Source organism: Poecilia reticulata, chromosome 4, assembly GCF_904066995.2.
Source record: "Poecilia reticulata chromosome 4, P_reticulata-male-v2, whole genome shotgun sequence".
Classification (NCBI taxonomy): Eukaryota; Metazoa; Chordata; class Actinopteri; order Cyprinodontiformes; family Poeciliidae; genus Poecilia; species Poecilia reticulata.
In genome coordinates, this window is record NC_088833.1 from 11912835 (window position 1) to 12201192 (window position 288358).

General features: G+C 38.1%; 11 protein-coding genes and 3 long non-coding RNA genes across 23 annotated transcripts; 12 read left to right on the forward strand and 2 right to left on the reverse strand.

Annotated features, from left to right (window-relative positions):
* Positions 1-2217: 2217 nt before the first annotated feature.
* LOC103463504 (low-density lipoprotein receptor-like) lies at positions 2218-30207 on the forward strand. The gene is made up of 13 exons (XM_081606217.1): positions 2218-2423; positions 4009-4143; positions 6148-6525; positions 11036-11164; positions 11381-11506; positions 14728-14899; positions 19544-19759; positions 20803-20921; positions 21482-21621; positions 23044-23185; positions 23283-23477; positions 25031-25191; positions 28075-30207. The coding sequence occupies exons 1-13, from the start codon at positions 2363-2365 to the stop codon at positions 28108-28110; spliced, it is 2010 nt and encodes a 669-aa protein (XP_081462343.1). The 5' UTR covers positions 2218-2362; the 3' UTR covers positions 28111-30207.
* A 5146-nt stretch (positions 30208-35353) lies between these two features.
* LOC103463427 (N-acetyllactosaminide beta-1,3-N-acetylglucosaminyltransferase 3-like) lies at positions 35354-52307 on the forward strand. Its single transcript, XM_008406759.3, has 2 exons — positions 35354-35504; positions 48840-52307. Exon 2 carries the CDS (start codon positions 48850-48852, stop codon positions 49969-49971), a length of 1122 nt encoding a protein of 373 aa, XP_008404981.1. The 5' UTR covers positions 35354-35504; positions 48840-48849; the 3' UTR covers positions 49972-52307.
* A 3599-nt stretch (positions 52308-55906) lies between these two features.
* Positions 55907-70698, forward strand: LOC103463431 (N-acetyllactosaminide beta-1,3-N-acetylglucosaminyltransferase 3-like). Its single transcript, XM_008406762.3, has 2 exons — positions 55907-56122; positions 68312-70698. Exons 1-2 carry the CDS (start codon positions 56118-56120, stop codon positions 69447-69449), a joined length of 1143 nt encoding a protein of 380 aa, XP_008404984.1. The 5' UTR covers positions 55907-56117; the 3' UTR covers positions 69450-70698.
* On the forward strand, positions 57945-59264 carry LOC103463429 (uncharacterized). Its single transcript, XR_014087258.1, has 5 exons — positions 57945-58187; positions 58277-58396; positions 58578-58645; positions 58718-58843; positions 58942-59264. It is a non-coding gene; the product is annotated as an uncharacterized LOC103463429 (long non-coding RNA).
* Positions 70699-72090: 1392 nt separating the features above from the next.
* jak3 (Janus kinase 3 (a protein tyrosine kinase, leukocyte)) lies at positions 72091-86418 on the reverse strand. Of its 2 annotated transcripts, XM_081606219.1 has the most exons (24): positions 86294-86418; positions 83602-83808; positions 83375-83492; positions 82525-82642; positions 81862-82007; positions 81332-81626; positions 80289-80411; positions 80031-80188; positions 79832-79943; positions 79369-79549; positions 78947-79071; positions 78685-78816; positions 78491-78578; positions 78049-78173; positions 77755-77893; positions 77526-77677; positions 76402-76552; positions 75545-75672; positions 75261-75450; positions 74892-75016; positions 74150-74322; positions 73694-73811; positions 73495-73608; positions 72091-73394 (listed from the first exon to the last, which is right to left on the reverse strand). In XM_081606219.1, the coding sequence occupies exons 2-24, from the start codon at positions 83804-83806 to the stop codon at positions 73290-73292; spliced, it is 3321 nt and encodes a 1106-aa protein (XP_081462345.1). In that variant the 5' UTR covers positions 83807-83808; positions 86294-86418; the 3' UTR covers positions 72091-73289. The 2 variants fall into 2 exon arrangements, with proteins under 2 accessions (XP_081462345.1, XP_081462344.1); XM_081606218.1 differs by lacking the exon at positions 86294-86418 and having other exon boundaries at positions 83602-85555.
* LOC145551427 (uncharacterized) lies at positions 74256-79081 on the forward strand. The gene is made up of 3 exons (XR_014087259.1): positions 74256-74340; positions 75349-75500; positions 79009-79081. It is a non-coding gene; the product is annotated as an uncharacterized LOC145551427 (long non-coding RNA).
* A 14-nt stretch (positions 86419-86432) lies between the features above and the next one.
* slc5a5 (solute carrier family 5 member 5) lies at positions 86433-100191 on the forward strand. Of its 2 annotated transcripts, XM_008406761.3 has the most exons (18): positions 86433-89663; positions 90473-90558; positions 90949-91363; positions 91747-91812; positions 91932-91983; positions 92477-92544; positions 92811-92965; positions 93181-93321; positions 93921-94050; positions 94400-94488; positions 95061-95173; positions 95735-95805; positions 96167-96253; positions 98138-98340; positions 98544-98641; positions 99034-99119; positions 99348-99440; positions 99564-100191. In XM_008406761.3, exons 3-18 carry the CDS (start codon positions 91007-91009, stop codon positions 99630-99632), a joined length of 1878 nt encoding a protein of 625 aa, XP_008404983.2. In that variant the 5' UTR covers positions 86433-89663; positions 90473-90558; positions 90949-91006; the 3' UTR covers positions 99633-100191. The 2 variants fall into 2 exon arrangements, with proteins under 2 accessions (XP_008404983.2, XP_081462350.1); XM_081606224.1 differs by lacking the exon at positions 90473-90558.
* A 1616-nt stretch (positions 100192-101807) lies between these two features.
* On the forward strand, positions 101808-108373 carry cluap1 (clusterin associated protein 1). 4 transcript variants are annotated; one of them, XM_081606226.1, is made up of 14 exons: positions 101808-101927; positions 103661-103688; positions 103784-103895; positions 104095-104179; positions 104268-104447; positions 105111-105206; positions 105506-105589; positions 105692-105825; positions 105953-106094; positions 106391-106463; positions 106553-106663; positions 107047-107096; positions 107366-107425; positions 107890-108373. In XM_081606226.1, exons 2-14 carry the CDS (start codon positions 103667-103669, stop codon positions 108073-108075), a joined length of 1335 nt encoding a protein of 444 aa, XP_081462352.1. In that variant the 5' UTR covers positions 101808-101927; positions 103661-103666; the 3' UTR covers positions 108076-108373. The 4 variants fall into 4 exon arrangements, with proteins under 4 accessions (XP_081462352.1, XP_008404985.1, XP_008404987.1 ...); XM_008406763.3 differs by lacking the exon at positions 101808-101927 and adding an exon at positions 103216-103349; XM_081606225.1 differs by lacking the exon at positions 101808-101927 and adding an exon at positions 103219-103298.
* A 907-nt stretch (positions 108374-109280) lies between these two features.
* Positions 109281-113845, forward strand: ccdc124 (coiled-coil domain containing 124). The gene is made up of 5 exons (XM_008406767.3): positions 109281-109418; positions 111920-112097; positions 112815-113007; positions 113082-113187; positions 113280-113845. The coding sequence occupies exons 2-5, from the start codon at positions 111939-111941 to the stop codon at positions 113482-113484; spliced, it is 663 nt and encodes a 220-aa protein (XP_008404989.1). The 5' UTR covers positions 109281-109418; positions 111920-111938; the 3' UTR covers positions 113485-113845.
* A 1627-nt stretch (positions 113846-115472) lies between these two features.
* Positions 115473-123834, forward strand: kcnn1b (potassium intermediate/small conductance calcium-activated channel, subfamily N, member 1b). 3 transcript variants are annotated; one of them, XM_081606223.1, is made up of 11 exons: positions 115473-116025; positions 117328-118378; positions 118545-118973; positions 119224-119319; positions 120022-120134; positions 120270-120440; positions 121025-121169; positions 121279-121389; positions 121621-121748; positions 121894-121963; positions 122481-123834. In XM_081606223.1, exons 2-11 carry the CDS (start codon positions 117335-117337, stop codon positions 122763-122765), a joined length of 2592 nt encoding a protein of 863 aa, XP_081462349.1. In that variant the 5' UTR covers positions 115473-116025; positions 117328-117334; the 3' UTR covers positions 122766-123834. The 3 variants fall into 3 exon arrangements, with proteins under 3 accessions (XP_081462349.1, XP_081462347.1, XP_081462348.1); XM_081606221.1 differs by having other exon boundaries at positions 120022-120440; XM_081606222.1 differs by having other exon boundaries at positions 120022-120440; positions 121028-121169.
* A 674-nt stretch (positions 123835-124508) lies between these two features.
* On the forward strand, positions 124509-135714 carry uhrf1 (ubiquitin-like with PHD and ring finger domains 1). Of its 2 annotated transcripts, none has more exons than XM_017304560.2 (17): positions 124509-124766; positions 127012-127169; positions 127260-127538; positions 127795-127952; positions 128362-128577; positions 128813-128928; positions 129093-129279; positions 129459-129582; positions 129725-129832; positions 130044-130148; positions 130562-130668; positions 130766-130928; positions 131038-131175; positions 131275-131374; positions 131570-131718; positions 133756-133854; positions 134229-135714. In XM_017304560.2, exons 2-17 carry the CDS (start codon positions 127017-127019, stop codon positions 134373-134375), a joined length of 2349 nt encoding a protein of 782 aa, XP_017160049.2. In that variant the 5' UTR covers positions 124509-124766; positions 127012-127016; the 3' UTR covers positions 134376-135714. The 2 variants fall into 2 exon arrangements, with proteins under 2 accessions (XP_017160049.2, XP_008404993.2); XM_008406771.3 differs by having other exon boundaries at positions 124512-124766; positions 127007-127169.
* Positions 135715-136113: 399 nt separating this feature from the next.
* kdm4b (lysine (K)-specific demethylase 4B) lies at positions 136114-188679 on the forward strand. 2 transcript variants are annotated; one of them, XM_008406772.3, is made up of 22 exons: positions 136114-136267; positions 139648-140095; positions 140261-140436; positions 141733-141847; positions 144870-145063; positions 158631-158680; positions 165064-165167; positions 166743-166880; positions 172924-173120; positions 173219-173469; positions 173607-173812; positions 174901-175024; positions 177386-177546; positions 177635-177833; positions 178755-178831; positions 179012-179067; positions 179226-179334; positions 182194-182391; positions 183076-183234; positions 183935-184054; positions 184755-184847; positions 186602-188679. In XM_008406772.3, the coding sequence occupies exons 2-22, from the start codon at positions 139676-139678 to the stop codon at positions 187091-187093; spliced, it is 3639 nt and encodes a 1212-aa protein (XP_008404994.2). In that variant the 5' UTR covers positions 136114-136267; positions 139648-139675; the 3' UTR covers positions 187094-188679. The 2 variants fall into 2 exon arrangements, with proteins under 2 accessions (XP_008404994.2, XP_008404995.2); XM_008406773.3 differs by having other exon boundaries at positions 174904-175024.
* Positions 188680-232983: 44304 nt separating this feature from the next.
* Positions 232984-247753, reverse strand: LOC145551339 (protein CFDP2-like). Its single transcript, XM_081605831.1, has 3 exons — positions 243166-247753; positions 239995-243129; positions 232984-233043 (listed from the first exon to the last, which is right to left on the reverse strand). The coding sequence occupies exons 2-3, from the start codon at positions 241396-241398 to the stop codon at positions 232984-232986; spliced, it is 1464 nt and encodes a 487-aa protein (XP_081461957.1). The 5' UTR covers positions 241399-243129; positions 243166-247753.
* Positions 247754-263217: 15464 nt separating this feature from the next.
* LOC103463437 (uncharacterized) lies at positions 263218-269576 on the forward strand. The gene is made up of 3 exons (XR_533510.2): positions 263218-263346; positions 264083-264122; positions 269480-269576. It is a non-coding gene; the product is annotated as an uncharacterized LOC103463437 (long non-coding RNA).
* Positions 269577-288358: the final 18782 nt, after the last annotated feature.

Sequence of the window (288358 nt, forward strand, 5' to 3'; positions counted from 1 at the left end):
TGGAATCCTAAAGACCTTTATTGGAAATAAATGCCCCTCTTAGAGGATTAAGAGGCAGAGCGACCACAAAGTTGATTTGTTGGATTCTGTGAAGACGTCTGCAGTCTAAAGAGGATATGCCACCCAATTCAAGAAGAATGGGTCTAAGTGGTTCCAGCACACAATCTCCTCCTCAGGGTGAATTGTTTGGAATTAAATGCTGAACATAAATCTTTTGTTGATAAATTAAAGGCCTTAATATGTTTAATTTTTCTTTTGTGTGTTTGAATAAATAAATTTAAACAATTTTTCTTAAAAGGATCAATCAATTTAATTAATTTTATTTATTAGGGACTCTTTCATACTAAAAGCAGCTCTAAGTATCATGAAGATGAGGTGAGGAGGTGAGAGAAAACAAACCCTAATTGATTTCTATTTGCTTTTTCTCTTTCTCTCTGTCTGAGCCTCGCACGGTGCATCTGACCTCTGACCTCAACTCCTCCCATCTGTCCACCCATGGACCAGATAATGTCCCTCCTACAAAACCAGCCGATGAAAATGATCGAGAAGAGCTGGAGGATCAAGAAGACAGAAAAGACCTCCATCACCTCCAGGGGACAACTGTTAATCTTCTGTTGGGCATTTGGACTGAAAACTGTGTGAGACTGAGCTTTAACAACCTCCGCTGGTCTGCCGTCCAGTATCAGCGTAGAGGAAGAAAAGCTAAACATGCATACAAACCAAATTTAAGTAATAATAGGTATTGCCTTTTAGAGTGTTCTAGGCAAGGGCGTAGGAACGAGTCTGTCATTGGGGGCGACGCATATATCGGAAACATATCAGAAACCTGACAGATCAGTAAATATTTTGAGCAGAAATGTCAAACAATTATGCCATCATCACATCAGTAATGCGTTACTCTAATCTGACCCTTGTTTCAGTACCAAGTATTCTAACACATTACTATTTACAATCCAAAAATCAGGATTCCAGGATGAACACTCACTTTAGCATGTGCCTCACAACTAGCAAGCTACATACTCTGGTAGCACAGACAGGCTAACAGATTCTGATATATCTTGTTGGTCAAAAGACATTTGATTATTGGTCAAAATGCACTGATATAAATTGACTTGCAGTTGAACTGGTTCTACTTCTTTCTAAAACCAAAGTAAAAAACACAAATAATAAAATAGGACTCGGCAGTTTTAAACTCAATACAGCAGTTTGACCAACAAAAATAAAATCTAATAAACAAGTTTTGTTCTTCTTGAACAACTCTCTACATGAGTGCAACAATTTGATCTACAAAATAAATAAAAATGATACTTTTCACATCTAAAAGACACGTTAGCTCCTCACTGATAGCTCAGTCTCACTTTCCAGCCCTGCATCCAGAAACTTACCAAACATGAGTCATAAAAAACATTGAAGCAAAAAGCCTAAATGTTTTTACTCTCCTGTCATTTTTAGCCTCAAACATTTAACTAAAAATATCTACGGATATGTGTTTCTGTCTCTGCCTCCCTCTGACTCTCTGCAGCCTGATGTTCCTGCATGGATTCATGGATTTACAACAGACACTACAGTAATTTACAGGATCAGAATGTGAACTAAATATAAAAAGTATGTTTTTATCATACAGAATGAGAATTTAAACGACTTCATTTTCAGATGTATACATTATTATACATCTCAACTCTATTTACTTTGTAGCAAAAAAATTTCACTCATTTATTTTCAAACCTCTCCTCAAGCACTTTTCTTATTGTCTCCTGTAATTAATATTATTTTTTATATAATTAATATAATTTTTATATCTTCACACTCTGAAACTCCACCTGGCTCTCCTATGCCTGATCTGCTCCTCTCATAATAAAATAATTTAGCTTATTTAAGTTAGCAGTAAAATTTTGGACATGTGACTATTCCAAAATTAAAACAGCTTAACCAAAAAGATTTAGTTCTATATATGAAAATAAACTGACAACAAGATGTTATAAATGAGCGATATTCATGGCAAAATTCCTGACAGATCGTTTACCTCATTCAAACTGAGTTTCTCTGACTCCTTCTGCTGCTGCCTTTACTCTGAGCCGTTCAGAGGGGAGAGGGGAGGAAGCGCTCTGCTGAATGCGCTGTTGTGCGCCTTCAAAATAACAGCGTGCGAGTGAAAGATTTTAAAATTTTTCGCAACTGAGGTGAAATTATTGGGGGGGGGGTTGGAGGACGAATGTGACTCCAATATTGGGGGGGACATGTCCCCCCCGTTCCCCCCGCTTCCTACCCTTATGAAAGCAATTATTTGTCAGGTCACAACGTTTAAGGCTCTGCGTCATATTTCCGCGCCGGTCGCCTCTTCGCTGCTGAGGACGCATCCAGCATGGGGCACCTTGGCGGCTCATTTCTGCTGATCGCATTGCTTATTTTGCTTCATATTCGAGGTAAGAGGCATCAGTTATAGATGCACGACAATTACAATGCATGTCTCTTTATACTTGTGTTGTTGCTCTGTGTGTGGCGGACTAAAATGTGTCTGCAGGCGGTCGTATTGTCACTTCCCAGCCGGCTTTGCTTCAAACTTGCAGTAGTCCCCTGCAGTTCTCACGCCACTGTGTTATTTGCGTCTCCAGATACCTGCTGCAAGAAATCAGACTTTCATTTTCATAACTTAGCACATGCGTATTAGGACTGAAATATGTATGAAATAAGTTAGAAATTAACTTTCGTTTATTTTGATGGTAAAAAAATATAAATGTTAGCAGCGACTCTGCATGCTGCGTTCATCACAGTAACCTCCGAGTAACTTATGTCAACATCTGATAGTACAATTCAAAAATAATTTATGTATTCCAAATGTAATATTGTCCTAATTCAAAATCATATGAGTATCTTCAAAAACTCCTTGTGTGTTGTGAAGCTGTGGGCATGAAGTATGTCCTGTATCAGTCAGTCTTGCAGCAAATATAAGGAGAACTCTGATTGAAGACTGTTATACAGCTAAATGTCTGGACAGCAGAAATAATATTTCAGAATAACATCTGGAAGTTGGCCATCAGTTGTTGCTGAACACTGCTAATCCGCATCATTTGCTTCCACTACTCCTCTGTAAATCTCTGGCCATGTGAAAAGAAAGCTGAGCAGAGAGATGTTGAAGTCGGGGATCTGATTCTTACCCATTGTGATAGAAGGAAGAGTTGATTTGAACATCTTCCTCTATCTCTCTTTGATTTTTTTCGTGCTACTGCATCCTTTTCAACTCCTCTGGGATTTTGTTTAGAGTTGAAGTTTTAAAATGCCAAATCCTCTGAATCCAGCTGGGGAAAAAATGCTTTTTAGTCTTGAATCATTTATGGGTAATTTGCTAGTGACTCTTAAATATAGTAGTTGTCCAGATGGTGCATTTCTGTTAATACTCTGGAAGTTAATGAAAAAGTTCAGAGAACGTAGATATTAAAGAACCAGTAACCTAGAATCTTTAGTATTGTATGCATCACCATTCCAGTCCAAAACTACATTACAATAACTTACCACAACCTCTTACTGAATTTTCACTTGATGAAGATGTAAATCAGTTTTTCATATTTTGTAGATATTTTTGAAATATAAGTGCTTGCAGTAAATTCTAGGATTCTTAATGAAATTATGGTAAAACGTAACAAAGCAAGGTTGGTATAAAATCAGATTTAAAGGTAACTGACATGGTCGATATTTCATATCTAGCTTGATGCATCAGAAAAATACCCTTTTAAAGGTATTTTAAAATTATGGAATGATTTCACACAAGTATGTCTGAATCCTATTGTTTAGTTTAAAAAAAATAACAGAAAAAGGTATGTGTAGCTCCATTTTATGCAATTTGAATGAAGTAATTCTATGTTTAAGTTGTTAGATAGACTAGACAATTTAAATGAACCTGCATTTTAATGATTTTAGTCAAACTCTGCTTTGTATTTAACACAGTAAGAATGTTCTCGTCAGATAATTTGAACCATGACATTAAAACAGTGTTGTGTTTGTGTGTTTCAGGGGCTGCATCTCACTCTTTACCCGCCTGTAACCAGCAACTGGAGTTTACATGCAGTGATGGATCGTGTTTATCGAAGCTGAAGTTGTGTGACGGCCACACAGACTGTGCTGATGGATCTGACGAGCACCACTGTGGTGAGTTCCTGGTCTGCAGGGATTTTTGACTATATGCAGTCATGGTAAACTCAAAATACTCCTTCATTCAGTCCTAGGGTCGTATGTGTTTGGACTCTAAATATTTAAATCAAATATCAAAATGCTGAAGCATAACAGATTCCAGATAGTCCATACTTGCTGAACAAAACAAAGCCAACATAAAGAAATGCATGTGTGAAACACCATGTGCACCCTTCTTCCTCTCATAGGAGATGATAAGAAAGCACTTTTTATAATTAATCAGCTTTTCAGGATGGCTTTTCCTCTCCCCAAACTACTTGGCTCTTTAGTCCACTCTTTAGTGGACTAAAGAGCCTTTAGTCCACTCTTCATTGCTTGCAGCGTCACATTTGAGCCAAGTTTCAGCTTTTGAATGAATAGCAACACATCTGAGATTAGATTGTGGTCAATGCAATGACAACAGCATGCCCAGGTCCTGCAAAGAGAGAAAAAAGAAAAAGTCATATAAATGTATACTTAACACTACTATTTAAATGACCAAATTAACAAACAAAATAACATAGAATAGGAAGCCTCAGTTTTTTTAAGGCATAAATTTATGTGAAAAGAAATAGATTTAATACAAGTGAACTTGGTGCAAAAATCCAAACGTAGCACCAGAGAGTCAGAGATTCAGTCAATGCCTTGAATTCATAAAGTACAACTAATCTGCACTGAGTTCAAACAAGTGTTGTCAGGTACAGATTAGATAAAAGATGAATTCCCAGAATATTCCCAGCTTCTCCAAAATCATTAGTGACATTTTAACCAAGCCCCCAAAGCCTAGCAGGCTCACATCAAGGCTTTATTAGATTAATATGATTATGGTTACAGGTTCAGTCTTGGTGGTGTTTTTTAAAAATAGCTCATTATTTAAAAAAACACACACTGCTTTCCAACATTTCTGCACGCTATCTCTGAAATCCATTATACTGAATTTTTAAACCTGACATTAATGTGATATTCAAGTTGCATGGCAGGCAAAGTGTTGCTCCTTCTCTGCAGCAGAGATCACTACACAGATACTGTTTGGGATTATCATTTTTCTAATCCCTCAGAGGTCATTTGAGCCCTAAGTGGAAAGTTCCAGAGGAATCTGATGTAAAGTTCAACACTTCAGACCTGCAGTGCAGAGCTCTGCAGGAGGGAAACCTTCTTACACCTTTCAGGTGTTAAACATTAACACTGATCTGTGTAAAGCCAGCAGGTTTGAATATCTGACCTACGACGAGGGGCTCTAGGAGAACATAAAAACAAGCAGAATGGAAAAGTTGAGGGATATTTTCTATGTGAGAAAAAGATGGATCTATTTAAGCACAAACCGCATGGTGGCTCCAGAAATTAGTAAAAAACTAATGTTTTTAAATATAGATATAATCACAAATTCAGGTTTTAGCTATGTTTTATTTTGGTAAATAATTGCATTGAATTTTCAAGGCACAAGTCATACATTTTTAGATCCATTTTCATTTTTGTTGAGAATTTCTTTTACAGAATTTTCCACAATCATCAGAATACATAGAAGATGTACAAAAAACCTTTCTAAAGTAAACATTTATTTAAAATTTATTTATTTATTGTTTTTATTCAGTTTGTCTTGTGATATTTGTTGCTCTAAATGAAATGTATTCAGCTGGACAAAATGGCTTTTTGGAATGTAAAGGCTGTAGAGATCTGCCCTAAAGGAATGTTTGGAAAGAGTCGAGACGATAAGACTGCAGTAGCTGTTAAGCATGGTGATGGCATGGCAGCATCATAGTCAGGGTATGTTTTCCTGAGCAACAAAAGACAAAAGAAAAAGGTTCATATCTGATGTTCAAAGGTTATTAGAGAGTTTGTCTTCTTCAAAACGATGTATAAAGAATTGAGGTGATTGTGCTATCTGTGTGCCGTAGAGCACAGTGTAAATAAAAACCAGAACCCTTCAATATATTTTTAGTTATGCCTCCAGCGACTGTATCTCTCCACTTTATACCCTGACAGGCCACAGCGGGTGTGGGAAAGAGAAGTTCACCTGCCGCAGTCGACGCTGTATATCATCAAAACTCTTCTGTAACGGTGCTGACGATTGTGGCGACGGGAGCGATGAGGATTCCTGTCACAGCTGCACCCCTGGGTCTTTCTCCTGCGGGCCGGCCGAGGCCAGTCTGCCCAGAAACAAGCTCTGTGATGGGTGGAACGATTGCAAAGACGGACGAGATGAAGCCTGGGGCCTGTGCAGTTCAGTCCAGGCCTCTCCTCAGAAGTCCTCGGCTTGTGCAGCCTCAGAGTTTCAGTGTGGAAACGGAGCGTGCATCCGGCATGCGTGGAGGTGTGACCACTCCCCGGACTGCGCCGACGGCAGCGATGAGGAAAACTGTGGTAAGTGAGGCATCTGGATGTACATTGCACAGAAGTTTATGAAAATATTCACTTTGTAGAACTTATTCTACTTTTTAAGTCAGAAATACAACAACAAAAATATTTTACCATTGGGGAAAAATTCAAATTCAGAGATTAAAGAAAAGAAAAAAAAACTCCATATGTAAAAGTGTTGGCTCTACCAGTTCTGATTAATCCAAATGTTATTAATGGAGCCCTTGTAGAATTTTTAGTTTCGTTCAAATTCACAACAAATAAAATATGTGAGGATAGGAAGAGGAGGAGAGTCTGGAAATGATGGATTCCCCCAAGAGAAGGTTAGAAATTGGGATTGTAAAGTTCTAGCTGGTCATAAATTTTAACAACTTTATTCTCCAAATGCTCATCAACCAACAAGCAAGATGTTTGGTTAAAATGTTTTCAGCTGGTTTTCAAAATGCCTTGTGGAAATAAGGATGTTGCTGTTTCGCTGACCACCAGCAGAGGGCAATCAAGTGCTTCTTCTGATAACTGGCTTTGCAAACTTCAAACATAATCAAATGTTCAGGTTTAAACTGAGATGTAATAACCAACCATTCCATGTATGCATTTTTAAATTCCTTCTTAAACAATTACTGACTTGCTAACTGAGCTTCTGGTAATGATTTTGAAACAGAATTGTAGCTGTCTGTTGGAAATGCGGTTTGTTTGAGAAACACTCCTTAACAAGGCAGAAGTTACTGGAGTTGACATAATAAGTAAACAATGGCTTCTCAGAAAATAACTTCTGTTGTCCCAGCAAGTGTGAATCCTCTGAAACAGATCTCTGTTGTCTGCTCGACTGTCTGCAGCCTTTTAACACAGTTCTAAGGACAATAAGGTTTGGACTATATTTTTATTGTATTTCAGTCTGTATGTGTATAATTATAAACAACAGAGATAACAAAAGCAAAGACTATTACAAGTCATAGACTAGTTTTTTTTTTAGTCAGTTTCATTTTATTAACACTTTAATCTCCCCTGATACCGAGGGGTGAAAGTAGTTTTAAATTCTTGGGGGTACTATGACAAAAATAATCTTTGTGTGCTTTGGAGTTTCTGAGGTGATGAATTATTTTGCAAAGCGATAAAAGCTGGGTAGCTCTTGAATTGCTACAAAATGGAGCTGTATTTTCCTCAGCCCACTGGCTGCAATGTTGACACCTTGAGATGCCATGAGACCTAAATTCTGAACATCATGGCATGGAGGGCATCCCAGGTTTCCATGTCTGGCATATAACCATTCATTTTAGCTTTTAAACTGGTTATATTGATCCTGTGTCCAGACAGAGGGATAATCAGTAGCCCAGCATCATGACCTGTTTCTTCTGAAGATCCTCCAGCTTCCACTACTCTTCCTAACATGACGCCTCCTCACCCTGACTCTCATACTGATAGGAGGAACCACAGAGCTCTGTTAGGTTAAAGTTCATCTTCTGAAGTTGGGATATTTTTCCTCCAACAGGTTCCAGAGGAATCACCTCAAACCAGATGTTGGACTGGATTTTATTTCAATGTCATTTGTGAATGTTAGAGCCTCATTTTCAACAGTGGAGCTATAAAGGTTGAAAAAGGTTATTATTTTGGAGATAGTCTCATCAACATCAATATTTCCACTAAATAAGAGGCAAAAAAAATAGTTTGATAAAGGAAAAGCCTCTCAGACGCTGAGCCCGACAGCACCAAACTATTTTTTTATATTAGACAATTAATTTAATTTCACATAATTATCACGGTAGAAGCCATTTATTTGTTTGTTAAATACTTAATGAAACATATTTACCGTGTTTGATGTTTGTTATAAATGACGTTACTCACAAAGAACAGGTAATTAGTCCAAGTTTGTGTTTATTGAAAGTTCAGAAATTACAGCGGCTGTGATGCACCAAGACAAAGGTAAACAAAGGTAAAACAACCCGAACAGGTGATCAACTCTAAACCAGTCGCACCTTTTTACTCTTCGTCTCTCTCTGTCATTTAAGCACACCAGTTGCCATGGCAACCTCCTGCGCTCCACAAGCCGGCCAGAGATTACGTTAAAAACATAACATTCAGCTCAGGTTTGATATTTATTTTGCGATCATTAATAAGCGCTCAATGAACACAGCGGTGGTTGATTAATTAATTTTAAACTGCTGCTCTGCCATTTTGGTAATTAACCGAAACTCACAGAATTGCACAACATCTTGTTGAAACAATAATCACTGAGATTATTATTGTTGTTGGGTCATTAATTTGAACACGTTTTGTTGATTTTTGTTGTTGTTCTTTAATAAAGTTACGGACGTTTTGATAAGGAGCCAGTGGAGGACGTGCTGCTCTCAGCGTCCTGGCGGCGTTCAGTTTGTCACCTAATGCTGAGATCGACTCAAAACCTTCCGCGATCTATGTGTTGCACCGCTGCTCTAGTAAAGCACAAACAGTTCAGAAACAATACGAAATGGGGAAAAAAAGTTATTTATTAATTGATTAAGTCGTACTTTAGATTGTTCTTGAAAAACTAATCAGTCACGGCTGATTAGTGGGTGAACTAACGGCTGCACAGTGAACCCGTTGATTCTTTTTTTTTTTTTTTTACAGCAGACAGCCGCTCTCCTCTCTTGCAGGTACTGCGTACCCCCGCTAAATCTTTTAGGGGTACGCAGTACCGACCGTACCCCCTTACTCTCACCCCTGCTGATACCCTTTAAAACAGTGATGTCAAATGTTTATGTAACAATCTTCCACTATGTCGTATGCCTCTCAGCCACAGGCATATATAACCCTATCAAGTGTGTGGCAATGGTTGTGACCTTGGATGGTTATTTATATGACGGCTTAAAGGCTGGTATGTAAACCATGAAGATTGTTTGGACTGTGGTTATTTTTATGTTATGTTTAAAGCTGCTCTTATCTTATGTTTAAAAAAATCAAAGTGCTTCAGTTGTAAAAAGAAGCCCAGCATTTTAAAAACACTTCATTAAAACAGGTAATGTACAGAAACATGAAAAAGGATACATGTTTCCCTCAGTTATTACAACAACATAAATATAAATGAACAGGAACAACAACTTTAACACATTTTAGATGAGTTTGGACAAGGATTTGTGCCAAAAGGGATTTTTTTAAATCTGAATGGCTAAATTGCTCATCCTTACCATAAATGTATTGGAGGGAGTTGTGAGTTTTAAATAATCATTTGTTTGTTTGCTTGTTTGTTTTGTTGCCAAACCATTGGCCTTCCAAGTTTAAAAAGAATAGTATAAACATATTTCCTAAAGCTAAAACAGCAGCCCTTTGTATCCTGTGACTGTTCTGGTTTAGAGTCAGAGATGCACCACAATCCTTGTCCGGCATATAAATGCTGCAAGCATAGCTGCAGGCTGTGCTGTTATCAATGTACAAACATTAAGTATGAAGGGATGATGTAGGTCAAGGAAAAAGCAGTGCTCTCGACCTTTCTGGCCAACCCCTGTGTTATCCAGTAAATGTGTTTATACTCACATTTACTATGAACACATTTACTATAAACTCTCTTCAGTAAATAAACAACAGAGAAAAACAGTGATTCCCTGCCCAGTTCCGTTACATTAGAGGAACTGGGCGTAAAAAAGGTGTAATACAGGACAGAGTTTAGGACCAGTCGGCCAGTAGGCCACATGCTGTTCGTTTACATTGGCGTGCGTTGACAAAAAGCGATTGGTTAGAATAATAAAACTGACGCACCTCTGATATTAATCAAAATCACAACAGATATGAAATCATGCCAATCTGGGTAGCCTGGGCGGCCAGCTGCCCAGCAGGCTAAATCGACCCGTTGTTGTGGCTCATACATGCAGTGCAGCACACACCCATGTGTCCTGACAACAGTATTAACATTTGCCTAATCACTCCTAATCCTTGCAGTATTCCGGGTCTCTTTCATGTTGTATGTTTATGGCTTGGCTGTCTTTCTTCTCGCTAAGCTTCACCTGTTGGTGACTTTAGTTGAGTGTTTAGTGTGTGACATTTTTTTTGGCGTTTTTTTTTTAAAGACAGTTCCCTTTTTAACCATTACCAAAATATCATGCACATAGCTTTGAAAAGAGCTGCATATTGTTGTTTGCTATGCTTGTGATATATATATATATATATATATATATATATATATATATATATATACTTTTTATTTTTTTTTATTGTGTATGTCTACTGAATTGACAATAGAAGTTCCATAAAAAATGTATTTGCCACAAATCATCAAACTTGTATTAGAAAAAAGTCCAGATTTATTCGTGCAGCATATTCAAAAACAATGTCTGCTTCTCAAAGTCTTATCAAGGAGCTCAGAGATAAGAAGCCTTCATTGACCAGAACATAACAAAAGATCAAAAACAGGCAGAGCCTGAATGAAAAATGAAAATAAAAACAACTTTGCAAATCTAGTGGAATGCAAGTTAGAAATGTTGAAGAGTATTGTTGAGAATCAGTGATGTAGATGAGTGTTTGGTTTCTGTAACGGTTGATCTTGCAGATATCAGCAATCAGGATGAATGTCAGGAGAATAACGGCGGCTGTTCCCATTACTGTTTGGACCAGCCCATTGGTTTCCTTTGCCATTGCCCGGACAACATGAAGCTGGTTGAAGACAGCCGCTGTGAAGGTGAACGACAGCCTCAATTTATTTTGCTGTGGACAATACCGTAACTCTCAGTTTATGGTCAATACAGGTTCTGCATCTGTTCATTAATGTTTGCATGTTTATATAATCAGGTTTTGCCATGCAGCATTTTAGGAAAATGACAGAACACTGTATGGTCGTTCTCCTTATTTTTACTCAGTCATTGTTTGCCATAAATGTGTTTGCTTGATGTCGTAGAAGTCGATGAGTGTCTGGAGAGGGACATCTGTGACCAGCTGTGCGTCCACAGAAACGGCAGCCTCACATGTGAATGTCAAGAGGGCTACCACATGGACCCACTGACCAAAGAGTGCAAGGCTGAGGGTGAGCCCAGTCGTTTCAATCAATAACCACTGAATTATTCTTATTAATTATTAAAAAATAATTCTCATTTTAATCCAAGATTTCCGATTGTGTGTCAATCTATGTCAAAATACAAAGAAATAACCAAACATTATCAGGTGTGTGTGTCAGATATATGAAAATCCACACTGAAAGCCTGTCCATAATTTGTTTAGTAGATTTGAATTTTAAGACTAGGTTTGCACAACTTAAACATTTCTGATTCTGAGATTGAAATCAGAAATCTTTTTTTTTTTTTCCCCTGTGGCCTCAATCTTCTTTTGTATATTTGCACCCCTGTTGAAGGTGTTTAATACACCTTAAAATTAATGGCTCTTTTATTGCATTTACAAAATTTCACACTGAAAATGTAGCAAAAATTAAACTGCATGTTTCAAATTCAACTTTTAATATTTTGTGCAACCCCCTTTTGCCAGTAGGACATAGCTTATTCTTTTCCTGTAGTCTTTGACAATGTTGGAATATACAGAGGAAGAGATATGACTAGTAGTAACCAACTCATTGTTGTATCAAACCTCTACTACATCACCACTGAAATACTCTGTCCTATCCAACCTTAATTATGTTTAATTCTGCATTAAGCACAACCTATTTACACTTGCTTGAATAAAGTCTTTTTGAGCCAACAATTGTTTCTTTTCTCATAACAAATATGACAACAGAAACTATCCAAAAACCCAGGTTAAAAGTTTATACAACCTAATTTTTCGTATCATGTATTGCTCCATAAAAGTGCAGTTTTTAGTGATAAAACAATAATTTTCTCAGATGGTAAAGCTTTCCTTTCTTATTGCCAAAAGGCTCCCTGTTCCTGTAAATTCTTGTACTGTTGAACTGTATATTTAAGATTTCCTTAAAGTGGCTCGAGAATATTGAGGTCAGGATGCTTTGATGGCAGTTCTGGGTTTAGGATTAACCAACAACCCGTTGGATTGACCTCTTTTCATCTTTTCTGGATTACTGTCACAGCGGACCATCAAAGAAAATCACATGCCTACATTTTAGAATGATAATAAATTTTTAACGGGGCAGTATCATGTGTTTTATAGGAACGTGATGCCATTTCATAGGACAATCAAGTTACTATGTTCCCTTCAGTTGCTATAGAAATCAGTTGCATATCAAACATGACTTAAAGGAAATTTAAGTCCAGTCTGTCAGGAGAATGGAAACTCTTTTTTTCTTTTTAGCCAAATCATTATCCTCCTTAGAGACCAAACTTTAGTTTTCTCACAAAATACACCACATTTGTCTTTCAAATGAGAAATGTGGTGACTTATTATAGTTAATGTTTCATGTCTTCTAGTAATAATCCATGGACTTTTGGAAGAGAAATTGTCCCACAGCATCAGAAATCCTTCACTGTGCGCAACAATTGAAAAGGGTTTTTTTTTTTTACTTTCTGATTCAATTGCTCAGAAATGTGATACAAAAACACAGAAGCTTTGCTTTGGAACAATAAATCCAGTAAATGTGACCACATAGATACTGCACACTATCAAGTGCAATCTGCTCAGGTCTGTTCAGGTTTGTTCAAATTTGGTCTGTCAGGATTAGTGCTGGTTGTTCAGGCTAGCAGCTGCAAGAGGAACAACCTAGCACCTGTGTACTTTCAGGATGCATGTTTTTATTTTTCTACTAAAAGAGGCTTTCCAATGCCGTCATGATCCCAAGTGTGGGATGGGAAACATTGACCAGGAGTGACATTTTTGTAGTTCTGTCTCACACCACTTGCAGTGGGTTAGAAGGTCATCCCGGGGACGGAAGGGTCTTCCTGATCAGCTTACCCGTCATTTCCTCTCAATTCTTGCTAAGATGCTCTGGCAAACCACAGAACAGTGTTTCCCAACCCTGGTCCGTCAAGGCACACTGCCCCGCATGTTTTAGGCATTTCCTTGCAGATGATTTCAATTGACAGGTATTTATTGAACTGCAGCTGAATCAGGCATAGTAAAGCAGGGAAATGGATAAAACATGCAGGGCAGTGTGTCTTGTGAACCAGGGTTGGGGAAACAACGGCATAGTGTTTAATCTTGCTTTAAAAAACAACAAGATTAAATGTAACTTTCTCCTCAAATTGTTTTAGTGCCATCTTTTTCCATACTTGGTATGACATTCATTCCTCTATCAATCCTCCAGCATGAAATGACTGAGTGAGTTACCACAGGAAAAATCTGGATCCTTGATGACAGGAACTCTGGGGTCTCTGCTTTAGTGTGGGCGGTTCGGGAGAGAGGCTGGGAAAGCTGGTTTTATAGGAGGAGTCCCTGCAGTGGAGACATAAATAAGAATCTTTCCTGACACCAACTTGCAGCCCATGGTCAGCCTTGTTCATTTTTGCCCTCATAGCACAACATAAAAGAAAATAAGACAAACAACCCAAGACTTTAAGTTATGTAGCACTTTGGATTACAACACTTGCTGAAAGTAATGGGTTTGTGGTCTCACTGCTGAAAAACTTTTCCTACCCTCTTCTTCCTCTCATCAGATTTCAGTTGTTTCTGAACTGGCATCACTTCATTTTGTTTGTTGTAAGACTGAATTACCATGAGCATATGTACAGTTCTGGTCAGATGTTTACATGCACTATTGTGCTTTTGATTAAAGTATAATAATGAGGAAACAAACAACCTTATTGGATTTTTAAAGCAAGAACTTGGGTGTTAAAATCCACAACTTGGAGAAAATTGTGGATTTCTCCAATCAATAGAGGGTCGAAATATTTCTAAAAGCTTAGATTGTTGTAAGCTACAGAGAAACTACACTGTCTTTGTAGCCATCCATCTAATGAACATAATTCTGGCTGGATATTTGACCACTCCTCTTGACATTATTACTACATTTCATTCATATATGTTTGTTTTATGGCTTGGATGCAGCTTTTAGGCATTCTCCCTTCATTTTAAGAGCGTTTAGGTTAGATCTTTGGAAAAACCATTCCAGAAGCTCAATTCTTTACATTTGAAAACCAATTTTAAATGTCCTTGTAAACATCATTAGTCTCCGTTACTGATCATGTTTTTTTACCACTATTGTTAGATTTTGAAGCTTGCATGAATTTTAGTGGATTTTTAGTGAATTATAAATAAAATTGAGTCGAGCAAGAGAGGCTACAATGTTATCATTCTGTTTTGCTCAAATTAAATTAGGAAAATCTTTAATTGTTTACATCTGTTTTCCAGGAAGTGAAGCTCAGCTGGTTTTCAGCTCTTCAAAAGGAATCCAAGTGAAAAACCTGATGAACAAGGAGTATTCGATACTGGTGCCACATTCACCGGGACACGGTCCAATAGCAGTCCTGGCTTCCACCCATAATGTGTACTGGGCGGAACGGGGATTCGGCTCCATATACAGGTAACAACTGGAGCTGCTTGGCGCCTTTGACTTCCTGAATGTTTTTCAGGTCAGACTGACATAACTTCTCTATTTTGCGTTTGATCAGAACTGTTCAACGGGGTTAATAATAAATTTATGGTTGATGGTGTTGAACTACTTGGAAATGTTTGTCTTCATGTTCACACAAATAAGTTAAAACGGCACCACTATGAGGACATTTCTGTTTTCACTCCCAATAGCATTTCACTGTTCTTAAAATGAACTTTTCTCTGTGCACAGTGAGAGAACATTCTTTCGCTTTGCTTATCATGCAATATGTGCGTGCCGTCAAACCAATCCTTCACTTGCAACCATCAAAGTCGATGCAAACTGACACCTGGTCTGGTCCGTGCCTGTTAATGAGCCTATGCGTGCAGGACGACACACTGTAAAGTGGTTGGAAAAAAGAGGTTTTCCTGTGTGTGTTTCCTTTCAGGGTGTGAAATATGTGCGTAAGCACATTTTGATGGCGGATAGCCTCCACACATGTTCCCCCTCTCTCTTGCTTCAGTCAGAAGTTCCACAGAGCTTCTGGTTAACTTCTAGCTGTTTTTGCTTTCCATTTTGTCAAACACATAGATGCTGCAAAGAAGAAAAATGTGAAATTACATTCTTGGTTGTTGCTTGCATGCTTTTCAGTTCTTTCTGACAAAGTGCAACCCTGACACCTAATTTAAATAATCATGTTTAGCTTTCTATGACTGGGATAAGTACAAGCAAACCTTTCATTGTAGTTTCAGTGTGTTTGCGTGCGTGTTTTTTAAGGGGAGTTGGAGGGAATATATGAAAAACTGGCTAACAGAAAACCAGGTTTGAAGTTAAAACGGTTTCATGTAATCAGCATCTTGCATCACTTTCTGTTTCCTGACTCTCTCTCTCTCTCTCTCTCTCTCTCTCTCTCTCTCTCTCTCTCTCTCTTTAAATTAACCTGAACAAGAGGAGTAAGTGTCCTTCATTTATTCTTTCAGTGTTGAAATCTGATCTTTAAAACTTCAGATATTTTCTCTTTATGTTGAGGATGAAATCATTGTCTGTTGTTCTTGAGGAAAATTATAAACTGTCATAATATGTAAGCACACAGCCTGATGGACAAGATTTTAAAAAATGCACTATGAAATGAACAAATGCTTTGCAATCTCCAAAAAGAGAGTCTAGAGAAGAAAAATGTTCCATTTAAAGTAAATATTTCAAAATTTCTCTTACTCTTTTTATTGTTATTATTAAAGAGGACACGCAAAATAAAACGAGGATTACCTCACCTTGAGTTTTTGTTTTGATTTACACATTTTTAGACAAATCACATCTTATGTTTTGGAAAAATGTTAACTTTGTGGATGAAATAATAGACTCTGGAAGGAACATATAAATGATCTCAGCCAACAATTAATTCAGTAAAACATGCAAAAGAAAACAAAAGCATTGAAAAGAGTAACTATCCTTAGGTTTTATTATAGTGGTGGAAAGTTATGAAAGCCATGGGGAAATTGCAAAAGACCAACATTTTAATCTGACATCAAACAGGCAGAAAGAATTCAAATTCCCTGGAAAATAGAGATAACAAAATAAGCAAATGCGTTTGGGGTTTTTTCTCAAAGTTTATCAGACACTACTTCCTGGTTTTGTGTCTATTGTTTAAAGAAGGGACTTTCCCTTTGTTTGATGAAAATCTATCGGACTGAAGGGAGTCAGCAAACCAAAACGGTGGCACCCAACTGCGAAAGACGAGAAATTGACAGAAATGTTGGAGATATTTTATTATGGTAAGTTTTCCATCCAAGCATGCTCTTCAGTGGAGCTCTACTAAGTACAAGTTCAAACAAACGCTTCATTTACTTCTGATGAGATTACTTGGGAAGCTGGGAATTGCATCACTGTGAACTCAGTTGTTGTTTATTTGTATGTGAGAAATTAAGTTTTAGTGAGCTGGCTAATGACACAGGACAATCCAGCCATATTTTTCTGCATTTGATTAAATTAAACACTAAAGCAACATGCAAAAAAATACCAGTTGTGCATTCGTCTGTGACTTAATGAAGACATTTCCCTATTTCACAGATCATTACATTTGAAGTCATTAAGGAACCTGCAGTTTACCTGTTGACCCCTTGGAGCAGGAAAATTATGACTTCAAAGTAAAAACACCATAATATGCTGAATATGCTAGGAAAGCAGGATAAAGTTTAAAAAATAGGAAGACCTCTTATTCACCAACAATGACTAATTCAGTTTGAGTGACTGTGTGAAGGTTTTTCCCTTTGCCGAGGCCCAAATGATCCCCCACAGATGTGTTGGAGTTCATTCATTTTTGTCTCTGTGCACCACACAGGTTCGCTAACCGGTTTCAGGACCCGACCAGATCCCCTCAGTGAAAATTACCTTGAGAAATAATGAGATTTGGTTATATATATATACACAAAAATGTATCAAATGTTGCAAGCCATACATGTCATACAAAAGGAAAAGATACAGAGTTACATTCACCGTCCAGCGATGGGGCCACACTTAGCTCACCAAATGGCAAGTATGTAACGTGAGTTTAGCTTTTAATTCTTTTCTGCAATCTGTACCCTCCCTTAGAGGGTAGTCTAATCAATTTCAGTCTGTTTATGTGGGACTGCCGGCAGTCACACATTAACATGGTTATGTAAGCAGATAAGAGGCTAAAAGAGATGGAGGAAAAGACAGAGGTTGTTTTTACTAAATTCCATCTACTTTAATCTAGGTCCGACTTCTGATTGCTCCTTTCCCGTTGTATTTACATTAAAGTAATTTTGCCAAACTATTTAGACATTGGCAGAATGTTTCAAACTTGGTTTGATTCATAAGTTGTCTTTTTAAAAACAGGACTGCGTATGTTTTGTGATAAGTCTAGAAAAATTTGAGTCAATCTGATGCCGTTTCATGATTTCTGGTTTAGATCACGTAGTCAGTCTTGTTTATTATACCTGTTCTTTTCTTTTAGACAACTTAAGGTTAATGAGTATAATGGAAAAGCAATTCTGTTTTCATGCCTGAGTGAAAGAAGAGAGAAGTAGCCAGTGACGAGAGGTTTGTTCTACCAAAGACTAAAATGTTTCAGTTTCCTTGGACTAAAATGTGGGTTTTTCTCTACTGTAATTTCCTTTCTTGATTTATAGAAGTATTTTAAATACTAATGTTCAAGATTGATTTTCACCTAAAACCACAGAGAAGCTGGAAACGTATAAACGGATCAAGAAATTATAACCTATTTTTGCCCTGTGTTTATTTGCAGGGTTTCCTGTCTGTTGATGCTGCATGTCTCCTCTGTAAGATAAATTAATAGATATAATGGAATGAGTTGATTTTCTATCTGCGTCCTTCTTTTCCTGTCAGGTCGGGATTAATGTGGAACGTTGTGACCGGTCACGAACACTAACTTTTGTCAACATAAGATTGTGTGGCTGTACTTATCTTACTGGGTTGGTTCGACTCGCTGCTCGACTGAAAGGTTTTAAGGTAGAAAATGTTTGAGTTGTTACAAATGAAAGAGTAAAGTTTGATTCTGATATTAAGGCTCCTCTCTATCTTGAAATGGGGTTTTGTGATGAGGATAGATGGCGGTGAGATCCAGGTGCAGAAAATTAGTTTTAATGATGTCCAAAGTTTACACAATGCCAAGAACCACAGGTGAGAACAAACATGAACACACCCAGTCATTCATCTCCACACAAATATGCATTTTCTGTGTGGTGCACATTCTCCTGTAAGGAAAAAATTAGTTAATATTCTGCCTTGTTGGGTGACCTGTTGGAGAAAATCTTGTTTCACAGATTCTGTCCAACCTTAGTTACAACAATAAGTTGTGGATAGACAGGCATTTTTCTTTGTTTTCTCATGTGGACTGACATTCAATGTTGCATTTAGAAAGAATTTCAGATTAAATATCTGCAGACTTTAGCCAATCAATAATTTTTTTTTGCTTTCATGAAGTTCTGAGGACTGGAAGGTTTTCCAATCCTCTTTGATATGCTTAGGATTGAACTGATTGCTGGTTTCACATGATTGTACAAAATATATATTGATATCCTTCAATTGATCAAGTCACTTAGTCAGTACAATGACCTCTGCTGTTTTTCCTATCTGGTCACTGGCAGAGTAATGTATGTCGGATTCATTCATGCTCACACCTGGTTTCACAAGGCTACCCTTCTGAGTTCCTTCTCATTTTCACAACACACCGTTCTGGCCGGCCCAGACGTATGACCCACCAGAGAATTGATTTGGCGCACGCTCTGTAAAGATGCTAGAAGAAAGACTGAAGTGAAAATGTTCAACTACCCAGATGAAAAATCTAAATGCCTTCGGAAGAAATGTTTTATGGTCGGACAAGACAAAGACTGAGGTATACACGTCCTGCATGGTGGTGGTAATGTTATGCTCTGGGCTGTTTTGCAGCCATTTTTACAGATGGATTGCACAAAGTGGATGAAGAAAGAGAACAGCAAAAAAAAAATTTCAAAATTTCTACATTAAAATTTAAGTTTTATTTTGAATAAAACATTTAATCGGCCTTATGTAGGTGTTTGATATGACATTCATTCCTAAGATGAGTGTCCACAGATTTTTGATATCAGCTGTATATTTTCACATTTTATCTTACAGGATGTCATCAGCTGAAAATACAAAGGAAGCTGTGCTGGTGTTGAAAGTTCAAAGTTCAGTGTCTGGGCTTGCTGTGGATTGGATTCACCAACTTCTCTACTGGACCAATGTTGAGGCAGGTTCACTTAACGTGGCGCCGCTGGAGGGTTCCTTTCAACGTCAACTGATCACCGGGCTCAACAAGCCCTCTGCAGTCGCTGTGGATCCTCTCCAAGGGTAGGGCGATCAAAAACTGTAACATCAGATGGAGTCTGTTGTAGCTTGATAAAATGTTAAAGAGGCATCATAAGGGAATATGTTTTAATATTTCCTCACAATAGGCTTCCTTAATGTATGAACAGAGATGAAACAGGCCTTGGATTGAGCGTTTGTCACTTTTTGTGTAATATAAAGTATTGTTGGTAAATGGACTGAGTCAATGTAGTTTTTCCTCTATTGCTGATCATTCAAATCTCTTTATGCTAGAGCCACATTCACTCTTTCACACACACACATTTATACACAGATTGTTAGGCAACTTGGAGCTAAGTGCTTTGCCCAGGAGCACATCAACGTGCAACAGGAAAAACTTGGAATTAAACTACAACACTATATTTTTTTTAATAAAAAGTGAGGCAAGAATTGATATGAACGCTCCTGAGTCATGGTTTGGTAGAACAACCTCAGAATGACTGATGAAGATTTTGTCTGGATAGATCAAATTTGATGACCACTATTGTTATTACTGTTGTTGGGTGTTTTTCAATTTGTTCATTTACATCTAGTCAAAAAAATTAAAAATAATAATAATCTACATCTGTCTTGATTTGGAGCAGCTCCATTTGCTTCTAAAATGCATAAAGTGGGATAAAAATCCGTTGAGGTGAAAACTTGGGACACTTGAAGTACTGATTATCAGGGTCTTTACAAAAGCAATCTGAGTTTGTGGTTAATTAGATGAAGTTTGCTACATAAAAATACTAAATGAACCAGTCACCCATTCCATCCATCTTGTCATGAACCGCTCCAGCTTCATAATTTCATCCCTCTGTGGTCCACGGTCTTCATGAGGCTTTCACAGAACGTTATTTATACAAAAATTAAATTAAACACAGGTTAAGTTAATTTACCAGTTACACAACTTATGAAGCACGTTGTTTGGCCGTTGGATCTTACTGATTGGTATCAGAGTCGATGTGCTTTCCATAGATATTTTGCATAGATCAGGAAGTGGTATTGAAAACGACAACCAAATCTCTTGAGTATTTTTATTTTCCCAGCTTCCTCTTCTTGGCTCAGTGTGGCGGCGCTCCAGTAATTGAGAGAGTTACTCAAGATGGACGGACAAAACTTCCTTTGGTCACTTCTCTAATCCGCCAGCCTGTTGCCCTCTCTCTTGGTATGTTGAGAATTTTTTGCATAGATAATGGTCCTGTGTAGAAATACAGATGAGCGTGTGGAATGTCTTAGGCTTCCTTGTTTTAATTTTACATATCATTTGCTTGCACTTTTTTTCTAGAAAGTTTGAAAAACAGGAAAACCTGTTTCCTCTTTTCAACAGGAGCAGCTGCAGCGTCAATTTGAACTTTATCATCAGAGGTTCAGTAGTCTAGAGACCTGTGAAGTCATTCAATCCTTATCAATGCTGTTTTACCATTTAAAGTTGTTTTTGTGCTTTAATGTTTTATGGATTCCGTATTTTAAGATGTAACCACCTTTCTTTCAGGAAAAAAATATTGAAAAAAAGACTGTGGGGCAAAAAGACATTGATTTTCTATAACACTGATGACTTTGTGGTTCAAATCAACACCTGATGTGTTGTTTAGATTTCAGTACCAAATCAGAAGATCTCTGGCCTCCTTGATTTAAATCAACACTTCTGAATAAATATGTGTCACTCTGTACCCCTGCTAATGGTGGTGAATAAATACATGCGCATGGATTTTTTTTCCCCCTTAGATTTGCCTCGACGGTTGCTCTACTGGTTTGACCAGGGAATGAGGAGCATCTCCAGGATAGATCTTGAAGGCCGCCACCGTAAAACTGTGGTAGAATCCAACGGCTACCTGGACCAGTTGTTTGGACTCGCAGTATTTGAGGTACAAAAGTCAGAATTAGGTTATGTTCACATTTCCATTTCAAGGCCACAGCTTTAAAAGTTGCAGTGTTAAACCACAAAAAATATCAGTCTTACCCTTGTCTTTAGTGCGTAAACTCATTTAATGAGTTTAGAAATTTCTCCAGTCATATGGAGTGTAATAACAAATTCCCCCTACATACTTGTTATGCCAAGGTGTTAGTCAGGTGTCCAAATTGACTGAACAAGGGGAACTCCTGTTTTTCGTTGTCAAGTTACGATGGTTTGAAATAAACATTTTAATCAAAATGCAAGGGTTATTGTGAGTATAGGACCACATTAATGCCTTACAACAAAGCACAGAGTGATTACAAAATAAGAAGAAACACATTTCCAAATCAGTTTCTTCCAATATAAAGCTTATGAAAGTAACACTTTCATAAGTTACTTTGAAAGTAACACTTTCATAAGTGTTACTTTGAAAGTAACACTTTCAAAGTGTTACTTTGAAAGTAACACTTTGTGTTGCAACATATTTATATGTTGCAACAGGATAAAATATTTCCAATGTCAAAATATATCTGTATCTTTTTGATCTCCAAATGGTACAACGGGCTCAGTAGACAGAAAATAACATTAGAACAACAGAGCTTGTGTACAAACAAGAGGTTTCACTTCAACATAAAATGAAAGTTTCAGTTTGGGTAAGGTGGATTTTTGCCTGAAACAAGCTTGTGTTCATTCAGGGAAGTTACTGAAGTGAGAGTAGTGATACTTAATAAAAATACACTTAAGTAAAAAGTATGGTGTAGTGAAACTGTTCTAAAAAGTGTTGTTTTTTCCCAGAACGTTACTCAAGTAAATGTAACTGAGTAAATGTAACCAATGCGGCTCACAGTTAATGAAAAGCCAAAAACTCAGTTTCTCCTCAGAGAGGTCAGATGAGTTTGCTGCTTGAGCACAGCCAGGGTCTATAAAGCAGAAATTGGTGGTTTTGGCCGTGTGGCCAGGTACCAAGTCGTGTGGGAAAATAAAATTGGAATCAAAATAAAGTTTCTCAGCAGAGAGAAGCATGAAGTGCTCTAAATCTTTCAGCTAGGAGGTGGCTACTAAATGTGAAGAGGGACTAATCATTGTTTGCTAGACAACTGGTCTTAATGGGTCTTTTTCTTCCTTTTTTTTGTGGTAAGATTTATTTAATATTCAAATGTTATCTAAACATTTTTTTTTCAGTTGTGAGACATGTTGATCAACATTTACGCAAACATTCTTGAGATGCATCACACTATTGTCTACACATGCGATATATAAACTTTTTGAGATGCGCCTTCAAATGACTCGCATAAACTAATAAGCTTAAGAAACAGGATCGAACATTCAGTGCAATAAAAATAAACATTTCTGACATCCCAGTTGACATCCATGTCTGCTCATTCTTCGTCAGGGATCTTTATATTGGGGTGATGAAGCTACACACTCCATATGTCGTGCCAACAAACACAATGGCAAAAATCTCCAAGTGATGATGTCAAACATCACCGTATCTGGCGGCTTGGTCATCGCTCATCCAGCGCTTCAACCAAAAGGTAGGCCTAGTTAAAGTCTACTAAAGAACCTTTATGTGTCTGCTTTTTGTTGACTTTTTAAGATGAAATCTCAAAGTAACCATTCGCGTCTCCTCAGGAGCGGCTGCGTGTGGACGTCCAGGGACGGTGTGCGAGCACGGATGTGTTATTGATCTGATGTCAGAGAGGCAACAGTTCAGCTGTGACTCTCGACAAACAAGACCCAACAAAACTCAAGTTCCTTCTGTCTCTCGCTCTGTTCCTGCATCGACTTTATCTGATCCAACTTTCGCTGGAATCCTGTCTCTTATCGGTAAGTCATAATTCCTCCAAATATTGAGTCATAACTTCATTGTGAGGAAGGAAAGTTCACAAACATTTGATAAAATCACCAAACGGAAAGACAAAGCCAGGTTTTTAGTTTCCTTTAAGAGTGACTGAAGGTCCAATATCAACCATGAAAGATGAGAATGGATATACATTTTTAATTAAAAGTACGTGCCTTGAGGCGCTGGATTTCCTCGTCGCGTTGTTGACTTGTTTTTCAACTGGGATACATTTTAACGTGCTCTGGCGAAGCATGCCTATTGGAACCAAACTAAAAACATTTTCACACAGCCTCAAACAAATATGTAAAATGTCATCATTTTGAGCTCTGTCTGAAGCAACACTCACAACTTTATCAAGTTGACCTCTAGATTTGCACGGCTAAGACATGTTTCTGATGTCGTTGTAAATGTCAATGTTTGTGCGGTACAGAATAAACTTTCGAGAGAAGTTAAAGGTAAAACTTCAACACAGATATGAGGGGAACTCAGTGGACCAAGCCTACGTACCTTAACCTGCACAAATGAAATTCACACAAAGACGAAATACAGTCATGTTTCACCACAGATTTAGTGCAGCAAAAAGTTTAAAAACCTTTACAATTCAGTATCTAACAGCATCAGTGTTGCTGTAGAGCATTTTGAGGTCTGTCTAAAACTAAAAAGCCAACAATCAAAAACTGTGATTAAAAATTTGATAAAAAATCTGCATTCAGCGTGTTATTATTTGTACCAATGATTGCACCATTTAGGCTAAGAAGCAAGACTGAAAAAAAGCACAATTATCCTTTTTCAAGCAAATAAAAACACAGAGTTTCCTTTTCACGTAAAGCCTGGGTGTCCAGCCCCAGTCTTCAAGCGCTGGGATCTTGCCAGTTCCAGGTACCGTGTCTCTCCCCCGACAGCCGACTCAAACCGTCCAACACAATCACAAACATTGTGATCTCCTCAGCATGTCATGATGTTCTGCAGACGTCTTTAGATTCAGGTGTGTTGAACCAGGGAATAAACTAAGGGTGCATTCGCACCTTTCCTGTTTAGTCCACTTTAATAAAATTCTGGTTCCTTTGCCTTGACGGTCCATCTCATTTGGGGAGCTTTGAATGAGTAATCGAGCTCAGCGGATCAAAAAGGCGAACTCTGGTCTGCCTAAACACACACGTCTCGGCTCAGTTGAAGTGAACTTTGGTGCAGTCCAATTCATATGAGTACCAAGCGATCCGGAGAACACACTAAAAGCAGGAAGTGGACAGTTGCTGGCTAGCAAAAAAATAAATAAATAAATAAAAATCTTAGTTTGAATGTTTTTCTTTACATCAGAAAGTTCACACATCACTGGACTTGTCTTGGATGGACATAGTGAGTCACTGTTGAGAAACTGTTTGAGAAACTTTATATGCTTCAGCTCTGCTGAGTAATGTTTGTGCACTCAGAGGAGGTGGTTGACATCATGCAGAAACTTTACATCAGCGTCTCAAAGAGCGCTCTGCCAGATTGGCAGGTCCCGCAGAGTGATGCTTGTCTCCTGTGTGTCTCCCAGTGCTCCTCAGTATGCTGCTGGTGGGGATGGCTTGGTGGTGGTGGAGGGAAGAGTTTCGTCCCTCCAGGTCTTCCATGTTGCAGAACGTTTCTCTGAAAGAGTCCCAGAACCCACTCATCGATCAGGGGCCTCCCGTGGGCCCTAACACGACTTTAGTCAAGGTAAGTTCAGGGGAAACACATGATAATACACAACTGGAAAGATGCATTGCCCCTTACAGATTTCTTCTGTTTTTACTCAAGTATTTTAGATCCCCCCCCCAACCCCCCAAAAAACTAATTGTAATAACAGACATCTTTAATCTGAGGTAATGCAAAACAGAGTTGTAAAACTATGATTCATTTATTAAGGTGGCTAAAAGCTGTCCAAACTAATCTGGCCCTATGAGAAAAATTAAGTCCCTCCCTAATCCAAACATCTGGTTGTGCTGACGTCAATATTTGGCACTGAAACTTTTTACATCACTGGGCAAAAAAAAAATGTGGCTCACTATTCTATATGGAAAATGAATTCTTCCACACTGAAAAGGTTTTTAGGATTAGCGGCCTCTTTAAATCATGCCACTGTACCTCAATCAGACTAAAAGCCAGACTTTAAAATGGTTTGGAGACGCATCTTCCAAAATGTTCTTCTTTAATCTTCCAAGTTGGAGTGATTTTGATCCTGATGTCCTTTAGATCGGAGCTTGAGTTGGTGTTGCTTATTCAATCTTTTTAGACTACTTCATGTTGTCAGACTGATTCACAGATGATGACCGTAGAGCCAAATAAATGTGGTTCATCACGGATAATTCATAATTTTTATAGGAGCGGTTGTTTGGAATAATGTTTTCACTTAAAAACAGTTTTTTGTCTTAGGTTATATTTGATGCTAAAATTAGTTTGATCAGAAACAATCCAGTGTGAATGCAAACAAAAACGAAATAATATTAGTGATCTTCTTCTTGCCAGCAGTAATTCGATTTGAATGGGTCTGTTTGCAAATCAAACAACGCTTTAGCCTTGAAACCTTGTAGGAAATATGTTATTCTCTTTTCAGCAAAAATTTATCCTGTAACATTTATACAGGTTTGTCAAAGTCCATAAAGCTTTTTTATATGGTGACTTAACAATATATCATTGGTTTGCCATGACACAGTAAAACAGGCCTTACAATGGATAAAGTAAAACGAATGTTTTGTAATTCTCACTCAAGTTTCTGTTGTTTTATTAAATGTTATTTAATGAGTTATGAGAAAATTGAATCGATAGTGATTTATGACCCTAATCATTAATTGCTCCCCCCCCCCCACACACACACACATCTGTTAATCTAAAAATAAACACCCCCCATTCCCCCCACCCCTCCATGACACCTGTTGATCTAAAAATACATACGTGCATACATAGGCATTCCTTTCACACCTGTTAATATATAAAAATAAACATTCCCATCTTTGGTAAACTTTTTCCCACCTCTATGAATTAGCCAATAGAAACAGGTATCAGCAATGAAACGTTTTTCTCTGGTAAGTGTAATTTGAACCTAGCACAGGACATCTGTTTGTGAGTGATTTAAAGTACAACACATTCACAAAGGGGAGGCTCGATGGCACTGGTGCTCAGTGTGGGCACTCAGAGGGAATTAAAGTATAACACATTTTAAGTAGCGTTTGTGAATTTCTTCATCCAATCAACAACAACAACAAAAAACTGAATCTATAATAACTAAACTCTAAATGTTCCTCATTTGTACATGTATTTCTTAAGAATATGTGACTGGCAGTAAACAGGCCTACGTGAGACAAACTGTCTTCCTGCTGCATAGCGTGGAGGGGAGCGACCCCTGCCCTGCTCACCACACCTGTTCACTCTTACGCATGGACAGATACCTCTCAAGAAAACCTACAGTTTAACTGCATTACTGTTTTACTGCATTCTTTATGGTAGCATGACTAGTCAGTGCTGACTATGAGTTTGTAATTTCCTTCATCTGTTCCGAAAGCAGTAGTTTAATTTTAAACTCATAGATTTTTTTCTGTAACACTTGCTAGTGTGATACATTTAAGTAAATGTTCCTCACTTGTAAATTTAACTTTTAACTTTCTGCAGTTAAAGTGAAAGACAACCCCTAATATCTATCCCTTTCCAGAATTTGTCCTACAAGAGAAAAACGTTTTATTGCCGATACCTGTTCTATTGGCTACTTCATAGAGGTGGGAAAAAGTTTATCAAAGATGGGGATATTTATTTTGGGGGATTAACAGATGTCCTGTGCTGGGTTTAAATTACATTTACCAGAGAAAAAATGTTTTATTGCGATACCTGTTTCTATCGGTTAATTCATAGAGGTGGGAAAAAGTTTACCAAAGATGGGAATATTTATTTTTATATATTGACAGGGGTGAAAGGAATGCTTATGTATGCACTTATGTATTTTTAGATCAACAGGTGTCAAGGAGGGCGGGGATGTTTATTTGTAGATTAACAGGTGTGGTGGGGGGGTGCTATTAATGATTAGGGTCATAAATCACTGTCGATTAAATTTTGTCATAAGGATGTCCATATATCTCTCTGTCACCAATTGTCTGTGCCTCTTCAACAAGTAAAGGCTGCTTTTTCTGTAACCACATGATAAGCAGGCGTTTCCTCTTCAAGAACCCAAAAACTCAAGAGTGTGCAACACCAACAATTGTCAGTCAGTATAATCTGTTGTGCAGAGAGAACAAAAATGCTTTGACCTTTTGCCTCTTATGTTTCTGCTTTTCTCCTCCTTTTTGCACTTTCTGTAATTTGTTATTTTGTCTCAAAAGATTCACATGATAAAAGCATAAGCTCAAACAACAATTAATTTAGATTTGTAACATAACTTTGAAATGGTAACTAAAGCTAAACTTTGTAGTCTAAGTACAAAAGCGTCTGAATGTTTTATCCTTTTGATTATTCCATCTGTTATCGCTCATGAATTAAGCTCTTGTGTTTGCGTCACACTTGCAAGAGCGTCTCGGACTCATTTTGTGATTTCCAGTGCGAGTTCAGTAAATAACGTGGCTCCCATTCTGACAGGAAACCCTTCTCAGGCTGGATTTGGACTCTGAGTGAAGGTGCGGCGCCAGCAGACTTCTGGCTGCGCCGCTCCTGCTGATGTTTCATCATGGCAGTAAACAGACACTCCCAGACTTTCATGCTGTCACTTCCCAGCATCATTTGGGTGTGAACATCGTTGAAGTAATGACATGAATGTCTGTGGCCCGGGAGATGTGGTGTCCCGCCATCATTACTTGGTTCCCTCAGTTTGAAGGGTAATAACTTTAAATTAAATCCTTTTGGATTTCTGCTGTTGATGTTTGTGATTCACTCTGAGAGCCTTTGTGCACAAAAGCTCAAGAGAATATCAAATTATTAGCTAGGCAACATATTTCTTAGGTTAAGAGTTGCAACCTGAGACTCTTTGACATGTAGTAGAAATAGGAACTGTTCAAACTCATAATTAAAGTAACTGGGTACCTGAATGTTAGAATGGACCAGTTTTCTCAGATCAGATTTTCTATTATATTGTCTGAAGATGCTGGGGTGTTGAATTGCTGAGTGGGTTTAGTCGAGTTGTTTTTGTTTTTCAGAGAGTTAAAGAACAGCTCATGCAATAAATTTAAGTGCACTTTGTCCCTGAGAATTTAATAGGATTATATATATAAGTACTAAAGAGTACATTGGGAGGTAACTTGATCGTTTTCTTGAATGAAACAACTGTTCTTCTGGTTTGCTCTTATTACCATCAGCTCTGTGGATGTACTGTGACCTGACCTACCTGCTGCCCAATGAGTACTTGAATCATTTAAAATGTGCATTATTGTTTTATGTTCTGAAGACAAAATGCTTGAACTAAATCTGTCAAAAGGTAGAAAAAAGCCCCTAATTTTATTGAGTCTAATCAAATATTGTCACATTCCTTTTTTTCCCCGCTATTGAGTTGAGATTTTGGTTTTCTGATCACATTAAAACTCTAATGAGCTTAAACTTCAAGTGGCCGTTCTCTCTTCACTTAAGATGCCACCAAAATCCAGAATGTGTCTGGATTTATTGTGCCTGAAGGCTGAAAGGAAATATTCCTGCATTACAGTACAGTTTCTTGTAAAACGACAGGATTTAATTTTATCTGCCTGCAGTGCCTTGTGAAAGTGTTTGTATCATTTGATCCCTAAACACACAATGTAAAAAAAATAAGGAAATAATGGTTTTCTACTTAAAAATCTGAAGTGAATGACATCTCTCTATATTCAACCCCTTTAGTCTGGTGCTCTTAAATACAAATTAAATCCACTTGTATGTAAAATACAGCTGTTCTGTTAGACTTGAAGTTGTACCTCAAAGTCCTTTAGGTATATCTTTACAAGTTTTGCACAGACTCCCAACTGAATTTTGTTCTGGACTTTGATTAGACCATTTTGACACATAAATATGCTTTGATCTCCTCCCAGTCTGAGGTCTTCTGGAATCGCTACATGTTTTCTTAACCATTTCATCAATACCAGTTACTAATTGTACGATTTAAAAAATATGTAGCGGTATCGGAGTACAGGGGATGAATATGAATGCTTAAAAAAAAAAGCACAAAAAACCATACATTATGTTCCCTCCTCTTCATGTAAAATCCATGTTTTTGTTTATAATGTTTGTGTTTTTATTGAGATCAAATTTGGAACCCTTTTAAGGGGTTTGATTATTTGTGCAAGCAACTGTATAAGTATTATTTTCTCCTGATTATTTTTTTAATGTTTGGCCATGAACATTTTACCAACATTTCTTCAGAACAGGTGAATAATGGCAATGTCATAGTTTTGTTTCGTGTAAATAGCTGGGGTAAAACGATGAGCGTTTCTTTGACTGATGGTTTGCTTTCTGAGCTCTTATTCTGAAATGGGATCACACGGTTTTTTTGTTGTTGTTTTTTTTACATTTCTGTGTTTGAACACCTGGCAATTTTCTTTTAGTTTTGTGAAAATCTCATGCAGATGTAGACGTCTTCAGGGCAGACGGTTGAGAGATAACGCTGTAACTGTGCTTCTGTGTTCTATGGTTGGTATTTATATTTAAGGAAGGGGTGGAATTTCATGTTGTAAACGTTTATTTGTACCTAGTGCAACACTGTCGATGCTGTAGATGAACCCAATAAATTAATGTTTTGGGTCTAATCAGTTATTTCACTTTGATCGTCTCCTTTCTGAGATCTCATTTTTCATGCAAAACACACTTGTAATTAAATATTTCTTCCTTTACCATTTCTGTGACATGGCAAACACAGCTTTGTGAATTTAATATCTTGGATAAAGTGACACACCTGTTTTTGAGCCTTTAAGCCTTTTGTAAACTGAGATTACCTGAACAAGTTGAACATCCACGACTGTTTGTTCCAGAGCTTTCAGCTCCCTTTAATGCATGTCCAATAATCCCTTTTAACTATGCTCTTTCAAACATAGTTAAAATGTTTGTTCATTGTTAAATGAACATGTCCAGCAAGCACTGCATCAACGAATCCCATTGTTTAATTACCTGTAATGCTCCAAAATAACTGCTTGCGGACTAAAATTATCTCTTTCTTCTTATATCATCTGATTTTAAACGGATTTTCCATTTATGTTATTGTCATGTTAAGATTATTTTCTGGTTCACCTTAATTTTCCAAGAAACGTTATGATTTGTTGAATTATTTCGTTTTGTAAGAAAAAACACTAAATCATTGTGCCTTACTGATTCCCTGAACTGTAAAGCTAACTTTGCATTGACACATTGTGAGGTTTCACAATGTCCTCTCAGTCTTGATTTATAACATGCTGCATGTAGGGAAATCTCAGCGAAACCACTATTCCATCTTGCATTCTCAAATTCATACCACATTATTCCCTGTGGAAAGTGACACATATGCAGAAAAACTTACTTTTTTATGCTCAAAGATTCAGGGTCCTTTCTTAAGACACTCACTAAAAGTCCTCCTCAATACTATTGTTTTGTCACTTTAGGAGCTCTCTTAGGAAATAAGATGCTTTATGAATAACTTATCTTACTGAGGTAAAGTTCTAAGAAAAATCTTGCAATTCCAAAATTTCTATGAATTTTTCTAAAATTACACCAATATGAGCTACTTTTAGATTCTTTGAGAAAATGGGCTCTGATTCCCGGGAATGAAATGAATATATTCATTTTATCTAACAGGTAGAGCTGAGGTCTCAAACTCCAGCCTTCGAATGCTGGTGTCTTGTAACTTTTCAGTCGTGTTTCTTAAAAACTGATTCTGAGTCCTGCTAATGGTGCAGTTATTTAATGCAGGTCTACAGAAGCTCGCCTGAATCCTCAAAAAGCTGAGGATACAATCACAATTTAAAGATTGTTATGTTTGTTTATCCATGGTTTCTGTGCCCTCTTGAAGATGATCACCATTTTCAGTATAAAATCTCACTTTACTTTGTTCACTGTCAGATCTTTCTGTTATCTGTATTCTCTGTTTTCAGTCGGTGCCACATATTTCATTTCCTGATGGTGTTTTCCATCAAGTTTTCCATTTTCTCAGGCTTTTTTTTTCCCCTTTTCAAGTTTTTTTTTCTACATGCCACCTTCAATACATTTGCATTTCTTGTTCTTTGAAACCCTTTTAGAACATTGATACTAACTGAGAAGATGCCTGCATTCACCCCTCTGCGATACATAAAAGTATGCTCTTATGTTTTCCACTTTGACACTGGATTTTCTAACTGTATTTTGGAGGAAAAAAAACTACACCTCAGCATAAAACTTGAGTGTCCAGCTCCAGTCCTGCCAGTTTTAGATGTTTCTGCTCCAACCCAGCTGTTTCAAATAATCCAACTACCTCGTTAGCATGCCATAAAGTTCTGCAGATGCCTGCTAATGACCCGCCATTTGATTCAGGTGTGTTGAATCAGGGAAGGAACTAAAAACATACAGGAAACCAGCCCTTGAGGACTGACTTTGGACACCAGGTCAGGGTAATACTCGCACTCTCCTTCTCCCATTCCACCTTCAGTCGTCTTTGTTGAGGCTTGTCCTGATTATTTGGAATGTGATTCTTTTATACCTCTTCAAACAGATGTGGTCTGTGTTACTAAAGTTCTGTCAGGAACTATACCATCTTAACCTCCCACGTCCGCATGAAGCACAACCAGAAAACAGGTTAAAGCAGAAGTTCTCAAGACACACTTAAGTTGTATGTGTTTCCTTGCTGTTTCCTGTTTAATTGTTCTTTACCATTCAGCCTGGCAGGTTTTTAAGTAAATGTTGAGTTGGGATAAAGAACCAATATTTCCTAGATCAAATTACTCGACATCTTGTCTGACTGATGAGGCATTTTTTGCTTTAGGCTTTTTTTTGTTATCGAGCAATGTAACGAGATATTGTCCAATGAACTTGATGTTTGTGTGTTAAACAGTTCCACTAAATAAAGACATTTTGGGGAAATTACCACTCGGGTGGAGCTTTTTAAAGATCTGTATCCGATTCTCACTACTCTGGTAGTTAATGACTGAATAAGAGGGAAAACCAAGAGCGAAAACCCTTTGAATAATGACAGACCACCTTCCATGTGAGTCCTTTGTACCTGTTCAACAGCCACATCATAATGCCATACACAAAACCACAAAGATCCAACATAACAAAGCTATTCAGCATTTGTAATTGCATTAGTGTCAAATGACCTTGTTGGCGCACCTGGTGCTCCTGCTGTGGTTATCGGGTAGATAATATCGACCTGCTACTTAACCGTCTTCAGTTAATTCACACAAATTTGCTAAAGAAGGGTCTGAATCCTACTCAAGAATTAAAGTTTCAAAAAACTATTTTGTACTGTGACAGCCAGGGCCTTTCATCTGGGCTTCTGTGCATTTTCAGAGCTTCTGTTATCTGATGCTAATAGAAACCATCCATCCATTTTCTTGCACCCTTGTCCCTTGGTGGGGTGCTGGTGCCTATCTCCAGCTAGCTTTTTGGGTGAGAGGCGGGGTTCACCCTGGACAGGTCGCCAGTCTGTCACAGGGCAACACAGACACACACAGGACAAACAACCACGCACCCACACACTCACACCTAGGGGCAATTTGGAGAGGCCAATTAACCTGACAGTCATGTTTTTGGACTGTGGGAGGAAACCGGAGTACCCGGAGAAAACCCACGCATGCACAGGGAGAACATGCAAACTCCATGCAGAAGGACCAGGGCCGGGAATCGAACCCAGAGCCTTCTTGCTGCAAGGCAACAGCTCTACCAACTGCGCCACTGTGCAGCCCCGCTAATAGAAACAGCTGAAGATTTTGGGAAAAGTTTACAACAGCATCACTTGAAATCACCCAGGAAACCAGTATAATAACTTCACAGTCCTGTTTATTTTCTGTTTTTACTTTGTTTTTTGTGAAATAGATGTAATTTTCTCTTCTGAATCTTGTTTTGTATGTGGACAGCATTGCATCGTCACTCTCACTATAATAGATTTTCTTATATTAGATAAAGGCATTAAATGAATGTTTTATGGCAAATATTTGATTTTAAAAAATGGCCTTCTGCAAAAGCTCTGACATTATGATCTTTAATTTAGAGAGAGAGAAAGATTACTTTATTTCTGGAACAATACAATGGCCAAGTTCAGAGACAGTTGAACACAAAAGTGAGTAATTACATGAACTGTGTAAAAGTGCAAAAATTTAGGCAACATTCTGACCTTTTAGCCTGCAGATAACATCAGTGAAGGCATAGATTGCACTTTTATCTGGAGAGTTTACATTTACTGAAACTTTTACAGGAAACTCTCTGTGGGGGAATTTAAGCTACTTCTTCCTGGAATGAGACAATTGAAAAAAAAACTAAGTTTGATTCTAACATTGCCTAATAACGTGACTTTTACTTCAAAATTCATAATGAAGAGGAACATTTGAGTAAATCTGGTTGATTACCACTTAGGTATAAAAAGGAAATCATTCAGATTCATTGCAGAGAAAATTGTCAGAATGCTGAATAGTTGGCAGAGTCAACAGGAAATCAAAAGTACAAGCAGAGAAACAACCTGTCAAAAAATTTAATTTCAGTTATTTTGATGATTATGACTTTTTTAGCCAATTGAAAACCCAAAGTTTATTGTCTCTGAAAATGTTAATGTTAAATTATTATTCTCAAACAGACTTTTAAAACAGAAGTGTGTGCATATTGAGAAGTACGTCCATGTGCTGTTGTGTAAATCACCATATCAATGCAGAGTGTCGTAAAAATGATGGTTTATTGAGGTGTTCAATAAGCCCAGGTGTTCTAAATGTCTGACTTCAGCTCACCTGCAATACTGGCTGTAGTGTTCATCTTCCTCTTGACGACACTCCCTTGATGTTTTGAGGGATTTAAATCGGGTGTTGTGAATCCAGCACGGTGTCACCTGATACTGGTTTTTCATGACAAATGCAAAATACTGCTGGAATATCAAATGACTACCTCCATAACTACACACGCATTCCCTGATAGATGGCTGCCCTGACTTTGGACTGAATAAAGTGAGACATAAGCAGACAGTTCCTCTAATCATTAATGGTTTGAGGAACTGTTGAAATGTCAAACTGAACCTCAACCGTCTTGCGTTCTGTGCATCTGCACCATTTCTACAGACTCTGACACTATAATAACCAAATTAGATGAAAAGAAAAAAAAAGTCATCTTAATGTTAGACAACTCTCTTGTACATTTTGTATTTAGTCCAGGTCAGGTGTGACTTAAAACATCAACATGATGGTTGTAGCTTACGTCCTTGACACATCTGTGTGTGGTGGTTTTTGAAGCAGCTACAGTTCACACCTTCTGGAGTATTGCCAAAATCTCTAATAGTCTTTGCTTCACAATTCTGTCAATGTTGTGATTATCCCCGCTTCATTTGTTCCAACAGTTTTTCCTTCCACCTAACTTTCTATTAATATGCTTGCATTGAGCATTGTGAACAGCCTGCTTCTTTAACAGTGACTCGACTTGCCCAGCGGTCTTTGTAAAGATTATTCAGATCATAATATGGACAAACGGTGACATGTTTAAAATAGATATATTTTTAATCAGTTTTATGTAATACTCAAATTTTCCGAGAAAGAAAAATGTGTGTTTAAATTTGCTGCATTTTATGCCTGATATAACTGTAATAAATCTAAATGTGATGACATGAATTAAATTAAATGAATTAAATGATTGTCCAATATTTTGAGATAAATTACTTTGATTTTTGTATGAATCCAAATACAACTTTTTAAATAGATCATTTTAAACAGTGCTCTAGCAAAAACAAGTGGAGCAGAATGCATCTGTTTAATTTTACCCTGTATGACAGCCGATATAGGGGACAGACAAATAGACAGGCGGACGGAAGTCAGACACCGCCCAGTCTCCAGAATATGACAAGGCTGCCTTAGGAAACCACAGCTATGAATCATTTGACTCAAGTAAGAGAGGAGAGCGACGATCTGCATTAACAGGTAATAAAACTTTGAAACTTTTTCTCAAATAAGACTCATTTATCATCGAGGGAGCTGGGAAAGCGGGCTGAGTTTGCGCATTAAGCCATAACGGGAAATGGAATTTGACCAATTTTTCAACTGCCTGAAACGTTATATTTTCCAGTTCATTAAGGAACCTGACTACTTCCAATGTGTTTTACTTTAATAAAGCCTTGATACAGAATCCTCTGCGTCTCTAAAATAGGTGCACGTGTCAGCTCCAATGTGCTAAATATACAAATGTAATTGAAACTCTCGAGCGCTTTCAGACTCGTGCAGTCCCGCTACTTTTTTCATTAAAAAAGGAAGAAACATTAGGTTTCAACACATTTTTGATATACGTGACTCATAGATAAGAGACTAAAAAGAATAAATGAACAAATAAATGCATAAAAAATAAATAAAAGACAAATTAGCAAATAAATACATACAAAAATAAATAATTACAGTTGTCTAACGACTTTGGGATTTTGCTTCCCAGTTTTGTTCCCACAAATGTTAGTTTTCTTTTGATACTACTGTGACTCATTCACCAACGTTTCTTCACTTTCAAATGTTGACTCAATTATCAGAAATTGGATAGTAATTAACTATTGCTCTATGTTTATTGTTACTACTCCGTATAATTAGCAAGGAACAAAAGATTAAAATGTATTTGGATTGAAAAACACATTATACGAATACTGTACTCGACTTGAATGTCCACATTTGCTGAGCTGGAGGTGAATCCGGTATCCTCATTTTAGATTTCACCGACTGGGTAAAAATGACGTCTTATAAGAAAAATGTATAATTTGTGACTATCGACTTGGTTCTGTTTATAAGGTGGTATTCCATCACGTCAACCTGCAAGGGTTCAAACAATGAGAGGAAAAAGGAAGCTTTGTTTCAAGTTATGGCCTTTTTTTTATTTCCTAACTTTCTGCCAGTGGTTTTTTGAAAGTAGAAGTCACTATGTTGAAAAAAAACTCCTAAAGGGATAATTAGTACACTGAAAAAAGTAAGCTATAGAATTTACCTAATAAATCCGAGGTAACAATTTGCATCGACTCCTTTGGGGTAAATTCAGTACCATATATTGAGTATAAAATAACTGAACAAAAAATATATGAAATACTTAAAGAAATTGGGTAAAATTTACCTCATATTTATGTATATATTCTACAGCTACTTACTCAGTTAAATTAGGTAAAACTATGTCTTGTTTTCTAGTAGGTAATACCTGATAATTACAAATAAGTTAATTAAAATCGGTTAATAACCATTACTTATTCTGAGAAGGTAAGATTTACCCCCAAAAAAGACATTCAGATCATACACCTTCTCAAGGTTTTTAATCCATAAAGTCATCAAATACAAAAACACAGAATAAACTGCAGCACAACAGTGTCACAGAACATTTCAAATAATGAACCTGCGTTATAACCCAACAACTTCAAATGTTTTTAGTAATGTTGGACAATAAAACATATCCCCTTTTTAGGACATCCAGACTGCTCAATAAGAAAGGAGTAGACCAGAGAACTGAGGAGAGAAGAGAAAATGAAAGAAGTGAGGTGATCAGAGCAGAGGTGCAAGGGATGTCCAATCACATGACGATTTTCTTGTATCTAAACCTGTGTTTCTTCCGCCTCATACAACAGTGACTGAGCAAATCTGCAATCTGCAGGTGTATTTATACACAACAAATAACGGAACTGCCTTGTTTATATACAGCAATAATAAACTAAATGATCCAAAAAATGAATAAAGTGCAGTACAACAGCTTCACACAACATTTCGATGAATAAACCTGTTTTATAACTCACTAAGCTAACGGCTTCAAATGTTCTATCTGGATAATTTGTCAATGCAAACAACACTTTCAGAGACCCTTTATTCCATTTTAAAAGCCACAAAATACACACACAAACTCTACAAGATTGTTTCTGTGTCTGTACAGTATTAAACATCTGGATAAAGACAAATCAGAAAATCAACATTCTTTAGTTTCTCTGCTTGTTCTCACTCTCAGAGATAGGATCAGAATAAAAGAAACAAACAAATGGGGAGGGAAAGAGGGTGAGTTCAAAATTCTTCAGGATTCACCCAGTGGTATTGACCACATTGGCCAGTTTCTATTGCTTTTCTAGTTCTGTCAATGTGGAGAAATCAGAGAACAATGGAGTGGGCTAAGAGAGGCTGCAACATACTTATGTATCCATCTGTACATATATTTCTGTGTCTGTGTGTGGAGCAGAGGAGGGAAGAGGTCAAAAATATAAAACTATACTCCATTAAAACTCTCTGTCCAGACTAAAGATCCTCTTGGAACAAGAGGGGAAATGTCTGTCTATTGCATGAGCTTGTTTTTGAGGCTGTGGACCTTCTTCAGTAGTTTTGCCCCATCAACTTCCAAAAAACTTGATGGGGCAAGTTTTTTGCTTCAAGAACACATTTGAAGCATTTGAAAAGCTTCAAATGTGTTCTTGAGCTGCTTTGGATAGTCAAGGTTGAGGGCATATATCAGTCCCATCAGCAGTATGCATGCCTTTTTTCGGCTTTCACATCCTTCCATCACTTGGTTTCCCTCAAACACTATCGACACATCTGATGGATCCTCCTCAGCCATGATGTTGTGCATCACGATCACCTTCATTGTTTTGTCTGTGTAGTCCTCACATTCCTACATGTTAAAAAGAAAGAAACAAAGAAGATACACATTTTTAATTGAATCGAAGAATCTGTTTCAATACATTTCAACTTATATAAAAGTTATCTGCATCCGTTTTTTTCTCAATGCTCTGTGTCTGTAGGGAGATACAATGAAACAATTTAGTGAAAAGACTGTTAGTGGAGAGTGGGGAGAGAATTACATACAGTAATGACGTGCGACACGTCATCTTTACATGAGTCTTTAGAGTCCGTACGCAGGCATGCAGGTAATCTGGAGGCCGGATCATTTTGTTTTTAAACAGTCCGCGGCGGAGACCGACTCTAGCAGCCATGCTAAGGGAGCTAACAGAGCTAACAGGTAAACAACATAAAATACGACAGTCATTTTATATGTTGGCGACATATTAGTATAGTGGTATTTTAAGACGGGACTTCTCAAGTGCGGCGAAAATACACTAATGAATTGTTCCTCATTAACAGCAGTGTATTTCGGGGCAGCGTGATGTGGGAGCAGAGACCTGCAGATTCTTAATGACCATTATACCTTAACCACACTCGGCAAAAGCTGAACTATCCCCTTTACATCTATGTGTTGCCAAACATCCGGCTGGCGATGACTATTTTCAAACCTTAAACCCAGCGGTCAGACACACTCATGCATGCTAGCTAATCTTGTAAAAAGCACACCGCGAACACATTTCATTGCAACTTGGTTGTCCAGACAGCTAACGGTCATGGTGGCGCCAGGGACAGATTCAAACTTTGATTTCAAGTAATGGCATGTTACACAGATGGACATTGAATATAAGTGAAGTGTAATATTTCAAATATTACAATTTGCCTTCGCGCTATTATTCACAAATAGCTTACCTTCAGCTCACGGTTCGATGGCAGAGAGGATGCAGAGTTCCCTGTCTCTGCATCGCGGTCTGCAAACGCGGTCAGAAAACGCGGTCTGACGCATGCGCAACTTTGGAGCACGGACTTAAGATTCGGGGTATATTTTACTCTATTTTCCTATGTAATGGTTTTTACTGTTAACGAATGGGTAGCAGATGTATAATTTACCCATTATTTTATAATTCCTTGGTAAACTGAAAAAATCAATTAAATTTTATATGATTTTTTTAGATCATATTTACCACTCTCCAAAATCACTTTTTTCAGGGTAGTCAAGAGCTGAGGACGCATTTCGGACAACTAACACTTAAAAATGGTGCGCATTTGATCTGTCTTTGTGCACAAAATTGCTTTTGTATGACGGTTATTTAATCTGTAGCAATTTTGTCAAATTTACAACAGTCACTTTGCCATGCTGACAGGAATATGGCTGATTTCCCATCCTTCCACTCAACATCTGAGTCTACCATGCAGAACCAGATCCATTACTTTGTAGTCCAGCTAAGACAAATCATTAGATGTCATTTAAAGTACATTTAATCTAATCTATAGATTAAATAGTTAAGGTTGAAGCAAGACATTTTGTTAATGCATTACTTCACTTTATTACTCTATTAATGATCAGCTACTCATAAATCAATAATGGTTGCAATATCCAGGCATAGATGTTTTTAAGTCTTGTTATTATGTAAATTAGCAAGACTCCAAAAAGCAGAAGCACATATATATTTAGCAGTCTCTGAAAATATGCCTGCGATTCTGTTAGCTTGAGTATTACAGTTGTCTGTTTAAGTTTCCATTTTCCCTTCGGACGATACTTAGTAACTTGGGAGAGGCGCGCACACAATAGGTTCTTGCTATATCTCTTGTACAATGATTTCTATGAAACGATATATACCATCTGTCACCATTGTAGAAAAAAGTGTTAGGAAGGTTGTTCATTCCTACAAATAAGGAATGAAAACTAAGACCTGATGTTCAGCAAACTTCACCATCCTATGTGCAGTTTGCTCAACTGCACATATAAGGATGCGCGTGTGTGCAAGTCAAGTGCAAGTTCCGCTGTGGAGTGAAATAGTTTTCTTTGGCATTAGATTTTAACACAATACTAAATTTGGGGGAACGTGGCTGTCATGTTGTGTTAGATTATGAAAGCTAAATATGTTGCAACAACATGATACGTTTATTACCGTTACTGTCAGGTCAGATGATTCTTAAAGAGCAAAAGGAAGCTCTGGAAATCAAAGCTCCAAAAAAAATTGGCAGACTCTTATCACAAATTATATGCGATATAATTTAGCAAAGTTTATGAATACTTGCATCCAGAAATGGGATTTGTTGGTATTCTTTTATAATAAATCTAAAAAGAATTTTTTTTTTACTACATTGTCATAATCGAGTGTTTCTTATTTTTAATAAAATTTGGAATAAGGCTGTAGCATAAACTGTATGAGTGAAGCACTGTGAACATGCGTACGGATGCATTTTATCACGTCTACCAGGTCTATTGGATCTCTTATTGAGATGTGATAACGTCTCCTGGTCAGATCTCTGATATAGCAGGAAAGCTGGTAGCACGTTAGTGAAGTGTGTTGAATCTTTCATCTAAAACTTTACAGGTCAAACAGCCCCCAAAACTACATAAAAGATGAGAACATGATCAAAAGTCCTTCTAAACTTAAATTCCATGTTACTTTAGTTTTTAATTGTACCCATACAGCTTGGCAAACAATTACTTTAAATCAACATTAGATTCTTTTTCTTTTTTTTTCTCTTTCCTTTGGTTTGTTATTTTGTTTGCATTTCCTTTTAATTCCTGTAAAGCACTTTGTATTGCCTTTTTGCTGAAATATATAAATATTTGCTATATAAATATATAAATATGTGCTATATAAACAAAACTACCATTACCTTTACCAATTTCCAGAAAAGAAAAGAAAAATAAACGGAATGTAATATAATGGCTTTAGTTCTGATTCTTAAATTGTGCTGTCGTTTAGAGAGTTTCAAACTTCTGATTTTGCTTTGAGGAAGATGATTTGCAAAATGGGTTTTGTTTGCGTCAAGTTGTCTTGGTAGTCGGAGCGCACTTTTCATGTAATGACTCAATGTGTGACCCTGCCCATGTACTCTAACTTATTCCAACCGTTTTTAACAAATGTAAGAAGAATTGATTTGCCATCACACACCCAAGCATTACTTCATCTCACATTGGCTTTAATCCACAGGGTGGTTGAAAGCCACACTGTGGATTTGACCAACAGAATCCAGATTCAGTCTATATAACATTTTATGTTTCTGTAACATAAAGGAAAAACTGTAATAGTCTTATTTTTTAAATTAGCATATAAACCCTGTTGAAGTTTTTGAATATCTAGTACATATTTTATTGGCTGCAAATATGCCAGAGTTGGAAGTTTTGCCTTGAAGACAAATTAATAAAAACATTGGTTTGACTTCAGCCGTTTAGTTTTTTCAGCACTTTAGGGTTCCTTAATTTCGAGTTGTGTTGATTAGACACAAAAAAGCTCTTTAAAGATTGCCATTGACGTATTATTTGTAGTTTTATCCTGGTTGGAGAGAAACTTTCTAGTGTACGGTTTCTTTACTGCCTGGTTGTTCCTACGGAGTGTTTTTGTCTCGTATTTTTAAATGTTATTTTTGTCAATCTCTTGTTGGCGTGTTATGTTTTCTGATCTCTGTATGTTTTTCTTTTGGCACTTATTAGCTTCCATTCATCTCTGTTTTGTAGATTTCTCCCTCAGATGCTTTCACTCTGGTTAATCGGTTTCATGTGTCTTTTCTACATTCATCACCTCCCTCAGTTTTTTGTTACCCTTTGGTTCTGCCATTCTTTGCTGGATTATTATTTTTTCGCCTCATATTCCTGGTCAAGATTTTTCTAGACAGACTATATCTCTGTACGCTTTTATTATATTTTTTGATTCTCTATGACGCTCTTTATTCCTGCATTTGAATCATCTTCTACAACAAAACAGACCCATAGATTGAATTGTTATTCCTTTGATTTTTATTTCTATAATGCCAGTTTTTCAAATGAAGTGTTAACTATAACTGGGAGTGAAAAAATACAATAATTGATGTTTTAAAATGTTTTACGTAATCACCAAAACTTTTAAAGATATAAAATTTAATGTTTTTTTTAATCCTGTACATGCAGTTTGATATATTTACAGTACATGGATAGATTATAGTGACCGAATGAAAAGAAATGGGTGTGGAGGGGGAAACTAACTATAAAGGTCTTTTTTTTCATTTGAATAGGATATAAATCCTATTCAAATGAATAGGATTTTAATAATTTTTTGCATTTTTGGTACAGATAGTTTTGTTTATATAAAAGACAAGAAGGAAAAAAAATCATGAAAAATTTGAAATTCTCACAAGTCACACAGCCTGGCTAAAATGCTGCTTTGTTAGTTTCCAAACATGTCGTCTTTATAAAACACAAAGAAAGTTAAAACCAGTGTGAGGGGTTCTTCATTGTGTCCTTTGAGGTTTTCTGTTAGCCCTCATCCTGCTTCCTGTTTCCTCCCACGGTGCAGAAATAGACATGATTGTTTAATCTGTGATTCTAAACTGGCTTCATAAATTACTGTTTGTGAACTTTTTGATAGATTGGTGACTCGTTGGGGGGAAAATCCTACCAGTCTTTCCTTATGACACTTTGTCATTCTCTACATTAGCAACAGCTCCTAAAGGTTTGATCTTTAAATTGCTTCCTGGACATGCAAATAGTTGCATGCAAACTAACATGAACAATTACCAGCCAACATTTACAAGCAAGATATATTCTTGAGAGCCTTATCCATGACTAGGCTAAATTATTTTTTATTATTTATTGCAACCTTCTGAGATTCAAAGCCTTTTTCAAGACCTGCACTCTTACTCCACAAATTAGAGCACGCTGCTTTTTTGAGATGGCATTTTCTAATTTGAATTAGGCTACAGGAAACCTGAAAACCTCCCACACAGGTGATTGCAATGATTTTATCTGTTTTCACTGCTTCCTGCTCAGGACTACATTGAGTATTTAGACCCAGTCCAACAATATGAAACAAGAATCTATGAAACAGTCTGCCAAATCTTAATCTACTGCGATGTCCAACGTCAGTCTTCTGGATCCAGCATATGTTAGCTTGTTCCCTTGTTCAACACTCTCAAATCAAGTGATGGCTCATTAGCAAGCCTGTGAAGAATATTATGACAAGCTACACAGATAATTGCATCTTTTGAATCAACTGTGTTGAAGCAAAGATGCATCTAAAACGGGCAGGAGAGCGAGCCTTGAGGAGCTGAACACCCATGTTTTACATCAAGAATTAACCTAGAAAATACTATGAGAGCCTTACAGATCTGTAACATTTTAGTTGAAAGCCACAGATTAAGGGTGTGACACAGGAGCGAGTGAAAGGAGCCTAGCATTGTTGATGGTTCTGATACGGAAACCACCAAGGGTGTTATTTGTTCCTTCTTCTGATCAGACAGGAAATTATACTTGCAGCGCATGTTTGTCAATAGGCATCTAAAAATCAGCTGCTACAAGAATGATTTAACCCTTTTTACTACTTTGAATCTTAATCATAAACAGAGTTTGCTGCTCATCTTTTATGAGCAGCATTTGGCATAGCTGTTCTTGTAATTCAACTCAAAAGCCAAACAAGTTAGTTTGCTGTATTTGACTTGTCTTTTTCTTTAATGATTTTAATTTTGTTCTGTATTGCTGCCATTGTATTGAGAACAATGGCTTCAAAGAAGTCAGAAAAGAGATTTACAAAGATAAAACAACAACAACAAAAACATCTTCCACAGATTGTTTTACTTAGTCGTGAACGAGGGGAATTGTTACATTTTACAGGCTACATTAACAAACAAACAAAAAAACTTGCCAATTCTCAGAGATACTAATCCAGCGAAATTCATTATGTGATTATGGTTCGGTTCATCATTCATTTTCAGTTTTGAAGAACTGAAACTATGAGCGCAGAAAGTGTTTATGATGATCATACTTCCTCCTCACTGACCTGAAGGAGAGAGACAAGAAGTTTCTCAAGTTAGGTTTGATGTTAGCAAAGAAATTTTATACAAAATCTAAACTTGGCTTTGTAAACGTAACACGCTTGTGGCATTTTGTTCGTTTGACTGCACTCATAAAAAAGGAAGTACTTTCTCCATTTGTTCGTGGTTCACAAGCGGCTTATTGATGCTTTACAACTGGAACGTGGGAAAGCAGATGAAGTGAAAGTATTTCTTTATTGAAATGTGCGTTGTTTGTGAGAGCTTTCCAAGTAAATTATTCAAAGTGCCATGAAACATGAACTCAAAATATGATGCATATTAAGAAAAAAAGTAACAAAATAAAACTTACACTTATCAAAGTAATCATGGACAACAATAACAAGCATGGAACTTGGAGCAGAAAGTGGAATAGCGTTACAATCATGAGAGCAGAAAACAAATTAAACCAGCACTGAAAAATGAACTTAAATAACAAGAAAATCAAGCGAGTGGTATGAATGAAATGGGCAAAACACAACGAGGCTGAATGTACTTGATCACTGATTCAGGGTAGTAAAGTTGCATGAGAACCAAGTAGACAGAGCAGAAGAAATGAGGACGAGCTGTGGCGAGAAGAAAACAGAAGAAGGAGAGACAATAATTAACCCAGGAGCAAAACTAGGACAAAAAAACAAAAGCAGAAATAGATCTGATAGTCATCTAAGAAAAATAAATTCAAATGTACAAGAGACAGAAGGGGCTGCAAGAAGGTTCTGGGTTCAATTCCTGGCTCCGGTCTTTCTGCATGGAGTTTGCATGTTCTCCCTGTGCATGCATGGGTTTTCTCCGGGTACTCCGGTTTCCTCCCACAGTCCAAAAACATGACTGTCAGGTTAATTGGCCTCTCCAAATTGCCCCTAGGTGTGAGTGTGTGTGTTTACATGGTTTTTTGTCCTGTTTGTCTCTGTATTGCCCTGTGACAGACTGGCGACCTGTCCAGGGTGAACCCCGCCTCTTGCCCGGAACGTTAGCTGGAGATAGACACCAGCAACCCTCCCGACCCCACTAAGGGACAAGGGTGTAAGAAAATGGATGGATGGATGTATGGAAGATACAGAAGATAGGCATAAAGAATGAAAATGAACATACAACAATGAACTATCCAATGAAACAATAATCCAAATACCCATGAACATGAAAAAAACTTATTAATCTTCATCTGTTTTAATGTTTGTTTCTTTGTTGTAGCCATTTATTTTCAGGAATACATGTTGGAACACCTCTGGTTGCTTTCAATGTGAACATAACCCTGTTTAGTGTTTTCCTGTTAACAAAGCGTGTTGATTAGTCATGTAAGCTTGTTGCAGTAAGAAATTAAACAATTATAATCGCAAGATGACTTAAAATGAGCTCAATCACTTCCATTCCGATGGTAAAAGTTTTTTTTAAGTGTTGTTTTATTTTAAAAGACTTTATAATCCATTTTATGTATAGTTGTGGTTGTGTGTGGTTTTTATTTCCTTTTTATTTATTGTTTTTGGTGTTTTTGGTTGTTGTGTTTTATTTTTTAAATGAAATGGTTTTCTGTTCCAGTGTGGAGTGCTCTGTACAAATTTTAAAGTACAGCAGTCTCTGAGAGGCTGACCTTGCATTATTATGACATCATCAACATATTATAAGTTCTGGGAAATTTATCGTACAGCAAAATTTGTTATTGTGACAGTCACATATGTGCATGCATGTCCTCTTCTAAGTCAAATCATGACAGTTTCCTCAGTTGCTTGCTAAATTTTGACAATTGCCTTATGTCATGACAGGAACTTCACGAGATACTTAAATCGAATTTTAGTCAGGTGAAGATAGCAAAACATGTCATTCTTATGCTCATCATGGTCATATTGCGACCTTCTGGATTTCCTAACATGTGCGCTCCTAGAATATCAGCAAACAGATATGCTAGATTTCACAATGCCTCAGTGTTCCACTTTGTCATATTAAATGCCCCCATTTCGTCTGATATGAAAAAGCATTTTGATAAGCTATCTGATGACCTTTTTTTAGCGTAAAATCTATGCTGAAGAAACCACATAAATTATGAAAGCTTCCTGTAAAAACAACTTATTGTTTCAGAGATAGTGCAGATTTTGTAATGTAGGCATGAGGTTGAGTTAGTACATGAGTCTGCTTTCTTAATCCTTCCTGGTCAAGTGGGGGTGCAGCAACGTCCCACACAGAACAACACAGAGACAAACAAACATGCAAACACACACTTTATACCAAAGGGAAATTTAAATTGACAAAACATTCATGATTTTTAACTGTGAGAGGAAGCTGGATTACTTATACATGCACACAGGGAGAAACGCAATATATTCAGAAAGGCCAGGATTTGAACATATGACTTTCTTGCTTCGAGGCAACAGTGATGATGCTGGAGATTCAGAAGCAAAGGACTCAGTGGTTTGCTATCTATGCTATATTCCTGCCCGAAGTCAAGCTTGATCTAATCTTTTAATGTAGGTGAACTTCTATGTAAAAATAAGAAAATTAGCTTATGTTCCTCTTTTGCGTTTGTTCATTGTTTTTGACAGACCTGTTGAAACAGGCAAACTCAACACACTTTGGATCAGAGACCATGAAGACTCTTACAAAACACTCTTGCTATGTTTGTCTTCAGAGGAAATCGTGTTTCTACAAATCAATTCCAAAATTGAAAATGCCAGACCATTTATGATTTCAACATGCTGTTTATTATTAGCATTTGTTGCAAGCAGCACAGCTTTTTAAGCCAAAGCTACATTATCAAGTTATTTTTATGTCAAGGTCCTGCATTGTTCACACATTTCCTTTCTGTTGGTGCCTTTGTACTGCATTCCTGCTCGACTGCTTGCACAAAGCAGTCGAGTTGTTTAACTCGATAAATAGTCCCTGAGTTCACAGCCTCCTTCTTCTCTAGCGACTTCTAATATGCGTCTTGAAATCAGTGACTATATTGCAACCTTGGTGATCGTTCCCACTGGACACTGTTCTCTAAGTCACAGCAAAATGTCTCCCTTGCAGCTGAGCCTTAATTATATCTCGCCACCAAACCCACTCCACCAGAGCTTACATAAAGTATTAATCTTTTTTATTGTATTAATTTTCCAGTCATTGTGGGATCACTGTGTCACTTAGTGGTGCATTGGTAGAATTATTTTTGTTTGTTTACAAAATCCTGTTTTGGAAATTGACAGAATATAATTAGTGACCAAATGTTGCACTTGTTCACTGATAAAGGATTCAAATATCTTTGCAAGCACAAATAATTTAGAAATGGACACATCATTGTTTCAAGTTGGATCTCCTCTTGAGAGGGAAATAACAAAAGGAAATTTTCCAACTTAAAAATTACATTGGTAAACAAACTGAGATTTAAAAACTTGACTCAAAGGAGCAGCTACAATTTCAAAAGCCAATTTTAGGTTCTAATATATCTGGAGTTTGGGGTTTTGGGGGAAGAAGAGTTTTTTTAAGCTTAAACTACCTCTGCTAAAGAAAAAGGTGTTAAATTAAAAATCTGAACATTTCCTCAGGCTCTACCAGCCAGTGGTGAAACATCATTTTTCACTAAAGCAAGAAGTTGTTGTTCAACTTTATAGAGTTGAGACAAAACTAAAATTATTTCTAAACAGCACAGACAGAAACAAGAGTCACTTCTGACTCTTTTGACTCTTGTTTCTGCAGAGCAATTCAAGCAGATTTGCTTGCACATCTGCATTAGCATTAACATTAACATTCACCACTTCCTTGACTATTAGTGGAAGTTGTACCTATTCTGTGTAAGCTAAAGGTTTTTGGGGTGTACTCTTTTTCCGCAAATATTGCTGTAGTCAGAAAATTAATGACAAGGTAGAATCCGTGGTGTGTGGTTTTCTATAGTGGTTGTTAAATTATGGACAAAGTAAAAATAATATTTAAAAGACCCTAAAGTTATGCACATTTTAATAAGATTGTCGCTTCCAACTTTATAGTTGTCTTTGCGTATGATCACAAAATGTAAAGAATGAATATTTGTTTAAGGTCCTGTACTTTTTACAGTGTCCGTATTTACTTTCAATCTATTTTTTTGCTTTTTTTTTTTAAGCAAAAACAAAACAAAAAAAAAACTGACACAATGTGTTTGCAATGAGCTGCTGACTTGGGTGTGGGAGTTTATTTCTCTGGTCATGAAAACCCCAGAAGGAATGCAGCAGGGTGTTTATCTGGTGCTGACCGTCCTCAGATTTCCCCATTCAGCTCTAGAGCAGCAGCAACACAGCAGTTTTATTTGCCTGTTTTTGTTGTAGAACCAATTCACCTGTATTGACCAATAGCTGAGTATGTATCTTAATCGGATTAACCAGGGGGAAAACCTTCATGTGTTTTTTTGATTCACAAGTACAGTCAACCCCACCCATTCACAGTTCAGTTCAGTATTTGCAGATTTTCTGTGGAACTTGAGGACATCTGAGTTATTTGAGGTTATTTGGTGTAGAAATTATTAAAATATGAAGTTGTACTCATTTTTAGAGAGAGCTATTCAAGGGAAAACCAGGAAATCCACTGTGATGATAGCTCAATATATTGTTTTTTAATATAATCCAGTATTTAACTAGATGCTTTCATTACATGAATTATTTATTGTTTTTCCATATTTTGTATTTTCTTGTTCTTGTTAGTGTCATCTGTTTTAATTAAGCCTTTGTTTTGTCTCCACTTCAGAGCTTCCAAGATGAGAAAAATCAAGGCAAGACTTTTCCTGTTGGTTGGAGCCCTCGGCCTGCTGGCTTTCCCTTTCTTTAGGTACTCTGATTATCAGAAATCTTTCCAGAAGAACACTGCCGAAAATAACCGACAAAAAAAGACACTCATCAAAAACAACTCTTATTTGTACTCTTGGGGAAAATGCCGGCAAAATCTGACTGCAGCCAACGTCGTAGGCTTCTCAAATCTTCCTCAGAATATCAAAGACTTTCTCTTCTATCGTCACTGTCGACATTTCCCCATGCTGCTGGACCTCCCTGATAAATGTGGAGGAGCTGAGAAATCGGGAGATGTCTTCCTTCTGCTGGTCATCAAGAGCTCCCCAACCAACTACGAACGGCGGGAGGTGCTGCGGAAGACATGGGGTAAAGAGAGGTCATACAACGGCATGTCGATTCGAAGGATCTTCATTTCCGGAGTTTCGGGTGACAGTTACGAAAAAGAAAGACTGAACAATCTCCTGAAGCTGGAGCAAGAAGAGCACAGAGACGTCCTCCAGTGGGACTTTAGTGACACGTTTTACAACCTCACTTTGAAGCAAATACTCTTCCTGGAATGGATGGAAAGAAACTGTCCGAATGCTCGCTTCCTCCTGAATGGGGACGACGACGTGTTTGCTCACACAAACAACATGGTTGTGTATCTGCAAAGCCTCAAGGAAAATAACGGGAGCAAGCATCTCTTCACTGGTCATCTGATCCAGAATGTGGGGCCCATCAGAGCAACTGGGAGCAAATATTTTGTCCCAGTTCAGGTTCAGCAATCAAACTCGTACCCTCCATATTGTGGCGGAGGGGGCTTCCTTCTGTCAGGATTTACAGCAATGCTTATATACCGCATGTCTAAATCCATACTCATTCTTCCCATCGATGATGTTTACATGGGGATGTGTCTGGCCAAAGCTGGACTTGGCCCGTCCTCACACATGGGCGTGAAGACAGCGGGGCTGCACATTCCCTCCAACAAAATAGACAAATTCAGTCCGTGCTTCTATAAAGACGTTTTGCTGGTGCACAGATTCCTCCCGGCTCAGATGTACCTGATGTGGCACAGCACACAGAATCCAAAACTAAAATGTGACGACGCTTAGAAAAGACGTAACACGACTGAACAATGTCTCATTTAGGAGAATGGAGCTTACAAAGTGTACACCACCTCAAATGATCACGCAAGTGATCAGAAATTTGCATGGACAGAAACATTGCACTGGCACTGACTACTGGATCATTTCTATCTGTGTGTCAGGTGGATTTAAAACATTGTTTTTTCTTAGTTTCCTAATGAATGTTATTTCAGTAATTCATTAAGATTCTGGACAAGTTTCTCAGGGGTTGCTTTGCAGGTTCTATGCACTTGTTATTTAGACCTTGTTAGCTGAGTGATACCAGAAAGATATAGACCAACAATAAATCTTAAATCCACACATTATAAAATGCTAATTGAAAAAGTTTAAAGCATGGGAATGAAGCAATAGGTGATTCTCACATAAATCTTTTTGAATATTACAATGTTTAAACACTGACCTTTATGCACCTTTGCTTTAAAGGGGTTTTAAAGGAAATATACACCTTTTCTTATCTTGTTTGTAACTATGCAACAAAAAAAAAAAATAGACAGTAGATAACTATGCTGATTGACAAGACTGCAGAATAATTTATAATAATAGTATTTTTCTGTTTTATCGTAATCTGACAGCAGTAGCTCAACTTCCTATTTGTTTTTTCATAGATTCGTAACCATTAACATCTTAGAGGACATTTACTGGATTTAAACTTCCAAGCTTTTCACCAGATCAGTTTTTCCACTCGCATGTTGCAGCTGATATCAACCTATTTATTTGCAGAGTTAGAGTTAACTAACTGAACGTTATTGGTTGAGTTGAAAGAAAAGACACCAGCACAAGCCTTTTACCTACCTCTGTGAGTTCAAGAAGCAAGGGTTAAAAAGCATTTCAAAGAGCAGGCCATCAATCGCACACTGAACATCATGCAGGGTCAACAGGAAGGTGGGGGAGTGTGTGCATGTGTGAATGGGGAAACACTTCAGCAAGTCACAGTGAGAGCATGCATTCTCACACAAAGGTAAAAATAAAAAAGAGTAATAAACAAGTGCACACCATAAGAAAATATATTTCAGATTAAATCTAAGGTGAAGTTGAGTGAGTAAATTTAGAGGAGATAAATGCTCAAGATGCACACACGCACACACACACACACACACACACACACACACACACACACACACATATATATATATATATATAAGAATTAATGGATTATTTACAAAACATAATCAGTTGCAAACAAAAAAGGTTAGACTAGTGGAGAAAATATATGTGGGCTGCATATTTTTGCATGAGATTTCATGGCACAAAAAAATTGAATGTTTTGTGCCAAGGATATTTAACCTACTATTAAGTAAGCATTGATCAATGCTTACTTAATAGTAGCATTAAATAAGCATTTACTTAATGCTTACTTAAGTAAGCATTAAGCTAACATCAAAGTTGTAGTGTTAGCTGTAAATACAGCTAACACTACAACTGTGTGTTAGCTGTATTTACAGTGGTTCTAAAACATGTACCCAACGCTGTAGAAATATCGGGTTCTTGAGATTTAAAAAACTGAGACAAAGAAAAATATTTTTCAAACATTTTATATTTTTAATGTGAGACATAAAGATAGGAAGGTCCTAACCGGTGCTTCTTAAAACAATTTTATTCAATTTCAGCATTCTGTCTTCTTCAGTCAGTACTGTAACTACTGTCAGTTGTGGTGAAGATGATGAATGTAAGCTAAAGATCAACTTTTTTTGCAGGTTCTTCCTGTTTCTCGCTCTTAGTTTCATCCGAGGTTACAACTTTATCACTCAGACAATGAGTTCAGCCTTTTGCACAGAACTATAGCATGTTTTGTTACAGAGCAACTGAGAAGACAATCTTTTTATGTTTTTCCCTTTTGTATCTTGTCCTTTACTCATGTCTGTAATAATTTCCCAGGTTGAATATATTTTAAAATGAGGGATAACTCAGTGTATCTTTTGACCGCTATGATATTAAAGCCAGTTGATGTTGGTTTGTGTTGCACTGCCTTACACTTGACTCACAGTTTTTCCTCTAGACAATAAAGAAATAATTCTTAATGAAAAACTGAAAAATGTATCTTGAGCTGTTGTTTTGTCTATTTATTGTTTAAATGATTCATGTGTTGCTATATCAAAGCGACTGTATGCATTCATAAACTTTAAAATACATTCAGATAGCTGTGGTGTGTTGTTTTCTAATTAACAATCAATATGAACTGTTTGCTTTGACAAGTACATTTTAATTTCCTGTGTGGATTAAATTTCATAATAGGCTGGGATTTGAGGAAGTGTAGAGATTTTATCTATTACATATTTTTCATAATAAAAATATCTTTGAAATAATGTGTGGTTTGTGTATGTTAAAACATGCTATTATTTAATACAAAGTTTTCACTGTCTATATTATGTAGTCTTTTCCTTTCCAGAGAATGGCTAAAAGAAAACACTGAATGTGTACCTGAGATTGATTTTCTAGATTAACATTTCAGTCATCACAGCAGAACTGAACAAACATTTCTATATTTGGTGACTGGTTTTTCACAGGGCATTATAATTGACTCTTTGTCCTTCTGAGATATGTTTTATAATAAGACACAAAGCCAGATGTGTTTCATTGTTTAATCTTTTTGAAACTTCTAACTATGTCTTTATTCAATCCAGAGTTTAATATAAGGTATATCAGCCGGATAAATAAAAAGCAAAAGCAGAATGTCCATCCATCCATTTTCTGTACACCCTTGCCCCTTATTGGGGTCGGGAGGGTTGCTGGTGCCTATATCCAGCTAACGTTCTGGGAGAGAGGCGGAGTACACCCTGGACAGGTTGCCAGTCTGTCACAGGGCAAAAGCAGAATGTATGATCAATAATGTGTGATTGGGTCATTAAATCTTTAGGCTTCAGGTAGCACACTTATGGTTTTCAGGAAGGAAAATAACAGCCAATGTAATTTGGTCAACATTATAGACTGTACTGCCAAATGTCACATTGAGCTATAATTAAACTTTTTGAAGTTGTTGGGTACTCATAGAGAAAATGATGTAACAGCACCATCTAGTGCATTATAAATGGTGTTACAAGCCCTTCATTCCATCCTCCGTTGTCTATACCAGCTGGTTGTGTGATTTGCATGGAGATCATGGAGTGAGAAGTGGGGTACGCCCTGGACAAGATGACTTTTCCCGTCTTTTTCTGAATTTTTTTAAATAGAAGTTATACTTTTTGTACAATAAATTTCTTTTCCTTCTTACCTAGAAATGTGGGTTCTTGAATGAACGCTATCCTGAGCGAGACCCTTTATTTATACCAAGAACATGACAGGAAATTTTATTAAGAAAACTCAAGTTTTTCTATAAGTTTCAACACCTTATTTAGTATTCCTTCCATCCATCCATCCATCCATCCATCCATCCATCCATCCATCCATTTTCTGTACACCCTTGTCCCTTAGTGGGGCCGGGAGGGTTGCTGGTGTCTATCTCCAGCTAACGTTCCGGGCGAGAGGCGGGGTACACCCTGGACAGGCCGCCAGTCTGTCACAGGGCAACACAGACACACAGGACAAACAACCATGCACACACACACTCACACTTAGGGGCAATTTGGAGAGGCCAATTAACCTAACAGTCATGTTTTTGGATTGTGGGAGGAAGGAATACTGCTTTTAGTATTTCAAATATATATATATTTTTATTATGAAGTGTAAGTCAGACCAGGGTGACGTGGTTTTCAAACTTCACTCAAACTATGACTATATGCCAAATAAAAGCAGGTTTAATTGTTTTAATGTTTTCCAGTGAAACCGTCTGTTAATTTTGAGGAAAAATTGGGGTCAGAGAAACATTTTCTTGGTCTTGGACATTTTAAGATAACAGTTGAAATGATGAGAAGGTTAAAATGAAAGCAAAAAAGGCAAACTGAGATAATGTGAAAAAATGTAAAAAATATTACACACAGTGAAGTCAAAATGACACTGGTGCAAAGACATGACATCATGCGTTGTGTAAGTGAGCTAATACTTCAGAACAGGATTAGAGAACAAGGCAATATTTCTCTTGCAGCATATTAACATCCAGCTATCCCAAACCTGCTCAGGAAGAACACAGCATTTTCATAATCCATCATTTTCTTTAAGACATTATTTCCACTTTATTCTCAATATGACTTTAATCATTAAACAAAATATCTCAATCTTTCAAGTTTTTCATACAATTTTTCCGAAATCAAATTTCAACTTTATTCTGTAATGGAAAAAAAAAATCCAACATAAAATCATAAAACCTTGGGGGAAAAATAAAAACTGAAATGACCTTTTTAGTTAATTTATAAACTTGGGTGAGATTAGTCAACTACTTCACCGTCTGATTCATGGTTAGTGCCACTCTTGTTGGACAGTGTGTCATAATGGGTTCTAGTCTTTTAACCCACATGGAAGAACACAACCAGGAGAAGAGATAAAAATAGAAACAAGGTTTTATTGTGACCAATAATTGGATATATATCTGATCCAAGGGAGAGTGGGAAGAGGGGAACCAGGTCGTCTGACTGCCAACGAAAGAGAATGGTTAATGGAGAGTTCAATGACCGTAGGAAAATTCAAACAAGTGAACAGAGGCGGATCTTACTTGAGTTCCAGGGGAGTTGGGTTCAGGGAAAGGTGTGCAGCGGAACCAGGGCAAAAATTCTTGTTGGCTTGGGTGTGTTGGTATAGGGCTCCAAGAAAAACCAGAGACGGAGGATTCTGAATGAGGCGATGGCGGCTGCGTTGGAGGGCGGACAGGTAAGTTCTGACGGTGGAGGGTGAGCTGGCGGCCAACTGTGGTCCAGGGGAGATGAAACTCCGGAAGACTCGGGCATCCAATAGGTAAAACTTAGTGATAAAACTTATACAGGTGTGTCGACGGGGTTGGCAGTCGCACTCTCCAGGGGTGCAGCCTCCAGGCGCCATCTGGTGGATGAAGAAGGAAGCAGCAGGCAACAAGAAAGGAAAAAACCAGGTTCCCCACACAGTGTTGGTCTGTGTTGTTTGCATTGTAATTTGGTTGGCTTATTCTACTATAACAATAAACTTTGATCTTACCTTGTTCAGCCTCATTACGTCTAAACAGGCTGAGAAAAACGTCAGAACCCGCAGGTGAATTTGCATTTTTTTCTCAGAAGTCAGATGGCATGTTTTGATTAAGTTTGATTTATTACTTACTGAAATTAGTATTGTTTTCCTTTGTTCTCGCTTGGTTTTATGAATGAATGGATGGATACTTCTCTTTTTATTTTTTTTAATCAATATATTTGTGTATTGTGTCATCCCTCAGCTGTCATTTTTGTTATATTAGCTGTTTGTGCCTGTATCTTATATTTAAATTTTTTTGTTATATGTATAAGATTAATAATAACTCAACATTTTTAAAAATCGTTTTCATTTTCTGTGTTTTACCTTTCTTTTCTCTCCAGCCTTTCTGTTTCCATTTAGTGTTTTTTATGGTAGTTCTTTTCTTTTGTTCAATGTTTACGCAACTTGCTACACGTTGTTTTGAATCTGGAGGCTATTCACTGTGACAAAGGAATGTAAAATTCCTTGAAGGTACCTGGAAAGGTGTGTCCATAGGACCAACACAACAGAAGCAAACATGGAACAGTCCCACCTAATCTGAATTTAAACTACATTATAACCAAATGTTTGTGTTTTGACTAGGGAGAAACCAGTGCACATGGAGAATTTTCTATTAGTGGAAACTGTACCTTTTTACTATCTTTTACTTCAAAATATTTAAAAAAATCTGTACTAGCACATCATAATTTAGAATGAAATTGTAAATTATCATTTGATTAATGTTGCCTGGACCGTGAGTATAGATGTAAAGTATAGCCTTGTTCCTCCAGTAACAAGGCTATACTTTACATCTATAAAATGAAATGGAGGTCTACCTCCATTTCAAGGATGGAGGTAGACCTCTACCTCCATCCTTGAAATGTCATTCTGCGCATGCCCAATGAATATGAGGCAGCCTGACAGGCTAAACTCAGGGTAAAAAAAAAAAAAATCCACACCATTATCTGTGACAGCATCCCGAACTGAACGCACTAGGACAGCCCCACGAAACCCTGTAAGCTTCTCATGTAAGCCAGGTGGCCTCATCAAATCTTTGTATTGCCGTTATGAGGTAAGACCTATTTCTGGAAAATGTTTTGTGATTTTCTTCAGACTTCATTGTAAATCTTCAAATGCTCTTCTGCTATATAATGACGTCTATAACTGCGCCCCACATGTATACATCTGGGTTGAAGCTGTTGGGTCATAGGTTGGGTTTGTTTGACAAAATATTGGGTCAAAATTAATAACTCAAGAGTTGGGTCAGAAATTTACCGGAAGTCTACAGCTTGAACACTTCTGTTGGGTCAATGTTGGGTAGATTTACCCATCGGTTGGGTTAAAGACGAAACTTGGAAGAAGCCAACTCCCCTCTTCACAAGCCTCCATTTTCAAGACTGTGAACGTTCCTTATCGGACTTCTCCTCTACTTCGAAATAAGACATGGTAAGTAAAAAGAAGATAACGTTTCAACGTGAATAGGATTTGTATAAATAAATAGAATTTATTTCGAACATGTTTGATATTTATTTTATGGTTATTTAAAAATGTTTGTTAGGTTGCTCTGTTAAAGAGCTTCGGTGTTGCTACAAGACGGCTGTTGAAAAAATAAAAAAAAAGATGAAGGGGAAGGGCACAATTCGTCAAGTAAATTAAATTCAGTTGTTTAATATAACCTCAGTCATATTTGTTCGTAACTTAACATAGTACATTTTTTTAAAAATCGATTTAGTTTTAAAAGAAAGGATAGTTGACGGTTTGTCCCCTGATTTTCGCGGGCTTTATTCGCTAGCAGAGTGCAATATGCGCGCGCATCCTCAGCGGACTAAGGCGACGTGTTCGAACACCAGCAGTAATGGCGGAGGAGAGCAAGCAGAGCTTTAATAAAGTGGGTATATTATGCTTTTTGAAAATAAAATAACTTTTACAAAGTTATTAGGCGACAAATTAGTTGTGTAAACCTGAATCATGCGCTCGGTTTATTAACATATAGCTTAATTACAAACATGTTCGGACATTTTCGGACTTATCCGCTCCCCTGCAGCCGCTGGCTCGTCTCGCTGTCTGTCAGGGTGCCTTCAGGCTGCAGCCTGAAGTGACCCTATTCCGATTTTTTTTTAATGCGACCTGTATCTTTTCATGGCAGTGGGAACAGCACAGGTCGGATTCTGTTTCGAATGCGACCCATATCCGATACGTATCCGATTCAAATGCGAGCTAACGTCCAGGTCGCATTCATCCGGACTGAACGTCACTGATTCTCAACAAATGTCACTATTCTGCGTCCTGATACCCGCAAGCTGGAAGAAAAACAACAACCACAAGGATTAAGTTGTTAATATGCTGCTCCGGCCGGACAACAACTTCAAATATGTAAGCTAAGCTCCAACGTTAGCCTCCACGTTTACTTCCGCAAACACTGAGAACGCTGACTATTGCGTCCTCCACTGCGCATGCGGGACACTTACAGGTCGTTTGCCCGTTCACACTGGGCAGACAGGTGACATTTACTTGCAGTGCGAATGGCCCCGGCAAAAAAAATCGGAATTGCCAAAAAATCGGAATTGGGTCACCTCAGTCTGCAGTGTGAACGCTCCCTGATTCTCAACAAATCTCACTATTCTGCGTCCTGATACCTCAAGGCTCCTTAAGTCCAGAGAGAACGACCGTCTCCCGGCAAATTTGCTCTCAAACTCCCGCTGGCTTTTGGCAACGGGTTAAAAGCAAAAATAAGACAATATCTAATGTTGATGTTTGCAAATTTTCATTATTGTTACTATTAACTACAAATACATTTATTTAAAGTTGGTGCTGAAAGTTATTCAGCACTAAGTTAGTGTTTAAGTTAAGTTTTACTTCTAAATTAAATTATATGTCATTTTTTTTTTAAGTGCTATATTTTCTTTTAGGAACATAAAATTACTCTGAACATTTGAAATTGCTGGCTAATTACAAGTTATTTACAGTGGAGAAGATTGAATTCAATCATTCTTAAAGTTTGATTTTTGATTTTGTCTTTTCTGATAGATTTTGTAATTTTACATCCAGGATCTTCAGGAGAATTAAGTGAAACCCAAACTCCTTGTTCTCAACAAAGACTTTCTGTATGGCCAAGAACATGAGTCTGCTCTTTCAAGGTATTGAAGCTCAGAAGAAATGTTCTCTAAAATGTTTTCATGCTTTTTAGTTACTGCAACATTTTAACACTAGCTTATGTTTGATACAGAAGATGATGCAGCCCTGCACCTGCTGCCAGTTCTTCTCCCTGCTCCCCCTTACACTTTTGGGAGAAGAGTTTCAGACCCATCAACCTGGAAGTTCAGAAGGCTTCATTGATATCCAGACTGTTAGTCAACATTCATCTCTGAATAATGCTCAAATTGTTTAAATAAGTGCATCACATTCAATAGTGAGGTTTTGTGTTAAACTAGAATCAGTCAGAAATTAGTTTTTGAGAATGTAGCCCTTTACTTTTAAATTCACTAACGGCCTGTTTTTGTGTCTTCTCTCTCTTGTTCTCAACGAAGATCTTTTGTATGGCCAAGAAGAGAAAGGAGCGGCCATCTTCTCAACAACATGAATTTTCTCCCTTAAGGTATTGAAGCTCAAGAGATGTTTTCTAAACTGTTTTTAACATTTAACATTTTAACACTAGCTTGTTTGGCAGACAGACAAGATGATATAGCCCTGAAGCTGCTGCCAGTACTCCTCCCTGTTCCACCTTACACATTTGGGAGAAGAGTTTCAGACCCATCAACCCTGACATTCAGATGGTTTTATTGATATCCAGCCTGTAAGTCAATCTTCATCTCTGAATCATGCTGAAATTGTTTGCTGTTTAAATAAGTGCATCACTAATGGCCTGTTTTTTCTGTCTTCTCTCTCCATCAGGTTGGAACAAACCTGGTGACGCATCTACAAAATGTCCCATATGTCCTCATGCAGGGAGACAGGCAAAAATGCTAAAGTGATGTTAAAATTGCTCCTTTTTTAATGGCTGAAAGTTTTTCTTGTAGTTTGCTTTAAAACAGACTTTTTACATTAAATGTTTTCTAATGTGTAGTAACAGATACTTCTGGAGTTGTAGCCAAATGAGTTGAAGTGATTTAACTATATACTTTTGAAACAACTTACTTATGTTTTGTAACTTTTGTAAATGAAATCTGTTGGCTCTATATATGTATCAAGTGGAAATAAAAGAAACTTTAAATTCATATGGTTTTTAATCCTGTTTTTAGAAAGTGAAATAAAAAAAATTTAATCAAATTTTATTTGTATAGCACATTTCAGCAGCAAGGCATTTCAAAGTGCTTTACATAATTAAAATAAAAACAGAAATAAACAGTGAGAAAGTGATTATAAAACAAACAAAAAAAACATTGCATCATTAAAACGTCGAAAGAAAGAAAAAAATTAAAAACAATAAAGACATAAAAACATGGAAGACATCAAAACCCGCACTCTAACCCTAATTTAGCCATAAGCAACTCTAAACAGGTGGGTTTTAAGTTGAGATTTAAAAGCACCCAGTGTTTCAGCTGTTTTACAGTTTTCTGGAAGTTTGTTCCAAATCTGTGGTGCATAGAAACTGAATGCTGCTTCTCTTCGTCTGGTTCTGGGGATGCAGAGCAGACCAGAACCAGAAGATCTGAGGGGTCTAGACGGTTGGTACAACAATAACAGATCTTTAATGTATTGTGGTGCCAAACCGTTCAGTGATCTATAAACTAACAACAGTATTTTAAAGTCTATTCTATGAGCTACAGGGAGCCAGTGTAAGGACTTTAAAACTGGTGTTATGTGTTCTATCTTCCTGGTTTTAGTGAGAACCCGAGCAGCAGCATTCTGGATCAGCTGCAGCTGTTTGATTGATTTGTTAGTCAGATCTGTGAAGACACTATTGCAATAATCAATGCGGCTAAAGATAAACGCATGGATGAGTTTCTCTAGATCGTGCTGAGACATAAGTCCTCTAATCCTGGAGATGTTCTTCAGGTGATAGAAGGCCGACTTTGTGACTGTCTTAATGTGGCTCTGAAGGTTCAGGTCAGAGTCCATCACTACTCCCAGGTTTCGGGCCTGATCGCTGGTTTTTAGTTGTAATAACTGAAGCTGTCCGTTGATTCGGGTTCGCTCCTCTTTAGGTCCAAAGATAATAACTTCAGTTTTGTTTCTGTTCAGCTGGAGAAAGTTTTGGCACATCCACACATTGATCTGTTCTAAGCATCTATTCAGTGATTGGATGGGTTCAGAGTCACCTGGTGACATTGTGATGTAGAGCTGTGTATCATCCGCATAATTGTGGTAGCTAATCCTATGTCCTGTTATAACCTGAGCCAGTGGGAGCATATAAATATTGAAAAGAAGGGGTCCTAGGATTGAACCTTGGGGTACCCCACATGTGACCTTTGACCTCTCTGATGAGAAGTTTCCGATTGAAACAAAGAAATCCCTGTTCTTCATGTAGGATTCAAACCAGTGGAGCACTGGACCGAAGAGTCCGACCCAACTCTCCAGTCGATTCAGTAAAATGTCGTGTTCAACGGTGTCGAAAGCTGCACTGAGGTCCAACAGAACCAGCACTGTGGTTCTCCCAGTCTGTATTTATATGGATGTCATTGAACACTTTTACAAGGGCCGTCTCCGTGCTGTGGTGAGACCGGAAACCAGAGTGGAAGGAGTCAAAGCGATTCATTCTTGTTAGGAAGTTATTTAATTGTTTAAAAACAGCTTTTTCAATAATTTTGCTGATGAATGGGAGGTTGGAGATTGGCCTGTAATTCTGCAGTAGGGATTTGTCCAGATTGTTCTTTTTTATCAGTGGTTTGACAACTGCTGTTTTCAAAGCCTGAGGGAAAACACCTGAAGAGAGCGATGAGTTCACTATTTGGATCAGATCAGTAGCAACAACAGGCAGGACTTTCTTAAAGAAATGTGTGGGTAGGACATCCAGACAGCAGGAACTGGAGCTTAATTGACTTATAATTTCTTCTAGGGTTTTATAATTTAGTAGTAGAAATTGGGTCATTTTTCCTGCATTTGTTTTGTTTGGGCACAGCATTAGTACTGTCTTTGGAGTGGATGTGCAGATTAATCCTCTGATCTTTTGAAGTTTCTCTAAAAAGAAACTTGAAAACTGTCAGGGTCTGTTTGTCCTCCCCTTTTCCTAGTTTCTTAGTTTGTTTTCCTTTAGTTAGTTTTATTTCCACCTGTCCCTGGAACCACCACTTCTCAAGACATCCAGCAGATGTCACCCATGCTCCACCCCTGAGAAGTGTCCTGGTTCAACCCGGACACACACCTGCAGCTGGTTTAGAGGGCGTGGACCTGCGATATAAGCAGCAGCTACACTCCGTCTCACCGCCTGAGTGTTTGCCTACCACGGTAACCAGCGTTCCAGAAAGAGGCCTTCTGTGATTACTCTCGTCTAACCCTTGTTGTCTCCCTCGCCAGATTCTCCCGCCGTCTTCTAGTTGTTTCCCGGAAACCAGCTGCCCCCGCATTCGTGTAAGTCTGTCTCCCCGCTGTGGATCACCTCCCTCCTGTGTGATTTCCCGACGCTGCCGGTGTTCCCGGTCAGACGCCACTCCCTGTGTGTGTGTGCGTGATCTCCCCTCGTCGATCCCTCCCCGGGATTTCCCCTTCGGGACGCAACGGGCCAGGAGGCCCACGCCCGAACTTCCCGGAGGACCGCCTGGACGGATCAGGCTCCAGGCCGTGCCCGACATCAGAGCTAAGCATCGCTCGTCAACGGACACTCAGCTCGCGCTCCGCTTCGCCCCTAATACCTCCACGCCAAGTAAGCTCACCTCAGTCATTTCCTGGAGAAACTCCGCTGAGTTCTCGCTAACCCTGCTTTTTCCCGTTAGCAGTAGAAGAACCGGTCCGCCGATTCGGCTTCGCCACCAGCTCCCTGATCCTTCAATAAACATTATTGTTTCTGACTCGCTCTGTCTGACTGTGTTCTTGCATGTGGGTTCGCAACCTTAAAACCGACATGACAGAACACTCAGGCCAGTTCGGAACCTCAGCAGACGCAATCAGACGGGCGCTGTCCGAACAACACGCGCTAGTCCAGTCACATGACTCCGCATTACGGGAGTTAGCTAGTCGTCAAGCCGAGACTAACGATAAACTAACAGAATTAACCACTTTCCTACGGAATTCAGTTCAGCAGGCTCCCAGCTCTCAACCTTCCCCGACAGTGGCTCCGGATCCACCAGCCCGCTCCATGTTTTCGGACGTCCGACCCTCAGCGCCAGAGAAATTTTCAGGTGACGTCCGGAAGGTCAAGGGGTTTATTCTCCAATGCAATATCATCTTTAATCATTCACCGCAGAGTTTTTTGCATGACAGTGCTAAGATTTCCTACGTGTTATCCCTGTTGACGGGCCGAGCCCTAGAGTGGGCCGAAGCCCGGTTTTCTTCAGCCTCTAACTATGGGTGTACCTTCCCCGAGTTTTTGAAGGAGTTACAGCAGGTGTTTTGTCAAGAGGCTGAGAAGACTTCAGCCTCCCGTGAACTACACGGATTGAAGCAAGGCCAGAAGACTGTGTCAGACTTTGCCATCGATTTTAGAATCTTGGCCGCTGCTTCAGGCTGGAACCCTGCTGCGCTTAAAAGCGCATTCTTTCATGGGTTAAATGAGCAGATAAAGGACCAACTGGCTACTCTAGATGAACCAGAGTCTCTGGATGAATTTATTAACTTGGCCATAAGATTAGACAACCGGATTCGGTCAAGGATGAGTGAGCGATCCCGCCGCACCGCCCTTCCGCGCTCCGCACAGGTCAGTAACCAGTCGACTGTCCAACCTCCACCCACCTTTCCCTCATCTACAGGACCAGAACCCATGCAACTGGGACACGCTAAGCTAACCCCAGAGGAGCGGCAGAGGAGGATGCGCTCCCGGCTTTGCCTTTACTGTGGTGAACCCAATCATGTAATCGCTAACTGTCCAATACGTTTAAACCCGCAGGTCCGGCAGTAAGGACGGGGAGACTGCCGGAGACTACAGCAGTAAGATCTCGCTTCATCATCCCTGTCTCCATAATCATTAACGAACCATATTCTTTATCAGCCCTCATTGACTCAGGGTGTGAACAGAACCTCATTAATTCAGACATCGTCGAGCAACTGTCTATTGAAATCGAGCCGCTTCCAGTTCCTCTCCGGGTATCAGCCCTCAACGGAGGGAACCTGCCACAGATCACCCATCAAACCAAGCCAGTGCGTCTACTCACGTCAGGTAATCACACAGAAGAGATTACTTTCCTCGTGTTTCCTGCCGCCAGTGCCTCCATCATCCTTGGTTTCGACTGGTTATACAAGCACAACCCGCACATAGACTGGGCCGAGACCAAGATTGAGTCGTGGTCCACAAAGTGTCACAGTACCTGCCTTCATTCCGCCTTTCCAGTCGTCACTACGCCTACAGAGCCAGCTGAGATCGACCCATCTGACGTCTCCTCCATTCCCCGTGAGTACCATGATCTAGCTCCTGTTTTCAGTAAGGACAAAGCCCTGTCTCTGCCACCCCACAGACCGTATGACTGTGCCATCGATCTACTGCCTGGCGCCCCATTACCCAACAGTAAGCTATATAACATCTCTAGAGCAGAAAGGCAAACCATGGAGGAGTACATAAACAAGTCTCTAGCTGCAGGGATTATCCGCACCTCATCCTCTCCCCTCGGAGCAGGGTTCTTCTTCGTGGGGAAAAAGGATGGCTCTCTCCGGCCCTGTATTGACTACCGTGGACTCAACCAGATCACCATCAAGAATAAGTACCCGTTGCCATTATTATCCTCAGCCTTTGAGCCCGTCCAAGAAGCAACCATATTCACAAAACTAGATCTCAGGAACGCTTACCACCTCCTTCGCATAAGGGAGGGTGATGAGTGGAAGACGGCGTTTAAAACCCCCATGGGCCACTATGAATATTTGGTCATGCCGTTTGGGTTGTCTAACGCACCTGCTTTCTTCCAGGCCCTGGTGAACGACGTCCTGAGGGATCTCATCAATGTCTTTGTGTTCATCTACCTGGATGATATCCTGATATATTCCAAATCCCTCGCGGAGCACAAACAACATGTCCGTCTGGTTCTCCAACGCCTTCTGGAGAATAAGCTGTATGTAAAAGCGGAAAAGTGTGAGTTTCACCGCCCTTCAGTAACCTTCCTAGGGTACATCCTCGAAAGGGACAGGTTAGAGCATCCGAGGACAAGATCAAGGCAGTACTCGACTGGCCTAAACCCGAAAACCGCAAACAACTACAGCGCTTTTTGGGGTTTGCAAACTTCTACAGGAGGTTCATACGCAATTACAGTCAGACTGCTTCACCCCTCACCGCTCTCACTTCCAGCAAGAGAGAATACGTCTGGACCCCTCAAGCGGAGGCCGCCTTCGAGGAGCTCAAGTCCCGGTTTGCACACGCTCCCATTCTGGTCCAGCCTGACCCCAAGAAGCAATTCATTCTGGAAGTTGACGCCTCCGACACCGGGGTCGGCGCGGTTCTTTCCCAGATGTCTACCCACGACCATAAGCTCCATCCATGCGCTTTCTTTTCCCGTAGACTCTCACCAGCTGAGAGGAATTATGACGTGGGCGACAGAGAGCTTCTCGCGATTAAACTCGCCTTGGAGGAGTGGCGCCACTGGCTGGAGGGCGCCGAACACCCCGTACTGGTCTGGACCGATCACAAGAACCTGACATACTTACAAGCAGCCAAGAAATCCAATCCCCGCCAGTCTCGTTGGTCTCTGTTCTTTTCTCGATTTAACCTATCTATCACATTTCGCCCAGGTTCAAGGAATGTTAAACCCGATGCTCTATCTCGAGTCTATTCCCCAGATGACGCTGAGGTGGTCCCAGCTCCCATCCTGCCTCCCAGTTGCACCGTGGGAATGGTCACCTGGGAGATCGAAGACATCGTCCATCAAGCTCAGCAAACAGAACCAGCCCCAGAGTCCTGCCCACCGGGTAAGGTGTATGTTCCGTCCTCTGTCCGATCCCGTTTTCTCCAGTGGATACACAATTCTAAGTTCTCAGGTCACCCCGGCGTTAGCCGCACGATTGGGCTAATAAACAGACGGTTTTGGTGGGCCTCCGTACACAAAGATGTCAAGGAGTTTGTTTCAGCCTGCCCAATCTGTGCCCGGAACAAGTCATCCAATCAACCCCCCGCAGGACTCCTACAACCACTACCCATACCTAAGCGCCCTTGGTCCCACGTGGCCATAGATTTCGTTACCGGACTCCCAACCAGTAAAGGTATGACCACCATCCTCACCATCGTCGACCGTTTCTCCAAGGCATGTCACCTTGTTCCCCTACGTAAGCTGCCCACGGCTGCCCAGACTGCCCTGTTATTAATTAAACATGTCTTTAAACTACATGGCATCCCGCAGGAAATCCTCTCGGATCGCGGCCCCCAGTTCATATCACAGGTCTGGCGTCAGTTCTGCTCGGCTCTGGGGGCTAAGGTATCCCTCACTTCTGGCTACCATCCACAAACCAATGGCCAGACAGAACGTATGAACCAAGAGCTAGAGACGACTCTGCGATGCCTGACCTCCACGAACCCCAACGATTGGGCCCAATACCTCCCATGGGTCGAGTATGCACATAACAGCCACATTTCTGCAGCCACAGGTCTCTCTCCGTTTGAAGTGGTCCTGGGTTACCAACCACCACTCCTCCCCTCTGACGAGGAGAACCTCTCGATCACGTCGGTACAACACCACATCCGACGAAGCCATAAGATTTGGAAGGACACCATCACTGCCCTCAACAACACCTCCGCTACCAATAAACGCCTGGCTGACCGTCGTAGAACCCCTGCACCTGCTTATATAGTGGGACAAAAGGTATGGTTGTCCACACACAACATTCCCCTCAAGTCTATGTCTAGAAAGTTGTCTCCAAGGTTCATTGGCCCCTTTGAAGTGCTGGCAGTCATTAGCCCCTCAGCTGTACGCCTCCGCCTTCCCCCGTCTCTGCGTGTCCACCCAACCTTCCACGTTTCCCAAATTAAGCCAGTGCTCTCCAGTGAACTTTGCCCTCCGGCCGAACCCCCTCCACCCGCCCGGGTCATCGATGGCCATCCGGCCTTCTCCGTCCGCCGGATTGTCGCCACTCGGCGACGAGGTCGGGGTCACCAGTTCCTTGTCGACTGGGAGGGTTATGGTCCTGAGGAACGTTCCTGGGTTCCGGGATCATTCATTTTAGACCCCTCCCTTATTAGAGACTTTAGGGACTCCCAGACCCCGTCCTCTGTTCGGCCGCCAGGTGGCGTCCGTTGAGGGGGGGGTACTGTCAGGGTCTGTTTGTCCTCCCCTTTTCCTAGTTTCTTAGTTTGTTTTCCTTTAGTTAGTTTTATTTCCACCTGTCCCTGGAACCACCACTTCTCAAGACATCCAGCAGATGTCACCCATGCTCCACCCCTGAGAAGTGTCCTGGTTCAACCCGGACACACACCTGCAGCTGGTTTAGAGGGCGTGGACCTGCGATATAAGCAGCAGCTACACTCCGTCTCACCGCCTGAGTGTTTGCCTACCACGGTAACCAGCGTTCCAGAAAGAGGCCTTCTGTGATTACTCTCGTCTAACCCTTGTTGTCTCCCTCGCCAGATTCTCCCGCCGTCTTCTAGTTGTTTCCCGGAAACCAGCTGCCCCCGCATTCGTGTAAGTCTGTCTCCCCGCTGTGGATCACCTCCCTCCTGTGTGATTTCCCGACGCTGCCGGTGTTCCCGGTCAGACGCCACTCCCTGTGTGTGTGTGCGTGATCTCCCCTCGTCGATCCCTCCCCGGGATTTCCCCTTCGGGACGCAACGGGCCAGGAGGCCCACGCCCGAACTTCCCGGAGGACCGCCTGGACGGATCAGGCTCCAGGCCGTGCCCGACATCAGAGCTAAGCATCGCTCGTCAACGGACACTCGGCTCGCGCTCCGCTTCGCCCCTAATACCTCCACGCCAAGTAAGCTCACCTCAGTCATTTCCTGGAGAAACTCCGCTGAGTTCTCGCTAACCGTGCTTTTGCCCGATAGCAGGAGAAGAACCGGTCCGCCGATTCGGCTTCGCCACCAGCTCCCTGATCCTTCAATAAACATTATTGTTTCTGACTCGCTCTGTCTGACTGTGTTCTTGCATGTGGGTTCGCAACCTTAAAACCGACATGACAAAAACTTGTTGCAGGCGGCAATAGATTGAAGTTCAGGTGGCAACGTCATCGGAGGATTTGTGAGCCTGTCAACAGTGGCAAATAAAGCTCGAGCATTGTTAAATGTTTTTGTTTATGACATCTGCAAAGAAAGCCTCTCTTGCATGTTTTAGTGTTGTGTGATAGTTACGTAGTCTTTCCTTGTAGATGTCATAATAAGCGTGCAGTTGACCTTTACGCCATTTCCATTCGGCCCTGCGGCAGAGTTGGGTAGGGCCGTTCGGCCCTACTATAGTGGTATAATAACTCTTGTGTTGGGTTATGAGTTTCAACCCAATTTTGGGTCAATTTAACCAATTTTAACCAACAAGTCAATTTAACCCAACCTTTGGTTAGTTGCCATGACCCAATGTGCTGGGTCAAACCATCAACCCCAGAGTTGGGTTGGTCCATATTTGACCCTGCACTGGGTTACAAATTAGGTTATTTTTAACCCAGCAGTTTTTACTGTGGGAAGCATTCCCTTGTTGCTCAAAGCTTGAAATCAAGCTTATAACTAATATAAATTTTTTTTTACAGATTCTGAAAATCCGACTGGATTGTATTTCCTTCTGTTTGAAATATATTTAATCTCCCACTTTAAGAATAACTATGAAAGTAAGTAGAACTTTATAGAGTACTTGTCGAGACATAAAATCACAAAAGGTCTTCAAAATCCAACAATTCATGACAAAATGATGAGTAAAATAAAAGCAGATTTCATAAAGATATGATTTTAACTGGCTTTTAAGAGACCGAGTCCACCGATCTCAGTTTCAAAGGAAGAGTAAGAGGGACTATCTCACAAAAGGTTCTGTGTCCTTTGTTTTTTTTGCTGCAAAGATAACAATTTCAGTTTTGTCTTCATTTAATTAAAGAAAATTGTCCGCCATCTAATTTTAAGAGTATAACAGAGTGTTAGCACATTAAAAAACTGGATTTTAGATTTTTCACATTGATTATATGAGGTGTATAATTTCATTCAGAAAGCAGTTTATGCGGTTGCCAGTTTTATTAACAGTTAGCATATTTTGTGTTATTTTCTTTTGCTTTTTTCTTACAGGATTTTTAGAAGAGGCAACATTGCAGCTGTCTTTGTGCTGGGAGCTACTTTTATGGTCATTTACTTCTGTCAGAATAGCGCTAACCTTACAAACTACAATTTCTCCAGCCGCCCACTGACTGATGTCTTTAATAATAAGAGTCCATCAGAAACTGTCATCAAATTACACACACATGAATTTTTAGTTCCAAAGTGTGAAGCAAACATGTCGGTAGCTGACATGAAAGACTTCAGTTCTCTTCCTGATGCCATCAAAAATTTCTTGTACTACCGCCACTGCCGTACATTTCCCCTGCTGCTGGACCTGCCAGGCAAGTGTGAAAGAGACAACAGTTCCCATGAAGTCTTCCTTCTGCTTGTCATCAAAAGCTCTCCTTTGAATTACGACCGTCGGGAAGTGCTACGTAAAACCTGGGCCAAAGAGAGGCTCCACAACGGTGTGTGGATTCGACGGATATTCATCTTAGGAACATCGGTTTCTGGTTATGAGAAGAAAAAGCTAAACAAATTACTGAAAGCGGAACAAGAGGACTTCAATGACATCCTCCAGTGGGATTTTAATGACACGTTTCACAACCTCACACTGAAACAAATGCTCTTTTATGGGTGGATGGAGAGAAACTGTCCAAATGCTCGCTTCCTGCTTAACGGCGACGACGATGTGTTTGCCCACACTGACAACATGATGGAATATCTCCGAAACTTCCCTGACAATGATGGAAGCAAGCACCTTTTCACTGGCTACTTGTTTCTGGACGAAAAGGTCGTCAGGTGGACGGGAAGTAAATATTTCATTCCGGTCCAGATACAGGAGTCAAACACATATCTACCTTACTGTGGAGGAGGGGGATACCTTCTGTCCGGCTACACGGCTTTGGTGATATACAGGATGTCGCAGTCCATACCCATCCACCCCATCGATGATGCTTACATGGGGATGTGTCTGTCCAAAGCGGGACTTTCACCTTCTTCTCACATCGGTGTGAAAACATTGGGGTTGAATATGCCATATAAAGAAGCAGACAGTTTTGAACCTTGCTATTTGAGAGATCTTCTATTGGTACACAGATTTCTACCAGCTGATGTGTATCTGATGTGGAAAGAAGTTCATAATCCACATTTGAAATGTAACCTCTGAAAGAAAGACAGATAAGGAGTCCAGTCTGTTGGATACATGGACCGTAGCTTAATGATGCCAAAAAAAAAAAAAAAAAGCTGGATGTGTTTTTTTTTTTTTAGCATTTGGGCTCTTTTCAGAAGCTTGAAGGTTATTTGATCATTCAAAGGAGAATTTATTGAACTCAAATTTTAATTTATTGTATATGACTGTGTGTGGTTAAAGGTTTATAAGAAGAAAGTAAATGTCTGTTTTAATGACCCAAGCTAAAGAAAGAAGACAGAAGACCAGGGAAGGGAATGCTAGACATGACTTGTCTAAATATTTACATGTTTTTTCTTTTCTATTTAATAGTCATGTTCAAACATGAAAATATGACAGATTTTTACCGTCAGTCATATTGTGAAAGTGGTTCAAACTTTTGTTAAAATGTAGATAAATGTGAATAAGTTTGCACAAACGGACAGCGTGGCTAACCCACAAGTGGTTTGTCGAAGGGTGTTACTTCATAATTACATTAGAAGTACAGGGTTCAGTGCCTCTAAGCTATAGGTTAGCTTGCTGCTGTATAGGGTTTGTTGTTATTTTAGGGACCTAAACAAGGTAATGAAGTAGGAAATGTCATTTTTAACTCTGTTTCACATGTTGGGCTTTGAAGTGCTCACCAATTGGAGGAATCAACCAGGTTTTACAAATGAGTCACCCAGAAATATTTTAATGCCAAAACTGGTTATACAATTTAGCAGAAACTTGATGGAAAAAGTCAAGAGAATATAAATTGTTTTATTAAGGATTAGTGGACTTTGTCAAAACCGGTTTAAAACAGGTCAGTTGGAGAGTGAGTTGAGTGTTTGTAGAACTCGTTTTTTGCAATACGGTGTAGACATTTTACAGGTAAAAAGGTGCTTACCTTGTTGCAGCAATTCTGTGGATCGAATTCAAATCCCATAAAAAATAATTGTAGTAAAACTCTGATTTATTAACTTATTGGAAAACAGGGTGATATTTAACAGTTTTTCAAATTTATTAGAATATGTCTCTCACAAGACCGGCTCCTATATGTTAACTTGACTAGGGAGCTACTTTGTCGCTTCACATATAATTTACATGTTCATGAGGAGATGTTACACGTAGAACAGTCCATTTTAATATGAAGTTACAACCAGATAATTTTTCATTACTGCAATACCTACATTCTTATTTTATATTATTTAAAACTATCAGTTAATTCAGTGTTGTACAAAAAATAAAAATGTGTTTCTCAACCCAAGTGGATTTGGAAGATATAATCTTTGGTTTGAATGTTGAAACATCTCTTGTCTAGAAGCTGATTTACAAATTTTTATTTCGGAAATAACTTAGTAATGACATTTAAGGCTTTGAAGACAGGTGTTTTAAGTTTAAATTAGGTTTCAAATAAGCATAGGATTCATGTTTTATCAAGCTTGGAAAAGCACAAACATTTCCTTTTTATGATTCAAAATCCTTTTGGAAGGACAAAAGCATGCTGTAGCTGACTGGATTGAGGAAAGAAATCAATCTAAACCACTATTTTGAAACTCAATGGCTGATGTCGCAGTTCTCTTTGTGAGGGGTTGTTGAAATAAATCCTCTTTATGGGCAAGACCAGACGTCACTGAAACCGGCTGCACCTGCAAGTTCAGGGAGTTTCAATGGGGAGGAGACCTAATTCCTAATTCATAAGGAGAAGCAAAGTACATTATCATGAAAATAGTGGGACAAAGAGACAGATAACTGTACTGTCAGCCAAACTTTTGACTCCCACAACGTTGGAGGGAAGCCCCAAATTACAACTGGTGATGTAGTTAAGCTTAAGGCAGATAATTTAAGTAACTTTGTCTTTGACGTTTCTGTGTGTTCATGTGTGTGTTTCAGAAATACTTCTAAATTAGGTCTCATTCCTTAGGTTTTCACAATTTTCCCTCTCTTTGTGACCATGAGGAAGGGTACAAGAATTAAGAGGATGTTGTACCTCTTTTCTTATCTTCACAAAAGGTTTTATTTTGAACTTTGACTCATAAGCTTTAACTGGTATTTGGTTGCATAAAGCTGTTGTGGAACATATTGGCGATTATGATATAACCGTAAGAAGATTACCGAAGGGTCTAAGTGGATTTTAGATTGTGGTTTCAAGACAGAAAATGCAAAGCTATTTGGCAGTAAGAAGTGATAAAGAAGGAACCACTTTTAGCCATAAGAAGATCGTGGGAGATAAAGGTAAGTCAGTTTTAAAAAATATAATGCAGTATCTTATTCCAGGAACTTTTTTTGAATAGATTAAGTGATTAAGGCTCAAACTTAGATATGAAATGTAAGGGTGAGAAAGTAAAGCATGAGCAGAAATGATATGTTTTTCCAAAAGCAAGTAATTTAGAAGAAAATTAAATGTCATATCTTGGGGGCTAAAGATTAGAAGGGATAAGAAACAGCCTTTTTTTTAAATTAAAAGTCCACTGCACTGGAGAAAACACTAATGTCCCAGTATTTGAAAGCTGAGTTCATCATATTAACAATATAATGACAATTTTATGTTATAGCAAATTTTCAGATGGTTGACAGCAAGTTATCTAAAATTCAGTTAATTGTTTTGTTCTATTTAATCATGCTATCTATCATGCATCACCAACAAACGGGCACAGGCAAAAGTTACTTATCTTTAATTACATTTCAAGACAAAATGTACATCAGGAGAAGGTTTATTCAAATTTGTTTTTATAAAAGAAATAAAGAATCAATGGGACAAAATGAATGTTTATTGAGAGAATCATTTCAAACACAAGGCAACAAACAGCATAAATGAAAATCCTTGTTATACTAATTAAGAATATTAATAAAATAAAACCTGAAAACTATTTCACCTGCAATCAAATCTCTGAAACACATGAAATGACCTTTAAAAATTTGTTTCTATAAACTTTTTGAGATTGACAAAATCATCTGTTGGATAGTTTTTATTTTATCCCTGTTGTTTAAAATATATTTTTCCTACATTTTGTTGTTTTTACAAAATTTTAAATAAAATATTAAAATGACTTTGAGTTTAGAAATAGCCTTATAAAGATGAGTTATTTATTCATATTACTAATGACAATTAGACTGCTCTGTGATTCTGTCAGATATTTTAAAGAAAGCAAAAAAATAAAAAAGCTATGATTGGATTAATGTAATTAAACTACATCGTTAAGAGAGGATTACACTTACATTGAAATTAACCATTTACAACTAAAGTCAGAAAATATTGAGCGACACTAAAGAAACCTTTGAGAAACTCAAATTTTCAGCCAAACTGTGGGTACTTGTCAAATGGTATATCTGCAGAGATTAGAAATAATTAAACAAAGCACTTGTATTGAAATTAAACCCATATCTGCCATGAAAGTTTTTGTTCAGTTGGCACTTTTAATGGATTTTCAATGCAACGTTTACAGTAACTTTGCATTAAAAGTGTCATTATTTACCGAATGACACTTCATGACAACTGTCATAAACATTCATAAAGACTTCTTTATGTTCATGACAGGTGTTGTGTCATGTTTATGACAGTGTCATGTCAGTCTTATGCACACCCCTTCAAATAAAGTGTTACCAAAAATCCCAGCAACATGATGTGATAAGGACCATTAAAAAGCTGTACATTAACTTTTGCTGCTTTCACTGAAACCAATGTATATGATACAATTACTCATTACCAAGTGTCCACAGGCTTCAAAATAAAGGAAAGAACAAAAATTAAGGAAATACTGCTGAGGAAGACAATAAATAAAACGTAAAATTCAATACTGCTGCTGTTGAACAATGTCTGTGTGGTTCAGCAAGGCCTCTTTCTCAGCCTTTTGTGCTTTATCTGTCGTCCTGGATCATATTTTCAACCTTTTTTGACAGGTCAGAGAAAGACGGACGCTTGTCAAAGTCGTGCGTCCAGCAGTCCTTCATCAAACTGTAGACCTGGGATTAATGTGGGAAAATGATTAGATGTAACAAATTATATTTGTAGAGATGTTTTTTTATTCAGGTGGTGCCCAATACTGAGACAGAGCCAACATACCTGCAGAGGGCAGTTTGGAGGAGCGGGCAACCTCCAATTGCTCGCCAGCATGTTTGACAGATGCATGGAAAGAGATGTACCTTGGACATTTTGTCCGATCTCCTGCAAACAAAGCTGATCAGAAAGAAATATTATTGTAATTTAAAATAAACATTAGACACCCTGCATTCCTGAATGTAACAATGTCCCACTTTCTTACTCTTTTGGGATTGATGCTATTGTCACAGTAAGAGAAGAGCTCATGGAGAACGATCCCGAAACTCCACACATCTGATTTGTGGGAGAATTTATTTTCATTAAGGCACTCCGGAGCTAACCTGCAAAACATGCAGCAACAAGACTTTATCAAAAGCTTAAAACACACTTTTATTTTACATTTCAGGTCACGAACTTTGACAAGATGTTTGTTTGAAACTTTTGCAATGATCATGTCCGCTCTGGAGACCCTGATCCTCTTTGATTGTGCTGAACGTGGTATCTATAAAGTGTACATGCCCTTGAAGGGGAGTAGGTCCACTCAAATCCACTCTTTTTTTCTAACTTGATCTTGAATTTTTACATATTATAAGTGATGTTTCAATTATTTTTTTTGTTTAAAACTACTGGTAGTTGTACTTTGTTCTCTCGTTCATATTTCAAACAGGAGAGGTCATACCAGAAGAGGGGGCTCTGTCCAGGCTGAGAGAGGCGGTAGTACTCCTTATCAAAGGGAAGAACCTTCGTCAGGCCAAAATCAGCAATTTTCACCAGCGACTCATTGGCAACAAGAATATTTCTTGCTGCGAGGTCTCTGTGGACGTAACGCTGCGTCTGCAAGTACTCCATACCCTGCAAAAGTCAAAACAGGTGAGCACAAAAAAGAATGTGAGGCAGAAAAGAAATTGTCAAACCTGCAATTAGTGAACCATTTTCAGTCAGGGAGGATTTTTTTTTACCTCAGTTTTTTTTTTTTTATTGCATGTTTGGTTGGACTACTAGTCAAAAAGACCTATCAAAATTGTTATCCTAGGAATTTGCTGCGTTACAGGTTCGGAGGAAACAGAAGTGTTTCCTCAGCATGTTTGCTAAATTTAAAGCTGAAAAAATGGTTTGTTTTTCCTACTTTATGTTAAGATCTAAACTGAAGTAGCACTGATTTGAGAGAACAAGCTGACCAACATATCAGCTGGCACAGTCAGAATTTGCATGTGATGCTGCTGTTAGACATTTTTGATTTGCATGTTTTAAATGCAATGGACATAAAAGTTCAAATTACATCGTTATATTTCACACGTAATTCAACCACCATGAGTCATACTTTGTGATAGTAAAGATTTGATCTTTACATTTTTGTTAATCAAATATAAACCTCGTCCATTTTTATGTATTTGTAAAAGGCTGATGTCTGCGGCCTTTACCTTACAAATCTGAGAAGAGAAAAGCAGCATCCGCCTGGTGGTGATGTTGTGACGGTTAGTCCACACATAGCCATTAAGGCTGCCATAAGGCAGATACTCCATCACTAAGCTCATGCTAAGGCGACCTGTGGACAATCAAGCAATTCAATAAACCAGGTTAGCCCAGTGCATAATGTCAAATGTGCATAAATACAATGGTAAGTTTCTAACGTCTCTTAATTAAAGCATAAATAATAATTAGGCATAATCTAATAACATACTATTTGATTATTCAGCAACAATTTTAGATTTTGCATTTTATTCTCTTTTAACAATTATTTTAAGGCTTTTTCTGTTATGTTCCAGTCCGTAAGTGTGTATCATTTTTACCCATGCTGTAGCAGACTCCTCTGTACTTGACGATGTAGTCACAATGTAAAACACTCAGCATTTTAACCTCCTTCTGGAAATCCTCTAGATTGGAGCCTTTGTTCGGCTGGAGCTTCTTCACAGCCACGAGCTCGCCAGTGTTATCACCCAAAGGGTCGTAGCGACAAAGCTCAACGCACCCAAAGTTTCCCTGCAGATATAACCAGATGATTCTGAGAATGACCATTTTGCAAAAGTCAAGTACGACGCAAGATTTAGTAGATAATTTGTTGTTTCAAACTTACTTTTCCCAGTGGGGAGATGTAGCATAAGTGTCTTTCCTCAAACAGTGTTTGATCATGTGGAACAAGGTTGAGAGCTTTGGACATGGGGCTCTGTGTCACCGGTTCAGTAGCATGAAGTATGACATAATCTGTCACAAAACACATAAATACACAAAGCAGCTGCATTAGATACAATGTCTCACAAATATAGAAAATACTACAGTACATGTAAAACATTTAAAACAACAAAGTAAATCTAATTAAAATCTTACACAGGTAAATATTTATTCCACAAAAAGCTTTAAAAAAAGAGATGAGTAGAATAATTGAGACCATGGCCGCCAACAGGTGTGGACAACCAAGTCAGTTTTCCCGGGTCAGAGGAGTCAGAGGAGACCTAAAACCGTACCCTCTGTCTTATCTATCAAATTATGATTTGATAGAATAGAGTATATTTTTTGCTTCATGGTGGAGAAAAATATAAGACTAATATTTGGTTTGGTCGCCAACACAAGTTCAACTTGGAGTTCTTAAGCGTCTAGTAGAGTTTGAAATTCTACAGGCGGAGAGGAAAGTATTCAGCTTCAATCTGTTCCTCTGCTTTGAGTCAGCCAGCCTCCATCACTTTGATAAAAAAAACAGTACGAGTCACCTGAGGAGCAAGTTGCAGCTACAGCTTACAGACTACAGCTAGACAAGATTAATTAGGCCTTTAAATGATAAATAATATTAATTAATATACTAATTACAGAATGTTGTGGGTGTGAGTATCATGCCTGGGCCAAGGCAGAGCTGTCAGCTGGCCTGATTGTGCTAACACTGCTTCCCACAGGTGGCGCTGCTTAGCAGAAATGTTTTACCTGAGTGTAGGTTACTACCTGATGTGATGAGACTGTTGAGCTGGCGGATGATACTGCGACATGATGGTCTGAAGGCGGCGTCATAGTCCATGCACTGAGCAATCAGATCTGCTAACTCTGTCCACTGGGAAGGAGGCAGCTGATGCATGTTCTCGTAAAAATTCCTCTTCTGCAGCAAAAACACAAACAAGCACATTTTACAAGTGCTTGGCAATTGGAAAGTTGCTGGTATGACTATGTCAGTGTGCAAGGCACATAACCCAGAGCTGCCCACTGATCGATCTGTGCATGAATGTATTCCCCTTGTGGGCTCTATTGTGAAAGTGCTTTTGTGGTTGACATTATTAGACCATTATAGCACTATTATAGTAGTTTAGTGCTTTTACCATATTTGCCAATGCAGGAACACAACAGAAATATTCATGCAAAGCAGTATGGATAAATAAATGTTATTATTCATTTAAGTCTTGTATTTTTTAAATTGTTTTATAGCCAAAATTGGAAATGAAATAGATTTATATATATGTAAATGAAGAGCGCTACACCTCAGCAGGATTATGTATTAGCAGAATGACAATAATCACAAGTGCAATAAAACTAATACAAAATATTAGTGAGCCATTGAAAATGCTATTGCTTTATTTTGTACTAACCTTCTAAAGTTTAAGTACCACTAAAACACATAAAAGCATTTAAAAGCGGATGCTTCTAGCTATATGAATTAATATTGTGCAAACAAAGTTAAAATAAAGCTTGTGGTCATATTTTTATGAGAAATGCCAGCTAAACGTTCTCAGTATATTGACATCATTCTCCTCCACATTACAGTTTATTCTCCTGTTTTTTTGTACAAAGACATACATCCACCTATAAAGAACAACTTGAGAAGACTTGATTCACAAAAGTACAAAATAAGAATATAAAAAAACTGAAAACTTAAATATAGTTTTCTGTAGTCATGTGCAAAAGATTTAGTCTTTTGTACATGACTAAATCAAATGTACATTTTGAATAAAGCAAATCTGATGATCTGCACAAATTATTAGGGAACATTAAAGTGTTCCCACTCAGTCTCAACTGAATAAGAATTAGTGACTTGTAACGCTGCACAGCCTCTGCGCTACATGAATGACTGATTATACCTGATCTAAGTTCCAGCCTCTCAATGGGGAGTTTCCATCGTTGAAAATTTCCCACACAGTGGCACCAAAGCTCCACTTATCGCACTCGAGCGTCAGGTTGTCTGGGGCATCAAGCACCTCAGGAGCCACCCAGGGAATCCTGTCCAAAATAACTGAAAAAAGAAATTTCATTAATTAACTTTGATGTTTTTCATTTGTGAAAAAATAAAATAAAATAAATTAATGTTACCATCATTTCCCATCATGACCACACTGATGCCCGGGTCACTCAGCTTGATGAAGGGAGAACTGCCCAGCGAGGGGTCGCCTTCTCTTGCCAGCAGCAGGTTTTTAGCACAGATATTTCCATGAACAATGTTTTGCTCTTCCTGTAATGGAGTTGTAATTTTATCTTAAGGACAAATATAAAGTTTTATTCTAGTTTTCTTGTTTTATGAGCTATTTCCAAAACCTATAAAGCTTTCACATAAACAAATTTAACCTAACTTTCTGCAGAGTCTGTTTTGTTAAATGTCTTTCTTACCAGGAAGTTGAGTGCGCATGCAAGCTGTTTGGCTATGCTGAGTTTCCAGCTCACTGAGACAGATGTTCCTCTTTTCAAGTACAGGTCAAGGGCTCCATACTTGACAAACTCCTGAACCATGATGTCTGTAACAGCACAGCAAGATCTGTTTCTACAGCTGGGCTTCAAATACAAATTCTGAAATGCTCACTCACGTGAACAAGAACTGAGCAGGGTCACATAAGGACTGAGGGAGACTAAATTATCACTGAACATGTAACATATTGTGGCAAACGCAGTGGATTTTTTACCAAAAACATTAATTAAATTTCAGGAAATTAACCTTTGTCACCAAAATTTGATGCTGTTTTTGTCTCACAAGCTGTTTGGATCAGTTAAAACACTTCATTTTAATATTATAATATCATAAAACAATAAGAAAATCTAGTTGGTTTGAACTTACTTTGTGATTCATGTACACTGACTCCATATACATGGAGGAGGTGTTTGTGAGAAATTTGGCTCATCAAACTGGCAGCTTCGAAGAGTGACTTTGGGGGAAAGAAATTGTAATGTTACACAAAACATACATAGGAAACTTGAATTTGCTGAATCTTTAATGACTCACACATTCTGCTTTGCGTCACAAAAACCCACCTCCCAGCAGTTCTTGTAAGCAGAGTCAAGCTCCTTTAGGATGACTTCAGTCATGTGTTTTTCTCCATCACGGAAGTCAGTTTTATAGCCTTTAAAGATTCGGGTGAAGGTGCCCTGTCCAAGGCTGTCACCCTGACATGAAATACCAAAGTCATTGCACTAATTGTTGTGAAAGACTTAAGTGAGAACAAAAATAAAAATCATACAGCCCAAAGATAAAGGTTGTGCTATGTTAGTTTTGGTCCCACATCTGAATACTTACCCAGTTCAGGTCTCCAAATTTGATCATGTGGATCTGAATGTGACTGAACTTGTTTCTTTCAGGTGTTGGAGATCCTTGAGCTTCAAACAAGCTGCTGTTTCGTACTATTATGAGATTTGTGAGTTCTGCAGAGACAGAAATACATATATGTTCACTTCCACTTGAACACATACTCTATGGGAACATTGGCTGTAACTTTAGATCTAAACATTATTACAAAACTATCTTGAGCTTGTATGATAAAAAGGAAATTGTGAAATTTATTCAACTAATAAAAAAAAAAAATAGCCTATTTGTCCATCTGTGTCAAATAGCTGCAGACATTTCAATTGAACCATTTGATGAAGCAGCACTGCAGCTCTCCTTTTGTCGTTTAAGCTTTACATTTACCTAAGTGTCCCTGAACTCACATAACTTTGTACCTTTGGGTCGAGGTGGACAGCAGCGAGTTAACTTGACGGGTATTTCGGCCAACAGCAGCTTGTTGTGTTGGTAATAGTTGGTGAGTTCTCTCAAGCTGGAAAATGATTTTGTGAGACCAGGAAGACTGTAGCTCTCATTTTTAATAATGAGACAGTCCTTATAATCAAGGCCAAGAGGGGTCTGCAGAAATAGAACAAATAGATTTAATTTACAATTTACAATAGGTTATAGATAAAGAAGTAGTATTAAAAAAAACAGGGACGTCATCGGTATATAATGGCCAGTTATCCTAAATCATAACATTGATTGTGACTCCTATAATACTTTTTAAAGGTTCTTTCAACAATATGTAAATCCAAAGACTTTCTCTTTTTGATGTCAGGTTATTGAAATACACAGAAGAGCTACATAAGCCATTTGAAAATGAATGAGTGTATAATTCTTATCTCCTGCTGTCTTTACCTGAACACAAACAGTGAGGAAGAAGTTCTCGTAGTTCTTTGGACTCTGCCGGATAAGGAAGGTACCGCCTGTGCATCCTGACCTTTTCAGCTTGTTGACTGCAAACTCTGATCTGATTCCACAAAATGTAAAAGAGACATCTTAAACATGTTCACGTCAAAATAATAGTCAAATTAAATATCTGTTCAAAAAGACCCACGTGATAGGGCCATGACAATAGTTTTTGAGTCCCTCTAGAAGGCTTGGTGGAGCAATGTCTTGACAGAAGAAATGGCTTGAGTCCGTGATCAGTCTGAAATAGCCGTCGATCAGCGACATAAACGAAAGTGCCTCTTTGCGACTCTGGAAACTAGCTTCCTATAATGGCAAATGAGCAAACCAAACAGCATAAGAATACAAAAGCAAAACTTTAATATAAAATACAAATTAAGAAAAGTTTTTGTAAAGAAGTATTTACCAAGCATCTGTCATCCTTCCGAGTTATCGTTACCATCCTGCTGTCTTGTGGGACCATCTCGTTCAAGATCCTCTTAATGCTGATGTCTACAATTTCATGGAAATCACAGAAGGTCTGCCATTCCTAAAAAAAAAAAAAAAAAAAGCAGATGGACTTATTTTATAACAAAAACTCCTTCTCTACTAAGGGTAACAAAGTAACACTTGACCAAAAAGATGGAAAGATTAAACCCTGGAACATAAGGGCAACCAGTTATCTGAAGATGTCTGTAAGTATTTGACCCCATACACTGATGCAGGGTCGCAACTACATATTATTCAGGTGGATGCAAAAATATAAATCGGCACCGCCCCCCCCCCCCCCCCCCCCCCCATCCCCAAGCAGTGGCGCAACTACACATTATTCAGGTGGATGCGGAAACGTAGATCTTCATGCAAATCGCGCCACTGCACTGATGCCCTACTGTTTCCAATCTTGCAATTGGAAACTTTTTGCAAGATTTGGCCTAAAAGTCTTTATACTGTACATTATACTAACCTACTTTGGGACACCTCAAGGTTTTGTCCTCTGGGCTCTCTTGTGTACTTAATATAGATGTCCTCATCCTGGAATACACTGATGAGATTACAGTGTTTTGATTAACTGATTACAGTTTGGTTGGAATCTTTATGAACTTTTTAAAGGAGTGATTAGTAGTTCATTCAAACTGCTTGAATATCAACATATCCTATCCAATGTAGTCTATGTTATAGGGTTGACTCCTTTGTTGCTAAAGTTTTGAACTGCATTACTAGTTGAAACTCATAGACTTTGTTTGGACATTCAAGTGTGAAATGCAAAATTCTCGAAACCGAGGAACCTCTTGAAACCTAAATATTGTCACCTGTAATTCTGAAATCTCACTAAACCCAAAGGTCCTATTTGACACTGGCACTGCACCAATGTTTAAAAATACAGTTTCCATACACTGAGAAATAAGACCAATTTACTGAAATTATAATTTGTTGATCTAAATATTGAACCCACAAACACCTTGCTCTTACCAGGGCTCCATCAAGTTGACCAGTTTGAATTCCTGTCTCCCCACAGACTCGCAGAAGGGTGAAAGTTGCTTCTGTGTGGGAGGAAGAACGATTGACACGGAAGGTCTCACTCCCGAGAGACGGCTCGATGCCAGCCAGTTCAATCAGGTATTTGAGCTTCAGGCTGTACTCGTCCACTGAGCATTTGCCAAGTTTCTTCAAGAAACGCTTAAGGGTGTTCCTGATTCGAAAGCGGTCCAGGCGGTTTCGTTTCTGGATTTCATGCCGATGTGACTTGGGGAGGCAGGATTTATAGCTGAGGAAGAGCAGTCCAGGTAAAACAAGAGACTTTACCAAATACAGCATATTTTCACTAGAAACTCTATAGTGGTTCAAATATTGTAAAAGAACACATTATGTGTTATTATGTGTTCTTTTGCTAGCTGCATACATATATCAAAAACAACCACATCAGAAACTTTAAACTGAAAAACTTATTTGTTGTCATCTATTTTGAAAAACAAAATAAAGCTTTATTCAGCTGTAAATACCTGACAGTTTTGCAGAGCTCTCTTATAGTCTGGCGTCGCTCTTTAGCCATTCTCCACAAGTCCAACACAGCAAGGCCGAGGCATTCCTCCTGGGCGCTCAAAGGTGGAACGATTCCTGCTTCACTCGCAATGAAGTCACTTCTCAACTAAACACCAAAAAAAAAAAAGCCGGGGACACTCTAACATACCTGCCTTACTTTTTGAGAAACATGCAATATTCACCCCTACCCTATGTTAATTTTCTTTTATATATATATATATATATATATATATATATATATATATATATATATATATATATATATATATATATATATATATCAATGTCGGTACATTAATAAGTATTTCTTTGAGTTGGAATTGAAAAGATGCTCTAAACACACTTTTTGTTTCAGTCTACTCATTGGAACTGAGGATGTGTGAAATTGTGGGTGTTAACTCCTGACTTTACATACACTGAATTAGCATCAGTGCCCTTTAAAAACCTTACGTGAGACAGTAAAATGTCTAAGAATGTTTTTAAACTACAAGGACAATATTGTGTTTAAGTCACTTTTTTACAGTCTGCCTTCCTTTGCAATGGTACATCATTAATACACTGATGTAAAATATAGTGAAGTTATTGCCTTTAATATTAATGAGCATGATGTTCATGTTCTTTACCTGAGCAAAAAGGTAATCTATGACATTATAGTCAAGCACCAGACTGATTCTGTCCTTTGTCAGACTGTAGCGGTATGAAGTTCTTGGTCCTTGGCCAAACCAGTTCCCAAAGAAAAACCTGGAGACATAAAAGATCCATCATTATTTCTGAGTCAAAACAAACCTTACTTTTGAAATGTAAGCCAAGTAAGCCATGTCTTTCATTTAGTTGTTAACTTTCCAAGTACAGAAATTAATACATTAATTAGTATGGATTTTATGCAATTTACACATATATAAAGATTTTTTTAGTAATCCAGAACCTTGTTGCAAAGCTTGTTGGAAAAATATTTCAAATCAACTCAACCTTGTAGTTAGTGAAGATTTCAAACGTTGTTAGAAGCCCAGAGCTTACACAAAATGGTGCAAAGTGCAGTTCCTAAAAGGTTAAATGATTTGATAAGATATATTTTCATGGAGAGTTAACTTTTTCTCCATCATTACTGCAGATGCCTATATTGTTGTTGGTGAGCTGCACTTACTCTGTACTACTAATTTATGTAGCTTGAAGAAACTATCTCTACATGCTATCTCTACATGCCATTCTGACATATATTTGGAGGTATAATAATAGATAAAACAGCTGCTGTTAACTTTGAATGTAAATCGTAAATCATTTCGACATTTATGCAATAAAACAAGCAACAAAACACTCCACAATGGTAAGATTTTCACTTGAAAGGTTTGCATTTATTAGTAATTTTGTCTTCCTTGTAACTGATTCAGTAATAATGATGATAAAGATTACATGAAACAGTTCTAAAAGTATTCATATGGCTTTTTAAAACAGAATTTTGAATATTGAACTTACCTCACTCTAAAATGAACCACCAAGTTCTCGTCTGAGTCAAACATGTGTGATGGCGGATACCAAAATGAAAGACCTGCAGAGGCTAAACCGAAAAGGCTCAGGTACACTGGTAAGATTCCTGGATAATAAAAAATATATATAATTACACAAAACTTTATTTTGACAACCAGCACCTCAAACCAACCAGAAGTTCCTGCTCAGAGTCTTATTCATCCATTCATTCTTACCACTTTTCTTTCCTGCTTGGATGCAAACATTTTCTGCACTTATCAGTCCGGATGAAATTTGTATCACTGTCGCATCCTTTGTGCCAGGAAAAAAGTAGATGTGTACTTGTAAGCCGGCTTCCACGCTCGAACTGGACTTCTGGCTGCCCCCCCGGTCTCTCAACACTAGGGGGGTCGATTCTTCCTCTCTGAAATTCATCGGCATGTCTGAGAACAAAATCGACAGTTGCATTCAGATATTTGCTTCAATTTCATTATATGAGAACCCAATTTCAAGTCACGCTCCCTCCAGTGGGGAGAAAACCTCAGAGAAATGAGCAAAAATATTTAAGGATGGTCAGTGATGCTAAAATGTCAAGAATGAGAAATAAGGCCTTTGTGGGATTATTCTTTGCACTGATTTTCTAAAAAGTTATGGATCTATGATTAGAAAAATGTTGAGACAAACTTTTCCCCTTCTCTTATGTTACTGTTCTAGGGGAGAATAAAACTGTGATTTTTCTAAATGTGAGTGAAAATGGATATCCAACTCTATAAACAAAGCAAATATAAACATAAAACGGAGGCTTGAATGTAACATTGTCCTCATTAAATGTTAGAAGCTAGACTAAAAGTTATTAACGTGGCTGAAGAAACACCTTTAAATATACAAGGCAATGTGCTAGACATTGAGACTATCACATTAGTTTTCATGTTCTTTGTTTCCAATAAAGTTTTTTTTTTTTCAAAATGTTGTAGACCAATGTTTCCGCAAACTTGCTGACGGTCTTTTAAAGCTCTTTGGCACATCTTTCCATGGTCTTCTTTGTGTCTTTGAAATTACTGATGAAACTAGACAGGTAGGTGACAAAAAGGAAAATCCGGCCAAAGTATCTGTCCGTCTGCACAGTATGTGAGTCATGTCTTATTGTAAATAAAACCTGACTGCATCTGAGAGATGACAGACATGTTTACATTTTGCTTTGGTGAGTAGAGCATTTCCAATAACTGTTTTGCAATTGATACCAACACAGGGTTAAATGAGACAAAATATACCATTAAACTCTGTCATAACTTGTCTTGGTGTCAAATGAATCACTTAAATCAATAGCTCGCCTGAGACACTTTGAAAAATCTTCGAAAGTCCCATTTACTCAAAACGACCAAACGTCTAGTTGTTATTGTGAAAAGATGTGTCACCATACAGCAGTGTTTACAGTATATGGCCATGACTGTTATAAACATACTCAGTTTAACGGTCTTGTTAATAAGGTTGAAGAGGCAATGTATTTCTCTGCTTCAGTTATGTATTTTCCAAACCTTATTGACTGTATTATGTCTCAAACTTGTAACAAGATTATCTCAAGAATACTCAATAAATTCAGTACACTTTACATGTTCAGCTCTAAGAAATTACAGATGTTCTTAGTTCTGTACTTTCATTAAAAAGCAGTTAAGACACACAAACAACTACTGAAATTTTAGAAGTATAATAATTCGAATACATGAAAAGCATATGGAAATGTGCAGTTTTGCAATCAACAAATCATCACACATTTTGAAGATGCATATCTCTCATACTACAAACATCAAAGCTGCAGCACGTTATACAACCCAACAATAATGCTTTGGAAGACACACACCTGCTACTCCTTCCTCTGACTGTTCTCAGATCTCTTGTTTAGACAAAGGGAAAAAAAAAATTGGAGTAAAGGTAACGGATTACTGTCAGCGCCTTTTTGGCAGATTTCTTCTTCACATTACATCGTCAGGAAAAAAAAAAGCCAATTCTTCTAATTCTTTATGAAGTTCTAATTCAGGGCCAAACAAGACAACCATTAGCAGCATTTTCTAATTTTACTGAACCTCTGTCTCTCTGTCATGTCTGTTATTAGCTTTCATGCTTCCTGTGGCTTGGTTTATTGCTCAAGATGTTTAATCATTTGATAATCTTCATACATTTTGCGCCATTGTAGATTATAAAAAATATATCTAATTATACATAACTTTATGTGTAATTATATATACACATAAATAATATTTATACACATAAGTAATTATATATAACATAAATAATATAAATAACATAAAAAATTTGTCTTCCTTGTAACTGATTTACGAGGAAGTTGCTTTGTTTGAAGCTGAATATAAGAAAAGCGATCAGAAAAGAGTAACTTTGAGAATCTGAAGCAATATGAAGCTTCACACTAACAGGGTAGCAGTCTTTGCTTGTGTTGTCCCCTGTTGTCCCCCTGCCTTTTAGGTGGTTACGTACCAGACATTTAATAATATTCAAAGACCTTTGGGGATTCCCACTGGGTTTTTGTGAAACTGATTGGCATGCTCTGCTACATAAGGAGCAATGTAGCATGAAAAGTAAAGAAAACCCTTTGGTAACTTCTGTCCCATTGTTTCATGTTTCAGAACTGGCTCTTAAATTACTTATTTGACACAGGAAATAACATCTACCACAGAATTCAGACTGAAACACGTCAGAATAAAAAGAATATTGAAGCATTAAAATGTGTAAAGGTAAGCATTCACTGAATACACACACAGCTACAGCAAATCAAAACAGAGAAACATTTCAATGTTATTAGTTGAGAACAGTCGACTTTACCCAGCACATAATTTCTAACAACTGTCTGATAGTCCCAACGTCAAGCACCAAACATAAATATTATTAAAACCTTAACGCTGGTCAACCTGTTACCTTTTACATTTGGATGTCCTTATTTCTTCAGTTCATCGGTTTGTTCCTGTAAGTTCGTGCTTTCCTTTTTTTGACTTCTGCGTTTCTTATTCTCTGTATGTCACTGTCAGCGTGTCAGGGTGTTGACAGGAAGTACTATCTGATTTCCTGATTTTTGACAAGCGTACCAAAAATGTCGACAGTGTCTGATCGCTGTCAGTTGTTTTTTTTTTTATTTCACAGTCACAAAACATGAAGAAAACTTTACTTTCTCACACAAAATTATATTCTGTTCAGTACTTAGACAACTTAACCACAATATGCTGCACATTGACTGAAAAAAGGGGATTTCTTCTTCTAAAATTGAAACTTCCTGATTCCTTTACTATTGTTGCATCTTTCTGAATGAGCCTGTGGAGAACATTGACATATTTACAGGAAAATATGTGAACATTCAGAGCCTCCAAAACAGTTAAATTTTCTGTGTATGAAAACATTGCCTATTGTATTTCAGTCATGTTTGTTCCAAATATGGACAGTTTCCATTCACAGATGCAGTATTCAAAAGCTTGATTGTAAAAGAGCAAGATTCTCTTTCTGCTGCTCCATAGAACAACAAATAAAGCAGCAATAAGAAAATTAGACACCATAATTATGTTATTATAGGAACTCAAACAGAACTTTTTTATTTTCTTTTGAAAGATTTCTTGATGATGAAATGATCATGAGAGAAGCTTATGTTCCATGGAAGCGAACGTCCATCTTTCAAGAAATCGATTTATCTGACATTTCAGGAAAAGAAACCCAGTGTGGCTTCGCTTCTCAGCAGCGCAGCTTCCTGTTCTAGTTTTACCAAAACCACCTGGTCTAAGCTGCATTCACATCCAGCTTGAACTATGAGTTTAATTCATTCTTATTGCACTTTTCATGTTGCTGTTTGCACTTGTTGCAAATGCATAAGTTCTCCTGCTTAACATTATTCAGTTTGTTAAAGATTTGTTAAGATGTGTGCAAATTTAGCTCCTGGATTCCTTTAGTGGAGTTTGTTTCCTCATAATGAAAATATACGAATCAATACAGACTTTTCCTGCAATCATATGTCACTATTAGATTTCCTTGTTATTTGATTAACTCAGATTAACCACCAGTTTCCTGTTAATGCTAAATAAGACAACGACTCAGGGGTCATCCCTTCTGTTCTGACAGAGAGGGATCAGAACATGAAGCTGTGCAGTTTGACCACTTAGACATCTTTCATATTAAAGTCATATTTTACTGCAAGCAGCCCTACAGATATTTTACTGATACAGTAAAGTGTGTGTATGCTATGTTGCAATGGATATGAAAACATGTTCAGTGAAAAACCTGTTTGCTCCTTCTGTTTTTGCTGTTTTTTGTCAGCCTTGTTTCAGATAATCAGAAATAAATACACACTGGATAAATATGACCTGAGTAAATACAGCAACTAGGGTATGGAGCTGGACCAGCTGTGTGATGTTAGCTCTATTGCATGTGGGGTGTCAGATATGTTGTTTTCTCATTCAACGTCTCTCCCATTTCTTGCTCCATAAAGGTCAATAAGAGTCAAAAGACACATTTTAGGCTATATAATCTTTTAATTGTTTTACATAATTTCAACCATCATTTTCCTACTGGCTACAATAATCTGCACTCCGCTTACTGACACAAGCTGAACAGGTCTTGAATTATCAAATGCTGGGTTTCTTGGCTAAGAGGTACATCTATAACTATTAAACTTAGTAAAACCACACTGAATACTATAGCAGAAAACTGCTACTGTTTTGGAATTAAAGTAAATTAGGGAAAAGCCCTGGATAGTTATTTGTTTCTAAAATGCCTTTTTGATCATTCGCCATTGTCAAAACTTGTAAAAACTATTAAAGGTCTCATTTTTTTTCTGGAAGAGATACATAACCTTAAATATACCAATAAAGTTGGAACTTTTACAATATTTACTACAGATCCTCATTTAACTGACTTTTGTGTAACAGTTTTATACGAATCAGATTTTATTACCTGTAGTATGTATTTGGGTCAAGGTTTGCTGCAAAAGACAAAAATAGCCAAGCGTTTACAGTCAAATGTTTAAAGCTTGTAATGATTGAAGCATCAGAACCAACATAGTGAGTTTTATTACACTGTTTAAACTTAAGGTTGAACTCTACTTTGAGCTTAAGCTTCTGACAGAGTTTTATATGCAATAAAGCCAGTGCTTGTAACCACAATAGAAACAATTTACAGGTACACAAGAGAGTCATCTAAAAAAATGCTCTTTTACAGCAATTAGTGTCACTTCAGGTAAGGATGTGTCGGAAGCCTTACAATAAATGTCTTTCACATATCTTTAGCTCTTGCTGGGATTAATGTCACAGCAAGAGCTAAAGGAAGTAATTCATGAGTTAATCTTTAGTTTAATTGATTACTACGAGAGTGTCTTCAAAGGTCTGCCTAAAAAGTCAATCACACATCTGCAGCTGCTGTTGTCATTTTCAGTTTCCTCATCATTTACCATTTTTTTGCAAATCTCTGTTAAAATGGTCATTTCTTTTAGAACCAGCTCTTTTTCCCTTTAATTGTATTATGCATCTATGGACATAAGCGCGGTCTCTTGTAACTGAACAGCACTCCTTGTGCTCGCCATTAATATTAGGGACTTTTGAACAGAATGACTTTATTGCTCTTTTAAGATTGAATGAAAATAATCAATCTGAGAGAGAGCTATTGACATACAACAACTTTTCTGATGAGGAGTTAATGATCATTTACTGTATGTATGTTACTGGCATCATATGTATAGATCAAATTCCAGCAATCAGTATTAGAAAGAAGATAAGATGGTGTTTTTACTGTTCTTCATTTTGTTAGAGACCATTTCTTCAAAAGGAAGGTATACTTTTTTTTTTTTTTGGAGCAGTTGGAATTATTCTTTGCAGGTTTGTTGAATATTTTAGGATTCACCAATTTATTGGTTTGGCAAATTTTTATCTATTTTACATGTTTGCTGGGAGGTCATGGTCTGTGTTCAGATTTTGGAATAAATCTAGAATACGCTGAAGTTATACCCAAATATTCACAAATCCCTCCTTTGTACCTTAATGTTTAATTATGCCCTCTCTCCAGCTCATTTCCCACTTATTCCTTTATCAGCATCCGTATATATTTCTGTTTGGTTGCACACTGTAAACCTTCAAACTTTCATTGACCCTCTCCTCTGAGTGTCTTCCTTTAAGGAAGGTCTCAAGATGTGCTGAGGCATTACTCACAAACACAAGTGTGTCAGAGAAGGTGCACGGATATCTTCCAGCTGCTGAGGGGTGAAGTTGGCTGTCAGCACATTTTTACTTCACAGACTGGACTGAACTGACATAGGGTGAGTCTTAAATGTGCTTTATTGCATTATTTCATAAAATGAAGCTTGTCTCTTTTAGAAGCAGTTACATTGGAATTAGCCATCTAATTTGTAGTTGTTCAAAACATGTATTTTATGCCTACAGTGTGAGTAAAAGCAACTTTGACGTTGGTTATTCAGATGGTAAAGATGTTTGACGATGCTTTGCTTTCTGAATGAATAAAATTGTGACATTGGTGTTTAAACTGCAGTGTTTAAATATGTATGCTGCATCTTTTTTTCTGAAATTTGCAACTAGAAACACATTTATAGACAAAGTCAATCTGAATGTGAATTTTAAAATTTTTTGTCAAAAGCATTATTTTTTTGCTTCTATTTTTTTGACATTGGAGCAGTTGTATTTTCTGATGATGTGCTGAGTTTTAGAAGAGTTCCCACTCTTATTTTAAAAAGCAAAAAGCTACATACAATTGTAAATGTAACATTTTCCATAATTATTTTTATTTCTTTTTGAAATAGGTATTTTTGTTTCTAACTTTTTATTTACCACTCTTCTTAATCTTTTTGTCATAGGAATATTTTTTTTTCTGCTTATCATAAATTACCTTGGGATTTTTCCCTTTTCTTGCACATTAGGATGTTAAACACCTTAATTAGTTTCTTATTGGATTTGTAACTATAACCTTGTGATAAATTGTCTAAACTCACGACTCAAGTGTATTTTAGGACAACTAGTGTGTTGAAGTGAGTAAATGAGTTACATTTGGATGTAAATGTAACTCATTTACATCCAAATGTAAATGAGTTACATTTGAATTAAATCCTTTCAGGGCCCCAGGGAGGTTGGCATCTATTTCCAGTGGTTAGCAGGTGACTCATTAACCAGTGACATCTAAAGGCAAACAGAAGTGACCAGGTAACTTAGTTTGCAGATTTTTATGTAGTGGAAGGAAGCAAAAGTAACTGGAGATAATCCACACATGCACATGGAGACCATCCAAACTCAAACAAAGACAAAGGCCACAACTCTCTATTGCTGAGAGGCTCCAATAGTAACACTTGTAGTTGAATTATTTTAAAACAAAATTCATACTTTATATACCACTCTCCTGAAAATCTATAAAGTATCTATATTTGGTCATATTGGGATAGGTGAACATAACTAGCACTAACTTGCAGTAACTACATACTTATCAGATTGGAGGCAAATTTTAGGTCAAGTGAACAGATTTGTTCCGCGTGTGATCCTAATCCATCAACACAACTCACTGACATGCTTCTGTTTTTGTGTGGCTTCCTCTGACAGATCAACTAAACATCTGGATTCAGAAGAGACTTAAAGACAGAAAGATCCTAATTCAGCAATGGAGGAAAACACTGACAGTAATCCAGGGTTTATGCTGGCTGACTACGCCGTCTTTGCTGCTATGTTGTCAGTTTCCATGGCGATTGGGCTTTTTCAGGCTCTGAAAAAACAGCGAAGGGATGCAACTGCAGAGGCCTTCTTCACCGGAGGTCGGAGCATGCCGGCTGTGCCTGTTGGCCTGTCGCTCTGTGCCAGCTTCATGTCAGCTGTCCAGGTCCTGGGTGTTCCCTCAGAGGGATTTCGCTATGGCTTCAAATTCCTCTACATGTGCCTCGGACAAAGCATCAACTCCCTGCTGACAGCTTACCTGTTCCTGCCAGTTTTCTTTCGACTGGGCATCACCAGCACCAACCAGGTCACAATGAGCCTCCTCTTTTTTTGCACTAGTTATTTCATAAAGTGAACAGGAATGTGCTATAAGGTTGACCAAAGTAACAAGAACTGAATGTTAGACAAGAGGATTAATATTTTTTATTTACTTTTTTTCTTGTGACTATGAACCAAGTCATAGTTTATTTTGTGTTCTTATTTCATACAGCTCCGATGTATATCCTGATTTTCCAGTTATAAATAGTATTAGATTACAGTAAAGGTATAGGGCTGCGATATCTCTGATTAAAGTCCAGCTGATTAAATTCCCCTGTTGCTCATCAACACAGCTTAATATGTGAGGTGAGGACAGATGAAGGATGTGTGTTACCCTGTGATGTTCTGACTCCAACCATCTGCCTGTCACAGTATCTAAAGATGAGGTTTGGCAGAGGGATGCAGCTGCTGGGAAGCGTCCAGTTTATTCTTGCAACGGTAGGGGCAGCACTCTCACATTTCAATGCTCCTGAGCAGAATGTTACACATTATATCCGAGAATGCTCAGATTCACTTTCCTTTGAAGATTTGCTTGTAATGTGTTTCTCATTTCTCAGCTGCTTTACACTGGGATTGTCATCTATGCACCAGCTTTGATCTTAAATCAAGGTACGAGAGGGAAATTTGCTTTGCGTGGAAGAAATGAGGGAATGTTCTCATCGATTGATTTAGAAATCTCATTATATTTTTAGCATTTCTAAGATTTTTTTTCAATGGATCTTGATATTTATTTATATATTTTTTTAAACCACAAACTTGTTGCAGTGAAGTTTTAAGTTTTTAACCATTAATTTCACAATAAGAGAAATTCTTGTGAATATTTGCTTATAAATAAAACTTTTACCGTAGCGTCAAACACTGCAATTTATTTTTTGTCATAAAATGTATTTTAAATATTAAATGTACTAAGACTGTTATCACAGCTAAACATATCTCCATCTTTTATTTCATTTCAATGCCAGTTGAATTTATTTTTGTTGCTGTTGTTTTTTATATTTTGAAAAAGTAGCAAATATACTATAATAGTTACATTTATAAAGTGATAAGTTGCTTAAATAAATTAATCTTTGATATTAATAATCAAACCCATTTGATTTTGCAGCTACTGGACTCAGTATCTGGGTGTCTCTCTTTTCCACGGGGTTCATTTGCACCATATACACCACACTGGTAAGAACAATAAGGTATTCTCAACGGGCGTAAATACTTATGCAAACAGGGTTATTGCAACCTTTCTTACATTTAATGTTCTTCCACTGGGCAGTGCAGTGGAGCAGTTGTTAGCATTGCTGTTTTGTAGCAAGAAGGTCCTCAGTTCAAATCCTGGCCTGGCATTTTTCTGAGGGGAGCATGTTCTCCCCCTGCATGCGCAGAACCGTGTCTGACATCATTCCAGGTTTCTCACTCTGTCTTTCTCCTCTAATGTTTGTGTGCAGGGCGGCATGAGGGCTGTTATCTGGACCGACGTCTTCCAGATTGTTGTCATGTTATCAGGCTTCATGGCAATTTTCATCCAAGGGACAATTCTGGTTGGTGGTCCTGCACAAGTACTGGAGATTGCCAGCAATGGATCACGCCTTAATTTCAATGAGTAAAAGCCTTTTTGTATTTATTTGTGTCCATTTCGAGGTACAGTCTGCCATTTGATCATTTTAAAATAACAGTGATTATTACAGACGACAAAGATTAAAATCACTGATTAGAAATAACATTCCATCTCTCAAGCTCAAGCTATATTCACCACAAAATGTATTTAGTTTTAGGTTTCTAGTTGTGCTTTATTCTGTTCTTGATGTTGCTCCACAGTTTTGATGTCGATCCACGGAAACGTTACACCTTCTGGAGCCTCAGTGTTGGGGGCTCCTTGGTTTGGTTGTCCATGTACGGGGTAAACCAAGCACAAGTTCAGCGCTACATTTCCTGCCGATCAGAGAAAGAAGCCCAGTGGTGAGTGTTTTTATAAATAACTCACATGTACATCTATCCATTGGTAATTTGCTTCCTAGTCTTGCCTGGATCATGAGGACGCTGGAGCCTATAGCTAATGGCTAATTAACAGGCAAGAGGTGTAGAACTCCCTGGACACGTTGCTAGTCCATCATATTTGGACTAGTTAGTTTTAATTTATCTTGTTAACAGTACAAAAGCATGGAACATGGTTTGCAGATTCCAGAGAGGAGTGGAAGTTACTCAAGTGTCTGAGGAAATCTCAGTTTCCCAAAAAATATGGTTTTACATGTAAAATGTTGGAAAAAAAAATCTAATACACAGCACCACAAAATAATAACAACCATTACTGGAGAGTGTTATGTATTTGTCTTTGCGCTCTTTTGCCACATAGCTCTATGTTTTTGAATTTATGAGTTTTCTAGATTTCCTGTCATGCCTTTGTTGTTTAACTTATCTTAGTTAATCTGCTTGCACCTTGTCATTCAATAATAGATATGACACACATAACTGACATTTCTTTCCCCATATTTGCCTCACTTGACTGCTTAGAATCACACAGGATTAATTGTAATAAAGAACACTTTTTTATTTTCCAGGGCTCTGTTTGTAAATCAGATCGGTCTGTGCCTCATTGTGAGCAGCGCAGCAACCTGCGGTATTGTCATGTTTGCTTATTACAACCTCTGCGACCCGCTGAAATCTGGGAGGATTTCTGCACCTGATCTGGTATGCTGATGACTCTGGGCGAAGGCAGATGAATTTGTCTTACAATAACTCAAAAGTAGTGAAGTGTTTCAGCCAAAGTTAATTCAATTTCTGGTATTATTGAAATATGTCGTGGTTGTGCTCCAGTCAGTCTTATCCAACCACGTTTTGTAATGCAAAACAATAAGCTTGAAGTTAGTTCTGTTTTCTTGTACTCTCGGTTTCTAACTATTGATACCATGAGCAGGTTTATTTCCCAGCTATATATATAATTTTAGTGGTGATCACGGTTTCCTAAAGTATGAAATGCTTCTGTCAAAAGTTACACACTAACACTCTATTCTACTTTTCCTGTTCTGTTCTAATAAAGTACATGCCATTCTTCGTGTTGGACATATTCAGTAATCATCCAGGATTCCCAGGTCTTTTCCTTGCCTGTGCATATAGCGGGACTCTCAGGTATATTCACAATCAGTTTTTTCTTAATTCTGCTGCTTGATGCTCTCTGAATACACTGAAGTTTTGTAGATTACAATTGCAACTTTTGGGTGGTTCCTTGCATGGTTTCTTTTAATGTATCAGATATTATGGTTTAACATGGGTGGATGTAACCTCTTCATGAAACATTGTGCATAATCCAACATGTAAGAAAAGCTGAAGGCCTTTGTACTTTTACAGAAAAAAAATTATTGTCTCAGCTTAGTCTTATTTATTTCAGCTGACTTAGTAGTATTTCGATGAGCTGAATCCAAAAATCCATTTAGACAAAAAACTTGGATTTAAAAGTGAACTTAGCATAAAAACGTGACCTGATTGATAGAAATGGATGTTATTTTTGGATTCAGTAGAGGATGTTTGTAATAAATCAGTTGTCAAAAGATAAACTATTTTCAAAAAAATGTTTTTGTAACCCTGTGTTATTTTATTTAAGTCCTCTTCCTATTGCTGCTGTGACACCCAAGGAGCATAAACATTATTTTTTAAACTCTTATGACATCCCGAAGTGAAATGATTGCCGTGGTTTTTGACAGCACTGCCTCCACGAGTATCAACGCCATGGCTGCAGTGACGATGGAGGATATACTGAGGCCTCATCTGCTCCAGATGAAACAGAAGAAACTAGTCCTGGTTTCCAAAGGACTGTGTAGGTTTATTCTTACTAAGCAAGTGAAAATGATTTCGATTTCGGCACCACTTCTTAAAATTAGTGTAAAGACTGGTTGAAAAGTCTTAGAAGCCAAAGACAGGTCTAAAATCCAGCTGAAAACCTTAATACTGGCATCAAGCTGCTGGAAATATAATGCTAATTGAATTTAGTTTATTGGTGCCAAATTAAAACAAATGTAATCAGGAGGTTTTTTACAAAGCAATATCTACCAGTTTATGTGCAAGTGCATAAAAGTATGTAAACGAATCAATCCCATTCAGAAAAGATTCAAAGTAATCATTCATATGATATTCATCTTTCATGCCACCAGGAACAAAACATATTTTCCAGGAAAGTACAACCTTCTACTGATATCAACTCTGTAACTAACACAGAAAGTATTAAAAAACAAATATTTCATTTCAGACATCTTGATGAGTTCAAGTTGACCTTTCATGTTGAACTTGATCAGACATATCTAAGCTGTAAACCACTTCTTCCATTAAACACACAAAGTAAGTCTAATAGAGTAAACATTTCTCCTTCTCTTTCTTAAAGCATTCCTGTATGGAGTTGGATGTATCACTGTAGCAGCTCTCTCCTCCTTCCTGAACTGGGGGGTTCTTCAGGTATGTTATACAGAATTATTTGCCTCACAACACGAAGCTCCTGGGTTCAATCCCAGACTTCCTGTGCATAGTTTATATCTTCTCTTCGTGTATGTGTACTCCAGCTTGCGCCCAAAAAAAGGTTATCCTAGGGTAAGAACTGACCTGATAAGCCCATTGACCCTTGGAAAAAAAATCTCCCACAGAATGGATGAATTAAGTAAATAAACAAAACTGTTGTGAGTGTGATGCTTGCATCCAACCAATTGGTTGTATTATTGTCTGATTTTAAATAAGTTTCAATCAGTTACTTTCATCTTCACTCCTGGATTTTAATTCATTTTGTTTTGAACCCAGAATGTTGCTTGTCTTCTTTCCTCAGGGTTCGTTCACTGTCATGGGTGTGGTCAGTGGTCCAGTTCTGGGCGTATTCATTTTGGGAATGTTTGTCCCAGGAACAAACAGGCTGGTGAGTGTTTGCCAACCCCCTTAAAAACTTGTGATTTACAAAATACAAACCCTGACCTTGGTGGTACTAAAAATACAATTGCTCCCACTAGTCAAGTCAAGCAGAAAAAGGGCAAAAGCAAGTAGATTGTGCATCTAATCCCGCTGGTTTCCCCCAGAAAAACTCAAACTCAGGTACAAATTAGTTCCTGTGTGAGGGTTCTTACATAAACCAGCCAGAGAGACAGTGAATGGAATCCAAAATTTATCTGAATTTATTACAAAAAAGTTCAAAAATAATTAAACAATGAAGAACTGGACCCAAAAACTGAGGTCAACATAACAAACTCCAACTCGGGTAGTAACACAAAGAACTCAAACACAAAACTGACCTAACAAACAAGACATAAGGGGAACTTAAATAGTGGCTGATCAGACCACTGCTGACACACAAGGGGTAATTTAAACATACAAAAACTTAAACAAATGCTAATCAATACAATACCAAATCTTTATATTAAACAAACATTAGAATGAATCTACCAAATAGAAGAAACATTAAAGAAATGGTCAAATTAAATTAAAGAAAACCAAATTTCCCCGTCCCCTGGCAAACAAATGGAATGACCCACTGAGGAGGTTTGCCAGCCATATATGGATGTCAATTAGCTGGAGCTCTTCTGTGACCCTCCAGCAGCAGCTCCAAAGGAAACTGGTAACTCAAAACAAATTTATTAATTTGTTGCATTTAACAAAAATATAAAGAACTGACAAATAAAGTTAGCTAAATGTGTGCACTGCAAATAGTTAACTAAAAAGTCAGGCTAATGAAAATAATTTTCAAAAATAAAAATCTAAACTATTCACTAATTAATGTCTAAATTAATGTAAAGGATGAACAAAACAAACAGTTACCATTCAGGTCTGTGTGACAGTAGGGTCAGCTGTCACATCCTGCAAGAAAATTTGCTTTAAAAATCATCAAAAAACACATTTAAAGTTTTTATTATTTTTATTGTTATTATTATTATTTGTTTAAATTAGCTACTACTACTTCTGCTACCACTTGAACTTTAACTCTGCTGCCAACTAGTGGGTAAATATAAAATTCCATGAAAAAAAAATAAAAAATTTTTGAAGGCAGTCTTAGATTAAATAGGTATATTAATGTATGTACAGGAAAAAATAAAATATATAATTTAATTGGTACTGATTGGAGACCTATTTGGTCCTATTACTGCAGGGTAGCCGGAAATTTAAACTCTGAAGGTGTGACATGAAGTGAGGTGACGCTTTTTAACCCAAACCTTTAAAAAAAACAAAACTAATGCAATTAGCAAACTACTGACTATTAAAATTTCAAACATGGTTTGAAGGCTCAACTGGACCCCATAATCCGTGCAGGGTTATGTGTACAGCAAACTGTTTTACTAGACAGATTTTCAATTGCATTTCTCTGTGTTTTAAATTAAACACTAAAGTGTTGTAAATGCCACAATTTGTCTTTGCCGCTTTCCATCCCACAAAGAAGGTTTTCTTGTTCATTAACCCGACTGTTGGATAGGAATTTCCTTTTTTATGATGTACAATCAGAGTAAAGGTAATAATTTTCAGACATGACCTCGTACACATTGATCTCAGAAGCTGTTCGTAGTCATATTAACAGGAAGATGGACTGACTTCCTGGTTTCTTTTTTTAGAGTGATTGTTCTTCTGTATGCTGCTGAAGTACAGTCCAACGACTTTTTGAAATCAGGCCTTCAAGGGTTTATTGGGTTTTCTTTTATGAAAAGAAAAGAAAAACAGCATGCTGATGGGCTGAAAGGAACAAATTCATTTTTAGACACTGTTGGTATATTCAATAACACTGCAGCCAATTATTAGGGTATTTTATTCTTTATTGCAGGGCGCATACTCTGGAATATTGGCGGGATTCTGTGTCTCTCTGTGGCTGGCTGTGGGTTCAACTCTTCACCCACCCAGTGAGGAGACAATGGGTGTCCTGCCCAGCTTCACAGATGGCTGCAGCTTTGCTAATGGCACAAGAAACAACAGCTCTAACCTGGATGAGGTTTCCATCTTGACCCCACTTCATCCTAAACACCAAGGGTTAGCAGACACAGTTTTTCAGATGTTGATCTATTTTTAATCATTAAAAACATAAATCTTTTCTTTTAATCTTATCTTAACTACTCACATAAAAGGTTTATGACTGCTATACACAGACTGTGTAGAGATATTATGATGAAAAAACATATAAAATGTCTTAACTCTTTTGTTGTTGCTTTTGTTTTTTGTTTTTCTAAAAACAGTGGCCTCCTCAACTTCTACTCTGTGTCTTACCTCTATTTCGGAGCCATGGCCACCAGTTCAGTCATACTGGTGGGACTGATAGTGAGCTATGCAACAGGTAAAAAGATAACGAGTGTTACGTAAGTCAATGTTGTGAAAACCACAGGGTCACTCTGACACATTGAACCAAATCTTTCCAATTTTTTATTGCAAATGTATTCACATCCCTTGAAAATATCTTTGTAATGTTACAACCAGACAACATCTGTGCATTTTGAAAGAGTTTTATATGTTTATATGTTGTCACAATTACAACATTATAGTTATACTTGTGACGTGACAAAATGTGAAACACAGTGGGTGTGAATATTAACAAGACTATGTAGCTCATGTCAGTCCAAAATGATAAGTCAAGGGGTTTTACACAGAGCTACTAGAAAAGGATGAAATGTTTTTTCCTTTACGTTATATGCATGTATGAACAAACTCTCATGTTTCTATCGCACACAGGGCCAACAAAGAGGAGTCAAATAAAAGAGGGGTTGCTATGGTGGGACCTGAATAAAAAGGAGATAGAGATCTCGTCAGAAAGCAGAGTAATCTTTTTTTTTTAACAGAAATAATTGTCTAATGAATGGATGTGCCATAAATTATTCCCTGATTATTTATGTAACCATTTGCATCTATTTATGTCCCTCTCTATGCTGAAAAGGTTTAGACATTTCAGCAGCTTTTATAGATCTCAGACATGCTTTACATTTATGACAAATGTCTTTTAAGAGCATTCATTGACAGTATCTCTGTTATAATTTTTTTGTCTTAAGACCGATGTGATATCCAGGATGTTCCCCTGCTTCGTTCAGAATGCATGCAGGAATACACAACAGATATCTGCAGTTCACATGGGAAATAATCAGGTAAAGAAACCAAATGTATGGCAAAACTGGTGTAGAGTTGTTGGAACTGTTTGTCAAGTTTAAAAAAAAAATTTAATATTTTAATCAGTCAAGTATTGAAAGGTTTTTTTATCTGTTTTTCAGGAGGACAAATTAATAGACAACCGAGTGGTGGTTCCTTTGAAGAGCCTACCCAGAGACGATGTGCTGTAAATGGAAAAAAAAGAGGATGTAGTTTTTAAATGGTATTAACCTCCAAATTACTCATAGCGAATATTGGAATTTCCTCTGTAGTAGCAGTAAAGTTTTTTTTGGTTTTTTTTTACCTTATCATTTGAAGTTTCAAAATCCTGACACACATTCAGAGTCATTGATCTTTCAAAGAGCCATAAATATAAATAATATCCAGTACAGTAAAATATGATGAAAGACTTTCATTTCCTTCTGGTATGTACTGTTTTGGGAAAGATGTGCATCTGCAATGTGTCAACACGAGAATGATGGGAAGCAGAGACAACGGTTTAAATCAGTGTGTACGTTTGCCGTAATTTAGTGATGGTTTCCTTATTTCATGCTCTGTTATCAGGGCTTTGTTTTTTTCCTGTTTTTTTATTATTGGAAGCAAAGTGGGTCACAGCTTCACACTCAAATGTAAATGATGAGACAACATGGTCATATACAAAAAATCAGTTGACACGTCTTTATTGAAAACAGTTTGGGTTACTTTTCAAAAAATATATGTATAGTGAACAGTAAAATTAATATTAACAAACACACAAAGAGCAGACTTGAATGACTACTACATGTTTATTTTGTATAAAGTTACCATTTTAAAATTTTTGATTTTTTTGAAAATAGTGTTTTCTTCCTCATATTTTTTAATTATATTACAATTTCCAATAGAGTTGTCAGCCTAAACAATTTTCTATTTTGTTAAGTTTATGCTGCTTGGAAAAGTGCTTCATTGTACAGAAACCTCAGCTTCATTCTCAAAATTCGTCCATGTTTCTAAAACTTAATCAAAGCAGGATTCTCTCGTGTTAATTATTGTCTGCACACTGGAAATTGTTTGTGATAGTTTTTGTGTTACTTTTAAAATGATGGGGTTAATAAAAGTAACACAATAAGGAATGTGTCAGCACTTGAATTTACAGTTTATTCTTTACAGTTTAACTCATCCTAAAAAGTTAGAACAGTGTATTTAATCATATCCACTTAGTAATGTAAAAGTTTCAAGGACTTAAAATTTTTACCACTTTGTCACTATTTAATAAATTTAGATCAATTTCTCAGGTTCCTTGAGAATCTAAAATAAATGTGGTTAAATGTAAAACTTAGTTTTAAACTGTTTTTTTTTTCTAAAACAATCCATACCTGGAAACCACTTATCAACCTGTGCTTTGTGACATCTTAAATAGAAATACAATTTACAACTACTTAAGTCATTTTATCAATATGCTAGAAAAACATTTAAGTGATTTGAGGTTTCTCCTCCTGTATAGAGCAATGTGGAGCTTTTTAATAACTTCTAAAATTTTTAAATTACATTTATTCAACTTTTTTCTGCATTTTACATCAATTTTAGTAAACCTGAATATACTTCAAATTTAAGTTTCACGTTTCTACAGTATTTTTAAAAGTAACATTTGGTGTATGTGAAGGAAATATAAACTATTTATGAAAGAGATGACATGTTAGTTTGCTTCATAGTACACGTGATGTTAAGGAAAGCAGCTGAAACCATCATGGCTGCCAGATACACAATGAGTACACCAAGTACAAAGGCGGTTCATTTCACATGGTGTTCTTTTATTGCATTTTTTTAATAATTCAAGCATTCAGACAAAACATAATATCCCCAAACACTCTTGCCGTAAGCTTTCATAAATCAAACTAATGTTGTGAAGATTGTGCTTCCGTGCACGTTGGTCCTGGATCCTCCAACTATCTCCGTGCTGCTGCGGATCGTCAGGCCGAGGCGCCTCACCAATCATCCGCGGCCCTGTTCGAATCCTCTTCGGCTACAGCACAGTCCAGGCGCTGCACGCCAGGGAGCGCCAGGTCCCTTTCGTTAAGTTTTTCCAGAAACGAAGAAAGGAGTCGTTTGTTTAAATGGTCCGTCAGCGTCCTTTCTTCTTCCACCCGCTGCTTGGTCACGTTTGTCCCCGGCTCCACTCCTTCCGCCTCCGTGTCCACGCCGAGCTGCAGAGGCGCCGAGCGCTGCTGGCTCAAGGGCAACCCGTTCGGCTGCTCACCTTGCCCGGACTCCTGCTCCGTCCAGCTCCCGGCGTCCGCCCCGGATTCTGTCTCCATTTGTGATATCAAGCTGGTCTGCAGGGCAGCATTTTCCAGTTCTTTGAGTCGTTTGCTGTGAAGGCCGCAGGCAGGCGGTTCATTACCTGCCGGGATGTTATTGTTGTGAGGGGGCTCACCAGTTTGCTCCATCATGCTCTGCGTCAGTTGAACAGCCCATAGTTCCAATGGACTGGTCGGAAGGAGAACTGACAGGTATCGCCGTCTAGTGGATTGTAACAGTACTGCAGCTTTACAAAATTAGAAACTATAACTTGTATTTTTGTGTAAATAAACAAAACAAATAAACATACAGGTTATTATTTTCTTTTTTGCATTTTTTATATTTGGAAGTATTTTTTATAGAAGCATCCTGTGAAGTTCGTTTCCGCCAATATTTGAAAACAAAAGGACTTGGATCTCATAATGGCTATCTCATACTTGTGACCTAGCTCTCAAAACAATAAAATACTCTTTATTATAATATAGCATAGTCAAAATAACACGTTTCTCCGTCACAGCGGCAGAAACAGGTTCCCACAGCCATGGGATTTTACAAAAAATATTTGCCCCTTAAAATTATCTTGTGTTGTTGTTGTTTGGTCATGGTAAATGTTTTAGATTATCAAGCAAATTTGCACTATATACAAATATAGTCAAATATGTTTTTAAATTATTATTAACTAATCTAGCCTTATAGAAAAATTAAATTGGCCTCCATGGTTTAATTCATAAAAAGAAACACAACTGCATTTTTGGTTCAGTGTCACTGTCTGATTTTAAGAATTAAAAAATCACTAAAATGGAGCCAGTCTGAAGGAAGCAGGCAAAAAAATATTCAGTTTTCGTTTTATTTGGGAGCTTACTGGAAACCATAACACCTTAAACTGTTAATGGTTCAATGGACACATCTGTAAATTTGGTAACAAGTTAGCAGGCTTAAAATTAATTAAGACATTCTGTATAGGGCAATCTAAGCAGCATCTTTACGTTATTTTACAAATAAAAACAACGAGCCACAGCTGCCATGGGAATAAAACTGTGTTGAAAGATGTTACTTGTAAGTAAAATGACGATATAAGGAGATTTCTGTGATTGCATCATTTGGTCTGATAATATCTAATGAACACCAGTCAATATTGCTTTTTACACATTAGAAAGTACATATTTCACATGTTTTATAACATTTTGAGGTATATCTGTTAGAAAATGTGAGCCAGCTGATCTCTCCATGTCTCTTCTGCAGATCTCTGAGCTAAAAGCAGCTCGTCAGCTGCATGGCATCTGAAATCACATCCAGAGGAGCATCTCTATGATTTACTGTGTTACCTCAAAATGTAACACATTTTAAAAGGAACCTTTGGTTCCCAGTTAAAACAAACTAAAGAACCACAGTTCTTCCAATAAGTTAGAAACAAACTTATTGGCTAAAATAAATTATTTTTAAACTTCCATTTCTCAGCGGTGTGAACTATTCTCAATGTTCGCTTCGAACATTTGACTGCTTTGACTTTCCGTAGAACAGAATGTGTTTCCATAGCGACCATTTATAGCATAGACCCGGGAGCGTCTTTGTAACGGTACCAGGTAACAAAATGATGTCTGTAAACGCCCTAGGACACATGTAATATATACGAAGTGAGTTGTAAAAAAATGCAATATTATAGATTAACATCTCTTTAGCCACTCAAAGCGACACAGATCGTTAGCTTTCAGCTAACTTCGAGCTAATGATTAGCGATACAGACTTAGCTAACACAGCTGTGAAATTAAATCTACAAACTGTAGATATTTCTTTATGCTTTCGTTTCTTCTACTACTTAGAACAAGTGTGAAACGTTGCTTGTTAAGAATAACATTTACTGGATTATAAATAAGGAAACAACAATTCTGATAAATTACTATGAAAACAAGTCTTTTTTCTTCCTTTCGTTTTTCCTTTCTTTCAGGGCAACATGTCCTTCAGAGATTTAAAAAGTAAGTGAAACCTTGTATTTCTCCACCTTTAATCTAACAAACATTATTTTGCTGCAGATGTTAGAATAGAACTGAATTTGTTTGTGATTTGGCAGACTTCACAGAAATGATGAGGGCCTTGGGCTACCCTCGCCTCATATCTATGGAAAATTTCGTAACACCAAACTTCACCCTAGTTGCAGAAATCTTAATATGGCTTGTAAGGAGGTATGTTTCAGCTTTTAAAATCGAAATGCTTCATGTAATAACAACACTTCTGCTCAGATAGCTCTTTCGCCTTCATGTGGTATTTTCACATCCGTCATTGTTCCTTTCAGTCGAAGTATTTCTTCCAATCCCGATTAACAAATAAAGAGCTGTTCTAAAAAAGTCATTGGTTCTCATGTTCTTTTCTCTTTCTTTGTAGATACGAGCCTCGCGTTGATATTCCCACTGATGTGGACACAGAGTCAGACAGAATATTCTTCATTAAGGCTGTGGTTCAATTCATGGTGAAATACTATTTGGACAGATAATATGTCCTTAACTGTAGTTAACTAAAGTCCACTCTGTTTTAATCATTGTCTCACCCGGTTGCAGGCTACCAAGGCTCACATCAAGCTAAACACCAAGCATCTCTACCAGGCTGACGGCTATGCAGTGAAAGAGATGCTGAAGATCACATCGGTGTTGTACAACGCCATGAAAACCAAGCAGATGGCTCTGGAGGATGCAGTGGAGGAAGATGGCAACAAGTTCAAGTTTGATCTTGGCTCTAGGGTGAGGTGCAATTATCATTCAAATTTTATGTGTTGCTGATAGTCCACTAACTTAATTAATTAAATGTCAGTTTTAAGAAGAGTAAAGAAAAGAAAAAACATAAAGGGCATATAAGAGTGCTTTACATAGTTAATAAGACAGTTAATGTAATGTGCAGTCAAAATAACTTTGTCTTTCTAATTGGTAAACAGCGTTCTGTCTATGTAAACCCATCCAAATGCAATGAGTCTTTGGAATGGATTGAAAATGTAGTTCATTAATATTTATTGTAAGAACTCACAAGAACTTCACCTAACATTCTCAAGGATTTTACAATACTTTTAATGACTCATGGAGTTGATTTCTTGTCGTACTGGTTGTGTTTCAGTGTCAGAGATTTTAAACTATTTAAACAGCAGGAAATGCTGTATCTGATATTAGTGTAAATCAATTTTCTTTAAATTGATTTAGTTCTTTGGTTGCAGTATTCTCCTTGAACATCAATTTGACACATACCTATTTGCCAAGCCTGCACACTTTTTTTTTTTTTTTTGCACATTGTCTACAGTGTCTGTACTTTTCTCATGTTTTCTTTTCCCTGAAATAATTTAGGTCTTTAATTCCTTTGTTAAAGAAGAAAGAGTCAAATGTGAGTCAGCTGATCTCTCCGTGTCTCTTCTGCAGATCTCTGAGCTAAAAGCAGCTCGTCAGCTGGCATCTGAAATCACATCCAGAGGAGCATCTCTGTATGATTTACTGGGGAAAGAGGCAGAGCTCAGGGTGAGGCAAAGTTGGTTATTGTTTCATAATAGCATATTGGTAAAAAAAATAAAAATAAAGCTTGACTATTTTGAGTTTAGTATCGGTGAAGAGATTTTACCTGCATGATGGATATGTTATTCTCAAGCTTCTTTAAACTCAAATATGACTGAAATGTTGCGAGTGGCTTCATTGCTCTGAAGTTGACATAATGTTAAATCTCTTTCTGCAGTCATGCAGAAAGAGATTTAACACAGTTTGATACATGAGTGACCATCATTAATGCTTTTATTTCGTCTTCACTTTTCTGGTGCTCGCAGGAAATGAGAACTGCTGCCATTGGTCGACCTCTTGAGATTAATGAGACAGAAAAGGCCCTGAGAGCTGCTATTAAAGAAACTCTAGTGAGTATTCTGAGTGTTTTATCTTTTTAATCCCATTGGTTTTCATCTTCATTCGCTTATGTACTTTAAACTGTGATTGTGCTGTACTGCCTTTGTTACTAGGAAATTGTCGAAAAGATCAAAGAGATGCTTAGTAATGTCGTCTCAGACGAGACCAGTCTGGACGCCAAGATAGAGAAGAAGAAACAGGATCTGGAGAGGCATCAGAAGAGGCTGCAGACTTTACAGAGTGTCAGGTCAATTCTATTTTTTTTATTATTTTTTTTTACATTTAACCATCTTAAGATTTACAATTTCCATTTGAAATAAGTCTTGAAACAAAACCCACTTAAACATTTCTCAAATTGTGTTTGGATTTTTCAGGCCAGCATTCATGGATGAATATGAAAAGATAGAAGAAGAGCTGCAGAAGCAATATGAAGTCTTTGTGGAGAAATTCCGAAACCTCACCTACCTGGAGTCACAACTGGATGAGTACCACAGGCTGGAGCAGGACAGGTTTGAGGTGTGTGGATGGAATAGATATACTATGTGCAGTAGAATGCTTAATCCTCCCTTTAAAGATATATTTTAAGTGATGCAGTATTTGCATCTTTCTGCCTGCCTGTGTTTCTGTTTTTCTCATTAATTCCTTGGATATTTTGCTGCAACATTGTCTGAAACTTGTAGATTATATTTGAAATGACTATATTAAGACTATATTGTAAAACTATATTAAGTTTTACATTAAATACTTGAGTCTTGTTTCCAAGTGTCCAACTGGCTCTTCATCTAAAACGGGGTTTCTTGCCTACGCATTAGGAGGCTGAAAACTGCCTGAGGATAATGCAACACAAACTAAGGGAGGAGGAGAGAGATCTGATGAAGGGCTCATGTGAGTTAAACAAGAACCAAACCAAGCAGAATTAAAACACAACCTTTTTTTTCCCTCCGTCTAAACATTTTTGTCTTTGCGCTCGACAGTGAAAGACTCTGATTCTGATTTGGATGTTCCAGAGGACGAAGGGTCAGATAGCGACCTTGAAGAATCTCGTCCATCTAAGCCACAGCCCTCAAGAAATGCCCCCATGGCAGGTATGCAGATGGACTGCTGCCAAGTTAGTGATAAAAAAACTAGTACCTTTAGAGAAAATTGGAGAAAATGTATATTTTTAATTCTCATTCATCTCATCCCATGATAACCAGTTTATTCAAAAATACTTTGAGAGTTTTTCATTTAAATTTTTTGATACCATTATGCACAGCATTCCTATATTTATTTTAGTCTGCGTCATCAAGAAGAATAGAGGAACTTCCAGTTGTTCCCTCTAGCCTCTTACATATTTAAATTATATTTATTTAGTTATTTTGATTTAACAGGTCCACCTAAAATTCTATTTTTTATTAAACATGGTTTTCAGAAAACTCTTTCTGTCCTAAAAATTCATAATTGCTTGTGCTTTCTTCTTTCTGCGAAGGAAGAGGAGCACGGTTCATTGGTAACATGCAGGGTGATGACAGTGATGAGGTAAGTGATGTTCTTATCTTCACACTGATGCTCTTTTTACACAATGTTTCTGAAACCAGGCTACATTACTTCCTGTTTGCCGCCAAATTCTGTCAGCAGGGCTCAGTGTGAACGATTTTCCTGTTAACCTTCATTTAAAGATTGTTCTGTTATAAACTCTGACCAGATTTACCACCTTCTTTGGTTTCCGGCGTATCTCTTCATTTGCTGTTTCATCAGTCTATGTTTCCTTTTGCTATTTTCTTGTCATTGTCGCTTGGATTTTAAAGGGGCTTTTAGCAGTCTCCAGAAGGTCAGTCCCTGAATCCAAAAAACAGCGGAAAGGAAAGGTTTGTTCAGGAAAAGGATTCAGTTAACCCTCATGTCCCCTGTATGTATTAGAAGGAAACATCCATTTGCAAATTTCCTATTTGACCCTAATGTTGAAAAAAGTGTTGCCAAAAATGGTTTATAATATTTTTAAGGAATTGTGCTGATATTTGTAATAGTTCTAATGTCTGGGGTGAGAATGTATTTTTCCTTCAAATGCAACAGATGCTATTTTTTTCTTTTCAACGTTTCTTGTGATATAGGAGTAAAACCTTGGCAAGGTTCTGTGTTTAGTTAGAATAAAAACATGTTTTTTTTATTTTTTTTATTTTAGTGGTTCCACAGTGTGTTTGTGTGTGTCTAGTAATCCAATTTTCCTGGAAAAATATAGTTTGACCTGTTATATCATCCAACAGTTACATGATAGGTAGACTTCAACCTTTTACTTGTTGATGTTGTTATTGCTGCTTGCTTCCTGTTCCAGAGTGATGACAGTGAGGTTGATGCAGATGAGGATGGTGAGGAAGACGAAGATGAAGACGAGGAAGGTGAAGAAGAAGAGAGGAGGGAGGAGGATGACACCTTACAGGTCCTGTTGTCGAGGAGTAATCGACCTCCTAGGGGAGGAGTGAGACCGGCCCTGCCGGAAGAAAGTGATGATGACTTTTGAGTTGGGGACACAATCATGAGCTGTGCACTTTTTTATGTCCGAGCTGAACTCACTTCTTGGAAAGCTCCACTATAATTTTTATTTGCAGATATATTCTCTGTTCTTTGATATTTATATAATCTGCTGACAAAAATAAAATTAAAACTTCTGTTTTAATTTTTGTTCTTTTCCAAATATGACAGTTCTATAAATAAGTTATCTATGTGGCAGTTTGGACATATTTTGGCAGGTTTTTTTTATTGTATGCTGTACTTTCTAAGGGAAAATATTTGTGACTATTAAACAAATTCTAATTTGAGCTCTCAGTAAATCATTTCAAAGGAATGTGTAATAATAGGATACACTCAGCAGTACTTAGTAAGAAAAGAAATAAAGTTTGAATAATAATTTATCTGAAAAATGTTTTCTAGGTTTTTAAATTGGTGGATTCAAACAGATGTAACTTACGAACATTTTCCCCCCCAAAAATTAACATAGTCTAGTTTTTATTGTGGCTTTTTTGTAGTTGTTTTTACCTGCGATGGTGGGTAAAAATCTAAAAAATAAATATGGAGGATTTATACAATTGAAACTAAATATTTACTTATATAATTAGTAGTAGGAGTGCCTTTCAACTTTTTGAGAAAGCTCAAATGGTCACGCAAGCTTCGATTAGGTTGATTTAAATAGGGGGCCCTGCTGCAGCTGATGACGGTGTGAGACATGTTGACGCTTAGTGACGGCTTCTTCGGAGGAAATTACTAAGTGACCGCTTTTAATAATAGTACTCAAGTAAAGGCCAAAATAAATAAATAAATAAAAATATAGTGCTTTTAAAAGTAATTTTCAAAAAGTTACTTAAGGAAAATTAGCTTTTACTATTCACCTCTGTTTGTGAGAATCAGCCAGTAACAAAAGGTTTAATGTTTTACATTTTTTATTGTTATTGATGACAGGTTGGATAATTTTAATCTGGTTCCTTGCATCGAAAAAAAAACCTAAGTCTACTATCTTACGTATTTAAAAAGAAATATGAAAAACTAAACGGATTGTAGTATCTTCGTGTGTTTTGTTTTGTTTTGGGCTCATTGACATTTATCAAAAATAACCATAACGACCAAGTTATCTTGCGGCAAGAACCAAAAAAACGTATGAAGTTAATAAAAACATCAAATATATAAGTAAACATAGAAGATATATAATAAGTCAGTAAGTAAAATAAAATCGACATCAATGTTGTGTTTTGTGAAATTAAGTCATCAATGACGCAATCATTATGCGCGCTGCGCTAGGAGGCGGTGGCGGATGCCTCTTCGAAACAGAAAACTGTCTTTTACCTAGGACTTGGTTTTCCTCTCATCCTGGTATGAAAACGACTCGTAATTGAACAACTAAGCGGTGTGACGACTGTTCGTTTAGTTACAACATAGTGAAGTAGCTGAGAGAGCTGTGAGCTCCTTGATAAGTAAACAAGCCTGTTTTATCAGGGTAACAGCGGCTAACTGATGCTAGGTCGCTCCTCCTGACAAACACAATGCTGACTTTTTTTTTTTTTTTTTAGAATATTTGAGCTTTAATTTATGAGTTTGTAACCCATCGGCTTGTCTGTTTGTTATCCAGTCTATTTGTTAAGTGAGCTTTACAAACTACTCATGCTTGGGATATAACAGAAATAATTTGTATCGGAATGATTAGACGTTATTTTTGGTCTTAAGTTTGTGAGGAGGAAAAAACTAGATTGATGCAGTTTTTCGGTCGTAAACTACCGTAGATGTCGTTTAATAGAAGCTGTGGCGCATAAATTAACATGGAGATTGTTTACAGTTATCCTCCTATACATAAGGTTGACAGCCATTCTTTGTTGATGCTGGAATGTGCCATCATTGTTCCGTCAGGCGTTGCATCACCCACAAATGGATTTTTGTACAGTTATCTAAACCAGTGTTTTCCAACCCTGGTCCTCAAGGCAAACTGACCTTCATGTTTTAGATGGTCCCCTGCTTCAACGCACCCCATTCAGATGATTGCAATTCAGCAAAACCCTTTTAGTCAGCCATCAATTGAAATCATGTGTGCTGAAGCAGGGCAACATCTAAAACATGCAGGTCAGTGTGCCTCGAGGACCAGGGTTGGAAAACGCCGATCTAAACCACATTTACGTTATGTAGTTTTTAAAATTTAAACAGCAATGTCACAAACCGAGATGCACCAGTGGTTTGAGTGTCGTTTTTAAATTGTGATTAGAGTAGTTTCATTAGCTCTGTATATTGACTCCCTCAATCAAATAATTGAATTAAGGTCTTCCAATCATTTCAATGGCCACAGAGCTTTTATAAACATTTCTCAAACAATGGGTCACTCTCACTGCTGCAAGATGCACCTGTGCAATAGGGTGTGTCAAGAAATCTACTCAGCTTAATATTCCAGTCAGTTATTAGCAGTATTCTAACCAGAGATGGGTAGAGCACCCCAAAATTATACTTGAGTAGAACTACGTCGACATATTTTTACTCAAGTAAAAGCAAGAAGTATCCTTCCAAGAAATTGTTCAAGTAAGGGTTAAAAAGTATTTGCTAAAATGTTCTGAGTAACTGAACATAGCATTTGATGAAATGTTTATAAATGAAATGACCAGACAATGAAAAAATATAAGACTCAGTGGAAGTTCTGGTATTTTTAAAAGTAAAATGAAAAAATAAAGACACTGCAAAATAACGAATTCAGCCCAATGTTCTGTTTTTGTATTGAACTAATTCGCACAGGAGGTTGTATGTATATTAGAGGGTTAAGGTACTTCCAGTGACAATTTATCCTGTTCATTTTATCTTCTTAATTGATACAAATGATACAACAGGCTCAGCAGAAAGAAAATAACAAATGAAGCTTGTTGACAAACACGAGGATTCACACTAATGCAAACTGTATGACTGCGTCTCATGCATGCTGGCTGAAATGTTTCTGTTTGTCATTCAGCGAAGTTGCTCCCAGTGGGTAGAGTATCCATATGTTTTACTCAAATAAGAGTAATGACATTTCATAATAATATTACTCAAGTAAAAGTAGTATGGTTTAGTTAAACTACTCCTAAAAGCACATGTTACATATACGGGGCTGGAAACACTTGCAGCGCCGGCCATCATCAAGTTCAAGTGGCGTCTCGATCAGCGGAGACGTGATTTCTGAAGTTCCAAATCAATTCAGTGGATACGTCGTCTAGGTTTGGCTGTTGCTAGTACAACAGCTCTTCCCTGACTTGAACCTTGTCAAGTGAAAAGTTGCTTTCCGGTTGTGTTGGAACAGTTTGGAAAACATTACTGCACACTGGGGCACAAGCTGATACCTGACAAAACACCTTTAGGATGAATTAGGATGAAGACTGCAAGCTTGACCTTCCTACCAGTGTCTGACCTCACAAATGTTCTTTTGACAGAACCATTTAAACATCCTCATAAATATGCCCATAAACCTTGTGGGAAGCCCTTCCAGAAGAGCTGCGTAGGGCGGGCTGACATGTTAAACTCTATCTGAATCCTTGTAAAATGCTAATTTGCCGTCAAATTTCACCTACATCTCTTCAGTTGTTGACATAATTGCTCTTTGTCTGCCTAGTTTGATGTTGTGATACCAGTTAACCCATGATTATGTACTGAAGCTTTGTAAAACTCAAGTTCAACTTCCTATTCCAGTATCGCTAATTGCACAAGTAATTGGCGATACTTGTGCACATAAACAAATATTCCATTTACATCTTCCATTTTTTAATCTAAATAACTTTGAAAAAGGAAGTTCACTACATGTAGAGTGTTTTAATGAAAGCTTCCCCTATCTCTCTTATTTCACTTTCTCACCTCTCCCTGTCTTTCAGCTAAAAAGCAGCTGTCAGGATGCCAAAGAAGTTCCAGGGTGAGAACTCCAAGGCGGCCACTGCCAAAGCCCGCAAGGCTGAGGCCAAGGCAGTGGCAGACGCCCGTAAGAAGAAGGAAGAAGAAGACGCCCTCTGGCAAGAAACGGACAAACACGTACTTAAAAAAGAGCAGAGGAAGGTGAGCAGAGATGTCAAATCATAGTTTACACCCAAATTCATCCCGGGACGCATCTATCGTCTTTCATTATTCAAATCAGCCCTTTCCCCTTTTTATTTGTTTAAATAGTGTGTAAAATGACGGTTGCCCAAAATGTTAACTTGCCAAATCTGAAGTGTTAAATTAACAACCTGAAGACACAACCTCCATTATAAAACACGGTAGAGGCAGGAAGAGGGAAGCCACCGGGAGTTGATGGGTATATAGACACCAGACTTAAATTACTGAGGGATTCCCAGACTTCAGAAGCACAGAATCAAAGCTGAGAGAGACTTGCAGCTGTGTTTGCTGGGGGCGATGGCTCCTCATTGTTTTGGCTCAGGAACATTTAATTGCAATTCAGACCACACTTATATCTTAATTTGTTAAAAGTGTTGAAAACCATCTGTCTACTTCATTCTACTTCACCGTTATGCATTTCACTGTGTTGGTCTACCCAGTCGAATTCTAACAAAACGACCTGAGATTTGTGGTTAGTATTATGACAAAATGTGAGAAGGTGCATCATGTATGACTACTTGCACAACAAACCATATATGAGCAAATGACGCTCAATAGTATTGTTTTATAGGAAATATTTTAAGGATAACCATTTCGCTTAATTGCAAATATTTATTAAGGAAGCTCTGGTTTGTTGCGTTGATAAAATAAGTGTAAACACTTTCTCTCTTCCTCCAGGACGACAAGGAGAAGAAGCGGTTGGAGCTTCTTGAGAGGAAAAAGGAAAACCAGCGGCTCCTGGACGAGGAGAACGCCAGGATAAAAGGAAAAGCGCAGAGGGAGGCAGCAGCTGGTGGAAAAGTGACTCGGGCTCAAATTCAGGACATACTTCAAAATGAGGAGCAGCAAGAGCTGGAGATGAAACCGAAAGGTAGCAGTTGGTTTAGAGATCCTGGACCACATGTGTTTGTGTAAAATAAAATGAAAACCCTTCCATCCATACAGAGAAAAGCCACCTGGATACTCCTCTGGAGGAGAATATTAACAGAGTCATAGCTGAAGAAGGAAGTGTGGAAGCCCGAACAATCGAGGAGGCCATCTCTGTGCTCAGGTAGAAGACGTGTGGCATTGTGATGTTGCCGTCATTACGGAGGTTGTTGGCCGTTTGTCATCATTGACTCGTGTTGTTTTGCTGTCTCCCAGCACGGGGCCGGAAGACCTGGACCGCCACCCGGAGCGGCGGATGAAAGCTGCTTTTACTGCCTTTGAGGAAGCAAACATGTCCCGACTAAAAATGGAGAACCCCAACATGAGGTTGTCGCAGCTAAAGCAACAGCTGAAGAAAGAGTGGGCCAAATCTCCTGAGAACCCTCTGAACCAGCGTTTTGCCTCCTACAACTCGAAGTGAATTCATTTTTCACAGTGTCGCTTGGAAACTCTGCTCGCTTAGGCAAATTAGAGACTTTGATTTGAAAAACTAATAATTTCACTGAAAAAAAAAAAGTGTCAGTGATGATGCTTCATCAGCAATCACCCGGTTACACCCTATCCTGTGCCAGAGGACTTGACTCTTTTGTTTAATTTAGTAGTAAGAGGAACTGCTTTTCATCTCCCAAAATAACAACTGTTTATCATGTTTCTGAACATGGCCTTTAATGAGGCAACTCAGCATCTCATTAATTAAATGACTTATTCTTTAGCCCTTCTGGGAAGGTGGGGAACCAGATGTTTTGGGAATAACTTATTAAAGTTCACGGCTGAATCATCAACATTTTGTGTTTCTTTTTTTTTTTTTGTCTTGTCTTTTTTTTGTGATGCGAAACTAATAGGAAACCAGTGCAAGTCATGTCACATTTGTTTTCAAGATGAAGGATGAGTATAGGTTTATATCCAGCTTACATAGGGCACACCAACCATTGAATTTTAGAAATATATTAGTTAACGCTACGTTTTGTACACTAGAAGTTTAGTTTGCCAAGCAGATTGATAATTTAGTTTGTTTTTTTTAAATACAGAAAAATAGAAGCCTTTGAAGCCTTTTATTGAACTATACGTACTGACAAAGATTGCTAACATTTCTATCTCTATATTCTCACAGTGTATTTTAAATGGACAGCAGCAGTTGCCTATAAGGATGCTGGTTATTTCATATCCAAGTCAAATTTATTTACAAGCAACAGAAGTTCTGCACACATGAAAATTCCAGTAATGCACTAAGAAAATAAGAGAATACAGGTAAAATATGGTAAAAAAAAATACAATAACTCAGCTATTCTGTTATAATATCAATGTCAGCACAATCTTAATGTAAAGGTTTAGGTGAAGTAACATCACTGCCCTGTCTTTAATGTTTTAGGAGTGTCACACATTGGGATATCTGACTGGTATGGAGATCCTTATCGTTCAATGACTGACAAACTATAAACTGATTTCTCTAAAGAATGGACAGTCTTTGCAGCGAAGCAAAAACAGATGAAATGTGGTCTTTCTTGAGATGACCTGTCAGAGACACATTTTGGACAGGCTATAATAAGAAAAGGGGAGTATATTGAAGTGTAAAGTTTGTGAGATATGAGGGAGTGAAGGACTTTCACAAGATTTTTAAAAAAAAAAGAAATGCCTTTAACAAGAGCCCTAAGTATGAAAATGTTCATGGTCAGTGTAAAGTCACTACCTTTATTAAGAATTAAAAAATGCAAGTTTTTTTGTCTTGTAGAAACTTCAAGAAAAAAAGCCTGGGAAATCAAATGCTGTTCATACTCGCCTTTCTTTGCCTGTCTATTTATTCAGACCTGAAAGAAGATCAAAAATAGCTTCATACTTTTTCCAATTTTTTTCAGAACCCTTGTAAAATTTCAGAATTGCATTTTATATGACTTGTTAAATATTGCTAAGTTCACATTGTTGCTAATATTTTGGGTCAAAAAATAAAAAAAAACACAGTTGCTGTTTTATCTAATACAGCAGCAGATAACTTACTGAGTTACTGACACATCAAGCAGCAGACTTTACAGGTTTGTATGAACCTAACTAAATACAAGACGGTAACATTTTTAACAGTTCAGTTTTATTTAGGGAACATGAATTTTCTACATATCTTATATGTACATCCGGGGTTACAGCCTGCATACTGGTTAAAGCATTAAAGACATGGAAATGTAAAAGATTTTTTTTTCGATCTAGAAAAAAATAAATTATGTTGCTTCTGCCTCACATAAAAAACCCAAACCAACAAAGATTTGGTTGAATAACCTCCACCTGAGTCAGTGTTTTTTCTTCTTTCTTACTGGTGATTTCAAACATGCTTCATTAAACACTGATTGCTATATTGGACCTGAAATTGCATTTGTTAGATCTTCTAAGGCACAGGTGACAAGGCCTTGTGCTGCATGGCATGATTCATTCAGAGCCAGGTTTAAAAATGGGCATTTTGTGCGGCAGGCTCTTGTGGCGGAAGAGATAAGAGACGTCGCAAAAGGCCTTTGAACCACAAGCTTCAATAACAACTTCAAATGACCTTTTATTTACCACTTTGCTATGAATGCTAGCAATTGGCCTTGTTTTCCCTCCCAGCCTACCTGTCTCCTTACAATTTATTTCCGTGTGATGTCCTGCCCTAACGCTGTGGTCTGATGTTACAGATTTTTTTTTTTTTCCCTCCCTGTCCTTTACCTGCACCCTCTCACTCCCCTCCATTTGCATGGCAACCCTTCATCAGGCAGCTGCTGCTTATTTCTTCCTTCATTTTGAATTCTAATCATTTCTTTCAAAGGAAAGCATCTTTAAAGCTCCTTCATCAAGTGTCCACACTGGGAGCAGGCAAGCGGCCATCCAACACCCACTCAGGCTGCTCTCCTTCTTAACACATCACTACTGTTGATGGGGCGAATATTTGTTTGCAGGCTGCTTTTTCAAGTTTGGATAGAATCGAAAGAAAAGCAGGAACGAGGTAAGAATCACCTGTAGCTGTAGAGAATTCTAAGCAATTTTTATTTACAGAGAAAAATGTTAGAAGAAACAAGCGAATATGTTTACTGTTGCCTTTAAGTAATGAGTGAATTCAAGATTCAACATTGTATTTTAAGGGAAAAAGCCATTACTTCACTGTTTTGGCATAACTCAAAGAAAAGTAACTAGCTTCAGAATTATTTTGATTTTGTTACCGTATTTTACATTTTATGTGTTTAGAGTAATACGGTAATCTGTTCATTAGTTAACATTTACAAATCATAAAGTGATAGAGTAACATGTCATGTTTCAAATGTCTAATAAATTAGAAATGTGTTGCATGGAAATTCAACTGGTGAAGCTTTTCTCAGTCTTTATGGTTGCTAAGTTTGGTAAATAAAGAAAACAGGGCACAGGGGACGGCGGGGGGGGACATCTGATTTTGACAGTTTGCTTCATATTCACAGCCTCATGTAAAGACAACCTGTAATTAAATAAATAAGCACTTTAACAACCATGAATACAAGCCTTGAAACTAATTCAGAAACACAAAGGGGTACCATTAATCTATTAAAAGATTATAACAAGTGCCTCTTGAAACATAATACTTTCTTTGAATATACTTTTGGCCTCTGCATAAAAATCATTGTGCAGATTTGTCATTGGCAAAAAGTCACGACTTCCTCACACAAAAATACTTTTACTCTGCTAATGCTTAAACTTTTTCCTTTAAACTTCTGGATTTTTTTTAAGCTTCCCTTTATTATTTGATGATAATAAATATCTTCAGATACCAGATATTTACAAACATCTTTTTTATGGCTAAAACAGGTCCATGTTTTTATATTGAAAATACAAAATATTACTTCCTCATTCCCTACATTCCCTACAACCTGTCCAAATATAGTCTACAATAATTTATTCAAAGTAAAACTTGACTTATTTGTCAAACCTTATAAACTTTTCAACAACATTTAGATATAATCAGTTGTGCTTTTATAACCACATTTTCAACCTCATGTTTACGGTGTTTAGACTCAAAAGCTTGTAACCTTTTTTTTTTGTTTTCTGCATATTTATGGCTCAGGGCATAGACACTGATTACTGATCTCAACTCAAATAGTCAGTGCTGAACGGCTTTCAATAATATTCAGTGGATTAGATGGTAAAAAAGTTTGGGAACATTTATGGTATTCTTATAATCTAGAGATTACTATAACTATTGCATTTTTCCTTTTTTAGTTTCATCAGAAGTGAATGTGTTTTTTACTCAAATGGACATCATGTCTTTTCCGTCTTGCAGAGATAACATGAGGTTGATCCTGGTTAAACCCACCAATGCAACAAGACGTCTTGACTCAACAGTTGAAGTCTTCCAAGATGGAGAACATCAGCACTGTGCTACAGGAGGTCCTGAGGAGAAGCACAATCCATTCTCTGGAAGCCCAGAGAAAGCATCTTCATCTCCTCAGAAGAGTCGCTGCTGCGCTTCATCTTCCCTCCATGAGAAGTCGAATGGAATCAATCCTCCAAGAGGCTCGGCTCAGAGGTCGCCTTCAAAAACACAGAACCTTTTACTGTCACAGCTCAGTGACCAAGACTGGCAGCTGCTTTGCGGGGAGGATCCATCCTCAGCAGGAAGAGTGGAAGACATTGTGGAAAATCCAAACCATACGGACAGATGTGGCTGCCCCTGTCCTGATGCTCTCCAACATTCTGACATCTTAAGTTTACACCCACAATCAAATAAAGAAAGTGTCCCGAGAGGCAGAACTAAGAGAAGCGTTTCGTCACCTCATACCCTGCCTTTCCTTGAAAGCACACACCCGTCCACCACTTGCCAAGATTCAGCACAGCAAACAAATCACAAAGATCTTCGCAAACCTCCTACAAACCACCCGAGGAACACCATTGTGCCTCAGTGCTCTGGCCAAGATGAACGGCATTGCAATCATCCAAAAGTCAGAAAGTTGAGCCAAGCAACTCATTCTAAGTTGTTCAACATTCCTTTAAACTCAGGTCAGTGTGCTAACAGAAATAAGAAACTCTCTGCACTCAGTTTAGATGTTAACTGGAGAGACCTTTTTGGCAAAGAACCACTTTTGGTGCAGCAGCATCAAAGGAATGACTCTCACTGCTCCTCAACTGATGATCAAACATGGAAGCCATCTGGAGAGTCATCTTTTGCACTGAAGTGCCGCCATCTTCCTTACAATCGCCTAACCAGAACGCCATGGGGAAAAAGATCAGCTACACCAGCCAGTCAGAAAAGTTTCACCTCTTTCTCCACCAGCCAGTGCAGTTTGCTTGAAAACCAAGATTTGGTGGAGAGAACAAGAGAGCAAGAAAGTCAGGTATGTTACCTTTTTTCAACAGCTTTTCTGTTTATTTAGGGCTTTCAGAATGTTTAAATGGAAAATATATAATTATGATCTTCTCACATATGATTTATGCATGCTGTCTTTGACTGCCACAATTGGCAATACACTGCTTGGTGAACACTGACACCTTATTTTGTAGGAACCCTCTCAGCATCTCATCGGATCCAAACAAAAACCCTGCCCTCCACTTCCTGACACCTTAGAAAGTGGCAGTGTCCAAAACGGGGATGCAGTGCGACCGCTCAGCAGCCTGGGCACTTTAAGCTCTAGTTTTGCAGATTTTCCTTCAGACCAGCAGCAACTTCAGCTGCTTCACAGTGCCATTCTTGAGGACGCCTTCTCCAAGGTCATCGGAGACGACTCCAGTAAGGCCAACAGTGAGAATCTGATCACAACAGAGGGAAGCAAACCACAGAAGAAGACCAAGGACATCAGCTACCGGCTGGGTCAGAGGAGAGCTCTATTTGGGAAGCGCAAACAGTTGAGCGACTATGCGTTGGTCTGTGGGATGTTTGGTATCATCGCCATGGTCATCGAGACAGAGCTTTCAAGAACTTTTTACACTAAGGTAACCTATAACTACTGAGAAAATGCTGAAACATGATTAGGTCACTCTTTTAAAAACACATGTTCAATGTGAAATATGTGCAGTCTTGCTTATATCATAAGCAAGACTGGCTTTTTTGAAGGCTGTTTTGTGGAATAAGACATACAGCTGTCTACTAAGGTTTCAGCCTCATGAAAACAAAGATGAAAGGCAAAGTTCATTACCACTGAGGCACTCAGATATGCTAATATTCTCTGTCCATTGTGAACAGGAATCCATCTATTCTTATGTGCTGAAAGGATTGATCAGCATTTCCACTGCAATCCTTCTTGGACTCATTCTGATGTACCATGCAAGGGAAATACAGGTATGATCGATGACTGTTCAACAATTTTATTGCTGCTTATGATTAAAAGCCAATAACTGTAAAATGAGAAAGAGGTATTTAATTAAGGAAAAATGCATAAAAATATTCAAGCACGGTTTATGTTCCCTATATTCACACATTTTATCCTTACGTTTTGCAAAATCATAGGCATAATGTTTGAATAACCTTTTAAACACATAAAGACTGTATAATGTGGTTGAAAATTGGCTGTGATTACAAAACACTTGTGCTTCAAATGTATTTTTAATTTAAAATCAATAATCTCTGAATTTTTGGAAATGTCAAGACAACCTGCTCCAGCTTATTGGGATGGGAAAATAATACAGTGTCACTTTGAACATTGGGTTAATCTGCTTTTTATAATCTGCTTCAAAAGAAACAAAAAAAATATAACAATTCCAGGTGACCATATTTATATATATATATATATATATATATATATATATATATATATATATATATATATATATATATATATATATATATATATATATATATATATATATATATATATATATATTTCTATTTTTAAAATCGTCCCATGGTTTAGTGTTGAATATAAACTGATTTTAATCAACCAGTTCTTTTGGATCAAGTAAAATAGATTAGATTAATTTACACTAAATTAATCTTACAATTGAGGACATTCTATTTTTTATTAACTTTGTTCATTTGTAATAGTTGTTCATGGTTGACAATGGGGCAGATGACTGGAGGATCGCAATGACCTTTGAGAGAATCCTCTTCATTGTGTTGGAGCTCCTCATCTGTGCCATCCATCCAATCCCAGGCCAGTATGTGTTCACCTGGACTGCCCGCCTGGCCTTCAACTATACAGCATCTGTAGCAGATACTGATGTAGACATCATCCTTTCTGTCCCGATGTTCCTGCGACTGTACCTGATCGGACGTGTCATGCTGCTGCACAGCAAACTGTTCACAGATGCTTCCTCACGCAGCATCGGGGCCCTCAATAAGATTAATTTCGATACTCGTTTTGTGATGAAGACGCTGATGACCATCTGCCCCGGGACTGTCCTGCTGGTCTTTAGTGTCTCCTGTTGGATCATTGCAGCGTGGACAGTGCGTGTATGTGAGAGGTATCAACTCAGAGTTGTTATAATGTGTAGTCTAACAGAGACTTTGTGTATAGTTGTCTTAAATTCTTGTTGGTGCATTTTCACGGCCAACATTATACAAACATGCTCACTAATAGTTTGCAACGTCTGCCACGACCAAAAGCTTTGACATACTTAGGACTTGTTTGTATGATTACCTTTCTAATGAGGGATAACATAATTTAAATTGTGTGGGGTTTTTGGCACAGACCTGGCTTTCAAGCTTTGCTTTTATGTTTTCAAATATTAACGTCAGACTGCTTTATACTTTGAACTTGAAAACAACCAGTTATGTTGAAGTTTCAACAATATATTTGACTTGAAGTTGAAGAGGTTGTTCCCCATCTTAATTATTCAGTCCATTTTGTGCAACAACTGAACTATTCCACAGCTTGATGCTACCATCAGAGTGTTTGTAGGTTCCAAAGCCTCACATTGGCTTCCCCACATCATACTTCATATATTTATGCCCAAATGGCTCAGCCTCAATGTCTCACCTGAGTATAGAAATTTTCTGTGTAGCTGTAACACTAAATGGTACTACAGCCCCTGCTGTTCTGTCTCAGTAGGTATCATGATGCACAAGAAGTAACAAGCACCTTCCTGGGAGCAATGTGGCTGATCTCCATCACTTTCCTGTCCATTGGCTATGGAGACATGGTCCCTCACACCTACTGTGGGAAAGGAGTTTGCCTCTTGACAGGAATTATGGTGAGAAGAAATACATTTTTATGAGTACTAAAATAAATATCAAACTTAATCTTTGGGTACAACTGAAAGAATCTGTTGTGATGCCAACCGCAGCTCTTCCTCTCCACAGGGAGCAGGTTGTACAGCTTTGGTGGTGGCTGTTGTTGCAAGGAAGTCAGAGCTCACAAGAGCTGAAAAACACGTCCATAATTTTATGATGGATACTCAACTTTACAAAAAGGTCTGTTTGCACACAATGCTGCTTATTTCTTGGAGAAAAATCTTTTTCCGTCACAAATATTGTCCGTTTTTTGCTTTAGAATTGAGTTACCATTTTGAAATGAACATATTTATCAAACTTGTTTACACCTACAAAGTACCAAAATGAAATAAATGTAAGTCATAAAAAGACAACCTATGCCATTTTAAAACTGCTGCCGTGCTTTCTTGTTCATGTGATTTCCCTTCTCAGATAAAAAATACAGCAGCAAATGTTTTAAGGGAGACTTGGCTCATCTACAAAAACACAAAGCTGGTCAAAAAGATTGACCACGCCCGTGTGCGACAGCACCAGCGGAAATTCCTGCAGGCCATCCACCAGTAGGCATCACTATTTGTTTGAATTTGTTTGTCTCCCTCTTGAAGTATTACTAGGCACTTTTTAAATGATAAATTCTGTCAAGATAAACTGTACATAATCTTAAATCCATTTAAGACAAATGAATGTTGTTGTTTTTTAATTCAGACTGAGAAGACTCAAAATGGAGCAAAGGAAACTTACTGACCAAGCAAATACTGTTGCTGATATTGCAAAGGTTTGTGTAATCTCTTCTGAATTATGGAGGAATACACCAGAAAACTATAATCAAACTGCTCTTTTGGATGAGCAGTTTACTTCCATTTTATTCATTTAAAGCCTAAATATGTTGGGACATCTGTTTTGTTGCTCTGAGGGTCCAAGCTTAGCTGACATTATGATATAATGCTGAAATGTTGGACACAATTGACATATTGCATTTTATTTTTAACTTTAGTGGAGATCCACTGAGGTTCTAAAGACATAATGCTCAAATGGCCAAATGACAAATACACCTAATATAATATAATATTTGAAAACACATAGTTTTTGAAGAATTCTTAAGTTTTAGCTCTCACTAAATTATTTTTATGAAATCCAGCATAATTTACATAAAAAAAAGAACAGAATGTAAACCAAAACTTGTTTTTTCTTATCTGCATAAATAGTTTACTACTGCATCTATGCTGACTAAGACATAAGAAAATATCAAAAATATTTCCAGATTGCTGTACAATCTCTTTGCTGTGTTTCAGACTCAGAACATGATGTACGATCTGGTGTTAGACCTGCAGCATCGAACCGGGGAGCTGGACAGGAGGATCGTGGCTCTGGAAGAGAAACTGGACTCCATCCTTGTCAGAGTGCAATCGCTACCAGTTGTTCTATCTCAAGCAATAGCAAAACTACAAAAAGATTTCCTGGATGACTTAGCCTGCCGCGTTCACTTCCTGTCGTCCTCTCTGAGCTCGGAGTGCTGTTCAGCACATCCCAAGCAACTTTGTCCTGGATCAAGCACACCAGAGACGCCGTACAGCTGAGTTTCTCTGAGTTTCCTAATTTTTCTTATTGGTTGGAACTGTACCAAAAAACATGATTATTTCCCTTTCGGGGTGGAATAATAGGCCTGTTTATTTTCGTCCGTGTGGATGAAAATAAATAAATTGATAATAAAAAAAACATTGTTTTGTTATGTAGCATTTTCCTGCCTCAGGAAGGTTAACTTTGTACGTCTTTTGCTATTATTCAGTAGCTGAAATCCTCCAGCAATTAAAACGAGACACTGCAGGTATTGAATGAAATCTTGAAAAACATTAATATCTAGAGGTTAACATTACATATATTTAAACTCAAGAAGTAAATAAGGATTTTTTTTGTGTCGTAAAAGTTCAAGATGTCAAGTTTCCAATGTGGTTCTTTGTTCATTTTCGAGAAAGGTAGATATTTTATGTAAGGATCAATGTAAGCATATTTATTTTAACACACACAAGAAGTGCTCTTAGAAACCAAAATACTCTCCCAGAACTGCTCTGTTGTTCCAGCCTAAATCCAATGCCTGTGAATATCAGGATATTTATATGAGGGGCCCCTCATATATTTACACTACTCTTGTCCATCATTCTTACCAAAGTGTTTATTAATTTCTTGTTTTGTTTCATCTATAAATGGCTTTTCCTAAAATGTAGCTGTTTAATTTTAGTGCAGTTTGGGGGAACTTAGCAAAAGTAAATAGTATGAAAGCATTTAACCATACTTTTCATTGCTTATTTTACTCTCATTTTGTTTTACTTATCAGTTTGTGAAAGAATAAAACGAGATATTGCAAAAACGCTTTCATAATTATAAGGAATTTTGGTTTTGTAAAATATAACTGAAAGTGCAAATTAATATAAATGTATTTGAGAGTATATGGAAAAAAAACCAAAATCTATTATGGATTAAATTCATATATTGGACATTTATGTTTGAAGTTTATAACAGTTTTCATCTTAAAGAAGAGCAGTATTACAAAAGAGACTGGTGAATGTTTAAAATAGCCAGAGTTTTAAAGTGGGCTTACTATTCTAATCTTCTATTATTTTGTTTTCAATAAAGAATATTTACATTCTGGATGGTGTTGAGTCATTATATTGCAAGCAATGATAATGTCAGATGTTTTTTTTTCTCTCATTAAATTGTTAGATGTCTGCTGTTGCTCTGATGTCTAAACTCTCCTACATATGGCTAACATCTCATTTCAGGCCTGTTTTGTTAATAATTTTGTAAATTTATACAAATGTGATGTGTACATATCTGTTAGAATATAGCTATCATTTGTAAGGAAAGATACAGTCACTCACTGCATGTGATCCAACAAATTAGACCATAAAGATTTTCTTTTCATTTCCTTATCTTATCTCTGCTAGGGTCATCACTCCATATTGATGAGGCACTATCCACCACTTGTCAGGTTTCAGCACAGCAAACAAGTCACAAAGACCAACTTCATTATTGGGGGATAATAATATTTGTTTTTTGTTTGTTTGTTTTTGATATAATTATAATTACACATAATTGATTACATCAAATAAGTCTTATGTTTTTCTGCAAGCAAATAAAAAATGATGGCTGGGATTTCTTTAAAACCTCATCAAGATATACGGTACTTTGGATAAGACATACATCTACTATCAACGTTGTTTACCAGAATCACCATATGTTTAGTCTGCAGAGGACTTTGTCTCGCGATAAACTCCCAAAGAAGAACTGCACCCACGAGAATGTCGTTTCGCGCGCTGACTCTAAGCTCCAGTCACTCTCCAGATTGACAGCTCTATTAACCAATCAAATCTGAACAGTGTGAAAGAAGCAGCCAATCAGCATGGGGAACTCCTTGAGCAGGCGGGTTAACAAAGTGTTGAAGAATAACTCATTGATCAATCTCCAAGAAGGGTAGAGTTGGTCGCATAAACCCTTTGATAGAAGTTACTTGGGGGGGAAAAACGTGCACATTTATTGCTTTGCCGACAATTTCCTGATTTTTATTTTGGACGATCAAACAGGTAAATCTTGTTTTGCCACTTCTGTTAACTTTCGACATTTTGTTAATTTCGTGTTCATTTGCATCTCTATTCAGTTGCTGGTACACAGAGGTTAGCTAAGTCCTGTGTTGTTTCTTTTGCTGCCTTTGCGGAACCACTAAAAGGCCGCACATCTTGTTCAGGCTTTGTCAAATTCTGTTATTAATCTTTTTTCATTGTTCTTTTTCATATGTAATGTGGTTGTTAAAATGGCTGAAAAAAAGTCTTATCTGTAATGTGGTTTGCTGTACGCTTTAAAATAGGTTTGGAAGAAGTTGTTTATTTGTGCTGAAACTGTAACTCTTACTACCAACGGTTAAATGTGCTAGCTTACTACTTTGTTGCTTTTCATCTATTTTCACGTATGCTAACACAATACTGCCCATTTCCCTGTTTGTCTTGCATGAAGTGAATAATTTGGTGGTTTTGTTTGCTCTTTCAAAAAGAAAATGGTAAAAGAAACTAAGGTAAATGGTGAACTCTAAGTTGGAGCAGCTATTTTATTTTTCTCTTCCTTATTTTTTTTTTAAATGTTATGATCATGTTTTGTTCGCTTTCGAACGATTATTTAGGGACCGCATAGAGCGTCTCAGTGAAGCCGAGCAGCCATAGACCTTTCCCCTCATCACTCACTGGGATCCAAGTGCGTTATATTCGGGTAATATATCAGTGTAGAACCTAAATAATATAACATTTCACCGTGTTTTACAGTCAGAAACCGAAGGCACATTGTTTGCTAGCGCTCCCTCGCGTCCGGATGTGCTTTTAAAAGAAAATGGGAGTGGCCTGGAGCCCAGTTTCCCGCACTGTATTTAAATCAGCCTATTCCCTCCCTTTCTGATAGTTCTGATGACAACCCACTGCTCACAGCGGCACCATACTGTACCCTGAGCAGGAAGCAGTCAAGATAACAGAGCAGGAGTTGGTAATTGCAGACAAGAAAGTCTGATAAATGGCAATGATTAAACTGGACTAGAATAGAATATAAATATTCTTTATTGCCCCACAGTCGGGTAACTCCTGTGGAACTGCAGCAAGAGACAAAGTAAAATTTGAGAGTGCTGATTCACAAGGTAAAACCCGTAAGAATAAGAGACTGTACAGTAAGGACAAATTTACAACATAAGAAAACTACACTACAGCTTATTAAAAATGGCATACTTGTATGAAAAGAAATATGCAGCAGAGTATGGAACTTTAAAGTGGCAAAGACACAAGCTGTGCACAAAAACGATGGACTACTAACAAGAAGTGAAAACTTGAAATGAGAAAACCAAATAACGGCAGAGTTGTCTAGTCTTCTTGTGTTTATTGGGAGCAGTGATGGTTCTAAAGTCTTAACAGCTGCTGGGAGGAAGGACCTGTAATTACGCTCCTTTTTGTACCCAAGATGCTGCAATCTGTCACTGGAGGTGCTCTCCAGTTCAGCAGCAGCAGTTCATGCTTGGGTGGGAGACATTGTCCAACATTGATGTCATAAGTTATGTCTCGTTTCCAATGAGCGGGATGGGTAGGTGTCTTAAGTTGCAATCGGTTATTGAATGTAGGCTTATAAAGTGACCAAGCTTTTAGAAAGTTTAGGATGCAGGTGCAGTGAAAGATCTGTGCACTGATCTGCTCCTCTGTTCACTCACCTGACCTCTACAGCAAGTGCATAAAATTTGGGTCACGTGGGTGAGAAAATGCTTACCCTTTTTTTTAAACTCAAATATCTTTTGAAGTGGGAGCCAGCACAAAGATCTGAAAAAGACTAAGATCAGGTGACGCTGTCAGAAGTCCTGCTGCAGTATTTTGAAAAGGCTGGAAACCTCACAGGAGAAAGTAGTTAATCCCAAAATAAAAGGCTGTTTCAATAGTTGAATTTTTCAAGAAAATGGAGGAAACACTCGTTCTGTTAACGACATTTATTTGCCTTACAGAAGAAAAATTTATAACTGAATCCATATTACTTAAATATCTTTTTTGTTTTCATTTCTTAAGAATATTTTCCTCTAAGAAAATGTACTTAAGAAAGTTTACTTACGGTAAATTTGCTGGCTGCAGCAATGTGTTTGTTGAAAGGACTAGATGTTCTTTCACTGAGCTGCTACTTGGAAACCTTTTTCCACATGAAGTTAAAGTGAGATTGTTCTGCAAAGTTAAATATGACTGGAGTTGGCATAACCGTGTTTTGACAAAAATACACTTTCAGCCATATTTAAGCTAATTGGTTGTTTTCCTAGGGCAGCTGCAATGTGGATTCAAGTTCGCACCATGGATGGGAAGGAGACCCATCGGGTGGATAACCTGTCCAAACTCACCAAGGTGGATGAGCTGCGTCTCAAAATCACGGAGCTGTTCAAGGTGGAGCCAGAGAGGCAAAGACTTTTCTATCGTGGCAAACAGGTGAGATGGTGTGGGTTAAGTTCTTTTCTTTTCCTTTTTTTTTGGTCTAGTTTAACTAAAGTATAACTCTTTTCTGGTGTTGGGTCTCAGATGGAAGATGGCCACACCATATTTGACTACAACGTTGGCCTCAACGACATAGTGCAGCTGCTTGTAAGGCAGAAGGCCCCTGCTGCTGATGTCGTCAAAAGCAAAAACAAAAACAAAGACAAAGAAGCCGAGCTCTCCGACTCGGATTCTGGCTGCGGCTCCACCCAGAGCGAGTCCGACAAGAACTCAACCCACGGCGAGGTCGAGGGTCAAACTGCTGGGACTTCTGGTCAGACAAATGCAGTGGAGCTCGTCTATCCTGGGTTTGGTTTTTACAAGGTAATTTATAAAGACTACAGACTGAATTTAATCTGTTTTATGTCTACTTTATGTTGCAGAGAAGTTGGGGAAAAAATAACTCATAAATGTGGCTATTTAACTTCAGAAACATCTTTTAGTTGTAAACTGACTACTGGACTTTAATTATGCATTTTTACACGATTGAGAAAGATTAATTGGTAATTCTTCAGTCTCCAAAATCCAGCTTTAAGCTTAATGGACGTGGTCAGTTACCATCTTCTGTTTTTGTCTGAAGATTAATGAGCTGGTTGATGCAAGAGACCTGAACATGGGAGCATGGTTTGAGGCCCAGATTGTGAATGTCACAAAAACGACAAAGACGCCCAAAGAAGAGTCCGGCGATGGAGAGGCAGAAAAAAAAGAAGAGATCTTGTACCACGTTAAATATGAAGAGTAAGATTTTTTATTTTTTTGCTATTTGGAGTTTTTCCAGTGATGTCTACTTAAATGCATTTACATTTTTAGTCAACAATTTTGGCATGCTTTTTAATTTTTGGATGTTTATGGTCTTGGGCTTAATAACAAAAACGGCATCGTACAATATTTCCTTGAAGTTCCTATGTGTCCCCGCTAGATTTTGTGCTTGATAAATGTCTGAGAAAGTTAGAACCATGCTTGGTTACAAATCTGTGTCTGTGTGTCAGCTGGTAGTGTGGATTTTGAAGGGAGCTTCTACCAGTGCAGTGTCGCTGTTTGAACCTATTGGTTCTTGTCACCATTAAACGCACCGCAGTGCAGCGCTGTTTGAAACACCTGAGAGGGGCATTTAACTTACCCTACACTTTCACACAAACTGTTCTAGTTATCCAGAAAATGGTGTGATTCAGCTGCTGGCCAAAGATGTTCGCCCGCGGGCCCGCACCGTCTACCAGTGGCATCAGCTGGAGCCAGGAATGGTCATTATGGTCAACTATAATCCCGATGACCCCAAGGAGCGTGGCTACTGGTACGATGCTGAGATCCAGAGGAAGCGGGAGACTCGCACCATCCGCGAAATCTACGCCAAGATCATCCTAGGGTACGGATGCAAGTTATTTTTCCAGCATGAGTATTGCCTGGTTTTATCTGGGGAATTATTTCAGCTATCTGTGGTGACAGGTGAGCACAGTAGCAGTGTCTCCGTTAGTGTGGTTTGTGATGGCACAACGGTTGGTATGTAGAGGCGGATTTCCTGCTGTGGTCTCTGTGGATTGCTCAATACTGGTCCCAGTGTCGAGCTCCACATTTTTACCAATTTGCTTTTATGTTTGCAGGGAAGCAGGCGACTCTCTTAACGACTGCCGGATCATGTTCATAACTGAAATCTATAAGATCGAGGAACCCGGTTCTTCAAGTGACTCGCCAGCTGGAACCGATAGCCCGTTAAAAAGTGAGTTAGAAGATTGTGAATCATGGATGATGTTAACCTTAAAAGTTTGGCGTCTGATTCGTTCTGACTTATTCCTCAAATCAACTGTGAGGGTTTTCTGCTGACCAAACCGTGTTAATATTCTTGTATAAATGGTTACTGGATAATTATAATTTATCCTTTAGGATCAAATGGACCTGAATGTAAACATTGCAAGGATGATCTAAAGAAGAACTGCCGTTGGTGCAACTGCCACATCTGTGGCATCAAGCAGGATCCAGACAAGCAGCTTCTGTGTGACGAGTGTGACATGGCCTATCACACATACTGTCTGAATCCTCCACTCACATCCATCCCTGAAGACGAAGATTGGTCAGTAGAACCTGAATTATGAGTGTATTCATTACAGCACAGTACTTTCTAGAGTTATTGGTATTTTGACCTGTTCCAGAATTAGTGGTGATCAAAAGTAGTTGGCCTTTTTTTTTTTTTTTTACCGAAGTGCTTGGATGTAGAATTGATTTTAACCTTAACATGTTTTGCCGTCTCAGGTATTGCCCTGGTTGCCGTAACGACGCCAGTGAAGTTGTTCTGGCTGGAGAGAAGCTGAAGGAAAGCAAGAAGAAGGCGAGGATGGCTTCTGCCAGCTCGTCCAGCCAGAGAGACTGGGGAAAGGTGACACAGAGCAGATCTTTACTGTTCACTGCAGCAAAGACAGTTTTGAGTATTAGACTAATTATGAGTACAAGCAATAAAAAAAAAATTAAAAAAATGCAGAGTTATTGTCTCTGGTAGCTTACTGTGGTAACCTCTGCAGGGAATGGCCTGTGTGGGTCGAACCAAGCAGTGCACCATCGTACCGTCCAACCACCATGGTCCCATTCCAGGCGTTCCTGTGGGTTCCCTGTGGAAATTCAGAGTGCAGGTTTGTCCAACTGTGCTGTAACTGAAATCCACTTGGCTAGTTTTAGAGTACTATTTAATAAACTGTTTAAAGGTTGACTATTGCATATATTAATGTAGTACACATGACTAATACTAAGGGTTTTAACACAAACTGCAAGATGTTAAGTAAACCAAGTGGGTTTAAATGGCTTAACTGTATAGACTTTCAGTAATTATTGATTTATTCCCAGGTCAGTGAAGCCGGTGTCCACAGGCCTCATGTTGCTGGGATCCATGGCAGGAGCAACGACGGAGCCTACTCTCTTGTTTTGGCAGGAGGCTATGAAGATGATGTGGTAAGCTGTTTTCTACATATTTATTATTTATTTACTTTGTTTACAGTTTAAAATGAACATGTCGCATGTTGCTTAGAAAAAAAGTTTTAAATGAAAAGGAGTAGTTGGAAGAAAGAAAGTCAACCCTGCCTCTCAAGTAATTTTTTTAAATGCTAAATTTGATTTCCAATTTTAGGGGATTTTTTTTCCCCCATACAAATACAAATGACGCACAATATCTTGTACTGGCTTTTATTTAAATTATTCCTTCTGTGAATTTACCTCAATTCACAATTGTAATAAATAAGCTGTAAAACACACAATGGTATAATTAGTTTTTGATCTATAAATAAAGTATTTATGTGAAGAAAATATTTCTAAATGATTTTAGTCTTGATTCATGACTTTAATGTTTGTACTATCTTTTGATAAAGGATGATGGCAATGAGTTTACCTATACTGGCTCAGGGGGGCGAGATCTGTCTGGAAACAAGAGGACAGCTGAGCAGTCATGTGACCAGACTCTGACCCACATGAACCGGTAGAGTGTTCAGAAGAAAATGTACAATTCAAAACAGTGTCTGGTACCTTAAGTTTATATATATATATATATATATATTTTTTTTATGGCTCATTAGGGCTTTGGCTCTCAATTGCAATGTCCCTGTGAATGAGAAAAATGGAGCCGAGTCAAAGAACTGGAAGCAAGGCAAACCGGTCAGGGTTGTGCGTAGCTGCAAAGGACGCAAGCACAGCAAATTCTGCCCTGAGGAAGGAAACCGGTATGACGGGATTTACAAGGTAAGAGGAGAAGGTAGATGGGAGTGAGAAGAAAGTGACATTTTGTAGGACCAAACTTTCCCCCTGAGCATCAGTTTATGGTTTTCTTTGCATCTTCTACTTTGCACAGGTGGCGAAGTACTGGCCAGACAAAGGCAAGTCTGGTTTCTTGGTGTGGCGCTACCTGCTGAAGCGCGATGATGATGAGCCGGCGCCATGGACCAGAGAGGGGAAGGAGCGCATAAAGAAACTTGGCCTGGTCATGCAGGTGAGAAATCAGAAAATGAACATCATAATGGTATACCTTTTGATTCTCATTTGGTTGATTATATGTTCTGTAAACTGACTGTGGCATCTGCTGTTCCAGTATCCTGCCGGTTATCAAAAGGAGAAGGAGAACAAAAATGAAGTGGAGGAGGAAGAGACGCCCAACAAGGCAAAGAGGAAGAGAAAATCTCTGGAGAGTGGTAAGTTCTTTGTGGCTTTAACTGGTCGGATTGTGCGCCTTTTGTTTTTGTTTCTTTGTTTTTCACTTCTGCAATTTGCAGATAGGAAATCCCGGTTTTGAAAGAGATGATCACATTCGCTGAGAAGAGCTGATGGATTATTTAAAAAATCTGAAATGTTTAGACGCAAAAATAAATCTGACTTGTTTTCTCCAGAATCCCCTAAGACCTCGCCTGCCAAGACTACCAAGAAGATCAAAGTGGAAGTCTACAAGCTTTCACAAGAGCAGAAATCCCTCATTAAGAATGACCAGCAAAACAAGAAGCTTTGGGATGAAGCTATGGAGTCGCTCTCTCTTGGACCGGTAACATGGGACTTTAGAGTATTCATAGTTATATCTCTGCACATTCACATACAGATCTACATACTGCATTTCCCTCACTGAAACGGGGGTACCTGATATGTTTCTGTTAAGTAAACTGGTTCTAGTGCTGAACTGGTGCTTAATTAACACCAGTAATAGCACTAGTCATATTAGCAGCTCTGTCTCAGCTTCAGGTGTTTGCTGGGTCAGAGGAAATCAGTCCTCATCAGGTGGTCTCACTGAGCCCAGTAACTATATTAAAATCTCCAGAGTTAATATTGCTTTGAACTTTCCCAGTTTATTTTAAAAACAACTGAAACAATCAGCTTTCAGTAACATGGATTGGAATAATGGAATTGTATCTGTAGGTTCCTGCTATATATATATATATATATATATATATATATATATATATACACACACAGAGGTGAAAGTAGTTTTAAATTCTTGGGGGTACTATGACAAAAAAACTAATAGCTTCTTTGTGTGCTTTGGAGTTTCTGTGCTGATTAAATTTTTGCAAAGCGATAAAAGCTGGGTAGCACTTGAATTGCTACAAAATGGAGCTGTATTTCCTTCAGTCCACTGGCTGCAATGTCGACATCTTGAGATGCCATGAGACCTAAATTCTGAACGTCATGGCATGGAGTGCATCCCAGTTTTCCATGTCTGGCATATAATCATTAATTTCAGCTTTTGAACTGGTTCTATTGATCCTGTGTCCAGACAGAGGGATAATCAGTAGCCTAGCATCATGACCTGTTTGTTCTGAAGATCCTGCAGCTTCCACTTCTCTTCCTAACATAGCGCCTCCTCACCCTGACTCATACTGATGGGAGGAACCACAGAGCTCTGTTAAGTTAAAAGCACATCTTCTGAAGTTGGGATGGCTTTCCTCCAATAGGTTCCAGAGGAATCACCTCAAACCAGATGTTGGACTGGATTTAATTTCAATGTCATTTGTGAATATTGGAGCCTTATTTTCAACATTGGAGCTATAAAGGTTGAAAAAGGTTATCATTTTGAGAAAATCTCATCAACATCAATATTTCCACTAAATAAGAGGCAAAAAAAAATTGTTAAAGGAAAAGCCTCTCAGCCCGACAGCACCAAACTATTTTTTATATTAGACAATTTAATTTCACATAATAACCACGGTAGAAGCCATTTGTTTGTTAAATACTTAACAAACATGACAAAGATGTCATTTGCTGACATCGTTTTTTTTTTCCTGCAGAAATTTTTGACCAAGGTTCTTTCATAAAGTTACGAACGTTTTAAGCGAGCCAGAGGAGGATGTACTGGTCTCATCGTCCTGGTGGCGTTCAGTTTCTCACCTAATGCCGAGATCGACTCAAAACCTTCCACGTGCTCTATATGCACGACCAGTTCAGAAACAATATGAAATGGGGGTAAAAAGTTATTTATTAACTGATTAAGTCGTGTTTTAGATTTTTCTTGAAAAACTAATCAGTCATGGCTGATTAGTAGGTGCACTCACAGCTGCACAGTGAACCCATTAATTTTTTTTTTACAGCTGACAGCCGCTCTCCTCTCTTGCAGGTACTGCGTACCCCCGCTAAATCTTTTAGGGGTACGCAGTACCCTACCGTACCCCCTTACTTTCACCCCTGTGTGTATATATATATATATATATATATAATTTTTTTTTATTAATCAAGATACATGATTAATAATGTAGGTTGATTCTCTGCAGGGATGATGGTAAATCTGAAACACATTAATCAATGCAATACTGGTGAACCCACTTAACCATTTGCTTTAATAAATCCATCTGACATTTTGAATCTAGTCTGCATGCCAGCTGTGTGTTTAGGTAAGTTTATAGGATTGAATTGGATTATAAAAGCTGATACCAATGAAGTCTTCTTGTAAAAACCCAAAGCATGAATGAATGAAACCCAATTTTCACCTCAGAATAAATCTTCGGTTAAACACAACTGTGAATACTTTACTGAAAATATATATATTTTTTTGTCATTTTCTGACTATCTTTTTTTTTTTTTTTTCTTGCAGAAATTTCTGACCAAGGTTGAAGAGGTTTTCCTTTGTATTTGCTGCCAAGAAGTGGTCTTTCAGCCAATAACCACAGAGTGCCAACACAATGTTTGCAAGGTGAGGACCCAGAAATCTTCAATATTAAGTTAACATTGGATTGATGGTTCTTTCTCAGAACTAAAAGTGTGTATGTGTATTCAACTCTTTACCCTGATGTTCTTGAGTAAAATCCAATCACTGCTAATCAGACGTGCCTGATTAGAAGGGCGTGGAGCCTTTACTCTATGATGCTTTTGTTTTTAGACACTGAAAGTGTGAATGGTTAGCACACTTTTAATTTAATTTATTTTATTGATTTGTTTTGTTATCTGTGCATGCCTTTTCATCTAGCATATAAATTGATTTTCTGGGATTGGCATTGTTAACACTGGTAAAAGTTGATATGTATAAAATTCTTGGTTACAAATCAATATTACTGTTTTTATCTGTAGGAATGCCTCCAGCGGTCTTTCAGGGCAGAAGTTTACACTTGCCCTGCCTGCAGACACGACCTGGGCAAGAACTACTCCATGTCTGTCAACAAAATTCTGCAGGACATTCTAAGTCAGCTTTTCCCAGGCTACAGCAATGGGCGATGATCATTATTCCACTCTACTCAGCCCTCAAAGAAGCGCAATGAAACCTGTAGGGGGGAAATTTCCAGTTGAGGCAATAAAGAGTCCACTTCTCTTAATATATTTTCTATGAATAAAAAGCTACAGTTTTTGTGGGCTAAAATACAACCATTTTTACTGTCGAGCTGTTTGTCTAATATTCATTGAGAATTCATTTAGAACTGGTTGTACCGTTACCCTTTAATGGCAATTATTCCTCCATATTTTGCTTAGCTACTGCTAATATTCCTTATTTAAAATTAACCTATCTTTTCCCCCAAATTCCTTTGTTTTGCACTCATTGAAGAAATATTTGATCTAAAGACGTAATCTGCTTCCCAAAATTATCTAAAGATCTCTAAGGCTATGACTAGGTGTTTATGTATTGGTTTTCTTGTTAAACTGGTTTTGATCTGTTTATTATGAAAAAGTCAGACATTTAATGATTTGATTTCTTGAGTCCTGACATAATCATTTCATATGGCAATGCACTGATGCGATCAATTAACAAAGAAGTTAGATTTGTAATTCCTTAAAATGTAAACAAAAACCACATTTTCTTTTAAAGCACTTGAGTAAGAGGAGAGCTTATCTGTAAGCCGTGTCATCAAACGTCAACATGTACCGTTCACCCAAAAATGATCAAACAGGAACTTTTTTTTTATTATTTCTGTAAGTTCACATTCTGAAATTGATTACAATTGAAGGAAAAAATAGCTTGAAAATACTTTTTTTTTTTCCTTTTGACAGATTTTTTTTAGGTTAACTATTTTGTGGTTCACTTTTAATAGTCCAAAGATATGGTTATTCTTAAAGAGTGTAAAGTAGATGTCCCATCTATCTAGCTCTCTAGACTTTGTCCTTAACACTCAAACCTACTTCGGCCTAGAGACTTGATTTGTATTTTTTCTAAAGTTTAAAATGTATACAATTTTGCCTTATGTAATTTGAAGGTTCAGTCTCGTGTCTTCCCAGTGGTCATTTATAAAATTTGATTCCATTGTGAAAACAAGAAATGCTTGTATTTTAAAGTTAAGTATATTTGATATTGGTGTTTAATGCCGTCTCTAACAGCCGCTTTTGTCCGTTATGTTGTTTTTCTGTTTGGTCAAACACTCTAGCAATGTGCAAATTGTCCTGAATGCAAGCATTTCTTCTGCCAAAATATCTGCAAATGCTGGGAAATGTATATTTTCTGAAATTGTAAAAAAATTGTTTTTAGTCCGTTTTAGAATTCATGCGTAGTTTTAGCATTCGCTGCACATGTTTGGTGCAAAAATTGTCATTGTTCAATAATAAAATTTAAAAAAAGATTTAAACTGAATATGTATATTGTTATTTGTACTTCTGTGATTTAATAATCGACTGAACATGTCTATTACATTATATCTACGAATTAATTGTTGGTTTAAAAAATTTCTAGCCTTAAATTTCTACTTGGCTAGTCCAAAAATATAGGCAAATCACTCACGGTTTTGTAAAAGCTTTTAAGTTCAATAAAAACTTAAAATGTTTTTTATGCGTTTCAAGACTATATATATTTGTGTGTTTTGCCATGACTGCAGAGTCGAAAACCCATGTACGAGAGTACGTGCCTGGCGTCTGGTTGGTAGGTTATAACCCTCTGATGATGAACGTTACTAGGCGTAGGATTTGAGTCGTTGTTTACCCTGTCACTCATGCGATCAACCAATGAGATTACAGAAATTCTATAAGATCAACGTCTCTCAACCAATCACAGACCACTATTCGGAGGGCCTAAACCCACAAACAAGCTCAGCGACAGCTGCTTGCTAAAGCTAAAAGAAAACCGATAAACCAAACGAAACCAATTCGTTTGAGCCAAACGGAGAGAGGACGATAATCTTCTGCAGGAGGTAATGTTTCTGAAGCGTATTTTACTAAAATATAAAGTACAAGAATTTGTAGTTTGACTGTGCTATCGGTTGTCGTCGCGACGTTTTGGTTTTGTTTGTTTTTTTCTAATTGCAGATATGGTAGCTGTTAGCTAGACGCTAGCTAATTTTATTACAGCTGTACTTACTATATTCGCAATTGTGTGCGTGCGTGTGTTTTTAAATGTTTTCCTGCTATAGAGACTGAAGGGTAGCCTTAGTTTTGTTCATTGCAGTTGCCTAGTGTGGCAATATTTTAGCCGCTGTCATTTTGAATAGAATGCTAGTGGTATCAGCTGAGCAGGGCTAGCAGCAGTAACGGCATTGTAACAATAATTCACTTTGTTAATGCCTCATGAGACTTTTTTTATTTGCATGAAGCAGATGATATCTAACGAGCACCAGAACAATAAATGTATTTAACGAGTGTTTGCATTTAGGACCATTTTAAGGAAGTAAACTGGATACAACATGGAAGTTTCGGGCCCAAATGGAGTTAAAGGTACCATTTAGGCCCCTTCATGTTGTGGTTTGGGACGGCAGGAGTTCTTCTAGGCTCTTATCCAGTAAATCTTTCTTTGTGTGTTATTAAGAATAAATTATTTAAATTAATCCAGAAAACGGTTGTTTAATTTGTGACAAGTCATTTTCAAAAAGCTATTTGTAGATGTTTGAGGTTTTTGGCTAATTGGTGGATAGCATGTTTTTCTTTATAAAGTGTATAAAGTTTATCTCTTCAGCTGCTTGAAACCTTATTAGGGATGGTTCTCCATTTTCTGATGCAAATACCTTTGAAGTTGTAAGATCCATTTGCCTGGGGAAGTCACTCTGCCCTACATATTTGCAATTGGTGCTGTTTTGCAACATTTATATTAAAAGTGAAAATAATTTTTTTATTATTACAATGTAACATGTTTCTTGTGTTACTGTAACACATGAGCCAAAATGGGACTTTTTAAATCATGTTGGTGTTGTAAAGTTGACTTTTCTGGGGTTTCACTTTAAGTAGATGTAATTTAATACATGCAAATATATTTGCTAGTGAAAGTCATATGTAGATGCAGTGTTCTGAAAGATGCAGACCAGCGTTTCAACAGCTGTTGAACTATAATAAAATATGTATTTGCACTGCAGAATATGCTAAGTTTTTATAAAATTTGCTGAAAGAAATACTCTAATGTTTACAGATTTGAAACGTATATTTCAGCATGAGATGAAAAGTGCACATTTTTGCATTCATAATAAACTCATGGGCTATGTAAGCTTTGTCGTTTTCCTGGCTTTTTTCTTCAAACTACAGTCACTTGTTTACGACTTAATATTAGGACCAGACTAAGAATTTTTTTGACTTATTTTTAGTATGAGGAAATTGCGATAATACAAGGTTTAAGTCCGAATTTTATGAGAGCGCTACACCAAGCTTCGTTAAATTGGGAATACTGAGCACCCTGTGAATTTATAATTGGTAACAGTTTTATATACAAGGAAATACTTAATGTTTTAACACGTCAGCAGGTCATTTAAACAACTGCCCATTTCAAAGAAAGAATGACAAACTTGCTAATTTGGTCAGGTCAGATCTTGATAACTATCAAAGCTCTTTTTCAACTTTCTTCTGGCATTATTGCATCTTTATTCTGCCAATATTATAACTATTCTGGTAATATGACTGTGTTCTCGTAATGGTTTACTTTATTCTTTTAATTAAATAAAATCAGTCGAGGGGTGTGGTACACCCTGGGCAGGTAGCTAGGCCATCAAATGTTAACACAGGGCAGACAACTATGCATACACAGACACACAGACACTCACACCTAAGGGCAATTTATAGAGACCTATTAACCACAAGTCATGTATTTATGTTGTGGGAGGAAGCCAGAGTACCCGTGCATGCACAGGGAACACTTGCAAACTTCATGCAGAAAGATGCCAAGTAGGGGTTTGAATCCAGTATCTCCTTGCTGCGGCAGAGCAACAGTGTTACCAACTTATTAAAATGCTGACAAAATTATACTCTGCCTGGACAAAAAAAATTATCCATCTGGATGTAACTAAAAAAATAGTTACGAGCTTCCGACATGAGTGGTTATCTTTTAGATGGCAACAAGTTGTTTAACCACAACTGATGCAATGAGTTATTTCTAAAACAACTGTGTTGAAAGACGTATGGCTGTGGTTGTGGAAACGATGTTAGTCTGTTTAAGAAAGGTCAAATTAACGGCATCGAGCCGATAAAAATATCTAAGGAGATTACAGAAATGACAAAAAGAATTGTCCAGTGCATTATTTAAACTGGAATGTGGGATCATTGTCTTTGAGAAAGAAATGTGGCCAGAAAAAAAAATCCCTGAATGAACGTGATCAGTGATCACTTGCCTATGAAAGGCCCCAAGGGCCAAAACTTACAAACTCTCTCACATTCACTATCAAACTCTCTTACACGTACTATCAAACTCTCTCACATTCACTATCAAACTCTCTTACACATACTATCAAACTCTCTCACATTCACTATCAAACTCTCTTACACATACTATCAAACTCTCTCACATTCACTATCAAACTCTCTTACACGTACTATCAAACTCACATTCACTATCAAACTCTCTTACACATACTATCAAACTCTCACATTCACTATCAAACTCTTACACATACTATCAAACTCACATTCACTATCAAACTCTCTTACACGTACTATCAAACTCTTACACATACTATCAAACTCTCTTACATTCACTGTCAAACTCTTGCATGTACTATCAAACTCTTACACGTACTATCAAACTCTTACATTCACTATCAAACTCTCTTACACATACTATCAAACTCTCACATTCACTATCAAACTCTCTTACACATACTATCAAACTCTCACATTCACTATCAAACTCTTACACATACTATCAAACTCTCACATTCACTATCAAACTCTCTTACACGTACTATCAAACTCTTACACATACTATCAAACTCTCTTACATTCACAGTCAAACTCTTACATGTACTATCAAACTCTTACATTCATAGTCAAACTCTCACACGTACTATCAAACTCTCTTACATTCACAGTCAAACCCTCTCACATACTATCAAACTCTCTTACAGAGTTTGATTGCAACAAAAGTTAACTTAAAATTTCAGTTCCTGATTGGACCCCAGGCAGGGTTTTCACGGACAGAAAAATAGCTGAACTAGAATTTAATGCTTGGTGTGACGGTTTTATTGTGAGCACACCTAACTGTGTTTATCTTACTCAAACTTGGCTTTTACATTTCATACTATTTGGTTTTCACAGTAGTATTTTTTAAAAATAGGTCAAGTCCAAAATCAACCCCAACTGTCCTTGCTGTCCCCCACAGATTTACCTGCAAGCCTTGTAAGCATCTGATGGATACCGACAAGTCCATGGAGACAGTGTCGGCTCCGAACCCTGCCCCCACTGCACCCCCTGATCCTGGACCGGTCTCTTTTCCTGCTCTCGGCTCCAGTCCAGCCCCAGATCATGTTCCCATCCAGGAGCCAGCAGCAGCTGAAACACCCAGTAACCCGGTGACCTCAGAGCAACACGCAGCTCCAGATATCACCCCAGTTCTACCTGTAGACCTAGAGGGAACTTCCAAACCCGTTCCAGGTTTTGAGCCACTCCAGCAGGTCGGACCAGATCCACCACCCCTTGCTCCAGCTGCTACCAAGAACCCCAGCTGTAAGATCATGACTTTCAGGCCTACCATGGAGGAGTTTAAAGACTTTGCCCAATATATCGTGTACATGGAGAGTCAAGGAGCTCATCGTGCTGGCCTGGCAAAGGTAATGCTGCCAAAAAATATGCACATATTTTCTACACTTGAATTCATTAGTCGTCTCCACACCAAGGCTTTTTTAACTACATTTCCAGTCTGAAGAATAATGAAGGAGGTCAGGTGGATATTAATTTTCTTCATAAAACTGCTAACCTTCCTTTTCCATGTGCAGGTGATTCCTCCAGAGGGCTGGAAACCTCGCCAATCCTATGATACTATTGAAGACATGGTGATCCCAGCCCCCATCATGCAGGTGGTAACTGGTCAGTCTGGTTTGTTTACCCAATACAACATTCAGAAGAAATCCATGACTGTGGGTGAATATCGCAAGCTGGCTAACAGCAAAAAGTGAGTTGCTTTTGCTTTCGTCTTTGTAAGTTCTCTATCATTTAAGCCACTAAGCTGGCAGCATTTCTTTTTTTAACATTTCCTGTATATAACTTAGAAGTTTCCTCTCCTACATGTACACAAAAGTAATACGTTAAAGACCAATGTTTGATACAGTGAAATCAAGAAAAATCTGTGGGATCCAATTTTGTAGAGAACGAACTAAAATAAAGAATGGAAAGAATTGAGAAATTGTAAGATTTTTTTGGAACTTAAGTTGTTGATGTTTATCGGTGTTTGTAGCAAAAGAGATATCTGCACTTTCAGATAGGAGTACTTGATTATGTAAAAATCACTTCCAATGATTTATGTCAACTATATTATTGAATATTCATAGATTGGTTAAAAAATAGCAATACAATTTGGAAATAACTGTATTGTATTTATTGCAGTTGAAGATAAAAAGCAGTGAATTCCCTTACATCTTTACATAAAATAGTATTTAATTAACATGACTAGACATATTTATTCAAATGTAGGATACAAACATAAATTAAATCAGCAAGTTGGTGCTCTTGAACAGTCTGGAAATCAAAACCATAAATGCACGGGGGGAAAAAAAACAACTCATAAATTTTTCTTTTTCAATTAGAAATGTAAAAATTAAATATTTTTTTTCCGACTAGACCAATTTGGATTTTAAAAGGTAATCTATAAAGACTGTAGATTGAATTAAATCTGTAGTGAAAAGATTCAGTACTGAAAGCTTACTATGTGTCATACCCTTTTTCATTCTTTTTTTGTTTTAGAAACCAATAAACTCGATTTTTATGACTTTTTACCTTTTTACCAATGGTCTTCTTGTTGAAGTTTAAAAATATATCAATAGCACCTTCTGGTGGTTCAAAGTAAGTATCATAAATAATATATTGAATTATTTTAATCAGATATGGGTTATTGTATTGTGTGTATTAATGTGTATTAATGGATTTGTAAAGTGTTACTGTTAAAGAATGAGGAAAGATGCGCTCTAGGTGAAAGCGGTGATCTTTTCACAGTTACTAAGATTAAAAAAGAACAGCGCTTTAGCTGAACTTGTCCTCAGCAGACATAAAAAGGCTTATTTGACTAAATTTGTCCTGCAGCTCTTGTTTGGGAGTCATATTTGGAGGCAGCAACCCTCCTCTCAAAATGTACAACTATTAGGCAGAGTGAAAAATCTCAGATCAAAAATTCACAAGTGATTTAGAAAAACATTTGTACAATTCTTTAATTATTAATTTTTTTGCTTCTTTTGCTTCACTTTGTTTTTCTCAGATATTGCACCCCACGCCACAAAGACTTTGATGACCTGGAGAGGAAGTACTGGAAGAACCTGACGTTTGTGTCACCCATTTATGGGGCTGATGTCAGTGGCTCAATCTACGATGAGGTGAGGAGTAGCTTTGTCACTGCAGTGGGCAAGAAGCAGCTATTTTCAATGGGAAAGGTGGATTAGTTGAACCTAAATGTACAACCCTGTTTCCAAAAAAGTTGGGACACTAAACAAATTGTGAATAAAAACTGAATGCAATAATGTGGAGATGGCAAATGTCAATATTTTATTTGTAATAGATGACAGATCAAAAGTTTAATCTGGGTAAATGTAACATTTTAAAGGAAAAATATGTTGATTCAAAATTTCACAGTGTCTACAAATCCCAAAAAAGTTGGGACAAGTAGCAGTAAGTGGCTGGAAAAAGGAAATTGAGCATATGACCATCAGCTGGAAGACCAGTTAACACTAATTAGGTCAATTGACAACATGATTGGGTTTTCATGATAGGATTGTTGAGCAATCTGATGGCCAGTGGAAGACAACTATTTCTGAGTCTGGCTGTTCTGCAGTGAATGCTGCGGACTCTCCTCCCAGACAGCAATCGGATAAACAGACCATGGAGAGGATGGATGGAATCAGAGAGGATCTGGTTTGCTCTGGCTAAGCAGCGTCTGTATGCAATTCTCTGGATAGGGGGGAATGGATCCCCAACGATCCTCTCGGCTGTCTTCACCACTCTTTGCAGAGACTTCCAGTCTGAGGCCTTGCAGCTCCCAGACCAGATGGAGATGCTGCTGGACAGCAGGCTCTCAATGGTTCTTCTGTAGAAGGTGGAGAGGATGGGAGGGGGGAGCGAAGCTCTTCTCATTTGTCTCCGAAAGTGCAGGCGCTGCTGTGCTGTTTTCACCAGTGAAGCGATGTGAGTTGTCCAGCTGAGGTTGTCTGTAATGTGCACCCCCAGGAACTTAGTGCTGCTGACGATCTCCACTGCTTTGTCATTGATGAGGAGAGGTGTGTGGTTGGGTCGAGACCTGAAGTCGACAATGATCTCTTTTGTTTTGTCGACATTCAGGAGCAGGCTGTTTATTCTGCACCAGTCCACAAGATGTTGTACCTCTTTTCTGTAGTTCACTTCATTGTCGTCCTGAATGAGTCCCATAATTGTCGTCGTCTGCATATTTCATGATGTGGTTGGTGTTAAACCTGGGATGACAGTCGTGGGTCATCAGGGTAAACAGCAGGGGGCTCAGGACACAGCCCTGGGGGGAACCAGTGTTTAAAGAAATGATATTGGAGGTGTTATTACCCACACTGACAGACTGAGTTCTGTCCATGAGGAAGTCCAGCAGCCAGTTGTACAGTGGAGTATTGAAGCCCAGGGGGACCAGTTTGCATACCAGATCCTGGGGTATGATCGTTTTGAATGCTGAGCTGAAGTCCAAAAACAGCATCCGTACCTGGGTGTTTCTTTTCTTCAGGTGTACCAGGCTCAGATGAAGAGCAGTGGAGATGGCATCCTCAGTCAAGCGCTTAGATTTGTATGCAAACTGGAAAGGGTCAAATGATGGAGGCAGTATAGAGATTATATGACCCTTAACCACTTTCTCGAAGCACTTCATGATGAGAGATATTAATGCAACGGGTCGAAAGTCATTAAGACATGTGATGGTTGGTTTCTTGGGCACTGGAATAATAATAGCTGACTTAAAACATGAGGGTACAATGGCCTGATACAGTAATTTATTGAAGATGTCTGTGAGCACATGGGCTAAGTTGGTCTGCAAACTCTTTGATCAGCCTTTCTGGAATGTTGTCTGGACCTGCAGCTTTTCAGATGTTAATGTTTCTCAGGGATTTTCGCACAGCAGATGTTTCAAGCCTGAGAGCCTGTTCATCAGGGTGAACAGCTTTCCTTGCAGGGGTTTTATTTAGGGTTTCAGATCTTCCAAAGAAGTTGTTGAGCTCATTAAGGAAGTTAATTTAGTTAAGTTAGACATCATCTCTTTCAGGAAAAACCCTGCATTTTTCAACAAGATAATGCCAGGCCACATTCTGCAGCAACCCAACATCATGGAAACGTAGGAGAAGGATCCGGGTACTGAAATGGCCAGCCTGCAGTCCAGGTCTTTCACCTATAGAGAACATTTGGCGCATCATAAAGAGGAAGGTGTGACAAAGAAGGCCCGAGGCGATTGAACAGTTACGGGCCTGTATTAGACATGAATGGGAGAGCATTCCTATTTCTAAACTTGAGAAACTGGTCTTCTTTGTCCCAAGACGACTGTTGAGTGATGTAAGAAGAAGGGGAGATGCCACACAGTGGTAAAATTGGCCATGTCTCAACTTTTTGGGGATTTGTTGATGCCATGAAATTTTGAAACAACATATTTTTCCCTTAAAATGATGCATTCTCTCAGTTTAAACTTTCATCTGTGATTTGTGTTCTATTCTGAATAAATATTAGATGTTGGCACCTCCACATCATTGCATTCAGTTTTTATTCACAGTTTATTTTGTATCCCAACTTTTTTGGAATCCGGTTTGTACCATTTAGTGTATTTTATGAGCAGATTTGCAGATAATAATGAAGAACCTTGTCTTAAATGTAAGCAGTTTTTAGAATGTTTTTTTTTTTAAGAAATGGCAACTTATTTCAAGTGACATATTTATCTGAAGTCTATACTTTACTAGCATCATATAAGAATTAGTGTTGAATTTAGTTTTACAATTAAAAAAAAGCTTTCTTGTTCTAACATTGACATTGCTTGGCAAGACGGAAAACTAAACTGTCTCATGCAAACATCAATGTTTGCAATATACTAATATAATGTTGACTTTTCTTAGATGAACATGTTAAGCTTTGTCTGAATACCTGTTAACCATTATCTCTTTAAAACATAATTTTCTGCAAATTTACCTCAATAAAATGTTTGGTGACTGCAGACTACTTTACTATTGATAAGTAGTTCACTGAACCCCACTCACTCAGAAATGCAGAGAAATACTCTAAGTTTAGAGCTTTTTCCCACCACTGCTGAGTTCTTAATATGCAGTACCATGTATGACAACAAGTGGGTGACTGACACACATCTAATCATTAAAACACTAATAATGAAATGCATCATTTATTGTCCAGGGCATTCATGAGTGGAACATCGGTCACCTCAACACTCTACTGGACATGGTGGAGCAGGAGTGCGGTATTGTCATTGAAGGAGTCAACACGCCGTACCTGTATTTTGGCATGTGGAAGACCACCTTTGCCTGGCACACTGAGGACATGGACCTCTACAGCATCAACTACCTTCACTTTGGGCAATCAAAGTCCTGGTCAGTCTTTTTTATTTTTAACCACACACATCTTCAGGGTTGTTTTTGTTTTTAGGATAAGAGTAATTAAAAAAAAAAAAAAAAATTAATTTTTTTTTTCTTTTAATAAGCCGAACTGCAAGCGTCTCTGTTGCTCTGAGTATTTTACCGATTGAGCAGAATTATTCCTAAAAGATGGGTTGATAGTTGATGCAATTAACAGACCACAAAGCAAGTCACTTCGCTGGTGCCTCTGTGCGTTGCCTCGCACACTGTCACTGCTTGATGTCTGAAGTTTACCTCAATGCAGATTTCACTCAAACTGGACACAGGCTGATCTGTATGGATATTTACATCTCAACATGCTGCTCAGCGCGTGGCTCTGTGTCTGTGCTGATAAAGTTTATGTATGTGGCCCCCAATGGTGCGTTTGTGGTTCAGCCTGTGGAGGAGTTTTCGCACTTGCCTTGTAGTCACGCATCATGCTGGTTTTATTTTTATTTTATTATTATTTGTAGTATTATTTTTACGGTTACATAATGCATCAAACCATATTAAATGTTATGTCCACCTAGTCAGACAGAATTGATGCGTGCGGCCGTGTCCCGCAAAGCTCGGACAACCAAAACAGTTTCTGTGGCTCTTATTAAAAACTTAACAGACACGAAATGGAAGAGCTAAAGTCACATTAGCAGCATTAAATTCAATATCCCGTTTGTTGTGCATCTCTGCACCTTTGTGCAGTGCAGCGGATTTAACTTATCATGCAGGGCCGGGCCAACTTTGTATGTGGAATTGAGCAGAATTGGATTTAGGGGCCCCTCTTCGTGCTAATAACATGAGCACCACTAACAGCATTTCAACATAGATTTAGTAAATTCTTTTGAGAAGGGGGTGGTTTAATTGACATGACGCCCACTCCGACCCCATGCTGACGCAGAGCAATCCTCCCCCAAGCATTCCACTGCACTTGTCAGCAACTGACCAATCAGCATCCCAAGTACAGTACTCAGACAATATTGGCAGTATCTATAATAGAAAACACGCTGCAGTCAGAGAGATTTTGAGGAAAATAATAGATAATCACAGTCCCAGTTGTCAGTGGGTAATAAGCAATCCTGAGAGCCGTTACCCAGAATGTGTAGAAGGCGGAATACAATTTATTACATTTCCAAAATCAAAAAGGAGTCTGGAATACCGCAAGAAATGGATCATGGACTGCAGCCCACCTCACGTCCAGTTGAATGAAACTGATGGACAGAAACTACCACATTAGTCTGATAGCTCCGTGCTAACGACTCCTTACAAAAGGCTGAGGCTCCGTGCTGACGACTCACGACTAAACAGCTAACGGCTCCCTGCTAACCACTCACGGCTCCGTGCTAACGGCTGACGGCTAAGCGTCAAATAAACAACTCAGTTAAATTAAAACAACAATGCTAAACATCTAATCATTTCCAGATCAATAAGTGAAGGTAGTTTTGCTGGATTTTATGCATGTAGATTCCAATGGTAGCTCTATGGCAGCATCAAAGCAGACTGCGCTAACTGCTATATTGGCATTTAAACATAGTTTCATACTACTGTTTATTTCTTTTAAACCTTTTTGCTTTTTTAAAGTTTTGTTGGCTGTAGTGGCCTTTTTTTATTTTAAAAGTTTTGTTGGCTGTAGTAGCCTTTATTTGAAAGTAGTTAGACAGGAAGGTGGATAATGAGAGAGGGGGAAGAAATGCGGTGAATGTCACCAGGCCAGGAATCGAACCTGCGACCACCGCCACGAGGACTAAGGCCTCAATATGTGGGTCGTGCTTTGCCCCTGCACCACCACAGCACCCCACACTACTGTTTATTTCTAAGCATTTTCCTGAAGGCAGATTTTCACAAGCCGGTATTATTTAAATCATTACTCATCCATTTTGTACGTGCAAAGTGCGTCCTACAGCGTTTACACTCACGTCCAAGTAGACTTGGTGTCCTTCATTTTTCCTCTTGGGCTTTTTTCGTTGATTTCTCCGTTATGTCCCGCTAATAACCTTATAGACCTGACGTAGGACTAGTTAGAGAATTTTCTTGCCTGCCGTCTTTGCCTCAGTGTTAAGACAAAAATGACTCAAAAAATGTCTCGAGTAACGCATTGAGTTCTCCTAGTCTGCCATAACAGTTGGCTTGTCAGAGGACAGCTCTACTTATACAAGGGGGCGGGGCCGGCGTCATGTCAATTGGGAAACCTAAAAAGCAATCAGTGATAATTGTAATTTACTGAGATGCATTTGTAAACAAACAGCTCAAACTCAAAGAGTAAACTCTCAGCATCAGATTGTAGCTATGGTAACAAAACAATCTAACTATGAAGATTGTTCTTTGAACATTCACAAAGTAAACTTGCCAACTCCTTAAAATCTTACATTTAATTGCTAAACAATTTCAAATATTTTAATTTATGTATGGTGAAACCATTCAATCAAATTTAGGAGCATTGATAATCTCAATAACCGAATGCTACATTTATAAATCTGTAGTCTGTGTTAAAATATGCATTTATGGAGGTCCCTGGAGGCCTGGGGGGCTTTAAACTGCTGCTAACTTAATTTGGATTAAACAGAAGTGCAAATAATTGATATTTATTTTAATTGTATTTTTTGATTTGTTGCTTTTAAGACTGGTTGTGGATTTAAATGGCATTTCACTGACCATGTTTTCCTGTAACATCGTCAGTAAGTATTACTGAGTAAAAGTACTCGGTAATACTTTTACATTTCCTGTAAACTTAGCATATTTTAATACACGGTGGACCACCAGTGGAGGGCCTCTGCGCTCTGACTGCTGGGCTTACCAAGTTTTCTGGCGATGAACCCTGATCTTCTTCCCTGTTCTTTGTAAACTATTTTGTATAGGAAATTTGTTGCTTTTGTATAACTTCTCATTTCTGATTGCATGGAAAGGCTGATTACCTTATTTTACCTGGCTAAATCCTACAAAACATATTGACTTTCTTTGTCACAAAAGGCTAATGAAATCAAAAGGAACAACTAGCCTCTTCTGGTCAGTTTTTGTTGTTAGACCTACAGATTTGGTGATAGACGAAATCTCATAGTGAAAAACTGCACCACCTAGTGTTCATAATGTGCATTTGATTTCTTTTTCATTTTATTTTTATTTCGTTCACTTAATAATGCATATGAAGAGTTAATGTAACAAGTAAAAGAAATCATGAATAAAAAGCAGCAGAAATAAGCATATAATTAGAAAAACATCCTTGTCAGACTCCAGACATTGTGACTTTCAAAATTCTGTATTCAGTCTGCAGTTATATCAGACATGTCCCCATTGTGGAACAATAAAGGATATTTATTTTCTATTCCATATTAATATAGTAATTTATGCTAGTACTTTGCAGCAAAATAAACAGAAACAAGCTTGGAAAGAAGTACTTCTGTGTCAGATGGTGTGTCTTGTTCGTTGTGTGTAAATCAGATGGGAAAGAAGAGATTCTTCTAACCAATTACTTTTTAAAGTTAAATGTAATTATAGTTTTATTTAAAGTGTGATCAAATTGGAAACGACGAAAGCATTATTTTCAGAGCTTAGGCTGAGTTTGAAAGTAGGATTGTAGTTTTTGTTTGTTTTTATTAACATAAATGCATGAGTTTGCTTTTTAAAATTGCTTCCTTATTTTTTCTTTTTTTTAACTAATGCGCTAGTCATTGAGTTTATTAGACCAAAACAAAAATTTTTTGTGAGTTTCTAGTTGCTTTTCACAACCCATTAGGCAATCTGTAATAAAACTACACTCAGCATAAATTTAAAATCTATAAATAGCTGAAATTAGTCTTTGCAGTGCTATGAAATGGGTCACTTTTTTATGATATACATTTTTCAAAAGGAGAGTTCTGTGGCTTGCTGATGCGAAGCACCTGGCAGGTTGGTGCAGCTGGCAAAGAGAAAGTCCTGGGAAATATGAGGGAAATTTCAAATATTTGTTTTTATTCAAACTATTGATCTCTGCATAGAAACTAGTTGATTTGGATGCTTTCTCATGGCTGTTAATGCATTTGATACAACAACATCCTAGAGCAGTAAACTTTTCAAACTATTTAAAAAGATAATTGAATCATCTGAAAAGTGCATTAAACCTCTGACATCCCAACCCCTGTTTATAGACCGGGTAGTTGCTGTGATGTTTGTCCTTGTATATTGCTTTCTATTCTGTGCATCGTTTTTATATTTGGCTCAGGCTTTCTCAAACACATGAATGTCCCGGTTTCCTCACTAAAATAGCTTCTCTCTTTAGATTGTTTGTGTGTGTTTTTAAATCGTTTCCTTCCCCTCATGATGTTTTCCATCCTTGGCACTGCAGGAGGGAAACGGGGACGATCCAGCTTTCTGAATTACGGTGTTATCTGTGCGTGCATTTGTGCTCGTCTCCTGGCTTTCCTCCTCTGCCTTCTCTTTCCTCACAGTATGCTCTCCCACTCCACACTGTCACCTCCTCCTATTTATCCTGTCTTCGCCATCTCTTGTCCCCCTCCCGGTGTGTTGTAGGATGTCTGTTACAGTTTCCGCTGTGATGAGATCTCATTAAAATCATCGATTTCCATTTTCACAGCTCTCACTGTGCGTTTGCTATAACTTGCTGTCAAGGTCTAAGCAAATGTGTGTGATTAAAACAAGGTTCATGACATGACTAAGAAGAAACTTTGACCTGACGCTAAGAGTTTTGCCGGATTCAGATTTCTCTTTAAAAAGTTTATAGGAAGCTATATAAACAGTATTCATTATTTCCCATCCTCCCTGCTGTGACCAGTCATTAATTATTATTAGGGGTGGAGGGCTGACTGTGAGAGTCAGTGTAAAAATATAACATTGTTTTTGGGGTTTTTTCTGTTGTCAAACACAGTCAAAATCATGGTTTCTCCAGTCTCAAAGTCTACAAAAGTATGCTTCTTTGCCCATTTTTCATGTCTGGAGAGGTATGGGGGTTAAAGAAAATTTTGTATTGAAAGACATTGAAGACAAAAATCTAATAAACAAAGGTCTAAAACTTCTATATTTTGGATTTTATTTTGTTTTTACAAACAAAACAAATCTAAAGCACGGTTCACAAACTGTGAAGACTAGCACAGTTCACAAACTGTGCTTTAAAGAATATGTAGTAGAGCAAGCATAAAAGTTAGGTTTGGCAATATAGATGATCTAATTCAGCTTAGATGGCAAAAAAATGCAATGTGCGCACTAGATCCAGTGTTTTTTTGTGATTTGTGGAACCAACAGATAAGCTCATCATTTAAACAGTTCAAGGTGAAGATTTTATACATTTAAAGTACAAAATTTCCATTGCTGAGCTTCCTCTGGCTTTATTTTAACCACCTTACTTACCCTCAAAATGGTTAACCTTAATTTTACTTCACTTTGCTGCAACTTCCACTCTGAAAAGTGTTGCCAAGTCGACATTACATATAATGCTTTGACTCAGAAAAAATATCAAATATATTTTTTTGTCTTTGCAGATCACTGATCACAGCACAGGGCTTAGAGCAAGTGTAATCCTTTTAAATATTTATTTTTGTGATGTAAATGAAAATGAATTTTGCACCACGGAGGCACAGTGGTAAAACAAATGACCCATGTACGGAGGATTCCATTCTTGACACGGCCATCATGGGCTTTAGACGGGGCCCGTTTACCTTCGCAGCATGTCTTCCCCTCTTGCAGAACCCACTTTGCTGTCACTTCCATAAAAAAAAGCCACTATAGCTGAAAAAATATTTGAAAAAAAAAAAAAAAAAAAAGAGAATGCAGACAACATGCTAAGAAACTAAAGTATCTATCTCACACATACATTTTCTGCATTGGAAATAAAAAGCAGGGCTGAGATGATTAATATTCAATCAACTATTGGAATACTTGTCAGCTAATTTACTAGTTTATTAATTAACTGGACTATGCATATTAAAAAAAAAAAAAAATCTGCAGATTGTGCCAGCTTTTTTTAACCCATTATCATAGTAAGTGATTACTAACTGTTAGTTGCAGCCCTATAAAAGATATTCTATACAAAACCGATTGTATCTGTTTTGAAATAGTGATCTGCTTCTCAGTTTTGACTTATGTCTCAGTTTACCTCATTTTATTCTTATTTCGTATTTACGTTACCCATGTCATTTCTAAAAGCCAATTAGTTCCCAGATTAATGGACCTTTCAGTCCACTATGAGTGCTTTTAAACAGCTCTGCTCTCTGCTCCGCCTTCTGCTTTTGTTCACTTCTGTCTGATGTCTCTCCTTCACTCTGTCTTGAGTTCTTACCAAGCCCTCCCACATCCTTTTTTTTCCCCGACACTGAACTGAATCAATTTCACTTCCATACTTGTGTGTGATGGGATAATTACAGCCAGTTAAACAGAGCACAGTCCCTTAAAACACATTTATACACCCTCTTTGTCTTTTTCTTCCTTTCCTCTCATAGTGCAACGGTTTGTGAAATTAAGTCTATTCCCCCAGCAACTCTGCTCCCATCAAAGTCGGTGCTCATCATAACTGCTGTTTCAACTTGCACACACAGTCAGATGGACAAGCAAAGGATCTCAGCCTTGACTGGCAGTCATATTTGTCCCCATCTTTACTCCATCAATTTATCTTCGTCTTTTCAATGTTGAATGCTTCTCTGTCAGCCCTGTTACCCCAATACGCACACACACACTCGCACACAGAGGTCTGCTGTCAGATGAGGGATTATCCTTTGAGCATGTGAGTGGAAGGCAGGGAATGGCTGACGTAAGTGAAATATTTTTTTAAGTGTACCTCAGGAAGTCCATTATGTCTCCATCAGTTTTTATCCCCCCCTGTGTAGTACACCATTATCATTTCTGAACTCGGAGGATAGGAAGGGTAATAATAGTCCTTATTCTCAGTTTGGAGTCTGGGTGTGGCATTTTGGACATGAAGTTAATGCCTTGTTCGGGAAAGAGCCATTATGACTGTTTTAGTCAGTTATTTAGCCAAATTCCTGCAGTATCACATTATTACACGATATTGCTGGGTTCTTTTTGTTGTGCTCTTGTGATATGAATGCAAAACCACATATTTTTGGTGCAATAGCATAGCTTAATTTTTGTGTGAGAGCTCAGTGATTTTTCACAGTATGCTTACAAATGGCAAGCAGGTGTAGAGAGACACAGAGTAACAAAGCACTGCTGGTTGGTGTGCTTCACAATGCTTGCTCTCCCATAAATGCATGTTTTTGGCTCTGTGACCACCTCCACAGTTAACTCCCCATTCCCATTTACGTGCTAAACACACAAGATATGATCCACAGATTTGCTCATCTTTCCTTCACTCTGTTTGTGATTCAAATTAAAATGTTTACATGAAAACAAAAAAGAAATGATCCTGAACGTAATATGTTTCTACATGGATTTAAGGGGTACATGAAGCAAATGGACTGTAAATAAAAAGGGAGTCCCATGCTGCTGAAACACACCTACTCCCCTTTTATTGGTCACCCCTATGAGATTCACTCTCAAGTCACGTGTGAATGGTTATTAGGGAAGTTATTACATTTGAAAAAAAAGCAATGCCTAAATTCACAACAAGGCCTGCTTCATTCATTAATTCAGAAAGACATCTGGAGGAGTTCATTCAGATGTTGAAGCAACTTTCCTGCAGCTACAGTTTGTCTATTGGTTTTGAATGACTACAAATAAGATTTGTACCCATTATTCTTTCCAAAATGCCCCAAACTAGGGTTGGGCCATGTGGAATAATTTCATCATGATATTTTCTGGTACTTTTCCAATAATTATAAAAGTAACATGAATAACAAAGAATGATTAAGGCCCACCTTTACCCCAAACTCAAACTGCAATTGACAGCATCTGTGATGGTAATTTACCACAGATTGTCTCTTGAAATAAGTTTTTTTTAATTGTGTGCCTAGACTTTGACTGGGCCATTCTAAATCATCATTCTAACCTGCTTGAAAGTGGACCTCTGTTCTTGTCTTCATTATTTTGCAACCTCTACCAGATTTTTTCCCTGGATTATCGTCTGTTTAGCTCCATCCATATTCTCATCAGCTTCACTGGGCCGTTCCCAATGCATTCCCCATAGCATGATGCTGCCACACCCACATTTTATGATGGGTGCCATACAAAGGTTTTTACATTCAGGAAAGACAGTGTATCACATTATAAAGTAGCTATTAGCACAGGGAGGAAGCCTCTGCAGTAATGGGAAGGCTGTAGCAGTCTGTTTCTGTGGACAGAGAGCTGAGGCAAATGGGGAAGTTGTTGATTTACAGCTTATTTACTGAATCCTTAAAAAAAATAAGTGCAAATACTACAAATGCATCCCAATTTTGTGGGAATCACCTTATGAGCTGTGCAGCTTCTGAACCTGTGATGACTCCTTAATTCCACCTGCCAGGAACATTGGCCCACCATAGATTAATCATACTCCTCCCCAGGAGAAGGGGGATAAGTTAAAGCCTTCATTTTCTCTGTGTTGTCTTATGTGTTTTTTTTTTCTTGACTGCCTCTGGAGTCACATACATGTTGCTGCCATGGTAACAGTGGTGGATGGAATTTGGTGGACTCATGCTGCACTGCTGCTTTTTTGTGTGCTGCTGCTTGTATGAAACAGTCCTACTGGTGTCTTAAAATGTGTGTACAATGACATAATAATCTATCTTTACTAGAGATGTGCCGATCAGGTTTTTTCCTACCTATTCCTATTCCGATCACCCATGAGGGCCGATCACCGATACCGATCACATAATTATTATTTTTTTAATCATAAGCACTACCGGTTACATTATGTGGAAAAAGGAACCATGAATTCACCTTTATTTAGACAAAAACTTGTTTTTAATAACTTTTTCCAAGAACAAAACAAAACGGGCATTGTGCAAATTGTACTGCTATCAGTAATACTATCTTTAACAGACTGAAAACATATGAAGGCTCTGAAGAGGCTAAATAATGCAAAGAGCCAAAATAAAACCTCTCAACATTGCCAAAAAAAATCAAGTATAAAACTTAACATTCAAAGGCAAATACAGGATCCATTACAATAAACAATCCTGAGTTACTGAATGAAAACTTCCTGATAGCATGGCGGCTAGCTGATTACTGCTAGTTCTGAGTGGCTATTTCTGACTGAGCGGAGTAATTATGCAGAGCAGGCAGGAGATCGATTATTTTTTCAGAAATTATCTGTCTCATGTTAGGACAGCGAAAGTTTTAATACATATGTAAAATGTATTTTTTAAGTTAGATGTTGCAGCTTTAAGCAGTGGTTTGGTGTGAGAGTCACTACCAGGTGGAGCAGAAGCGGAGCGCCAGGTGGCACAGGTTCCACCTGGAGCAGAGCGGATACAGCGTAGCAGTACGCTACGCGATACAGCGTAGCAGCGGTTCAACAGCGAGAGCAGAACCAGCGTCTTATATCGCAGCTCGAAGACTTAAATAATTTTGCTGGTTATTTGTTTAGCTTTTTGACCGTCATGCTAATCCGGGTGAGTGTTTGTAGCTGTGCGCTGCTTTACCTGCTATCTGATGATATGTCTTTTTTACTGCAGTGAGCCTCGATGTAGCCAAACTCCGTCAAGTATGGCATTGTTTTTATGCCATATTAGATTCGTCGTGTTGATGCATTTTGACATGCTTCAATTTTCCACCGTAACACGCAAACTTCCCCATTCACTCAGTGCAATATAGTTCCACACGACATCGCTTAGGATTTGTTGCTACGCGTTTGTGCAGAGTGAAGGAAAGAGGAGACCAGCTGCACAGGCAGGCTGGGAAATGAGATGCAGGTGATTGGTTTGTGTGATCGGCAACAAGAGACCGTGATCGGCGATCACCGATCATACACTTTTTCACGGAAATCGGCCAATTATGATTGGCAGCCAATCGATCGGTACACCTCTAATCTTTACTTACTGGATGCATGAACTGTTGAACAAGTCTTTAGCATTTCCAGAAATTTCTTATTTAATACGTAGTTGTGCAAAGATGAGCCTTCAGCTTAACCTTGTTATTTCCATCTAGTTAAACAGAGCTGCACCACTAAAAGTAGTTTGGAAAACGCACCAGGTTACAGTGCATTTTGTGTGAAGTGAAGTTGGCATGAAAAGGTCAACAAGGCAGAGTGATCCACTGTCTACGTATCAATGCTTCATGGATTCTCATTTTGTAGCTTTATGAGAATGCCTGCAGGGCACATGCAAAGTGCGGCTGCTAATGAAAAATCATAGCCTGAAGTCAGGCAGGGTTTGGAATGGATGCAAAGTTTCCAATTGTCTCTAGAGGATGATGGGATCTGCCAGCAGTTGGAAGTTATTACTTCTTATTGTCTTTGTCATACAGCCACAGGACAAGGTATTACTAGGATCCTAAACATTTGTTTTTTTCCCTCATTGTGCATTTTATATTAGGTATATAGGTGCAAAGATTATGGCAAAATTGTCTTAAGTTCATCAGTTGCAGCTGATCTAAGAATTAACATAACAATGATCAATCATTCTTTTTTATAAGCTTTTAATATTTGTTAGACAGAACAGATGAGCAGTCTTGTCGGTGTAGGAAAAACCCTGGAGCAGAGTGTGACTGAGTGAAGGTCTGTGCTTTAGTCTGCAGGTGGCAGTGTGGCTCCATTCCTTTAACGTCATCTGTTCATTTGGACTTTGCCTTTTACTTGATTTTTCTTTATTTTTATCTTTCCTTTTTGTCCCACGCTTCTCCTCATTCCTCTTGTCTCTCATTAAGTGTTGTTGCCTCTCACCATATCCGTCTTTCTTTCTCCTTTTTCAGTTTCTCAGTTTGTTTCATGCACCCATAAGGGTTGAGCGAGGAAGAATAGACGAGGTGTTTCATCCAGGCTGTGTTTATAGCCTACAGTCTCTGGAGAGTTACACAAACTAGTGGAAATAATTATGAGAAAAATAATATCTAATAGTGTTTTTTTTTTAAACAAATGAACAGATTAGAGTTGCACTTACTCCCTCCTACTCTGTTTTACAAATACATTTAGTTTCTAAATGCAGCATCTGACATTTGAACTAATGTTTCATGACTTTTCAGTGCCTACCTGCTGTAAATTTAGTATAAACACATTCATAATGGTAATGCATTCTTACCCTGTAACAGAGAAGGCTACAGGGTTTATTTTTACAGTAATAGCTCTGATAAAATTCATAGAACGAATGATGGGACATTTAAAGGTTTTAAACAAATAGAATGCAGATGCAATGCAGATGCATTTTAATAAATTAGAAAACACTGACACATAATTTAATTCAATAATTCAGTTCAAGCAATGAAACTCAAGTTGTATTTAGATTTACACAGTGATTCATTTAAATTATTTCTTTTTGAATTTTAATATAGAGCTTCTTGCTAAAGAAAACCCAATATCAAATTATTAGACAACAATAGTTTAACACGCTGTAAGAACAATAAAAATAGATTATCATAGAAATGTTGTCCTTGTCGTAGCGTACACAATTATGGGAAGGGGTTCTCACTTCGCTGTTGTCCAGCATTCAGTCAGTCATTCTCTATAAGGTGAGAAAGCCATGAAAGATCATTGCTGAAGAACATGGCTATTTACTCAGGGCTGCATCCAAGCATGTCCATGGAAAGATGAGTGGAACGAAAACATTTGGCAGACAAAGAGGCAACGACATAGAGCCTGTTGGAAGAATAAAATGGCATAGAATCCTAATTCATGGAGGTCCAAGCAGACATTTATACAGACAATTAATTTCTCTTCTACCAAGAGGGCCGTTCTATAACATGAATTGCTTTTTTTTATACTTAAAAAAAATGTCAGCTGTATTACTGAATAAACAAAAAAATCTCAAACATTATTAAACTTAGACATATTTATGAAATACAACAAAACAGAAACCTATTAGCTTGCTGAATAGAACATAAGGTAAAAAATAATAATAATGAAACACTTAATCCCCCATGAACAGAGAGATGTAAAACAACAGAATAACATTTAAGTTAAAGATTAAGCTCTGTAGGAGCTTAATCTGACTCTCACCAATCAGTGGTGCGAGTGAGATTTTGTGCAATTAGTCATGTTTCCAATTCAGCTTCCTTCTTGTTGTAGTGCCCATCTAAACGGGAGGTAATGGTTGCTCTCGAAGAAATGTTAAAACTTCGCTCCATGAAATGCACTTATCACAACATCCCTCAAAATCAATCGTACTTAATGGCATCATGTCTTATTTTCATCATGTTGCAATTTTTCTGTGTTATGCTCTCCGCTTTCCTGTAATCACATCCTTGCCTTCGCAGCACATCAATTTTCGGTTGAGAAGTAGTCCTATGATCTACATGTGCTTTTTTTTACACTTCACGATGAACAGATCGGTCCTGACATGGAATGGGGAGTTAATGTTGAACAACCAGTTTGAATTGTGGCTATGGAACCATAGGAACGATGCAAAGCAAAGAGATTCTCATCAGAAGTAAAGGTCTATTGGTGCACACAGAGCAGAAGCACTGATTAATCTTCCACTGACCATTTAACTGAGAAATGTTGAAATGCAGAATAAAATGGGGGGAAAAAAACAAGTTTGGGGGTCTGCAGTTGTTTTTATACTAGAAATATACGGTAATCTAAAACTTGCATGTGTGGTGAATGTATACTTTCTAATTGAAGTATGGAAAATAACTTTTCATTGACCTTATAATTTGATATGGATCTTGAAAATTATTTAAAGGAGGAATTGCACCTCTTAAATATTAAACAGAACAGTGGCCTTCACAAATCTTACATAAGAGCAGAAAAAAAATTTAACACTCTGGACAATTTGTTTTCTGAAACTGCTCAGAGCTGAGGGCTAAAAAAGCAGCCAACACTCTCAAAACAGTAATTTCTCTTCTTTTTTCCTTCACCAGAGATTTTTCTTTAATTTCTTCTATCACCACCTTCCATTTTGCCCCCTTCTTTTCTTCATTCAGACATTTTATGATATTCATCTCCGCAAAAAGATTTATTTAGCTCTCATTTTTTTCTGAGACTGCTGTTGTGTTAGTATTAATTCTTAAAGTAGTTTCACAGTCATGTCATCATATATTTTTCATAAATGTCATCACTGAGGGGATTTTTCTTTCTGCATTTATTTTTTAACAAACAATCAAAGAAACTGCTTTGTAGACACGAAGTGCATCTAGCTAGCAATATTCAAACGATACAGATTGGTTTTGAGTGGAGCATGTTGATGTGCTGAAGCTCAGAGCTTCTATTTGTTTCCTCTGTTTTTCCACTAGAATCACCATGGTTTATTTTATTTTTTCTAATATTGCAATATTTAGTTTGATTGCATTACTATGTAGATATTTGCCTCCTATTGCAAACAAAGCATAATTGCTATTTACTTGAGACCTAAAAGCACCACCGTGAATATTGTTTCTGCTTGACAAGGTCTGTGGAGCCGAAGTGAATAATTTACAACTTGATCAAATTAGATTGTAGAAAACAGTGGGCATTGAGTTGCTGAGAAGTCAGGCTGGTGATCATCCACCTTTACGGTAAAAGACATAATTGTGAGCACCTCATTGCCTCTCTTTGCAGGTACACTGTTCCTCCTGAGCATGGCAAGAGACTGGAGAGGCTTGCACAAGGTAAGTCAGAAGAACCAAGTTTAAATTTCATATATTATGCATGAGTTTTTTTCTTTACCACATTTAGATGCTGTACAGGCTTTACTCAGTAAGAACATCTAAGCCATGCTGTTTAGTGCATAAAAGATGAAGAAATGTTATGAGCCGCGGCTGAATTTTCTTTTTTTGATCATTTGATCATTATTGTGTTTCTTTATTTCTAAGACAAGCTGTGTTAATTAGCTTTAGGCTGCCCATGTAGGTTTGGTTTCTTATAGACTGTTACTGTTTCTCTGACTATTCCTGGAAATTGTCAGTAACCTGTTTTTCTCACTGCTTCATCACCTGGTCCTGATTTCTCACATGCAGCCCTCGTGTAAAGCTTTGGTTATTTCTGTTGATTTTTAGATCGTCTTCTCTTCATTGTGTTGTTGCAACCTGACTGGACTTTCGATCTGAATTTTTAAATTATTTTTTTGGAGATCTCGCTGTCTCAGTTTTTATTAATAAAGGCTCTGGCATCATACCAGTCTGTTTGCCTGGATGCCTATATTTGGATCTTTTGTTTGCAACAGATGACTGGACCAAAGCTGCTTAGATTAGATGGTTTTTTTCTTATTATTTTGATGCAAACTCAAAGATATTTGGCCTTGAGCTTAAGCCTGCAGCAGCGCTTTTCACAAGTAGATCATATAGGAGGAGAATTTAACAAGCTCCAAACATTCTGTTTCATCTTCCATGGGGGGTCAAGGTGAGCCCTTTCTGGCAGACCTGACTTGCTTTCAAAATGCTTCACACCTTAGCTACACCTTTCCCTCTGCTTCAGCCCTAGTCTATCTCCGATCATCAGTTCCACAGCCAAAATCAGACTTCATGTGACACTCTTGTTATGTTTCCAGTCTCCAGACTCAACAATGTTGTATTTTTCAGCCTGAGCTCACCACGCTTAATGCCATTGACTCGGTCTTAGTTTAGGTTCATTCTTCAGCCTTAGCTTAGTTCCTATATGTCAATCTGGAGCTTCTCCACCATGGCATTAATGTAAGCTGGGAAATCCAGCTGACCTTTGGAGAGATCAGTGCTCCATTTCTGACAACATAACATCCAACAACAGTTCCTCCTTACTGAATACAGTCACGCACTCTGGGGCTTTGCCCTACAAAAACCTTTTGACACATATTCTGTGGGAGTATGCATCAGTGTCCTACTTTCTTAGGATTTCTTTTGTCACTTTGCTGAGGGGAGAAGTGCAGTTTAGAAAAATGTTTGTGTTAAATGTCTGCTTAACAGATTAGGAGGGTAGAGGATGGTGAATTAAAAAGATTTTTTGATAGGAGTTGAATGTACCGGTATTTATTTTTCTTCAAAATTTCAGAAAACTTTTTGTACAGGTTCATGAAAATAGCTCAAACTTCTAAATTGTGATTTTATTTAGTTCGGTTCCACGACTAGAGCTGTCTAAACAGAAATCTAACAGAAACATGGCTAAAGCAGAAAACAATTTTAAATAACCAAAACTAATTGATTTCTTGCAGAGTTATGCAAAATACTTGAAGAAATCAATGTTTTAGTTTTATTTTATCAAATAAATTTCACATTTATTGTTGCTACACTACTGAGTCTTGTGAAAGGTTTGCCTCCTGAGTAGAATTAGTGGGAAAAAAAACTGCTTTAGTTTATTAAGATCTAAAAAATACTATTCTTTTACTAGAATCTCAAGATCAAATATGCTTCTTGGAAAGAGACATGGTGACACAACTAGTTTACTTCAGCAAGCATAAGCTTTTGTTTTTTTCTTTTTTATAAATGGACCCATCATAGGCCCCACTCTGAGCTGACTCTGGTCAGTGGCTACACGTAAATCAAGTCAGCAATATCTCAGAGCTTCAGAATAGTCATTATGTGGGTTGGACAACCACCCTTTTAAAAGGCTTGCCCCTATTGTGTCTGCCTTTTCAATTTAGTTAGATTTGAAGCGTCACCTAGTGGAGAAACTACCCACCACTGAAACCAAATGAGGTATTCTACTTCTGATACCTTCCCAAAATGATAAATATGCACCACACAAAGGTGGTCTTGGTGTTTTTAACTGAAATCACAAAATTGAGCTGAAACAGGTGGTCTACTCTTACACAAGTCAGCTGCCTCACACCTGAGGCTGTCTTGCTTGGCGAGTTGGCAGCATAACAATGTTGGGTTGTCTGCAACAGCCTAACCAAAGTATATTTCAGTGCTATAGATGCAATGGATAATGTAGTGTGTAGCTGCCTTTCTTTGCACACGTTCCTGCATTGGTCATATGATAGCTCACCTTCTCATTTGCCAATACTCAATCACCAATCCCAGCTTTTCATTGTCCAAGCCACCTGCTGGCTTTTGGAAAGTATGTCGCCCCTGGCAGCACTTATATATGGGTCTTATTGAGTTTGCCTTCTCAGTGAAATGATAATCTGAATTATATTCTTCTTTGTGCCATATTCAGTGTCAAAGTAAGAAGCATTATCTGAGGTGGATAAATGAGACTCAGTGAAGTGAACCCATTCTGTCTTCTTTCTGTGACGCATGACGTCTACTTTCATCCCCTACTTTCTTTTTAAGATCGTGCGTGCCTGTCTTTCTCTTATTTTGATCAATGGGGATTAGCTTTAGTAGTGCATGTTAGTCAGAGAGGGAGAGGGGGATCGAGGATTTGATGGAGAGTTGGTTAATCCGAAGTACATGACAGTCTGTGATGTTGCGACGTGCTCAAAACAAACCAGTGATGAATGTCGTCCTTTAAGGATAGAATAGCTGGGAAATGTTGCACTTTACTTGGAATATAAGAAACAAATAGTTGCTTAAAAGTAGACCTGCCACAATAGCTAATTTTTTTTGGATGATAAATTGTCCAACAATTATTGCGATAAACCATTTTCACATAATATATGACGTTATATTAAGAGTTTGCCCTATCAAAGAGTAATAAACTTTAATTTTGTACAGAACACAACATTGGAACTGGAAGACATTTTAAATATGTAAAATAAAACATAACAATCAAAAACGACAAATTAATAGGAAATGAAAATCACACAAACTAATATAAATAAAATAGATTATAAAGTCTGTCAGCAACACAGCCCTTCAAAATTAAGAATCATATTTGAAATGATCAAGCTCAATTTAATTTATCAAGTGATTGATTAACTGCTTATTGCAACAGGCTTAGCTAACCCCTGTTTTTTCCAATGAAATTGGTTAAAAAGTACAATTCTATACATTTTGTGGCTTGATTTGCTCAAACAAAATTAAACTAAGGTAATTCACATCATACAAAACAATTCTTATTTCTATATTAATTAGTCCTCAGATCAGACCTTAGCTGCTGTCAGTTTGGATGGTAGCAGCTGTTAAATGGCCAACACATGACCCATTAAAGCCACTGTTGGCACACACGGCCATGATGTTTATGGAGGTCCCAATCTGATGGTTTTTGCAGAAATGCTCAAAAGTACAGAAACTGTAGTCAAGAAAACACTCTGGGTTCAAGTTCACCTGTAATTTGCATCACTTAGTTTATAGTTTCTCCCAAAATGTTGGACTTTGTATATAAGCAGGGAAAAGGCAGAGAAAAGCAAGAGAGAGAGCTGCCTAATTCTGAAACTCAAAAGGACAGAGTGAAACCTTTAAGTTAATATTACCCTGTGGAGATCTTGGAGAGCCAGCTGCATTTTAATGGGGATTAATACCCAGGCTCTGTCAGCACATTATTCACCTTTTTATCAGCTCCAACAAGCACGAGGGCAGCAAGAGCGTGGAGTCTCTCTCTCCCACTTTTGCTTTGTAGGGAGGGACAGAGGCTGAAACAATGTGGTAAAAATGAAGGATGAAATGGGCGCCGATTATACTGTCAGTCACTTTAAAGTTTAACTGGTGGGAGGCTTAGATGGAGCCCCTCCTCTGAAGTAGAGGCGAGTATAGACTATAAAGAATGGGAGCGTTGTCAACGGGGGAAAAAGTTCTTTCTTTCGATTATGCACAGACCGTCTGAGGCCGTCTAAGAACATAAACGAGCCTTTGTTTTAGAGGGCGAGCGCGGGTTTTAAACCTCCAAAATGTCAGTTGGATTATGATCTCAAGACAGTATGTGCCATTAAGGAGATGGATTTATCTTACAAAAAACAGGCAACATCAGAAGTTGCCTGCTAAACAATTTCTGGTTTGCTTATTAAAAGATTAGTAAGCCTTTTTTTTTTTTTTGTATATTTGCACGTCACATAGTTTAACAGGTCTTAGAAAATACTGCCACTTCAAGGGTTTTTAGTTGGGACCTTCGGGACTTAGGGTCAGCAGTTTTAGTAAAGTAAAGTAAAGAAAAAAAGTTATATTATTTAGGATTAATTATTTTGCATAAAGAACAGAAAGTAGCCAGGACATTGCTAAAAGAACATGTCCTCTTTCTATAAAGGGAACTTATTATGCACAATTTATATTTTGCAGGTTTATGTGCTTCAAGTTTGGTTTCAGCTGCTTCTAAGAACAGCCCTAGCACTTAAAAAAAAAAACAACAAAAAACCAGCCATTTTTTTGGCACGTTTGCCTGGTTTTATTCCTGCATTTCTGTTGGTTATGAAGAAGGCTCTTCTTGCTTTTCAAAGATGGACGGTTATATAATTGCATATCTGCAACAATTTCATGTGCGATTGTAAAAGCTGAGTTAGAGGGCGTGGTCATCAGCAACTTATTTGGATTTAAAGTGACGAGACTTTAAATCCAAATAGCTCAATATGAAAGGGATTTAAAATGGGCAAAACTGACTAGATTAATGTCTCTTTATCTAAGAATATTTTTGTGCTAAAAGGGTAAGGCTATGTTTTGTATAGCACATAGACCTATCCTAACCTGTTCCAGGAAGCATAATAGGTCACCTTTAATATTCTCCTGTAAAATTGTTACCCTGCATTCATTTTATACCACAGATCTCCGGGCAAAGATTTTCCTCTTTGTTTGGCTTGAGTAGCATCACAGTTTTGAGGTGCGGAACCTGGTTTTAGTTTAATGCTACAGAACATCAGATTTCTCCTGAAATCCATCTTGAATTCTCAAAATCGATGCATTTACATGGTCTATGGTAATGCGATTATAACGCACTCAAGGCAGCAAATTAATTTGTTTCCGTGTCACTAGGGGAAACTGGATTTCCCTTTCCAGGTTATGGGATTATAACAGTAATGTGATAAACGCTGCTATTTTTCACATGCTGAAAGCTCTTTAATTGTGGGTGTCAAAATACATTTGGATTATCTAAGTGTTTGTTTTTAAATCTATGTGAATTTTGTGAATCAGACTTTTTCTTTTAACACAAACACCATGCCTGATTTATTTAAGATGTTTTGTCTGTTGTTTTGGTTAAGGCCGACTACGGTTAAGAAAAATCAGGAACCCAACAGTGATATTGTAGAAATCGAACGAAGAATCCAGCATCCTCTGTTTTCTGCTGGACTATCAATACCCTTAATGTTTTGGCTGTTCATTACCATAGATGTCATATTAACTCTGAGCTTTTAATAATTTATTCAAGCAGTTTCCATATTGGAGTAATGTTAAAGACACAGCTTCAATTACATGGGCTGATATCCGCTAATATCATTGTAATGACTGATAACAGATGTTTACCAGTATTGTACATATTTCCCCACACTTTCAGCAATGTGAAAAAGCGACCACTCCGCTGACATTGCTTCTCTGCTTCAGTTCAGCACTTTGCAATCTTGTGCGTCACTGTGACATGACCAAACAAAGAACCACATGCACAAACTCACCTAGAAACACGGCAAGAAACGGCAACATCAATTGTTAATATCAGCCTAGTTTCGCTTTTTGGACTGATGCGGATGTTAATACTACTATCATGCAACCCTACTTTGATTTGTTGCAGATTTTCTCTTGCAGGCTCAAACATATACTTTCACTCCCATTAATCTGTAGCTAATTGTACCTTAGCAGGTTACAGAGAAATTGCACACTTTTAGTTGCCATCAATAAGCTTTTGGTGGGAGCTTTGACCCCTCTCTTTGGCTAAAATTGGCAGAGTTCATTTAAAATTAGTTGGCTTCTTGGCAGGGACATGAAAAATATAATGCCTGCTGCATGCATTCCAAAACCAGTATTGATGTGTTTTTAGGATCATTGTCATCCTTTAAACCCAATTTTCCACTGTTAGTTGAAAGAAAATAGCTTAGGATGTTTACGGACACCACAAAACCCAGTCAGGCCCAGGTCTGTCACACACTGGTAGATGCCTGAACATCAGTTTTACTGCTCATGGCCATCAACCTAATCTGACCAGCCAGGATGCATGTTAGTAGCAGATCTAAACATTGTTTCCTTCACCTTATTGAAGTGCTCTCTGTCAATCCTTTCAGGTTTCTTCCCTGGCAGCTCCCAAGGCTGCGACGCCTTCCTCCGGCACAAGATGACACTGATATCTCCATCCATCCTGAAGAAATACGGCATTCCCTTTGACAGGGTGAGTGGCGCATACACGACATAAGCTGACATTTTATTGATCAGCATGATCAATTTGTTATCTAGAAGCATTTGTGGCTTTACTCAGCCAGTAAGTTGCGTCAAAAGACATCCACTTAAAGACGTATTGATTGGCAGCCTCTATTTATGGTCATTAATTCATTTTTGGCCTGGCTCTAGTGGTTGGCACAAGAGAATTAATTAAGTTTGAAATATCAAAATTAAGAGAGTGTCAGTAAAGTTATCTTTTCTCACTCGCTGTCCCTTTCCTGGGTCATCCATAAATTACAGAGGAGGTTGGGCTTGTTTCAAATGACTCAGCGTTGACGCAGCCATGAGTAAAGATCGTCATCGGTGCCTGTCACAGAAAATGAATTGCCATCTTTTCACCTTTCTGTCGCAGCACAAACCTCCACAGTGCAAAAATTAATGAGAAACTGAAGGTGGGGCTTAGGGCAGACTTCCAAAGTTCCCCACAGCCAGCATAAGACCCCCTCCACTTAACTTCTCCCAGCACTCCCCCCTCAGGACGTCATTATCACAGTGAACATGTTGCGTTCTGCACACCTACCGGTGAACTTTTCCCCGATTCATGTGTAAAAATAAAACTCTCCTCTGTTCTTGCCGGAGTGAAGAGGGATTTGTTGGTTTGATATGTGAACCATTACTGTTGGCTGAGGAAGTTAATGTCTCGCTTTCAGCCTCCCTACCCATTTCTCCCCTCATGCCTGTACTTCCGTTTGGCTTGATGTGTCTCTTGATTGCAGGCAGGCAAGTTTCTCAAAGACGACGGGATTCGCAGTTGCACATGCAGGGCTTAGGTTTCAGGGCAAAATGCAAAGAAAGAATGAAATTAAGGTGTTCGCATATTCTTAAGAAATGTCAGAGTAACATGGAACCTGTAGGAAGATGTTAAATTCTGGGAGATGCAGCTAAGTTCGACTGGAGGAAGAAATGTTTTTCAGGAGCCAAACTCCTTAATTGCCTCTAAAACTTTGACTGTTTTTGCCTGAGATTGATGGGTAATAATCAAATGTTTTACACTTTTTGGTTATCTAAAAAGTTTTAACCTTAAATTTTAACTGTTATCATTTATGGATTAAATAGTAATACACTAGCCAGTAACAAAAATGGCCCAATTTTCTACTGATTTACCCAGCGAATGATAGATCAACTGCTCAAAAACTCATGCTTTCCATACCTTTTAAATGCATAAAATTTAAATATTCCACTTTTTCTTTTTTTTTTTTATATCCACAGAAAACCCTTTACTGAATGCATTTTTATAGTTTCGTACATATCAGATAAAGAGTAGGAGTATATGTTTCAATGGAGAAATTGTAATGGTCCATCATTTGGTTAAAAAGTACCTCTTCTATAAGGAACTGGGAACACTTTGTAAAAAAATTTTTAGCTACCAGTTATTTTGTTTCAACAGTTGTAACAAATAGATTTAACAGTTGGACAGTAAAGGTCTGATCACTATAAGTGGACATAGTTGGCCTATCCAAGAATTTATTTGACTTCTACATTTGAACTGCATTTCGTTTCTTGTTTGTATTTTGTATCTCAACAGATAACTCAGAATGAAGGGGAGTTTATGGTTACATTTCCATATGGCTACCATGCTGGCTTCAACCACGGCTTCAACTGTGCTGAGTCCACAAACTTTGCAACTCTACGTTGGGTCGACTATGGAAAGAACGCCACACTGGTAAGATGAGACAGACCAGATATTTACTCTTTGAAGTTATGTTCAAAGTGTCTTTGTTCATGGGAGGTTTTGTGTTTTCAGAGTTTTGATGACAGTCATGTAATTGAAATTAAGACTGACATATTTAAAGAATAGGTTGACCCTTTGAATGTTCATGTCTTAATCATAACATTGTCTTTAGATGAATGAAGACTTGAAATAAAATCGATTTTGATGTGATTCAGCAGCTTTCCTTCTCCTTAAGAGATAGAGACATAGATTACATCGATATATAAAAGTAGCGTCTAGTTCTCTGCTGCACACCATCTGTTCTTGACACCGACTGTACACTTGAATCCTTGCGCTGACGCAAACTGCCTCTTTGCCTGTGGGCTGTTGAGCATGAAATTGACAGGGCATGGGTAGGTTTGTGAAAGGGAGTCCAACTACAATGTCCTGTGGAATAAAGTCCCTCTGCACTCATCTCTTTTCTATATATTTCATTTTGCTCTTCACTCCTTCCTCTCTTTTTCTTTGGATGTGTGTGTGTTTTTCCTCGCTGTCTTTCTCTCTACTTGGCTGCATGTCAGATTTATGAGGTGCCAGTTTGCAGAAGTACATCTCCCTCCCTTCCTACTTCTTCTCATTTCCAGCCTTCCTACTTTACCCATGTGACCGCTTGTAATTTAAGAACCAGTAGCCCAGGCTCCAGTGCTCAGGGGAGCATCTCCAGCTCACTTTGTCAGTTTGATCAAGAAGAGGGGTCTTTTCTGCTCTGCTAAACTAGGCTTACAAATTTACAGTGCAGCACATGGAGCCAGAGAAATGTTGAAATGCAGCCTGAGCAAAAGTCTCCCAGAAAGTTCAGTGTATTTCCATCCTTAGAAAAGTTAGTATCAATATTCTCATTGAGGTTCTTGTTGACAAAATAGAATATTATGAGTAAATGGCTTTGACTACAGCAGGAAATATATACACAGCGCTCAGTTGTTTTAAACGTGCTATATAAATAAACTTGAACTTTTAATAAATGTTAGATTCTTAGATGTACGGAGCTGTGTTCAGTTCGCCCACGCTACTGAGTAGTAAAAACTGAGCCTCTCATTCTCCGTTTCTCTGAATGCCTCCACCGTTTTCTCTTTGATTCAGCCAGTCATCCAACAACTTGTTTGGCTGTCTTGGCCCCTCACTCTTTTATTTATTTATTTCTTAAAACTGAGCCCTATTCTGTCAGCAGTGAACAGGACAGTGAGCGATGGGTCGCGGTATGAAATTTGTCACCGTTTTGGGTCTGCCAGCAAACCACAGAGAAGGGAAAAATGGGGAGCCAGGCCGTGCTTCATGTCCCGCTCTTATTAAATACAGCCTCCTCAACTGCTGATCCATCTGCTTGACTTACTGAGAGAAGACACACACACACCTGCGGTCAAAGCGGGAATGCTGTCAGCAGTTTTCGCATGCTGCGTTTGCATGTACCTCTGTTCTTTAGGAGACAGTGCAGTTTTAATTAACTGTCCTCTCAACCTTCCAATCTGCACATTAGCCACCAACTATTTTATTTATTTATTTATTTTTTGGGGGGAGGGGAATTGACAATTATTTCACTGCTTGTCAGATCAACATGAATGTTTAGGTATAAATGGCACAAAAATAGCTTCTGTGGTTTCACCATAGTTTAAAAAAGCTTATCCAAAACTTTAAAATGTTCCTTATGTGCACAAGTTGCATAAGGAACAAAGATGAATAGCCTTACATAAGTAGTGACTGTAGGTTTTATAAACTGTGGAAGTTCATTAGTGAGATTGGTTGACAGCAGCAAAGCACGGCTAGTTAAAATAATCCTCAAGATTATGGCGGTCGTCTGTCACATGCTGCCGAGTATAAACACTTTGTCTTCTGAGTTGGCTGGATTTTTAGTGAAAGCCTCTTTTCTGTTCATTTGGTGCTCGGTCACCGTTTGCTGCCGCTCCTCAAAGAAGTCATGGTAATTATTTTTCTTTCCTGTCTGAGAGAGGAGCTCAAATCATTCTCCAGAAGAAATTGCTGGCCTTTTTCCTTTGGAGAGTGAACCTCAGTTTATTAGCGAGTTTAGTTGCGAAGTTATATTGGTCTGACAAGAATTTTCTTTTTCTCTCTTTCAGTTTTTCTTGAGATATGTTTTCAAAAACATTCATACAACTTGAAGTTTTCTCCTTGAACATGTTTGTCAGATTACAACCACAAACTTCAAAGTATTTTATTAGGATTTTTTTGTGATAAACCAACAAAACGTACTTAAATAGTAGTGAAGTGAAATAAAAATGACACGTTGGTTTTGAAAGGATTTTTCAAGATAAAAAATATGGCATTCAGATGTGCCTTAACACCACGAGTGGGTGTTTTTATTTTCTTTCTAAACTACCTTTCAGCAATTACAGCTGCAACTTTGGGTGTATATTTGTATTCAATCAAGTGGATCCAGGTCTGGACTTTGATTAGACCATTTTGACAGGTGTTGCTCTAAAACATTCTACGAGTGCCATCCTCCTGTTCGAAAATGAACTTCAGCCTTTAACAAGTCTTCTTCCAGGATTACCCTATATATAGCTCCATCCGTCTCCCCGTGAATTCTGGCCTGCTTACTTAGGTATCCTCACATCATCTACCCCCTGCACTGAGCTCCGACTCACCTGAAGAAGCCTGGAAGCTCTGTGAGGATCTTGTCATTGTATTTCTCCAGTGCTTTTAATTCCATCCAACTGGTACTTCTGAGGGACAAGCTGGAGCTGTCAGAAGTGAACCACCACATGTGCCAGTGGAACTGGACTACATCACCCTACATCACGTCAGAGACACAGTCCTGTGAGGACAGGACTGTGTCTCTGACAGGCTGGTCTGCACTACAGGGTTCTCCCAGGGAATTGTAGTGGCCTGGTTCCTCTTCACCTTCTGCACTGCAGGCTCCCCATTCTGCCATCTGCAAAATTCTCAGATATCTGTCGTAGTCGGCCTCATGCCAGGCAAGGATGACTGGTGGAGTAGTGTGAGCAGAACTATAGTTCCTTGAGGAAAACCAAGGAACTGGTGGTGGATTTCCACCAGACTGATGAACATCTAGGGAGCTGACATTGAGATAATAGACTCTTACCACAGATTTACACTACATGCTTCTCCACTTGGCTGCCCACTTCGCCAGCAGATCGGAGATGTTTAAAACCACCCTGATTTACACTGCATGGACCTCTGCTATCCTGTGAACCCCAGAGGTGCTCAGAGGGGCATACATGGGAAATGAGAGATTGTACTGTAAAGCCAGTGATTAAAAAGGATGAGTGGTATCATATGAAATACTGTAGTTCTCAACTTCCAAAATTATTCTTTTGCATACATCGCTGTCACTCCGTCTGCCTTGACCAATGCACTACTCCTACTTGAGAAAGAAAACTTGATTTTTGAATTAAATCCGCATGTTGTATGTATACATCATCATAAATGATGCAAGCTGACGGCACATATCAATAAATATATCTATATAATATTGCTAGTAATTTGTGAAAATGTATTCTGTTGTACTCGTGTATTTTTCTGTTGGAGTGGTGGGATCTTTAAAGATTATAAAATGTAGAACCATTGGAGTAAATCAAGGCAACTTGAAAATGCATGTCACTTTTTATACTTGTAAAAGCATTTACAACTTTCTACTATTTCACTGCTCCACTTTGTGTTGGTCATAATACACAATAACTTATTGTAGTATGACGTATGGGGAAAAAAATCAAGACCTGTGAATACTTTTTCAGTTTATTAGTATGAGATCCTCCTTTATATAATACCAAATTAGATAATCTTATTTTTGTGGCCTCAGTGGGTCACAACAGACAAATCAGAGTTTATTGCACTATCATTGAGTTCAAGGGTCCATTAAAAGGCCTCAGGCTTCCTGTTTGCTTTTGAGTAAACAATTTAGCTCCATTAGGAGTCAAGTGGCTCTGCCTTGGCACGTTTGTAATCTCAAGTCTTGGGCATCTTGAAATGTGTTTAGTACTTATCAGACAATGAAATTTATTTTTTTCAGTCCTTGAAAATACTGGCACTGGTTGTTAACTTTACATCGTTTTATAAAAATAACAACTTGCTGTACACAAAGAAAAGTAGCACATTTTGGTACACTCCTTTGAATGTTTCATGATGGCTGCAGTCAGATGCACTAACCCCTCACAGCACCTCCCCCCCCTTCCACTCCAGCGCTCTCCACCCAATACCATATTTTAATGTTTCCGCCTGTCAAGTGGTGCCAAGATGAGATGTTGGCTGGATATTGTTTTGCTGTGGCCGTTTGAGCTGTTGTGTTTTCCCATAATTGAACATAAGGCTCTGAGTACAGCTCACAGGCTGACGGGGGGCCAGAATGCAATACAGCAAGCAAAGCAAAAAAGAAAACATTTCACCCCCTCCCTCCATCTATCCTACCCTCATTTCTGTTTGTTGAATCACTGCTGTTTTTATTTCACGTCTTTCTGGACTTTTTCTTCTTTTTTGTTTTCTGCCGGTTTGGTTTTGTAATTTCTGTGCTTTTGCTACATTACACAGCTGCTGCCTTCTTCACTCAGCAGAATGATTCACAGAGTTCAATGTTGTCATTGACGGATGTGGAGACATTTTGAAGTGTGAACAGATGCGTCTGTCACGCTTTTTCTTCCCACTGAAGTACAGTGCCTTACAAACATATTCATATCTCATAAACCTTTATTCATTGTGTCATGTTGCACTCTCAGTTCTCAATATAATTAAGTAGTGGTGCATAATTGGAAGGGTAACAGAAAAGGATACAAGGTTTTCAAAAACTTTGTCATGCATTGGTATTCAGCCCCCATAACTCTGGTAGCCCTAGTTAAATTACAGTGCAAGTTTGAAGTTTGCAAACGGAGTTGATCTCAAGGTAACAAATGTTTTAAAAATAATAAAAACAACATCATGAACACCAAAAAAAAAAAAAAAAAAAAGCCACACAAGTGAAGGAAAAAGTTGCAGACGGGTGAAATTTTAAAGCAACATTTCTAGTTTTCAACATGTTGTTCTATCATCCCAAAATGAATAGAGTATGGCACAAGTGCAAGCCTACCAGGCCAACTGACAGGCGGGGCAAGGAGAGCATTAATCAGAAGAAACACATTGTAACTTTGAAGCAGCTGTGGAGATTTACGGCGCAGGTGGGAGAATCTGTTGACAGCACAAGCATTAGTCACGCACTAAACAGAACTGGCCTTAATGGAAGAGTGGCAAGATAAAAGCTTGAACAATCCCAGTTTGCCACACGTTATTCAAGGGATGCCGCAAATATGTGAAGGACCAGAGATGAGTTTTACCTCAGATGATACGGCATGTTTTTCTGGACACAGTTCTAGCAAAATGCATGGGAGCCCTAGAAGATAACCTGTTAGAAGGTGAAAAAGACTTGACACTTGGCAAAGTCCCAATCTATTTCGGAATCAAGGCAAAGACTGAAAATTTATGTCCAGATGCTCTCTTCCAAGTCTGACAATAAAAAAGATTGAAGTTGGTGGTTGGAATGTGGCAAAATGCAAAAGTTGAAAAGTTCAAGAGGTGTGAATACTTTTGCAAGGCACTGCATGTTGACTGATTTACCATCCTGATATTTAAAATTCCTCTTTTTAAATCCTATACGCAGTGTCTTTTTGACCTTTAAAACAATAAATTGCTCTCAGAAATCATTCTGACTATCTGTTAATTCTGTGTGATTATAGCTTGGATATTGCCTTTCTAGGCTCAAGGCAAGATGCGTCAATTGCACCATAATTAATCTGATGGAAAGAGAGAAAAGAAGAGTTCTGCATAATTTGTGCCCCAATACATTTGTAATCTTGCTGCTCTGGGATTTCAGTCAAACATCTGTAGTTTGACTGAAAACACCAGAGTGACATTTATTCACAGGTTAGGAGCTTTTTAAACATTTATTACAGAGAGTTTGCATCATTTATTACCTGCAGCATTTCTCTGCTCTGACAAAGTTCTCTCTGTACATTTTTGTTCATTTTTGTCGTTTTTCATTTTTTTTCCCCTGCAGTGTTCCTGCCGGAAGGACATGGTGAAAATCTCGATGGATGTGTTTGTTCGCTGCCTGCAACCGAGTCGCTACGAGCTATGGAAACAAGGCAAAGACATCACAGTGTTGGATCATCTGAAGGCTACAGAGTTGTCCAGTCCTGAGCTGGAGAGCTGGAGGCAGCACAGGATCGCCTACCGGCAAAACCTGCTGCAAAAGTAAGAGGACCAATATGTATCATTTATGAGACTTCATATGCATAGATCTGCTTATCATTACCCAATATTTATAATTACCTGTGTTCTCTGCACATCAGAGCAATGCACAAGATGAAGCAGGTTCGGCGCCTTAAGCTTGAGGAGGTGAAGGTGCTGGCGGAAGAGGGAATTGAGCTGAATGCAGCTGAGTATCAGCGTCAGGTGGAGGAGCGCGAGGCTCAGCGCAAACAGGAAAGGGAAGAGCGTTTAGCCAGGGAAGCCTTGTTGGCCTTGGAGGCCATGGAACGTGAGGAACAGAAGGCTGCTGAGGCCGCTGCAAAGGCAGCAGACAGTCCTGTGAAAGCAGAAGGTTAGTGGGAGCCCGCAGATGAGACCATTATATTCCAAACTAGAATTATAATAAAAAATGATTTCATTAAAACCAACAATGGTTTTAAATCCCCGACATTACCTTAAACATGTACTTTTCTTAATTGTCTTTGTTAGAGCAAGAAGTTGATATTAGGCCACCAAACTTCATGGAGGACATGGAGAAGAAGAAGCTGAAAAAGCAGAAGAGGATGTCCAACATTCAAGGGCCCATCTCTGGATTTGAAGAAGCATTTGAGCAGTTTGCTAAATCTGCCAATAGGAACGTGGATACAACGTCGATTAAGAATGAAGACATGAGCATGGAAATAAACACAGCTCAGGTAAAAACAGTCATGCATAAAACTGTAATGTCTAAATACACATATTTATTTTACATGATCTTAAATGCAGTAATTATGACTTAATTAAGATGAAATGATACACATAAGTCATTGTCCAGTGTGTTCCCTATGAAATGCAGTTTCTTGGTTTGTTTTCAAGTCTTAATGGAAAATAACCACTTACAGAAACAAAGACAAGCTCTATCATGATACTTGAAGGACTTTATTCCTAGGCAGGGTTTGCATATTTGCAATTTTAAGATAAAAAAAATTGTCCAGTTTACAGTAAAAAACTTGTTCTAGGATAAACGTGAATACAGTTTAGAAAAGGTTTTTTCCTTTTTAACTTGGACTTAAAATGCAAAACAAGAGGCACTGCTTGACTGAATAACTTCACCTGATGTAAAAATTCATGCTACAATTTTCTTTAACTTGTATATAGTTTTTCTTTTTACCCTAGATGGCTTGCTAAGCTGGAGACATAGTGATTCATGCTAGAATGAGGCTGGATATCAAGGATAGATGAAACAAGTTATCAAACAGCTTGCTATAAACATACTTTTATATGACCATCTGGTTTGCCTTATTCCACTACTGCAACAGCACTGGTAATCCAAACTGCAGATTGCTCATTACTAATTAAAAACGGTAAGGTCTTCAGTCTCCTGAAGGTCATCATCACCAACCATTCTTACCATTCTTAATTTGGTATGGAATGCTTTAGATGGTAGGTTAATTTGTTCGTTTCTGACAAAAAGCAATACACACACCTGTACATGTCCTGTTTTGGGCTGTACTTTTCATCTGACATGGTTGAGGACAAATACTAGCAGTATCAAAAATAATTGTAGACTTACTCGCTAACAAAAACATTTATTACAAGACAGGAATCCTGGAACAACCTTTGAATAGTTAGATTTAAAAAAAAAAAACATCTTTTGTACACTAGTGGCCTTTATTTAGCAGCGACTTGGCAGGAAATGGAATAGAGAGAGGGGAAAGACATGCATCAAATGACCCAGGACAACTGTGTTGTTAAATTCAACAATACTGAAAACTTAAAGAATGTGTTATTATTATTACTTTAGCAGCTGACCTTCACTAAGATGAAAATGCCAAAGGAGGTGAAGAAAAGTCGGCGCCATCCTCTTAGTAAACCACCCATGCGCTCGCCTCTGTCCATCGTCAAACAAGACCCGACCACTGAGAAAGGTGCGTGATTATTTTTATTTTTTTTCATCTGTAAGGGACCATTTAAGTAAACAGATGGTTTAGAGATGAGGATGGATTGCATTTTCATCTAAATTTGAGCAGGGTGAAAATACAATGAGCTTCACATAAATCTTAACTACAGCTGCAAAAGGCAAAGTGAATACTTTTTCCAGGTCATACAAACAGTTAAACAGTTAAAAAGAAGCAGACATGTTATAAATTTATGCTACCTATAAATTGCCATTTTAAATTTGGTCTTAAAGGGATCTTATAAAAAGCTGCAATAAAATAACATTCAGGTTTTTAAAAAATTACTTATGATCTAAAACAAACATAATTTTTCGATCCCTCCTGTTATTCATTCCTGTAGCTGTTCTCTCCATCAAAGTGCTCAAAGTGAAGAGGACACCATTTTTATTTGTTTTATTGATCTGAGGAAAGAAAAACAAGCTGGACTAAAGTTCCCTGTTGGAATAAATGAAATCAAGATGGCAAGGCTTCTTTTTCCTACTCTCCCCCATTTTTTTTTCATTTTCTGACTGACACTTATTGATCCAGGGATCATGACTTCCAATTACCTGCTTTCAAAGTCACTTTAGCTTGTGTGGCCGGGGACTACACTCAGTCTGTCCTTCAGAGGGCTGGGTGGTGGGAAAGAATGAGGAGGAGGAGCACTGGTGGGAAAATAGACAACAGTTTAAGGGGAAATCTTGTGAAAAGATCTGCCTGACTTCTGTCCAGGCCTAACAAAACAAAGTGGATCAGTAGCTCAAGGGCTACGCCGAGAAATTGATTCTGACCCGGAGTGGCAAATTATTGATGCTTGTGCTGTTTGTGTTCATCACCAATTATATAAGGACTGACTACAGTGTTGCCTTCCAGCTTATTGCTGTTTCTTTCCAAGACCTCCCTCCAGATATCTTTTAAAAATGCTTTATATATATAGTTTTATTAAATGGGTCTTTGCACAGTTGGGGCTGTCAAAAATAGGTGAAACCATCCTTTTGTTTCCATGCATAATATGATTTTTTAAAAAAGTAAACGCTTTGAAAAAAAAAAAAATGACAAAAAGCAGATACTAGCATAGTTTTATAAATGTAATTTCAAATGGTCAAATTATTCTGGCTTTCTTTTAAATAAATGCCCTTACATTAAATCAAGCTAGTTTCAATAAGAGGCATTTTTACTTATTGAATCAGACATTCTAATGCTTATATATTTTAGTTAAACAAGTTGTGATTTTTGATGATGATTTTGAAGAAATTATAAAGGTATAAGATCATGCACTTTCTTTGTGCACATGGGACGGGGAAGCTGACATCATTATCTACCCAAGACAGTCTGGCAACAGAACTAACCAATGAAGCATTTCTTTGTGGTGGAAAACCCCATAAAACGGCATGAGGAAGGAGGAAAGTTGATTGATTGTAATCTTCAGGCAGGAAGTCAAGTAAAGATCAAAATGGACAATGAACCCTGCAGTAGAAGAAGACCCAGGTCTTTTGATCGTTAGGCTGAAAACTTTGCCTTGTGAGAAGGATTCAACCCCTGAGCTCCCAACGCTATGGCTCCACATCAGACGTCCTTCATCAGATGAGACACAAAGCTCAACAACAAAAGCAAAAAAACTTGGTCAGTGAGAAACTATATCCACTCAGAGGAAAAGAAGACTTTACGCAGCCTGTCGGCTGTCCAAGAAACTGTCAAATAATTTTTCAGAAGATCTGATCAGACTAGAGTAGGGAAGCTATTCCGTCTCTCAAAGCCTCCACTTAGAATCTTCCCGTTTCAGAGTTGGGGAAAGTCAGGTTTGATTAAATTGATATAGTTGTTTTTTGTTTGGTTTTTTGTTTTATCTGAATATTCTAGGCTACTGAATTAAGCTGTTCTGACCCTTGTGTAGCATTACTAATTAAAGAACCATATAAAGTTTTGGAGTAATTGTGGGCCTTCAATTATTTAAGTCACCTTTAATCCAAAATTTTTCAATGGTAGTAAAATTGCCTTTGTGCCCGGTTCGTAAATCTATAGAAGGTTTTTAAAGGTTGCCTTAAGCCTAAAATTTGTAAAGCAACACACTGGGGCTCCATATGAGTCATTAAATAGTACCTGGCTCAGAGTCAAGAGCAAGCTTCAAAATAGAGAGTGAACGACCGCTATGGAGTGTGCTCTGTGAATCCTAGTTAACTGTTGACTCGGTCTCATTAATTTATGAAAGGAAGAGGAGTGGAGAGCTGGTTGAGTGTTTACCTCTCAGAGTGAGAAGTTAGTTGGGAAGAAGCTCAGCGCATCAGACGACGAAAGAGTGATTTACTGAATACTACGGGTTTTCACTCATTCTTTTTGTGTCTTTGTCCATAGAGCTGTCCTCTCAAATGCCGATGGATAGCAGCATGAAGAAACAGGAACACCTATGGCGGAATCACTCCCCGAACTTTCTGGCTGAGAAGTCCTTCAATGCTGCCGTGGCCGGACTTGAACCATACTGTGCTGTCTGTTCGCTTTTCTGTTCCTACATGAAGGTAGAAACACGCACTGCTGCGTACACTTTTTTTGGAGGATGCACATGATTACTCAGAAATGTAATATCTCATTTCCTCTCCATTCAAGCCAAACAGAGATGTTATCAGTTTGACCCCTGAAGCCTCCCTACCTCGACATGGTATGTCAACTCGACCACTGGTCCCAGAGATGTGCTTCAGTGTAGGAGCAGTCAACACAGAACCACCACCCACAAATTACCACATCGGGGAAGATGGAACCAGTCTTTTGATCCAGTGTAAATGTTGCGCCATGCAAGTTCATGCCAGTAAGTACTAAGCTCATTAATAAACAATATACTAGTCAAATATAGGTATGTTAGAATACCATGAAAGGAGCTTCTTTCACCTTAACAAGCTAATGTGATTTAGGATTTAAATAAAATATTGTTTACATCTTCTAGATCCTTAATTTTTGTGCCTTAATAAATCATATAAACATTAAAACTGTAAATGTGCTAATTAAAAATTAATACTCATTGTGTAGTTTTATATATATATATATATATATATATATATATATATATATATATATATATATATATATACACATACATACAAAAAATAAAAAATCTCCTTCCAGTATGGAAAAAATAGGTTTCAAATGAATAATGCGAGTTTCTTGAAATGCCTGATGGACTGTGTTTGTACCAACCCAAACTAACAAACTCATAAATCACATCACTAACACATACACACAAAGTCCACAATACACACATTAACCCTCCTGGGTTCTTATTATCCCTAAACCTGAAACACACCTTCAAGGCCAGTTCGTTAGTCATCCTGGGAAGAGCTGCTGAAACAGCGCTGCTATTGATAGGAAGACATGAAGCAGAAAGAGCTCCTGTCAAAAATGCCAGTTGTGCATTCCCGCACCTTTTGTTCCTCAGTGTTCTGGGCTGAACATTCAACTAAAAATCACTTAAACATGCCCCGGTGTTGTATAGATCTGCTGATCTGTGAGCTGGTAACCTCAAATTGGGGATTGGAGTGAGAAAATTGGACTATTTATTAAAATGAAAAACAATTGCTTAGCGAAGAGGTTTGGTGTTCGAATGTGTAATAGAAGAGAATAGAAGGAAAGGTGGCCCTTCAGGCCGTTCTGTGTTGTACACATTCACTGATACAAAATTCAAAATATGTCATAAGGGAACTGGTTGTAATAATCTTCATCTCCTCTCTTACAGGTTGTTACGGTTTGAAGCCAGAGTCTGTCAGGAATTCCTGGACCTGCACCAGGTGTACAGCAGAGGCCTGGGTAGTGGTGAGTGGACGCTTAGCTGATGTTCACACACAGATGGAGAATAATGGCTAATTTTCTTCACTAATGTGTTAAGTCATCCTGCATGTTCAAGAATTATCCAGAGAAGTGTGGGGTGCTCTAAAAGAAACAGGGTTTTTCAGCTCAGACCTTTGATTTTAAAGAACGTATCTGTTGTTGCAGGAATGCTGCCTCTGCAACCTGCGTGGAGGAGCTTTGAAGATGACAACAGACAACAGGTGAGTGCTTGAAGACCTTTTGTTAGTTGATATATTTGAAATGTTAAACTAATCAGGAAGATGGATTTATAGCAAAAGAATCCAACATTTTGTTCTTAGAAGATCCAGGTTTTTTTTTTTTGTTTTAAAATTTCTTTCCTGTCTGACTTGATCTTCAGATGGGCCCACGTCATCTGTGCCATCGGTGTGCCAGAAGCTCGCTTTGTCAACGCTATCGACAGGGAGCCAGTGGATGTCAGCGCTGTCCCAGAAAACCGCAAGAGTTTGGTAAGTGCAGATGGAGACAAATACAAGGTCTGCATAAGTTTATTATTAAACAGGCAGAGTTCAGCTTTCTTTATATTCCCAGCCGTCTCTGGGGAAAGTAAAAACTTTTCTGTATTGATGCTCGCCATGATGGTTTTCCTGTACGCTTATAAAGTCTCCAGGGCCTCCTGCGCTCCTCCAGTCTTTTCCTACTCTGAAGCGGATTGCTTTCTTTCCTGTTCATTGCCTTTGTGTCTGTCACTTTCTCTGTTACCCTGCTTCCTTTCCTGGAGGATTGATGGATTTCAGTTTTTTTTTTTTTTTTTTTGAGAAGTGGGGTAAAACAGACATGCTGAGGGGAATGGCTGAATAATCGGCTGTCATTTCTCACTGCGCCAAATGAACTGCATCGATCCCGTGGGTTGAAGGCAATTTCCCCATTGCTTCCGCATCTTTAAACACAACCTATTTCGTTCTTTCCTTTCGCTGCTTTTGTTTTATTACAGTCCCTCTTTTGCAGTCTCTGCTCTGTGGCGAGTGATCGGAGCGCTTGCTGCTACATTATCACAAACGCACAAATAATGTCACCTCTCAGCCTCCTCTTCTCTCTGAATAATCTATCAAAGACAAGCTGGGTGACATTTGCATCGGTGCGCTGTCAGAGAAGGTTTCTTCCTTCTCTACTTAAAAAGCTTTGAGAAGATGCTGTGCGCTCTAATGATTCGGATGACTGGTCTGATCAAATGTGAGCACGCACCCATGGAACCAGTTTATATCGCGCTGTGTTCTCCAGTAACCGTGCCACCCTTCTACCCTTAAACATTTGCCTCCCAGGAAACTTGTCATTATGTTGGATTTTATAGGCCATTGTTGGATGGTAAAAATCCTAAAAAAGATGTAATTTTTGGCCGAAATTTGATTATATTTTTCACATTCTACAGTAGTGTATTTATAGTTAAGAAGTTGTAAATCATAATCAGCAAATCATAATTTTGCTTCAGCTGCAAAATTCAGAACTATGAAAATAATTAACATAAACTTGTCTTTATATTAACAATTCATTTAATTAGTTCAAACTAAAATGATTTTCAATTTAGCAGTGGCATGCTTGTAAAAACTAGCTAGATCAACATGCAAGTTTAGATCATGCAAGAATTTGCATAAGCTGTTTATATCATCAGGAAGATGGATTTATGTTCACTTTTACTTTTACAATACTAATTAAGTTTGCAGAGATTATGTAGAGATTTTGAAGATGAAAATGGAAAATCTATATTAGTAAAGGCAAAACTGATGTGAATATTGATTTGTTATTCATTCTGACAAAGACAAATGTCAGAAGGTCCTTCAAGCTGATGCACAAATATATTTTCATTGTAAAAAGATCCGTTCGAAATGGTTAGGATGAAAACTGTAATAAAGTTCTGCGCCTTAACCAGCATTGATGCGTGACATAAAGTCTTAACGCTGGAAGCCTTTGTGATTGCTGAAGGTCTCAGGTAAATAAGCGTATGCCTTTGCCAAATAATAATTAATTGTTCGGATTTCAGTGGAGCGAAGGGTCTTTTTTGCAGTAATCATGGCCTATCTTTCCCAACAAAGCTATGATGGGGGAAAAAAAATTATATATCTTTATAGTTTATATACACCAATTACATCACATCTTGACAAAGTTGTTAGTAGTGTTGCTATCAGATCCTGGTAGTCCAGTTGGCAAAGTAGTTGGCATGCTTCCCATGAGGAAATATTTCTCGAGACATGATTTACAAAAATCTTAAGACACAAAAATCGCACAGTCAACATAACGCACACTTTAAATGTATTTTTATATAGGTATTGCATAGCCTTGTTTGCAGCCAAAGTCAGCAGTTTACTTTTAAAGAGATGTATAGCGAACTGTCTTATTTGCTGACTTAATATGAACATTCAGCAGCGAGCTGCAACACAATTAATGTTGCTGCTGAGTTTTGCTGTTTGCTTTTATATTACCATCTTCACGATGTTTCATCAGTGGAAAACTGCTAGCTGGTAGCAATCATAGGAGGAAAACTGGCCTGCACAGGAGCAAAAATGAAATATTGACATGATGATAAAAGAAATGTATTCTTTCATTGATTGGTTGTGTTCTCCAGCTGCTTGGTCATTTTAGTTTTAATTTATTTTTAAAGGAGGGGCTGTATAAAACGGGGCCAGAAAAGGGAATTTAAAAGACAGAATGTTTCTGATTGTAGATGTTTTCAACTGATCCAAGTTAGTGTTGGTGTTTAACATATGTCTAAACAGATGATGTGATGCTTCTTCTGTTTGAGCAAAGTTTGATTTATGAGTTGAAGTGATGTTATTTAGGTCACCAGAGATATTAATTCAAAAGGCCTTCAGTCTTTTGCTCATAATTTAACTTGCTTGTAATTGTAGTGCTGCAGATTACTCTGGTCCAAGAGGTTTTTTTATGCAGTGCACACGGAAGTGGAAATTTGGCAAGAGAGCTTCAAGTGTCTGCCTCATCTCCTGGTCATCCTGCTGCTTTGTAGTCTCTTGCCAGAATGTCCAGTCATTTCTTCTAATCCTAAATACATATTTCATTGTGAGTGATAGAAGGAATCATGTTGGATAGGGGGAATAGTGGTTTTTCAATCACACAAAACTTAAATCCTAACATATTAAATATTTGTCAGGTTTTAAAGTAACAAACAAGAGTTTAGTCTTAAATACAGAATATTCCTATAGCTGCAAATAAAGTATAAATAGAGAGTAGTAAGAGAAAGTGATAGGAAAGAGGAAAATCTCTCAATATGGGTGGTAGAATTTGAGTTTTCAACATTGAAGAGAGTATGCTTAAAGATGAGCTGACGTTTCAGTGTGTGCTTTTTGTCTTTGCAGAAATGTGTGTTCTGCCACACAACCAACCCCAGTCCGAACCGCGGCGCCTGCATCCAGTGCACACATGAGAACTGCGCCACCTCTTTCCATGTCACATGCGCCCAGATTGCCGGAGTGGTGATGAAGCCTGCAGACTGGCCCTACGTGGTGTCAGTCACCTGCCAAAAACATAAAAAGGGCATCCAGATGGTGAATAAGGTGAGTGTGTTGGCATTTTTCACTTTTTCCTGCTACGTTGGTGTAAATCAGGGATATTCAAAGTGTGACCCGGGGGCCATTTATGGCCCTTGTTATTATCTTGTGTGGCCTCTGACTGCAGTTCAATAATGGTACAAATCTGGCCCTCAATTTCTTTAGGATGATATTTACCATGGCAAGTTTATTTCTTATGCTCCAGAAGAATGTTAAGTACAATACAATGTTTTTCTTTCATTAGCCTTAATTTTTTTGCTTTTATTTTTATTTTGTAGTAAATCGTGCCACAAACATACAGCCACATTTTCACAAAAAATCAGGCTTGGTCACACTCATCCAATATACTGTGCTAAATATGGCAAATATTTTAGAAGAAACTAAAACCATTTTATGGACCAGCAAAGAAAGTAGCTAGTCCAGGAAGGTATACAACTGAAACACCTTAAAGTTGTTATAAACAGAGAAATAAGCATAAGAAAGTTGTAATAAGCATAACCCCAGAATAGGATAAACCCATCTCAAACGTATTTAAAAAAAATAATTTTATGAAATACGTGCATTCTATTTGAGGATACTGATATTTGGTTTCATATGCCAGTGACAGAACATGATTAGTAATTATAGAATAACCCAGACATTGCTCTTGCCGAGTCCCAGTCCTGACTCTTGTCTTGTTTTTGTCTGAAGCCTCGGGCAGGTCTAGACCTGGGCCTCAAGGTGATTGGGCGTAAATCCGACACCTGGTACTACCACTGCACCATCATTGGCATCGCAACGCAGACGTTCTACGAGGTCAACTTTGAAGAAGGATCATACTGTGACAACGTGCACCCAGAGAATATAGTGGTGAGTGTTTTCACCAACAGCGTTGTTATGCAGTCTGGAATTTGATCTCAATATTTACTGGGTCTGAAAAAGAGAAATGGAGAATAAAGGATGTGGAAAAATATTTGTATTTGCAGACTTTTATTCCCAATCTCTTTTTTTTTCTCTTTATGTTCTTAGCTGTGGAAACCACTTGGTATAGGCAATGGAAGGTAGACTGAGTACTAAGGAAAGTTCTCTGTCTGGAATATTTATATAAAAACTTTGGAGGAGCCCTCCTCCATTAATCCAAGCAGCTACTCGTATGATTGTAGTCGGTATGGTATTTTTATTTTAAAGCGTACAGATATTTTCTGAGCAACTGAGCCATGACGGAAGGTATGGAAAATGTATTCCGCTTTATAACTATAGATTGCCTTAAATATTTGCTGTTTAAAGATGGCAAGAAACAGTACTTTAGTAAAATTAAATTATTAAAACTTGCTTCTAGGGAGGTTGAATCATAACGTAGCTATACAAGTAATCTAATTTAAAATGCTAAATACTACCCTTGAATTTCAGAAGTTTAAACTTTTTACTAAGCTGTAAGTAGCTGGAAATGAAGACAACCCTTGAGACGTAAAACTAGAACTATGAACGAAATCGTGCAGAATTCTATAATTCAACGCTTTTCTCCTATATTTGTCCTCCAGTTCTCTCATCTTTGTCCTTCCTCTTCTAGAGTCACGACTGTCTGCGTAACGGTGCTCCTGACACGGGGGAGCTGATTGAGGTCTGTACACCGGATGGTGAAAACCTGAATGCTTCCTTTGTCAGAGAGCATGTCCACAAGCTCTACCAGGTGAGGTTAACCTGACTCGTCTGTTCAGGCACAGACAAATCGCAGTTAGCTGGTTTAAGTGAGACAAAAAGTTTTGTAGGTGACTGGCTAAAATGTGTTTTATTACTGTTATGTATTGCTGTTGCAGTTTTCCAAATTACCTCCACAAGAGTCATTCTTGTATCATTACATTTTTTATTTAGTATTTTTGACCTGCTTTTGCGCTGAACTAAAACAAAACAAAAAAGAAAGAAAGAAAGAAAAACAAGCCTCCAGCTGTTCAAGCAGCCAGAGTCACAACCCTGACCTTTTTCCTCTACTGCAGAATATTGTTAACATCTATATTTATATTTAAGGAGCTTAAGTGAGGCTCTGATCCAGTCAGTGAGCAGCTTTGGTTCAATGTCATGGTCAAGGATAATTTGACAGCAGCGCATGTTGGTTGATGGTTCCATTGTTGTGGCTCTGACTGAGAACGGGCCCAGGTTGGGGTCCGTGGCTTACCTTTGAATTTTTACTCAGAACCAATCTGATGTTCTCTCTGTCATTTATTCCCCACTGTGTTCCCCTTTGTTGTGCAATGAAGGCAGTTTCGTTCCAGTTTAGCCTCTCATGATTACCAGCTTTCCCAACTTCAAAGTGGTGCCAGATATTTTCTGTTTTACAAAAGGACAAACGATTGAGATTTCCAACTAATTCATTGTTTAATACTTTCATTTAGGTGGAGTTTCAGGATCAAAGTCAGCTGATGCTCAAACAGTCAGAGATCTTCCAGCTGGATCATGAATTACCTAAAAGAGTTAGGGCTCGACTGGTGAGTATTTTACTCAAACTTTACTTTCTGCTGCCTTCAAACTCCACTTTTGTCTAATTAAAGTCCATTTAGAGCAAATGAGACACCAAACAGGGAATGCATTCATGTGTGGCTCCCTTGTGCATAAGAAGTCATTACCATGTTGGAGTTCAAATGTCCTGTGGTTCTCATACCTCACTTATAATGTCTATTTTTTTTACTTAACCAAGCTTGTGATGGCCAGAAAACAAAACAAACCTGCTTTACTGTCTTTCACAGATGACTAGGTGATGTCGCAGGCTGCACTACACTCACTCATATGAGTCTTAAACTCAGATTTTCCTGTTTGCGAATTAAAAGGGAAGTGTCAAGCAGTATTTCCATTGCAAATACTACTTTATTTTATAGCTCCCCATCAGAGAAATGATAGCAAACAGCATTAAACAGCCCTGATCATAACTCAACGTTGGTTTTAGCATTTCAGCATAAACACTGGAAAATAATCTGATGCTAACATTTGTTTGGTAAATGAATGCTTTGTTTTTCCAGTAGAGGCTTTTTATCTTCGACATAAAAGTGTTCATAAAATGCTGGCGATAATCAGCGTTAACAGAAATCACAGTGAGGTTCTTTTTAAATGACTGCTTTTAAAGTCAAAAACAGTCATAGCTCTGCATATTCAACACGGCTGCTTTTGTTGTGCAAAACCACACAGACTGCTCAGATTTCCAGAAAACAGTCTTCTGATTATGTGCAAAGTACGTCACGTCGTCAGCGTCAGGCGTTTAAATCTAAATGGATGTGAAAGCCGAGGATGTGAAACTCATATCAAATTCCTTGCTGTGTGCACAAGCAATAAAATGCACAGTGAGATATAATTTTATTCTTACGGCCTGTAGAGCGGCCTTCTTGAAGACCTCAGGGCTCTGTACACTATTAATGTTTTTAAATTCAAACTTCAGGTGTCTTTTGGGCCACTGAACTTTAGCAGTTATTTTATTTTATGGAATTTTAACTTTCTGTAGTTTTGTTCCACAGTTAGACTTTAAAATGATTCTACATTATGCTGGGGTTTTTTAGTAGACATTTTTAAAATTTATTTTAGTTCAATATTCTTTGTTTTGTAAATGCTCTAAAAAATGTAGTCTCTGCTCCTTTAATATTTTTATCAACCACCACTGGTTGTTTCCACCTCTTCATCACATTCATTCTCTGAATCATCATCATCATCAGTAACAATTACATTTCCTCGGTCCCATCTTTACTACACATTTTCTCTGCTTTTTTTCATGTTGCTCTTTGATTAGCTCATTAGGTCTGTGTCATTGATTCTGTTTGGTACTTTTAGTTTCTTCTTTTATCTGGTCTAAACCACTTAGCATTTCAGGTCAGTGCGGAGTCCTAAAACAATTGCATCAGCAGTAACTCCTCCCACTTCAGCAGCTTTGACCTTTCAGCCACCAAGTTGACAAAAGGCAAAAATGTTCATACATAAAACTATCAGTGATGATTCTGTCACTGGTGATTGCAACTAAATTAAAGGGATTTCAGTGTTTTATTGCTTGTGAGGCAAGAGGAAAGACTCCAGTTGAGATTAAATGCTACTCTGGTTCCTGAACAAAAGGTTCCTGCTGTGGAAATTCACCTTTTGTTTGTGGAAAAACTTCCTGGGATCGAGCACACGTGAATGGAAGCGCAGAGATATAAAAAATGTGGTAAAGATGACATATTTCAACTTGATGAAGTTTTCTGTGTGTTTTCCTGTCTGCTTCCAGGCTTTACCTACCCCACAGGAGGAAGTTCGCCCAGCCGATGAAGCTCAAGCAGCGAAGCGCCGCCGGCTGCCCTCCAGCTCAGCTGGGCCTAACACCCCGGCTCCACTTCCAGCACCAGCAAAGCAGAATCACAGTATTACCACTCAACCAACTGTGAAGCCTCCCTCCATGACTCCTACTACCAATCAGGAAGCCCCCACTCGCGTCAGCAGCGTTCAGACGGACGCAGAGACCCCAATGGACACAAGCGACAACCTCGCTGAGCCCCCTCCAGTCTCCAACCCTCCGCTGACACAGCAGCCCACCCCTTTTCAGGCCACTTTGAACTCTGACCCCTTCCTGTCTGCTCCGTCCTCCTCACCCCCACCCCCACCGCCACTACCACAGCACATGGCCGACAGCTACACACCAAGCAGCGGCTACGTTTCCTACATGGAGACACTCCTCCACTCACGTTTTCCTCAGGACGAAGGCCCAGGCCCAGTGTATTAGAAATCACCTCCACCATGTTATTAGTCAGCTGACAGTGGCTGAGCCAACAGGAAGTAAGCTAACGGAGGGGAACTCTGAGTGCTGTTTCGATGGACACATGTTTCCTAGGTGAGAGGAGGAGGAGGAGGAGGAAACAGGAAATCGGAAGCACTCTTTTAATGCATGGTCCTTTTTTTATATTTCTGAGTTAATATGTCTGCAGTGGTGCTTCGACTTGCTCTGGGGCAGCACCGTAGCGGCAATATTTTTTTTTCCTTTTTTTTTTTTTTCAATGTTATAAGATTTTTATTTTATTTTAATTTTTTAGACTTTTTTTGGCAGCTGCTGTGCTTTTCTTTCCTTTGTGTTGATATAAATAATTCTCCAGGTTGGCGTCTGTTCTGTACTTTGTTGCATCTGTTCAATTATGCCACACTCCCATGTTCTTCCCACAGAAACTAAAGCATTATGGCAGCCTCTCAGCAGTGAGGCCTGGTGGACATAAGCTCTTCTTACTCAAGTGACCAGCAACATCCGTTTTTCAATCCAGCTAGTGGTAGCCTGGATACCATCAGGTGGACCCGCGTCATCCATCTGCAGGCTCTCCTTTTAGTTGAGGCGTGTTCTTGTCATATTTCCAGACATAAACTGGGGGTGGGTGGGGGGATAAAAGAGAAATGTATTGTAGCGGGAATTCAGTATTTAAATGTCTTTGTTAAATATTGAAAGGATTATTTGTAATAGAGCAAACATGTTGAATGCAAACACTAGTAGATTTGTCTGGAGGATGCATTGAAGTTTAGTGATGATGTAGTTATCAGAGGACATTTTGTGTTAACATCACGTGGTGGCTTCCCGTTTCTTTTTTCTTTTTCTTTTTTTTTTTTTTCCTCACATCAACACGATCTCAGGGTTCCTACAAGCAGAGGCCGAGTATGACGACTCAGAAATTTCCCACGTTCACAATCGGCAGAAGAATTACCGTTCCTGATATTTTCAATTTAGTCCCTGGTGCTCTGCTGTTTGTCAGTGTTGTGGTTTAATATCACCAAGCTCCTAATTGCACTTAAACCTGAGAAGACATAGGAAGTTCAGCAATTGGAAACATCTGTAGGAACCAAAAAAAAAAAACAAAAAAAAATTACATATATTGCACCGTATTTGAGTTTCAATTGTAAGTAAAAAAAAACTATATTGTAATTTGTTGTATGTCTGTTTTTCTATTATTCTACTCTTTCTATGTCAATTTTCTGAAGTGAATTCACAAACTCGGCCCATCATGAATATTAATACCTTGATTTTTGGTTAGGTTCTACAAGCCCATTACTCAATTTGTACTTCTAACCACAAATCCCGTTTCCTGTTTTTCCTGCATTGTTTCATTCTGTGCTACAGGAATGCACAAACTACTGATGTACTGATTTCTTGTAACACCGACCCAGTGTACATACCGCAGGCCTTGTGTTGTGATTCACATTTGTAAATGTCATATTATTTCTCCCTATATCCTGTCGCAGCTAAAACATTTGAGCAAAGGTGCGTTTCAACTGAGATCCATTCAAACAAAAATTAACTCATGGGGATTAAAGTGGGCTACTTTTGGCCAACTCCTTTGTGTTTTGTGTGATTCAATGAGCTTTTTTTTCATTCTTTCTTGGTCAAATAATAGGAATGCACAGGTACTAACACCTGATATTTATTAGTTGTAATAATTAAAGCTTGTCGCTGTAAATGTAATTAAGTTATTTTTGGGGTTTTTTCTGGAAACTAAAGTCATGATCATATATGCAACTTACATGTTAGTAAAATAAATATCTCATAAACTTCTAAATTTGGCAACTGTCACTTAAATCTATTAGCTTAGCTCCAGCACCGACCTTAAAATAATAATTTTAAAGAACCCATATGTTTTTCTTTAACAGTTATTTAATTAGTCTGCTGGACAATGCTAATTAAAATTTCAGTTTCCATTGGGCCTGAAAATGAATCACTTTGATAAATTTTCTTGCTTGTTGCAGAACTAAAAACATTATTTATATTTTTTTTACATCACAGCATTTTCTCGGAGTAAAACTCAGGGTTATTCTCGCTGATGGCATCAATCTACAAGAATAAAAATGCATCACAGCCTGATTTTTACCCATGAGTGTTTTCCCTCATGTCCTCACGCATGACCAAAGTTCTCTCATTCTTTGCACCTCTGAAATTTTAAGGAGCTATTGAGAAGTGGGCGGAAGTTAAAGGGAAGGTCACTAAATAAACAAGACCTCTTTGTCTTGTAGACAAATTGCAGAGATGTTAGCTCTCTTTCTCTCTCTGCTCCATGCACACAAAGACGACTAGCTGAGCATATGCCAGGCCTGCTCTGCCCTAGTTGGAAAAGGGCGACCATTAACATTCTGAAGTGTCCCTGGTCTCTTTGCTGAGGAGCTTGGGACGTGCCAGCTTGGCAATTACTTTAACAACTCAAGAGTTTGATTTCTTTATTCAGTTGAGCTGGGGAACAACTGAGCAGAAACAAGCTGAAAAGGACTTTAAAGGATAAAAGTTTATGCTGGCCCATCTGTGGTTCATTTGAACAAAGGAGAGGGAAACTATTTCATGTTTTCTTTTTTAGCCAGAAGGGTTTTTGCAAACAGAATGTGTTGCTGCTACTGAAGAAACAACACATCCCTGGAAGTTCAAGGTAGGTGGCCACAAGTGTCAGAGTGACCATCAAAACGTCCTTCAGGATGACATTTAAATCTCCAACCTAATGGTTGACTATCTCACAGCTGAATAGCTCCCGTGGAAATGGAAATCACTGAATGCAATTGAATCTAATTGCAGATGAAAGTGGCAATTATGTTGACAAGCTGGTTGATATGACAGGCTCCATTATAGCCTTAAGCTTTTATTACATTTCTGCCTCGTAAATCACATCACCGAAGCTGTATCAGACCATAATGACTCAGTCGAGCTCAATCTGTCAGCACTGTCTTTCGTTAAAATGGCGGATAAGACTGAATTATTAGTCGCTGCTCTTCTGTATGAACTCCACCAAATATCAAAGTCTTAGCAGAGACACGACTGTGGGTGCCGTGAATCTACAACAATCCTCAGAGGCAATGGGGGGTGGGGGGCGCTGGATCACAAGCTGTTTGACGAAACAAGCTGTAGAAAGCCTAAGTAAATAAACAGAATATTTCCCTGATGTCTTTGTCTAAACGGTTCATTTGTTCCTCTGTTTTAGATCATTTCTGTTCCTCAAAATGAAAGGCCAGCAAAGCTCATTTTCATATCTGACAGCGATCACCTTAATAAATACAACATGACGTTGTTAAATGGTGATTTAATTTACGAGAAGAAAAAAAGCAATCCACAGTCCACATCAAAAAGAAGTTGCCCTCTAAACCTAATAACTGGTTGAACCAGGAACTGTCATCATTTATTTTTTTTTAATGATAGCTGGCAATCTTTTACATGGAGGAAATCTGGGTTCACTCTCCTTTGCAGAGTAGTTTTAATTTAGTCACATTGGAGAGTTTTTGAGCTTGGACAGCCTGCGCAATGTCAACTCAGCCAGGGGGGGTTCCAGCTTCCCACTGACAGCAAATGCATAAAAGCAATAGAAAACTTGTCCAGAGAACTGACAGACAAACTAGTTATACTTTTTTTTTTCAAATTTATTTATTTATTTTTTATATCTGGGGATTGCACACGCTCCTTTTTACTGCCCTCCTGGGTAGCTGCCCATACAGCTTATCAAAAGCCAATGCTGGTACAGACAGAACGTTTTAATAAATCCTCCCATTTCTTGAATGCAGAAGATTTACTTTTGTTCCAGAAGGAAAAATAAATGTTTAAATAATATGTTCCCAAACATAATTACCTAAAGAGAGAGAGATCCAGGGTTGCTAGAGAGGCGCGCACACACACACACACACACACACACACACACACACACACACACACACACACACACACACACACACACACACGCACACACGCACACACACACACACACACACACACACACACACACACACACATACAATGGTGGTAAGCGCCAGCCCATATTAATGAAGTGAATCTTCATCCAGTCACACACAACAAATAAATGGCCACCCCCTTGAAGCTCTTAATCGGCCCATTAGTCTTTGAGCGACCACAGCCTCGTCTTTTTCTCCCCTCAGTGGCTCGCTCCCTTTAGACTCGACCACATACATCCATCACCGTGTATTTGCATGCCGACCACACGTACTGACAGAGCTGAGTGCACAGCTGGAGATGCTACATCATATTTACTCCTTTACTGGAGCAATAAACACTGTTCCTCACATCTTGATCCTGTCTCTTGTCCCTCTCTTTATCATTTAAATGCTCAAATTAATCCTCCTTTCTGCAGCCGAACTTGGGGAAAGCCATCCATTCATAAGACAGGTGTTACACTTTCTCATTTGTTGGTCTTATTTGCAAATGCAGGGGTGGGGGATTTGTTGCTCTGTTCCAAGTCACTGCAGAGGAGGGTGTTCAAATGTCTCAAAAAATAAAAAAATAACGAGCACACACCAGCTTATGGTTTGGTTTGCACCTCTGAGTCAACTCTAATTAATCACCAGACAGCGTCCTGCATGGCTTTCAGAGCTGCATAAACAGAGACAGGCTCTGTGAGAGCTGACATGCTGATCAGCTTGTGACCTGCTCCTATACCCCCCATTTTCCTTCCCCTGTCTGCGTGCTCTAGCCTCTGTTAATTCAAACACTTAAAATCTCATTTCAGACACAATTAGCCTTTAGCCCATCCGAGTACCATCGGCGCAGGCGGGTTCTTTTTTTTAATTTTTTTTAATTTTTTTTTTTCTCTTCCACCCGTTATGAACCTTTTCTTGTCGACTCCTTGATAAAAATCATTACTGGGGTTGCCTAAAAGGGAGTTTTGATCATTTATGGGAGAAAACATATTAAAGGTCCTTTTAGTGGGCTTATTAGAAGCCAGTTGAAAGCCTTGCCAGTTGCAATGCTAAGGTATTTGGAACCAAAGGGAGCCTTTAACTCATTCCTCTGCAAGAAGGTTTTTAATTACATTTGTATGTATAGAGACTTTGACCACAGCAGAGCTGCTTCTGGTATTTACTTTTGCACAGAGCCCTTAACTGGAGAGCTTGCTCATCATTTTACTATGCAGTCAAGTCACGGTCTTTACTCCGTGTTGATTCGTCAGCTGCATCTAAATACGTTTGTTTTTCAAATGCACACAAAGGTAATTTTTGTAAGCGCACAATCATCCCTTTTAGATTTGTTTCAGAGACGAAGCCTCTTGGTTTACAACCTTACTCATATACATTAAACTTTTCCCACATTTTGCCATAATACAACCACAAAACGTATGTATTTTATTTGGACCACAAAGTACCACATAACTGTACAGTCTTAGGAAAAAGAATGCTTTTTAAAATGTTTTGGTGATACGTTTTGTGTGGTGTGCATTTTGAATCAAGCAAAGATCACACTTTAATCTTAACACAGCCGTGAAATACAGCTCATGAAAGGTCAGCAGTAAAGTTGTGGGGGAGCTTAAATTGGAGTTAAGTTGCAAAGCCACATCCTAACTTGGAAGAAGAAAGGCCAAAAATATCTGTCTAAAAGCACTTTGTATTGTCTTGTTGCTGAAAATGTGCTACATTAATAAAATTACCTTTACTTTTAAAAGAGCAAAGCTGCTGGAGGTACACTCCAGCAGCTGTATCTCTATAGGGCTCTATAAAGCAGCATCCCAAGCTCAGAACATTTCACAGAGCATCGTCAAATACACAACCTGTGTGTGTTGTGGTGGTGCAGGGGTTAAGCACAACCCCTGTATGGAGACCTTAGTCCTCAATGTGGCTGTCGCAGGTTTGATTCCCAGCCTGGCAACCTTTGCTGCATGTCTTTCCCCATCTCTCATTACCAACTTTGCTGTCAATTAACTACCAAATAAAGGCCACTATAGCCAATAAAACCTTAAAAATAAAAATACACAACCCAAAAATAGAAATGTTGTGCCCTGCTTTTCTTAGTGACAGGGACCTGGGTAAACTCGGTAGGAAGATGTAAAGGATAAATACCGAGCAGTCTTAGAAGAAAACCTGTTAAAAGCTATAAAAATAAAGAAAATTCAGATTGATGTGATGTTTCACTTTCCAGCAGCATAACAGACACAAGAAACAGCCAGAGATACACTAAAATGTTTTAGATCAAATCATATCTATGTGTTGGAGTAATCCACTTAAATTTTATACCTAAATCTAACTGAGAATCTGCAGTAAAATTTAAAAGTCATTGTTTGCCAACACGGCACATCAAATATGATTGAGCTTGAGCTATGCTGCAAAGTAGGATGGCCACCAAAGAGTCTCTAGATGTGCAAAGATGATTGAAGCATATGGGGCTTCAACAACGTACTGATTCAGGGGTGCAGACTACAAATACATGCACCACTTTTGGATTTTAACTTGCAAAAAGGTTTAAGAATGGGGGCTGCACAGTGGCACAGTTGATAGAGCCGTTGCCTTGCAGCAAGAAGCTTCTGGGTTCGATTCCTGGCCCGGGTCCCTCTGCATGGAGTTTGCATGTTCTCCCTGTGCATGCATGGGTTTTCTCTGGGTACTCTGGTTTCCTCTCACAGTCCAAAAACATGACTATCAGGTTAATTGGCCTCCCCAAATTGCCCCTAGGTGAGTGTGTGTGTGTATGGTTGTGTGTCCTGTGTCTCTGTGTTGCCCTGTGACAGACTGGTGACCTGTCCAGGGTGAACCCCGCCTCTCACCCGGAACGTTAGCTGTAGATAGGCACCAGCAACCCTCCCGACCCCATTAAGGGACAAGGGTGTAAAGAAAATGGATGGATGGAAGGTTTAAAAATTGTCCTATGATGGACTGGCCAACTGTCCAGGGTGTATCCCACTGCAGATGGGCACCAGCCTCCCCACAACTCTGCAAAGATGAGCGAGTAGAAAAGATGGATGGTTTGAAAATCATCCAATACTATAACTTTGGGGGGGATTAAACTCAACATTATTAAAATGACCAGTTAATGCAAAGTTTTAGCATCATTTTTTTGAGAAAAGATACATTCAATCATTCATAAAAAACTAATCATCAGCAAGCAAAAAAAAAAAAAAAATCACTTTTAAGAAGGAAACGTGTGTATGCTGAAAGGATGAAATTTCGCAAAGATGTGCCTCCTGATTAGCAATTATGATTCATTTCATTTAAAATGTTGATAACTATATTATTGAATTAAATTAACATTAGACCTGTCAGAAAGTCTTTGAAGGATTGATGTAGCTCCCCCCCCCCATTTCTGCATTGAATGCCACATATCATGTAAATCAAATATTCTATAGCAACAAAACTTAATGATGTTGTCAATCATTTTCCAATTTCAGGTCTGAGAGAAACGGGTTGAAAAATACATGAAACAACAATCAAAATTCAGTTGTAGTGCTTTTTTTCTCTCCCCAAAGTTATATTTTTACATTAGCAAATTTTGTCCATGCAGAGGCAGAGTAAAATGAGATTCTTTCTGGAAGACATAAAACGGTCTCATCTTAAGGTCAAAGCTGCAGCAGGGTGTTATATGTAAGCACCCTGCAGGTTGAACTACGCGTCCCTGCACCTTATGTTCCTGTTCCTCTCTCACCTGTCTGAGGACTGCTTTATTTCCTGTTGCGACCTGCACCGTAAGGTGTTGATTAAGATGTGAGCATCTCTGTGCATTCGTGGAGGCTGCGCGGAAAATTATTGCAGTGCTGAGGGTAATTACAGGTTGGGAGCTGCGCTTCCTGAAGTTTAGACATCAGTGTGACAGTAAAGATGGAAGAAAAGAAAGGGGAAGTGCGGAGGACTGTATAAAAGCTGGAGGAGCAAAAGCTTTGTTGCAGTTGATTTGTACCTGTGGCGGCTGCTCTAAATTAGATTCAACTTTTCTAGACAATGTTTACGTGCTACATCACCCCAGCACACTGAGACTACAAGAAGAAGAATGTTTTCAGATGCACACACATCAGTTTGAGGATGGATGTCTATAACAAACCAAGATATTAAAACAGGAAATTTATTAGTAAAATACAAATTTTGATCCTCAAAGAACAGGAAAACAAAAAATATCACAGCTTTGAATCCATCGTAAATTATTATTTTACTCGTCACTTTTGTGCTGGGCCAAAAATCATTTCAAGTAAAGTGTTGTTTTTAAGAATCTCTTCATCTACTACGCCAAAGCAATGAAGGCAAAAGAACGCTGTTGCAGCTCCGCCAGGCCTCCATGTGGCGCTGTAACACCGCCACGTGAAAGCAAACAAACAGAAACGAAGACGTGGGCACAAACTTAAGGTCAAGGGTGTAATGGATAGTGAATCATTTAAATTAAGTTGCCTAAATTATTCAAATTTTTAGACTATTTATTGTAAATTATTTAAAGGATGTTGCAGATTGTTTAATAATATTTGCCTGTTTTGATGAGCACTGGTGGTTTGTATTTTGTTTTAACTATATTTTCACTTTGTAAAGTGTTTTTTTGTGTGTGTTATGTACCTCACGGGCTGCCGTAGCTAAATGAGGGCAGGCCCTATAAAAGCCCCGGTGAAAGTGAGATACGTTTTATTTTGTTTGTGTGTTGTAAGTTTATGTTTATATTCTAATATTTGTATATCTGTTTAGTTTTCACGGTGACTGAAGTAATCAAGGTGACTAAGGTGACTGATGGTCCATATCAAAGAAAATAAACAAACCTGGAAAATCACTCGTCCAGACCGCGCAAATCAATTCAAGTGCTGGGGAGCAGCTACAAAGGGTCAAGCCTAAACTTTGAGATCAGCATTAATTCAGATGAGATATCTACACATAAAGTGTTCTGGTTCAAAGATTCACTCAGAAACTTTAAAAAGTACAAATATATTTCATTTGGGAGAGAGGTTGATGATTTTCACATAATCTTCCTGTAACTCTTTGCTCCAAACTCTCTTTGTTTGTCGTATCTGCATATTTTTAGCCAAACATTTCAGAATTCAGATAGAAGGAACTGTCTCATGGTTATTTACAAATTATACTGTATGAAGTAATGCAACAAAAATATGGATTCTGCTTTTTCATGACGGAACTTCAGCATAATTACAGCTCATCTTGTCCAAAACCCGTGGACACGATGTCCTTTAGTTCCTCATGGTTTTGTTTTGGGATCTTTCTCTGAGGCCGTCAAATCAGGACATTCAACTGACCTGTCACTACCATCCTGGGAATGGGTGAGAAAATGTTTTCAAATTCAATGGAATTTCACTGAAAACAATGTAAAGTGAGTTCTGCAGGGGAGCAAATGCCTGCGTGACCACAGGCTGTAAAAGGAGAGACTCCCTTCCTGTGTATGTGTGTGGGAAATGTGCAACTCCATATCACAGTTGTGAGTTTGCGTGCATTTACTGAGTGTGAATGAGAGTGCTCTGTGCTCAAATTGTTATCAGCATGCTCACAAGCGCTGCCAGTGTAAAAGAGGGATATTATTTTCAAAGAATCCAGAGTTAAAACCATTTATTCAGTCATTTATCAGCGGTTTATTAAATTAAATTTCAAAGGAGCTGATTTCTGGGGATTTTTCACATCAAAGTTTGTTTACACATTTTAAGGAACACTTGCTGAGCTGGGTATAAAAGAAATCCTAGAAAGCCTTGTGCAGAATTAATTTGAATTTCCTGACACGAACGCCACTGTTTGGAAAAGAAAAGCATAAAACAAAATCGAGCTCCGCTAACTCCTGCAGCCTTTTGCTCGTTTCTGCCGAATATAAGCTGCATGAAGCAACGGGGGCCATTTGTTCTACAGCACAGGCTGTTATTTGACTGAACCTGCTGTCAGTCAACATGCATTATGGTCTCTGGGTGCTTAAAAGAAAGAGAAATGACTGTTGTACAGACACGGTGGCATAATTAGGGAAATATGACAGTTGTGTGAGAAATCTTTTCATCCATTCAGCACCGATGCTTACCCAAAAACAATCATTTGTCCTGTTCACTGATCTGTTCAGTGCGGTTGTGGTGGAAACCTGAAAAGGAAGACGTCACAGAAAATCGCTATTCGTTGCACAGGCTCGTCCTCTCATCATGTATGGAGATCTACCACCTCCCCCTGATGATCATCATAGCTAACACCTCGAACTCCACCTCCTTCAGATGGCAGCCATTAGTTGTTCTTGTTAATTGAAAGTAACAAGAACATTTCCTCATCCCTGCTGTAAATTTACTTCGCACTCTTGAGTGCCAGGGGTTTTACAGATCAAACTTAGAAGATATTTTTGTCTTTTCTTCTACTGAGGAAGTCCTTTCTTACGTTCATACGGTTCCTATGGTTTAAAATCCTTTTAATGGGAGACGGGAGAATGTGTGAGGGCGACTGGGGTTATTTTTGCCCCTCCCATACCTGTTGCTACCCACCTCTTATTAGTTGGCAAAAAATATGGGTGCTTTTTAACATTACGGGTTACAGCATTACATCTATAATGGTCAATGCAATAAAATATATTAGCAGCAGTGGTAATTTTTGTTGTGTTTTTTTCCTGAAGGTTGTCGTAACATGAGAATCTCATGCCACCACATTGCTCCCTGCAATGCAAATGCATTCTTGAGCATTTTGTCACGTTACAATCAAAAACCTCGATGTGTTTCTGTTGGATTTTACACAACGGAGTCCATAATTGGGAAGTGGTCACAAAAGTTCTTCACAGATCAGCACAGCATCTGTACCACTGGTTGGAGAAGTAGGACAGCTATAAAGGTGGACAGCTATAAATCACCAAGGTGAGTTATAGCTCACGCACTGGTTGCACCTTTTCCGAGTGCAACCAGGGGAAAGGTTGCACTGGAATGCTTTTTTAAGGGTTGTCAAATTAAGGAAGGGTTGAAGAAATATCCACATCACACTTTATCCACATCAACAGTTAGAACTTTGTATTAAAAGCGTCATTATTTACTGAATGACACTTCCTGACAACAGTCATGTTTATGACAGCGTCATGTCAGTCTTATGCACACCCCTTCAAATAAAGTGTTACCTTCAATTTCAATGAAATAGGTTTACGTTTGTTGTTGTGCGCTGATAAAATGTGGAAAAACAAACTGAACGATATGAAAAATGTAGCTAATTTTCCACTTGAGCTGAATTCGCTTTAAATTTTAGCTCCTTGAATCTTTTTTCCCTTTCCACCATAATTTGTTTTGGATGCAGGGACCAACATTAAGAAAGAGGTCTATTTACAATTTGTTACTCCAATTTTCATGTGAATCAGTGGACTAAAGCGGGTTAACAGTAGGTGTGCAAGAGTTTTGCACATGTTGAATGAAATCGGCGCTCTCATGTCGACCAACAGCTGATTTTTGAGTGTGCTCTTTAAGAGGAGCGCCTTTCAACGGCAGCCAAAGAACTAAGACTCCTCGGGAAGATACAGAAATGTCATCAGCTCCTCTGAATACCGGCTCTTATCCGCCCTCTTCAAAGCCAATTTCTTTGTGAAGAAAAAGAGGCAGTGATGAACATCCTGCTCACAACAACCCTTTCATCATCCTGATAGGATCACAGCTGCTAATGTCAGCGAATTCAAGTCTTGCTCATTGATCCATATTCAACTTTGGCCTCACCAGGTGACAAACATTCTTCACATCTCCTTTTGCTCTTCGGAGTAAGGCGCTGCCGCTCGGAGGCTCTGGCCTGTACTCCTTCATCATTAAAACTAAATTCATTACTTCAGTTAAAAGGCCACCGCCTGTTTTCCCTCCACGCCTTCTCCCGCAGTGGCTGCTGCTGTGGCTACTGCTGTGCATCACCCAACAGTTACTTTACAAATGGTGCCAGGCATTCACATAATTAAAACCAAGATGCTAGGACATAATTCTTAATTAAGCACTAATGTGATAAAGTGTGATGGCAGGACAAAACTCTCCTTTAAGGGAAGAGAGGCCTTTGTAATAAGGTGATTAATGGACTTAAGAGGGGAAGAAGATGTAATTGGCTGGTCGTCCCTCCCAGCTGAAAAGCAGGATAAGAGCCCGCCGTCTGCTGCAGAGAGCTCATCGGTGAAAACAGAGCGATGCTGTCTGGCTGCGAAGAAAGGGCTTATTCCAAAGAGATGGGTCTGCAAAAGACATAACTTTAATTTCTAAACAGATAATGGTCCTTTCAACCATCTTATGGTCAGTCTAATCAGATTATTATTGTGGCGGCTCTCCTGAGCACAGATGCTTGTGCGAGGACACATTGTCCTTCTCAGGGAATAAGTTTGGTCAAGGTTGGCACCCAAGACTTAAAAGTTAAAAGGACGCAAGTTTGTTGAAATACGCTGCAGCAAATATGAGCCGACATCTAACAATGTTCAAACAGAACATCTTTAGGTTTCTCAGCCGAACTCGTTTGCCTTTCCACACTTAAATTGCTTAGATGGAAGATGCTGGCTGCAATAATCTGCAGATCGATGACTCACCAATTGGCTCTGAGTCCGGCAAGAGGAGAGTAAACCTTTGGATATTTTATGACATGCTCACAGGCCGACTTTATGATGGACTGATTTGTAAACAGCACAGAAGACAGCATGTTCTTGTTCTAATCTGCCTGATCAGTTGGGAGTCGATTAAGACTTGGAAAACACAGCTTTTCACAGTGCAGTGATGAAATATTTATGCTCATGGCAAATTTATGGCTAAAATTAATTTCTTTCAGATAATATAAAAGGAGTGTCGTTTAAAAATGCATGTTTTTAGTAACGCTTTACTGAAAAAGTCATATCAAAAGGTTTTCATACCTTTCTCAATAATAGATGGAAACATTTTTAATTGCATACGTCTTAGAACTCAATTTTGTGCAGTTTTCCACTGTTATTAGACGATTTCCTGATGAGCCCTGAGTCTTTGAGGTTGGAAGGCCTAAGTACGTCACCCTAATCTTTAGGGTAAGATTCATAACTTATTGCATAAATGTCATCATCATCTTGCACTGGTGCCTGGATCTTGACATCGGCAGCATACATTAAAAATTCTCAAGTTGGTACAGATCAGCTTTTAGTTCAAGCCCCATCTGTCCTCAGCGAGTCACATCCCTGTTGAAAGACATCAACTACACAAAAGCTGGTCGAGTTTGAGAGTTGCAACAAATCTTTAGGTGAAGATTTAAAATAACCTTAAAACTTTTATATTGACTATTAAGCTGCGCTATGCCCACAGCTTAATTTTCAAAGCAAGCTTCTTGTTTGATTGGCTTATTCAATAACGATTTGAACAAGATACATGCAAAGAAATGTGACTAAAGGCAGGTTAAGAACTACACTGATGATGTCAAAGAAGGAATGCTGGGTTAAAGGATTAAGGTTTAATTGTCAAGATTTCAGAAAGTCCTCGTTTTGCTTTACCTATACCCTTTTCAATACATCTCATTACAATCTGTTCTCAATGCAAAGGTTGCTCCTGTCTCAAGAGTTGTTGCAGTTGTTGATCAGCGTTTATTTTGCAGATATTGCTTTTACTTTCTGTATTTCTTAATTGTCTCTTCAGTGTTTGGCTGCTAGGATGATCTTGTTAGTAACTTGATAAAGAGGCTCCTTGGAAAAGCTTGTGTTTGTTCAAGTCTAGTTTGAGAATGGTCCAGGTCTCAGATCCATGGAGAGAATTGTCTAATATTTGTCACGATTCCTGGATCTTTCTCAAACAAGACTGCTGCACCATCTTTGTAGAGTTTATTTTCCCCTGTTGCCATGTTCACTGATTTAGTCATTACTTCCCTTCGACTCCCTGTTCACTGTTAGCTGTTATTCATCCAATATTTGGACTTAACCTGCTTTTCATTCACTAATCACAAACCCAGTATTCAGGCAAATAATTACAACTTGTTCCTCCTGTTGTGCTCCTTGAATGCTTGACCATCTTTTTGACTTTTTTCCTGACTATTTACACCTGAACTTCAGTTTTCCGTGTAGCAAGTTGATCCCCATTGGTTTACCTTCCCTGTTACCTCCAGTTTTGACTTGTAAGTTGTTCTTTTCTTTTTCATTAAACCCTTTTCTAAATGATTCTGCCTGTGTTCAGTTAAAACGCCACATTTTATGCCATTATCAGACTGCAGAAGGCTCACATATTGGTCTTTAATGGGATTCATATATAATCGACTCTCTTGTAAAATAATATTAATCATTTAAGGTTAATCCTTATTTATTCTCAGAAATTTCAAGAAGCCTCGGCTAAATAATTTGTATTTTCCAGTATTTTATCACCAAATCGAAGGCATAATAAATCATTAAAGTGCCATAACACTATAACACTGCATCTTTTAAATAGCCTCCAGTCTTAGTTTCTACAAATTAAAGCTGCTGTGTGATCTGTGTTATCAGTGAATGAGAAGAAGGAGGCTGCTGCTTTGTTTTGTTGACTGGGCATGTAATCATAACACTTTCAACCTTAAGATATATATGTTTAATGCTGTTTTTCTAACCACAGACTGGTCCTTTTTTACGACTTTGTTCTCAAGCATATAGCTACCACCTTTGAAGAAGAAGAGTACCTGGCTGTGTTTGAGTGCAGGAGAAGGGCACCTGTTTTCTTTTACAAGTCAGGGCAAGCACTTTTTTGGGGGGGATTTTGCAGAAGTACTAAGCATAAGAGAAGCCAAAGAAGCTCTGCTTACCATTTCAAACAGTTCAGAAATGCCACTCACGGTTCGCAGCCTCTCTGCTCTAATGAAAATGTTAACGTCCCCACTCGATGGGGCTTTTGTGGAAAATCCAGCTCCAACCCTCCCAAATCCAGTCTTATGAAAGAACAAAGCAGCTTAATAGTACTGCTGTTTCTTCCTGAATATTTCGCCCTTTAAGGGAAAATAAAGAAAAAAAGCTGCAGTCTTAGAAACAACAGCCGCGATAATCTACGGGATTTGCTGAATTTTGCTCACCATCAGATTAGCTTTGATAGATTTGTCGTGAAAGATATCGTACCTGTCTTCAAAGCCAAGTAAGAGTGCCCAGGAAACCTACTGCATGTTGATTCGTTTATTTCTACAACAGCTTTATTATCTTGCCAGTTGTTTTGGTTCAAAATCTGTTTTACCATTAGATTTTGAAAGAAATTGTTGATTAATCACTAAACTAATGCATTACATTTTATTAAGCATCATTTGCAAGAGGGCTCATCACTGAAACAAATAAAGAAATCAGAAGTTATGCATAGAATGTAATGTATATGTACAAATTTTAATACGGTAATAAAATGTATTGCGTTAATTAGTGATTAATTTGTGATTTATCTTGTTTTCAAGCAGCAGTATTAAACTCAATAATCAAAGTTTTTCAGTTAAATTGAAATTTGTTTGAACATATAAACAGACATTATAAAGGTCTAAAGCAACGTCTTTCATGATGCTCATGGTTGTTGGGAAGAAAGTTCAGTATTGCTATATTTTACAGAACGGCTATGTGAGCACTTCGATGTATTTGGACAACAATGCTGCTGTAATGTCCTCCCATATCAGACAAATTCTTCTTGGTTGTTTTATGGAAATTTGAGTCCTTCATAAAATAACCGGAATACAGAAATCTTCAAACGTATCAGACAATTTCAACCCGATTAAATGCAAAATGACAGTGTAAAGTAGGCTACAGGCAAAACGTCATGTTCCAGATCTATAGAAATCCAGGAAATATACAGATGAGAAACAATGTCATGGCATCTATCAGTTTGGAAATGCTTGAAAAGTCATTTCTAAGCATTTGGGACTCAAGTGAGTCACTGTCCACAAATGAAGAAAACATGGAACAATAGTGAATCTTCTCAGGAGTGAGTGGCTTACCAAATTTACTCCAGGAGAGAACTGAAGACCCCCACAGGAAGTCACAAAAAAAAAAAATACTGTTCACTCCAGCTATGGCCAATGTTCATTATTCAATAATAGGAAAACAATTAAGTATTTTTTTTTTTCTTCAATTGGATGTTTTTAGAAAATATTTTATAATCTTAAAACTGACTCATTGGGGAAGGACATATCCTAATGGAAATGTTTTCTCAAAGTTTTGATCAGAGCTCAGACAGAATGAAGTCTAAATAGTTTAGTGACTAGTCAGAGCTTTGTGGCAGGAAAGACTGGCTTCCCCGTGGGCAGTAATTTTGTTTCCATGTTGGAATGACGAGTGGGGTGTGGAGGATAAGAAGCATAAAATAACATCTAAAGAAAAATGTAGGTGTGTTTAATACAGTTATCATCTTGCTGTGCTCCTTGTCTTTATTAAAGCTAATAAACGTTCCTGATAAAACAGCTAATGCTATTCAGTTACTTACTGTTTCATTGTTCAACTTTCCTGCTAGCTGGTAGCATTTCAGTGCAGAAGAGTCCTTTGTAAAGCTCTAGCACTTTCTGTAGGAATTGATGACAACATTGACTATGGATAGCACTGCGGTTTTGACACTGGGGGTTGTTATGACTATACTGCCTAGAGCCTGCATATCAATATGACTCATGTTTGCCAAAATTATCCTCCATTAATTCTTAAAGAAAAGTTTTGGATCACAAGTATGGGCAGGCATGAGATTCTTACAATGTGATAAGCTGGATCCAAATTAAGTAAAGGAGCAGCTGCTAAAATGAGCCAGAACTCAATTATTATTTAGATTGTGATGCATAGACTTACACAAAAATGCAGGAGCAAATTTGGTTAATTTATAAGTGCCTTTTGTGCAAAATATGACTCGTGTCATATTTTTTCCCATTCTGAGTTTAATAGAGTTTGATAAGCTGATAATTTCTGAGTAATTACTTCAATTACTTGCTCAGGGAGCTAGCCAGCTGTAGATAAACTGTTCTCATAGTAAGGTTGATAGGTGCCGTTCTTTTAGTTCCCACCTTATTACTGTCTTTTACACAATAAGGAAGGTTTACATTTTGAAACTTATTGTTCTTGTAACTGAGACCACAGTGAAGCTGTGGGAATGCATTGCCAAGCAACGTGCTGTGCTACTTTATTCTCCATGCAGCTGGAGAAAACGGGCCACTCTGGCAGGAGACTTGTCTGGTCTCCTACTGCAAGGACTTCAACCATACAATACCTTTTAAAGCCCAGTTATACTTTGAAGTTGGTAACCAAGCAATGCCGAGTGCTGACATCCAGCAGCTCGCATATTTACTTTTTACGGGCAACATCTCAAACGGACAATTTAATGTGCAACTAGGATTGTTTCTTTTAAAACTAACATGTAATGGCTCACGGGTCACGTTACATTTCCACCCTGCTAAATGTTTTTTGTACTTCCTTTCTTATGTCAGAAAAAAAGCCTCACAGTTGTTTTAACTTTCACCGCCAATGGGTGTAGTCAGAGAGATGCTTTTTTCCTTCTGCCTGCATGCGCCTCACCGGTGCCAACTGTTGGTTTTGATCTCAGGTTGAACATGGCATGCCATAAGCTTACATCAGTCCAGTGGACACTCACTGCTGTATCTGTGTAATTGCTGCAGACTCTCCAATTTGCATAAAGATGAGTTCAGCTCCTCTTCTGGCACCTTGCCACCTCACTCAGAATTTTTTGACCCTCTCTTCAGCTTTGTATAAACCTCTTCATAATGTTTGCATATGCTTTTTTTTTTTTTTGGTTGTGGTTTATGTCTGTGAACACCAGTCCTCAGTGGATCTCATTCAAAAATGAGCAGCAGAATAAATACATAAATAAGTGAATTACATTTGTGTTTGTGGAGGGTCCCTCATGCTAACATCTGTGACTCGTGTCCCACATCTGTCGCTCAGACTCACACAGTTAAAGGGTCAGCACTGGTGTTTATTAATCCCTAAATACAAAATTTGAATGCTGTCATTGTCCATCTGTACTCTGCTTCCTCATTTTATACAATAAATCATGAGCCGATGTTTGTTTTATTTGACAATTTCAAATAGTCATATTAACTCTCTAATTAATATTGTGTCTCAATAATCTACAATTTACAGATTAGCTTTATTTCTACAGTGTAGTCAGATGCAATGCTCGTGCGCTATGAAAACAAAAAAAGAAAGAAGTAAGCTGCAAATAAATAAGACCTGGGAGATTTCCCTTTGAACAGGGGAGGAATCAGTCCTGAATACAAGCTGCTCACCATGTCTGAAAATAAATGCCCAGATTCACTATTTCTGTCTGACGGAAACGGTGCAGAACATATGCAGACCCTCTGAACCACCTGAGCTCTGTCATTCTTTTTCTGCATTTCCTCTCAAACGAAACACACAGACACTACACACTCCAAATCCTAAAACTTCTAGATTTCTGTCTATGCAGTCACCAGGGGGCAGTAAAACTCCACACCTTCACAACTGGAAATACACCATTCACACGTGTATTGTCTCTGCAACACACATGAACAGGGACACTGAGAATGCAAAGACCAAACTTTAGATTAATAAGAAAGAGTCATAATTTGCATACTTTAGGAAGTGGAAGTGTTCCCCGTTAAAGTGACAGTGATTGATTCACTGACTTTAATCATGCTTATCAATCACTGTGAGAGATCTGTGATTGATAACTCTGCTTCCGCTTCTTTGAAATGGTTGTAGATGAGTTCACCTCGCAGTGATTGAGTCCATGTGACAATTAGGAAAAAAAGTGTAAGCTCTTTTTGTAAGCCTAATCTATTTTTCTAGACTTTTGATCAAATGAAAATCAAGTAGAATCAAGTGCACATGTTCCTTATAGCTTAAACAGACATGTTTATCTTTTGATTTATTGTTGGATGTTTTTTTTTTTGAACCTATATTTTCTTGAGTTGTCATACTCGTATGTCCTTTAGTTGGGTTGTTTATTGCCAAAAGCCAGGTACATGTGTTATTTTTAAACAACAGCACTCAGGCAGTATGTCTTCCACCAAGGCCAGTCCTGCATGTCAGCCAGTTTTGACTAGAGTAATGGCATTCTTCTCCATCTGACTCTTCCACTGCTCGTAGTTCAGAAGCTTTTATGTCACCTCGTTAACAAAACAATACGATCACAACGTACCTCAACTCATCTGCATCCACATCTCTCTCCATATCTCTGCCGTTTGTTGACTACCCACAACAAACAGCAGTTATATATTTCCATGTTTGCCTTTTCCATTGATTTTTTTTTGTTGTTAAAATCTTACATATAAAGAGTCAGAGGATTCTTGGACTCGTGTGTGTACACATAAAGGCTGTAAGCAGCCTTCTCTTTGGCTACAGCCTGGACCTCATTTCACGAGACGGAATTAAAGCTGGCTGAGACCTAATCCCACTGTAATACCACCACACTCCTGCCCTGTTTTATGAAGCTGCAAAAGAGGCTATGGGGGGAACCAAATTAGAAAAGGGAAAAGGTGATTCTTTGTGTGGGGGGTTGGGGTAAGCCGGGAAGCATGGGTGGGGTGGGGTGGATGATTGAGGGGTGGGGAGGCCTGCAGAGGGTCGAGATAAATCGGGCGAATGAAGTGGCCTAAAGATGAATAGCAGCTGAAAAAGAACTGGAAAGATCATATAATGTAGTACTGTTTGTGTATGTTAATTTAACAGTTTCAAGTATCATGACATGTGATTATATTTTTTAATTTTATTTGACTGGTACCTCCAAAGCATTAAATCTGATTTCAGCATTCATTTTGGCCATAGCCTTTCTTTACACTTGAATACCTGTGTTTAAATTCAGAACTGTGATGTCTTAAATTATTCAGAAACAACTGAAAAGATTCTAAATTTATTGTTGTATATTTTCCAACAATAAAACCAACAATAACAAGATAACTTGAAGTCAAAAATATATATAAAAAATATTAACATCTGCAATCCAGGTTTAAATTAATGCAAATTACATGACAAATCTGACCTTGAATAATTGCTTTACTTTTTCTGTGTGTGGGGTGTGTAGCAAACCTCAGAGCCTTCACTGGTGTAGAATTGCTTCCAGCAGAAGTTTTAAATTTTCAGGATGCTTGTTGCTTAATATTGTACAATTATTATATGCACACTTTTAATTTTAGGTTAACTTGGCTTTGTCCTGCATGGGCTCAGTGTGATTGACAACACAGCCACGAGAAAATGCTGTGCATCCCAATCCTGTGACCTGCTCCCACAACTCCTCACTGACTCCACCTGCAGAAAATGCAATGCAGAAACTCTCTCAAGGCACATCTGAGACGTAAAAAGCTGTTTCTAAAAAACTATTAGCACCATGTATCCCCTTCTATTGCCGCCCCGGGTAATTGTCCATGCTGCCCATCAGAAACCACCAGAACCTCCTTGCCGTCGCCATAATCTTTAGCTCCCTCCAAAGATTCTTTGACAAATTTAATTATTGGAGTGACCTTATTAATTTAGCTCAATCCAAAATGTTAACATTGCTTCCAGTTAGAAGAAGCATGTTGCAAGAATTAAAAGATTACTTTAAACCCACACAAGTGTGGGATTCAAAAACAGTTGCAGTGCTTAAAAAAATGGTCCACTTGTTATTTACATCCTATTTCTGACTAAATTCTAGCAAATAAGAAAAAATATTTAAAACTCTGAGCATTGTTTTATTTTTTTATCATAGTCCAACCTTCTCCTAGTCACACCTTCTCAGGGCAGTAAATCATTTTGTTTAGGTCAGATTTCTTACTGATGCTGTATGTGGCCATTTTTTTGCTATAAGAATTTAGGTTAAAGTCACTGTGATTCAACAGTTATAAGGTCTCAACACAGGAATCTTATCGACAAAGCATCAACGGTCATTTAGTGTGCTGAAGGCTTCATAACTTTCAACCTAACAAACCACAACTAAACATTGGATGTGCACACAATAACTGATGTCATAAATACATTGTTTTAATATGTTTTTGCTGTAAGTTGCAGCTGTGTTTATATGTGCGTCCCTTAGAGAAAAGCGATATGTGTCACCTTGGAAGAGGGAACAGGTTGGATAATCACAATTGAACTGCATGCAGTGCTCTATGCAATTTAATCTACTCATAATGTGCTCTGGCCTCTTTACGATTTCACATGGCTGCACTTTCCTTGTTTTTTTTTGTTTTGTTTTTTGTCTTGCCAATAACGGTACAGTATTTTGCAAAGCTGTTTCCACTATCAACTCTGCCCAAAAACAATAGAGCATAAATTAATTTGGAGACAAAGATACCATCTGATATGGATCAGGGTTTTGTCTGGAACTATTCTAAGCAAATTGATCCAAAATATGTGACCTCATCCAAACAGAAAGAACAAAGCAGCGTAGCAACTGAATGATGCCCCACCGATCACCATAATGAGCAGCTGTAGTGGAATAATAGCAACACTTATTTATGCCAGAAAGACTTTTTTTTTTCAATTTTATGAAGACTATGCACAGCTTATTATCACATATGAATATGAATCTGCATTTGGAAATTGGAAATATTGTTGTGAGACCTTCAGAACCACAACAGAGCAAACCAAGGCCCAGTTATTTTGAAATTAGTTTTGGATACAGTCCTGTAAAACATTTATGCAACAGAAAATCACAGCATCACCGAGTTTTTGGTTTAGTGTGCTTATCATCTGAGTGGAAAATCAACCAACATGCCAAATTTCATCTGAATACTGAGCAGTTAGTGTGATTCTCAGTGGATGAGGAAATGGAGACTAAATGAAAATGATTGTGTTGGAAGTGAGAGTTGGAAATGTTTATTTTATTCTTTTTCAATATTTGAAAAATCTGTGTTTTAGGAGAGACTTGTATTTTTGCAGAGATGCTCAGTTTAGCCTATTGCAGTCAGCAGAATTATATTTTTGAATATGCCAAGACTCATACTAAAGAAATGTGACTTCAGCAATCATATACCTATATATCATATATTTTATATTCAATTGAATTCATAGTTCCACTATGAAAGATCAGCTCATTAGTTTGATTTAACCTTTTCCTTTCCAATTCTCCATCTTCTTCAAACTCCTTCATACTACTGATTGATATTTAAGAGTCAATGTTTGTGATAAGATAACTCATCAAGGTTGGTTATGTTGGAAAAGAAAAGTACACTAGATTGTCATTTAGACTTTAAAACATTTTAGTTTCAGGAACGTCTTCATCTTGTAAGATGAAGATCCATGCTTAGATTATTTGATTTGTTGTGCACAGCTACAAGCTCCCAGCTGACATTTTTCTAACCCGACATGCCAGTTTGTCCATAATGATTTTCCGATGTTTGTGATCTGATTCTAATCAGTGATAATGTCCAGTGTGAATACTGTTGCAATCTGAAATATCAGTCTTCTGTAGATGTTGGCTGATATGAGTTTCTCATGGTTTGGTAACCTTGGGAAAATGGGTTTACAAAATTAGAGTATTTATATAAGTTCAATTCAATTCAAAAATACTTTATTATTGTTTTCGGAAACATTTAATTTTCTTTTGGGAAAATTAAATGTTGTAATTCTTACAATTTCCTTCAAGAGCCATAGAGGCGGATCATTTTACAGAAAAAAAAAATCAAACAGCGATGTTTTATAGGGTCTAACTGCCTTTAATTGAAGCAGAAAATAGCATATTCATTATTATCTTTAGAACTGTTATTTAGATTTTTATAAACCTTAATTTCTACCCTTACTTTCCATTTTTTGTTACAAGAAAGACCTTTTAACTATATTAACAATATTGCTGAAAATTTAAGTAACAAACCGTATAGATTTCTATTTTCCATGGGTTTTTTCCTTCTTAAAGAGTAACTAAAGCTTTGTTAATGCGGTTGTCCTATGATTCATTCACCATCTCGGGCTATTTGCTGCATATTTTCTCCCTTTCTCTACAGCCTATTTTCTGTCAATTTATTGTTCAATTCACTGCCAAAAGTTGTAGCAAAAAAAAAGTCACTAGAGGTGTCTGAAAAGTTGCAAAATAAAATGACAAAGTCATAAAGTTGGCAACAGTTCTTTTCCTTGTCCTGACCATATCTTTACCCCTTCCTCTCATCCCCCACACTTGGCCACGCCCCCCAGAATATCTTGGCTCCGCCCACTTTGGTGACATTTTTCAAGATGTTTCTGGAATTGGGGTTATGCTTTCACAGGGTGCTTAGGTATACTTTAATATTTTTCATCTGTAAATATGTATGCTGTTAATTTGTGGACATTGTTACATCAGAAATGGTCAAACTTGGCAAATATGATGTCCATTGAACAATATGCAATCACGTGAATTATTAAACAAACCATTATTTTAATTGCTTCTTTCACAAAACTACGACTCAGGTTGCGACCGGGAGACCTTCCATCTGCCTCAGAAGAACATTTCCAAGAACACCAAGGGCTGAATTGGTGTAAAGTATACTTTACACCAACTTGACCATGTTGGAGATGCCTACAACCCTATAGGCATCTCCAACACATCGAATCTGCATATGTATTTTTTGTTCATTCACTCATAAACACCCTGTGTTGTTGCATTCACCTGTTTCCTTTTGATTATGTTACATGAACATATTAAGCAAAAAAGAAGACGGAGCGGAGAAAAAAAAGAAAGGTGAGAGGGAATCATTCGTCTCTGTGGGGATTGTGGATAAAAGAGGTGATTTGTGAAGGTCACTAATGTTGCGCTCCTCTCATATTTAGGCTTTCAGGGCTGAGATCCAATCAGATCGCTCTAAAGCCGTATTTCTGAAATCCTCATCACATTATGTTGCTGCATAAGCCCTGTTGAATCAGCGGCTATTGGACTAGGAGTAATCAGCTTAGCTTAGCCCCACTGTAAATATGCAAATAGTATTTGATGATTAATTGACCCCAGTTGGCAGTGCAACCAAGCAGATGGAGGAAGGGAGGGAGGGGAAGGGCAAGAAGGGGAAAAAAAGAGACAGACAGGACAGCATAAGAGAAATATTTGAGGTATGACACAGAGGGGTCTTAGAAAATCACATAAGTTAATTGATTTTGACTTATTTATGAAAAAGCCCTCAATACCAATCTTCTGCTCTCCCAAGTGCTGCCTGATGCACTGCGAACAGAGTTGTTAATTCATGAACTCTAATTTCAAAAGTTCCTTCCATACATTGGAGCAATAGCCTGTAACAGCAGTCTAAGACAAAGTGCAAAAAAAAAAAAATGATTATTTGTAAAACAAAACTCAGGGGATCAGCCTGTTTCTACATTTTTGTTTTCAATCAAAGATCAATATATGAAAAGATAAGCTCTGGTTTGATTTATATTTGTCTGTAGATGTCTGCCCATATTTTTGCTTTTTAAAAGCAAGACTGTGTTTTTTTTCTAAGTCCAAAACTGAGCTTTCTTTCTGGGTTAAATAGTGTTTTCTTATTTGTTTTTACGTTACTTGTAGTTGATATGGGAATTGTAGAGTGACAATCATATGCTGTGACACACTGTTTCTCACACAGATGAATGAAATCGACAAAAAGATTAAAATTAAAGCAGAAAAGAAACTGAAGAAAGAATACCGCAGCTATCACTTTCACACACACAAACAAGCAAACAGTGCCCCCGCCCTTGCAGCTCAAATGTCAACAAGGAAAATTGGAAATGAGTAATTCTTTCAGAGTGTGAAATAGATTGCTTCTCATATACGTACATTCCTGAATATGACAAATTGATTCTTGGGGAAAGGCGAGCAACAAATCCGGCAGACAACTTTTATTGTATTCTGTTTTTTTGAATTATGATTATGATTATTTATTTATTTCATTTTAGCCTAACATGACTCTCCATTGTAATTGAAGTCCCCTCTCGCCCAGAGGGGAAGTGTTCCTTTTCCATCCCTCTAATTTGTTCTTTTAGCAGCCTTGGTTTTTATTCCGTCAATATATCGGAGAGTTGGAGAGAGAGCGAGAGAAATGAGGGAGTGATTATTCAATATTAACATGCTGGAGCCGTCTGAGATGTTTCCTTCGATTACAGTATTCATAATGTTCCCCGCTGTCATTCCCATGGTGTGCGCGTGTGTGCGCGTGCGTGTGTGTGTGTGCTTGTGGCGCCAACTGGGAATGAGGAAAGTCAAATTGATTAGACGTCAGTACCAACCTCCAAAACTGTCTGCTTTGTTATGTGTGTGTTTGATTGTCCAATTTTCCACCTTCTCATTTTCTGTTGTGTTTCCATATATCCAATCTCCTGCTGAACACACGATCAATTTTTTCTTCTTTTTTTTTTCCTTCTGCTGTCTGCTTCCACCTTTCCAATGCACTCTGTGAGTGCCTCTCTGGAGAAACCCTCTTTTATGAAGTTTGTTTGCTCTGTTGATGGATAAAATAAGTTGGCAAAAACAACTCTAAATTACTGATTTTCTGGGTTTTTAGAATTAAATTTTTTTGTGGTTGTTATTGCTTGAAGGCAGTAAACAAAAAAGTTTGCTCAAGTTCTGCACAGCAAAATGATTGACGAGGCGCCTGAGCAGCCCAGACTAAAGCTGCCTAATTTCAGATCAATCTGAGGCTTAAATTATAAAACATTCCACATCCTGAATTCATGCTTGTCTCAATCCAAAAATCCTAAAGTGGAAAGAGAGGTCTCATTTAAATTTAAGACACCTCTGAAAAACAAAGGTGGGGTCACAACGTCACAACAGTAAGAGAAGAACAGCGATACCCTTCACACTTACTGCACACGCAAACATGGTGTGTGAAATATTTGTAAAAATAGAAAACGTCACAATCTTGTATTGCAGTGGCAAAATATCATGCTAAACATTTGGCACAATTCTCTAACAGGGCGCTTACCCTCCTCGAACTTCCCCATCACTGTATGCCAATGTAAAATAAACTTTGTTTATTCTTGCACAGTTTCAATTGTTTGAAAATGTTAAACCTTCGCTCTGACTGTAGTTATGGGCAGGTTTAGGGAAGTGTGTTTTTTCCTGTAGCCGCTTCCTGCGACATTTAAAGACCAACAAACATTTAAATATTTCTTTCAAGCATTCCATGGCTACAGTTTCTTATTTTTATTTATCCACCGGAAGAGGAATTTCTGCAATTTTAATGACTCAATACAATCCATGTTAATATTTTCTAAATAGAGATTCATTCTGCACAAATCTACCGACAAAGAAATAAATATTTTAATAATATTTTAAGAAATGTAAAAAAAAAAAGCCCACCATTGTTCACTGCAGAACAATAAATATGTTCAATGAATCTGAACATATTTCATATATGTTGCAATGAATCTGATTAATCGGAAGTAGAAGTTTAGCTGTTCTACTAGCTAAATAATATAATATGTATGCATAATATACAGTGTGGTACAGACTCATTTAATAAGTTATAATATAGATTAATTAGACATAATTAGACAGACTCATATTTAACATCTTATTTATTTTAATTATGATGATTTTAATGTGCCATGAAAACATTACATTTAAAGCTAGCATATTGCATAAGACTAATATAAAACAATTTTTAAAAACAGAAATGTGAACTTAATGAAATCTATTTAGCATATCTGCCTACGAGTTATTTTCAAAAGGTACTTTTAAACTGACAATCGAGGCTCATCAGGATGTATATTCTAATTTATTGAATATGACTGTAGTTTGAGGGCCTGGCACAATGCAAAACAGTTATATTAAAATCTGTATTTGAATTTGTCATATAAAATAGGAACAGCACTAATGACTGAACAATAATCTCCAAATGAAGCTTAGATCCAACAGCAGTTTATTCAGGTCAATCCTAAACTAAAAGAGCCAAAACACAGACACAATAAACACGATATAGCACAGAAACAAGCGTGCATTTTACATAAAGCTGTTCAGAAACACGGCGAGACCTACCAGACAACAAAGCAGGTGCAGTTAAAAGATTAATCACAAAGACTTAAAAAATGAATGGATGTTTGAAAGTTTTATCAGGGTCAGGAGAATCTGGTAGAGATGAAATGAGAACGGTAGAACAGGAAGCAGCTAAATTTCTGTGATAAAAGCCAAGCACAGTTTTCATTACAATCAAAATGTGAATTTTATACATTTATACATGGGACACTAACAAAGTTTTGCATAAGAATTTTGATATTGCAGTTTTGATTTCCAAGTATTCTCTTTTAAATTTTCATTTGAAGTTAAAAAATGTTAATAAAATTCAACTTTTAGAGATTATATGAAGCATTGCATGACAAGTCACCAGGAATAAAGAGATGGTCATTATTAATGAATGAAAACCTGAAATACTGTATATTCAATAAATATGTCCTGAAAATCGACATATATTTAAAAGAGTAAGGAGAGAAAACAATACTTTACATTCTGGGACCCTCACTGGTACTCACCAGTAAACTTTGTTTTTCCCATACTTACACTTAGCATTTATACTGATGTGATTACAAGTGAAGAACAAGTACTGTCTGAAGCACAAGACCTGTAATATCTGTGAGGAATCTGTTATTTGTGATCTGTATTTGTTTCATGTATCTTTATCTGCATGATGCGCATACAAACAACTACATGTCACTCAAAACGTAACAGATTAAGTTACTTTTTCCTTAGCAGCACTGCTTTTGCCAAACTCTTCTTACAATTTCAGGATGAATGTTTAATATTCTTTAAACATAAGTACCTCCAAGTGATTAAACTTGGAGGTTGATCTGACTGTAATACTCCTGATGTAGGTGGGATTGATAACGTTATCTCATCTCAAGCACACAAGTTTATAATTAAGTATTACAGTAAACACATAAATAAATATGTTTTTCAAACTCTACCTACCAGGTATTTTATATTTCAGAGAAAAGAACAGAACTCCAAGGAGAGCAATTAGTGAAATTTGAAACCAGAAGTACAGAAGGCAAAATCAGGGAATTAAACAGTTTCCTATTGGAAGGTATGAAACAATTATATAAAATGTGTTATGATGGTCCAAAATGTTGATCTATTTACAAATTGATGATCTTGGAAACTTCATTAGTCGTAAAATGAAATTAAAACAATAATGAAAACTAGATGCAGAAAGTACATCGATCTTGTTCTCATTCTGGGAAATAGATTAATACCAAAATGAATATCAGATGTTTCTATGTATTTCCTAAACATGTATGTGTTTGAAATAATGTCTTTATATTGGATGTGGTGGCCTCAACATGGAACTGCCAAATCACCGCTGGTGCTATAAGTACATTATAGAAACAGTTTCATATGTTTACTCAAGATTTGGGGGGTAGCTGTTGCTGAAGTAGTGCAATGCAATGTCAGGGTGTGGAGGGAAAAACTGTTATCACCACAGCAGAGTCTTCAAAAAGCAAAATACTTCTTTCTGATTCAGTACAAGAGAACCCTTTCCTCCCTCCTTGCTGTATCTGCACACATTTAATTTTCTTTTCCATGGCGAACCAGACAAAGCTGGGATTTATGTCACAGTTGCAAAGCCTCCGTTTCTGACCGAACAAAGCTAATAAAAGCCCAGATACAACATTTCAGCAGCTCAGAATAAAGGCCAACAATGAAACAAATGTTTGGGAACATAATTTCTGACTATGTTTGCAACAGCAGGTGCAATAAAAACAGAATATGTTGTATTGTTGGAGTCTGGCTATCTGAGAGGCCACATGCCAGTTGGTGGACTTTACTGCAGCTAACTGGATGTGCAGAAACATAATAGGATAAATATATAGAGCAGCACTGGTTCCAGCCAGACATATTGAGAGGTGAAAACACATTATCTTTGTCATCTGTGTTATAAGGTTTGTTTTGTGAAAGTCTATCGGTCCCTCGTGTCCAAACACATTCTTACTGAAAACTGAAACTTGAAGTGTTTATACCTGAAGCCATAGTGGTGTCAGACTCAACTTTGCTTTACGATTGAACCTGTTTTGAAAATCCTCAGTGGTAAAACATTATCTGTGAAGGCAGCAGCTAAGTTGTCTTAAATATGAGATAAGTTGAATCAATTGTGTTTACTACTGAGCAAACTCACCAGATCCACAACCATCACTGTCATGCATTGCACTTCAGCCATAATCCTTCTTGCTGGGGCTGCCGATGGTGACAGGGTCATGTTTGAAGCTAAAACATTATCTTTCTGCTCATTAACCTTCGACGGGGTTTCCATTCCGCCTGGTTGATTCCCCTCCTCAGCCAACTCTGTCTTCACCTTCCCTTCATCTCTTTCCACCATCGTTCCTCTCCCTCTTATTTGTCGAGGCGCTCACCCGGATGAGAGAGGAGCCTTTTAAAATGTCTGATGCTTCACGGTATCTCTCCTCGGCACTTGCGATCGACTTATCTGGACAATTTGTCCCACAAGTTGGTAAGACACTAACGAGATTGTTCGCAGTAAAGTTTTCGGGGCAAGATGTTATAGACAGAAAAAAGGCTTCTTCATCCGCTGCTTCTCTGCTCTTCACCCGGGTTTAACTTTTCTTAAAAAAAAAAAACATGCTAAAAATCAAACGACTCACGAAAAAGTCTAAAGATTTAGATAACCGAAAGGAAAATCAAATCCTCAACTCAAAAAAATACCATAAATGCATTTGTGAGACGGGCTTACAGGAAGGACTGAATATAGATCATAACACAACCATGGGCTTCATCATTGAGCAGTTTATCAAATGTCATCTTTTTGGCTGGTCTTGAACAGAAAATCTGTCTGGAAGTCAATCTTAAAATCTGTCAATATCATCCATTAGTTATTCTAATGAACAGAAAGTTCACCATCTTTTATGTTACCAACATTTTTTATGTCTTGTAATGACCTGGATGAGACGAGGACAGCAGCCATGGACAGCAGCACACACACACACGGTGTGTGACCCTCACACATCTGTAGGATCTTTACTTTGCAGATGACATTTGCCTGCTAACCCTCAAGTGGCAGCGTCTTCACAGAGAGTCACTCAACTCTTTGAGCAGGCAGAAATGGCAGGCCTGAAGATCAAGGGCAATAAGACAGAGATAATGAATATTAATACCAAACGGGATCTGTCACTAAAACTGAAAGGAGCGAGCCTCACTTAGACAAATTGCACTAAATGCCACATGAATCTTGCTGCCTCCCTTGGATCACATTCAGCCAAAAAAAAAACAAAAAACAAGCAATAAGCCTCATTAAACATTTCAGCGTAGTCCCAGAGAACCACATCATCTTCACAGGTGATACCTTTTTTTTGGATCCTAATGAACACATTATTGGGTTCAGTCATCTCCGTTATGGAAGCGCTGACATTTTGTTTCACATACGAGAATTTGCCTAAGTATCATTTCCATTCCATGCGGTCATGAAATGTTTTATTTTTCAAACAATGACACTGATTTCCTGCAAAATGGATGACAAAGTAGCATTTGTCACTTTTAGCTAGCCATTCAAGTACCCGGCATTAAAGCATTTTATCTGTTTAAGCAAACATTAGCTTTTAAGCAAAAGTCTTAGTCAGATAAAACACGGTACACTGCGGTAGAAAATGTTACTCCAGCCAACATAAAAACTCTGTCAACAGAGCTTTGAATTATGTGTGCTGTTGCAGTGATACAGAGATCTTTATTGCCCTGTGAGGACTAACAGGCAGACACATAAAATAAAAAATAAACACTTGTAACACAAACACAATATATAGACGGAAATAGCTGAGGAGATTAAACCCGCATGATGAGAAACTCAGACACATATAGCGAGGAAACAACATTAATGGCTTTCCTTGCTGCGGTGGCATGATGTTGGCACCATCTTCGTTCCACCTTGTACTAAATGTGTTTGTGTCACCACAGGTTTATTTTCATCTTTGTCTCCTGCAAGCAACACAGCAGCAGGGACTGGCTTTCTTACCCTCTGAAAACGTCTTTGCACTAAGAGCATTATTTGTGCTCCAATGGTTTACATCAGTAGCTGAGGGTGATCTGATGTAGTTCCCCTGGCTGAGAGGCTGGGTCAAACAGGATGCTGTGGAAAAAAAACAAAAAACGCTTCCTTCAAGCATAACAAGCTGCATAACAAGCTATATTTGGGTAATGAAATCTTGTCTTTGAAAGAGTTTGGTGACTAGTGCTGGAACATGGGTGCATGAGGAAGTATAAAGTAAAGTCCACACGCCAGATAGATTTACGTAGGTTTCAAATGAATCTTTTAATTTTACCAGCATGCCTGTTTGAGTGTCCCAGCCAGAGAGTTCTGACTTCAATCGGACAGAGAATCTATTTAGGGAGTTAAAGATTAGGGTGATAGCAAGGAGGCCTTCCTACTGCAAAGACTTGGAACTCATCACCAAAGTTAAATCATCCAGTTACCAGTGGAAACATGCTAAAATATTTCACTGCTGTAATGTCAAAATATCAGATTTAAAAAATATATATATTTTCCAAAGTGTAAATTTAGAAATTATTTTAGAAAAAAAACAATGGATTCACACAAAGGGTGTTGTGTGTTTGCAGTCTGTTTTATGTTTTTGTAAGAAAATGTTGAGCTGGGGTTCGCTCTGGTCAGTAAATATGTTGTAATCCCTGTCTTCACCATGGCCACTGTCTTCTGAATGTCCTAATAAAATAAGGATCAATGTCATACAGGAGATTTAAAATTCTGCATTAAAGTTTGTTTTCTGCACTTTTAGGCAGGTGGGTTTTTTTGTTACACCTTGCTTTAACACATGCCATACTGCTACTTTTTCCCTGTGATATCCGGTGTGGTGATTTCCTGTGCATCTGATAACGTGTATGAATTTGTACATTTAAGCTTCTTCATGCAATCGAAAAAAAAAAAAAAAGAAAATCAACTTTTGTGTGTCCTCGGCTGTATGCATGCATCTATTTAACCACTTTAATAAGACACGACTATTGAGTTTACAGATTAATCTCTGTTATTATGGAGGTTAAAAACTAAACAGTGGAGAAAAGCAATGGAGTCATGATTAAAAATAATTAAGTTATGGATAAAATAACATTTTCAAGACTGTCAAAACAGAGATACAGTCGATACAGTGTGCAGTTTTCAGTTTCAAATAGGATTTCTGTTTTCAAACTCAGAAAAAAAAGTAGCATAAACCTTGAATAGGGGTTTATTTACCAAATATATCTTCAATTGAATGTGTAACGGTAATGAAATTGAGATGCGACGATAAAAAGAGCAGAAATAAAGGGGTGCAAAAACGCAAAAAAATTTAATCGGAGAATTTATGACTTAATTAAAGCCTTTGTGATATAATGAAGACTATTAAACCCGTTGGAGATGTAGGTTAAAGGAATTTAATGACCCAAGGGTTTAATAAAAAATAAACAGCTTGCATCCGATATGACCTCAACCGCAGACGGATCTCATATAGATCTTTGAATTGTCTGAATAAGGCAAAGAATGAATGAAACAATATTGGAACTTGTTCTTAAGGCTATCGTTCATCAGCTCCAGCTTTTCTTGTGGAATACCAACCAGTCTCAAACACCATTCACAGGACGGATTAGCTGTAGTCAGACTTATATGACAGCAATACTGTGATCTCTTACTGTCCAAATTTTGCAAGTTAACCATTCATCAGAACTTGAAAGACCTTGAAAGTCAGACACCGTATTTGCTTGCTTTCCCTTATGGTAATTTCACCTTGAGATTAATTTATTTAACACTTCATTTTCTAGAAACTAGAGCAGCTCATTCAGCAAGTTGTACAAGAGAAAGCTTCTTTATGCATTAAACCTAGGACATCAAGGCAAATTAACCAGGCGATTAATGAATTAATGTTTTCCTTCTTGCTGAAAGCATAGAGTTTTACTCAAGTTGGAAATAGTTGAAGAAGAGAAGCATATTGACAACCAGGGGAACATGGTATTGATGTGTGATCACTCTCACTTAGTGAGGGGAGCCATGAGGTGTGACTGTGAATAATCAGCCCCAGCACCACATCACTACAACACTTTCCACCAGTGGGGATTTCATGCGGCCTCTGGGATAATTGCAGGAAAACAGGAAACAGATTTGTTTGCTACAATGACAATTTAAGTTAAAACTTGTGACATTGCACCTAACAGACAGCAATAGAACTTCAGTTATAAGGATATTTTACTTGGAGTAATTATCAGGACCAACAAAATCTGTTTAAATATTAGATACGTTCAGAAGTGTCAATAAAAATGTCATTAAGAATTAAAAAAAAATAATATTTGTCCTCTCTAAGTCTTAAAATGTGAAATACATTTTTTGCTGACAGGATTTTTTTTTTGTATAGATTTTATTGAATTTTATCTGCTTACTTCTCATGGACACAGCAAAAGCATCTGCAAAACTTCCAAAACGTATAAACATCAGTTGTGGTTTTGGTTCTCATCGACTTTTAGCTCACTTTCTCCGCTCGTCCCCATGTCACAATTAATGAGAAGATTGCGAGACTCAATAAACTGTTGAATCTCTTGTAACTCCAACATAATTGCTGCTGGCTAAATAAAGAGAACGCCGCTGGAGTCGACTCACATTCCAAGTGTTTCTCCTGTTGTGAGGTGAGGGCTGCGATATTGGAAAGCGAGAGCTCGATCAGTGCATGCTTGTTATAATGAGTTGTAATTCTCCTGTCAGCGGGGATCTCTCTTTACTGTTTGGATCATTATTTTCCTCATAAGTGTTTGCATTATGCTGATTCCCCGCCATCACTGCTCTTGGTTCTAGATGTCAGGCGACAGTTTGCTCTGCACTTACATCAGCTGGAAGACGACTGTGAGAAATTTCAGATATCTGCGCTGATGGGTTACTGAAGAGTAGACACATCTTAGAGCAGGATTTTTAATAATGCCTCTGCCTGACTGTCATGGGTGAATATTTTTTTAAAAATGCACCCTTACCTTTCTGAACTTAGCAGAGTATTAGCATATTTGAACACTAATTGTCAAACTATCTCTGCAGAAATTAAGGAGATATGTAGTTTTCCTTCAGGTGTCTTATGCAATGTACAGCTATTGGGAAAACCCCATTTCCTATTTGATCCTGAGGTTTTCTATTAATGAATGACAAGGACCTGATAGCGTTTAAAAATCTTTCCATTTAGGGTAGTGCTACTTGAGATAATATGTCTTTCTATTTCTTGGTGAATCCCTTTGTTTTACTCTCAGGTTGTTTAACCAAAAGCTGTTTCTTCAAGTTATAATCAAAGAAACAGATTCTGTAAACTACACCTGTAATACACCAAAACCTTTTTGTTTTTTTGACAGTACTTACATTTGGTCACAAAAGTGAAATTACTTTAAAATGTATGTTTGTCAACTAACCCACCTGCACATAACACTGTTTTTAATTCATTTCTAAAATGTAAGTCCTACCAGTGCACAGAACTAAATGTTTTGCAGTCACACAAATGGAGGTACAGCTAACTTCCTCTTTAGGCTACAGCCTGCTACGGCGACTCACTTTTGTAAAGAGTAAGAAATAAATTACTGGGTAATGATGAGTGTACAAAAGTTTAGTCTATGAGAGCTCACCCTTCATTTTATTTTGTAGATGGAAGCACATTAAGATTTAAAAAGAAAATTAACCAAACAAGCAGAATGAAGCTGTTTCCATCATGAATCATCTTTAATTGCATCCCTCTCCATTAACTATCAAATCTCCACAGTATTGTGAAGTGGAAGAAAGATGGAATATTTGTATTTCTGCAGAAATGTCAAAGTACTCTCGGTTGTCCGTCTGTAGATGTCTTAATTATCTGGCTGATTCTAGGAACAACCCTCCATTATGTAAGTATATTCGTATAAGATTAAACTTGCGGCAGACACATCTTACCCCGTTAGTTCAGTCTGTCTGTGACTGAGGGGACTGAAAAATTCATCGTTCTGAATTAAGCAAAAAGATACAAACTCCACAACAGAAGTCATATTTTTGTTGTTTCTTTTCCCAGTTGATTAGCAGGAAACTTTAGGCTTATTTTTATTTTTTTGCAAGGCAGCTTGATAAAAACAACCAGGTGGTAAAAAAAAAAAAAAACCCTTTGTATTTTGATGATTTTAAAAATTAGCAGGAATTAATGACAACAGACCTACAAATTCCAGTACAAAAACAGAGGCACATTGTGATGTGTGACTGAACACGTGGCTAATTGTTGGAACAATGAGTGTTTGAAATGAGATGTTATGCAGTGATCTCAAATAGTCTATTTCAAAGTGACGTATTAGGCCTCATATTTATCAAACCATCAGGAACTACACAAGATGATAGGAGTTGCAGTCTCTCTCAATGTTTTGACAGTTGAACACATTGCAGAAACCTTTCTCACGTCACAGCAAGGATGTACAATGCACACTTGTGCAAAACAAAATGACATTGTCAGAGGGGAATAATAAAAGATAGAGATCCGTAACTTTAGCTTACCACCCAGGTCTGCATGTCCACACATCCGATACTTAGAATGTGGGCATAAAATGAAGCTGAAGAGCTCACTTAATTGGTAACACTTTATTTGAAGGGGGGTGAATAAGACTGTCATGACACTTTCATTAACATGACATAACACATGTTATGAACATGAATAAGCCTTCATGAATATTTATGACTATTGTCATAAAGCGTCATTCAGTAAATTATGACACTTTTAATCCAAATTGACATTATTCAAGATGTCTTTGTTATGACAACTTGACATTAACCAAGAAATTGTTACTTATATAAATTTGTTATAAAAGTATTACTGATTGCACTTTAAAAATTAGGTAACTTTATGTTATTAAAGGTAAAGTTTAAACAGTAATGATTTCTTGGTTAATGTCAAGTTGTCATAACAAAGACATTTTGAATAATGTCAACTTTGTATTAAAAGTGTCATACAAAGTTGAAGGTTTATTCATGTTCATGACAGGTGTTATGTCATGTTTATGAAAGTGTCATGACAGTCTTATTCACCCCCCTTCACATAAAGTGTTACCACTTAATTTGTAGGTGAGATAATTTCTTTCACAAATCTGCATCTTTTTAATGATTGTGAAATAAATGAAACTGTATGATTTTGATGAGTTACACTGGTGACCTTTTTAGATAACATCACTGCTGAGGTGGTTAGCGCCTCACCTCACCACTCGACACAGTAACCTTGCACAGGATGAAGTGGGTAAGATTTATTTAAAAGTTACATAATGGTCATTGACCAATGGGTGATTCTAAAAGTATGATTATAAAGTGACCCGACACAAGTAAAACAAAACTAAACTGAGCTAAAATAAATAAATAAAAAAAATATTCCCACCTTTTGCCCTCCTTGTTTTTTGTTTTAATAAAGGTGAGGCTTGCAAATTTAAAAGTTGATGGCAGAGAGCTGGTGCGGAGGGTTTAAATAGGAAAAAAAGTTAATCTGGTGTGATGCCCAGGAACAGTTTGAGCAGGCACAATAACAAAGCCCCATGAGGGTTTAGTCTTTAGTCTTTATGTGAACTATCTTAACTCGGAAGTATCACTGCAGCATCGCTCAGTATATGTCTGCATTCAAGGAAAAATAATAGTATGAATAAAGGAAACAGGGAGACTCATGTAAATATATTTACTGATTGTGATACAGAGATGTGCAACAAAGAAAGCAGAATGTGAGAGCAGGATAACTATATAGGGCGATCTAGTCAATAAAACAGGACCTAAAGGAACTCTATATTTAGATAGTATTCATAAAGGTGGATGAAAATTTGCCCATGAACAACAAGTGATGCGCTTCACTGCACTGACATGCACTGCTGGGTTTCTCTGACCTTTATAAACTCATTTTCTCTGTAGTTACTAAGTAAATTCCACTACATTTTAATAAATGTTATATTTTAATTTCAGAAGGTTTTCAGAAAAAAAACATTTCCATCAAATGTCCAATAGAGCCACACACCTAAAATTAATGTAATTGATTTTCCTCTAATGTTACGGTCATCCAATTTCAGGACATAGCAAGTGTCTAAAAATTGAGTTTTACTAAATATAAAAATTTTACCCCCCATAGTTATTTCAAAAGGATGTTGTGGGAGGCTGTTAATCTCTAGAATCATTGGAGAAAAATGCAATTAAAACTGGCTTTGATGGAAACTGTGGCCTTGTATTTTTTTCTTCTTTTTTAAAATAATTTTTCACATTCTTATGAATTTATCTTTCTCCGCTTTTGAACATTTGGATTTTCTTCCAGGAAAAAGAAATGTCCACAGATGACAACACAGTTTCTCAGAAGGCAGAAAATCCAGTAGTGAAGACACAATTCTTACCGTTTTTCATTTTAATTCACAGAAGACAACACCTGTTACATTATCTTATCTCGAAGGTCTAAAAATGCTCAAAGTAGCATGTAGTTTTCAAATGCTGTAGCTGTGGCATGGACAATAACATATCAAATGTTGAGTTTATAAAAAAAAAAATCGGGAATACAGGAAAGCATTTTGATAAGATTTACAAAACCCTTAGAAGAAGCTCAGAGGTTTATTAGGCTAAACTAATATTGCCTTTGCACCTCCTAATAGCTGTTTGGCTCAGCTAAATGTTTACAGCCAGCATCACGTCGGTCTTGCTTGCAAAATGTATAAATGCTTTCCATTTGTAGTGGTTGTAAAAAGTCATTTTCTGCACTGATGAGGTTTTGTTTGTGAGCCGACTCTCAAATTGATTTCCCTGCTGTCTCTGCATCTCAGGTTCAGTGTGTCAGCGGTTTTGCCACCTCAGCAAGAGATAGAAAACGTACCTTCGCTTATTTTCACTGTGCTTAGATTTGGATCTAATGCCAAAAGTTTAGTAGTTTGAAATGTTTGAGATGTACGTAATCTGTGTAGTAATTGAAGTGAAGCAGTTTAATTGTAGCTTGTGCTGTCTTTTCAAATGCCACAAGTTTTGAACAAATACTCCAAAAATCCAGAAGATTCATCTACTACAGCAGTACATGACGACACCGCAAACTATCGTGTTTAAAAAGACATTTTACAGACTAACCTAAATCAGACCTCCAGAAGAACACCAAATTACAGTTTTCCATTTTTTTTTCTTTGGCTTTCATCAATGTACTCCACTCATCAGTTAGACATGAAAATGGTTCTGCACCTTTCTCTTCAGAGTTTTAGGTTTTTTATTCAGTGAAAGAAATTCTTTAAATTGATAAAAGTAAAAAGATACTGACAACAAAAACACATTGATTTGTAATTTGGGGTCATAAAATCCAATCAGAACTTGTTTTTATTCTTCAAAGGTTAAAATAATATTGACAGCAATAGCATTAGCGTTTAATTTTCATTTACATTTTTGAACTTTGCTTCAGACAAACTCATGGCTGCTTGAGCCCTGCAGCTAATGTTGAAGAAAATCACCAACTCTGGCCAAAATTTTTGTCCAATTTTCCTGCTTATTGGCACCTATTGGTATGGCACAGGCCTTTTACTGGTTATGTTATTATATGTGTTTCTGACTTGGATGGAAATACATTTACTAAGAAGAAAACATTCCAACATATTCACTATTTCAGCTTTAGTAAGTTATTTATTCAATCAATCAATCAAATTTTATTTGTATAGCACATTTCAGCAGGAAGGCATTTCAAAGTGCTTTACATAATTAAAATAAAAACAGAATAAACAGTGAGAAAGAAAAAGAGATTTAAAAAAAAGATAAAAACATTAAAATCCGCACCCCTTTTAGGACTTCAGTTAAACATCGTTTAACTGGGACTCTAACCCTCTGGGACTTTAGTCAAAAACACCGTTTGACAAGGACTTCAACCTCTAGGTTTTTAGTTGAACGCCGTCAACTGGGACTCTAAACCCCGTAGAACTTTAGTTAAACGTCGTTTAACTGGAACGTTTTCCGGGGGGCTTTACATCATTAAAACGGAAACAGTGAGAAAGAGAAATAAAAAGAAATTAAAAAGTAAAGATAAAAACATTAAAGAGATTATTAAAAAAGAAAGAAAAAAAAAACGATTAAAAAGGTAAACACATAAAATTATTGGGGTCATTATGACCATTCCTTGGATTGTACACAAAATGCAACTAAAAAGCTCAAAGTGTGGGGCAGCTTATATTTAGCTCGTCTTTCCAAGGTGATTTATCTTTTCTGATGAAATGTATTCACTCTAGCTCTTTTAAAACATTGTAATGTGTCAAATTTGGATATGTCCCAAATAATATGTCAAATTTTGAGTCAGCTTCAAACACCAAATGCAAAAAATAAACATTATTTTTCACATAGAAATTAGAGTTACATTGAGTTAAAAGGCTCAAACCTTCAGCAATAAGTTTGATGAATTTTCCAGAAGATTGAACTCGTGCTTCCGTGGTACTTTTTGGATTAAACTGCACGGCACGTGGCAACCCCAGCAGTGCAGCGTGGCCTGTCATTGGAGACAGATTCCACACAACATAATGAAGTCTCAATGTAATGAGCGGATGAGAGTGAACATTTCTTAAATGGAACCAACATGCATAATTAACACGAGATGGTCTGAAATCCATTTTGTTGTCTCAGTGAAATTAGCCGAGTTTAGAAGAAACAACTTTTTCTTTTTTTCTCTGTAGCTCTGACTTTAGACAATTTTATCCTCGGTTAGCTCTCCACCAAAAACATCATAAGTCGAGGGCACTCTTGTGTAGACGCATATGTTCTTACTTAGTCTTCAACTAATACTGATTTCCCTATAATCATGACACTTTTGAAATAAAAGTAAAACATTCGACAAGGCTGACCACACTGATAAACGACAGACCAGCTGAATTATATATGACACCACCGCCTGCTTGTAAAACGATTATTATTCGTTTCAGAAAATTATGTGCGAAATCACTGCAAACTCCCGGCACAATATGCTCAAAGAGTAGAAAACAGAAGCCGCCTTTGGTATTTTTCTACATATATTAGTGATGTGGACCAGGATTGCCTATTCCTATTAGTTCCATTCATTACCCACTGGAAGGAGGCCTAATGTATCTTCTCCCCTGCTACCGTCATAAGCTGCAGATTGGTTCTAGGTGGTTGATGGACTGCAGCCTGCTGCAGAGGAAACATATTCAGCTTCTCCACAACTTTACTCGGGGTCATTTCATCAAAGGAGGGCCCTTCTGATTAACTTTCTCTCAGCCTCATTGCTCTGAGTTCCCAGCAGATAGTTTTCATGGAGGCTCTACTGTCCTCTGATTCTGTACATTAACATTTCTCTGCTTGATGAGACGTTCGATGAAATTTCAGCGAAAGCAAATTATGTTAACAGTCATTATGGAGTTATTTTAAAGATAAAAGTTGGTTACCCCAAAAATGCTTCATAAATCAGAACTAAAGTCCGTACAGGCTGTGCAACGAAGAAGTTTAGCTTGGTTTTCCTTTATATTTTGTGATTATCTAAACTTCCAAGATGCAAAGTTTTCTTTGAGAAACTGCAGTTGCTCTAAAAGTTTGCAGCATTTTACAGTTATGTGTGACTTTGTGTTGGTATTTAAATGAAATCTTAAAATCAATGACGATTTAGTTTGTCATCTGGTAAAGGCTGAAAAAGCTTAGGGGCTATGAATATCTATGAAAGGAGTTAAACAGAGAAAGCCATTTCCTAAAATGACAGCTCCGTGCTTCAATGCATGGTCTCTCTTTATTCAACCACGCATTAAAAAAAAAAAGAAAAAAAAAAGAGAATGAAGCTCCAACCTAAAACAATATAGATATTTAAATCGTTGCATGTTATCAAACTGAGTTTGTCAAACTTACTTTATTTAGATTTGCTTAACATGACAGCTTAATAAACTTCAGAGATTTACTTGAACAAATCTAATTTCATTACCTGTAACCAGTTGTAGCAACATGTTTAAGTTGGATCATCTGTTTTCATTTTTCAGTGTGGTCATATAGCTTAAGTTTGCATGAAGTTGGTCAGTCAGAACTCTCTGCCAACATGATGAGCAATAATATGCAAATTTCCATGGATGAAAACCCAAAGTAAGGAAAACACCATTTTTAAAGCCTTTTCATTTCCCTTGGTTATGAACAACTTTACTATAAGGTTGAAGTTTAGCAAAATAACATTGCTAAACTTGCAATGTTATTTGGCAAGTATATTTAAAAGAAGAAGCCTTTTAAAGCCTTTTAAATATACGAAGCACATTCTCTTTCAGTGCATTTCTTTGTATGACTTTTCAGCTCAGATGGAGCCCAGCATGTTTGACCTGAATCCAGTTAATAAATACGCTCCCTGGTTCTAATCTCAGCAGGAGTATTTCTTTGTGGATGTCGTCTGTACTCCTCTCACATATTTTTATTTTCTCTAAAAAAAAAAAGTATGCTAGGGTTAATGGTGAATCTAAATTGTCTCTAGAAAAATGCTACTTTGTGATGGTGTATTACATAAAATCCAAACAAAATATGTATTTCACTTTTGTAGCTGCAGAGTGACACAATGAGGAAATATTTAAGGCATTGTAATTGACTGCAATAACCTTTCACAATGCAGAAATTACAAATGGATTTTTAGAGACGAATGAATTCAGTGCGTTGAATCAGATGGGTAAGATAATTTCAGCTCAGTAAAGCAAAAACATCCCTAATTTGGGCATTGAGATAATATCTAATTGCTAAAAGATTCTAGTGGCTAAGAGAAACAAATCTCTACAGATAAGATTGAAAAATATGCTTGTTTAGTTGGATGTGTCTGCATTTCCAATCCCATTAAAATTCATTTAGGTTGCCTGTTTGCGTTTTCATACGCTTCATAGATTTCAGAGGTTAGCCTACAAATACATCACCATGTTTTTAATCTAAAATGATAAAGGAAATTCAGAAAAGAACCAATTTATTCTAAATAACTACCTTTGCCACATCGTACGCTCGGAGTAAAATGCGTTTTCCCACAAGGGATGCTATATTTTCCCACGGCTGTCCAACTTTTGGTCAGCCATCTGTCAGCATAGATCCACTTGTAACAACATAATACATATCCAGAAACACTGAAACCCACTCCTGGGCAATGGGTGCGGTAGAGGTGGGTTGTGTTTCTTCAGGGTATCACTATTCTCCTGACAGCCAGCGGTGTCGGCTTTAATTGGAACAAGCACAACATAATGGAGCGTGTCGAATGGCTTCCAGTGAGCCTGAGAGGTGGTATGGCTTCTAAGTTTCTCCATGGTTGGAAGGTTCGACAAGGAGAGCGAAATGCAAGCTGGAGGAGGGAAGAAAAGAGGAGAAAGAAAAGCAAAATGGAATATTCTTTTATTCATTTTATTCATATCAAAAAGGACATGAATTCCCCCCAAAAAGTGTTTGAAATTTAACAACCTGCAGCAATTATATCTTTTTCTGATGTTCTAAAGACAATCTTTTTCAAAGATGTGACAAAAAAAAAAAGAATCAGCTAAACGCTGTGTAAAAGCTTAAATCCATGGATTTTATTAGGTCACCATGTCAGCAAATCAGTATGTGTAAGTCATGTTTAGAATAGTGAACAGAGGCAGAAATATTTTATATGTGTGACGGGACTGCCAGCCAAGAAGTTTGAGTTAATGCTGGGTAAAGAGCATTTGCCCAGATTTATTGCATGTCCAATGTACCTGAAGAGAGGACAAAACAGAAGACAAACAAAAGACCCCAATCTGTGGGATGCAAAATCAGTTATGCACATGGAGCAATACCAGAGGATGTCTGAAGGAACTGCATTGATCCAACGCTCAGAGTGAAGAATCCACTGAGTGGGCAGCGACTAGCTGTGAACCTAAATCTGGCCTTTATGGAAAAGAGACAAGAGATATGACACAAATAATATTCATAGTTTGTTGTATGGGACATAGTTAATGTGGTCAGATTAAATAAAAATTTAGCAAGCAAATGTGTGGGCAAAAAAATATGTTTGCATGTCGAAATAAATGATGCAAAGAAAGAAACAGACATTAACACAGTGTAATGACTTTCCTCACTTAAATATTCCAGTTATTGTAAAATAATCCATGCAAAAGTTAATTGTTAATTGTTAATGTTTCATCTAGACATGACCGCACTCACCTCATAGTCACTAAGATGAAACTTCAAAACTGCAAGTGGTAGAAGCTCTAATAAAGTAGTTAGAAATGATTTGCAGGAAAATATTTTGCAGAAAAAAAACCTCATGTTATTACAACAAAACTCAGTTTAAACTACAAGAGGTGAACTGGAAGGACAAATGAAAACAAAATGTTAACCAGGTATCCTGGCAACCTCACAACCAATAAAAGAACAGATATGAAGATAAAATTATCTAAATCTTTCTTTAATCTTCCCAATTAAATACAACATATAACTTTAATAACACCCATGGAGACGCAGTCAGTGCCAAACTGGTGTGTCAGGCTATATTCCTGAGGGACATTTTTTCATATTTTAGTTTTTCCTCCCCTTCTCATTCACTAGCTGAAAAGATAAGTTAGAGTATGTAAATTGTTATTGATGCTAATAAGATTCAAACGTGTCCTACCTTTAAATTCTGGGGTTTTGCACATTTTTGGGGGGACATCCATCCATTTTCTTTACACCCTTGTCCCTTAGTGGGGTCGGGAGGGGTGCTGGTGCCCATCTCCAGCTAACTTGAGAGGCGGGGTACACCCTGGACAGGTCGCCAGACTGTCACGGGGCAACACAGAGACACAGGACAAACAACCATGCACACACACTCACACCTAGGGGCAATTTGGAGAGGCCAATTAAACTGACAGTCATGTTTTTGGACTGTGGGAGGAAACCGGAGTACCCGGAGAAAACCCACGCATGCACAGGGAGAACATGCAAACTCCATGCAGAAAGACCGGGGCCGGGAATCGAACCCAGAACCTTCTTGCTACAAGGCAACAGCTCTACCAACTGCGCCACTGTGCAGCCTCCAAGACAAATACAACATTTTCTAAATATTATGTGATGTGCACATGCATTTGCAAAGATAAATATGTGTTTATTTATTGACATGCTGTCTTGTCTACATTTCCTCCTGTGTCATCATGCAGGAAGCAGAAAATCATGTTGAAAATAAATGTTTCTGTGAACATATAATGTAAATACATGGATTACATATGTGAATTATGATGGAACATATAATTTCTATGCTTAGTCTAGTTTGCAATTTTCTTATTATTGACATTTCTATGAACTGTTTACAAATTTTCCAAAATTTATTTTTTTAAATATTTTGTTTCACTAAGTAAAATAATTTGTATTAAACCTTTAATGGATTACTGCAGTAAAACTAGGCTAAACCTAATAGGCAAATTAATTTTACTGTGTATGAAGCTGTTATTCCAACGTTATACACATTTTATATCTACAAGCCTAAAAAAAAAAAAAAAAAAAAAAGAAGTAAAAGTAAATGGTGATGTCTGGCTGCCTGATCGTTTCACGCTTTAATATTTCTCCCCAAATATTAAACATGCATAAATGATCTTAAGGTCTGATGATTTAAGGTCAGAAATAATAGATTAAAGCAAAGGATTTTACTATGTATCGATTTTGATTCATGCGTTACTTGTGATGGTAATATCTGATGAGATGGATGCTGCGTTCTTGCATCAGCGGGGTAGTGATGAAAATAGCTGGCAAACAGAGGAACAAGCAAAGAAGGAATTCGTGCAGATGACTAAATCATGAACGCAGGAGGGCACAGGCAGCTTGCCAGAGCTGCTGCTGAAATGATCAGACTATGAAACTCTCTAAGCTATGCATCTTTTAACAGTCATTCTGCCTCGACAGATGGGATTGTACACTGTAATACGCAGCTGTTAAAAATAAAAAAATCCTGACTCTGTGAATCAGAGATGGGGTGGGAACATTTAAAGGTGACCCCTAAATGTCAGTCTTCTGTATTGGCCTACCACCAGCATGTGAATGTATGTTATACAAGTACAGCCCATTTATCACAATTTAAATATTTTTCTTTTACATAGTTATGAGAACAGTAAGCTTTAAATTGTCACTAAGTTTTAAATCTCCAAAATACAATGACTTGGAAAAGTATTCAATCAATCAATCAAATTTTATTTGTATAGCAGCAAGGCATTTCTAGGTGCTTTACATAATTAAAGAAAAAATAAAAACACCATGTGACATTGAATAAACAGTAAGAAAGAGGAAGAGATTTTGAAAAAAAAAAGATTAAAAAAGATAAAAACATACTTTTGTTACGGAATTTAAGCGCCTGTCGTCGCCGGACTGCGCCGTCCATTTAACACGGGTATTATCCAGGCCCCGTCGCCTGACAGGACGGAATTTAAGCAAATTCAAACTATAACCATGCAGGATCCATCTTACACAAAACAGCAAGCTTGCCGAACACCCCGAGTCAAGAAATGAAAAAGTTGGGGCGACCAACTTCCATCTCAGGGTATCCTGACAGAAAAAGACGTTCAGTCACTAAAACTCTTTACCACAAAAGCCCAGCCAGCATGGGGTAGAACTTCATCCACTGTCACTTCTCACATCATACATGGGAACGGGCACCATGGGCAACAGGAAGCAGGTGCACAACCCCCTAAGAATACCCTAAGAAAAATATTATAAAATACAGATAAGCTCACACACATCCATGTTAATGTGTACATATTTATTGATGTCTGAGGGGTGGTTTGGATTTAAGGGGCAGGGAATATGACTAAGACACATTAAAAAAGGGGGAGTGGCAATCTGGGCACAGATGTTCAATTGCTGGTGTACTGTGGGATCTCTCAGCCCCTGAAATCCCACCTCTGAGCCCGGCGTGACAAATCTGCTGTTAAAACTGAAGCTGCAAGGCAGGGATCAAAGTAACTCTAAGAGGGGAAAGGTCACAGATAAATGATCTCTTTGTCAAAGAACGAGAACACATTAATTCAGATGAATCAAAAGATTGTACTGACATAAAAATACTTACATGAATACAATCTAAATTCTATTGCAAAGACTTTTTTTTAGAAAAGCGTTATGGAAGCAGATTTTTTTTTTTTTTTTTTTACCAGGGTCTGCAAGGGAAACACTGAAGTTGCTGTTTGCCCCTTTTTCATTGTCTGCTCTGCTTTCTTGCTTCCTTGGCGGGAACAGGCATTTGGCCTCTGTCGCTCCTGTTTGTAAAGCCAGTGAGGGTTACTTCTGTTGTGCTGTGCTGGGAATTACTCCCTGCATGGACCTCAACTCCCTTGGGACCTTTCAGAGAGAGTAAGTCAGTTAAAAAGGGAGAGAAAGAAGAGAGAGAATGTTGTCTAAGCAGTATGGATACCGTGCATTCTGTGAGTCTTAGAAATAGATCTTTCAGGCAAGCCGGGCTTGGCTTACTGCTTGCTGCTTTCAGGAGTGTGGGTGTTTGAAAGTGTGCAGAGTGAGTTAGGGGTAAGAAAAAAAACATAGAGGGAAGCGAGAATTTTTGGTTGCATCAGCTTCAGAGTGCAGCTCAGACACAGCGTGATAATACAGCAATGGGCTTCAAATCAAAGGCATACTGATCATAACATATCTCCACTCATATTATATGATGTAGAACATCGCTAGGCTGCTGCGAGAGTGCACCGGAATATTTTGAGAACTCCAAGCGGCTTTAGTATCTGGGACACCCTTAAAGCCAATTACCGTGGCTTGAATATGTGCAGCTCAACTAGTTTTAATAAACAAAAATAAACCACTTAAAATGGTAATTAACTTCAGCTGCATCTGAGATAAATAATGTTGTCGGCATTGGTGATGCTGGTCTCATAGTTTGAGGCATAATGGGGATGCCTGCGGCTGTCTCGCTGCTCTGCAGATGACCATTTTTTATATATATATATTTTTTTGAGTAGTTTTTATAACTGTGTGTGAGTTGGTGTACAGATGAGTCAGAGTGTGTCCTGTTTTATTTTACCAGGCAAGCTGTTGTCAATACAAGATGTAAGGTTACATTAAGACAAAGTGCTTCCTCTCTCTCAGACCCACATATACAAAGTCATTATACTAAGAACATAAGGCCTCTTCAGTGTGAAAGTGCAGAAGGGAAGTATAATGTCCCGCATAATAAAGGTAAATCAACTCCCACTGAAAATATTTAGTGCATGGTTGCAAATGTACACATTATGGCTCTTGCCACATCACTGATGGTGTGGTTACAGCATATGGCACAACTCATTCCACATCCATGAGCATAGTTGCCCCTGGAGGTAGTTAAAAAAATGCCACTATAACCAGTGACTAGACTTTACTACATAAAATATCTCTGATCTGACCGTATACTTTCTGACTCAACACTGTAGTTCCTAACTAATGATGTCAACATACTTTTGCACCCTTTCTGTAGTTGTGAAACATTACAAGGAGAGATCACACTGAATGTGTTAGCAAGTAAGAAAAGAAAGCTGTGAAGCTGGTTGTGGTCATATGTGTATGAGAGGCGTGTTCCCTATACTTGATATTAGAGGCAAATATGTCTTCATTTTGGTTTAAATTATAAGATTAATCAATGACAAAAACAACTGAAGTAATTGATTTAAGCATTTTAAACAATTTAAAATATGTACATTAAACACAGTTCCTGAAACTCTTAGAATTAATGTAAATAATGTTGTTTTATAAACAAAATAGAATAGAAAAAACCCTCAGCATTTGAAGATTTTTTTAATGGATTGACCCATTAATGTTGCTTTTCAGATAAAATATTCATTGGAGTGAGAGTTTTAATCTGCAGTCCAATTGTTAAAATACATCAAATGTAATCAACGGATTGAAATAAGACACTGCTGCTGTAAGAAAACAACAAAGCAGGTTAATCTTCAAAGCGTTTTTTATGACTCTCCTGCTAGTGGGAGACAAAATAAAGCCCATAATGAAAATGCAACTTAGTTTACAGCTAAACAGGATGGTGGCTCTGTCATCATGTAGGACTGACGTTTGTGATTTATCAATGGAAATACAGTTAGAATAACACTAACAACAAATGTCCTGTACACCAGTAAAATTATTTAAAAAGTATATAATCATTCAGTGACCACAAATCCATCATGAAGGGACATAATAAAGATTACTTGACAGAAAGTCACAGATTCAAATCGCAGCCGGGTTCATTCTGTGTGGAGTTTGCATGTGTTGCTTGCATGTGGGCTTTCTCTCTGGGTACTCGAGGATCCTCCCACTAACCAAAATCCTGCACGTTTGGTTAATCGGCCACTCTGAGCCACCTTACATGTGAGTCTGTGCAGGCATAGTTGTGTTTCCTGTGTTTCTCTGAGTTGAGATGGTCCAGGGCCAAACACAGCCTCTGCTGGAGAGAGACATCAGTACCTTGCAACCCTGAAAGAGCAAAAGGCATAGAAAATGACTGACTTTCTCTAACTTTTCCTTCAATAACATTAGCTTTAGAAAATATTTTTGCACTATTTATTCTACCTGGTTCCCATTGCAGTTCTTCTGTCTTTACATTATCTTTCAATCTTTCTTGATGTTCTTCAACTAATTATCACAATCAGCCCCTCATTTTCACTCTCACCTCTCAACCCTTCACTCCATCTGACATCCCTTATTTCGTTCTCAGTGTGGCTTCCAATTCTCTCCTTTCTGTCCTACCGCCTCCTTTCTGCTGCTCCTCTTGCTACCTACTTTCAACAGACAGTCCTTATTAACAGCAGAAGCCTCTGTTTGCTCAATGTTTGCAGCCAATGGACCATTAGTCTGTTGTGTGCAGGGCAATAAATTGAATCAGGCAGGAGCCCAAGCGCCATGTCGGCCAATTGGGACAGTTTGCTACGGTCTGGTAAGCTGTGTAGATTCAGAAACAGTAGTCATGTTGCTCAATCCTAGCAGGGATAAATGTAGTACTCTAACCTTAGTGATGTGGTAATGAATGAATTGCGTTCAAAAGGAACCCTGAAAACAGCATATAAATTGTACTTAGTAACACACTAAATTGGCTTTAAATCCTCATTGCAGAGCTTTCTGAAGCCAAATGCTTGCCTCGAGTCTCAAGTAACTCTTGCTTAGTTTTCATAAAACACCGTGCAAAGTACATTGTGAGAGGAGTGACATAGAAACAATGGCATTACAGCTGAAACACTGCTGGTTTTTGGTTTTCATAGATTTTAACTGCTAAAAATAATAATAAAAAAAAATAAATAAATAAAAAGATTATTGCATTACATGTAGTTGGACACTACTGTCAAACCTTGTGTTGCAGACACTGCTTTGCTCATAAACTGCTCCATGGACAGTTTTGAGTTCAGGGACTTTGCACTACCCATGAGCATGCTGAGTGCTTGAAGATACAGAAAGAAAGCTTACAAAAATATTTCCCTTTCCTGTTGGTGCTGTTGGTGTGTGAAGTTATGCAGGTTTTATAATCCCTGTAGATATATGGTTGTCACAGCAGCAAATGTTAAGACGAAAAAAGCAGCAACAAAGTTAAAAGAATTAGGTCTGATTAAATAGGTGTAATGAATACCACAGATTGCCTTTCTCAACAGTTATACACGTTATTGAGAAAAAAAAGGTTATATAATTTTCACATACATTAGTTTTCATAAAAATGTACCAAAAGCAGACAATAATGGATCAAGTAAGGAAATAAAAGGCAGGTTGATTTGAATAACACCATTTATAGACAGTTATTTCTTATACCTTGCATGAAAATAAAGATACAAAATTATATTAAAGACAAGATTTCCAATATCTTTCTAACCTTGTATTTTGAAAACCAATAATATTTTGTGCATTGAGTTGGAAAAATGGATTCGTCCCTTATTAATGATGTTTAAGTGGTGATACAGAGATATAAATCTGTGTCATCAGCATGTGGCAAGACATGCTGTCGTGAGCAGAGGTAGCATGTTGATGTTTAATGGAGCCATGAAAGACTCCACATATGAGCTTAATATTCATAATTCTATATAACATGTTCTTTTTCATGGATGCAGAAATTAGAAATGAATAAAAGCAATAGTTGCCTTTTTTTCCTAAAATGCATCTACACAAAATGAAATTATGGGTAAAATGTCTTCTACCAAATGTATGCAGACACGCGCATCTATTTGTCTGCATCACAAATAGCACAGCAAAGGAACTCATCTTTCTGATTGGATTAATTTACTCTGATTTAACATTTCCATGAATGCTTATCTTGCCAATATAACCAGGATATCTCTGAGAAAATCTGATCTTTTGAAAGAGGGAATAATTGATGAATTCCATGTTAATCTATTGTCTGTTATTTAACCCTTTGCTGACGTATTTAGAGTTTAACATTTTTCTGTCTCTATTAGCTGGATGATCATAATAAGTGCACACGGTGCTCCAGACAGTAACAGCCTCTAACAGAAGAGGAAAAACATGGCTACCTTTCTTCCAGGATCAGCATACACAATCACGTCGTTTGCTTCTTTGATTAAACTGCTGCAACGGGGTGAACCTTACAGGGTGCTTAAGACAGCAATTTGAATGTTGCCAAGACACTGCTACAGTTCTGGCTTCATTTCCTCTCAGACAATTACTCTGCAGTCTTGAATGATGGCGTAATTATGACTGCAGCATTACAGATTGGTGCCATGATTAATTAATGGGGTGTGTACAGTATGCATATAAAATGTGAATCAGAGTGCTTCTGCATGTGATGGAAATCCTAAATGCTTGTAGGGAAATGCAGAGTGGTTCAAAGGGTTTGGTATAGTTGGTACATAGACGCAGATCTGGATTTCCTTGAAGATGAGTTTTATTCCTGTTTGGCCTTTCTACTATATATGTGTTATTCTTAGTTTGTCTGAATGCAACACAGCATCCATAGCCACACACAACTCTAGAGGCATTGCAGAGGAAAATGTAAAAAATAAATAAATACATACAGATAAATGTCACCTTAAGTGGATAAATCAGCCAGAAAATTTCTCAAGAATAAAAAAGAAACAAAGAGGTATTTGGCGCAAAATCTGTCTGCAACAAATTGTCTTATTTTCTGATCCTTTTCCGTTCTTGCATTGTAGGGCTTAATGGTGATTCATTTTCCAATGACATGGCATCTTACCTCCTTAATTTAATTAGTTTATGAAATGATGCAGGATGTCACAGAATGAAATAAGCATGCCAATATAAAACAATGGGGAGGGGAGGGTTCATTAGGATAATTGCATGTTGAGCTCCGTGTTCAGGACAGAATGGGCCAAAAGGCTAGTTCTTCTGTTAAACATGCTCTCATAAAGGTTTTTACTCCGCCGTCCGCATTTCTGCATGCAGCATTTCTCAGCAGACACAGGGAGTGATATCAGAGGGATGAGAAATCTTGTTTTTTTGCTTCCTGGGCCTTGTAAAAGGTTATGTGCTGCCCAGTCATCCATTGTTAAAAAAATCCAAGCTTTTGTGTAAAGCCATCATAGTGTTTACAAGTAGGTGTATGTACAAAGAATACAGAAGGGGGAGTGGAAATGTCAGAGAATGTCAAATGCCTGCCGGCTTTGTCCATTGTGTTTCTCCGGCCGAAATGTTCTCTCCAGGGATGAAGGTCCTGGGCAGAAGGACTGTGGGGATTCAAGGTCACGCTTGCTGGTGACTTTGTGGGAAACCAGTGTTAATATGGGGGGCATTGATTAACTGACATATAAAGTGAATGGGTAAATGATCGGGGAACGTTTTTACATTTTTGATGGATGAATGAACAAAGAGGCTCCCATCGCTCACAAACTGAGGCAACTGCGATTGAAACATACTGAGTGAAATACATTGTAATGGTAGAGAGGTAAAATAATAAATTAGCAGGATAGATGACATAAACATCTACATACAAAAGTCCATGGTGATTATTTACAAAAGCACAGACATCTAGTAAAGACAAGATATTGAACACGGGTTGAATGAATGAGCGAATGAACGATGAAGGAAAAATGGTCATACAGAAACTCATAAATTAGTGAATACTTTGAAGGATAAAAATATGTGCTGTGCACCCAGTTTTGCAAATCAAGCATGACTCCATACATCTACACCGCCTTTATTCCCTCTGCTAGAGAGAGCCAGGAGCAGTGGGAAATTGTATCTCTTTACTCTTATGATTTGCTTGTTTGTGGGGTGCTAATTTACAACATTATTAATTATCTATTAAAAAAAAGATTTCTGATAATAGATGCCAGAAATATTGATGTGCTTAATATGCATTAGCGTGCATATCATATTACCTCCCCCTTTATCGTTATTAGGCTGAGGCACCACTCAAGCTTTTATAATGCGTTATGCATCATTGGATTCCCCTCTCCTCTATCGGCCTATGTTTTTTTTATATTGTATACAAAATCTCAATTGCAATGTGTGATTTATTATAAGCAGGATCTCAGCCCACTTAAATCTGTTTTAGACATTGATATATATTACATTTTAACATATATTGATGGTTTTAAGAGGACTTTACATGATTTCCGTGACCCCCCGAGGGACACGGTCGAACGCCTTCTCCAAGTCCACAAAACACATGTAGACTGGTTGGGCAAACTCCCATGCACCCTCCAGGACCCCGCTGAGGGTGTAGAGCTGGTCCAGTGTTCCACGACCAGGACGAAAACCACACTGCTCTTCCTGAATCCGAGGTTCGACTATCCGACGGACCCTCCTGTCCAGGACCCCTGAATAGACCTTACCAGGGAGGCTTAAGAGTGTGATCCCCCTGTAATTGGAGCACACCCTCCGGTCCCCCTTTTTAAACAGGGGGACCACCACCCCAGTCTGCCAGTCCAGGGGAACTGCCCCCGATGTCCATGCGATATTGCAGAGTCGCGTTAGCCAACACAACCCCGCAACATCCAGAGCCTTAAGGAACTCTGGGCGGATCTCATCCACCCCCGGGGCCCTGCCACCGAGGAGCTTTTTGACCACCTCGGCGACCTCGTCCCCAGAGATTGGAGAGCCCAGCCCAGAGTCTCCATGCTCAGCTTCCTCAACAGAAGGCATGTTGGTGGGATTGAGGAGGTCTTCGAAGTATTCCGCCCACCGGCCCACAACATCCCGAGTTGAGGTCAGCAGCGCACCATCCCCACTATAAACAGTGTTGGTGCTGCACTGCTTCCCCCTCCTGAGACGCCGGATGGTGGACCAGAATTGCCTCGAAGCCGTACGGAAGTCTGTCTCCATGGCCTCTCCAAACTCCTCCCACGCCCGAGTTTTTGCCTCAGCGACAACTCGAGCCGCATTCCGTTTCGCCCGCCGGTACCCATCAGCTGCTTCTGGAGTCCTACAGGCCAAAAAGGCCCGGTAGGACTCCTTCTTCAGCTTGACAGCATCCCTCACCGAAGGTGTCCACCAACGGGTTCGAGGGTTGCCGCCGCGACAGGCACCAACAACCTTGCGGCCGCAGCTCCGATAGGCCGCCTCAGCAATGGAGGTACGGAACATGGTCCACTCAGACTCAATGTCCCCCACCTCCCCCGGAACGTGTTCAAAGTTCTGCCGGAGATGAGAGTTGAAGCTCCGTCTCACAGGGGACTCCGCCAGACGTTCCCAGCAGACCCTCACTATACGTTTGGGCCTGCCAGGTCTGACCGGCTTCCTCCCCCACCACCGGAGCCAACTCGTCACCAGGTAGTGGTCAGTGGAATGCTCCGCACCTCTCTTCACCCGAGTGTCCAAGACATACGGCCGCAAATCCGATGAGACGATGACAAAGTCAATCATCGAAATGCGGCCTAGGGCGTCCTGGTGCCAAGTGCACATATGGACGCCCTTATGCCTGAACATGGTGTTCGTGATGGACAATCCGTGACGAGCACAGAAGTCCAACAACAGAACACCGCTTGGGTTCAGATCGGGGGGGCCATTCCTCCCAACCACGCCTCTCCAGGTCTCACTGTCATTGCCCACGTGAGCGTTGAAGTCTCCCAGTAGAACAAGGGAGTCCCCAGGAGGGGCACTCTCCAGCACCCCCTCTAAGGACTCCAAGAAGGGTGGGTAATCTGAACTGCCGTTCGGCCCGTAAGCACAAACAACAGTCAGAACCCGTCCCCCCACCCGTAGGCGGAGGGAGGCTACCCTCTCGTTCACCGGGGTGAACCCCAACGTACAGGCGCCCAAATGGGGGGCAACAAGTATGCCCACTCCAGCCCGGCGCCTCTCACCGTGGGAAACTCCAGAGTGGAAGTACGTCCAGCCCCTCTCAAGGAGACTGGTTCCAGAACCAGAGCCATGCGTCGAGGTGAGGCCGACTATTTCTATTTCTAGCCGGAACCTCTCAGCCTCGCACAATAGCTCCGGCTCCTTCCCCACCAGAGAGGTGACGTTCCACGTCCCAAGAGCCAGCTTCTGCAGCCGAGGATCAGACCGCCAGGGTCCCCTCCCTTGGCTGCCGCCCATAGCACAATGCACCCGACCCCTTTGGCCCCTCGGACAGGTGGTGAGCCCATCGGAAGGGGGACCCACGTCTCCTCTTCGGGCTGAGCCCGGCCGGGCTCCGTGGGTAAAAGCCCGGCCACCAGGCGCTCGCCATCGTGCCCCACCTCCAGGCCTGGCTCCAGAGTGGGGCCCCGGTGACCCGCGTCCGGGCGAGGGAAAACGCAGTCCAAAGTTTGTATTCATCATAGGGGTCTTCGGGCTGCACTTTGTCTGGTTCCTCACCTAGGACCTGTCTGCCTTGGGTGACCCTACCAGGGGCATAAAGCCCCAGACAGCATAGCTCCTAGGATCATTGGGACACTCAAACCCCTCCACCACGATAAGGTGGCAGCCAAAGGAGAGGTAAATAAATAAAAAATATATATATATAAAATATAATATAAATATATATTTAGTCATGTGGAAACCAATTTTGATATGGGCAAAAAGAAAAAAAAATTGCTCTTCGGTTCCCCCTGGTGGCCATGGTCGGTAACGTTACCCTGTGATTTGAGCTGCTGTTCAATGCACATTAAAACCTCAAAAAAGCACAGGTGGAAGAAAAGCAAGCAAACCAATAGAAATAGAAAGAATAGAAAAAAGCTAAGATAAAGGTATGTTTGCAAGTCTCTTTGTGGAAGAGACAAGACAATTAGAATGGCAACCTAGAACGTTGCCATTCAAAAGCTAAACATTTATGCCAGCATCCTTGTATTTGTGTGAAACTGGATTTGAGTTGATTCTCGAGGTTGGCCCTGTATATTTCTGAGTTGTTGTTGTTTTTTGGCTTCATAATGTTTGATAACAAAAATTAAAACTTCTCAATTGATTGACATTGTCTAGCAAAATGTTTTTACTTCAGGCTACAATAGAATGTTCAGTTCCAATGGCATCAATGACATCAGCATTGATGTCATAACTCTATGATATCATAAGGGAATCTCTGTCTTGAATGTAGCTCAAAGACAGTATTTTCTCTGACCTGTTCCACAGTTATATCGCGGCAGATCCCTCTTCAGAGCACATACGAAGTTTATCGGATTCCAGATATTACACGCCTTTCAAAGAAGCGAGAATTTACCACCGTTTAAATATGAAGGAACAACAGATTGTTTGTCAACATGAAGCTTTTCCAGCTGAGCTTTCATGGGTCGACATAATGGATCTCAACATCCAAGTCGACTACGACGCGATCATTTTCCCTTTAGAAGATGACAGCGATTCTGTTGAATCTGTTGATTCATCTTCCGTTAAGTCGGAAGATGAATCGACAGACATCCAGGGGGAATCAAGTCCTTCAGGTGACTTGAAGAATCCACGGTCATTGGAGGTCAAGCAGGAAACGACTCCATCTGCTGACTTCAAGATCATCCCCTTAGAAGAAGAGACAAGCCAACACATTAGAGATCTGACAAAGCAGGTAGACGATCTTAAAACCGAACTGCAAAGTAAGATCTTTGAACTCCATGAAGAAAGAGATCGAAGTACTGCATACAAGGCTGAAGTCACATCACAGCAGGAGGAGATTCAAAAGCTGCAAGAAATGTTGGAAAAAGAACGTCACTTGCAAGCTAAACGTGAACAGGCTGCTTGCTCTTCCAAAGTTTCAACCGACAAGACCATTCTTCGACAGCTGGAGCACTTCAAGTGGGAGGCTGAAAAATATGCCTCCCGCTATAAAGGTCAGATTGAAGTAATGGTCGAAGAATATAGATTGAGACTTAAATATGAGGAGCAGCTCAAAAGTTACTCTGAGCAAGCTTCCAAGTTCAAAGAGCAGGAGGAAATGGTGAAATCTTTGCAGGGTCAGGTTGCGGACCTGAAGCTGAAGTTGAAACATACTCTAGAAAACAACCATCCTACAGTTTCCACCCAACCAGAGGTCCCCTTGCAAACAGAAGGCTCCCTATCAACAGAGGAGAACAAGGAAAGACAGACCTTCAATCAACCAGGGACGTCTGAGGAAAGACAGACCTTCAATCAGCCAAGGAGGTCTGAAGAAAGACAGACCTCAAATCAACCAGGGAGGTCTGAAGAAAGACAGACCATCAATCAACCAGGGAGGTCCGAGGAAAGATGGACCTCCAATCAACCAGGGAGGTCAGTGGAAAGACGGACCTCCAATCAACCAGGGAGGTCTGAAGAAAGACGGACCTCCAATCAACCAGGGAGGTCTGAAGAAAGACAGACCTCCAATCAACCAGGGAGGTCCGAGGAAAGACGGACCTCCAATCAACCAGGGAGGTCCGAGGAAAGACAGACCTTCAATCAATCAGGGAGGTCCGAGGAAAGATGGACCTCCAATCAACCAGGGAGGTCCGAGGAAAGATGGACCTCCAATCAACCAGGGAGGTCCGAAGAAAGACGGACCTCCAATCAACCAGGGAGGTCTGAAGAAAGACAGACCTCCAATCAACCAGGGAGGTCCGAGGAAAGACGGACCTCCAATCAACCAGGGAGGTCCGAGGAAAGATGGACCTCATATCAACCAGGGAGGTCCGAGGAAAGACAGACCTTCAATCAATCAGGGAGGTCCGAGGAAAGATGGACCTCCAATCAACCAGGGAGGTCCGAGGAAAGATGGACCTCCAATCAACCAGGGAGGTCCGAGGAAAGATGGACCTCCAATCAATCAGGGAGGTCTGAAGAAAGACAGACATCCATGCAACCAACCTCCACTGGTTGCATGGGGGGCCTTCATGCTGACATTCGCATGAAGAAAAAGCTATGCCCGGCTCCCCCTTTACACCGACCCAGACCCAGGTGGAACTAACCACCTAAGTGTTAGCAAACCCAGATTTTGCCAACACTGGGCATTATGGAAATTCAACGCTTCACACAAATTTAGGAAATCAAAACAGACACAATCAAAACAGTGTGTGTGCAAGGATAAGTGTGTTAGACTTAACACATATAAGTGGATGGATGAATATTTGTTAAGTGTCTGACAATAAAATATGAAACAGAGAATCTGTGAAAATTCCTCTGTCTTTGCTTCTGTCCAGAAACAACCAATCAGAACCAAAAGTTTGTCCTTTGGTTCTGATTGGTTTCTAATGCGTTGAATGGGTCTCAGCACATTCAACGCATTAGTCTGCTGGTATGCTGCAGCTATGCAATTGCCAGAAAAACAACCTAACATTATATAATTATTTATAGAATGATTTAGAAAACAAAATTCTATACACCTTTATCAAAACTATTTCGACCTATATTAGAACTTTGCATTTATTTCCCTTCATTTTAGTAGCTGTGACCCTAACCCCTACATTTACCCTAACATTTTCCCTAACCCCACCCAATACTAGTCTATTCCTAACCCTAACATTAACTAAAATTTAATTGGCATCTTACCTCTAAACATTATCCCTGAACCAAAAGAATGAATCCATCATATTAGGACCGCGCCTTGGTCCTAATATGATGGAACTAATATGACACTGTACATATAATGGTTCGTTCACACCAAACGCGTTTTGACCATCAGGCGCATCTGGTTTACTTTCAAAGACTATGTGGAGGCGCGTCGAGGGCCTTTGCGGCACGTTGCAAGCGACTAGCGTGGCGTTGGATGCTTCACATAGAATTTGAATGTAAACCAGACTCGCCTGATGCTCAAACGTGTTTGTGTGAATGCACCATTAGAATGTTCAGTTCCTATGGTAACAATTACATCAGCAGTGAAGTGATGACATCACTCTTTCATACATCAAATGTAGCACACAGTTTTTTTCAGACCTGTTCCTGTTTCAGACCTATAAGTTATGAAACTTCTCCAGGAGCTGTTAAAATTATTTGAAGGCACAGAATCAGCCCAGTACAGGTTCACATTCTCATGTGAGAGAGACTCACCTGGTATAAAGTTAATTTTTCATATTTTTCGTTTGTTAACTACTAGGGGTTGAACGACTACATATTTTTGAAGGTCGACTACATCATGATAATAGTCGAGTCGATGTCGACTAGTCGCGATGATGTCATAGTGACGTAAGCGCAAAAAACCTTCACAACTACTTGGAGGCTTCATCAGCTATTTTCACGGCAAATATTGACATCCCCCTCCCCTTCTCCCGCTTTTACTAAGTCTATTATGCAGAATTAAAAGAGCAATAAACAGATCATTCTTTGTGAGCAGCAGAGAAAATTTTGTTGCACAAAGTCGGGTCTGACTTTTTTCCGTTTTTCCAAACACCGGCTCATACTGATGATCTCTGGATAGTTACTCGTATAGGAGTCAAATTATCACACTGACCACAATGGCGCTTTTGGAACATCACAAACCAAACGTATTATGAATGGATTCCGTTTGGTTACAGTTGAATTCAACGAAGCTTCCTGCTGCTTTTCCGCCCGATGCGAAGCAGGACGCTCTGCTGACTCAGCAGCGTCTCTCTGAACCGACATGCAGACTGCGGCCGTGATCGCCTCTATAAGACCCTCCGGATGAAGCTTGGACTTAGTTTCCAGATGTAGTCAAACCATATTTTTATAAAAGCGTAAAGCTGCCAGGTTAAAAACTTTAATACGGACCGGTGACGCTGATCAGTTGGGGGGATAAAAAAGCCTGACATCATGACGCGTAGTCGCGCATTACTCCGGTAGTTTTTTTTTTCTTTTTCTCGGCACTAGTTTATTTGACAGCAATCTGACTGTAAGGGGGTAGAGAGAGCGAAGCGGGGGGAGAGAGGCCTGGGCCCAGCGAATGGAGGACCGGAGTCGGACTCCTGACTACTGCGGGCTAAAGTCTCTATATGCGGGGCGCCACGCTAACCACCGCGCCGTGCAAATCCCCTATTGCGGGAGCCTATGCTGTAATTTACAGTTTGTCTTTGTTAAATTATTTACATTTTTATACAATTTGAGTTTTCCGAACTCACCTAGTCCACCTTCTTCCATTTCCTTGGAAAAATCTGTTTTGTCATCTGATTGCGACTAGTCGACTGGCCCAGAAAAAAGTCATTGCAGAGAAAAGAATCGACTAGTTGACTAATCGGTGCAACCCCTATTAACTACTTTTGCTATCTTTCACTAATTGTGCTAATTCATATATCAAATCGTTCTGCTTCTTGTGGAGATTTCTATGACTTTTGGTAAACTTAACTATTGCACTTTTGTGCAAATTTTTGCCCTGTTGAAATACATGGTGGAATTCTGTAACTGTAGTCAGTTGCTAGAGTGTACACTCTAGCAACTGCCGTTCATGAACTTTTAATGCTTTTTGACAAACAAAATGATGCTGTTCATACATATTTCCCTGTAGAGAAATAATTTATGCATTAAATCGTAGCCATGTGTGTCTACTTTATGGAACTATTACTATCATTGCTACACTAGAAAATGGCACAAAATAAGAATATTTTTTCCACTCTGATTGGCTGCTGTTAGGCCTACCAATTTTAACTTGAATGTTCAATGCATTTTTCGTAGACGCCTGTGAAAATAATTTCTATTCCCATGACTTTTTTGTTCTCTGGGAAAATATTTTTGCTGATAAATACAGAAACAAGGATACAAATCAAAACATCTACAATAGTGATAGTTATATTAATGACAAAATAATGGTCAGTGCAAAGTAGCCTGCAAATTCTTTGGTGGGGGGCGGTGAGGGACCTGGATAAAGGCTAGGGGGGCGCTGGCCCAAAAAAGGTTGAGAAACACTGATCTAAATCATACTTACCTGCTGACAGTCTTACTGCTTGCTGTATTTTCTGGTTGGTTCTCTTTGTCTTGGTACATTATAAGAATCTATATGAACTGCTGCAGTGCCCTGGGCATGAAACTGCTTCAGTCACCCTCCAAAGAGATACATACATGTGGGTGGAGTATAGCTGTAGGGATATTTCAATGATGATTTTGAGAAAAAGTATAAATTGTACTTTGCAGTACCAAAATAAATAAATAAATAAATAAATAAATAAATAAATAAATAAATAAATAAATAAATACATCTATGAGTAACATTTTTCTTCATATGAGAAAGTTTCCAAATAAAATGTGCTCTTTCTACCCTTGCTGACATGATGCAGGCCTGCAGTATGAACACGCCTGCAGACCAAGCACAACAGCCACTTTTTTCAACGTGCTCTAATAACTTAAAACTTCTAGGGAGGGAAGTTGTACAAAGGAGAGATCAACAAAGTAAACACTAAGCTGTCATCACTATTTTCTCTAATGAATATTATTGCAGCAGTAAAAGAAACCCGTTGTAGACAGCAGCTCACACTAAGACGAAGTAAACAATGCTTTTGCAAGTGTGAACAAGCTTTATAATATCCACAATTGTCTACCTTTTTCATATTCATTGTGTTTGTAGTTGTGCATGATGCTGTTTTGTGTTACATGCTAATGAGATGTTATTTCAGCTTGACTCATATGGTGTGATTGGTGAGGTTGCAGAACTGAGCTGAGGAGGATTTTGGATTCTGTTGAACTACATTTTTCTGTGACTGAACACAAAGTGCAAAACAGTTGTAAAAACTGTGAAAGACCATTTTCACTTAGATAATGTGCAGCTAAGTGTCATACACATATTCAATGAACAGAGAAAATCAAATGTCCTGTTAAAAGCTGTACACTATTTATTTCCTTCTAATTTGCAGCAAATTGTAAAAAAAAAAAGAAAAACAGAGCACCAAAACTGAGGTGATGTTGACCCCACATGTAAATAGAGAAGAGAAGTTGGGATTCAAGGATGATTGTTTTTGTTTTCCACCAAGTTTAATCACTGGGTTTTACTTCTCTTCAGACAAGTTATTTAAGTTTTATATAGTTTGGAAGTCATTTGGAAAGTGAAACATTACCACTAAATTAACTATTTAAAGAAATTATAGAGTTACCAGCAAACTTCACTGCAGTCCTGTTCATCAGCTCCTAAAGAAACTTGAGATTATTTGTTATTTTCAAGCTATTTTATGAAATCTGACCAGGCATTTATCTGTTGTATACTAATAACTTTGAAAGAGCAAAACAATAAATTAATTTTACTGCAACCTGCAGTCATATTTATAGCAGAATTAACAAAATTAGATATAATTAAAATTTCAGAGCATTGGTTTAGATTCAACTAAGGAACGCTGCAACGTAGCCAAAGAGATACAATATACCTACCCTAAAGTAACAAGTACATCAAGCAGGGTGGATGTTTATATTGTTTGTGGTCTCTTTTGGGGGATACTTTACATAAAAAATAATTTACACCAACAATACCTGCCAATTATTAGTTAGACAAACAGATCGTTGTACTAAGTGCAACAAAATATTGTATTTAGAACCATAAAAAAGACTTAAGAAGTTATGCCTGATGTCACACACACAAAAAAAAACTGAAGACATTAAAAACTGAAAACCAATTTTTAAAATTAAATGTGAGTGGAGTGAACCCAGAAAACAGCAATTTGAATTTATTATGCTAAATATGATTCTCTTCTTTTTTTACCCTTTCTAAAAAAGACAAGATTTGTGGAGATAACAACTAATAGTTATCCTGTCACCATGTCTCCCCACTTAAGCTGTGGATATCTGTAGCTCCTCCAGTTACCATCTGCCTCCAGCTGCTTCTCTCATTAATGCTCCCTTTGCCTGCTATGTTGGTTTATGTGGACGACTTTATCTTGGAAAGTTTGCAAGTGGGTTGTATTCTTCCTATTTTCAGATGTTGGAGTGAACAGTGTTAAATAAGATGTTCACAGTTAGATACATTGTTTTAGAACCCAACTCTGCTTTACACTTCCCCACAACCTTATGTCATAGCTTCTGTGTTCCTTGGTCGCAATGATGCCATTTGCCAACTAATGCTGTCAAAGACAAATATATAGAAATAAAAATCTGTTGGCAGAACATCCACACCATGTACAGAGGTTAGTCCTCTATTCGGTTGTCACGGGTTCAGTTCTTTGTCGTCCTTCTCTCACCACTCTATAATGTCTATAAGGTCCACTAAAGCCAAAAAATCCTTAAAGAAAGAGAAATTTGCAGCTGTAATGTCACACATTTCAATGCATTCATAGATATGCACAGATACGTATATGTAACAAGGTAGTGGAGTGCGAAGATGTGACATGTTTATCACCTAAGTTATTTCAAAGCGAACTGGAATCAGTCTAACACAGTAAAAATACCAATTATTGTTGTTTTTGTCATCCGAACCCCCTGAAGCACACATTCCAGTGTCACCATTTTACAGAAAATCCATCATTCATTCTCTGTGGCAGTGAGGTTGCTGCCTCCTCCCTGTTGTGCTAAAGGTCTCCCCAGCTATTAAGATCCAATATTGGGATCAAGTGGAACAAGGAGGAGGAGTGAAAACAGTCTATGAGATGATATATTGATAGATGACTGGGTCACCACCCAGATTCCCCCATTTTTAGCACATTCGATGGATCATAGAGCTGCAGTAGTAAATAAAAGAGGGGTTGCAAAAGATTCACCCATGAATGGCAGAAATGGCAAATCTTTGGCAGTTTATCATTAACCCTAAAATACAATAAATACCATACGTGTATATAGCTACGCAGTTCATATGTATGCATGTATGCATTTGTAAATAAGTAAGTCTATAAACACTGCCCAAGTTTGCCCAATGGCCCGAACAGCTGCCAATGTTTTTCGGATATGATGATATTCTAGGTAACAGCCAACTCCAAAAAGCAATCCTGTTATCGAGAATCAAATTATGCAGATATCTTTAATATCCTCTATGTTGAAAATATCTGCAACACCTTCAACATCGAGATGTTGCAGATCTCGATGCAACATCTCGAGATCTGTTACATCTCCATACAAGATAGTGTGTACGAACACACTGTCCCCCAGGAATCCAAAGTGTATCCAGCTGAATATGTCCCATCGGGGCAAGAGGACTCTCCTTTGCTCAATGAGGCAGGCTTCTTATTGAGAAAATTCTATCCATTGTGTTGAGAGAACAACTGACCAAATTCATGATTTGCAATTCGGAAAAGATGCAAAGGGAGGCTCCAAAAAAAGAGCAGCTAGACAGTAAACCACACAAGAGCAAGCAGGACGAAGTAAAAGAGAAGGAAAAAGGCATTCACCTTCACAGAGAGCAGGAAGACGAAGAGAGGAGGAAAAATACTAACAGTGGTAACTTCAGTTTTAGGTATTAATTGTTTATTTAAATGACAAGTTAATATATTAAAGCAGATCACAGTATTTTGGTTTCAACTCAGCTTAAAAAGAGACAGACTGATAGACAGACAGCAATTTGAGTGTCAATGTGGTTAAACTCAGTTGAAATACAGGAGACTCAAATGTCCCTGTTTTTTGCCCAGCCAGCTGTAAAACCTGAATTCCAAGAACTAATTAAAATGAAACCAGAATAGCTGTCTTACAAAACTATCCTGATTACAAGCAGGTCTTAGATATCTTAGATATCAAAGCCTGGGTTTTGACATCTATGTGAAACATGCGGGGAACATCTTTGTAGGTTTCCTTAAAAATAGCTGTCAAAGAATTTGTGAAATCACAGTATTTGACTCCTGTCACGCCTCAAATATCAAAATCACAATCCTCTCGCTTTCAGCAAACATGATTTTTCTTAGGAGAAGAATAACACCTCTAAAATATATTGTATGGACTTAGAACAGTTTGAGTCCAAACTATATTGTTTTTCATTACGACAACTTAAGTAATGTTCTGAGTCGTGATCATTTAAAGTAACTCAATTAGTTTGTTCTCTGGCTAATCCTTTGAATCAAATTAAAATGACATAAATGGAGAGTATGTGCTTAAAATATAACTTTTGATTAAGTGCATTTAAAGATTAACACAAAAACTTACTTATCTAAGATAATAGCTAGAGCAGTACTTGCTCTAAAATCCATACAGGGATACATGATCTGTGTTTAGCTTTGATAATGAGATATGTTATGCTGACCGTTGTGTGTCCTTGTGTGTCTGCAGGTATGTTTACAGCTTATGGGTGTTTAAACAGTGGGGGTGAGTGCTGCTGAGGCCTTCGCTCAACAGGGAAAAGTAGCTCCTATTATCCTAACTGTGAAAGTCTTCATACTGTGTGCGTGGCTCACTGTTGGATACTTTTCAATCCTCTTTACATTGATAAGCAAAAAAAATAAAAAATCTCACAATGCCACAGTGAGGCCCACTTATCACCTTGAATGATATATTTCTGTCTTTGTTTCAGAAGTAGTATCTTGTAAAAACTCATATCTTTATTTGCTTTGTTTGCTATAGCTTTTCTCATGTAGGAAATAAATATAATCAGATGCTGTAGTGGCACTGAGCTTGCAGCTGGCTGTGCAGGAGAACATTTTCACATTAATTGACACAGGTTTCATCTGATTGTGGAAATAAAAAAAAGATAATTTATTTACTTGTGTTTGGGTTTTTCCAGATGTGATAAAAATCTAATGTATCAAAAACAGAGCTAAATACTTTGCACTCTGTTAAAGTCATTGCTTGCAAAAATAAATGGATTTTCTTTATTGAGCAATGACGTGCATTTTTTCCCTTTAAACTTAGTTTCTTTAAACTTAGTTTCAATAAAAACAAAACTACTACTACAAAATGATGTTTGCATTACATTGTCTCTAAACCCCTTAACCCCCCCCCCCCAAAAAAACAAAACAAAAAAAAAACAGAACCAAGATGCCATCCTGGCAGTGACAAAAGCTTGTGTCCACATAGATTTTTTTTTCTGGTAATAAAGGTTCTGGGTTTGACTGCATGTGGCTGCATACATTAGTAGTTTAAATGGAAATGATGAAAAAAAGCAACATGTTCCCTCTTAAAGAAAAAAAAATGATTAAGGAGAGACAAGATTATCGATGCTCTCAGTGGGCAGCCTGACACACTGCAGGGACCTGATGACCAAATTGCCTCTGGGGTCTTGTATCCCTAAAGCATGCCTCTTCAAACTCCTCAGTAAAAAAAAAACACAATAATACTTAGATGAAGTCTCGCTTGGGTTATATAAATTAGAGATCTATACTTTTTCTTTATTGAAAAATGATCTGAAAGAGAAGAAAATGAGAACGAAAGAACAATGTGCAAATTATCCAAAAACAAAAAAAAAAAACATGGCAAGGCAATGCAGAAAAACAGTCCATTCTTCCAAATCTACTGTGAGATGAAGTTATTACTCCGCAGGGTCAGATCGAATCTTTTAATGCCTCTCTGTCGAGCGTTCAACAGGTGTGTCATACATACAGGAAGAGGACAAGAAAGGTTGTAGCCTTTACACGCAACAATACTCAGTTCCTTGGATCGGTGACCCTGAAAGAAACTGTGGGTGCAACATACGCCAGTATCATCTATTTCCTCATCCACGCAACACACGCCTGCCTTCACAAACCTCAGGGTAAAGGTCACAGAAACGAAGGGAAAAATCACTCGACTGCGATCAGATGCTCTTTCGCAGCACTACAGCTGCTCAGAGCTCATTTTTTATTCATGTTTTTAAAGCTCCAGGTACACGGATAGCTCATATAATGCTTTTCAGAGTCAATAATAGCGCTGCTCTCATTCCTTCCTTCTGTGTCTTGGCTCCCATCAGCCAACGCCCAAGTCAGAGACAAATTTTTTACGTTGCCATGGAAACTGTGTGGGCATCTCGATCATATGACATAATGGAAACAAAAACAAGAATATGAAAGAGAGAAGGTGTTGGGGTAGACACAAAGGTGTGCGTGCGTATGTGTGTGTTCTTGTGTCAAACACCAGAAGTGTGTGTGTGTGTGGTGGGTGGTGAGCAAAAGTCAGGAGAAGGAAATCAAGACGCTGCAGTGGCTCTTGTGAGTGAATGTTTAAACACTGAAACATAAACCAGCCACCAGACTCTTATACGTTCGATGATCTAATACTGAATGTATTATTTATCGTGCAGCTTTCCATCAGCTATGCTAAAATGGAAAAACATTTTTTATTTTGTAGACTATTTATTTTGATATGCATTGTAAATGCATTTAAATTATCTAGAGAAACATTACTGACTTCCTCTTGCGCTGTTCCATCTCAGCTACCCTGCAGGCAGAAGTGGACAAAATGTTCTGCCAGTGGTAATGCTGAACTACAGACTGTGATTTATTTTAACTGCAGCCATTTTGATTAAAATGTCAGGGAAAAAATCTTTATAAACACATATCTATATTAAGATGTGAAGAAATGCGATCAGATGGCTGGTACAGCCTGGCCTGCTGTCTTTACAACATGAATTTGTTTTGTGTGGTTGTTAACTTTTTTTTTTTTTTTATTAAACCAAAGTCTGCTTAGATAAGAGAGAGGTACAGTTTGTATCCTCCATGATGCATTTGTCCTTTAGTGATCAATGGGGAAAGAAAGAGAAAGATAATATAGTGAAACACAAAGTAATGCATAACTGTGCAATAAAGTCAAAATAATACATGTCATATCCTGTGTTGTTGTGACTCTTTGCTTCTGTTACTTCCTTGTATTAATTTATTGCTTTATTTCTTTTGTTTGTGTTTCCTCTGTTAGTTCAGTTATTTATATTTTGATTTAGCCTCGTCCTGTTTTACTCAGTTTAGTCAGTTTGGTTTAGTTAGATTATGACTGTTATTATACTTTATCTTTGTATCTTATAAAAGCCCAATACAATTATAGCATTTGTAAAAAAAAAAATAAAAAAAAAAAAAAGAAGTTCAAGGAGTATGAATAGTTTTACGAGACATTGCATGCTTAATTTATCTGGACAATCACAGTAAAGTTTAATGTTATAACCATTGCTTTTTGCCAAAGTCATGTGGCTTTTCTGGGTGTTGCGCTCTAAAATTTCCGCTTACCATCTCTATTACATAAAAATACAGCTTCTCATGAAGCTATAGAAAGTAGTCATTGGTAGAAAAGTCAACAAAAAAGAATGTTCTTCTTAAACAAAAAGTCTGACAGTGTGGCCTGGTCCATCTAAATGAAGGGTCTAAAATAAAAGGAGGCACTTCAGTACTTTAACTCACCTTATCCAGGAGTGTGCTTCACAATTCAGAAGCTGGATTAGACCTGGGAGAATATTAAGGACATGGCAGAAGCAAATCTTATAATCCAAAAGTGTTAAAAGAATTAAATCATGAATGCATACTCTGGGAAACTCTCGATAAGCTTAAGGAGGGGGCAATAAAAGGTGATAATAACAGCACCCTTGCGGTCTGCGTACGCAGAGCAGACTGGGGGAAAGTTTTATGCTCAGCCTGAATGATTTCCCTAACGAAAACCCAACTCCTAACTCAGACAAAGTCAATACATAATAGGTGCTTGGCAATGCTACATCTTCTGGTGCCTAAAGCCTTGCTATGCAGAAGCAGCATGTTTTTTTTTTCTTAAAATTTTACTTGGAAAAGATTTCTCTACAATTGAGAAGAGTTCATGCAACACATTTTTCCACTAAGGTCTTAGCCATCCAGTTGGCCTTTGATTAGAATGATCAACAATTTGAGCAATTTTGGCTTTTTATCACGCAAGTAAGAGATGCCATCATATTAAGGGTGCATTAAGTCGACTTAAAACTCACTCTGTCTGAGGAGTCATAGAAGTTTGAAGTAATCTTAGAAATATGTAGAAAGGTCATCTACAGGTTGATGTACAAGAATGTAGTCATTTCGCACTCACATCAGCCATGCTGTCATACTGTTTCACTCGTACGCTTCAGGTGTTCTGCAGTGTCTCATGTATTGTGTCAGGTTTTACAGGTGGTTTAGCAGGTCATTCGAGTTAGTGCAAGAAATCAGGTCTTTTTTAAACAGAACCATCTCAACTGATGGTTTTGTTGGTGCTGATAATAATCCAGTGTACCATACTGGCATGAGTCAAAAACAATTTTGGGCCTCTGTAGCAGTAGTAGAAAATAAATAAATGCCGGTTAGTACAAACTATATTGCTGCAGTTTGACCTTTTCAATTTTCATCAATAGAAAAGAGTTTCTGGGTGGTTTTACTGCCACAAAAAATAAGGTATTCTATCACTGCTGGAGTATTCCTATACCCATTGACTATACTTGTCCCTTTCCTTCTGGTGACAACCTCTGCAAATTACCTATGACAAGTGCAATATGACATGGAAAACATATATAGTTTACCCTGGCAAATAAGTAAACAATAAAGAGGTAGTTGCCAGTAACGGCAGACAGAGATTTATAATGAAATAGTGAAGGGACAGCATCTTTTTAAGCTGATTATGAACAGGTCTTATTTGAAACATTGCACAAAAACTAGACAATGGCAAAACTTGGTTTAATTATAACTACACTGTCTCTCAGCTATTTGATTTCACATAAAACTTTTTCAATTTTTGCTTTTAAGAGTGGGTGTCTTATTATTTTTGAAAGTTAACAGTGCTCCATGGTTAAAAAGAAACAAAAATGTACCTGTCAGCAACACACAGAGCAGTGCGAGAAATAGAAAAAAATAGAGGAAAAGCCTGAGAAAGAGACACTTCTACAGATTTAGAGCAATATCCACATCAAGTGTGGTTGCTGCACTGCAATGGCATCCTGTCCCAGTTTTAAAAAGAACAGCTCAGCCATCTTATGAATGAAATGTGTTCAAAACATCCGCATTGGATTTTGAAATTCTCCTTCATCTTTTCTTAGCCTTATTTACAATTTTATTTATTCAGAACTAGTTTAAACACACTTTAGAAATCAAAATCCCTAATTTTTTGTTTCATACTTTTTGATGAGCTCGTTGATTTTCTTTTTGTTTCATTTTATCATGTCAACGTTTGAAGATGAGTTAACTATCTAGAAGTATATTTTCATATGTGGCATTAGCTTTCAAAGCCTCATCTCAGCTCTACGCACTTCTTTACAATGCTTTGTGCATTTTTAATCTACCGATTAAATAGCTTGTGCACTGGCTTTAAGCAAAAACAGGAAACAACTGACCACAATCCCAGGTTGCCAACAAAGGCTATTATAGAAGGAAAGAAAGTCCAGCAAACACATCACTGCAGAGCTGCTTTCTGCTCAAAAGATAGTAATATGGACAACTACAACCAGAATACTGCAAGGGTCTTTTTCAAAAACAGACGGTAAACAATCACACATATCTATACACACAAGTGTGCGCACCAGTCCATGTGTGAGCCACAAAATCAGGAAGACTGAGCTGACTGAGCAGTCAACCACCTGGGCAAGATTAGTATGCTGTATCGTTTGTTGTCATTTTTAATTATTAAGTAAAACGACATGAGCATTTTGCAGGTGTTAGCAGGGAAATTAAATTTTAATTAACATGGATCTCTGGCACATCTCTGAACAAAAAGTGAAAGCAGAAAAATCTACACTGAAAGTGAACCAATGTTCTCTTAGTTATTGATTTCGCTGCTTTGAAATATGTCATGAGCTGAATCACCAACCAGAGTAAACACTGTAGCATCAGTCTTAAACCTCAGTAAACTCTGCTGCCTGATCAAAACAGGAGTTTATGAAAGACTGCAGCTGAATGGATCAAGTCAAATAAAAAACTGAAACAAACAACAAGCCTACACATTTTAGGACACCTGCTATTGTAACAATATTTTTTCAATAATTTGCTGGAGAAGGTGAAACTCCAATTGGAAATACAATGTAAAGGTGGAATTGATTTTATTAATTGTAATATCAGATTGGTAATCCATCTCAGCAAAGACCTAACCTTGTGTAATTCTTGTGCACAGTAGACATATGTCAAAATCACATCTTCAAAAAGCCGAAGAAAAAATAATGTGCTTCATATGCTTCACACTTTTATATTCCAGACTTGAGAGTTTTATCTGCTCGCTTTTTGTCACATCTTTCAATATCGCTCAAACTGATATCATGCCTCCCTTTTAGTGGCTTGTTTGTGACACTTAATAAATTCAGTGGAAACATATCACACTGAATGGGTCGTTTCACATAAACGTTCTTTATCTCAATAGGAGAAAGCTCTCAGGGAGCACTGCTGTGACAAGCAGCCTTGCCAATGAGCTAATGCCATCCAGACTCATAATTCCCTCCCTCAACCTACTTTTCTGCCTTGACAAATGTCTGTGACTCGTGTCATTACTTTTGGAAGGAGACCCTGAGCTGCCTGAGTCATCAGCCAAAAAACATACACATGTGACACTACTTTTTTTTAAATAACTTGCTATGACGTAGTGTGACGGTGCGGCGAGAGGTTGGAGAAGGAGTTAGCAGTGGTGGTTAGCCACTCTAACCCAAAACAGCAGGACGCACTTTTGAAGTATTCCACCCTTTCAATTTATTTAACTTCGTCCACATACAGCCAGATCTCCACGGTACTAAGCATTATATTTCCATACATGAGAAAAGTAACGTTAGTTTACCGCTCTGCACCTCATCATCGTCTATGTTCTCTTCTACAACAAAATGGAAGACTAGTTCTTCTTCTGTACAATAGTGCAACAACAAAGGAAATAGGCGTCCCCTTAAGACGATACCTACTCATTTCTAGGAACCAAACAGCATAATGACTGTTACAGTAGGTGGTGACTAACCAACAAATTTGATTAACCCCGTCTTACGACCAACCTGTCGGCGCCGACAGGATTCCGCTCGTGTAATTCCCATTACCGTAATTTCTGAACAGTTCAACACATCAAAAAAAAAAAAAAAAATCCATAAGTGCAGAAAACCTGAGACATTGCGCTTTCAGGGCATATATGATACATTACGGTAGCCACCTGGGGAAGTTTGATATGAGCTTGACCAATCACAAGAATTCTCCGTTGTGTCATATTTGTCACCCAACCTACTCTGTATCGCAACTCCTGAACGGTTGGTCGCATTCAAAAAATTCAAAAATTATTAGAAAGTGCATAAAATAAGCTTTTCAACGGTGTATCACATGTGCATGTTTGCAGCAGACATTAGAGTAAATGTTTTCGTTACGGAATTTTCCTGTGGAGCTTCGTATTGTATCAGCGGTGTAGCGGTGCGAGAGAGAGAGAAAAAACGGCAGAGGACGATTGGAAATCGCGCAGAAAATTATGGAAATGTCTAAAAAAAATTCACCAGACTGACCAAGGGTCCCAGAAGACTGATATCTGAAGGCAGTGAACATGAGAGACATACAACCAGCGAACCAGGTTGTGTAAAATATTTGTACAAGCTAACTAGTTAGTCATATGAATGCTGCACAACAATTGGCTAACTGTTAGCTCCCTCTTGATTCCTGCATAATTTGTGCAATTACTATTTATTATGCTGAAAATAAAATCGTGGTCTTCCAAAAATAACTTTTGTTTCTAAGTAATACTTTTACCTAAAATGATTTTGGCAAAAAGAAAAAAAAAAATCGCCACCACTTTGTTTCTGCCAAAAGATGAATTGTGAAAAAAACAACAAATCAGCCAAGTGAGGGATTGGTGACCTGTCCAGTGTGTCCCCTGTCTCTTGCTCCTGACCACTGGAGACAGGTAACAGCACCCTCTCAACCTGAAGTGTGATAGATAAAGTATGGATGGATCCAGAGTGGGATTCTGTTTGCAGCTGGAGAGGAACTGCTTTAGAGCCTACCACAAAAAAAGAAAACGCCTGAAATAATTTAATAAAAAACAGGCATAAAAACTTGAAAATTGGAGACCAGGCTTCACAGTTTTCTCTGAATTCATGTAATATAGTTGAAAGTTGAAATTGTTCATCTGAAATTGTTTGCCCCTGTCATCAGGAAGTTTTTGTGCAGTAATAAACCTGAAAATTTCAATTCCGATTTTTGTTTTTTTCTCTTTAAACTGTTTGTTCACAACTTTTAATAGATAGAAATGTTAAATAACTATCAAATACTGAAAGCTGAGCATGTTTTGGAAAAAAGAGCAAAAATTCAGACTCATTGCACATTTTTTGAGAATTTTACAGCCATAAAATCAGAAAAATACCAGGGGGCCCAGTTACAATTATGGTGTTAAGAGGGTTAAAAAGCTGTTTGTTAGGTGAAATAAATTACTCAAGACCTAGGTACAATTTAGTATAAACCTGTCTTCTATCACAGCAAGTAGTTTAGACTGGCTCAAAACAATTATGTGAAGAATATATGATTAAAAATGCCATTGTTGTACCAGCTTTACGCAACAAGGTGCCACCCAGCAGATGATTCAGGGTCCATGACACATTGTAATTCCAAACAAATGTATTTATTACAACAAAATTTAAAACAAACCAAACAAAATTAGGTGGCATTAAGAAGGAATTTGATCATTTTAGCCAAAACAGAAAAACCACCCAAAAATCACTCCTCAGAAGATTGGCTAAGTGAAGCTTTACCACCTTAAATTATGATAAGTGGTTTTCTTATAGCTACACAGATGTTCAATCCAAATCTCTTGAGTTCCCTTCACATTTTCACATTGCGAGTGTGAAAATGCCTTTACTATCATAATTAATTGTAGCTCTGAGTTTTACTGTTGTTTTTCTTCAATTTTATTCTACCAAACATTTAAGGGATCGCCATTCACAATCATTCCTGATATTTGTTCGGTCACATTTCCTCTTCAGAGACGATGATTCCCCACTTCCCTTCATGCGTTGGACAAATCTTAAACCATTTTTATTACGTTCCGTAATCTCCTGAGATGTTTTCTTTCCTTGATACAGGATTTGACCCATCTTAAACTAAGGTCTTTTTCACAACCACAGATGTGTCTTTCAACATGGTTGTTTCAGAAAAAAGAAGACTCATTAAATCACTTGGGGTTAAATAACTTCTTGCCAGCGGAAAGATAATTGCTCATGCAGTAATCATCCATTTGGAAGCTCGTTGGCTTAGCTAAATCCAGGTGGAGACTTTTTTTTTGGCCAAGCAGTGTGTTATTATAAACCACACATGGTTCAAAACAAACTTTTCCAAAAGTCACTCCCCGCTAAAAACAATCTCCCATGTTGGTAGACAGCTGTCAAAAGAAAAAAAGCTTTCTCAGGAACATATTAAGTGAAACATATCAGACAAAAGAATAGAGTGAACTCTAAAATACTTACAATGCACTAAGCTAAACAAATAGCATCATGTTATTACTGTAGCAAAAATTGTGCCTTTACAGATTAACTCATAATTATCTATTGAATATAGCTAATTATATACTAATTAGTTACTCGTTTAATCTTTTGTTTTCTGAGCAGCTCACAATCCTTTTCTGCAATGAAAAAAAAACCCTGCTTAATAAAACAAGCCTTAATCAAAGAATGTGCACAGAGACATCCTGTCACAGACTTCTTGTCAAAAATGACTATGTGCGCACACATTTTTCACAGCTTGTGCTCAGGTGTCCATGTGCACAGCAGTCTCCCAGTTGCATGAAATACACTTTTGATTACAGAGGAGGAGACAGCAATTTTTTCAGCCTGTGAAACCTCAAACAGCAACCATATCCCTGTGAAAGCTTCACTCTAAATGCTTCACACAAAACTTTACCTCATTTTCTGCAGATTTTCAGTTTTGCTGCCATATATTTTCAAGTCCAATTCAAATCGAATGAGTTCTTTTCTTTCCTATATTTTTCTTCTCTGCATATTTGAAGTTTTCTTTCTATTTTTAGTCTGAGCTGGCTTGTCTTTTAGGGGTAGACTGTTTCACTCAAATGCTTTTCTTCCTCATGTACAATGATTCTTTTACCACCTTTATGTTCACATGCAATCCTTAGGGGATGAGCTTACAACAGTTGGAAGTATAAAAAAAAAACTTTTCTCAACAACAACTAAGACTTCTGCTCGGAAAGTTACTGCATAAGAAGAAAAACTCTAGGATATGCTTGGATATCATCTCACAAAAGTGTCTGTCACGCATGCAAGGATTGGTGTCATATACTTACTTCAATGTGCCATTTACTGTGTTCAATGCCTGAGAGGGTTTTGAGAACATGCCCAGATGGTGCCTTTGTCCATTTGTTCCTGCAAGCAACTGGTGGCTTCAGACAGTTTGAAACGATTAAATGCTAACATTTGATTTTAAATAAAAATTTGGCTTTAAGCAGAATAGTTTACGATTCTCAGTTCCTACAATCTTACTTGAAACAACCAATTATGTAAAGATATGTTTCATTTATGACACTTTAGTAACACTAAGTGTGTTAATCCCTAATTAGCTCATTTTAACTCATTAATTATATTCACATCTTGTAGGACTTCCATTTAGTGTGCAGAGCCACACAGAAACATGCTCAGTATAATAAATATCATGCAAGTAGTTCTCTTTGTTATGTATGTTTGTGGCCAAGTCAGACAACTGTGCATAGACCCCCCTCTGTTCCTGTTATTTGGTTCATTCCAGGTGGAGAGCTCCCTTTAATTGTGGTAGTCATTCAGCTCCAGCTGTGGAAGTCATGTAGAAGCATTATGTGTCGTGTTGACAGCAGTGTGTGGTCTAAATATCCCATCTACTCCTAGGATGAACACAGTGGCAAAACCATAATTTACTTTAAGCTCAGAAATTTCTGGTTTGCATATCCACTGTATTCCTGTTATCTATGATGTTTTGATTAAATTATGAACACAACTTCTTAACCACTGTTCCTACATATAAACAAAATGTTTCCTGCAGTGAAAATACGTATGATAAAATCTGAGAAGATCCACTTTTGCATCTGAAACTGAATATGACCACTGCTGGAGCTTCATATTTTATAGATTTGGAGGAAAACCTGAAGAAATAGCCACAGATTTGTTAGTTAATGGAGACACGTCTGGGACAAATAACTGCTTTCACACAATTAACTTTGGATGTGCTTGGCTGAAGGAAGTCGGACACAGCATTGTGTAACTTATTAAAGATGATAAAGCCCAGTTAGAACTTAAAGCAACAAATCACCAGGCTTGGTTTATGGTCATTGTCAGGATAAATATAGACAACAAGTTGGTCCTACTGATCTTGCAGCCACATTACTGAAGAATTGATACAGCAAAGCATTGTTTGATTTAATAAATCTGGAATGCTCTTTTTTTTAACATGTTTTTTTTTATTAGTTTCTCCTTATACATGCACATGTTATACATTATTTGAATTATTTTGCTCAGTGGCACATTTCACTGAATCTGAATGTGCTATTTTTAGCAATTCCGCATTATTTATTTTTCTTCATTGTAAACCCTTACTGCACTGCCTCTTTTTGCACTTGTACTTTGTACTGATAATACTTAAATAAATAAGGTAAATATTACATCACAAATATTTTTTTTTGTAAAAAAGAATGCACTGATGAAGATGGGAATTGGAATACAGCATAGTAAAATTTAGCACGGTGTTTAGCCAGCCTAAAAGGATTTGTTTGGTATGGTAATATGCAGCATTGCCCTGCATGAGTTGGTACGTTGATTTGCAGTCTTTAATGGTAAACCACGGTCCTTTAAAGCATTCTCACACTTATACCATCACTTCTATATCACCATAATTTCTAGAATTCGAATACATTTCACCTGCTCTGCTGCTTTCTTTCTGTGAAAAAATGGCCAACACAAAAATTAAACCATCTCTGTCACAAAGCCCTCAGAGCACTAACTACATCAACAAGTGGCCATAAAGGGAGAGAATGAAGACACTTATGGATCCCTCCTTCTGGCAACAGCTTCATTAATCACGCCCCCGATCGATGGCTGCTCAGGAAACAACGGCTGCTCAGGTACTTCCTGCTAACACACCATCAAATAGATCCTTCCCAATTCCATCTATCACTTGTTGAATCTTTGACCTCTTTCTCTCTTAGAGGTTTCTTTCTCTCGAGCCTTCAGGTGCGAATGACCTTATGTACAAAATACACAATGACCATGAAAAGTCGTAACACCACATCGAATAAAACTGAAAAATGAGACCTGAGCTAAGAAGACATCACAAATTTCATCATTGTCAATATCCTGTACCATCCTCATGATAGATGTTTTAGAGCACTCAAAATATTATTTTAAGGATATTAACTCACTGGAGGTTGTTACATTTTCCTTTTTAAAGATGAATCAACCATTTTCAGAAAAGTATTTAAAATGTTTGCTAAGTATATTATTGTTTTTTTCAGTCTTGCATTTATTTATTCTTTTTAATATGGGAGCAGCAATGGTGAAGTGGAACCTGTGTTTGGGGGGATGTTGCTTCTGGGTTGGTTTTGGGGCGGAGTTCCTGTTAGGCTCAGACGCAATCTGGATGCTAAAGGCAGCGCTTTGTTCGTCATTGCTACGTCCTGTTTTACAATTCTTCAGTTCAGTACATGGTAAGAAAAACACAATAGAACTACTCTGTAAGATGTTTGCATCTTTTTTGATCGATAGGTATCATTGTGATAGGCTTTCTGTTCACCTTTCTGTTAATAGTTGAGTTTTTAAAGCTGAAGTTTAGATTGGCATTATGCCAACCCAAGCCAGAGAAATCTTGCTGAATTTGGTGATTGAAACACCTCAACATCTTACCAACTACCTTTTTTAGTTGTTTATTTTGATTTTGTTTGAATAATATTCAGTGCATGTTGCTTTGTGACTCTTAAAGCAGCCGAGAGCACAGTGAATCTAGCTGAAGTTAAAGGTAGAGAAACTATTCTTTGTTCATGAAGCGTGGGAATTCAGAGGTTAAAGTTTGAACAATGCCATATTAAATTCTAAATGTGTTGTAATCTTACTTTTGTATTTTTGATTATTAGTAAGCTAAAATCAGTGCACATTTTGATGTTCAGATCGGTTAATGCAGTAAAGCTTTTAAACAGCTGACTCTAATACACTATACTTTACTTGTCTTCATCTAAGTGAAGGATGCCAATGTGAAAAAAGTAATGTATGAAGTTAATTATTACTTGTAAGAAAAGTAAACAAGGTCTATAAAAGAAAGGTAATATAGAACATTAATATTGTACACTGTAAAACGTTTGTTGGTTAACAAATAAATGAGATGCAATCTGGATGCTAAAGGCAGCGCTTTGGTTGCCATTGCTAATTCTTTTTTTTGCTTTTCTTTAGATTGCATGGGCTCTGTAACAATTACATCTGAACATCACTGGTGAGTAAAATAGCTTTTGTTTTTGTTGAAGTAACTTCATAAAAATATATAGTCTCTTTAGTCTCTCTCATTGAACTGAGCTTCTATCTTGAAGACCTATATCAACATGGTTTTCATACAGACTCTCAAATTCATGACTTTTTACTTGATTTTCCAGTGATACTTGAAGTTATGCTAGTGTGACATTTAGGTTTGGGTGTCTGTCAAGTAGAGAAGGCCCAAATAAGAAGCATGACTTGTCATTGGGCTACACGCCACACTTTTATGCATAGAATACTTAGAATTTTATGGTTGTAAAGTGACAAAATGTGAACAAGTTACAGATGATTACTTTTCAAAGCCAGTTCTTCATCCTCTTGCTAAAAGTTAACAACTGTAAATTAAAAATACTCCTTTCCTTACATTATTCTGTAGGAATCTTGGTAATAACTTTAATCAGTTAAATAAATGGTAATGAATGTTTTAATACGCTCAATAAAGGGGTGTGATGAAGATATTCTCACAGACTATAAAAAAATCCTGCTGAGATCCTGCTAATGGTCAATGAGCCATATTTGCCAGTCACCTATATGATGTGTTAGATGACTGTTTTGGATGAAAGAATGACAGTTTGATGAGAGTTTCAAAGCCTTTAGCTAAAATTTCCTTCAAAGGTTGGCACCCAGCATTGAATCAGCTCATCTCTGGATGTAGAGGCAGATCACAAGGAGAAACCCTGGTGGTTTTACCATATCCTCATACCCACATCCCTCCCCACATCTCCTTCTGCTTTATCACCTCATTAACGCACAACCCAGGAGGATTCTTCAAGGTGTCGCAGATGAAACACAAATGAATACCTGTTTCTAAAACAGCCCCTTACTTTCTTTCCAGTTGTTTGTAGACACTTTCTTCCTTTTCTGTTACTAACTTTGACATGGTTCAAGCCATCGCCATGGGTTGTGTGCAGCTGCAGCAAATCTGGAAACAGATAGAGCCAGATGAAATATCAAAATGTTTCAGTAAAATCCAAAATATAGGAATTTTCCTATAGCAGTGTTTGAGTCCTCTCAGTGGAGAGTGATTTCCATGTTAGTCAAACACAACAAAACACTGAGAGACCAGAGTTAAGAAGCTGTGTACAAAATGGTGGTTTGACAGCAGGAACTGTCAGATGGCATCTTTATTACTTTACATGAGGAGTCCTGGAGGACTGCACAAGCATCTGTTTCCGCTCTTTGCTGTTACTGCAAGCCTATAGGAATCAACCAGCTTCAGCTGTTTGATGGCGCAGCACATATTTGTTCAGGGGATTAGACTACCTCAAGGTCCGCAGTAATGCATTGTACGGAGGTAATGGATAACGCTGCTGTGTGTTGCCTGAGTTGGACAATTTATTTGACTCTGTCGATGCATATCAAATCTGTGAGTTAAATGAAGGAGAAAAATCTCAACCAGAGGATAGTGGCATGTTGTGGTTGAAAGCAAGAAAAAGCAATTGTAATTGTTGTAAATGTTATACACAGAGTGATTAGCTGCGGGAGGTTAAACAGCATATATTGTGAAAGTGGCAGCAACCATCCCCTTCTTTAAATGGAAACTCTCTGAGATGAGTGTTTTATTTGATGTTTTATTAAAACAATGATAACAAATGTTACTCAAAATGTAAAGCTGATAAAAACTTAACCTCTATAACTTAATCTACACAAACATTTATGTTAATATTATATAGTATTTATGTTGTAGTTGTTTTGCCTTTTGACACATTGAATCTGCCACCATCATGCTTCATAGAGCGAATAAGGATTTTCTTCAGAGGGATGCATATATTCTTCAAGTAATGACTGAGACTGTAGATGTGAGATGTCTTATACTACACAGTTGTTTTCATGAGGTAAATATTTAAATTAATATTAAGTTAGTGTAAATGAATTCTAAATAATGACGCCTAGATTTAAAGATCACTGAATAGCCTAAGCTTCAAAATCTTAATAAAAACAAACATTTTATTGAGGCATAGACTAAAATAATTCAAAAGTATTCTTTAACAATGAAACGGCAACTCATGCTCAAATTACACTGCTGGCACCACCATGCTTCGGAGGTACAACAATGGTTTATTTTCTTGGAGGTTTTTCCTTTTTCCTTTCTCAGTTTTGGTTGACAGTGTTGCACATACGCATCATGTTGGGGTTTAAAGTTGTTTTCATGCCCAAAATAAGGAAATGCGTAAAAATGCCTTTAGCTTTTAAGGATTCGTTTCTGATTTGTTTGCCTTAATCTCAATAATCATAACAGCAGCAAGTGGAATTAATCATGTTTTAAATTTAAAAAACTCTTCTAGATGTTTTATTACTCGGTCATATTAGCTCTTGCAATACCTTGCACACATTTCTTGCATGGCCTTTTGGTGGATAATTATTTAACAACCACAGTAAATCCAGTTGGCAAATCTGCGTGGATATTCTTATATTAAAAAGAAAGATTTTATTAGAATTGTTTTCAAATTTAACAGAGCTGAAACTTTCTTTGCATTTTCATGTTTGGAGCTTCAAATGATGATGGGTCACATTAAAATGTTCCTTTTAGTCTATAGGGAGAATCTCAACAGGCGGGTGTGGGTGGAGATGTGCTTGTAGGTTTTTAAATTGACTGAAATGATATTCATAACTGTTACTCATAAAGGGCACCTGCTCTTAGGCACCTGCTGTGAGCTCTTCCTAGCGGCTGGTTGAAGATCAGGGCTCAAATATAGCCGGGTATCAGTAGGGGTCCACATCTGGAGTTTGAGAACATGAAGGCCCAAAAGTAAGGACTGGGGTCTAAATGAGCAGACATTGAAAGCATGTATGGGTGATAAAAACTGTAAAAGAAAGAAACATACTTAAGACTTATAACAAGTTTCAGTGAATGTTTAGCAAGCTGGAAGCCTTTATGGGTAGGAAAGAAAACTCTAAATAACAACCATAGACACAAACACACCTTCATACTTTGAAAGATTTTATTGGTGGGGGGATGAAGCTGAACTTCAGTGTGTGTTCTTGACATTGTAACCTTTTTGTGATATGTTCTTTTATGATGGGGATGAAATTGTTGCTGGATGAAACTTCTTTCCTCTAGCTTTTCCCAAACCTGTCATGACTATCCACCTTTGTGGGAAATAAAAGGCAGTAGATTGTTCTCAACCTGTGTTTATCTACAAATAGTGACAACATCAAAACAGAAAAACACAAAATGGGTCTGCAGACAAGATTTTAAATTGATTGTACTGCATTGGCTGTGCCAGCAAATACAGATACAGACTGAATTATGTTTATGTTCTTACAGTTATTTCCTGACATAGGAACAAAACATTTTTGGACAAAACATGGCTTTCACAGTTGTCTTCTGAAGTCATGGATAATGACTGCCAGCACAACCGAGAAAGAAAATCGTACGTAAAAAATATTTAAATAAATGTCATAGATGCTGCCGTAGGCATATAGAGGAAATACCTGATGCAAAACTGTTGAATGTCCAACTATAGATCACATTTAACTTTTGATATCTGTACGAAGTATGCATACTGGAGAAAATAACCCTTCAAAGAAAATTATTCTACTGCCCTCTGACCTTTTAAATTGTTACCACTTAAAGATTATTATATGAGCTACTTACATGTTTTACAAAACAATGCCACAATGTCTTTTACCCTAAGAAAATGTCATTTTTATTATTGGAGAATATATTAGCTTAAATATTAATACAAATGGAAAAGAAAAATCTATCTAACCAAAATTAGATAGCGTAGTTCTCATTAATCACAAGTACTTGTTTCTGCTGAACCACAGATTTCCTGGACATAAGAGAGACACACACAGTATCTGTCAGCTTTTCTGAGGCAATGGTAGCTATTTCTAAACTTTTTCCCTAGATCAGCTGTACAGTTTGTGCTTTACTTTTCACCACATAGTTTAAACTAAATTAAAAATGCTTGGAAAACAGTTTTTTGCCTAAAGCATTAAAACTAAGAAAGTCGAAATTAGTGCTTGATATAAGTTCATTTGAGAGAAGTTACCCATAAGAATAAATCTGTTTTCCAGTTTTGGCGTCGTTTCTAACAGACCGGTCATCGTTGCTCCTGCAGTACCCTATAGTCTGGTTTGGTGTAGTAGTCCAAGGCCGGGAGATGATCCAGGAGATTATTGAATTCTGAAGGCATGTGTTTGAGTAGCATCCGGTGATCATAAAGGGATGTTAGAAAATAAATTAATCTCATTGTATTTTACTAACTCTGTCTTTGAGACACTGCCGTAAAGACAAAGAAACAGAAATTATAAGTTTCTCCCAGAAATGTTTAGTCTTTTATGTGAAACAGTTAAAATATTAATGTTAGTAGAAAATGTTTGATCTGTTGCAAATAACTCATGTAAATCTGCAAACTCGTAACGTTATTGGACTCGTTGTAGCAAAAATCTTAAAAAAAGAATGGGGATCAGACACTTAGTTGTATGTTATGAGTGATCACATTTATCAAATCAACAAATATCAGCTGACACATCCAGCTTTTGTGAGAGAAACAAACAGTTTGAAGAATAAACACAGATACCAACAGGTATCTGTGTTTATTCTGTTTATGCAGTTTGATACTTGCTAACTTCATAAAGCAGATGCGATAGAACACAGTTGCTTTCTGATGTTATGTTCTGTGTCACATCTTCCCCTTGTTTGTTTGAGTCATCATTAATCCGTTTATGCCTTTTGGCCCTCCAGATTTGGATAAATTGTCTGACTTCATTATGTGTGAAGTTAGACATGTACTGATTTGCTTGATCACCCCAACACATAAATTGTTTTTTGTGCCAATAGGCCATGCTGACTGTCATCACCTAGTGCAAAGTTTCCCGTAACTTGATATTGTGAGTAAAATCTTGCAAAAAAAAAAAATTGCGGCATAATAATCGAAATCAGCTTTCCTTAATATTTTCTCGTTTTTTTTCTCAAGTGCAGATTGAAAAAGAAAAAACGTGAGACAACATGAACATGCAACGTTTTCCCATTAAATATATGAGATAATGCATTTGGTGAAAAAGAACCACTTTGGTTTTCAATATGCCTCTCTGCACAAAGCTCGTGAAAAAAAGAAAATGATTATCTTAAGTGACAAATGCATGCTACCATCTCCATCTAATGTCTGTAGCTCATTTGATTCTGTTATGGTGTAAGGATAATATTTCACTGAATTGTTCATGCTTTACAGCACTCTATCTTTATGTTCTAAATTATATTTAGAGAGAGAATATCCACGGCTTCCTTTCCTGTCACTTTCCTAGCTTCATTATACCTTGGTTTAACCTTCTATTAACACTTCCTATGAAATTCCATTTTCTGGCATACAGAACATCTGAACTTTTGACCAGAGCTGCTTGGCCTTTGTACATTACTTACTTCCACCCACTAGTTCATCAAAATGTGGTCTTGGTCAGCGGAGCTCAGGTAAGCAAACCCATCCTCATATTTCAGGCAACTGCTTATTAATACCATTAATGTCAAGAGTTCCCATGTAAAGAGGAGTCTGAGTTATTTTTTCACACCTCATGCAAAGGTTAAAAATACACTGTTTGCATGAACTGACTGACCCATATCTGGACTTAATATTCAGATCCTTTGGAAGTTGGTATTTGAAGGATCTTGCTCTCTACAGGACTTTTGCTAAAGCCAATCCCTTTGGTAAATAACCCTACACTTCTAACAGGTTCTAGGAAAAAAAAAAACTAAACAAAAAAAAACTTATAGGGGTGGGGATATTAAGTTTTTTCCAGGCACATAGTGATATTTCATAGCACAAATAACTATGTTACCTTCAGTTATTATAAAAATGCTGTATGTATCACACATGACGTAAAAGAAGTTTGACTTTATACTTTTACACCTAGAATTTGGGTTCTATCTCTTTAAGAAGCTAGTCTTTCCAACATTCCATCTTCAGCACTTCATCACAGCAATGCTCCTCCGTTAAGCCATTAACAACTGTTCTTGGGAGCGTTCGACTGAGAAGTACTTCATAAGATGAGCTCAGCAGAGATGCAGTTCCACCATGTGTTTGCTAATTGTTGCTGCTGCTAGTCTGTGGGGCTGAGAGGGGACTGTGTGGGTTAGGGTCGCTCTGTAAGGAGAAGCGCAGCTGGAGACTGCCGCAGCTGGAGACAGCCGCTCCAAGTAGGACCTTTGTAGAAATAGGTGAGAGCAAGTCTTTAGACCAGGGGTCCCCAAACTACGGCCCGCGGGCTGGATCCCGCCCGCCTACACATTTGGTCCGGCCCCCTGAACAATACCAGAGAGCATTCTGATTTTTTTTCATTTACCGTATTTTCCGGACTATAAGCCGTTTATATGTGGATTTTTCTTCAACCACCAGGGGGCTCTTTATTAGGAAGTGAATCATTGGAAGTCTGGTTACTTGCGCGCCAACACTGAGCCCACAAGCAGCAAAATGAGTAAGAAACAGATCAGATGTCTTTGGAAAGTTTCTTTGCAAAGGGGAAAAGGCCCAGAGAAGAGACAGGAGAATGGATTTATCCCGGACCAGTAGGTGAGTCCCACATTACAAGCCCGCTCTGACCGGCTGCTAATGAGGCAATGAAACTTCAAGCTGCTTCGCCACGTAGAGACCAAGCAGGCTGTGGATATAAGCAACACTTCGGGTGTCATTGTCTCTCATTACTCCCAGATGGTACCGAGAAACAAGCTCAGGGCTCCCGTTAGTCATTATCGTGAGTTAAAATTTTCACAAAAGTAAAATGTTCGTTTTTGTGGCGCTTCTGTTATTTTGAAGGGATATATAAACGTTACCATAGCGACCAGAGTCAGAGCGTTTGGGCTGTGGTCAAGAGGAGATGAGTTGAGCTTGTGAGTCTTAAGTCTGGTTTAGATGGAAAGATTTAAGAATTGTCAGCCGATTCTCCAAACCTCTGTGACCACAGAGCTGAAAAAGTACAACAGGTTCGATCGGTTCGTGTGTCCAAGGCAGGAGCGACACGAACTGATTCCAGTCACGAACATCCCGATTCCAGAGGATAATCCAGTAAAACACCTAACATAGCAGGAATTTAGAATAACCAAACACGGATGACGATGTAGAAGTGTGAAGTCATTTTAAGAGATAAAAGATGCAACAAAAAGAAAAGGCGGTGGGTAAAAGATGACGGGAGCAGCCGCTCCATTTGCTGCACTATGATTTTGAGGTCGATATGTTTTTTCATATTTAACATTTTAAACTGCATAAACATAATAATGACCTTTAGATTTAATAATAAACATTTCCACATATCATCTCCGATATCCACCGGACTCTCAGTTGGATATCTGAGTCAGCTGTTTGGGATTCCCCTCTGTTCTTAAGTCACAGCACTTTTTGATTGGCTACCTGTCACATTCAGCTGTTTGTTTTCTCATTCCAAGTCAGGGAAAACCCACAGGCTGCGATAAAAGAGCCAAGACAATCCAAATAGGGTATATTCAGTTATCTGACTGTTAATCCCCCCTCCCCCTCTCCCCCCCGGGCCGCAACAAAATTTCCAAGTCTTGACCGGTCCGCGGTAATAAAAAGGTGGACCACTGATTTAGCACATACTAGTAGCAGACACGAAGGATCAGCACTTTTACTGTTACAGTTACCGTTCGGAAACTACCGTAATCAGTTCAGTTAAATCTAATCTTGGCAACTTTTTTCTTTTTCAACCCTAATAAATGTGATATTCAATTGACCTGTTATGACTCAAATTTTGGGTGTCCCCCCCCCTTTGGGGTTGTGGCTTATGGTCCAGTGCGGCTCATAGTTCGGAAAATACGGACTATAATCCTTGGATTTATTCTGTGAAGAATCCAAAGAGGGTTATTTGATTGTGCTATCTGTAAAACAATATATATTTACATTTAGGCACTCCTGCAATTGTCACACTTTTTTTGTTACAAACTGACTCCGGCCCCCCACCAGAGAAGGGAAAAGTTATGTGGCCCTCACAGGACAAATTTGGGGACCCCTGATCTAGGGCATGGGGGTCCTTTCTAAACTTTATCTATGATTAAAATTTTATGATTTTCTTAGATTTTTGTCACTAAATCAGTTTGACTCACTGATAGTCCACATATATTTTAAACTATATTTGTGACTGATATTTATAACTAAAGAATTACTTTTATGTAGTTACGTCACACTTTGATCATTTGTTTGTTTAATGATGGTACCAATTGTTATTATTTCACATAAACTGTGTCCTGATTAATGATGAACAGCTAAAGTAAAACATGTTTATTTTCAGTGTTGTCTTCTGTGTATTATAGTTATTTTTAACTGCATCAGTTTTCATAAATATAAATCCTTAGCAACTAAAAAGTTGCCTTCAGTGCCTGTTGCTAAGCTCTTTCTTGTTTAAGTTTTTAGAGTCAAACAGTTTTTAGTAAAAATAGATTCCTCTTTTCTGAGGTCAAATGACTTCACTCTGCTTTAACAATAGTGACAGAACTTAATTCCACTGCTCTAGAATTACTGTCAAAAGATGCATATTTTATTATTTGAGCTGTTGCCAGTGCTCGATGTCAAGTATTATACACATTTTTGTTTAAAAAATGCTCAAAGAAAGGTATTTTCATGACTAGATTTCCTCAAACTAATATGTTCAAAAGGCTCAAGTGAAGATGTTCAATAAAGCGGTAAAGTAGTCATTGTTTTAGTGCCTATCCATCATTCCATTCGTCTAACATCAGTCACAGGGGCTCCAGCTGATTTTGGTTCGTTCAAATGGTGTTCTCAGACTTGAACGGATAAAAAGTCCCTTCAGAAAAATCTGTCTCGCTGGAGTCTTGTCCCCGTGGGTCGTGCTTGGTAAACCTCCAAAGAAGATGCACACAAAGAAGCTGCACAGGAGGGAACCTGGTCAGAAACCTTAATCAACTCAGCTGGCTCCTTTAAATGCCTAGACTGAGCTAACTTCCAGACGATAAGAATCCTCACCCTATGTCAAAGGTGAGCCAAGCTGCAGAAGGAAGCTTGACAGCTTGTCTCATTTATTGTGAAAAATCAGTTTTGGTTCTCTGTTTTGCTACATTAAATGTCATGATTTTGACTTTTTTTTTTTTTTTTGTAACAGAAACAAAAACATTTTTGCAGCAGTCTTAAGACATGACATAAAAGCAGTATTTCAGGACCAAGTCAAAAAAGAATAACTTTTAATCTATTTTAATGCTGGTTCAGTTGACAGTCGAAAGGAAAATGATTCTCCCATAATCTTCTCTTTATTCCAGTTGAAAAAAACAGCTGTGATATAACTCAAATCTGAAAACACCCACAACAATTTGTGAAGTTTGTGGGTCTGTAACAGCAGCCTTAAAACTACAGATGCTAAATCACCTTGTTCAAAAGAAGCACAATCCTTGCCTTATTTTACAGAGGCTTCACTGTGTTGTTTACTGACATACTTTTCACATTGCTAAACCTCATTTCAGCTTAAAAGTTTGCATCTAAAAAAAATCAAGCCAAAGCTCATAAGTCCAACATTGTATTGGAGGCTATTCACTCAGACAACTCAAACTGCATGAATCACACAGCGCTGACGTCATATTTGGTTAAATAAAACCTAGTAATAGTGGTCTACAAGCACTGCCTCTGAAGAAATGTTGTTTCTTATTATAATGGGAAAATTAATGATAGGATTTAAAAGAGTTTACAATGGCTATGAAAACCTTCAAGGTCATTTCACTTGGTTGTGTCAGTGGAACCCTTTCTTCTCCGATTTCAGCTTCACTGACGTAGCCTGCTGGTACACTTAATGAAAACGAGTCATTAAAATTCTTACCCAGCTTATACGCAGCTGTAGCAAGTTAAAAGGTCTGCGTGCAAAAAAAGTCTCATCCAATAGACTTCTTTACATTACCACGAGACCATCAGATTGGTTTTCAAGCAATTATGTGTCTGGATTTTCTCCTCACCTTGAATCGTGAGCTTCTCTTACATAAAAAGGCTTAGCTGTATTGGGATTGAGATACTAAAGTCCCTCTCAGATGTCCAACACCAGATTCTATTATAATTAGATTTTTCTCTGTTGTTAATAAATTGTATTCGATGTGGCACAAGCACCAGTAAACTTTGAAGCTATTCTAGAAATCTGGGAACAATCTGGAGAGTTACAATAGGCCTGCACAGCTGCTTAAAAACTAATCTGAGCTGATATGGAAATAATTTGAAATGAATGCAACTGCTAATTCTTTCAGAACATAAATTCAATATTAATTTATTATGCTGATATGTATACTGAAATAGAATTAGTAAAGTGCATTCAAACTAACATATTACCTTTCATCAGAGGCTTTAGCTGCGGAAGAGGTAATATTTTTATCATCGTTCAAGAGTCTAAAGCAGAGTCCAGCTACAATATCAGGGATTCATTTTGCAGTGAAATTTTGTGTCTGTATTTTTAAAATCTCCTTTGTGTTCTTTGTCCGTCATACTCGGTGCTTTATGGGTATTCCTCTTTCTTTCAACATCGCCTGCCATCCCTGACACACCACATGTTTTATTGCCCACTAAAGCCTAATGTTCCACTCCTTTTTGATATCGAATTATTTATTTATTTTGTTGAGTCGCCCGTAAGCTCCCTTATGAAGGATTGCCTGCCGCAGGCCTGCTGCAACATGATCTCGAGGGGTATTAAATATATTGCTGGCATTTGTTTTCTACCTCTAAGTGGACTGGACGACACTGCAGACAAATACTTATCCTCCAAAGTAGAAGGGCCTCAACAACAAAACAAGTATGTTCTGGGCTCTGTAATCCTTTTTGCATCCTGCCGCCGGGAGGAGTCGAATGGAGAAAAAAAAAAAAACTGCTTTGATCAGACTGCATATTTTGTATTTGCCCTCACTGGAATGTATATGACACGTCTGACTTCAGTCTCCATCCAGCATAAGTTTTATTGCATTTAAAAAAAAAAGAATGCAAGGTCCATGTATTTGCATGATAATAATAACAGCATATTTTGTTGAAGGGGCAATATTATGTAAAATTGTAGCAGCCATTCAGTTGTGCAAAACAGTTGGTTAGACCATGCACTGCCTTTGAGGATGAAGTTCCTCCTCGGAGCCACAATTTCCAAGCTTCAGAGAGTCCACATCTTACAGAGGCTCCCCCTGTCAGCTCCTTCAGACTAGCCAGCAGCAATTAGCAAATACCTAATGGCACCTCACATCTGCCGAGTTGATTATACGAGCTTCTTCTCAATGCAATGCTGGTAAAAACGTTGTTAAATGGTTATAGAGGAGCGATGTTGTGATTACTTCCCGAAGGTAGAGTGTTGTAAAGAGCAGGACTTTCTTAAATACTGAGGCCCACTTTCAAGGTGTTAAATTACTTGGGGGGTAGCTTAGCTTTTAAACTCAAACTGTTCCTCTTTTTACCCCTCAAAACCTATACATCCGAATAGTTGATATGCGCCAAGTGTTAGTGCTACAGAATTAAACGACTTAAATAAAAGACAAAACATTGCAGTCAATGCTAATACAGAACAACACCGCAGGATTACTACAGTAACTTGCTCATTCTACACTCATTACTGTATCTCGGACTTTCTTAATGCTAATAATCTTCTTTTCGTTTCCATTCACTCTCTGAAGCTGTGACAAAAGAGAAAAAAAATGAATGAGTTATCACAATTTTTGCATACCCAGTCCACCAGTCTCATTCAAAATCATGTTTATTCATGTTGCCCTCAAGGGAAAAGGGGTAAGAGAGAGATGATTAAATTCTAATTTGACCTCTATCATAATTTAGCCAAGCCTATTATGATGTCAATCATTTGAACTCAATACTGGAGTGAGGAGAGGGTGATTGTGTAGCAAAGGGGAAGGGATTTGCAGATAATTTGAGGACCACACAACTGTATCAAATCAGTTTTCATCCAAGCACATATGCTTTTCACAAAGAGAACATTGCTTGCTCAGTATAAGTGACAATGAAATGACAGACTTGAGTACAGCTTGTGAAAATTCCTTTTCTTTGTGTAAAATTTTGCTAAAGTGAGGGGAAAATAATTCAACCAATTTAACAAGTGAATGCATCAAGATCATAAGTTTGTACTGTATGAAGGGTGGAATTGCGCCCTAATAAAAACAGTTTCTCTATCACCTGCTGTAAAAGCCTATGCATTCTCATGTAATCCAAAGCAAAAGAGGTGAATAAATTAAAACTTTGATGTCAAAATCCTGACGTCAATAATTTTGGAACAAAACTAAATTGCAAAAAAATTAAAGTTGCAGCAGAGCAACGTTATATGCAATAGTCTGTTCTCACTGTACTGAGCAACAGATGATACTTGAAAAACAATTTGACAGTGGAGCCTTTTTTTAAACAATATATTAAAATCTTCAACTTTGAAACATGTCAGTCTCAAGAACCACATCATTATTTTCTTTGACTGGATGATATACTTACAGGAATGTAGAACATTAACAATATTCGCATGTCTTCCACTTCAATGGTGTAGGAAGGGATGCTGCTTTACATAAATAACACTTTGGTATCACTTTCAAAGCATACACAATTTAATATTCAGCTAAGCCGAACTGCCATGTATTTTTTTGGACGCTCCATAAAAATCTCACAGCATGGGTGCTGCAACTCGGAAATGCTGTATATGCCTCACATGCACAGCACTGCTATAAAATTTACACAAGTACTGCTCAAATGTTGTAGCATTACCCTATATATCATTAAACGTCCTGCAATTTAACTCAGCTGATGAATATTCATTGATGTGTTTTCTGATTTATTTGGTAAATATTTGACCACCTCGGAGCACTCATGTTCTGTATAGAGCATTTTACTTTCATCTCCAGATTATTAAGTATGGGGGCCGGGGGAGAAATTACATTTAAGAGACATATTGACATCACAGCAAAAGCTATCTGTATTCACTGAACAGAAAATTGAGAAACAGGAGGATTGAAAGGATATGGTTATAGGTATTTTGATCGGGTTCTGGTGGCGAACTGATGTAAGGGTGTAAAAGTGAGATGAATCTTTACAGGATCTCCTCCTCCCCTTAGGTGATAACTTATTTAAACGAAGGCTAAAGAATCCAAGTTAGACTTGTCCATTCAGCTAAGGTTGCTCAGGCCCAAAAACCTTAACATTACAGAAAAGCTGGGGTATTCCAGAGCATGCATTTAAACAACAAGGGATATATCTTTTCCAGCCTCTACTGAACATCAAGATTTAGGAAAGCCATAATTCTATTGATTATAAAACTATTGAAATGATCTAAGAATAACTCATTGCGTTTGTGTACTTTTTATAATTCAAAGTCTGTCTTAACTCAGGAATACATATAGGCATGTTTACAAAATCAGAAGTAAGAACAAATATAAAGCAGAAATATGTTTCTGTAAATGGAGTGAATAAGCTTCAACCTACTCCCTTTGGGTGTGTTTTTGTTGTAATAAACTCCATCTATATGGTATTATGCATTTAAATCCTATTACTGAAATAAACAAATCTGTAAATAAACCAATTTAAGTTGCATGCAAATATCATGTAAAGAAATTGACAAATTTGGTTAAATTTGCCAAGCGAAGGTGATTAGATTTAGCTGAAGAAATTAAATTCGAAGGATTTATCCTGTAAAATCTCAAGTTTGGATACAAGTATGAAAGTTTGTTTATGAATGTTCAGTATAGAAAAAATACCTACAAACATCTGGATGTGTTAAAAGGCTTCTAGGTTCTTACAAACTAAATTAAATTAGCCAGATGACAGGTACGCACTGCATCAAAACATAATGGAAGTGTGTTTGAAGCTGGTTGCCAGGGTAGGAGAAAACCTCATCGCTGATGATCCCATATTGATCTCTCAGCTCCCCAGCAGCCACATCACTTCATCTCCTTTTTTCACAACTCTCCCTCCCTTCACCTCATCTTGCAATATCCTGCAAGGTCTCATTGATCAGTAGTCTTCAAGGGCACAGTGGTTGTGCGGTTGGAGGCGGTCAAACAAGTTAAGATAAGTGCTGTGGAGCAGCACTGTGGAGAGTCAGCAGGGACGAAGATCTGGCAACCACACTGAAGCACAGCTCAAAGATTGAGGACTTATCCATATCTCCACCTCATTAACCTTTTATCCTGATTTGTTGACATGTTCTTTGCACAGTGTTGCCCTACATATATATCTATATTAAGGAGATGACTTCTCTCTGATGGGATCTTGAGAGGAAGGCGAACTCACACCCACAGTCAAAGGAAAAAAAAATACTGTTTTCCACATACTGAGATGGTCTTCCATTAAACCTGATGTCATTTTAATAAAATCCAATCCATTTTACAAGAGATCAATACCTGCAATCACTAGGGAAGTCTTAATAACTTCATTGTAATTCATGTTAAGTGGCTCCATTTAATTGAAGATTATTGCTGAAAATGATAAATTTAATCTCTAACAGCCAAGCAGGGTTATACATACTATACAGTTAATGGATGTTTTTTTTTTCTTTGTCCTGAAGGTTGCACTCATCATTTCAGATGATAACACTACTTTCGCTACTACCTATGGGAATTTGGAAAACCTACTGAGCACCATTCTCAAGTATAAATATTATTGATCTTGAATTAATCCAGTTGCATCATGAACTCTGGCCTTAAAGCATTTGGGAAGGGAGACGGAGGGTTATGGTTGGGCCACAATGCAAAGAAAAATTCTTATGCAAAGAGAAAATGATTGTTGTTATTCTATTTAATATCCTTGAGCATGTTTTTGCTTTATGACAATAGTAATCAGCATATATGGGAAGCATATATGCTTCCCGTATATCCTTTTTAATCGCTGTATACATACCACCCTTGATTAATATAACAGAAATCATAAGGTATGCCACATACAAGTCTCCAATCACATAGCATTCCATGTTCCCTATGAAGAGAAAAGTGTATTTCCTTTCATTAATTAGGGGAAAGCATGTAATCAATAACTGCTTGGAGGTAAAAAAATTTACAGCTGAAGCGGTCAGTTAAAATCATTTGATGCCAGCTTTAACTGCATCAAGTGCTGCAGCTGCTGATGGTCTGGGTCCAGGATGATGGGGTGAAGACAACCTGGGGTGAAACAGTCACTTGTTGTCTTTGATAAGTAGAGACCTCAAGATGCTGACAAAGGAGACAGAAGACTCGTGTCACCTTTAATCTTGAACCCAACTTAAGTTTAAAATGTAGACAAACACAAACCTCTTACATGTCCAATGTTAACTTTCTTGAGCTTTGTTTTTCCTCCGTTACCTACAGTTACATTAACGCATTGTCAAAAACCCGCCTTATTTCCAATTTTATTGAAAAGGAAAATTTTCTCAATTTTCTTCTAATTTGTCTTTTTTTTTTTTATTTCCTTCCTGTGGTAATGTACACCACAGGTGTTGATACTATTGTAAATTAGGAATGGCTATATAAAGAAGTGGGTAAAGAAGAGAGGGGGAGAAAAACCTTTGACAGGGGGAGGAAAGAAACCATTGCTATAAGAGGCTTAAGGGCATCCTGGAAGCCATCGTTTGGCCTCAGACCAAGAGCAGTTGTGGAATTGAGTTGCTGCTTTATCTGTTTTTAGCTTTACGGTTCCAGGCAGAAGTCTGACCACCACTGCTCTGCTTAGTTGAGTGCAAAAAATAAACAAAAAGTAACACACCACCACAAGCTTAAGCCTCTCTCACACATGAGTGACTCCATCTTTAATTTCTCAGTTGGAGTTTTTTTGTTGCCGTTTGAAGGTAACAACAGGAACAGTGGGGAGGATGTAAAAAGAAAAAAAAGTTTACTCCTAAGTTTGGCATGATTTTCCAAAACTTTCACATTTTTATTTTGTTTTAAGCTGATTACTGGCTATAATGCCACATCAAACTAATAAAGACACAGTACTTTCTATGTTAAAGAAAAAGTAAAAATGTCACTTTTGTGATGAAAAACAATGAGAACATGATAAATCATCTCAAAATATTTAGCAAAAAAAGCAGAAAAGGTTGACCTTATTATTGCATTATTTTTTGTGATCATTACACTTGTAAGCTTTTTTTGGCAGATTGCTTCCAGTTACTAAGAAATTGTTACAGATAGGTAAAGTTTAAAGTTAATCAAACATGTATTACAAATATCCAAAATATCTTTTACTGGATAAATAAAATGAGAAAAAAAAACAAAAAAAAAAAACACTTTGAAAGTGACATCTGCACAAATCTTAAAATGTCAATAGCTAAACTATCAACTAAGCTGTCATGGAGTGACTATGATTAAAACGACACATTTTTTGTTGCCCATCCATCCATCCATTTTCTGCAGCTTATCCGGGGTCGGGTCGCGGGGGCAGCAGCTTCAGAAGGGAGGCCCAGACTTCCCTCTCCCCAGCCACTTCTTCCAGCTCCTCCGGGGGAACCCCTAGGCGTTCCCAGGCCAGTCGAGAAATAGTCCCTCCAGCGTGTCCTGGTTCTTCCCCAAGGCCTCCTCCCGGTGGGACGTGCCCGGAACACCTCACCAGGGAGGCGTCCAGGAGGCATCCTGACCAGATGCCCGAGTTTTTGCCTCAGCGACAACCCGAGCCGCATGCCGCTTCGCCCGTCAGCTACGTCTGGAGTGTCATGGAGTGACTATGATTAAAACGACACATTTTTTGTTGCCCATCCATCCATCCATTTTCTGCCGCTTATCCGGGGTCGGGTCGCGGGGGCAGCAGCTTCAGAAGGGAGGCCCAGACTTCCCTCTCCCCAGCCACTTCTTCCAGCTCCTCCGGGGGAACCCCTAGGCGTTCCCAGGCCAGTCGAGAAATAGTCCCTCCAGCGTGTCCTGGTTCTTCCCCAAGGCCTCCTCCCGGTGGGACGTGCCCGGAACACCTCACCAGGGAGGCGTCCAGGAGGCATCCTGACCAGATGCCCGAGTTTTTGCCTCAGCGACAACCCGAGCCGCATGCCGCTTCGCCCGTCAGCTACGTCTGGAGTCCCACAGGCCAAAAAGGCCCGATAGGACTCCTTCTTCAGCTTGACAGCATCCCTCACCGAAGGTGTCCAACAACGGGTTTGAGGGTTGCCGCCGCGACAGGAACCAACAACCTTGCGGCCGCAGCTCCGATAAGCCGCCTCGGCAATGGAGGTACGGAACATGGTCCACTCAGACTCAATGTCCCCAACCTCCCCCGGAACATGTTCGAAGTTCTGCCGGAGATGGGAGTTAAAGCTCCGTCTCACAGGGGACTCCGCCAGATGTTCCCAGCAGACCCTCACTACACGTTTGGGCCTGCCAGGTCTGACCAGCTTCCTCCCCCACCACCGGAGCCAACTCACCACCAGGTAGTGGTCAGTGGACAGCTCCACGACTCTCTACACCTGAGTGTCCAAGACATACGGCCGCAGATCAGATGAAACGATGACAAAATCGATCATCGAACTGCGGCCTAGGGTGTCCTGGTGCCAAGTGCACATATGGACACCCTTATGCTTGAACATGGTGTTCGTGATGGACAATCTGTGACGAGCACAGAAGTCCAACAACAGAACACCACTCGAGTTCAGATCGGGGGGGCCGTTCCTCCCAACCACGCCTCTCCAGGTCTCACTGTCATTGCCCACGTGAGCGTTGAAGTCCCCCAGTAGAACAAGGGAGTCCCCAGGAGGGGCACTCATGTTCGGCCTGTAAGCACAGACAACAGTCAGAACCTGTCCCCCCACCCGTAGGCGGAGGGAGGCTACCCTCTCGTTCACCGGGGTAAACCCCAACGTACAGGCGCCAAGATGGGGGGCAACAAGTATGCCCACTCTTGCCCGGCGCCTTTTTTGTTGTTTATACATGAAACGCTGGAATATTTCAACACAATTTTGGATTCAGTTTCCCTCATTGATTTTTCTTGATCAAAGAAGTAAAGCAATGCAGTTTTACATTTTGAGTGGAGGTTATTCAACTGCCTTCATAGGTCTTTTTACGGTGGTGTAGCATGCTAGATTAATAGGATGTACCAAATTGGCCTTGGTTGTCATCTAACATAGTTGTTTGTGTTTTCCCAGCAGTTGAAAGAACTTGTCAACACTGCTATTCTCTTAATGGTTATAAATTGCAGGGATAACACAACACAAGATGAGAGTGCAATAGAAAACCATGAGATAAAACATTTAGCAAATGTTTTAAGCATGCAGCAGGTGAATAGTGTGCATTTGAACTGAAAAGAGTAAAAGTACCAGACAGGACCCATTTTTAAGCCAGAATCAATGGTCAAGTAGTCTATATTTATGTTCTGGTCATGCATAAAATGGTGCATCTCGTCAAATACAAAATGCTTAATGATACGAAGTCTATTTATACAAGACAAAGCACTTATCTTGTCATGTTTGAGGACTGTATGACAGCCTCAGAATCATCGCTTACGAACCTAATGTACCAGTATTTCCTCTTGACAAAATAACAATATACACACAAGGCACTGTTAGGTTCCCTCCAGAAACACTTTTATTTAATGAAGCAGCACAAGAATAGATGCCTAAGTTCAAGTTCAAAGTTCTGCGTTTTTGTGAGGTCTTTGCTGATAAAACTAGATCCAGTTTTCATCATCTCAAGGTCTGTTTATAGACTTTTTTTCAGGATAAATGTCAATCCATGACCTTTCTTGAAGTAATATACGCTCTCCAAAGGCCGACACAGCACTCAAGTTTGCTTAGTTATGTTCAAGGGTAAAGGGGTCTTTTACTGCTGCAAGCCTCAGTATTCCCCACTTTTATGGAAAATACCTTTAACTATTTACAAGGGAATATTTACCTGTCTTTTGCCTAGCTAGAAATAACACTGGTGGCTCCAAAGATTCATTCTGCTTCATTATAACTCGGAAATAAACAATCTTTATAACTCAAAGCAATAAATATGTTGCAAAACATTAACTAAACATGTCTGTCACCTATAAAAATGCTTAATCAAAATGCAGTTATACTTATGTTTACATTGCTGTCACTTTTGCATCAGATTATTTGTTGTTGTATTATTTTAAACCACGTTAAAGACATGTAAAAACTCCTAAAATAAATGGATTTTTTGCCATTATATTTTGAATTAATGTCACACTAAATAATGCACAAAAATTTGGCTTTTACATTAAGGAAACAAACCCTACTTTAAGAAACAATTGTTTTTGTGTAGCATAATGGATGCCATACTTCTTTTCAAGTTTTTTTCTTGCATTCTGAACCCTTTCTTTGTTAACTTGGCCATATGCTTTGGTGCATTATACTGCTGATACAACAAATGATGGAGGCCGATCATTTGAGCAGATTTTTTTTATTTACGTTTTTCTAGTAAAAATGTTTCCGTTGTTGTAAAGGGGAGCGGGTTGGAGTCCCCCCCACTGTTGAAAAGGGGAGCGGGTTGGAGTCCCCTCAACAGGAGTTTTCTTTTTTTTTAAATTGTTTGTTCAATGTTGCATAACTCTGTATTTTTGTGTTGATTGATGGGTTAGGGTTTAATGTTTTTATCTTTCTCACTCTTCCTTCACTGTCACATCCTGTTTTTGTTTTAATGATGTAAAGCTCTTTGAAATGCCTTGCTGCTTAAATGTGCTATACAAATAAAATTTGATTTGATTTGATTTAGTAAAGTTTTTAGCAGATTTCATGAGGTCATGTGGTCTAGCAAGGTTTCAGAGACTTTGAGAAGATAAATGAACCAACACCATTACAAATTTTCCTCCATACTTTTCACAGGGTGCTTTTTCACATATCCCGTCTTTTTAACACAAATAAAAGTTCGGTCTTGATAAATTAACGCACAGTTCCAATGCATTTAGATTACTATCACACATTTACATTTGAGATGGAAGGACAGAAAACACCTTTTCTTGCCATGTTTCACAAACACCATCTAATGCTTAATGTGAAGACTTGATAACCCCAAGGTGCCTCCATTAACTGTGGAGAACTTTACAGATATTTTAAATGGACTTTCCTTCTCTCCTTGTATAGCTATAATATAAACATGAGTCCTTGCCCAGCCTTGTTTGTCACAGTTCTGGTAATTTTATATTTCTTTCAAGTTTTGTGCTGACTGTAGAAAGGACAAACTTAGGAAAACATACAGTTTATAATTTTCTGCCTTTTTTAATGTCAACACACATATCAGTGCCTATTTGCCTGACATGAATACTATATTGGCCTGTCTAACAAATTCTTAAGAATAGCTAGAAAAGAAACGTATCATTTATGTTCTCAAACTACAAGTTTTTTTGGTGCAGAAAAAGCCTCATTTATTTTAATATTATAGAATTGTAATAAAATGTAATGTAATGCATTAATGTGTTCACATTACAGTAGATTGTGATGAAACATTTATTGATTCAACAAAAAAGTTACATTAGGCACGAGGGCTACAGTGAGGGTACTAAAAAGAACAAGAGTATGTGTTAAAGTGTGGATGAAAAGGTTACTTAAATATAGGCATGAATAAAAAAAAAACCCTCCACACCTCTGATTTAATTTCACTGTAAAATCCTTCCTGCTTTTCAAAGCGGTGATAAACCCATTTCATAATGTCAGTGCTACCACCTGGCATTGTACTGCTGTATATCCTCTATGTGCTCCTGTGGAAATGTGGTAGGAGACCCACTGGAGGGTAACCAGTTGGTTTGGCTCTTGATGTCGCCACCTGTTCAGGCAGCCAAGTGTTGAGTCAATGAGGCTATGAGTGAGCTGAGCATTGGGAATGAGAAGCATTTGACTGAAGCACCCTTCACGCTAAAATCACACAGGTGAGAGCTACTCTGACACATACTCAGTTGTTTAGACACTTGTGGACAAGTGAAGCATGATTGCCTCTTCACCAGTGGACATGTTGTCCTCTAATTGATGGGGTGAAGTTCGCTCGGTTTATGTTCTATTTTAATTTGTTGCTTTTAAGAATTGCAGGGGATTAGTAAGATGACGTAACACATTTTAATAATGCATAATAAAGCTGACTAACCTACTAAACCATAAAAAAGTGTTACATAAAAAAATTGTGCATTATTTTAATTCCGACACGGATTAGTGTGAGAAATGGAAAGTTCTTCAATCAATGGAAATCCTGCTATAAACTGTGAAGTATCTGGCCACTCTGACATATTGAGTTTGACACAAAAGTCCGGTTGTATTTCAGCAAAACGTCTTGTGTTTGACATCGGGGAATTTGTACCAATGCAATTAGTGTTTTTAGCCCCATGCCTATACATAAACATCCTATTGCAATTCCAGTTTCAGCAAGGTTGCATCATCAAATTCTGCTATAAAACCGCTTTGATGTTTGAGTTATTTTCGAAGGCCAAAATCTCTCAATTTGAATATTTCAAGGGTGCTGTTATTTGAATCTTGGTGCTTTTAAAAGCAGCAACATTCAAACATCCTAGATCTTTTTAACTGACAATGTCTACCTGTACAACAATTTTCAAAATATATATGTTGTTGAAATAAGATACATGGGTAACACTTTATTTGAAGGGGTGTGCAAGAGACTTAAATTACACTGTCATAAACATAACATTCACATGAATATGAATGAGTTTCATGAATGTTTGTGATGTTTGTCATGAAGTGTCTTTCATTAACTAATGACACTTTTAATGCAAATATGCATTAAAAGATGCTTTAGAAATATCAACTTGGCAATATTTGGTAATTACTTTTTTAAGCAAAGTTGCATTAAATCTTAAATTAAAAGTCAATTAAAAGACTCAACTTTGCATTGAGTGTCTCTATTTACACTTCAACAGTCAAAAACATTCATGAAGACTCCTTCATGAATGTCATGTTTATGACAGTATGTCAGTTTTATGCACACCCCTTCAAATAAAGTGTTAACGATGCATGTAATGCATGTTTTGTTCATGATAGATTTTACATGTTACAGAGCATAATCTGATTAGTAACTCACACCCTCATTATGTTTACTGTTAGTTCAATATTTGCTTTCATTGAAGTCCTCAAAATCCCCAAACAACATTCTTATCCCTCAAAACATCAAACATGACTGGGACATTTTGTTCCAACTGCAACCAGTGAGCTCTTGATGGAAAAATCCATGGGAGTGCTATATGAAATTGCCCACAACAGAGAAACACATAAAAGATATATTTACTACTTCTGTTTTAAACAGATGTTTTATGTCATTATAGTTTCTAACATCCAGTGAACTGGCATACAGGAACTATCAGCTGCCTCAAGCATCCTATGATATTATTTTATCATGCTATTTTTTCTGTAACTCATAGTGTAACGCCCATCCATCTGTTCTTAAGGTATCCTTCAGTGCACATTACAAATGATTGAATGATTCTGACATTGAAACACGTCTCATCTGTCCTCATCAACCTTTACTCTCCTGACCTTTTCATTGACCGTGGCTTTTCTCCCTCAGGTTGCAGTCAAAATCACAATTTATGGCCTCCGTGGCTGTTGCTCCAGCTCTGGGGAAGGCCATTAAATTAAGAAGATCAAGGGTCAAGAGGTCACAATGTCCTGCTTCTGCTACAATGACTGACATCAATAGCTAGAGACCCCGAAACACCTATTTTCCATTTAGCTCATTAAAAGCGACACCTCGTCTTTTCATATCCACCATCAAAAAGGAAAGGAAGGAAGGAAGCGTTTTTAGTATTGTTTACCTAATTAAATGTAAGAGAAAGGAACAAAAGGGAGATGAATAAAATTAAATACTTATTCCAAACATGTCAAATGTCTGAGAGAGGACAAAAAGAAACGAATTATAAAAAAATAAGAATAATCAAACATAAGAAACATAGCTTTCATGTCCAGTTCAAAAAGGAGTAAGAAGAAGCCAATGCTTATCAATTACTATCCTCAACTGTCTTGTCCAGTATACACACAAAGTGCATTTCAGTCTACAATATAGAATCCAAATATGCTTACTCTCTAAAATGTCCCATAAGATATCCAAAAATAATACAATTCCATTAATCAAAAATGGAATTGAATTATTTTGGTTGCTAAAAAACAAAACCTTTTCCTATTCTATACTGTCCATTACATCAACACCACCCACTGACGCATCCGATCATGTTCATTCTACAGTACTGCCACCACAGCCCTCAACAGTATGCCAGTAGATCCCCAATGTGTGAAATCAATGTATGTCAATTTAAATCTTCATCCATACTGTTCCACAGTTTCACTCAACAGATGGCATAACGTACAACTAGTGTTGTACTTGGTTTATGTTTCTTTAAAATTTTAATTTCTTCCTTGTTGAACATATGTATGTTTACGATTATGTCTTGCTTTGTACATTATATGGCCAGTTTTGAATTTGACAAGATAAAAAAAAAGTATTATATTTAGCTTTAAAAATAATGCATTTTGATGTTCTAATTATCCCACCATATGAATTATCATTGTTAATCTTTTTTTGCAGTGAGCAAAGTGGTTGTATAGTGTAATTGAGAGGGTTTTCCCCAAATCCCCATATCATAATTCAAGAATGATGAGATCAATGCTTTTAAATGTTTAATGTGAGGCTTTCAGCAAATTCTATGATCCAACATAACATCAAGAAATGTGTATTTACATACCAGTTTAATGCAGATGTCATTCACCTTTACTTGTATTTGATGATTTATTTCTCCAAACCATATGTTTTACTTACATGTATTAACAATATATTCATGAGTTATGGCTTACTCATAACTTACTTGAGTAAAACACTTTTTAACATTACTAATTTATGATGAATAAAAACAACTTTGGTTTCAAATGGTTAAAATAACTTGTGTAATGTAGCAGCTATGTTGAAGATGACTCCTAGAAAACGGTATTGATGTTCATTAATTTCTTCAAGGCCCATTTTTCTAAAACACAAACATGCATTTATGTGATGAAAGAATCAAAACAAAGTAAAGCTTCATTAATCATAGACATGAGTATCATTTTGAAAAGTGATAAAATTGTATACATTTGTTCATTTTATGAGCTCAATAAAAGGTGAACGAATGGAGCCTCAAGTGTCAGAAAGCAACAAGTGCTGTACAATGACTTGAAAAATTGTTCATGTCCTTTAAACCTTTTCTGGTATCAGGTTGAGTAGGGAAACCCAAACATCTCTCTCTCTCTCTGATGACACTCTCCACTTCCTTCTAAATCTTTTAAGATCTGACCAGAAGGGACAACCAATCCAGCAAATTCTGAATCTCCCCTGAGATCTCTCTGCAGTGGCACATACCAGGAAAACGTCCCCAGGGAGATGCA

Bases quoted from the DNA above. Each gene is read 5' to 3' on its own strand.
- LOC103463504 (XM_081606217.1), top strand. From the start codon at position 2,363: ATGGGGCACCTTGGCGGCTCATTTCTGCTGATCGCATTGCTTATTTTG. The intron at 2,424-4,008 runs GTAAGAGGCATC...TGTGTGTTTCAG, and splicing joins TATTTTGCTTCATATTCGAG to GGGCTGCATCTCACTCTTTA. The intron at 6,526-11,035 runs GTAAGTGAGGCA...TTGATCTTGCAG, and splicing joins CAGCGATGAGGAAAACTGTG to ATATCAGCAATCAGGATGAA.
- LOC103463427 (XM_008406759.3), top strand. From the start codon at position 48,850: ATGAGAAAAATCAAGGCAAGACTTTTCCTGTTGGTTGGAGCCCTCGGC.
- jak3 (XM_081606218.1), bottom strand. From the start codon at position 83,833: ATGCAACTGTCGATTTTGTTCTCAGACATGCCGATGAATTTCAGAGAG. The intron at 77,894-78,048 runs GTAAGAAAGACA...ACTCCATTACAG, and splicing joins CATGCGCACTCAACTTCCTG to GAAGAGCAAAACATTGTTCA. The intron at 75,017-75,260 runs GTAAAAATGATA...GATTGTCCACAG, and splicing joins AGGAGTCTGCTACAGCATGG to GTCGCCTTAGCATGAGCTTA.
- slc5a5 (XM_008406761.3), top strand. From the start codon at position 91,007: ATGGAGGAAAACACTGACAGTAATCCAGGGTTTATGCTGGCTGACTAC. The intron at 95,174-95,734 runs GTAGGTTTATTC...TCTTTCTTAAAG, and splicing joins CCTGGTTTCCAAAGGACTGT to CATTCCTGTATGGAGTTGGA. The intron at 96,254-98,137 runs GTGAGTGTTTGC...TCTTTATTGCAG, and splicing joins TCCCAGGAACAAACAGGCTG to GGCGCATACTCTGGAATATT.
- cluap1 (XM_081606226.1), top strand. From the start codon at position 103,667: ATGTCCTTCAGAGATTTAAAAA. The intron at 103,896-104,094 runs GTATGTTTCAGC...CTTTCTTTGTAG, and splicing joins TTAATATGGCTTGTAAGGAG to ATACGAGCCTCGCGTTGATA. The intron at 106,664-107,046 runs GTATGCAGATGG...CTTTCTGCGAAG, and splicing joins AAGAAATGCCCCCATGGCAG to GAAGAGGAGCACGGTTCATT.
- ccdc124 (XM_008406767.3), top strand. From the start codon at position 111,939: ATGCCAAAGAAGTTCCAGGGTGAGAACTCCAAGGCGGCCACTGCCAAA. The intron at 113,008-113,081 runs GTAGCAGTTGGT...CCATCCATACAG, and splicing joins GCTGGAGATGAAACCGAAAG to AGAAAAGCCACCTGGATACT. The intron at 113,188-113,279 runs GTAGAAGACGTG...GCTGTCTCCCAG, and splicing joins GAGGCCATCTCTGTGCTCAG to CACGGGGCCGGAAGACCTGG.
- kcnn1b (XM_081606221.1), top strand. From the start codon at position 117,335: ATGAGGTTGATCCTGGTTAAACCCACCAATGCAACAAGACGTCTTGAC. The intron at 118,379-118,544 runs GTATGTTACCTT...CTTATTTTGTAG, and splicing joins CAAGAGAGCAAGAAAGTCAG to GAACCCTCTCAGCATCTCAT. The intron at 120,441-121,024 runs GTATCAACTCAG...GTTCTGTCTCAG, and splicing joins ACAGTGCGTGTATGTGAGAG to TAGGTATCATGATGCACAAG.
- uhrf1 (XM_017304560.2), top strand. From the start codon at position 127,017: ATGTGGATTCAAGTTCGCACCATGGATGGGAAGGAGACCCATCGGGTG. The intron at 127,170-127,259 runs GTGAGATGGTGT...GTTGGGTCTCAG, and splicing joins TTTTCTATCGTGGCAAACAG to ATGGAAGATGGCCACACCAT. The intron at 130,929-131,037 runs GTAAGAGGAGAA...TACTTTGCACAG, and splicing joins GGTATGACGGGATTTACAAG to GTGGCGAAGTACTGGCCAGA.
- kdm4b (XM_008406772.3), top strand. From the start codon at position 139,676: ATGGATACCGACAAGTCCATGGAGACAGTGTCGGCTCCGAACCCTGCC. The intron at 165,168-166,742 runs GTGAGTGGCGCA...GTATCTCAACAG, and splicing joins ACGGCATTCCCTTTGACAGG to ATAACTCAGAATGAAGGGGA. The intron at 177,834-178,754 runs GTAAGTACTAAG...CCTCTCTTACAG, and splicing joins CGCCATGCAAGTTCATGCCA to GTTGTTACGGTTTGAAGCCA.
- LOC145551339 (XM_081605831.1), bottom strand. From the start codon at position 241,398: ATGATGAATACAAACTTTGGACTGCGTTTTCCCTCGCCCGGACGCGGG. The intron at 233,044-239,994 runs GCAAAAACTCGG...TCTCTCTGAAAG, and splicing joins CGGCTCGAGTTGTCGCTGAG to GTCCCAAGGGAGTTGAGGTC.